Source organism: Pipistrellus kuhlii, unplaced genomic scaffold, assembly GCF_014108245.1.
Source record: "Pipistrellus kuhlii isolate mPipKuh1 unplaced genomic scaffold, mPipKuh1.p scaffold_m20_p_10, whole genome shotgun sequence".
NCBI lineage: Eukaryota > Metazoa > Chordata > Mammalia > Chiroptera > Vespertilionidae > Pipistrellus > Pipistrellus kuhlii.
The window spans coordinates 15,979,325-16,267,682 of record NW_023425405.1 but is presented as its reverse complement, the minus strand read 5'-3'; the positions used below and the strand labels follow the sequence as shown (position 1 = coordinate 16,267,682).

Genomic DNA, 288,358 nt, shown 5'->3' with positions numbered 1-288,358 from the left:
GAGCGGGTGCCGGCTCCTCTGCTCGCTGCGCAGCCCGCCTTTCCCCTCGCGAGCGCGGCCTCTGTGCTTGGGGTCCGGAGCCTGCAGGACTCGGCTGCAGTTTCCAAGATTTGTGTGACTTTGTGGAACTTGCTGGGCCTCGGTTCCCCGCCTGTGAAACGGGCTTCTGGTCTCTGCCTCGGGGCCGATCAGCGGCTCTGCGCGGACTGGCGGCCAGCCCAGCGGTGCTCGGGGCGGGAGTGACTGATGACCGCTGACTGTAGACAGAAGCGAGCCCCTGGCAGAGGGCTGCCCCCGGGCCGGTTAGCATGATGTCCGGCTATTGCTTTTCTGACGTGGTGACCAGCCTTCTAGTCGAGCAGGAAACGATCAGGCCTGCTTCGGAGAGGAACCTCCTCCTCTGGGCGACGGCCCCTCCAGGGCGGTCCCCACGGGTCTGGAGGGGGAGTGCGGCCCTCCCGGGGGAGCTGCTCCCAGGGGGAGAGAGCAGCTTCCCAGCAGAAGGAGCAGCTCCTCCTGGCTGCTCCAGGGAAGGCAGGCTCCTGAGCCTTCGGGTGGGTCGCGGGGTAGGAGGAGACTTGGGGCCGAGGTGGAATCCACTCCGGGAGGCAGGGGAGGCCAAGTTAGCTGGGGCTGGTGGGCCCTTCTGGACCTCACTTCCGAAGCGGGCACTGTTGCCCCTGAGCCCTAAATGGTCAGAAGCAGCTCTGGATTGAGGGAGGGGTGGCTGGCCAACGCAACCTTATTGTGAATCAAATGGCCTCGGTTTCTTGTAAGCACACCAAGAGAGAGGGAGTGAGAAGCCCAGAGAGATCACTGGGAGACACTTTAGGGGTAAGATAGATGGGGCACCCTGGGCACCGTGAGTTCCTGGGGTGGCCAGCAGGGCGGCTCCTCCTTTCGCCTTTCTCCCCGGAGGGTGTTCATCCCTCTTCACAGTCAGAGGCTCAGCAGGAGGCATTGCTGTTGGGCCCGCTGGTGTGGGGTCTGGGGCTGCCCCGCCACACCTCCCTGGCTGCCCTGTGAGCAGCCTGAGTCTGGGGCCCTGCTCCCCAGCCGGGCCACCTGTGAGCATATTAGAATTCACTGGGCTCTGTTCTTTGTAGGAATCAAAGCTTGACTCCCATTCAAGGACAAGCAGACCTACAGTTGCTGGTGTGAGGAGAAAGTGGGATTTGCTGTCCCGGGTCAGAAAAGCAAGCCAGGAAGCAAGGGCCCTGACCTTCATCAGCGCTGAGGGAGATGGCAGCCTCCCATTCTGGGGATAAAAAGAGGGTCCTTCCCTCCTGGATGACAGCCCAGGGGCCCGAGGACAGAATGCCCCCGATGAAGACCCCGAAGAGGAGGAAGGCAGTAGTGCCGGCGGCTGCAGCCAGGTGGGACACCCTTGAGCCAGGGCCATCCCAGCGCTGGCAGAACTGTGAGGCGGGCGGGCGGGCAGGCGCTTCAGTCCGTCTCTTCAGCTCTCAGGAGGCGCACAGGCTGCATGCAGGAGGCTGAATGAGCTGTGCTCACCCAGGCAGACGCCGCTGCCTCTTGGTGAACCTGCAACTCTCAAATAGTGACTCCCATTTCCCCCCAATCCACCCCAGCTTCTCGGGATTGTACACATCAGCCAAGCTGTCAAACACCAGGGGTCTAAAATGGCCCCCCGCCTTCATTTGCAACATTAAGTGTGGCCATCAAGTGGGCAAGCTGAGTGGGCCAGGCCATCAGTCCTCCTGTGGGCAGATCTCCTGGGACAGGAGCAGCGAGCCCCCGCGTCAGCCTGGACCAGAGGCTGTGGGTGAGCAGGTGGATGAGCTAGTCCTGAGGAGATGCCCCTGAACTCTCAGTACCGGTATGGGGTGCTCAGTGCTGCCCCCCCTGCTCTTCCTCTTACGAGGTTTCTTACCTGACCAGCCTCCCTCTCTGCCTGGCACAGCCTTTCCGTCCTGTGTCCACGCATTCAGTCAGGTGTCAGGTGGGTTTGGCCTGGGGGTCCATTTGACCTGCCCACAGGCATGCGTGTGTCCGTTTGGCTCTCGGGAGTAGCCATCAAGCCTTGTTTCTAAATCCCTGGGGGAGCTGGCAGAGTTGGGAAGCCCCCACTGTTGCCTCCAAGGACAACTCTCTCCCCCCACCCCCCCCACGCTAGTCACTGGTCCCAAGAATGAGGCAGCCGGTTGATGCCCTGAGGAAGCTGGTGCTCTCATCCTGGCGCAAGGCCCCGGATGGAGCTCTCCTTCCTCCCTGGAGACGGGAGAGCCGCCTGCCTGCCTGCCTGCCTGCCCCCTCTCAGCGGGTGCCTTTCTTTCAGACTCCCCGCTGTGAAGACTGTGTACTGCATGAGTGAAGCCGAGCTTGTCGACGTTGCCCTGGGGATCCTGATTGAGGTAAAGTCAACTGTTGCCTTTTTTTCTTTTTAAAAAAAATATATTTTATTGATTTTTCTTACAGAGAGGAAGGGAGAGATATAGAGAGCTAGAAACGTTGATGAGACGTCGATGAGAGAGAAACATTGACCAGCTGCCTCTTGCACACCCCCTACCAGGGATGTGCCCGCAACCAAGGTACATGCCCTTGACCGGAATTGAACCTGGGACCTTTCAGTCCGCAGACCGACGCTCTACCGCTGAGCCAAACCGACGCTCGACAACTGTGGCCTTTTTAAAAAACACGTTTTTATTTCAGAGAGAGGAGGGAAGAGGGGGGGAGAGAGAAACATTGATGAGAGACATTTCTCCGGCAGTCTCCTGTACGCCTCCTATTGAGGATCGAGCCGGCAACCCGGGCATGTCCCCCCCGAGGGGAATCAACCGGCAGCCTTTCAGCACATGGGATGATGCTCCTCCAGCTGAGCCACACCAGTTGGCTGCTGTTGCTCTTTTGACCACAAACGCTTTACAGGCTGAACCAGACTGGGCCCTTGGTCCGTGTCAGTAATTCTCGGACAGCCTTGGGGAGCCCTCTCACATGTCCACCCTTCTCCCGCTTGCCCCGTGTCTCATGAATCTCTCGGGCCACGCTGCCCGCCGTGAGCTGTGCACAGCCATGCGTTTGGGGCTGGCTGCCTGGGGAGGGGTGGCCGGGCAGGGAGAGCGGCCCTGTGTGGGTGACTGTGCTGGGTGAATGCAGCGGGGACAGGCGGTCTTGACCTGCTATTGTTCTCTGAAGGAGAACACTATGTCCCCTGGCTCTGCAGGCCTGGCAGGACAGCACTGAGGTCCCCCGTCTTCTTGAAGCAAGTAATAATCATACTGCCTTAGGGTTGGGTAGCTCTTATAACAGACCAGTATTTTTTGTTTTGTTAATCCTCTCTCGAGAATATCTCTCCCCCCCGCCCCCCCCACACACACATTGATTTTAGAGAGAGTGGAAGAAGAGGGGGAACAGAGAAACATCGATTGGTTGCCTCCTCCACATGCCCTGACCAGAGCCAGAATGGAGCCTGCCACCTCAGTGCATGCCCTTGACTGGACTCAAATCCGAGACCCTTCAGGCCGTGGGCTGATGGTCTGACCACTGAGCAACCGGCTAGGGCTGACGGGGTAATTTTATATGTCACTCTCTCATTTAATCCTTGCCATAAACCTGGGGCTATAGTTATTTCAAGATACTATTATTCCCATTTTACCAGTGAAGAAGTTGAGGTGCAGGGACTTCCCCTAAGTTGCATAGCCCGTAAGTGCCAGTGTTCCTTCCGCTGTCACCCTGCCTCCCCAACTTTTTCCGATGTATTTATTTTTCTTTCCTGCTTCGGTGTTCCTCAGGCCTCTGCCCCCTTCTCTCCAGTTGGTCTTGGGTTCTCCCAGAGCTCTGGGAGCGGAGGGCGGGCAGGGGTGGGGGCAGGAGGTGGAGCGGCCACTGATGCGAGAGCCGTGCCCGACCCGGTCCGCGCGCTGGCTTCACCGCTGCTTCTGGGCCTGGTCTCCGCCACGGGCCCGGCAGGGAAGTGAATTTACACGTGTTTCATCTGGTCTTTCTCCAGAGCCGGAAACGGGACAGGGCCTTGGAGCAGCGGCCCCCGGCAGGCACGGATGTGTCAGAGCCGCCCCCCACCTGCTCGGAGGGGCCGCCCTCTCCCGAGAGGAGTGAAGGTGAGGACAGCGGGGAAGCAGCCCTCCCCCCAGGCCCGGGGCCGCCCCAGGAGCCCGCAGGCTCGGAGCCTGCCTGCGGCACCAGCCCCGAGGAAGATGAGGACGCCTTCAAGTACGTCAGGGAGATATTCTTCAGCTGAGGGACATGTTCCCGGGATAACTCATAACGGAAACTCTGCCCGAGGACTGCGCCCAGCTCCACGCCCTTGGGCTCAGAGCCAGAAGCACATGACACTGGGCCTGGGGGAGTGAGGGATCCAGACGAGAGGAATTCTAGGACTTCTGTCTCCCCCAGCACAGGGGTCTGTCTGTGTGTTCAGTGACCATGCTCCGGGGGAAATGAGGTCGCAGTGTCAGACTGATTGGCACCGAGGAATCAGTTTAATACCTTTCAGACAGAAAAAAGGATGGCCGCCAAGTCCACCAGAATTTCCCCGGGTAGGCAGCCCCTCTCCCCGAGCGGAGGAAGCGGAATGTAAAGTGTCCCTCGCAGGCAGGCAGCCAGCCGCCACTCCCCCAGCCGCCCTCATCGCCCGAAGCCATTCCGCCCCCAGTGCTCTGCTCTGGGGCTCAGCGCTCCGGGGCACCTTCGGTCCAAGCCCTCCTCCCCACCAGACAGGCCTCCTCCCCTGAGCTGCCCCCTTCCTTCCACTTGGCGGCCTTGGCCTTGGCCCCTGGCCACTCGGAAGGCTCCCGAAGTGGACGTGAGGACAGGAGGTCAGGGCGGGGCCCGCCTCGCCTCTGCAGGCGGCGTGGCTTTTGGCAGGCAGGCGGCCGTTGTACAGTCTTTTCAGTATTCAGCGCGGAAAGTACAGTTCCCCATGCACCAGTGGTGCTCGTTTCCTTCAGGTCTAAGACTAGCTTGAGCAGTGAAGGGACGCAGCTTTTGTGGCACCATTCAGTCCTGTTCACCCTCCCTGTCCCCCGCCCCCCAGGTTTCGGCATGCTCTGCTCCCAGGTCCCTGTTAGGAACGGCGTGCCAACTCACTCCCTGCTGTCCGGCTTGGGGCCCGGCAGCCTTGCTCAGGGGAACTTCAGGGACTCCCTCTGACATTTCCCCTGGGCCTTTGGGAGGGGTGGGAAAGGGGGTAGCTTGCTAACCAGGGCCCCGGGGACACTGAGGTGCTCTCAGTGTTCCCCGTTTGTCAGCATGTTTGGCCAAACATCCTAGGAAACTGGCCCTGTGACAGGAAGCCTTCTCTGGCCACCCTCCCGAGAAGGAAGTGAGAGCAGTTTGCTCAGATCAGTTAAAAAGCAGGAGTTCCCGTGACAAGGAGAACTGCTAGTGGGTCCCAAAGGACAGACAAGCCGACACTGAGAAGCCCAGGGCCCAGACCCCCTCACCGCCCCAGCCTCTCCCATGCCGGGAGCCCCTGCCTCAGGGGGGCCCAGCCGCTCACGCCCCGAGGTCAGACTCCCCGCGGTGAAGACTGTGTAGCTACAAAGCAGGGAGGCTGCGGAAACACCAGCCCGGGAGTCCCCTGGCGCCTGTCCGAGGCCCCTTCCACCAGCCCCGGGAGCCTCCGGTCAGAGCTAGCAGCTGTCCAGCTTGCCCTTGGCATCTTCTGCCCTCTGGGGGAACATGACTGTGGCCATCAGCAGGAGGACGAGCAAGGCCTGAGCAGCAGCCAGAGCCAGGAATCCGGGCCCCAGCAGGGCGGGCGTGACCCACCTCCAGGCGTAGGCGAGGAAGAGGCCCAGGCCGCCGGCCAGCAGCGTGGAGGCCAGCGCCAGGAAGCACACGGCCAGGTGCCACTCGCCCTCGCTGCCCCGGCAGCGGGCCAGCAGCAGCGGCAGCGGCACGAAGAGGCTGAGGACCAGGGCCCCGTACACGCCGAGCCGGGCCAGGGCCAGGGCGGCCTGCGGCAGCCCCAGGGCCTCCAGCTCGGGGAACCGGTGGCACCGCAGGCAGCCCGCGCTCTCGTTCCACAGGCAGAAGTTGTGGAAGCCGATCCTCAGGTCGGGCAGGTGGATGAGGTCGCCCGCCTCCCAGAGGAGAGCGTAGAACAGCAGGAAGGTGACGGCGGCCGCGAGGCCCAGGATGCTCAGGAACAGCGGCCGGCCGCCCCGCCCGGGCCTGGGCAGGCTCATCTTCTCTGCAGCTGAGGGAACCTGCGGGAAGTCACATCAGTGAGGGTCCAGCTCCCTTCCTCCCAGTTTCTTCCCGTCGGGAATATTCCATAAAAACCTGCGGCAAACCCCCACCCTCTCCTGTGCTGCCGCCTCCAAGGAATGTGAGGCACCTTGTCCCCAGGACAGGCTCCCCCCGGCAGCCCGAGGGCCTCCAGCAGGCAGGCAGGCAGGCAGCCTGTGCACAAGCCCCTGAAGACACACGCCGTCACTGGGAAGGAAGAGGCGGACGCTGAGGGGCCCAGCGACGCCTCAGGACCACACGGGAGCTGTAAGGGGGACCATCCGCGGCCACAAGCCAGTGAACTCAGAACTGGGGCTGGGGCAGGTGCCGGCGATCTCAGCTCGGCCGTTCCTGGCTGACCACCCCCGGGAGCGTGTGCCGGGGCTAAGACTTCCTGCCGCCTGGCGATGAAACCACATCATTTTAGAAACACTGCAGTGTTCTCCCCACCCCGACAACACTAATATATGTTGATTACTTTTTTAAATCTTGAAAAGTATTTAAAAGAAAAACATATAAAAACAACCTGATAGATGAAATAGAGAAGGTAGACCGGAGATCCTGATGGCAGGACACACACAGGCTTTATTGGAGGGAAGAGTACCCCTGCCGGCTGCTTCCACTTCCACGGAGAGGGGCGGAAGAGAGCAAGCGCTGGGCGTGCAAGCACTTTTAAGGATAGGGTGCGGGGCTTAGGGCACTCAGCACACGCTGATTGGTGATTAGGGACCTAGTGATTTAGGAATCGGGGGCTTAGGGTGTTTGCCAGGTGCTGGTTGGTGTCTTCAGACAGAGCTCAGGAATGTGGTGGTTCAGACAAAGCCCAGGTAGGGCTTACATCTGTCCATCAACTGGAAGAAGGGAGGACCTGTCACAACCTTGCCCTAATGGGTTTGGCTCAGTGGATAGAGCATCAGCCTGCGGACTCAAGGGTCCCAGGTTCGATTCCGGTCAAGGGCATGTACCTTGGTTGCCAGCACATACCCATTAGGGAGTGTGCAGGAGGCAGCTGATGTTTCTGACTCTATCCCTCTCCCTTCCTCTCTGTAAAAAAATCAATATATATTTTTAAAATAAAAACCTTTTCCCCACCACATACGGTAGAACCACTGTTAATCTACCAATATTCAGTATTTGTAAATAATCATACTATTAAGCATAATGCTTTTCTTACTGGATATTAGGCACATTTTTCAAAGCTGTTTAATATTCTTCAAAAACATAGTAAATAAATCATATCATAGATTTACCCATTGCACTATTATTGGGCAAATAGTTTTCATTTTTTACCATAATAATCGATAGTCAAGGTAAGTGCTAATCATGTCACAGTGCAATTACTGCGTCAAGGGGAGAATCCTCTTCAGCAATGTTATTGCGTATTGCCAAACTGACCTACAGAAAACTTGCCTAACCCGCCTCACCATTTTTGAAAAATCCTTTCACTACGTTTTTAAATCAGAACTTTTCCCCAGTCGGCATCTAAAAGAGTCTGCACACTATATAATTTTTCCAACACGGGACAAAACCGCCCTTTACACAGTGAAGTGTCCAGAAACCAGTGCTGGAAGCCAGCCAGCCAGGATGACAAGGCCAAAACGCAGAGGGGCGTCCAGCAGTGGAGTGAGCAGTGGCCATTGGTGGCCCTGGGGAGAGGCCCGAGACAGCCCTGGAGATGAACTTCTGAAGGGACCCCAGGGAGCAGGAGGGTCCTGGCCACTCCCACGCCTGCTCTGCAAGAGCTGGAGAAGAGCAGTCCGACCGAGCAGGTTGTGGGACAGGCAGAGGGAGAGGCGGTGTCTAGGTCCCTACGGCTGCTGTCACAGAATACCACAGACTGGGCCGCTTATAAAGAACAGAGATTGATTCCTTACGGTTCTCGAGGCTGGATGTCCAAGCTCAAGGTGCCTGCAGACTCCGAGTCTGGTGCGGCCCACTTCCTGGTTCAGAGATGACACCTCTGTTCTCTCCGTGAAAACAGAGGAACTAGCTTTTTATAACAATCCTGAGGGCCCCACCCTGATGACCTAATCATCTAAGGCCCCACCTCCTAAATCATGTTGGAGATTAGGTTTCAACAAATATTGGGGGGGGGGGGGGGGGGGATACACACAAACATTCAGTCTGGCAGGGGTTCCATTCAAAAGACCTGAGTGCATGCGAACAATGAGGTTTATTCGTGGCTTCCAGGACTGAGACCCAGGGATAGTGCCTGGGGGTGAGGCAGGTGCCTGTTAGGACAGGAACCTACCCCTGAGCACACAGGGCGGGCTGACTCCACGCTGCTGCCGCCCCCTGACCACGGTCTGCTGCCCATGGCATCTCCTGCGAGCGGGGCGGGGGAGCTGGGCCCTGGGGGTGGGGGCCGGCTCCAGGAAGCCCGGGGAGCTGCCCCTGCAGCCACTATCCTCCCTCTCCGGAGGCCTGGGTGAGTGAAACGGAGAAGCTGAAGGCCCCTTTGAAGGGGTAGGGAGATTCCTGCAGCAATGATGCCTGCTACAGATTTATCAGGAATGAAAATGGTGTGTCTAGTCCACACGTGATCAGACTGAGATAACAGGACTTTCAACCAGTTTAGGGCCCACCCGGGAGAAATTCCCAGCAGGGACATAGTTTGCATATTTGACATGTCTGCATAGCCTCTGTCTGTGTGTTCAGTGAAGTTAGAGACTTGGGGGGAAAAACAGGTTTCTAGGTCTGGAACCCCTCACAACCATCACGGCGCTGCAGGAAATACGGTTGGGCTTGCCTCCCTTGTCCAGAGACCAACAGGCTGGGACTTGTCTTTGTATAAATGTTCCTTTAAAAAAAAATTTATATATATATATATATATATATATATATATATATATATATATATATTATTTACTTATTTATTTTTACTGATTTTTTACAGAGAGGAAGAGAGAGGGATAGAGAGTTTGAAACATTGATGAGAGAAAAACATCCACCAGCTGCCTCTTGCACGCCCCTATTTGGGGACATGCCCGTAACCAAGGTACATGCCCTTGACCAGAATCAAACCAGGGACCTATCAGTCCCTGGGCTGACACTCTATCCACTGAGCCAAACCAGTTTTGGCTATAAATGCTCCTTGTTCCTCCGACATCGAGCCCGTTGCATGTGGGTCCAAAGAAAAGTCTCTGTTAAACTTAAGTCTCCCTCGAAAACAAGGCTCCCTCGAAAAAGGACCCAGGGGTGAGAGGGCAGGGCGGGGCGAGGACAAACTCCTGACTCCACTGTGGGGCAGGGCGGAGTTATCCTCCATTTTGTAACTGAACCCTAGCCCTCACCCAACCAATCAGGGTTAGCCGAGGCAGTGACATCACCACCGACCGGAGTAAAACCCCTGGGCTGGGCGAAATTCGCTCTCTCTTCTGCCATGCTGCTGGCGTGAGTGGGACAGAGCCCATGCTAGCATGGAACAGGCTCTTTTGTTTATTGCATCGGACTCGGCTCCCTGGTGGTCCTTGGGGATCATGAAATCTGGGCGTAACAGGGGACTCCTCCAGCCCTTTGTTTCTGACTTCCTGTTTTCCTGCTCCCTTGGGGCTTCCAGTCTTGCTTTGCTTAATCCAGCATTTCTCTCAGGCTGTCCTCGTTCTGGTCTGCCCAACTCCTAAAGGCCTGGCCTGTTTGCTGGCAGGCCTGACGGGCCGTGTGACCCCGAGCAGCCGCACAGGATGGCCTGACCACACGTTCCCGGCGTGGCAGGTCATGCGGCCAACCACTTCCAGGACTACGGCTTCCTCAGCGAGCCCGCCTTCACCTCAGGTGACCTCTGTTCTCAGCATCTAGGATGGCATCCCTGTCCAAAGCCCAAGGAGCTCCCTTCCCAAGACCCCACCGAGCACAGGCCACAGCGCCCCTCGTCAGCACGCTCCTTGCACACCACCTGTGTGCTGTCATGTTAACGATTAGCTCCCCTGTGCCCGCAGCAGAACAGAAATGTGTGTTTCTCCCATTTTGTCTTTTGTCGAAACCCAGAGACTTTCCTGCTCTGTCCTCTCCCACCTGCCTTCTTAATCTACCTCCAATGGATTTCATGCACTTTTTTTTTTTTTTTTCCATCTCCTCCTTTGATTCTGATGTATAAAAGAAACGGCAAAACTTTCCCTGGAGCCATGGTTGGCAAACTGCGGGTTTGAGAGCCACATGCGGCTCTTTGGCCCCTTGAGTGTGGCTCTTCCACAAAATACCACGACCTGGGGAAGTCTGTTTTGAAGAAGTGGCATTAGAAGAAGTTTTAAGTTTAAAAGAGTTGGCTCTCCAAAGAAATGTCAATCGTCGTGCTGCTGATATTTGGCTCTGTTGACTAATGAGTTTGCCGACCACTGCTCAGGTGCATTTGAGAGCTTGTTTTCTGGCACATGTCGTCACTTTGGCTCAAATGATAAAAATTCTCCACAGATTTGAACACTTCTTCCGTGGACACCTTCCACCAGCAGCTGAGAGAATGCCGATTCTCCCACCATACCCAGTGCTGGGCATTCTCCAGTCTTCTCATCTTTGATAAAGACAGTGACAGCATCGTCACCATTTCTCTTTCATGAGTCAAGCTCTACATTTTCCAAGTGTCTACTGGCCACTCTTATTACAAGCTCTCAGTTCCCTTGTGTGTCTTTTTCTTATCATTTCGAGTTTTGGTTTTTGCTTCTCCATCTGTATGAGCCCCTTTATAAATAAAGGCTGTTAGCCCTTTGCTGTCATAATTGTCACCATAAAGCACAACCCTTTTGCTGCACCAGGGCCCCTGGACCAAGACACAAATTTAGACTCCAGTGTGTTCAGACTTGACCGTTGTTACTTGGGAGTGCCAGACTGGGGAGCAGAAGGCAAGGGTTCTCAGACTATTCCATTGAGGCAGGTTGTTTTTCATTTAAGCATTCCTAAAATGTGCATGCTGACGCGATGGTGACTCAAAGAGACACACACTTCACATCCTATTCTTGGCAGTTTCATATGAAAAGAGTGACATCATTCATGAGGCTGTAATCCGAGGGAGGATTACAATTCTGGCAGAAATGGCACTGAAAAACCCCTCTGGCCCTAACCGGTTTGGCTCAGTGGATAGAGCATCGGCCTGCGGACTCAAGGGTCCCAGGTTCGATTCTGGTCAAGGGCATGTACCTTGGTTGCGGGCATATCCCCAGGTAAGGAGTGTGGAAGAGGCAGCTGATCGGTGTTTCTCTCTCATCAGTGTTTCTGACTACCTCTCCCCCTTCCTTTCTGTAAAGAAATCAATAATATATATATATATATATATATATATATATATATTTTTTTTTTTTTTTTTTCTTTTTCTTTTTTTCTTTTAAACCTCTGTCCATCGTGCTGCATCACAGCCTCAGGCTGCCCAGGCCAGGGTGAAGGCACCGCGGGCAGAGAGCAGCGGCTTGCAGGGCCAGCCGGGGTGAGTAGGAACTGGCCCGGAGGTGCTCCTGGGCTGGAAGGAGCACTCGGCAGGGCTGGGGAGCAAGAGGGCTACAACCTTTGCTGATCTATTTAAGGTGTCCGAGTGCCGCTTGGTCTCTTGAGTCACAGAACCAAAATGAACTTTACAAACGACCCATTGTGTCTGCCTTTTCATAGCGGGTTTCTAGTGCCAGTGTCTGCCCCCCTCCCCCCAGCATAACTTAATGAAACGACGATCATGCCCTCATTTGTCATTTCTAACTTGTCACTGCTCTAAGGCTTTAATATGATCTTTTCATCTTATGCCGATATTCGAGGCCCCCTAGTAAACTCCCCTCTCCTCTACTCTGTCTTATACAAAAAGATCCCTCCTAAAATAATAATAATAATAATAATAATAAGAAGAAGAAGAAGAAGAAGAAGAAAGCTTCTTGTGTGGTTTTTTAAAACATTCATTCTTCCTGCCAGAATGGGTGATGATATTGAGCAATCAGACTTGCTTTAGAGCTTCCAGTTTCTCACATGTACCTGACTCCTCACCTGTACATGTTGGCCACAGACAGTGCCCGAGGCCAGCACACAGAGCATGCCTGCACAGCAGCCCAGAGGACCCATGCCCACCAGCAGTGCCAGGCGACTCCGTTCTCACAGTTCAGGGAAGCCTCGCAGGGTGCCCAGCAGACAGGAACGCGGGTCCCCACAGAACACGTCCCCTCCCAGCAGACAGGAACAGGGTCCCCACAGAACACGTCCCCTCCCGTCAGCGTTCCCCCTCCACGGGTGGGGATGGCACCCGAAACACGGGAGTTCCTCCCCCAGAACAGCATGCTCCACCTGGCAGGTGTGTGTGTGTGTCCCGGGCCTTTCCGCCAACGGTGACTCGGCTTACCAAGAGTGCCCTCTGCGCATGGGCAACATTGGCAGGAACGGGACCCCTCGTGCTGCTACTGCCATGCCACCTCTGACCTCGTCTCATCTTCTGGCTCTCCACCCCCCATTCCCGCCCCCAGCTTCTGCTATAATCCCTTCTTCCGTATTTTCCAAACAAGTGAGCCAAGCTCAGGGCTTTTGTGCTTGCCATTCCCTCTGCCTGCAGTGCTCTTCCATTCAGTATATTTCCCTCTCTCCCTTGCGTCTCTGCCCACATGTTCCATCTCAACGAGGCTGTCCCAGTTGGCTTTTTAACCTGCACCAGCCCCTCCGACGCCCCCACACTCCCCCGCCCCTTTCCTGCCCTTCCCAGCGCTGACTGCAACATGGAACGGTCTAAACGTCGTCCTTGCTGTCTCTCCCACCCCCAGTAGGATGGGAGCTCTATAAGGACAAGGAATTTTGCTTGTTTCTCAGTTTTATGTATCTATGGTTGGCTGGCTACCGATCGATCAATATATTATCCACCATCTGTCAAAATTCTATCTTTTGCCCTGGCCCGTGTGATTCCAGGTCTGGGCATTTACCTAGGTTTTGGGTTTGATACCCTGTAGGCTGAGTATGGGAGGCAACCAATCAATGCCTCTCACTCTTTCTTCCTCTCTCTAAACATCCTTGACTGAGGGTTAAAAAGGAAGGAAGGAAGGAAGGAAGGAAGGAAGGAAGGAAGGAAGGAAGGAAGGAAGGAAGGAAGGAAGGAAGGGAGGGAGGGAAGAAGGAAGCTGAGTCCCAGGAAGGCAGCTGTCACATAGGGACCTGGCGGTTAAGTCATGGACCTCGGAGCCAGACCATCTGGGTTCCCATCACTGTCCTGTCGCTCACTGTCCTGTGACCTTGGGCGTATCACTAGCATCCGCTCCTCCCTCCCCTCCCTCCATGCTTTGTGAGACTCAGGTGAGTCCATTTTGTCCCTAGAACAAAAGGCACCTGTGGCTGCTCTAACTCCACTGACGAAGCCGTGACTCCAGGAGGGAAAAGGGAATGAAGGGAAGAGTGAGGGTGAGGTGGAGGCTCGGAAATGTAGCATGAGCAGAGGGAAGCTCAGCTCAGCTCAGGAGGAAAGTGTTAACAGAAGCCAGCCGGGGAAAGGGGGCCTTCTGGGGAGAGGCAGCTGTCACTCCCTCCTCCTCCTCGGCCACTGGCCTCTCTCTGGCTGAACTTGTGTTCATGGTCTGGGTGTGGCTCCCACACAAGGAAAAGGGGAAAAGCAGACATTTTGTCTTATTTCCTTTGGGGAAGTATGAGCCTGCATTCTGTTTCAAAATGGGGCTTCAGCAGTTTCCCAAAGGCGTTTGGGGGGCAGCATCATGGGTCCCCCCGAGTTTGCATTGTGGGAGGCCAGGCCTGCCAGCACTCTCTAATCCGACCGACGTAATTCTCCCCGTAAATAAAAACAGCATTACCAGCAGAAATACAACCATGTGACTGCAATAACGGAAGCCTGGGTCCCACCACCTCCACATACAACAGGCTGCTGCAACAATTCCGTTAAAATTAACTTGCTGTGTTATTTATTAGCTCTTTGCCAGAGATGGTCCAGCTAGGAACAAAGGTCAAAAAAAGAAGTTAGAGAGAGGGAAAAAATCCTTAAAAAAGTGAGAAAATGCTGGTACCTTGGAAGCCCTCCTCACCTGTTTTTATTGGTGGGACTCCACAGTCAAGTTCACAGGAGGCCAAGGTTCACGGACCCAAAGCAGAGTGGGAGGCAAACAGCACTAGACGCCAGGGCCGTGACCTCGGTCCTGCGCCTGCCCCTCTGCTGCGGTCATGACGGAGGCTCCCAAGCCCCCTTCTCCCCATCACCCATCATCCCACCTGCTGGCTCCATTAGCCGTGCATTTTGGGTGATTCCCTGAGTCACAGGCCAGGGAACCAGTAACACGAGGGCAAACCAGGGGCCTGCTCTCTGGGCTTGTGCTTTCACTGGGGTGAAAAACACCAAACACATACAAAATACACACACACACACACACACACACATACCCATTTAATTTCAGACAGGAAAGGAGAGAGAGAGAAAGAGAGAAAGAGAGAAAGAGAGAGAAAGAGAGAGAAAGAGAGAGGGAGAGAGGGAGAGAGAGAAAGAGAGAAAGAGAGAGAAAGAGAGAGAAAGAGAGAGAAAGAGAGAGGGAGAGAGGGAGAGAGGGAGAGAGAGAGAGAGAGAGAGAGAGATCAATGATGAGAGAAAATCATTGATAGGCCGCCTCCTGCAAACTCCCCACTGGAAATCGAGCCTGATACCCGGGCATGTGTCCTGACTGGGAATCAAACTGTGACCTCCTGGTTCATAGGTCAGCGCTCAACTACTGAGCCAAGCCAGTTGGCCTCAAACACACATTAAAAAATAAATAAATAATTATGACTTCTGAAAATTTGGGAAGTCGTAAACAGGATGAAGTGGAGGAGACACACAGGAAAGGCAGGAGGAAGTGGCGAGTCTGGATCAGGGGTTCAGGGGAAAGGCCTGAGGGTGTGAAAGGCCTTGGTGGGCTGGGCGGAGGGGAGAGCCTCCTGGGAGGAGAGGGCAATTGTGATAAAGGTGCTGTTGGGGGGTGGGGGGTGGCGAACAGACTGCAGACCAGGGGCTGCAGCCCAACTGAGAAAAAGGGACGAGATGAAACTGGACAGGTGAGTGGGGCCCAGATCCCCAAGGGCCTTGCAGGCCAAGGTGGGAGGTTTGGATTGTGTCCTCAGACTAAGCTGCTGCCCGGGCAGATGGGAACAGGCCCTGGGGGTGGGGCTGAAACCGCAGGCAGATGAAAAGGGAAGACTGGCACTGGGGGGGGAAATGCAGGGGTTCTTTAGGACCCTGCTGCCGCCGGCCTTGCTGGGAGGACCAAGGCCTGTCTGTGTACTCGGTGCCTATCAGTCAAGGAAAAGCGGAGGCAAAGGCAATGAGTAACAGTCAGGTAGACCTTGACCTTAACTTTTGCAAAAATGTTTGAGAGGGGACAGGAAGGGAGGCTGCTTTTCATGAGCTGCACCTCCATCCCACACGAGAGTTTGTCGCTCTTCCTGTGGGCTTCAGATGCATGTGAAATGGCTTCTCAACAAGCACAGAGCAACTCAGCACAGGCGGAGGCTGAGGGGCCGCCCTGCAGCCCGCAGGCCGGCACCTGGGCGCTCAGGAAGGGACGTTTCCCTGGTCACCCGGCGGCTGCCCACGGGGGCTCTGCTTCCTTCTGCTCTGGCCGGGACCTCGCTGTTAGAGCCCCCTCCCGCGTGGACAAGGCGCCGGGCCCTGCGGGTCACCCCCCGAAGCCTCCCGCGGCCCAGGTGTGGGCTGATGGAGTTAATTCAGCTGTTGGGACGCACACCGCGGAGGCCGCCCCGGCCGCCTGTCACCGATCTCCATCTGGGTCAGCACTTGGGGGAAGCACCTGTCAGCCCTCCCCCTCCGCACCGGCTCGCTCACCTGACCCCGGGGGAACAGGTCCCCTGGCCACAGCGCCCTCACCGGACCACAGTCTGCCACCTCCCACAGCAGTCCTGCTGCTTCTAACCCCTCAGGAAGAGGCTCCCCTGCCTGTGGGTGCTGCGCTGGGGAACGCACGGAGGTGCTGGGAGGGTGGCCTGCTCCCTCCTTCCCCTCCCCCACACTTTCCCTGGGCATTTCTTTTTTTATTTTTATTTTTATTTTATTTTATTGATTTTTTTACAGAGAGGAAGGGAGAGAGATAGAGAGCCAGAAACATCGATGAGAGAGAAACATCGACCAGCTGCCTCTTGCACACCCCCCACCGGGGATGCGCCCGCAACCAAGGTACATGCCCTTGACCGGAATCGAACCCGGGACCCTTCAGTCCCCAAGCCGACGCTCTACCCATTGAGCCAAACCGGTTTTGGCATGGTCCTTTTATATAATACATGGATAGTTTGCTTTGACTAAAGGAATGAGCACACTGGTTACTAAGCTGCTTTAGTTCGACAGGCAGGACTGAGAGAGCAAGGCAGTGCGAGCCTGGGCCCACGCCCGGCCAGCTCGCAGGTGCTGATGGGAACATGCTGTCGGTGGATTTGAAGACGGAGCTTCCAAAATATTCGTTATGCTTATTAATTAACTTTAAGATTTATCACTTGGAGGCCTACGGCAGGCTAGCCGCAGAGGCAAGCAGGGCCTCGGGTTCCCAGGCAGATTGCTAGAATGCCTGGAGGGGAAGTTGGGCCCAATACCACGGAATGGCAGGGCCGGCCGGACAGACAGCTGCAGAGAGCGGACGGCCTCTGAAAAGTCAGGCACGCGAAGCCGCACAGGATGGAGACGGCGTTATAATTTAGTGAAAGGACGGGGTTTTTTTGTTTTTTATTACTGTGGAAGCCATTTGTTGACTGAAAACGAAACTATTTCACCTCCTCACGTCATTAACTCTGAGCACCCAAATAAACTGCACGTGGATCCAATAGTAAAATGTAGTAAACAGCCCAAACCGGTTTGGCTCAGTGGATAGAGCGTCGGCCTGTGGACTGAAAGGTCCCAGGTTCGATCCTAGTCAAGGATACGTACCTTGGTTGTGGGCACATCCCCAGTAGGGGGTGTGCAAGAGGCAGCTGATTAATGTTTCTCTCTCATCGATGTTTCTAGCTTTCTATCCCTCTCTCTTCATCTCTGTAAAAAATCAATAGAATATATATTTTTTAAAATGTAGTAAACAGAAAAATCTAGATATGTGTGTATATATTTGACTTATGAGTGAGAAAGAATACTCCGAGCTTAAAAGCAAATTGAAACCACAAAGAAAAATTGTACAGATTTAACTATTTAAAATATACAACAAAATGACATAAATTTAAAAAAAAAAATGTTAGTGAGCACACCCTGGCTGGTGCCTGGTGGTTAGAGCATTGGACCGTGCACTGAAGGGTCTCAGGTTGGATTTCTGGTCCAGAGCACAGGCCTGGGGTCTGGGTTTGATCGCCAGCCCCCTGTAGGGGCACCTTCAGGAGGCAACCAATCAATGTGTCTCTCACATCGATGCTTCTCTCCCTTCCTCTCTCCCTTCCTCCCTCTCTCTCTCTCTCTCTCTCTCTCTCTCTCTCTCTCTCTCTCTCTCTCTCTCTCTCCCCTCTCTGTCTCTCTCCCTCCCTCCCTCCCACTCTTTCTAAAAACCAGTGGGAAAATACCTTCGAGTGAGGATTAACAAACAAAACAAGTAAATGTACATGAAAACTATCTGCAACAAAAAATGAAATGGTTAATATACCGGCTATATAAAATGTTTATGCAGACAGAGAAAAGAAAAGATTAACCCTCATAAAAAAGTAGACCAGGAATATGAAGGGGTAGTTGAGATATTTGACAAAAGAAGGAATGCAAAAAATAGAGCACGGTAAACAACTGTTTCTCCTTCCGTCCTCTTCACCAAATGTGTGTGTGTGTGTGTGTGTGTGTGTGTGTAGGGGGGAGCCGGTGGGGGGCGGGGTTCCTCCACCAGGTAGTTCTCTGGCTGCCCTACAATGTAACTGAATGCTGACGCCATCTCCCTGGAGATAGCATCAGAGCCCCCAGTTAAAGGCTCCACCAGGACCACTCTCCACTTCAGATGCTAACCTCAGATCTAGATTGTCATCTGTGCTTCGGACTGACTGGTTACAATTGGGGGGTTACGAGGATACTGGTTTATTATAAAAAGATACAACTCAGAACCAGCCCTTGGAAGAGACACGTAGGGAAGGTTTGGGGGGGGGGGGGGGGGGGGAGGAGAAGGAGGTAGCACGCCACCCCACCCCCCCAGCACCTCTGCATCCCTGTGCTGCAGGGATTATGAAGGTTTCATTACACAATCTCCAGCCTCTCACCTCCCCAGGGTTCAGGGTGGGGCTGAAAGCTCTCAGTCTCTAATCACATGCTTGTTTTCCCTTGCAACCTGGGACTTTCCAGAAGTCACCCGTTAACAAACTCAGATGTGGTTTAAAAGGGCTTGCTTTGGCCGAAACCGGTTTGGCTCAGTGGTAGAGCGTCGGTCTGCGGACTGAAAGGTCCCAGGTTCAATTCGGGTCAAGGGCATGTACCTTGGTTTTGGGCACATCCCCGGTAGGGGGTGTGCAAGAGGCAAATGGTCGATGTTTCTAGCTCTCTATCTCTCTCCCTTCCTCTCTGTAAAAAATCAATAAAATACATTAAAAAAAAAAAAAAAGACACCTGGTCCCACTGCTTCTCATCTTTAAAAAATAAAATAAAATAAAATAAAATAAAATAAAATAAAAGGGCTTGCTTTGGATAAGTAAGACACTTTTATCTTAGGATCACGTAAGAAATCCCAAGAGCTTTTAGGAGCTCTGAGCTAGGAATGGGGACAAAGAGCAAATATGTATTAACTGGAAATCACTGTGTCGCATTAGCTAACATAAAAAAGTCCACAGGCAATGTAGTCAAAGATGTGCCAGGGAAAATAACCTATGTGCTTCGTCAAAACAGCCGATAAGAACACTTGATCCCACGACGCAGTGAAACCAGCATTCTCACAAACTTTCTGGAAGCAACACGCATTAAAAATGCTAGAAACAGTCACATCTTCTGGCCACATAATGCCACTGACCAGTCTATCTTAAGCAGCAATCAGAAATGCAATCCATGATTCCCCCTCCCCCAGGAATGTTCATCACAGTATTAGGAATTAAATGATGTTTCAAGATGATGAAACTCTAGGCAACCTTTAGAAAAACGAGGTGTCTCTAGATAGTGGCATTATAGGCAGTTGTTCTTTCTGCATTAAAAATATCCCCAGAATTATGTTATATCCATGAAAAAGGGAAGCAATAAGGCAAGCAGCTCAGCGTTAGAGGAGGGAGTAAGCGGGGAAGAGCGGTGAGAAGGGGGAGCGCCTGCAGAGTGAGCAGAGGCCGCCCTGTGCACCGCTCAGCGGCCTGGGGCTTCAGGGGCCAACGCTAAAAATGCCCCGTCATGAGGGAGGGAGGAAAGAAGGGGTCAAACTTCGGCATTTCCCTTTTTCAAAGAATTTTTTTCACCTCACAGGTGAAGAAGATAATGAATGTTATTAGAGAAAGAGCCCATATTTAAAACACACACACACACACACACACAAAAAACAAACCAAAAACCTTTGAAGAGGTGCAACCAACAGGTCTGAAATCCCATCATGAATCTCCATCGAGGCATGAGAAGCAATGAATGGCATCCAATCACACAGGCACCGAAACTCTCTTAGACCCTATGATGGCCTTTCCGAGCCAACACAGGTTGACCACCTTAATCCACAGGTTGTATTTTTAGGGTCTACGAACAGTCCACCTCACCAGCCACGGACGTCTGTGCAGACCTCGTGCAAGAAGCCCGTGTGCCCGCGGTTATCCCCAAGTTTCTACCCAGTTGACACGGGCGTTGCCCTCACCAGGGTCTAGGCCAGAGACCCATGAGGCGATCCTGGAGGGAGGAAGGGGAGCAGAGAGCTCGGGGCAATCAGCCCTGGGGGAGGAAGGCCGCAGACACTGACAGCCGATACTTTCGCTGTGCCCGCAGCCAGCATGTGAAAGGTCTCGGGGAAAACAAACAAACTCATCCTGCACGGAGAGGCAGGCTGCAGGGAGGGCGGGCACTCACCGAGAGGGGCTGCAGGGACACTCCTGGGCCCGAGGGACAGAAGCTCAGGTGCGGTTTGTTCCTTCTCCCTGGCTGGCTCGTGTCAGGCCCCCGCGCAGGAGGTGTCAGGCTCCACACCAGGCAGCGCCGAGCCTGGATCTGCCTGGATCTGCCTGCATCTGCACCAGTACCTCGCAGAGTAAACAGCTCTGAACTTCGGCCTATTGGTGCGGCTGAGGTCACCACCAGCTGATTTCACTTTCGGTTTTTCACTTGCCCGAAGTGGCCTCTGACTTCTCGGAAACAAGTCTTATAAACAGTGCTGTCCTGCTCTTTGCCCACTGGCTTCGGGACCAGAGAAGTGTCCTGACTGTATCACACACAACAATTCCAGGAAAGGCACGGGCCAACACACTCTCAAACCTCTGGGTGATTTAAACCGCAAGGTAAACAGAACCAGGAGTCGTCTGCAGAAGGGGCTTCCCAACCAGGTCCACGCTGCCCAGCCCACTGGGAGGCAGAGATGCCCTCGGGGCCCCTACTTGTCAGAAACCAGCTTTGTAGGATGCCCGGGCCTCTCTGGACACGCAGGATTCTCCCGCGGTTGTTTAGGGTCCTTGCTGAGCTGCTGGGGCTGCTCTTTCCAAATAAGAGAAGGAGATTGTTATGTTTGAAATCACGGGGACTCCTAGCCAGAGTTTTAAAAACTGCTTACTTGGCTCACATGACCACTTGGAAATTCCAAGTTGGGTTAAGCTTAGTTATTATCTAGTAATACTGCTGAGTCCTTCAGTGTTTCTCTTCCCCCCCCCCCCCCCCAAATGAGTTCCTTGATCTGCTCCGTTTCCCCCTCTTTGAAGTTCTTTAAAGCTCAGACCATAGAAAGAGGTGATGTGACGCAATGGAAAGCAAGAATAGAGAAGAGGCCCTGGCATCAGGGAGCTCTGTGAGAAATTAGCAAATTATTTCATCTCTCTGGGGTGAAGCACATCGGAAACGAAAGCAGGGCTGCTTCGCACCGCAGCTGTGGACCTGGGAGCTAACGTGTGAGCGCAGCACGGTCCTGGGCACGCAGTAACGGGAGCCGTTGTTATTAAAAGCAAAATTTCTAAATATCTGGTTTAGCCTTCACAGTGATGTCCTGAAGCCAGAGGCAGAATTAACATTTTGATACTAATACAGGCTATTTCTCTGCGTGAAGGGACACACTGTAGGAGAGAAATGAACATCTATTTAAAACATTTATTAAAAGTTATAATGCATCTTAGTTTAAGAGTCAAGTATTCTCCAAAGTTTATTAGGGAAAACAGCCACCGCACACTCTGAATTTTTTTTTTTGTCTCCGAGATAAGTGCTTTCGCCTGTTTTAACGGATTCCTTAGGTAGATACCTCCGTTCTCTAAATAACCTGCGTACATTGGTACTTCTTGATTTCCCCCCCTTTCAGGTGTAACCTATTGACCCTCTCCTGTAGAAGACAAAGATTTAGCTTTCTTCTCCCCGACTCCACGTTCCACAAGTAGAAGTCCTTTTCCCCTCCTGCTTCCAAATTGGTTATAATTTCGTGTAAACCAATACTCAGTGTCCACAACATTGTGACTATGTGAATACTATATGTGAAAAATGAGTTCTTTTTCCTTTCTGCATAACTTTTGGTCTGCCTTGGAGATAATTACCTTTTTTTGTTTGGTTGGTTTTTCAATGTACTTGACACTAACCCAAACCTCAAGTCTTCATCAAATCTTTTTGGAGAAATGTGTCTGCATCGTTTTCGATCTCTTCCTGAGAAAGGCTGCCCAGTGCCTCCCACCGGTTCCAGGCCGGGCCGGGCGCCACCTGACACTCAGCTGTGCCTGGACCCTCTCTTCACCGCCCTGGCTTCCTTTTGCCTCGTCCTGGGGGACCACCTATTTCCAGCATCAAAGGCTTTTCTTGACTTATTTTTTTTCTACCTTTAAACACCATTCATCAAAATTAGATGAGAGGAGATCCAAGATGGCTGCGCCCAGGTGAACACCTAGCCGCAGCCGCACACAACAATTTCAATAAAATACAACTAAAATATAAAACGGACATTGCCCAGAACTACAGGAAGGTTGACTGACTGGAAATTCTACAGCGAGAAGCAAGGAGAAAACCAGAAGGAGGCGCGGAGGAGCTGGAAAAGCCAAGGTACGGAGACGCGGAGACGCGGCGCGCAGAGAGGACAGAGCCGGAGAGGAGGGAGGCCGAGTGCCTGGCGGGCGTTCCCTAGCGGAAAGGAGATAAAACTCCGACTGTGCTGGGCCCCCGACTGCTCTGATCCCCAGTTTTAAGCCAGACCCCGGGGACTCAGGCTCAGCCATAGGGAGCCGGGCTGTAAGGCAGAACCCCGGGGAGCAGTGAAAGGAGGTCCCGGCGGCGGCGCGCACACTGCGCACAGAGAAAGGACGGTCGGCTGTGCCGCGGGATTGCCCTGATGGGAAGGAGACTGGGGCTCCAGACTGCTCTGAACGCCACCTCCAACTCCACTTCCAACTGAACTGAACCCCAGTTCCGGGCTCATTGGGGGAGAGCATAGACTGTTTGGCAGCAGGCGAAAATCGAGGGCACCTTTCTCTCAGAGGCGCCAGCAGCGAGCACTGAAGGACCCGCATAGGGCGGGGCTGACAGAAGCCAAGGCTGTAGGCTCCACCCTGAAACCCCGCCCCATCTGTAACTGCGAAATGCGACAACAAAATAGATCACAAACGAAAGAAATGGAGGACAAAAAGCGTCTGGATATAGAGTTCAAATCTACGCTTACAAGGTTTTTCAAGAATTTCCTAGAAAAGATGGATAAGGCCTATGAGGATATGAAAAGAGATCAACTAGAATTAATAAGGAGTCAACAAGAAATGATAAGGGATCAACAAGAAATAAAGAATACATTGTCTGAAATAAAAAATATTTTACAGAGTCCTAAAAACAGAAGGGAAGATCGCAAGAATCAAGTCAAAGATTTGGAACATAAAGAGCCAGAAGACACTCCTCCACAGAAGCTAGAAGGCAAGAGAATCCAGAAAATTGAAGATAATGTAAGAAACCTCTGGGACAACTTCAAGCGAACCAACATCAGAATTATGGGGGTCCCAGAAGATGAGAGAGAGCAAGATATCGAAAACATACTGAAAGAAATAGTGATAGAAAACTTCCCCCATCTGGTGAAAGAATTAGACTTACAAGTCCAGGAAGCACACAGAACTCCAAACAAAAGGAATCCAAAGAGGACCACACCGAGACACATCATTATTAAAATTCCAAGAGCAAAAGACAAAGAGAGAATATTAAAAGAAGCAAGAGCAAAGAAGGTAGTAACCTATAAAGGAGCACCTATACGATTGTCAGCTGACTTCTCAACAGAAACCATGCAGGCCAGAAGGGAATGGCAAGAAATATTCAAGGTGATGAATAGCGAGAACCTACAGCCAAAAATAATCTACCCAGCAAAGCTATCACTCAGAATCGAAGGCCAGATAAAGAGCTTCACTAATAAAAAAAAGCTAATGGAGTTCATCACTGCCAAACCAGAATTATATGAATTGCTGAAGGGGGTTCTTTCAGAAGAGAAGGTAAACAAAGATAAAAATTATGAACAACAAATACGTAACTATCAACAAGTGAATCTAAAAACCAAGGAAATTAAAAAAAAAATCTGATGAACAATATTAACTGTTGAATATAATAGAATCAGAGGTATGGAAGGGGAGTGAACTGACGATTCTTGGGGAAAAGGGGAGAGGGGGGCGTGGGAAGAGACTGAACATAAACTGTGCACCTATGGATGAGGACAATGGGGAGAGGGGAAAGGGCAGAGGGTGGGGTGGGAACCTGGTGGAGGAGAGCAATGGTGGGGGGGGGGGGGGAAGGAACATTTGTAATAATATGAACAATAAAAACTTATTAAAAAAAAAAAAAAAATTAGATGAGAGTATAGGATTTTAGGCCAAAGGTATTTTGCCTCATCACTTTGAAAGCCTTGTACCATTCCATCTAGCTCTCATGTTCTTGGCGAGAAGTTTAAAGCCATTTTGCTCCCTAGTTTCCAAAATAGCCTCTCCTGTTTTCCCCCTTGCAGCCTTTTTCTTAAAAAAATAAAAATGATTATTTCAGTGGGTTTTAGAGAAGGAGCAAAATTAAGTGTGTGCCCTTTGCCATTTTTAACTGGAAATGAAAACGTATACTTTTTAACTGCAGGGGGGCTATTGCTGCCTAACAAGTTCCCTCTGGCCACACGGCTGGCCTCTGGTTCAGCAGGCGGCTCTTAGCGGGCTGTTAGCTTCCTCCCGGTTGTGTAACCACAATCTCCACTGATTCTGACAGTGCCCTCAGCTATGACCATCTCCACACAAACAAGGCCTTGGCCCGGGAGCTCTCTTCTGGGGGCCTCCCTGGCATGTGCCTCTCCCCCTGGGGCAGATACCTGGGCCTCCTGGGGAGCTGCGGCAGAGCGAGCTGCTCCTCCTGCGACACTTCTGCTTTTGGGCTTTTGGAGGAGCCTGGTGCCCAACCGGCAGGGCAGCCTCCGGCCTTTCAGCTCCCTCCCCCTCCGGGGAACCCCCGCCCTGTGGCCACGCTCTACAAAGGCCAGGCTCCTGCACCCGTGGCTGCTGACTCTGGGAAGAGCCCTCGTCTTGGGGCTGGGCGGAGGGAGGCGGGGAGGCCCTGGCTTTGTGGCTGTACTTGCCTGGCATTTAGCCTCTGCACCGCCGAGGTGGGCACTGAGAAATGCTAGCAGTTGCCCCTCCAGGGGAGGCACAGCAGCCCTCGCCCGGGGAAGGATGGGGGCTTATAGTGCCTGTGTTCTTGGCCACAGGCTATAGACTCTCACTGGCCTTACTGATTCAGGAGATTTTCTTGAATGGATGTTTCTTCACATGTTGTATGTCCTTAGGACAATTTTTTTTTTTTTTTTTAATACCAGCTATATTCTCTCTGGGCAGTGTGAGGGAAGTGCCTCAAGCTGCCTTCCTGGAATTGACCTCTGACCCTTTATTATTTTTCACAGGGAAAAGTTAAAAAAAAAAATATATATATATATTTATTGTTTAAAGAATTACATATATTAGTACATATACCTCCTTTTTCCCCCCATTGACCTTCCCCCAGCCTCCCCTACCTCCTGTTGCACGCCCTCATCCCACCCCCAGTGCCTTGTGTTCATTGGTGTGCTTATATGCATGTGTACAAGTCCTTAAATATATTTTATGGATTTTTTTACAGAGAGGAAGGGAGAGGGAGAGAGAGTTAGAAACATCGATGGGAGAGAAACATCAGCTGTCCTTGACCTGAATCGAACCTGGGACCTTCAGTCCGCAGGCTGACGCTCTATCTACCAATGCCTGCAGCAGGGTGTCCGCCAGAGATTTTAGGGGCGCCTTCATCATTACAGCCTGTTTCATTCATGTGTACTACTTTTCAAGAATTTACTCCCTCCCTCTCTTCGGTTCTCACACTTCCTATCCCGCCTGCACCTGCTTGGGAAAGCAAGCTTGGGCTGCCCCCTAAAATGAGTGTTTTCCTTCAAACCACCATTATTTCCATCTCAAGTTCTGCTGTCCTTTCAGAGATGCCTTTGGCATTCGTCAGTGGGGTTTGGATTTTGACCCATGTTTGACAGGTGTCTTGTCCTTGAGGATGAGCCATTATGGCCTTTATGACAGGTGCCTTGAGGGCGTTATAGGCTGTGTAAACTCGTTAATCTTTCACCAACATAACAATATCCTTCAGCCTGGGCAGAAAAGCATGTGGCTGGTTCTTCCTCCTTAAAGCCACGTTGGCCTGCTAACATCCAGTGGCGGCTGCCACCACAGAGCGCCATCCCAGGACAAGCTGGACAGGTTCCTTTGTGGCAGTTGAGGGCCCTCCACGGCTTCAAGGGCACTGGCCTCTGGCTGTTAGGACCAGGGGACCACGCTGCCTGCTTGGAACCCCGTGGACTGCTGGGCTTTCAAAGCAAACAATGCCTGGCAGCCAGGCCAGCCATCGGTGGGCAGGGCAAGGGAGGCCTGGCTGAAAATAAGTCCCCTCTGTGCAGTTCCCTGAGTGCACGTCTATTTGTGCTTTGGGGCAACCTAAACAGCCGACTGCAGGCAGAGGAGACTAGTCCATAGCCCCACCTGCCCCTATACAACAGGGGAGACCAAGGAGTGCCAGTCCCTCCCACAGCGGTGAGTCAGGCTGCAGTCAGGACTCAGTGCCCCCTCCAGGGGACGCTCCTCCCTGGTCTGGAGTTTTCCTGGGAGCATTGAGGGCTGGCCCCACTCACAGAAGTTATAGGGAATCCCGCCCCGTCCGTGCTTGGTCAGCACAGACAAGCTGAGTCAGAGAAATGGGCCTCACCAAAGGTATTTATTACCCCACTGCCAGGGACTAGTGATAAGACAGCAAGAGGAACTGTCGCTGTCTTAGCATTTCATGTATTTCCAGTGGAGCGCTCTGAGGGCGTGGCTTCGAGACCAGGCTCCTGCCCCAGGGTGTGGCCCTGCCCTGCTCAGCGCAGCTACCTTCAGAACAGTGGTTACGTTCGTGAGGGACTGTATCATCCCACCGGTTGGATTGGCCATCTGTTGTTTCTTTGAGCAAAACACCTCACTCTCCTAGTCTGTCCCCGGGAGACTCAGGCCCAGGTCCTCAGCCATGAACAATCCTCTCCACACATTGCCCCCCTAGAGTAGAGGGGATGGTGTCCGCAGAGGCTGATCTGGGGACCACGGTTTGGGTCAATGGTCTGCCTATGAGTGTGGAGAACAGAGGCTCTTACCAGGCTGGCCAAACTTCAACAAAGCGACCATTGTTCCTTTGTTTACAGTTTATTTCAAAGAGAAATTGCCAATTAGAGTTTCTAACATGTTTTTGAAAGTAACGAATTCAGCCATAGTAAAGATCTTCGTTTGGGGTGGAAAAGTATTTGTTTTGGGTGGAAAAAATGACTTAATAAGCGGACTCCTTTTATGCGTAGAAACGGTGCTTACCCCTCTGCCTACTCCTCTGCCATAAAGATGAAACAATGGTTTTTGGTGGAGGCGGCAGATCATTCTTGTCTTAAAGCCTAATTATAGGAGAACAATTGAATGGTCTCAGGATAACAGCCGAAAAGTTAATGTCTTTCATTTTATCTTATTAGACGCCCTTCTGCCCTTGTCAGTAGCATGGATGCCAACTCCAGAGCCCAGGCCACTCCAGGCCTCACGGTGGCCACGTGAGGGGAGCCAAAGACATGCTGGGCCGCAGCTGCGGAGGACGGGGTGGGAGCAGATACACAGTCCTCCTTTCACAGTGGCCTCAGTTGATGCCTTTTTCTTTTTTCTTCTTCTTCTTCTTTTCTTCTTCTTCTTCTTCTCCTTCTTCTTCTCCTTCTCCTTCTTCTTCTTCTTTTCTTTCAAAGTTCCACTCATTTCATATTACATATTAAAATTTTAACATTCTGAACACAAAATGTTATAAAAGGGGAGTGGAGCCCTCATCTATTTCACAGAAGCCAGCCTGCCCTCTTTATAAGCATTTCCCGGGGAAAGTGGTCCAGCAAACTCATCCACTCAACTCCAGGAATATAGTTGTGACATGTTTACAGTAAAACTAGTTAAAATACCATTTTTACAAACAAGTTGTGCAAATGCTACTGACATGCCATCCAAATTTATTGTACTTTGAGATGGGTCTTACTCAGCAAGCTGTGGGCTCTGGCTGTCTTCCCACCTGCTTCCTTATTAACGGCTTACATAGTTAATAGCCATGCATTTTCAGGGCAGTTAACAACAGTGCCTGAAATGAGATAAAAACAGGAAAGGCACCACTCATTCCAGGAAAGGGACAGCTTCACTGCCTGGACCCCAACCCAGATGCAACCATCCGGGGCCAGACACCATCCTCTGCGGAGCATGAGCGTGATGGGTAAGTTATCACGAGACTTTCTTGGTCGCTTCAGGGGAACAACATTCACCAAGTAACACAAAGGCTGCACCCGCCACAAGAGCTCCTGCCACTCTGCTGCCACGTTCAAAATGACCGAGGGAAGCACCAGAGTCCTGTGAGGCATTTTATTTCCACCTAGGTATGACACCCCTAGAAGAAGAATCCCAAGATTTCCCCTCCTGTGTGTGTTCGTCTTGCTTCTTCGTGGTCCCTGATGCCCGCTGAGGTTGTCAGCACAATGAAACCAAGCAAGTTGTTCTGCCATTTTTCTAGATCTTTGAGTTGCCATCAAACCTGGGGCTGATGACTCCACACTTGTTCAACCTGCTTGTGGGGGTCACAACTATTTTCCCAGCTCTGGGATCATCAATAATTTCAAATTCGCCAATGTAACCATGCTTCATCATCACAGTCAGGAACCGGACGGTGACTTTGGAGCACGGCCTCATGAGAAGTTGGCGTTTGCCTCTTTTCGGCATTGTTGGTACTCTTCAGAGCATCAGCCGGGACATCCCTATGCACCATTGTGGCGGCACAGACCGATGGTGGAAACTCAATCGTTGCCTTTTTCTTCTGCTGGACATAGAACTCAAGGTTGCCAACACCAGGCTGTCTTGACTACTCTAGTTTCATAGTCCGTTTTTAAGTCCTTCCCTTTAACATTGCATTGGATATTCTCAATCTTTTGCCTTCCTACACAAATTTTAGGATCACATCAATCAATATTAACTTGCTAGGATTTTGATTGGTATTTCACTGCATCTCTAGATCTAATTGGGAAGTTCGGACCTCTTGACAATATTGAGCCTTCCTATGCATGAACATGGAATATCCCTGCATTTCTTGAGGTTTTTCCATTAGAGTTTTATGGTGTTCCTCATATAGATCTTGAGTAGATTAGATTAATATCTAAGTATTTCTTTTTTTGGTGCTAAGGTAAATGGTACTGTGTTTTTAATTTCAATATTCATTGCTTGGCGTCTAAGATAGTGATTGTCTTTTGTACATTAATTTTGTATCTTGCAACCTTGCCGTAATTGCTTATTATTTCCAGCAGGGATTTTCTACAGTTACAATCTTCTTCTTTGTGAATATAGTTTTACTTCATCATTCTCCAAGTTGTATACTTTTTATTTCCTTGTAATTCACATTTTTTAATATAGCTTTTTAATTTTTAAAAATATATTTTATTTTTTTATATATTTTTTTTTACAGAGAGGAAGGGGGAGGGATAAAGAGTTATAAATATCAAATGAGAGAGAAACATTGATCAGCTGCCTCCTGCACACCCGTCACTGGGGATGTCCCGCAACCAAGGTACATGCCCTTGACTGGAATCGAATCTGGGACCCTTCAGTCCACAGGCCGTTGCTCTATCCACTGAGCCAAACCAGTTAGGCAATAGTATTTTAACATTGTTCAAATCTTAGCATTTTACTACGCACTATCTCATTCTGCAATTATTTTAGTCATATATGTTTTTTTTTTTTTTTTTTCAGTATGATTATATCTATATTTATTCCACATGACAATTTCTTAATGTATTACTCTGATATATATTTTTGAACTGGAGCCATATACAAAGAAATAATGAGAAATCGTTTAAAAATATTATTCACAAGTCAAATTATGCTTAAAAATTAAAAGGTCTATGGAAAACAAAGTGTAGGCAAGAAATATTGGAAGAAATTCTTACACAAATAATAGCTGTCTTGTCTTATAACACAAAATAAAAACAAAACTTCCTACAATTATACTCACAGATCTAAATTAGTTGAACTAGTGACAAAGTCAAAGCTAGTCTTTCATTTGCACATTCATTTGATAAAAGAAATCACATTGAAAACAAAAAACACCAAAAAAACAAAACAAAAACAAAAAAAAAACCCTCCATGTGTTCCAGTGCAGAACTGGTGATTCCTCTCAGCACTTAAATGAAGACAACTGTTACACAGCTCTTTTTAAAAGAAAGCAGTAGATCCAGAAAACTGACAGAATGTTACTCATAAAATTCCATAAAAGCAGCCAAGAGTTGATGGCATTTTAGGACAGTAAAAGACTGTACTGTTTATACCCATTGATGGGCTTTGTGCCAACATTTTAAAACTATGCTTTTCATCAACTATAGACGAAACATTGAGGATATACAATATTACATCATACCCCAGGACAGAGTTATTACATCTGTATAAAGAAATCACTAAAGAGTTACTTGTTATTTTAAATGAAGTCCTGTCTAGGCATCAGACTTTAATCTAAATGATGACAGCCTAATTTCAACTCCCGAGATAAACAAAAATAGCTTACGTATCAAGATTAATTCTCTTTGGCCGCAACGGATACCATTTTCTCTGGGGGCAGTCTTTAGTTTGCTTTCTTTTCAGTACCACGTTAGTGGTTTTGCTGGTAGAAGTCTCTGTTGGTGTGGTTTCTATTTGTGTTATAAAGTTCTCAGGTTTAGCATCTGGCTCCTTATAACCACTGGAAAAGACTTCTTGGTGGATTCTCTGGAGTTGGATAACAGGCTGCATCTTTAACACTTGGGAAAATCCATCTCCTTGTTCAATTAATGCAGGCAAGGACTTCATGGCTTCACTGATCTCCTTTGCTACTGTTTCTCCTCTGCATCTCAAATTTTCCACACGAGAGGCAGGATCAGGGTCATATTTTAGGTCCACTGGGTGTACAACAGGGTGGTATTCTTTCAGAATTTCTTGTTTTGCTTTTATAATTTTTATGACACATTCAAGGATCTTTCTGGGATACTGCTTACGTTTCGTGGCTAAGTCTACTATGATTTCATCAAAGTGATCTTCAAGTTCTTTGATATCAGAATCCCTGAAACAATCATCTGAAGCTTCTTGCCATGCCTGCCCATTAATGCTGACATTCTCTTGCACAGCAGATTCAAACGTCCACTGCGCGTCTCGCAGCGCGGGCTCCCGAACCTCCGCCGGCAGCGCGTCCCCGAGCTGCCGCACGAAGCGGCCGCACAGCTCCATCAGCTCCAGCACGGCCTGCTTCGAGGTGCAGCGCACGCGGAAATCCTCCCGCGGAGTGGCGGCGGGGCCCGCGGCGCGGTCTTCTGTCCCGGCCACGCTCTCCACGGCCCGCGGAAGCGAGAGGCTCCCCAACTCGGGAGCCCCCGCCATTTTCCTGGTTTTCTGCAATTATTTTAGTCATATATGTTTTATATGTACAATTATACAGTAATCTTCCAGTAGAGAGAAATGTCTTTTTAAAATATGTGGTTTTTTTTTAATTGATTTCAGAGAGGGAGAGGGAGACAGAAACATCAATGATGAGAGAGAATCATGGATCGGCTGCATCCTTCATGCCCCTATTGGGGATCGAGCCCACAACCTGGACATGTACCCTGACCAGGAATCAAACTATGACCTCCTGGTTCGTAGTTCCACAACACTGAGCCACACCAGCGGGGAGGGAAAAGTGTCTTTTTAAAAAAATCACTAATTGTTTTTAGCACACTACAGATATAACAAAAATTCAGGAAATGTTGTTTGTTGACTGATTCATTCAAGGGCCTAATAGGGACATTGAAGTCAATAATAGCACAAGTCATTCCTTCCTGAGTGCTTATTTTTGGTGTTATATAAATAAATCATTTTGAAAGAAATCAGAAATAAATATTTTTTTTCCATCTTGACAAAAATTAAATACTACCCTGTTTCCCCGAAAATAAGACAGTGTCTTATATTAACTTTTTTCTCCCAAAGTTGCGCTAGGTCTTATTTTCAGAGGATGTCTTATCTTTCCATGCACTAGGTCTTATTTTCAGAGGATGTCTTATTTTCGGGGAAACACGGTAGTATAATACCTAAGACAATTTAAAATCTGCTATGTTTTCTCTAGATTTCCCTTTTGTTTGTTAATACTCACCTGAGGATATTTTTCCCCATTGATTTTTAGAGATTGGACAGAAAGAAGGAAGGAGTGGAGAAGAGGGGAGAGGAGGGGAAGGAAAGGGAGGGAAGAGGAGGGGAGGGGAGAGAGAGGAGAGAGGGAAACATTGATGTGAGAGCACATCTATTGGTTGCCTCTCCACACACCCCATACCTGCAACTCAGGTACCTGCCTTTGACTAGGAATCGAACCCATGACCCTTCAGTACATGGGACAATGCTCTAACCACTGCACCACACTGATCAGGGCTCCAGATCCCCTTTTATATTTCTGAAAGACGTCCTCACTACAGAAGATGGAGTATCTAGTTTAGTATGTGCATATGTATGCGTAGGGAGAGAAATGGTGATAAGAGGGATGGAGAGGGCTTTTCTCTTTTCTTTTTAATAGGTAAGCATATGTTATCTTTCACCCACAGACTTCAGAGCAGCAAAAAGCTAGATCATTTCTGCCGTTGGACCTTCAGATGGAAGGTGGGCTGTCCCTCATTCTTTGCTGGCTGCTCACTGTCAGGCTGAGTTGGTGGGGGGGCTATCCGCATGGAGGGTTGCTGGTTGGATTCTACAGCTTGAGAACTCCGGCCTTTGGTAACAGTCACGCCCTTCTCCAAGCCCAGGGGAGGGGTCTCCCATTTGCCCACAACAGGTTTCATGTCTTTAGTCTTTACGGCACTGATCGCAGAGCACGCTTTCCTTTTCTTGTGTCCTCTGAAAAGGGACAGGCTTTCACACGACTTCTGGGACACAGACTGGAGCCTCTCTGAGGAGCTGGCCAGGAGGTTCCTTTGGCCTATGAAAGGGAGGGTGTTGGATGGCGCCCAGGATGCGCTGTATCTCTTTAAGTGTACATAAGGAGCTGAGTTTAGCCTAGAAAAGAAAGGAAGTGCCTGAGTTTTTGCCCGGCATATATCCTAGGGACTTGTAATAGTATAAGTCTATTTTTCCTCCTTTGGTGAGTTCATCCTCCCTTAAGACTTTTACCACTATGTCCCTGTTATGCCTCCAATTCTGTATTTCTAAATGCCTAGAAGCTGTGTTTACTCAGAAACCTGCCCTGACCCCAGGCTTCCTGGTATATTAATGGGCACTCTGGGTCTCAGCTACTTATTATACACCTAGTGGAAGGAAATGTCCTCTAACTTTTCACAAATCTAATCTGTTTATTCTATTATAATGAGCTCAGTATACACACTCTAAGTTTCCTCTATGGTCAGTAAAGAGATCACTGTACATCCAAGAAAAGGTAGTTTTCCTTGAGAGAAGGAGATTTTATAAATTACAAGTTGCAGTTGCTTTAAATACCTCAGCTTTCTTTAGAATCCCATTTTTCATCACAAAAAAATCTCAATTATTTTTTTAGTTAAAACATTAATTTTGAGCCTGGCTGGCATGGCTCAGTGGTTGAGCATCGAACTATGAACCAGGAGGTCACTGTTTGATTTCTGGTCAGGGCACATGCCTGAGTTGTAGGCTTGACCCCCAGTGTGGGGCATGCAGGAAATAGCTAATCAATGATTCTCTCTCATTATTGATGTTTCTATCTCTCCCTCTCCCTTCCTCTCTGAAATAAAAAAAACAAGAAACCAAAAAACGTTTTGAGATGACTGCAGACTCATTGACAGAAGAAATAATACAGGGAGGTCCCATGTATCCTTCCCCCCGTTTCCTCCAGATGTAGTATCTTGCAAAAACAATAGTACAATATAATCAGGATATGCTAGTAGCCATTGACATTGTTGAGGTTCAGAACAGTTCCCTCCTGTTCCCTTTTGATGGACACACTCCACTTTTCTCCTTGACCAGCTCCTCAACTCCTGGCAGTCATTAACCTATTGTCTGAATTATATAACTTTATCTCAAGAATGTTATATAAGCAGAATCCTACCATGTGTAACCTTTGGGACTGGCTTTTTTCACCCCGCACCACCCTCTGAATAATTGATCCAGGTTGTTCTGTGTATCAGCCATTCACTCCTTATTCTTGCTGAGTCGAGTCCATGGACAGGCTGTACTACAGAGTGTTACTAATTCCTCCATTGGAGGACATGCAGATTGCTCCCAGTTTGTGGCTATTACAAATTAAGCTACTATAAACATCCGTGCCCAGGTTTTTGTGTGAATGTAAGTTTTCATTTCTCTGGGATTAATGCCTAGGAGAGCAATTTCGGGGTTATATGGTAGTTATAGTTATACTAGTGGCCTGTTGCACAAAATTCGTGCCCGAGGAGGGGTGTGTCCCTCAGCCCAGCCTGCACCATCTCCAATCTGGAACCCCTCAGGGGATGTCGGACTGCTGGTTTAGGCCCGATCCTGCAAACCAGCAGTCAGACATCCCTCTCACAATCCAGGACCACTGGCTCCTAACTGCTCGCCTGCTTGCCTGCCTGATTACCTCTAGTCTAACCGCTTCTGCCTGCCAGCCTGATTACCCCCTAACCACTCCCCTGCCTGCCTGATTGATGCCCAACCGCCCTCCTCCACTGGGACCTGCCTCCTCCACTGGGACCCGCCTCCTCCACTGGGACCCACCTCTGCCGCAGGAAGCAGCTGAGACGTTGGGATGGGTCTCCTCCACACCATGGGACCCCCAGGCCTCACTTTGCGGAGCAGCCACCAGGCCCCGCCTCGCTGTGCACGTTGCCATCTTGTGGCAGCCATCTTGTGATGATATTGCATGTGAGAACCAATTAGGCTTTTATTAGTATAGATATTGGGTTCTTAAATAAACTGTAAACCTGTTTTCCAGAGTGGCTGGGCCACTTTACATTCCCACAAGCAATGTATGAGTGACCCAATTTCTTTGCACCCTTCTCAGCATTCAGTGTTGTTGGTGACAGGATGTAAGCTGACAAGGTCCTTGCATCTGAAGGGGCTAGCAGGGCTGGCCCCCTACCCACACAGTATTTCCCTGACTTGTTTAGATGGCGATTATCAGTAAAATGAGAGCAACCTTTCATGGCTTGCCAAGAAGTCTGTAACTATTTTCTGAGTTTTACTGTACTAAGAATTTGTCCTTCAGTTCTCTCTCTCCTTTAGAGATTTAAGAGGAACGAAGGATACGTTCCTCTGGACAGACCTCCTAATTCGTGCCTTGTGTATAAAAAGCATTACGCAGTGAATAAACTTGCTAGAGTTCCTTGATGGCTTGTAGTCCTCCGGACCCCGCTTTCCTGTCTCTCTTTCTTTTCTCAATTCCCACCTCCCTACCTCAGCCCGGTTGAACCTGCCAGGCAGGCCCTGGCACAGTGTTACCCTATTTTTTAATTTTAGCCATTCTGATAGTGTGCAGCTCTCTCATTGCAGCTTTAATTTGCATTTCCCTAATAGTTCATGATGTGGAACTTGTTTTTGTGTGGTTATATGCCATCTGTATGCTCTGTTTGGTGAAATGTGTTCCTCCTACATTTTGCTCATTTTCTGAATGAAATATTTATACTGTTACATTTTGAGACTTCTTTAATTTAGATACAGTCTCTCTCTCTCTCTCTCCATATATATATATATTTATTTCAGAGAAGAAGGGAGAGGGAGAGAGAGAGAGATAAAAACATCAATGATGATAGAGAATCATTGACTGGCTGCCTCCTCCACACACCATATTTGGGATTGAGCCCACAACCTGGGCATGTGCCCTGATTGATCTCGAACTGAACTGTGACCTCCTGGAACATAGGTCACCACTCATGCTGGCCGGGCAACATACCAGTCTTTTTAGGCGATTTGCAAATATTTCCCCCCCAATTTTATAGGTTTTTATCCTTTTAACTGTGTCTTTTGAAGGGCAAACACTGTTATTTTGATGAAATCTAACATCTACTTTTCTTTATGGATTATGCTTTTTGCCCAAATTCTATAAAGAGTTCCTATTTTTTTCTAGAAGTTTTATAAATTTATGTTGTGCAGTTAAATCCATGATCCATTTTCAATTATTATTATTACTTTTGTATAAGAGATGAGTTTAGGTCAAATTTCTTTTTCTTTTTTTTTCTTTTTGCCTATGAATATCTAATTGTTCCAGCAACCTTGGTTGAAATTTCTATCTCCCCATTATTGAATTGCTTTTGCACTTTTGTTAAAATTCATCAAGCATTTGTATGGGTCTATTTCTGGGCTCTCTGTTTCGTTGCACTGATATATATGTCTGTTCCTCCTCCATACTACTCTCTTGATTGCAGTGGCTATATACCAGCACAGGGTGTTGACATCAGATAGATTGGTGCTTTCTACTTTATTATTCTTTTTCAAAATTGTTTCTTTTTTCTTTGGTTCTTATAAACAATACTGAGATGAACATCACTACAGAAATCCTGTTGCCTATATCTAGTTTTTATTTTGTCCTTAGGATCAATTTCTAAAAGTAGAATTTCTTATTAAAATGAATATAAATATTAAGGATTTTTCATTTATATTGTTGGACTGTCTTCAAGGAACTCTGTAAGTTTACATTCCAACAATTAGTGAATTAATTCTTTCCAGTGAGAGGCAAAAATAAATAGCATTTCATTATTGTTTTAATTTGCCTTCTTTAAATTTAAGTAGATTGAACAATTAAAAATGTTCATTGGTCATGTCTTTTTTTTCCTTAGTAAATTTCTGGTTCATAGAATTTGCTCATTTTCCTATTGAAATATTAATAATTTTGTCATTGGTTTGTAGGCTGTCTTTGAATATGAAGTATATTATAAGAAGAAATGTCAAAGCATTGTGATAAAAGCCTCTGGACTCAGAATGTCTAGTTGGATTGACTCCAATTCTGTTACCTTCTAGCTGTGTGACCTTGAACACATAAGTTAACTTCTTTGTACCTCAGTTTACTCATGTGTAGAAGGTAAGATGTATGTGTGAACACAGAACTGTGTCTAGCATATAGAAAACAGTTTTTCAAAATTTGTTGGTAATATTAGTATTATATTTCTTATTTTCAACTTGTCATTGTCTTACTTTTATTTATATAGGTTTCATTTTTTTTTTTTTTAATCTTTAAAAGAAGTCTGGTCTCATCACTTTTGTTTTCCTATGAGTATCAATAAGCTAAAGTAACTCAAGTTGTTCCCTAGGAGTTTTAGTTTATTTTTTATTTTTAAAATATATTTTTTTGATTTTTTACAGAGAAAAAGGGAGAGAGATTGAGAGTTAGAAACATCGATGAGAGAGAAACATCTATCAGCTGCCTCCCGCACATAATGGGGATGTGCTCGCAACCAAGGTACATGCCTTGACCGGAATCAAACCAGGGAACCTTCATCCATAGACAGACATTCTATCCACTGAGCCAAACCGGTTAGGGCTAGGATTGTTAGTTTAAAGCCATCTGAGAAATTTCAGGTCAATCTATGTTCATAATTTATTAATGAATACTTTATTCACAGATTCAAATTAATGAGTGTTTTCATGTGATAAACAATCAAGTAAGGCCAGATAACTTACTCCCTCACATAGCCAGTGTTTTCATATGGCTTTGGGTCTTTGTTCCTGTGTCCAATGTGGTGTAGCTGCCACCATTCTATTTACATGTTTGTTTATTCATTTTTTTATTAAACCTTTTTAATGTTGACATATTTGTGGGTGTCTCCTTTTCCCCCGCCTTGCCCACCCATGTTTCTTTCTTAAGACGATGAATTAATTAGTTTTGTTTCCTTAAAAAATAATGGATAAAATAGTTAATAATGACAAAATTGTATTGACTTACATTTGATTTTGGATTTGGAAGTTGTTGCGAGGACTGAAAATTCGTTTTATCTGATTGGTTCTCACGTTTGTAGTGCTTTCCATGATAGGGATCAAATATTGCAATATTTCTTCAGTTTGAGCTATTTTTTTATCCCTGTAGATGCTTTTTTCATCATCTGTCCAATTTATACCAGTCTTCTTGTTTGGGAAAGATGCAGATTGTCTCATTTTGCCTTTCAGGTTGTTATGCAGATCTGGGGACACAAAAATATGCATAGATGTAGAAATTGAATTGATTCAATAAGTATTTATTGAGCCATATGTACCAAGAATTCTATCTGAAGCTTATTCATAGAGGCCCAGTGCATGAAATTCATGCATTGGGGGGTGGGGGTGTCCCTCAGCCCAGCCTGCATCCTCTCCAATCTGGGATCCCTCTCACAATCCAGGACTGCTGGCTCCCAACTGCTCACTTGCCCTCCTTCCTGATTGTCCCTAACCGCTTCTGCCTGCCAGCTTGCTCACCCCTTAACCACTCCTCCGCCAGCCTGATTGATGTCTAACTGCTCTCCTGCCAGCCTGTTTGCATCCAACTTCCCTCCTCTGCCAGCCTGGTCACCCCTAACTGCCCTCCCCTGAAGGCCTGATCACCCCCAACTGCCCTCCTTTGCAGGCCTGGTCCCTCACAACTGCCCTCCTTTGCAGGCCTGGTCCCTCACAACTGCCCTCCCCTGCTGGTCATCTTGTGGCGGCTATCTTGTGTCCACATGGGGGCAGGATCTTTGACCACATGGGGGCAGCCATCATGTGTGTTGGAGTGATAGCTAATCTGCATATTACTCTTTTTATTAGATAGGCTAGAGGCCTGGTGCACGGGTGGGGGCCAGCTGGTTTGCCCTGAAGGATGTCCCAGATCAGGGTGGGGGTTCCCTTGGTGCGTGGGGTGGCCTGGGCGAGGGGCCTGTGATGGTTTTCAGGCCAGCCATACCCTCCTGCCTCCTCCTCCCCCCCGCCCCCGGTGACCCAAGCAGAGGCCCTGGTATCTGGGATTTACTTATTTTCTACACTTGAAATTTTGTAGCCTGGAGCAGAACGAAGCCTTCTGCTCGCTCCAAGGCTGCATCCATTTCTGTTAAGACTTATTTATCTTCAATAATTGAAACTTTGGAGCCTGGAGTGGAGACCTAGGCTGGCAGGGCAGGTGGAAAGCTTGGCTTCCTCCATCGCCAGGGGAAACCCTAGCTTCTGCTCTCTCCAGCTCCATGGCTGCAGCCATTTTTGTTTGGATTTATCTCCTATAATTGAAACTTTGTAGCCTTAAGCAGAGACCTGAGCCAGCCAGGGTGTGTGGAAAGCTTGGCTTCCTCCATCACTGGGGAAACCCAAGCCTCCCTCCTGCTCTCTCCATAGTCACAGCCATCTTGATTGGGTTAATTTGCATACTTACTCCTGATTGGCTGGTGGGCATATTGGAGTGGTGGTTAATTTGCATATTACTCTTTTATTACAGGGCCAGAAAACAAACAAACAAGTAAATATGTAATGTTAGATAATGATGAAATTTATGGGATAGAGTAAAGCTGGGGAAGAAAACATAAAATTCTTGGGGAAAAAGTTGATTTCTATTTTTAAAAAGGTGTTCAGAGACAGCCTCCCTGTGATGGTGATGTGTCAAAGGAGTAAGGGAGCGAGTCAAACAGCTTTCAGAGGAAAGAGTGTTCTTGACAAGGGGAATAGGAAGTGCAAAACCCTGAGCTGGGAGTACGGCAGTGTGTTCATACACACACACACACACACACACACACACACATACCAAGCAATGGCACAATGGCTAACGGAGAATGAATGTAGGGAAAGAGAAGAGAGCTCAGATAGGTACATGGATGTAACCTGGGCCCGGTTTACATAGGGCCTCAGAGGCCACTGTAAGAACTTTAATTTTTATTGAGTGTGAAATGGGGAGTAACTTCAAGGCTTTGAGCAGAGGAGTGTCATATGTTATATTTGTCTAAATAGGATCATGCTGGTGGCTGAGGTAAGAATATATTAAACAGGGACAAGGTTGGACAAGCAGGGAGGTTATTGAAATAGCAACCTTATCTCTTGGACAGTTAGTGAAATAATCTAGGAGAGAAGGCGATAGCTTGGACCAGGGTGGTGGCCATGGTCAGAGGGTGAGAAATGTGTGTGAGGGCATCCTAGTTATATGTGGGGCTTTTCTAATAAATTCAATATGGGGTGAGAGAAGAAGAATCGGGGTGGTTCTACAGTTTCTAATCTGAAAACATGGAAGAGCAGAGACATGAAGAAAATGATGGGAAGAGCAGGTTAGAAATCTCTTCTTTGTTAGATGATGTAAAGGAAATATTTATTTTCTTAATTGTAATAATAAAAGTATAATATTTTAAAAAAGTGTTTGTCAAACTGCTCTAAAAAATAAAGTCTAGTTAAAAATTACTTATTGTACTCCACACCCATTAAAATGGCTGTTATCCAAAAAAACAGAAAATAACCCAATATTGGCAAGGCTGTGGAAAAATTAGAATCCTTATGCACTGCTGGTAGGAATGTAAAATAGTACATTTCCGCTGTGGAAAACAGTACAGTAGTGCCTCAACAATTAAAAATAGAACTACTTTATGAGATAGCAATTCCCCTTCTGGGTAAATGCCCCCCAAAATTGGAAGCAGAGTCTCAAAAGGTTACTTGTACAGGCATGTTCACAGCAGCATTACTCACAGTAGCCCAAAAGTGGAAGCAACCCATGTGCCCACTGAATAAATGGATAAACAAAATGTGGTTTATGCACATAATGCAATACTATTCATCCTTAAAAAACAAAGGAAACTGACACCTGCATTAAGGTAGCAACAAAAAGACAAAGACTGGCTGGCTGGTGTGGCTCAGTGGTTGAGCACTGATCCATGAGCCAGATCACTGGTTTAATTCCCGGTTGGTAGGGCACATGTCAGGCTCAATCCTCACTGGGGGATAGGGGGAGTGTGTAGGAGGCTACCGAATGATGTTTCTCTATCATTGATGTTTCTCTCTCTCTATCCTTCTCCCTTCCTCTCTCTCTAAAATCAATAAGAAACATATTAAAAAAAGAAAAAGACTGTACTCCTCTTCCAAATCACTGGTGCCATTAATATGAGCTATCTAGACTAGCCAAGGTCACAGAGTTAAAAGCAGGATAGCTGGGGGAAGGAGAAATGGGGAGTTGCTGTTTAATGGGGATGGAATTTCAGTTTTGCAAGATGAAAAAAATTCTGGAGATTATGTGCACAACAATGTGAATGGGTGTAACATTGTTGAACTTTATACTTAAGAATAGTGAAGATGGGCCGAAACCAGTTTGGCTCAGTGGTAGAGTGTCGGTCTGTGGACTGAAAGGTTCGATTCTGGTCAAGGGCATGCACATTGGTTGCAGGCACATCCCTGGTAGGGGGTGTGAAAGAGGCAGCTGGTCGATGTTTCTCTCTCATCGACGTTGCTAGCTCTCTATCTCTCTCCCTTCCTCTCTGTAAAAAATCAATAAAATATATTAAAAAAAAAAAGAATAGTTAAAATGGTACATTTTATGTTATGTGTATTTTAACACAATTAAACATTTCAATATATAGGGAGAGGGGAAAAAAGAACCCCAAGTAGAGCATGAAGGAGGACTAGTAGACATTTTAAAGAATATGGTAGCAGTACTTACAATTATAATGGCTAAATTGTCGTGCAGACAGAATAAGAAAAGAAGAACATGCTTAGAATAAAAGCAAGAAATACATTAAGATTTGAAAAATGTTTACTTAGATATACACACTGAGCTATTTATGGGCAAATGATAAGATTTGTTGAATTTGCTTTAAATACTTTAGCATAAAAATAAGTGGTGGGAATATAGATGAAACAAGAATAGCAGGATGTTGATAACTATTGATGGTGGATGATGGACATCTGTAGTTCACTACACCAGTCTCTTTACTTTTATGTTTGAAATTTCCACAATAAAGCTTTTTTTAAAAAAAAGGTAAAAAGAAAGGAAACGAATGGCTTAAGTACTCCTTGAAGTAGCAGGACTTTGATAATGAATGAGGGAATGGATGACACAGCATCTGGCAATGCTGGCAACTGAAATGAACTCATCTCCAGTTTCTTGAAAAGCCATTCCTCAGCCATTCACTGAATGCTTATCCTGAATCTGACATTATACTTGATTTGGTAAATCGGAATGAAAAATATAGTCTGTGTCTTTAATATGCTAACAGGACTAGAGAGAAAAAAGTAAAGCATCATCTTTCTATAGAGATAAGGTAGGGTATATAATATAGGATTCCAGAAGAGGGACTTTGAATCATACTTAAGGAGGGATAAGGAAAGCTTCCTAATTAATCTGTTTTGATGAATGAGTATACATCATGTAATATTTACTTTTCTATGTCTGCTTCTTTCACTTAGCACAATGATTCTGAGAATCACCTGTGCTGTATCAGCAGTTCATTGCTTTTTTATTCTATACACTGATAGGCATCAATAACAAGGAGGTATTGTTACAACTAATGAAATCGAAGCAGTAATAATAAAATCCACAAGGATATTGGGAATGTCAATTAAATAGATCTCTTTTTCAAGGCTATATCAAACTGAAATAATTTTCTTCTGTATTCAACTTCTATAGAAATTAAATGAGACAAATATTTTTCAGAGACTGGAATAAAATGACTATTCATTATCCCTGTTTACAAAAGCAGTTCCCCTAAATTCTAATTTCATAGGCTTTATTAATGATGATACAGTAAAAGCTACACTTGTATTTATTAAAATCCTAAAAATAAAAATAAAAAGACCTTCTGTTGGTATCCTTGGCTTCTCTGTCCAACTGGAAGTTGGCTTGCTCACAGTACACTTCAAGGATGTCACTCTGAAGCTGTTTCTATTCAAACCAGAGCTCCTGGGATTAATTGCTTCCTGGATTGGTCTCTTACGGGTTTCTGAAAAGTGTCTTTGTTGGTATTTGCTAAACCTCTGAATCATACTTTGGGAGCTGAAAGAAATTGGGTACTCTGATTTCAATGTCAACAGTGAACCATCTAATCAAGAGGAATGTCATCCTTATTGTATTTGTATATTACAATGTACAGTATGTAAAGTATTCTTATAGATGTTATCCTACAGGGGTTCTCATCCTGGGGACAGGATGGTCAATGTTACCTTCCACCTTACCTGGGAGAGGGAATGTAAAAGAATGTCAGGAATTCCAGAGATTAAGCTACTTGTTTTTAAGATTACATGGCCAGTTTGAGGGAGGGACAGGTCTAGAATTCACATTTCACTTCAGTACTGTTTCTATTACTTTCTCTTCTCTTGATATATAATTAAATTTCTTTCCATAGATATGAAAAATAATATATTTTTTTAAATTTATGTCTTAGTTTAAATCCATCAATTCTAGATCAAAGTATAGATATGTCCAAGATGGTTTCTTAACTGATTTTTTATATTTTTGGGGTAGGAGACCCTACATATTTCAACAGAGCCCAGTTTGTCTTTTTAAAAAAAGAAACCAAGTTCTTAGACGAGAGGCCAAGAAAGGAAGAAAGGGTATACCAATGTTAGTCTGTTCTCAAATATTTACCCATTCAGACAGCTGTTCATATTCCTAAGAATCAGGAAACTTGCCAAGGGAGCTAATGCTATAATAATTACTAGTGTAGACACAACTACAAAGTTATCTCTGTTATCCCTAATTTCTCTTTCTGTCATTCCTTTCTCAGTTTTTAGGTAGTAGTATTATCCCTACATGATCAGTGCTCCAATTCATAGTACAGATAGTAAATGAATGATAGTTATTCATTCTAAAGTAATTACCTATGCCAAAAATATTTCTATTTAAAAAGATAAACTCAGCTAATGTAATGACAGATGCATAGAAATACCAGTAAATGTCTAAGTGTAGATTTTAAGGCATCCATTGAGGGTAGTTCGGGGATACTGAAATCTCAGAACCCTTCAAAAATGCATTATATGGGCATTCCATAAACTGGCCTACCGTAGTCATAGATACTATCTATACATATAAAAGGCTAATATGCTAATTATCTGTCCCATCAGTTGCTGTGACATGCGCTGACCACCAGGGGGCCGATGCTCACAGGAGCTGCTGTGACACGCACTGGCCATTTACAAAGATATAGCACTGTGGACCTGGCACCCACAAAGCAACACTTGGCTTCCCCAAAGTGAGACACAGGCCCCACCACCACCCAAGAACGACAGCCCACCAAATCACAGCTGATGCTGCCAAGACCCTATGGCACAAAATGTACCCACAGCTCAGCCCAGCCTAGACACGGTTGCTGTGAGCGTGGGTAATGACGCCATGTAGCAATGCCTGCTTCCTCTCCCTAGAGACTAGCCTCCTTGGAATTTCTTCAGCCCAGGAACATGTCTTGCTTTATAACCAGGTGCAAACATTTTACTTTAACCAAATGTCTGTGAAGTGTTTTCCCATGCCTCATCTCATTTGATCTTCACAGAAGTCCTGGAGTAGGTAGGTAGACTCGATGGAATCCTATTTTCTTTTCATTAGCCGGAAAATGGAGATTTAGAAAGTTTAGAAACTTGACCTGGCTGAAAAGCAGTAAAAATGGTGGACTTTGAAAATGACTTCAGGTTTTCTCACTGCGCAGAATATAGTCAAACACTGCTGCAGTTAAATATTTTAACCTTTGTTCTCCCTGTGTGACCTACAATAATAATCTGCTTCGTGTTGATATTTACTGCTCTGTTGCTAACAATTGCCTGAAAGAGAAGTGGGATGCTTCACTGGGCTGGAAAAAGTTTAGCTAAATCAGAAAGAAGGTCTAATTGAGCAAGTTTATTCTCTCTATATAAAATGCTAAGTTGACCCGTGCATATGTGATACATATAAAGCTCTCCATGGTGCCAATTGCACATGTGTGTTTTGATCTGTCATTGTCAATTGTGAATTTGGTTGACACTTCTATTATAGAGAAAGGGCGAATAACGACATTAAAATATTTTTTCAAATTAATTTCCTTTCAATGTGCACAAATTGTATACTGGGACTCTAGTATAGTTATAAGGAGGCATCTGATTAGCAATTATTATCAAAAAGTGACTTTTACCTATTGCTTTAATTCAAAATCAAAATCTTTGTAAAACAGAGGAAAAGGAAGAAGTAAGATACTGATTCTCCTACCTCAAATATTTTTTTAGAAGCCAGGAAGAGGTCTGTCCAGGCATTTTCCCTAAAAAAGAAAATATACCAAAAAATTTATAAACTCAGATAATCAGATTAACAAAACTTAATAGTTTACTTTCTTGCCAATTATCTGATTCATATATTTAATAGCTAACTTAATTGAGCTTATCTTCAATTAATCTACTATTGTCTCATTCAGAAATATGAAATATGTTAGTATATATTTCACTTGGAAGCCTCTTAATTAAAGTGTTTCAACAGAATAGCAAACAGTAGAAATACCTAATAACTGACAAAAATTGAGAACTAAATCTATTAATGTTAGGATGTAAGAAGGACATATACATGTGTAATAGGGTAACTAACTTTTTAGAAAGCCAACCCAGGACACAGCCATACCAGACCAAAAAAACAGTAAAAATGTAATAAATCATCATATACACATCTATTATGATTGTAACATAAAATATAAAATATGTGTTTAAACTATTACATTATTTGGTATTATTTGCTTTAATGCTTCTAAACTTTTAAACAAAACAATGGGGCTAGTTAACAGTGGTAATTATAGTGATTAATAAAAGAAATTAAACAAAGAATGTACATGAGAATAGTATAACAATATATTTACTTTTCTGTCTCCTTTGATACAGATGTTAGCTCTGTATAAATATTTAAATTTTATAAGCCATAATATTCTGTTATCTTAAGACCTAAATATAAGACCTTTTACTTTATTTTTGAAAAATATTTCTTTATTGATTTCAGAGAGAAAGTGAGAGGAAGGGAGACATAGAAACATCAATGATGAGAGAATCACTGATTGGCTGCCTCCTGCATGCCCCACACTGGGGATCGAACCTGAAGCCTGGGCATATGCTCTAACTGGTGACTTTTTGGTCCCTGGGTCAACACTCAACTGCTGAGCCATACCCGGAGGGTTGAGTCAGTCTTATTTACCTACAAATGTAATTTTTTTTTCTGAATAAATTTTAGTCATAATTGACACATAATATCAAACAACCCAGGTGCAATTAATCCATCCTTTACTATACTCCTTGTGGAGTCTTCAGAGGTCATCAGTTTTAGAGAAACAGCATAGTAGTCAATACCCCCTTATTCATGGGAGATAGGTTCCCAGACTCCCGGTGGCTGCCTGAAACTGCAGATAGTACCAAACCCTACATATACTGTTTGTTTGTTTATATTTTTAATCCTTACCTGAGGATATTTTCCCATTGATCTTTTAGAAATAGTGCAAGAGAGAGGGAAAGACAGAGAGAAACATCAATGTGAGAGAAACACATAGATTGGTTGCCTCTTGCATGCTCCTGGACCAGGGCCACAGGCCAGGGAGCAGCCTGCAACCAAGGTCCATGCCCTTGGCTGGAATTGAACTCGGGACCCTTAGGTCTGCAGGCTGATACTTTATCCACTGAGCCAAACCAGCTAGGGCTATAATGTTTTTCTCTATACATACATACCTATGATAAAGTTTAATTTATAAATTAGGCATAGTGAAAAATGAACAAATATTAATAAAAGAGAACAATTACAAGAATGTATTGTAATTAGATGTTAGCTAGAACAGAGCATCTTTATTTCCTGTTAGAGGCATTGTTTCTCTTGTTTAGTGCCAGCCTTAGACAGACTGAATTTCAACAAATATAATTTTGTACAAATTGTCACTTCAGGGTCTAAAAGGATTTCTCTGTTAGAAAGCAATTTCTAATCTGAAGATTACAGTTTATATTGCTTATATTCTTTTCTTGCAGGAATACAGAGGTAGGCACAAGAGTAGCTATACTTTATATATTGAGTAAACTTATCATATTGGTTGCCAGTTTCTCATTTATACTCTGCCACAACTAGACTAAAACTTGGAAGAAATCAGCCAGTATTCTTATATAAAATTTTAAATGCCAGCAATAATATACTAGAGGCCCGAAGCATGAATTTGTGTACCGGTGGGATCCCTCAGCCTGGCCTGAGGGGATGGGGCCAAAACTGGCTCTCTGACATTCCATCAAGGGTCCAGGATTGAGAGGGTGCAGGCCAGGCTGAGGGACCCCACCGGAGAACAGATCCATGCACCAGGCCTCTCATATGCAATAAGATCTTTGGCCCTAACTGGTTTGGCTCAATGGATAGAGTGTCGATCTGCACACTGAAGGGTCCCAGGTTTGAGTCTGGTCAAGGGCATGTACCCTGGTTGCAGGCACAGCCCCAATGGGCAGAGTACAGGAGGCAGATGATTGATGTTCTCTCTCATTGATGTTTCTAACTCTATCCTTTTCCCTTCCTCTGTATAAAAATCAATAAAATATATTTTTTTGAAAAAAAAAAAAGAATGTATTGTAATCAGTTATGTGAATGTGGTATCTTTCTCTCTCAAAATATCTAATTGTACTGTACTCACATTTTCACTTAAAGGAAACACTTTATGTCTTCTCTTTGGCATTCAAATAGCACCACTACTCTGGCACTTTGGGATGATTATTAAGTAAAATAAGGCGATTGAACACTAGCACTGCGATACCACAGAGCTGATCTGATGTGTGGGGAAAGTGTACAGGAAGAGGATGTGGACAAAGGGTAATTCACATCCCTGATGGAGCGGGATGGTGCCAGACTTCACCACACAACTCAGAACAGCGTGAGATTTAAAACTTATTAAGTGTTTATTTCTGGAATTTCCATTTAATATTTTAGGATTGTAGTTGACCTCGACTACTACATTACATTGTTTAGTTTTCAAATGTTAAACCAACTTTTCATTTCTGAGTAAGTACTACTTGTCCATTGTGCATAATTCTTTTTACATTTTGTTAGATTTAGTTTGCTAGTATTTTGTTTGTCTAACTCCTTTAATTATTAGTGACTCAGAACATAGTAAAGAAACATGCCATTTATTAGGCCCCTGTAAGTCCTAACAATCAACTTTTTGAGAAACTTCTATCTTCAAACAACTCCTACATAATCCATAGCACAGTAAGTTGCATTTATCTCATTATATTTTTATTGTCTGTTTACTTGTTTTCATTCTCTCTGCTTCTTGAGAACAGACTATATTTTATTCCCCATTGTACACCAGTATCTAGCACAATCTTTGCATAGTATGACATGAGACCTCTGAAGATAAACACACATCTTCCACTTGTGTGATTTTTAGAAGAACATGAACGAAGGTGAAAAGAGATTATGTAACAAAACTAAATATAAGAAAATGGCTTAGATATAGAAGAATAATGTCAGTAAGGTTAAAATATCAAATGAGCTAAGATATGAATATTGAAAACAAAAAATAAATTTTATTTATCTATTTTCAGAATGAAAATATACCAAAGAATGTTTTAGATTTGTCCTGCTGGAATTATTTTAAAATGTGAATGGGTAACAAAGAGCAGAATTCCTCAGCTTTTAAATTGTTTCTGTCTTTTCTATCAAGAAGTTTTCTTCTGACTAAATATTGGCAAGAGATGACCAAAGTCAAAGGGCTCTGATTGAGTTACCTCTTCCAGGCACATTGCATGCCAAGTAAGAAAAAAAATCCTATGTAATAAAAGGCTAATATGCAAATAGACCAAACAGCAGAACGACTGGTTACTATGACGTTCAATGCAAAAGCTGCCCCCTGGTGGTCAGTGCACTCCCGCAGGGGAAGCATCACTCAGCTGGGAGCCTCTCCCACCTCTGAGGCAACAGTAAGGATGTCTGACTGTGGGGAGCGGGCCTAAGCCATTAGTTGCATATCCTCTGAGGGTTCCTGGCCTGCAAGAGTCTGCAGGCCAGGTGAGGGACCCCTTATCCTTTTATGAATTTCACGAATTTCATGCACTGGGCCTCTAGTTTTCATACAAGATAACAAAATCATCAACAATTTTTTTTAAGAATTCAAGGAAGTGATTCTCCTCTCCCCTTTTAAACACCTAACTTGTTAGTTAAGACTCATTATAATTTAAGGATCAATTTTTTCCAAGAAAACATTAGGTGAGGTTTCCAGGCTGAATCAGGACCCCCCCTGAACAACCAGAGCAGTGTGTGTGCATATTACTATCACTCAGTCCATCTCCCTTTCACTGTGATGAACTGAGTATGAGTCTTATTAAACTTTGATATCTATTCCTTAAATGAAGAGAGAGCGAGTTATGTTTCAGGCAGAGAAGACAGCATGAGCGAAGGCAAGGAGGTGAGGAGACGCGTGTATTTTGAAACTATAGGAAGATCATCTTCGCTATGGTGTCAAGTGAAAGCAGAGAATTACAAGAGATAAAACTAGAGAGGTAGTCAGGGGTCAGTTCATTGGAATTCAATATGTCACATTTGAAAACTTGGTTTCTATGTTGCAGCTAATGGTCTGTCAAAAATTTTTCTTCATTTTGTTTAAGTAATGGAACATTATTGAAAGGAAACTGTACATGAAAGCTACTCAGGATGAATGAGGGTTGGATGGGTTGTGTCCCACCAACTCTCAATGTAACTCCCAAAGTGGTGAGTAGCAAAGTGTGGTCTGCAAGATGACTCACCAACCCCAGAATGATCTGAGGTTGACAACTCCGAATGAGAAGCTGCTGTTTGCGTAAGCTCCTCAGGTAACATCGTGTACTCTAAAATTTTAAAACTAGACATTCTACAAGACAACTGGCCCACGATCTTCAAACAGGCCAGTGCTGTGAATAATAAAGTTCAAGCAACTGTTCCAAATGAGAACAAAGGGATATGGCAATTAAATGCAAGTCATGATCTTGAATCAGGGAGAAGTTTTGCTCTAAAAGACATTGTTGGTGTATCTGGCAAAATTTGACTATAGGATGACAGAAAATTGTATCAAAGCTGAATTTCCTAATTTTTTTTCTTTTTTTATACCGAGACTTATTGCGCGACTGATCAAAATCCTTAAGATGAACTGGATGTGGCCACAGCTACCCTCTTGGGTTTGGGTGTTGTTCCTTCACGGAATCCATGCCTGAATCTGCAGTACACGATCTTCAGGTGCCTCAGCGGCCGGTCCCGGTGGTGTTTCGTCGTTTGGCCTTGGCACTCCAGTTGTACTTCCTCTTGCGCTTGGCGGGGCAGCCGCACTTGCCGCGGGTGGACTTCTGCAGGTGGTAGGCCTTGGAGCCGCAGCGGCGGCACAGCGTGTGCGTCCTGTTGCGGCGCTTGCCGAATGATGACGTCCCCTTCGTCATCTTGCTTCTGCCGCCGAGACCAAAGAGCTGAATTTCCTAATTTTAATGTAAGAGAACATTCCTAGAAAATATACGCTGGAGTTGTTCAGGGATAAAGGAGCATGATATCTAAAAAAATGCAGTGGGGAAAAATATATAGGTAGGGAAATAAATATAGGTCTTTGTACTAAATTATTTAAAAAGAAAAGTTTAAAATATTTAAAAGAGAAAGCTTAAAAAATATTTAAGTCTTAGGGCTGTGCCAACTTTAATCAGTGTTAGAAAACTGGGAATTACTGAAAGGATTTAGGTAGGTTTACATGAGCAGATTTGTTTTATTAAGAGGTGGCTTTTAAGGTCCCGTGAAAGGTGCAATTCAGATGACAATATTAGAAATCTGTAACACTCCTGGGAAATAGGTCATACGAGTGTGAAAAGAATGAGGGTAGCTGAGCCCAGCTAGTGTGTCTCAGTGTTACGCTGACCTATGAGCTGGACAGGGCACATGCCCAGGTTACAGGCTCAATCCCCAGTGTGCAGGAGGCAGCTGATCAATGATTTTCTCCAAATCATTGATGTTTCTATCTCTATTTTTCTTTCTTGTCCTTTCTGAAATCAATAAATATATATATTTTTAAAAAAGGATGAGGGAATGGAGATTGAGGAAAGGGATTATGGGATAAATTCAGGTAGATTCAGTGCCTAACTGGATATGAGGGATGGAGGAAGCAAAAGGAGATAAAGGATAATGGGGTTTAGTTCGGGTGATTATGGAGACAGTCCTGCTACCAAAGTTAGAGAGAACACTTGGGTATACAGGAGGAACAGCATTTAGAGTAGAATTAGGTGAATTTGAATTTGGATACGTGGGGCATCTATGTGAATATGTATAGCAGATGAATATAAGAGTTTGAAGCTTTGACAAGAGGTCAAATGTATGTATAGAGATGCATGTATACACATGTGTATGTATACACAAAAATATATATGTATACACATATGTATATGGTACAACAATGTGACATAATAAAAATCAAGATCATGAAAGGCTGAATCTAAGAAGACTTAGTTTAAGAGGAATACATTTAAGAACTAATACACTGGACCAATATATCAAATCAAAATCGAAGAAGAGGAGAATGGAGGAGACATAATTTAGCTGCCACATTATGAAAATAATACTTGATAGGTGTGAGTATAAAGTCTTTACTTTATATACTACTCTCACTTTACTCACCTGAACCTTGATTAGGTAACGGTCTTTTGAAATAATCAAATACACGATCATCTGATACAGTTGGCCTTGTATCTAGATGATAAAAAAGATCATTAGTAGCATGAAAAACAACTCATTGACTCTTACATTTCATATTTTTGTCTTTTTCACATGAAAATGTTAGCAGATAATATGCCAATAGTAGTTTAGTTCAGTTAAAATAACACAGTTGTCAAATCTTATGATTTTTTTCTGTTTGCATTTTTGCTACTTATAGCAGAACTCTAAAAAATATTCATACCATTTGGGGCAGCAATTCCTATCTATTATAAATAAATAATTGATAATATACACTGACAGTAAGTTATAAATAAGGTCAAAGTTAATGATATACTGCAGTTTTAAATGAAAACAGGTTACAAAGCAAGCAGAACTCAGCTTGTTAGTCTCCCCCTATTAAAAAGGAGCTTCTGGGAAAGAAATGGTGTAGTACACTTTCCGATAACTCTAAGCACCAAGTACAGCAGGAACCTCAAAGCTATGGCAGATAAACAGTGTTTGTTGAGTAAGTGAATTCATCACTTAAGAGAGGGTAGAAGCAGAACATTACCTTTCACATCAGCATTTGATTCTTTGTATCCTGGCATTAAATATCCTCTACCACAAACCTAATGGAACACAGAACCAGAACAAAAGCAATACTGTTACACAGATGAAAATGAGGCATATTTCCTATGTGAACTCTTATGAAAGAGTTCTTCTCAACATTTCTTGTTTTATCCTCATAGGTTTAGAATGGGTACAATAATCTCTTATCAGAACCTCCTAATACCTTTTCCAACACTACTTTTCTTCTAGAGCTATGAGTAGAAAAAAATAATATTATATATTTTTATTATTATATTTTGGCACTAAAGGGAGTTAAAAAAATTTTCACTGCATATGGAACCTATTTATGATAAGAGGCCGAACAATGTAGTTTATAATATCACTGAAATGAGAAGAATAAAGATATAGGAAGATAACACTATGTAATGGGTAAAAATATATAAACTTATATAAAAATATATAAGCAATTACAAAGCTATGCTTATATAGAAAAAATGAAAATTATTTTCTCGTAGCTTGCAAAGAAATCCAGTAAGGAAGAACATACATGACATTGCTTTTTATCTGGACTAAAAGAGACACAACACTGTAGAATTGTGACTGCAAATATTGAGTAGTCTACATATAGATCATATGTAACCATGAAAACATTTTTAATGTGATCAGACTTTTGTTTCTGTGCTATGCTGTTACAGAAGACTGGAAAAAAATCAAGCCATGCTTAGAGAGAGTTACATTTTATTAAGGCTGGAGAAAATGTGCCTTTCAAATTCTGGGCCCCCCACATGGAGGAAACCTTTTCTATTTATACTTTTCCTAGCTCTTTTGTCTCCCAAATTTGAAATGAGACTTCCAGGTCTTCTGGGAAAAAAGGCCTGCGTGCTGGAAAGGGGACATGAGGCCATATCTCAAGACCTGGCCTGGTGCCAGCACTGAATATTCTGTCTGGGGCATAGTCCACGGCCTCTCTGGAATGGGAGTAGTCTTATTTTTCTTATTATTTAAGCAAGCAAGCGTTTACAGAAGCCAACATAGCAGGGTTAAAATTTCAAACAGCAGTTTTATATAAGATGGATGCTTCATTCCCCATTGGTTTTATGTCCATGAGTCAAATCATTGGTATAGGCAGAGTACCTTGGACATGCTTCTGGATTGCTTTCTGGATGGACTGTAAACCCTGTAAGAACTTGAGTAAAGATTGGTTATGGATTTCAGCTTTTCTAGATTGGGTTTCCATGTAAGCTGGTGAGGTGGGTAGTTTGACTTATGTCCATGAGTCAAATCATTGACTCTTTTGGGTCATTGTTGGTGAGGGAGTTATATTGACCAATGAGGACTGTAAGCTTGATAGAATTAATTCTCTGCTGAATAAAGTCAGTGGGCTTGTTTATAAGATAAGGCCCAGAACGAGGGCCAGGACTAACCTTGAGGGTCCAGAGAGTCCTGGACTCTCTATTTTGTGTGGGCTGTCTTAAGCCAGGTGTGATGAAGCCATGTCGGAATTCCATCAACCTTGACTGCTGTGGGGGTGGGTCCTTTCCAGGTTGGAGTTATGATTTCTAGTTACTTCCTACTTCTAGCTACTTCCTACTTTTACCTCAGTAGGAAGTAGCTAGAAGAGCCCACTGGTGTCCATTTTCCCTAAAATAAATTCAGAGCCAGGATCCTTGAGGTAATATATTAGGCAACTACACAGATATGAGCAGAGCAAGGACGATTGGCCAACTAGCACTACCAGATGTAATTAAGTCTTTCCATCACCTATGTGAGACAAGGGGGCTCCCCAGAAGCAAGAGGGAATGAGGCTGCAGATGAAGCAGCCCACAAGGCTGCCCTAAAACCAGTGGGGCCTCTATAGATTCTAGTGACTCTTTCAAACCCTGAACTACCCACCTCACCAGTTTACATGGAAACCTAATCTAGAAAAGCTAAAATCCATAACCAGTCTTTACTCAAGTTCTTATAGGCTTTACAGTTCACCCAGAAAGCAATCCAGAAGCATGTCCAATGTACTCTGCCTATACCAACTTCTGATCCCGTCCATCCTTCCACCCTGGTGACTCTGTTTGGGTAAAGAAATTTGCTACACAAGGACTAACTTCTACCTGGAAAGGACCGCCCCCACAGCAGTCAAGGTTGATGGAATTCCGACATGGCTTCATCACACCTGGCTTAAGACAGCCCAGGCAAAATAGAGAACCCAGGACTCTCTGGACCCTCAAGATTAGTCCTGGCCCTAATTCCAGGCTTTATCTTATAAATAGACCCACTGACTTTATTCAGCAAAGAATTAATTCAATTAAGCTTATAGTCCTCATGGGTCAATATAACTCCCTCACCAACAATGACCCAAAAGAGACAATGATTTGACTCATGGACATAAAACCAATGGGGAATGAAGCATCCATCTTATATAAAACTGCTGTTTGAAATTTTAACCCTGATATTTTGATTTCTGTAAATGCTTGCTTGCTTAAATAATAAGGAAAATAAGACTACTCCCATTCCAGAGAGGCCGTGGACTATGCCCCAGACAGAGTATTCAGTGCTGGCACCAGGCCAGGTCTTGAGATATGGCCTCAGGTCCCCTTTCCAGCACGTAGGCCTTCTTTCCCAGAAGACCTGGAAGTCTCATTTCAAATTTGGGAGACAAAAGAGCTAGGAAAAGTATAAATAGAAAAGGTTTCCTCCATTGTGGGGGTGGGGGTGGGGGAGCCCAGAATTTGAAAGGCACATTTTTCTCTGGCCCTGCCCTTAATAAAATGTAACTCCCTTTCTCTAAGCATGGCTTGTTTTTTTTCCGGTCTTCTGTAACAATGCAGATATTATAAAAAAATTTCAGAGGGCCTGAAAAACAAAACATTTTTGCCAAGATGTAATGCTTATCAGCTTATGATAAAAAATGGAGTACAGCCTGCCTATGTGGCTTTATGGTTGAGCTAAGAACCAAGAGGTCCTGGTTCGATTCCCAGTCAGGACATATGCCTGGGTTGTGGGCTCTATCCCTAGTAGGGAGTATGTAGGTGGCATCTGATCAATGATTCTCATAATTTATGTTTCTATTTCTTTCTCCCTCTCTTTTCCTCTCCGAGAAGTCAATAAATATATATTTTTTAAAGTTGGGGGATGAAATAGAATTAAAAACTGAAATAAAAACTCTTTGTATATAAAATTGGCAGCAAAAAAATTTTTACATAATCAGTATGAAAATGGGAGAAAATGTAAAAACTGAAAGATTACTGAAGGGAGGAAAAAGGGAAATATTATATTGACCCAGGAGGACTATAAGCTTAATTGAATATTCTAACTTTTAAAGTGAAAAGTAGCAATATTATCTACACTAATAAAAGAGAAACATGCAAATTAACCATCACTCTGCTACACCCACAAGCCATTAATTCAACCAAGATGTCAGCCAGCCATGGAGCTGGAGCAAGCAGGCGGCTTGGGTTGCCCCTGGCGGTGGAGGAAGCCAAGCTTCCCGCCTGCCCTGGCCTCCGCTCAAGGCCACAAAGTTTCAATTATTGAAGATAAATAAATCCTAGATATTTGCTTCCAGCTGGCTCTGGCCTCTACTCAAAGAGGTGCTGAAAGAAAAAAAAAAAAAATGAGTGGTGGGGACCTTGGGTCACCAGGGGATGATCAGGCCAGGATGGGATGGCAGGGGCAGTTGAGGGTAAGCAGACCAGCAGGGGGGCCAATTGGTGGTGAGCAGGCTGTCAGTGGGGATCAGTTGGAGGTGATCAGGTCAGTGGGGAGGAAAGGTGGAGCTGAGCAGGCCAGCAGAGGGGGCAATTGGGGATGAGCAGCTGGAGCCAGCAGTCCCAAATTGTGAGAGTGATGTCTGACTGCTGGTTTAGGCCCAATCCCTGTAAACTGGCAGTAGAACCTTCTTCAAGGGGTCCCAGATTGGAGATGGTGCAGGCTGGGCTGAGGAACACAACCCCACCACCCTGTGCACAAATTTTGTGTACTGGGCCACTAGTATATATAATAAAAGCGTAATATGCAAATTGAATGAATGGCAGAACAGCAGAATGACCACCCAGATGACCACCACGCTATGACACCCAATGGTGCCAGGCCTGCTAAGGTAGGTGTGATGCAATTGGTTGGGGGGGGCCTAGCCATCACCCCACAATCACTCTGTAGAGGGAGGCCCAGGCCACTGACTGGTGGGCTGCGGTGGGTGGGTGGGACCTCACTCTGCAGGGGGGAGAGCCATCGCAGAGTCCCAAATGGTGGGCAGGGCCTACCTCTTTGGGGCAACCAATCGCGGGGCTCTAGGACTGCGAGAGGGCGCAGGCCCGGGTGAGAAACCCCTGCCCCACCCCCAGTGCATTCGTGCACTGGGCCTCTAGTATTACATAATCACCAGAATTTGGAGAAATAGGGTTAAAATTAGGCTGAAGAAAATCACTATAGGACTTGATGAACTCTTAAATTTCTGCATTTTGCCCTCTTCCTGAATTAAAATGATGCTGTGAACCATAATAAACTGTTGCACTCATCCCATAGAAAACCACCAGGCTAATATCCTTATGAATATGATCTACACATTTTAACCATAGAAATCTGTAATTGTTTGTGCTAAAAGTCTTCAAAATTCATTATTAAGTGTGTCCTAGTAGGAGATGAAGTTAACTAAAGAATTTTAAAAATAATTTACTACTATTATTTTGGGATGCATTGATGTCTTATAAGCAAACCATTAAAATTGCCCTAACCGATTTGGCTCAGTGGATAGAGCATTGGCCTGCAGACTGGGGGGTTCCAGGTTTGATTCCGGTCAAGGGCATGTACCTTGGTTGTGGGCACATCCCCAGTAGAGGGTGTGCAGGAGGCAGCTGATTGATGTACCTCTCTCATTGATGTTTCTAACTCTCTATCCTTTTCCCTTCCTTTCTGTAAAAGAAATCAATAAAATATATTTTAAAAAATAAATAAATCAAGAGCACAAATTTGAGCAGTCCTCAGATGTTCATTTCAGTAAGATGACTTTTTTCAGCCTTTTTGTCAAAGATTAATAGAAAATAAATTTCAGGATCAATGACTAAGAACTCCCATTCATTTATGGACACATTTAGAATATATGCAACATTCTGAAATGATCAAATGATGATATTGTTTTCCATTTTGAAAACCCAACATTAAATGTAGATTATAAGTTCATAAAAATTTTAAAAGCTCCAATAAAGGAAGGTGAAAAAGCCCCACAGATATTTATGAGGAAAACCACTATGTGGATATGTTTATGAGAACTAAGTAAATGTGTCTCACAATATCTACATACAGAAAAATAAATAAAATAAAAAACAAGCTCCCAAACACATCTAACTTGATTTGGGTTCTATAAACGACTTACTACATTAAGACCATTTAGAAAATTTGTTTCTCTGGTGACAGGCTGCATTTATTTTAGTGAAGCCCCTTAGCCACCTGCAGTGTTAAGCTCCTGATTTTGCTCCTCAGGGATGGGGACTTGGGTATGCCCACATTCACCCTGGGATGGTAGTGGTTTTGGCAGGGTGGTCTTGGTCTCTTTCCCTGACCACAGCCAGCAATTAAGTTCCACTCATTTTGGCGATTAGCTTTACAGTTTTCAACAATGCCCTGGGGCATATATCATTGTGCAGGCCAACCCAAATTTGGGTTCCTTTGAAGGCATAGCTCCTGAGGTCAGTGATTGAGATTTGTTCTGACCTCAGGTGGGCTCCTCCCAGCTGCCTCTTTCCCCAGTTTTCTCTGGCAAATCATCTGGCCTACTGCCTAGCCTATATTGCCAATGAACCCCCCAATCCCTTCCCAATGCCTTTTACCATACTTGTATTGATTTTGAGAATGCCCTGGAACTTGAATTTCTCCAGGTCCTGTTGCAAATTAAGTCACTTGTTTGGAAGAGAAATTAGGAGCTGTCTATTTCATCTGGTTCTCCCCCAAGTCAAAAGTTCTGACCCGAGTGTCTCTGGATCTGGGGGTGGGGACAATGACCTTCTCTCAGTGGTACCTCTCTTTAGGAGCTGGGCTGTAGGTGGAAAGAGGGCAGTAGTTTCTGGTCTTCTCTAAATTCACTTTTTCCATTGTGGAACCACCACATGACGAGCCAAAGGGCGATTAGGGCCAAAAATATTCTTTGTGACGTGGCACCCAAAGTAGAGCCTCTTTCATGAATGGGGTCTGGGCAGGAGGGACGGCCATTTCTGGGCTGCACTCACCTGGAATGTAGTTTCAGCACTGGAGTCAGGATAACCTTCCCAGGAAGACATCTCTCTGACTGGTATCTGTGGGGAGAGGAGGCCCTGTGTCTGGGCTGCACTTGTCTACAGTCCGAGTCTCAGACTCATTTAGGGGAAGGTGAAGGGAGTGAGGAGAGGGTGAGGGGAGCAGGGAATGTTGATTCAAACGCCATAGACTTTCACTGTTGGTTTTTAACCAACGTGTAGATTTTCATAAATATATGTGTGTTTTTTTTTTTTTTTTCATTTGCTATATGTTCTTAGGGCCATTTCTAGAGGCATTATTTTTATTGATGTTATTTTAGTTTTAGAAATCTATATTGAATCATTTCTGCCAATAGTAACATAGTATATCAGTGTGTGAATGTTCCTTGTGATGGGGAAAGGAATGTTGGGATGGCAGGCAGGGTGTTCATAATAAATAAAGACTTGTTATAAAATGCTCAGTGTGTTTAAAATGCCCCATTATTGAGCATGTTTTCCCTAATTGTGTGTGAGCTTGATTTTAATCTTTAGCTCAACCTCATAGCAGCCAGTGTAAATTCACTGTTTAAATCATCCCTTAATCTTCTGTGTGTGTGTGTGTGTGTGTGTGTGTGAGAGAGAGAGAGAGAGATAAAATACACCAAACATATAATTTACCATCTTAACCATTTTTAAGTGTAGTGTTCAATGTCCTTAAGTACTTAATACCACCGTGCAACCAATACCACCACCCATCTCCAGAATCCTTTCATCTTTCCAAAATGAAACAGTCCCCATGAAATACTCATGCCCCAGTCTTCCCTTAATCTTGACCCAAAGGCTCAATTTTTTCATTGATAAGTAGCTGAATCCATTAGAAAGAATATTCTTTTTTGGGGTATCTTCTTACAAATCATAAGAAAATTACAATAACAAATCATATAATTCAAATAACAGAGGTGCAAGCAGTGAAAAGTGAACGTGTTCCCATATGCTAGAGATAATCAATGGTAAGTTTGGTGTGTAGTCTTCCAAATGTAGAAAAGTATAAAAACTATGAAAGTATAAAATTTTTCACAGTTGGGAATAACGATGACCTCATCAGTGTAACTGAAAAGTACAACAGCACCCAGGGGCTGCACCCCGAGAACTAGGGAATGCCACACCCTTCAGCTTTCATTTACTTTCTCTCGGGGGCAACACCAGCCTCCTGCTTTTTTACTTCTTTATGGAAGAAATCTTTGAACCTCATTGTTTAAATGGTTGCTTTTGGTTTTGTTTTTAATATTTCTCACCCACTTTTGCTAGTGAATGGGTCTGCAGAGCTCTCATTGTGCCATCGTGGAAGCTAACTTCCCCGCACCATCTAGTTTATACGTTTATATTCCCATTTATTTTTCTTAATTTTAATTTATTTCTTGCTATCCTGCATGCATCTTTGTCAGATGACTCAAATACTTTTCTGAGTAAGGTAAGCATAAGTCAAATTTAAATATCACACCTTAATAAGACCCACTTCTCATCTGTCAAGGTTCATTTGTGCTTTTATAAACAGTGAATAAGATGAGAAAATTTTCCTGAGGAAAAATTAGGGTATGGGAAGTGTAAGAGAAAATAACTTGCCATTCTCTTGCAAACATCCCCCCCCACCCCCCGAAGCTGCTAACAACCAGATCAATGGATACTTTATTTACCTCTCGCTCTTGTCTGGCATTTTGATGTCTTGCTAGGGTAGAATTTCTTTCCTTCTTTGTTCTCAGATGTTTTTTCTTGGGTTTTATCTAGGTAAGAGAATCATATTTAAAATCAACATTCCCAAGTTTTGGGCTCAATCCCCAGTGGGGAGCGTGCAGGAGGCAGCTAGCTGATCAATGTTTCTCTCTCACCTCAATGTTTCTCTCTCCCTCCCTTCCTTTCTCTCTAAAATTAACAAAAACATTAAAGAATAAACATGAATTAAAAAAAACTCAACATTTAATCAACACACTAAGGATAGTATATATGAAGACATAAAATATCTTGAGGCTTCCATTTGTAAGAAGTACTTTTTCTATTCCTTTATCTAAGTATAACTAAAAACACTGGGTATTATATACAAAATAAATATAAGATGCTCTAAAAAATATAAAAAAGAAGGCAAACTGGTGAGTGTTCTGAGGAGCAGAGGAGCAACATGAGTAGTTTCCTGTGTAATTCCCATGACCTACCTCTCCCTTGCAGGTTGCACTCCCTTAATCATTAAGCCCTGAGGACACTGAGGTTCTGGCCAGCATCAAATAATCTTAGTTAAGAAATAATGGCTGAAAACTTCCTAAATTTGATGGAAGACATGAATGTAAACATCCAAGAAACTTAATGAATTTCAAGTAAGGGGAAATAAAAAATTCCACACCAATTCCCTATAAATTTTAGGATTATTTGTGCTAGGTCTGAGAAGAATGCCATTGGTATTTTAATAAGGATCAATAGATTAGTTTGAATCTATAGATTAGTTTGGGTAGTATGATCATTTTAATGATGTTAATCAGATAGTTAATCATAAGATTTAACTTATATATGGGATCTAAAACACAAACAAATGAACAAACTGAAAGGGTAAAAGAGAATAAAATGGGGCAGTGAAAACTTATTGTGCTTAGAGGAAAGCTTGCAGCCTTGAGCACAGCATAGCCCAGATAATCAGAAGACAGCTGGCATGGGAGGACCATGGTCAGACCAGACCCAACTTGCAGCCAGTAGAGAGTAATAAAAATCTGCCTCTCCCTTCATTCACCACTGACTCCTTTTTTGTCGGACTCAGCCCATCTGCACCCAGGCGCTTGAAATAAAAGCCTTTTGATATATTACAGCCTCATGCCATAGATGCATGACTCCAGCCTACTCCAAACCTTTCACAAACATACAAGAAAAAATAGATTCATAAAAACAGAGATCAAACTGATAATTGTCAGATGGAAGGGGGCTGGAGGGATAGGTAATAAGGTGATGGGGAATATAATCAACTAGAGGCCCAATGCACAAAATTCGTGCAAGGGGCTTGGTCCCCACCATCGCTGTGGCCGCATATGCCTTGGCCTCGGCCTCCACCCATTATGGCAGCTGGGGGCCCCTGCTGCCGCAGCTTAGTCCGAAACGTCATCTGGAAGGATGTCAGCCTAATTAGCATATTATGCTTTTATTAGTATAGATAAAACCCATACTATGATGGGTTTTCACTGTGACATTGTAAGGTATGTAAATGTCAAATCACTGTGTTGTACACTGGAAACTAATATAATATTGTATACCAACTATACTTAAATTTAAAGACTTTAAAAACATATCTGCAATAAAAAAGCCCACATCAAGACACATTATAATCAAACATTCAAAGTCAAAGATTAAAAGAGAATCTTGAAAGCAGCAAGAGAGGTTACATTCAAGGGATTCTCAATAAGATCATTAGCAAATTTCTCATCAGAAACTTTTATTGGCATACTGCCAGAAGACAGTATGCCAATATATTCACAGTGCTTAAAGGAAAAAAATATTGGGTAGAACAATCCTTCAAAAATGGGGGAGAAATGAAGACATTCCCAGAAACACAAAAGCTTAGGGCATTCATGACCTCTAGGTAGGCCTGCCTTGCAAGAAATTTTCAATGGAGTTCTGCAAGGTGAAATGAAAGGACACTGGTCAGCGTAACCTCGCAGAAAATTCATTTCTTTACTATGACTCTCTGCTTTCTTTCGAGTCAAACTGGTCTCACCCAGCACCCTGACTCACCTGCCTCCCTCTCCTTTGCAGGTGCACTCCCTTAAACATTAAGCCCTGAGGACAGTGAGGTTCTGGCCAGCCTCAAATAATCTTAGGAACAAAGCCTCAGGTCTGATGATCCTAAATGGGTCTGTTAATCCCAGAGACAGAGTTTCTATCAAACTAAAGATAACATCTAGACCATAACTGTGTTTCAGCTCAACGCCCATAAAATTGGTGAAACCAGACAAAGCAAGGGCCATGGATGACAACAGGGCCAGATGCATTGATCAACTACCTCTTTCCCTACACTGACCAATCAGTAGAGAGCACAACCCTAACTCCCTTAATCATGATTAGTAATTTCCCTCTCCTCTATAACCCATCCCTTGGAAGCCATCAGGGAGCCAGGTTTTTTGGCATTAGCTAACCTGTCTTCAGGCAAGGGCCACTTCCTGAAATAAACTTACTTTCTTTGCTGCAAGTTGAGGTTTGTGTCTTATTGGGCTTTTTGGGGAAATGGACCCCTTTAGTCAGTAACTTGAAGGTATATGGAGAATTAAAGATCTCAATATATTAAGTACAATAATAAAAGCTAGTGTTATTGCAACAATAGTTTGAAATGGCACCTTGTTTCTACATGGTAAATGACCAACATTTAAAGAAAAAACCCCATTATTATTATTGTAAAAAGCTAGTACTACTGTAACTTTGGTTTGTAAGTCAGAATCTTGTTGTTTTTTTTAAATATATTTTCATTGGTTTCAGAGAGGAAGGGAGAGGGAGAGAGATAGAAACATCAATGATGAGAGAGAGCCATTCATAGGTTGCTTCCTACATGCCCCCTACAGGGGATGGAGCCCACAACCCAGGCATGTGCCTTTCTGGGAATCAAAGCATGATCTCCTAACGGTTCATAGATTGATGCGCAATCATTCAACAACTGAGCCACACCTTGAATTTTGTTTTCTACACAATTTAAGAGACTAATACGATTAAAGAAAGTATTAGTGGCACACAGTGTATATGTGATTTTTGACATTGATAACCAAAGTGGTGGGATTGCAGCTGTAGAGCAGAATTTTTGTACACTATTGAAGGTAAGCCAGACTAAGTCACAATTAGAGTGTTATTCCTTTAGGATATTAAATGTAATCCCCACAATGAGCACAAAGCAAACACCTATAGAATAGACACAAAAGGAAATGAGAAATTTAAACATTTCACTACAAAAAAATCAGCTGAAGACAGTAATGTGATCTGAGTGACCAAAATATTGTAAGACACATGGAAAACAAACAGCAGAGTGTGAGAAGTAATCCCTTTGCATCAGTATTTTAATTATAAATGATTATAATTGAATATCTAGTCAAAAGACAGATATTCATAGAATGGATAAAAACACATGATGCAATTATATACTATCTATAAAAGACTCAAAAAATGCAAAATACAAACAAGTTGAAAGTGAAAGAATGGAAAGGATATTTCATGCAAATAGGAACCAAAGAGAGCAGGGATGATGATACTAATGATACTAATATGAGACAAAATGAACTTTAAAAATATTATGAGACAAAGAACACTAAATATTAATAAAAGGTTCAATACGGCAAGATATAACAATTATAAACATTTACAAATCTACTGCCAGACCATCTAATAGAGGAATTTGCAAATTAGCTGGGATGCTGGCACATCACTGCCATTCAATAGGGCCACGAGGCACGAGATTCCATCCTAGGCAGACTCCCCCACAGCCCCGCAGCCAAATCAATACAAACCCAGGATTTACTAAATTTTACTGGAGCTGCTCCCCACACTTCCACCCCTTGCCCCAGGACCGCGCTGCCCACAGGAGGGTGCCCTGGCAGCCTCCTGACAGGCGGGCAGCTGGGGAGAGCCAAGTGGGGCGGGCGGGATGGCTGGAGCCAAGTTCCCAGGGGTCTGAGGAGAGCGCCTGACAGGAGCCAGGACTGCAAAGCAGACAGAGGAAGCAGCCACGGGGAGCTCTTCCAATCCCTCTGAATGGACACCCTACCCCAGCCCGACACCCCTGGGGAGACAGGGAAGCTGACCGGCCAGGGGGTAGCTGCAACCGGCACCTCTGACTCCTGATCTCTTCCCCTGCCGCCCCTGCCAGGGTCACCCACAACAATAGCGCGCAGGCGATGACCCATCAACGCCCCCAAGGTATCAGGGAGGTAGGCGGAGAAGAGATTACAATCCCCATGGTATATGAGTATATATTCAGAAATGAAGCTCAGAGAGGAAAAGTGTCCAGCCCAAGGGTTCCCAAGGTGCAGCACACCCTTCCTTCCTTCCTTCCTTCCTTCCTTCCTTCCTTCCTTCCTTCCTTCCTTCCTTCCTTCCTTCCTTCCTTCCTTCCTCCCTCCCTCCCTCCCTCCCTCCCTCCCTCCCTCCCTCCCTCCCTTTCCTTCCTTCCTTCTTTTTGCAATATGGACAGGCAGAGAATTTTCTAAATCTTTATGTTCTGGTTCCTTTTTGCTTAGCAGTTCCTTGCTCAATTCATTTCTCTCTTCTTACATTTTACTATAAGCAGTCAGGAGGAACCAAGCAGCTCCTCCAACACTTCTCAGCTAAATATCCACTTTTATCAGTCACAAGTTCTACTTTCCACAAAACACCAGAACATAAATACAGTTTGGCCAAGTTCTCTGCCAGCTGATAGCAAGGACTGCTTTTTCTCCACTAACATGTCCCAGTAACAGGTTCCTCATTTCTGCCCGAGACCCCATCAGAACCACCCTTAACAGTCACATTTCTACCAACATTCTGCATATGATCCTTTATGTACTGTATTCCCTACAATTCCCCTCTTTTCTTTCTGAACTCTCACCAGATCATCTTTAAAATCCCTTCATGATAATAGCATTTTCTAACATGCGCTTCAAAACTCTTCCAGCCTCTACCCATCAGCCAGTTCCAAAGCCACCACCACCATCTGTAGGCATTTGTTACAGCAGCGCCGCACTCTCAGCCAAGAGAGTGCTGTCTTAGTCACCTCCTAATAGCATTACCTGGGATCAGTGTCTAAACATGCATACTTGGTAGGGAGCACACACATTTAGCACATAACACCACCAAAGGTCTCTTCCACTCTAATCTTCTCCATAAACACTAATCATTTCATATGTCATATATCTCATTTATTTAATTTTGTATATCCACCAACTAGAATATAAGCAATGAAAGGGAAAGATTTTTGTCTTATTTTATTTAATGTATTATCCCTAGAGCATACAGCTGGAGTCAACATGTGATAGTTAAATAAATGAATAAGCAAATATTGGACTAGCAGTCAGGTGATGTATACTATGCTACCAACTCCCATTAACAAGTGGTGGGCTTTTGATAATGAATTTAATCTCTCTGGATATTAACTGTTTTCATCTATAAAATAAGAGTGCTAAGAAACCATAAGGTTAGAGAATTCTATGATGTAAAGATATGGTACATAATCAGAGAATCACAATTTTGGCTACACAATAATCATACTACTGTAACCTTCCTCCCACCTCCCGATTGTTAGTCAAATAAGAAGAGTACCTATTTAGCATACACATACCATATGCAGAAATTTTCAATCATACCTGAGAAGTTAACTTGAGAATATAACTCTGAGATTCATTCGAATCTGAACTGTCAGAGCCTCGGCTACTACAAAAAATAATAAATTATTATTTTAATTTACAGAATGTTTTGGTGCCATTTTAAAATTGCAACAGTTACTTTTGCTTTATTACTTTACTGGAATGGTAGAAATAGTTCTAATTATGAGAAGAGTGTTTACAAAGGTGGTGTATATGTTTGGTAGTTCTAGGTATCTTAGGGTATTAGAAGAATAATGACTGAAATTGATTGGAACAAAACAAATATAAACAAATCCCTGAGTTCAAAATGATACTCTACTTCTGCAAATAAACTTATTAGTCACCACTGGAGGTTACAGGGGCACTAACTCAAAGTATAAAAATTTATAAATAAATGGGAAGAATCAAATATTTATTCTGCTTTTTCTTTAGGACTATACTAAAATTAGTACCTCTTTTCTTCCAAAAACATTCTCTTAGCACTAAATTTTGCACTTATTATTCACTAACTTGAGTATTTATGTGACATCTTTTAAAATGTGTCAGTTCTCTGTGGGTAATGACAGCATTAAAAACAATTTGAGCCAAAACCGGTTTGGCTCAGTAGATAGAGCGTCAGTCTGCGGACTGAAAGATAGAGCGGTCAATGGCATGCATGTGCATTGGTTACGGGCACATCCCCAGTGGGGGGTGTGCAAGAGGCAGCCAGTCGATGTTTCTAGCTCTCTATCCCTCTTCCTTCCTCTCTGTAAAAAATCAATAAAATATATTTTAAAAAAATTCGAATATGTCTTTTATGTATAATACATAGTAGGCGCTCATTTAATATTAGTTGACTAGATAAATAAATCAAGTTTGGCCAAAGTAATGTGCATGGGAAAAATTTTCCTCCACATTTAGTCAGTATTTTCAGTTGAGACTGACAATTATATCTTAGAAATATTACAAATAGCACAGTAAAACAGCACACCAGTAAAACAGCACACCAAATTACATTACTTCCACCATACTGACTTACCTAGACTCCAATGTAATTTCTTTCAAAGAAGTATCTGAATCATCAAGGACTTTTTCCAAGTTTATATGTTTCTGCATTTCTTCTAATTCTCTTAGACACTGATAATACTAGGGGAAAATAATAAGTGAGTTAATAATAAAATAACTTTATTTCCTAATTAAATTAATTGAATATTTATAGAATCCTGGAACAAAACCTACTGGGACATCAACTATCAAAATACTCTGAACATTGTTGTTAGGACATTAAAAGGAATAAGCTGCCACAGTCCCATAAGCAGGTTATGTTATCGGGTAGACTGGAGTGTTACCAAACGGACTTTGCTTACCTTGCTTCGGTCTGGATCACAATAGTCCAAGAGAGAATCACAAAAATGATACCCCATTGACTCCAAATCTTTTGTGTTGAAATGAGTGCCTCGTTTATTACCTAAAACATCAATAAGTTAATCTACCCTTGAGGATGACTTAACTTTTCCTTAGCAGGTAGGTCTAAGCTGTAAAACAAAGCATAAGCAAAACATCTGATATGATTTCATATCCTGTCCTTTGGATTTTCTTTTCTGGGGCATTTGCTTTCCTTCATTCCCCCTCCACCATGGACAAAAGGTGACTTAACATGGATCATCTATCTTGTAAGGCAGAATAAAATTCAATAAGAAAGTTATGGAATACTTGGTTACCAGTTATAAACAATCTAATAATAATTTAAAGAAAAACCTGGGTAATGATTTCAATGTTTTCATCATCAATAATATTTTATCAGTTTCAAGATGCTTCTAAAAATTATGTGTAGATGTCCAGCTTTCTTTTGAATTAATACATTTTCTAAAAATGTGATAATTATCTTAATATGGAGTATTGTAAGGACATGATAGATGTGACTAAAAGATTTCTTAAGTAGAATTACAGAACACTCTTATTTTTAGTTCAAGGAATCAAGTACTTCCATTAAAACATAAATTGACCAACAAACAAACCAACTAACTATTTGCCTTACAAATAGTCTATTTGCCTTACAAATAGTTAATCCACTAAAAACAGTTCTATCTTGATATTTTAAGTATGAAGATACTTTTTCTGAAATCATTAGTCACCTGTAAAAACAACCACCACCAAGCAATTAAGATTTCATTCATGAAACAACCAATTAGGTATTCTGTCTGCATGCTAAAATGTCCTATTCTTACAAAGGGAAATGATGAAATAGAGGTATATATATAGTGAGAGTTTGTTTATTCATCCCAATTAATAGAATTGATTAGATATGAGTAGGCATCTAAGTGGGAAGAAAATGCTCACTATTAAACTATCTACTCTATTAATCTTACATTAAAAATGTCTCCGTTTTAAAGCTCCAAAATGAATGAGAACACTTGGTCTTACCCAGAGTAGATCCACAAAAAGTGGCCTCCATGGTAAAGCTGTTCCTGATTCCCATTTTCCACATCACCACCCTTCCTGTTCCTTCTTTGCTCCTCTGAACATTAAACTTGCAAGCTGAGAATGAAAACTGGAAAGAAGCAAATGAACGAGATCCATCTTTTTTTATAACAATGTCTTTCTTAGAAAGTAGGATTGAAAATGGAAAATTAGTTGTGCAAAAGCAGTAATTCTCTCTAATACTTCAGGAGCTGCTTTTGTTTCCTGACCAATGGAAATAACTCATATGTAATTCAAATATAGAAATGATGTATTTACATTTCTAAGGACTGCAGACTTAAATTCTAGCAATAAATTTTACTTTCTAGCTATACATAACATATATATTCAAAACCAGTTGAATAATTCTTGATACTGATGGAATAAGATCTTATACAACTAAAAATTATAGAAGGGGCTTAAACATATTTAGGAATGAAGATTAATATTATAAATTTTCAGAATAGAGATGCTTTATTTTCATATGAAAGATCATTTGAAAGCTGCCTGAAAAACTTATATCTTATCTACAAAGTTTTTGTCATTTTATTTTTAAATTAACATATAATAAATGACTTTTTGTGTTCCATTCTATTAATTTTTAACACGTGTAGATTTGTGTAACTGATATCATGATCAGCATAGAAAATAACCCCATCACTTCTAAAACACTCCTTTATGCTATCCCTTTGCAGTCACAAGTATTTAATTTCTTTCTGAGTACAGTAAATGGTATTGTTTGTAATGTTAGTTTCTAATTGTGAGTATATAGAAATTAAATTGTTTTTTGTGGGTTGACTGTGTATCCTAAGGCATTACTAAATGTCACTTGTTTTTTATGGATTGCTTTGGATTTTCTATGAAGAAAACCATGTCATACTTATTATTTCTTTCTTCCCAATCTGTCTGCCTTTTATTTCTTTTTCATACCTTATTACACTTGTTAGAACCTCTAGGAAAAGGCAAATTGAAAGGGTAAGAGTGAATAATCCGGGGGAGATCCAAGATGGCTGCGCCCAGGTGAACACCTAGCCGCAGCCGCACACAACAATTTCAATAAAATACAACTAAAATAAAAAAATGGACATTGCCCAGAACTACAGGAAGGTTGACTGACTGGAAATTCTACAGCGAGAAGCAAGGAGAAAACCAGAAGGAGGCGCGGAGGAGCTGGAAAAGCCAAGGTACAGAGACGCGGCGCACGGAGAGGACGGAGCCAGAGAGGAGGGGGAGGCGGAGTGCCTGGCGGGTGTTCCCTAGTGGGAAGGAGATAAAACTCCGACTGTGCTGGGCCCCGACTGCTCTGAACCCCAGTTCTAGGCCAGACCCCGGGGACCCAGGCTCAGCCATAGGGAGCTGGGCTGTAAGGCGGAACCCCAGGGAGAGGCGAAAGGAGGTCCCGGAGGTGCGCACACTGCACACAGAGAAGGGACGGTCGGCTGTGCCGCGGGATTGCCCTGACGGGAAGGAGACTGGGGCTCCAGACTGCTCTGAATGCCACCTCCAACTCCACTTCCAACTGAACTGAACCCCAATACCGGGCTCATTGTGGGAGAGCATACTGTTTGGCAGCAGGCGAAAATCGAGGGCACCTTTCTCTCAGAGGCGCCAGCAGCGAGCACTGAAGGACCCGCACAGGGCGGGGCTGACGGAAGCCAAAGCTGCAGGCTCCACCCTGAAACCCCGTCCCATCTGTAACTGCGAAATGAGACAACAAAATAGATCACAAACGAAAGAAATGGAGGACAAAAAGCATCTGGATATAGAGTTCAAATCTACGCTTATAAGGTTTTTCAAGAATTTCCTAGAAAAGATGGATAAGACCTATGAGGACATGAAAAGAGATCAACTAGAATTAATAAGGAGTCAACAAGAAATGATAAGGGATCAACAAGAAATGATAAGGGATCAACAAGAAATAAAGAATACATTGTCTGAAATAAAAAATATTTTACAGAGTCCTAAAAACAGAAGGGAAGATCGCAAGAATCAAGTCAAAGATTTGGAACATAAAGAGCCAGAAGACACTCTACAGAAGCTAGAAGGCAAGAGAATCCAGAAAATTGAAGATAATGTAAGAAACCTCTGGGACAACTTCAAGAGAACCAACATCAGAATTATGGGGGTCCCAGAAGATGAGAGAGAGCAGATATCGAAAACATACTGAAAGAAATAGTGACAGAAAACTTCCCCCACCTGGTGAAAGAATTAGACTTACAAGTCCAGGAAGCGCACAGAACTCCAAACAAAAGGAATCCAAAGAGGACCACACCGAGACACATCATTATTAAAATTCCAAGAGCAAAAGACAAAGAGAGAATATTAAAAGAAGCAAGAGCAAAGAAGGTAGTAACCTATAAAGGAGCACCTATACGATTGTCAGCTGACTTCTCAACAGAAACCATGCAGGCCAGAAGGGAATGGCAAGAAATATTCAAGGTGATGAATAGCAAGAACCTACAGCCAAAAATAATCTACCCAGCAAAGCTATCACTCAGAATCGAAGGCCAGATAAAGAGCTTCACTAATAAAAAAAAGCTAAAGGAGTTCATCACCGCCAAATCAGAATTATATGAATTGCTGAAGGGGGTTCTTTCAGAAGAGAAAGTAAACAAAGATAAAAATTATGAACAACAAATACGTAACTATCAACAAGTGAATCTAAAAACCAAGGAAATTTAAAAAATCTGATGAACAATATTAACTGTTGAATATAATAGAATCAGAGGTATGGAAGGGGAGTGAACTGATGATTCTTGGGGAAAAGGGGAGAGGGGGGCGTGGGAAGAGACTGAACATAAACTGTGCACCTATGGATGAGGACAATGGGGAGAGGGGAAAGGGCAGAGGGTGGGGTGGGAACCTGGTGGAGGAGAAAAATGGTGGGGGGGGAAAAAAAGGAACATTTGTAATAATATGAACAATAAAAACTTATTAAAAACAAACAAAAAAAAAAACAAAACAAAAAAAACAGATCCAGAGACAGAGAAGCATCAATCAGATGCTCAAACCTCAGAGGGAAGGTAGGGGAGAAAAGGGGTAAGGGAAAGAGAACAACCAAAGGACTTGTATGCATGCATATAAGCATAACCAATGGAACAGACACCAGAGGGGTGAGGGCATGATTGGGGGTGGGGCAATGGGGGAGATAGGACATATATGTAATACCTAAGTCAATTAAAAAAAAAAAAAAGCATCTAAGATCAAAAAAAAAAAAAAAAAAAGTGAATAATCCTTACCTGTTCTTGACTTTAGGAGGAAAACAATCAGGTGCATTCTTTGTTGTTGTTTTTACCATTAAGTACAGTGGCAGAATAATGGGTATTTTCTTCTTCATATTTCAAATTACTGGCTGCTAAACATTCTACATAGTTGCTTTTTAAAAAAATATATTTTATTTATTTTTCACAGAGAGGAAGGGAGAGGGATAGAGAGTCAGAAACATCGATCAGCTGCCTCCTGCACGCCCCCAACTGGGGATGTGCCCGCAACCAAGGTACATGCCCTTGACCGGAATCGAACCTGGGACCCTTCAGTCCACAGGCTGACGCTCTATCCACTGAGCCAAACCGGTTTCGGCCATAGTTGCTTTCTATGGACAACTGTAAAACCAGGCAAAATAATAAAAAAATCAATTTACTGAATAAGATTTTCCATTTTGATGTCTCATGTGGACATTTGTTTAGTAAAAGAAAAGTTAAAATCTTAAAAAGTGCTTACTTTATCTGGACAGTTTTTGCTCATCATAAGTGGGAAGATTCGTTGCTGTAAGTATAATGCTTTACCCTTAGCACTTCCTCCACAGCCATACATGAAGATGTTCTCTTTCCTGCTATGGCCATGAAGGTCACAATATAAAATGACCTCTCGCTTCTCCATCAATCTACCGAGAAGAAAAGGGTAAGTTACTAAATTTTACTTCTGCATTTTTCTTTCATGGGTGTAACTATAGATTTATAGGTCTAACATCCAAATGAATAGAATTTCCTACATACTAGTTTTCAATTTCTCTTATCTATACTGCATATTATTAATATACAATTTTTAAATGTCTGAAATAAATTCCAATTAACAAATATAAAAAACAAAATGCCTTCCATTATAAAAGGACAAAATTTACCTTACTCTCAACGCTTTTTCCAACAGGATTTGGTATGTAATTCTGACTTTTTGTTGTACACAGAAAACAGTTCTCTACCATCTTTCTCCATTAACTCTCACATAGATATTTCTGACTGGAATATCTTCTTTCTTCATCTTTGTAAATGCAGATATTACCCCTCTTCCCCAAAACTGACCTCATGTCTCATTTCCTCTCTAACTAGTCAAGGCTATAGAGCTGTCCTTTTTCTGAACTCCTATAGCCCTTACTATTGATACCATTTGCTTGGCACTATGGAGGAAAGTTTTCATATTTTTGATATTGAATCTTGTTAAGGGCAGGGAATGCTTTAAGTCACATGTGTCAAACACAAGGCCCGCGGGCCAAATCCGTCCCGCCAGGCCTTGCAATGTGGCCCGCACCGCGCTGTCATCACTGCACTCCGCTGCGTTTCCATCACAATGACAGTTTATGACTGTTCAGTAAACCATTCGGCCCGTGATTTAGGCTGGATTTTAGATTTTGGCCCCTTCTCTGATTGAGTTCGACATCCCTAAGTCATCCAGAACAATGCTATGCACACAAATACCCAAAATATTTGTTAAAAGTAGAGTGTCTTATGATTTGGTGCCGAAGCCAATAAATTAATCCTTGATTAATGTGGTGAGTAAATATCATTTTGAGAAAAATGGTCTTAAAGTTTGAATTGACTTATTTTTCTGGTAAATTTACAATAAATAATTTAAGAAAATTATTAGTTATTATTAAGAGCATAATCCTTAGCTTGTATAATTTAGGCATTCAATAAGTATTAAAGTAATAAAAAAATAAGTCCCCCCCTCCCCCAACTGATTGATGTTGGTTTTCAAAAGGGAAAAAAGTGGTGCTTGTGAAGGTGATAGAATTATGGGCATTTTGGCCTTTTCTTTCTTTTTAAATAAAAATATTTTTTATTGTTTTCAGAGAGGAAGGGAGAGAGAGAAATATCAATGATGAGAGAGAATCACTGATCGGCTGTCTCCTGCACACCCCAACCTGGGGATCGAGCCTGCAACTGAGTATGTATCGTGACCGAGAATCTGAACTGTGACCTTCTGGTTCATAGGTCAACACTCAACCACTGAGCCACGTCAGCTGGGCTGCCTTTTTCCCCACAATTCTAAACTTTATATCGATATAACATTATTATATTACTTAAGTAATAAAAATTTTATATTATTTGCTATATCTGGAAGGTTAAATACCAAAAGGTTAGTAATGGTTTTTATAGTAATATGAAATGTTTTACATCAATCTCCCCCTTAGCTGCAGGGGATATATTCCAAGACCCATTGGATGCCTGAAACTTTGGATAGTACCATATATATATATTTTTTTCTTTTTTCCCCCCCCTACATATGCATACACTTTATGACATCTCTCTGGCAATGTGATAATGAGATGGCTACTAAATGCATTACAGGAGGGTAACATATACAACATGGATGCGCTGGACAAAGGGGTCATTTATGTCCCAGATGGTACAAGGTGAGATTTCATCATGCTATGCAGAATCGTATGTAATTTAAAACTATGAATTGTTTATTTCTGGAATTTTTCCGTTTAATACTTTCAGACTGCAGCTTACTATGGGAAACAACTATGGAAGTGAAATTGTGGCTGATAGACTACTTTTATAACAAAAATACTAAAACCTAAAGTCAAAACTTTTAAAGCATGGCTTGTATTAGAAACAATATCCTTTAAACTAGAGTGAAATTTGCCGAAACCGGTTTGGCTCAGTGGTAGAGCATCGACCTGCGGACTGAAAGGTCCCAAGTTCGATTCCGGTCAAGGGCATGTACCTGAGTTGCGGACACATCCCCAGTAGGTGGTGTGCAAGAGGCAGCTGGTGGATGTTTCTCTCTCATCGACGTTTCTAGCTATCTCTCTCCCTTCCTCTCTGTAAAAAATCAATAAAATATATTTTTTAACTAGAGTGAAATTTCATATTCAAGTCAGTTACATGTATTAACTTATTGCCCCTTTCTCATTTGGTGCCCAATAAATTCTAATAACAGATTGACATAAAGTCACTGAACAACATTTTAAGTTTTTAGAGAACTAACTAGATTGTAAAACAAGATTATCATATGAGCTCCTTAAATATGAAATAGGCTGTACATTTTTAAACCCACATTTTTCTCAATTTTAGTGGTCTTTCTGTTTCTTGTGAGTCAAAAGAAACCTTTACTTCTCAGTAATTAATTCCCAAAGAAATGTTATTACTTCTGAAGTAAAACAAGATTTGAGGGTCTCTCATCTTATATTCATTTACACCATTTTAGAAACACTTTTTCTTACAAATGTTTTAATACCTTATACTAAAATCTCTAATTTTCAATATTTTTAACAACTTTTTTCTTTTTTTATATTAGAGGAAACACTGAATACATTTAAAGCTTCCGATGTTCCAGATTTTATTCTGGGTACTTTAGTAACAATAATTTAATCCTCCCATCTATGAGGTAAGTACTATTGTTCCCATTTTATAGATGATAAAATTGAGGTTTAGATTTGTTTTTGAATCCTTACCCGAGGATATTTTTTCCATTGATTTCTTAGAGAGAGTGAAAGAGAAGGGAAAGACAGAGAGAAATATCGATGTGAAAGGAACACATCAATTGGTTGCCTCCTCAATGTGCCCTGACCAGGGCCCAAGCTGGGAAGAAGCCTGCAACTGAGACACATGCCGGAACCCAGAATCCTTCAGTCTGCAGGCTGACACTCTATCCACTGAACCAAACCAGACAGGGAGATACGTTTAACTCCAGCTCCATACACTTAACTAGTCTTTCAAAAAATTTTTTAAATATTATGGGGATTTTACTATTCTGAATTCTTAGGAAAATTTAAAGCTGTCCAATTTTTCGAGGAACAAATAAGAATAGTATTTATGAAAACTTTAAATAACTATGTAAACTTAATCAAAAGACTCATCATAGAGCAATATATGATCAACATAGTGCCAGAAGGTTTTATGAGATATAATTAATTTCTACATATAAGGTATTCAAGGATCCCAAAGTAAACATCGATGCTACCATCAGCTTTAGCAAGAAATCAAATATGAGCTATGCAAACCATTAGTTTCACAGAGCCATTATAATGTCCTAGAGTCGGGATCATTATTTAACGAAAGGTTAGTGAATCCAGTGGCATAATGCCAGAAAGGCACAGAAGCCGAGTTAGGAAGAATGCGGGGAAAATTAAGTAGGTATAGTCAAACTATCTTAAGAAAATGGAGAATTAATAGGAGTGGCATTGTGGGACCAAAATTCTTACTCCCAGGGTTACTAAATAAGCAGAGAGGCAATTTGAGGCTCATTTTACCTGTGGATCATGTTCCGGGTATACCACACCGAAGGGAACGATTCCTTCAGGAGAGAGGTGTAGTTACGGTTTAAGTCCCGTCCAGCTAAGGAACACCGGTAGTTTCCTACAATCACACCATCGGGATTCAGCATGGGTACCACCTTGAAGATGAAAGTGTCCCGAAGCAGCTGCGCGTCCCGTGAGCTGCCTAAGATAAAGTCCAGGAAGCCTTTCATGATCCACGAGCTGTTGGTTTCTCCTGGATGGACCCTTGCCGTCAAAATCACGGCTTTTCGTTTTCTCGAGTCAGCGTTCTTCAAGGGGGTAGTGATCGTTAAAATGTACACCATGTTTCTAGCGATTGTGTGGCACAAGACACGTATTTTACAAAACTTTGACCGTACTGGGTCATTGTTGATGCTAGAAAGGTATTCTTGCAGGTTGGTGTACGTGTACGGATAGCAGTGAGCAAAGTAGCAGGTATCGTTGCTGTGTGGAAACTGAAAGGTCCATGTGAGAGAGAAATAATGGCGCCCATCTTGCCCGGGGTTGTTCCTGTAATACTTGATTTGCTCTCCTATTCTCCTCCAGCCAATGTTATTAGTTTTGGCCTCTTTTTCAGAATAAAACAGTGGGCGCATACCCCGGTTGTAAAGACTAGCAGGCTTGGTAAAATTGATAATAGTGAATCTGTAGGCTATTTCTGCTTGGGTATTAGTGACTTGGAAATAGTACCACTGGGTGTGCTTATTTGTGAAGAGGTCAGGGCGCACAGTCAACTGGTATTCATATTCTGCCCTAATACATAAGAAAGAAAGGGGGAAAAGCACATAAAAATGTAAAAATGACATTTGGTTTTAAATAAATAAGGAAAATTATTTTTATATATTCACAAAAAGTTTTTTTTGGGGTCTGGTGGTTAGACAATGTTTATTTAAGCAAATATTCTAAATAGCAGGTAATTAATTGAAAAAGATAAAAGTTTTGAAATTTCCTTTTATTGGATATGAAACTGTTTCTATGCGTTATTAAAGCCTTTTTATTATTACTGAAGAGAGAACATAAAATGAGATTTGATAAAAATTGTATTTTCACTCCAATTGTTTCCTATAAAAAATGATTAAAGAGTTCTTAAAATGGAGTTAAAGTCCAATGTTTCTTTTTTACTTCAGATATATATTTGTTTTCTATTAAATTCCAATTCTAGGGATCTGATATAACTATTATTGAGAATATTTAAAAATAAATAGACATTAATATGACCAACAGATTATAAAATTGTAAATATGATACTTTGAGGATGATATCTGATCACTATTTGTATCTCCCATACTGAGTCATTCAGAATCCCATCTATTGTAATAAAGAGGGAATATGCTAATTATGGCCCTGCCCGCAAAGATGGTGGTGCCCACAGCCAATAAGCAGGGAATATGCTAATTGACTGCCCCATCCTCAAAGATGGCAGTGCCCACAGCCACAAGATGGTGGTGCCCAGTCCCCTCAGCCCCACTGGGTTGGCCAGTGCACAGTAAGGCTGGGCCTGGCACCAAGCAGGCCTGGCCACGCTGCACGCCTGCCTCTAGACTCCCCCAGTCTCCTCAGTTCTGCAGCTGCCTAATCTGGCCTGAGGCACAGGCAAGCCTTGGATGGCAGCTGCCCAGCCATCCACAGCCACTCGAGGCTCAGGTAACCAGGGCCAGCAGAGGCTTGTGCTGTTGGCAGTGGCAGCAGCAGAGGTATGAGGGAGCATCGCCTTACCCTGATCACCAGGTTTCCTCCTGCCCCTGAGGGCTCCCAAACTATGAGAAGGGGCAGGCCAGGCTGAGGTACCCCCACTCCAGTGCATGAATTTTCATGCACTGGGCCTCTAGTACTTATATAAAGGCTAAAATAACTTACTGTGTATTATTTATAATATATACATATATCAAACTTACTTGGTTAGTTGTGACTTTTTTCTTTACAAAGTAATTTCTGTTCCTCAGCACCATGCACTGTGTGTGTGTGTGTGTGTGTGAGAGAGAGAGAGAGAAAGAGAGAGAGAGAGAGAGAGAGAGAGAGAGAGAGAGAGAGAGAGAGAATTCATACTGGCATACTGAAAATACAGAAATCTGCTTACTTTAAGTCATAATTTTTAAAATTATTTGAACCTTTCATATACCCCCCCAAGATAATCTCTATCATCTATACTTCAAGGAGTTAAGTTCAGTGAGGGATACTAACATTATAATGTACAAAATACAGAAATTAATAAACAGTTGATGGTCTAGCTCCTCAAATAAACATAATTAAAACCTACACTTTGACTACCTTCTGTAGATTACCACTCTCAAACCTTGCTTCAAACATCAGAGTGCTGTCACAATCATCCACAGGCTGCTTCAGGGCTGTTCGGTTGCCCCCAACGCGAGAATACACAAAACACGGCTCTTTGTAAGCTGATGAGAGAAACAGGCCATAAAGATATCAAGCCATGTCTAAAGTATAGGCTATTCTGCAGCTATAGTATTAAGTGAAGTGTCACTAAGAATTTTAATTTGTAAAGAAATTTGATACCAATATATAGATTTATGCTGAAGCAAGAAAATTTAAGAGTACTTAGATAAGAAAAACAATGCCTAAAATAGACTCATATGCTACTCACATTAAAATACTCATTCTGCTTCTGGTTATATGAAATAATTGATTCTGAACTTGACCTTTTACTATGAATGACTACAAAACTGGACAAAAAATATGAGCTAATTTTTCCCCCCATATTTTTGAACAACACATAGACCAGAACTATATAGGATTCTTGAAAAAAAGATAAATACACCAAGTAAGCCCAAGCTTACTCTTGGCTTTCTTCCTGTGAGTACTTTCTAACCACACCTCAGGAAGGAGGCATTTATGAAGCGTGTAACAGTCTTGCTGGGCTGAGGAGGCAAGATTGTTGCTCGGGGCTGCTAGGATTTGTGAGGCAGGGCACAGAGAAAAGACAGTTACATAGAGGGAGGGTCTCAACAGTCTATATGGTTTTTCCCGAGTCCTCTGCTGAGGGCTTGGCTGTGTAAGCAGAGGATGAGAATAAGCAAGGTAGGAAAGAGTGCCATTAGGGGTGAGATAATAAAGGATATACAATTTCAGAATATACTGGAATTACAACATACCTAGAGTGAAAATATTTCACTAAGCTCCTCAGACATTTCATCGTGACACTAGAAAAGCTGCACTTTAGGTATAAGAACCACATCTAAGAGTCAAGGCCATGACCTAGTACTAAGGCAAAATGAAAATAAATCGGCCCTACAAAATAAATAAATAAATAACTTATCAAATAAATAAATAAATAAAACCAGCCTGGAAGATACAGAATCACCTACCAGCAATTTAGCTGCCTACCAGAACAAAATTCAATGTAAGTTTTAAAAATAATATAAAAATAATATAGACTCCTACAACATATCTTTCACAATGTCTTGCATATGATAAAAAAAATTACAAAGCATGCAGAGAAGCAGGGAAGTATGATCCATAATGAAACACACACACACACACACACACACACACACACACACACACCTTGAAGACAATTTAGATGGGATTTACAAAGGACTCAGAAAACATGTTTAAAGGTTTAAAGGAAAAGATAGAGATAATAAGAAGCTGATTAATATAAATGCAAACTATTAAGAAAAGCAAATGGAAATTCTAGAAATAAAAAGTGCAATAATTGAAATGAAATATTTATTGGATGGGCTTAAAAGACATACTAAGGATTGCAGAAGAAAGACTGTGAACTTAAAAATAAAAACTCAAGGACAGAGGAGGACAAAAATAAAATCAACAAAGATCCAGGGACATGTGACACACAGCTAGAAATCCAACATATATTTAATTGGAATTCCAAAGGGCAGAAAAGAAAGAATAATATAGACAAATATATGAAGAAATAATGGTTGAAAAATTCTCAAAGGGGGTGGGGGAAAGCACTCTATTAATCAATGGATCCAATAAGATCAGTGAACTCCATGCAGAATAAATATAATCAAATCTAGGCCAAACTTAGTTTGCTGAAAATAGCCAGAAACAAAAGGCACACCATAAATAGGGCACAATGATATAAATTATGGCTGACTTTTATTAGAGACAATAGACGTCACAAGACATTGGAACGTACATTTAAAGAAATACATCTTTGAAAGAAAAATTGTCCACCAGAATTTTATATAGCCAGTTGTTTGGGGACTTCCCTGTCCAACGGCCACAGGACCAACAATCATCTGTCAATTTATCCTTCCAGGTCAAGAAAATGCAATGGTTCTCCTCTGTTGATAGTCTTATGTTGCTTCACCATCCCTTGGTTGGTTCACTTAACTCTGTCCATTCTAAGTTATACTTTCACTGAACTAATACAAATTAATCCAATTCCCAACAAGACCCTGACTATTTCAATTTTTTATTAGATCTCATTTATTAATAAGTTATGTGTGGAAGTTCTACTACTAGCCATGCAAATATTCAAAAGTTTAGTCATAAAAATATTTGAAATCAAATAGAAAAATCAGAGGTGCTTCTCTCACTCCAGCTGTTAAAAAATATGTGAGTAAATTCTAGAATCACAGCTTGTACAGGAAACAATCCCTTCGAATTTATCTGTTTTGCCAGCCCTTTAAATAAAACACGTATGTTCCCTGGAAGGTATCTAACATCTACTGTAAGACATAGAACTCTGATGGTGACATTATGCAGGAGTCCCATACTTCCTCATGTTGGTTTATTAGGAGTAGCACAGTTTAGGATAAAGGCTGAAATGTCTATGTTTGATCATCAGCATATTCTATCATAAAGTGGATATAAGCTTTTGATTACTAGAGTTCTCAAAGTATTAATACAGATCACCCTTCTGAGCTATAATATATCATAGATTAATTTTATTGTGGGAGCGTTCCTCTTTTAAGATAGGAATTGCATCAAATTGGCATGAAATGGAAAAAAAGAAAACCCACACATCTGAAAAACTGCATGAAAATGACCTGTCAATTGAGAGGCAACAATAGTTGCAGAGCACCCCACTGGATTTACCTTTGAAAACTGATGTGAAGCTTAATTCCTTCTAAATATAATCCCATTCTAATGGCCAGTTTGATGTTTTATTTTAAAGTAACTTTAAAGAACTGAAATACACCTTAATATAATTAGCACTAAATCAACATTTGGATCAATAATAACCATATATATATATATATATGTGTGTGTGTGTGTGTGTGTGTGTGTGTATATATATATATATATATATATATATATATATATATATATATATGTTAATCCTCACCCGAGGATATTTTTCCATTGATTTTTAGAGACAGTGGAGGGAGAGAGACAGTGAGACAACAACATTGATGAGAGAGAGAGAGACATATTGATTGCTTGCCTCCTACACATAATCAAGCCTGCAATAAAAGAACGTGCCTTTGAGTGGAACCCTTCAGTATGCGGGCTGTTGCTCTATCCACTGAGCCATACTGGCGAGGGCTTAACCAAACATTTTTATGGGGACAGGGATTTCCTGGTAATCTGCAATTTCTACTATAATCAGCAAAACAAATATAACTAAGAGATTAGCCCAGGTACCAAATTACATTTGTATAGCAACATATTTCATTATGTACCCACCATCTTCAGCTAGATAAACTACTGTATCTTCCTTGGAGTTTGAATAAATGGGTTCGGTCTCTAGGCCTGTTGGGATGTACACTGGCTCAGAATAAGGAGGAGTTGAATCTATATATGTATATAAAAGAGAATACATTATTTGAATGTGACAAAGATAAAACAGGAAATTTTATTATACATTTTAAAGTTGTTTACTGATAGATCTAGGCTAAATTTTATAGTTTTGTGAGGGGCTGGATTTTACCAAGGATTCACTGGCAGTAATGAACATTGTCACATTATAACAAAACCCATAACATTTCACTGGCACCTTGTTCTAAATCATTATAGTCAATATTTCATTATTTAGTGTCACAGATTTTTATACAAAGTTTCTATTTCTCCTGTGCACTTGATATCTTTCTGACCCACCTCTGGGAATCTTGCTCCATCTTTTATTCTCCCTTCCCCTTCATCTTCAGCATCTTGCCTGATGATGGTTGTCTCCTAAGCTTATAAACATGTTCAAGTGTCTTCTGTCTTGCCGGAAGCCAATTCCAGCATGTCATAATTATAAGAATTTCATCAAAAGGTTTATGAAACTTGGGTGCTTAACAAGGGCTGAGTCACATATGTAATCACCTGTTGGAAAGACTGAAAGGCAATTCTACAAAACCTGAATAGGACGATTGTTTGCTGCTGGACAGCTCAGGGCATCTTAATCTACATGTTATTGCCTCATGTTGGCCAAACATCTGAACAGCTGTAGGCTATTCCCCAATCTGACAATGCTTCTGTACCCTTTGAAGCATATTATCTCTACCTTGCCTTAGAACAAATTGTGTTAATAAAAAGCAAGGGTCCTGAGATAAGGAAAAATTTTAGTTCCTTTAGCTGAAGCTCCTCTGACCCCCAATGCCTTTCAAAATTATCTTTCGTCTCTGGACTCTTATTTAATCTATGCACAGCCTTTTTCCAGATTGCTGAACCCTTTGTAATGCTGGAAAAAGAACCCTGATATTAATGGCGCCCAAATAGGGACTTCCTGAACCCTTGCAACACCAACATTACTGTCTCCCCAAAGAAAGGCACTCCTTAGACTCTCCTCAAACATCTTCTTTAGCTATACCAGCTTTGCTTTTCTTCATTATTTTTAGGACCAAGTGCATAGTTTATCTTTGACTACGATCTATTTGGAGAAAATAACTTCACAGCCCAACTACCCTATTTGTTCCCACCTTTTAGGACAAGAATTTGGTGACGACTCATTATTCTACTCTTATTTTTGGCTTATGTATGTCAGACTTGTGTGTGGCTTGGTTCAGGTAATAAATATATTCCTACAGAGGGAGTTAGCCTCCATGATCTCGAATATAGTCATTGAGACAATAATAATAATAAAAAAACAATTTGGTGGTAATAAAGAAGTATCACTGGACAAACATTTTGGGGATTATGTATACAGCTGCTTTAGCAACATACGTATATCTGACATAATTAATTGGGGTCAAGTTTAGCTACAGAGAAAGCATAGATTAAAACACTGATGTCAAGATATCCATGATCTCTCTCTCAGCTGCAGCAGTTTCCAGAAGTTAGCAGTATTCCAGCCATTAATTTCACAAGGCTGGCTCATCAAAACTAGGAGAGCAGGGAATCCTGTAACATCAGCATTGGGTCAATATATGGTGAGCATTTTTTTGGTTCTTAGGACTCAAAAGATTGTTTCCTTTAGTAACCAAAAACCAAGGCCAGATAATTCAGGCTCCAGAAGTTACAAAGCTTCAAAGTCAGCAGTTTTCTCCAGGAGAGGGTGCTGGATTTTAAATAATACTTTTTCTGTAGCTATTGAGAAGATATATTTTTTGTTTTTTATTCTATTGATATGCTATATTACATTAATTATTTCATTACATCAATTACGTTACTTGATTTTTGAATGCTAAACTAACCTTGAATTTCTGGATAAATTCTACTTGGTCATGTTGAATAATTCTTTTTATGTGTTGCTAGATTCAGTTGAATAATATTTTGTTGAGAAAATTTGCATCTATATCCATAATGCATATTGGTTTGTCGTTTTCTTGTGATATCTTGCTTTGGCTTTGTATACAGGGTAATACTGGTCTCCTAAAGTTTTCCCTCCTCTCCTATTTTTGGAAAAGTTTGTGAAGAACTGGTAGGAATTTTGGTAGACTGTTCCAAACATTAAGTGTTTGGTAGAATTCAGCATGAATCTACCTGAGTTTGGGCTTTTCTATTACTATTCTATTACTAATTCAATCTCTCTACTTACTATATATCTATTATGTTTTCTATTTCCTCGTGAATCAGTTTTAGAAGTCTTGTCTTTCCAGGCATTTGTCTGTTACAGCTAAATTATCTAACTCATTGACATAATTTATTAGTCTATATCTGGTTCTCATTTAATTTGATAATTATATACTCCTAGATTTCTGGCATAGGCTTCTTAGGACAGTTACATACATTCTCAAATTTTAGACTTTTCAAGCCTTTAAGTGTTCTCAATCATGGTGATTTTGTTCTGCATTTGAGTTATCTTCCAGAAAGCTTTTGCATACTTCTTGCCAAGGACATACAAAATGTAGGTGTTCCTCCAAAAGGCTTCTCAGCACATTGAAAGTACAGTAGTGCTAAGGAGCCACTTAATTTTGTCTTAAGAGGTTGATATCAAAGATGAATCTTTGCCATAGGGCAGACTGCGTGACTTTAATTACCAGGATAATTGCCAGCATCAAATATTAGTTCAAGTTTATTCACTGTTACATGAACAAAAGAATGTTTAGGAATAGAAGGGCCTGCTAAATTGCAGTTGTTGCATACACTTCTAGTTGCCCTCCCAATATTTGACTTCTTGTTTGCTTTTATGACAAAAAAATCTGTATGAGGGTGGCATGAAATTCATTAAAGACCCCAATTTTCCAAGCTTCCCTGTGGCTAAGAGTAATCACATAATATAAAGGAGATGTACAAAGATTACTGGTGAAATTTTTTTGGGAAAGCTGTTTTCATCATAAAAAAGAGCAGAATCAGTTGGCATGTATATGTTACCCTTTGTTTTTCTTCTTCCTCTTAAGATCTCTTATAAAAGTTTTCAATATTGATGAAGTCCAACTTATCAATTTTTCATTTTATTATGTTTTCGGTGTCAATTCTAAGAACTTGCTTAGCTTTTGATTGAAAATATTTTCTCTTAATTTAAAGTTTTATAATTTTACGCTACATTTAAGCCTGTGATCCAGTTTGAATTAATTTTTCTTATAAAGCATTAGACTTAAATTCAAGTTCATTTTTTCTTTTTCTTTTTTTGCCCTCTGGATGTTTATCATTTGATGAAAATGCTAACTTTTCTTCATTGAATTGCTTTTGCACCTTTGCAAAAAATCAGTTGGGACATATTTGTGTGTTTCGGTTTCTGGGTTCTCTTCTTCCACTGATCTATGCATATCTCTCCACCAATACGACAGGGCTTTGACAATACAATAGCTATATAAAAGGCCTTGAAATCACATAGGCTGATTCCTCCAATTTTATGTTTCTTTTCAAAATTGTTTTAGTTACTTTCAGTTCCTTTACTTTTCCATATAAATTTTAGAACAATCTTCTCTACATCTACAAAAAAATCTTGATAGAAATTGCCTAGAGCCTATCCATTTCAGGAGAACTGACACCTTTACTAAATTGAGTTTTCTAATCCATGAACATGGTACATTTCTTGATTTATTCAAATATTCTTTGATTTCTTTTATTAGCATTACATAGTTTTAAGCATATAAGTAATATTTAAAATGTTTAAGTGATTATAATGATAATGTTCTATATTGTATAGTAGGGGTTTGGACTACACAGATATATGCATTTCCTAAAATTCATTGACTGGTACACTTAGATTCACACATTTCACTGAATATAAAATTTACCTAAAAACATAATAATAAAACAAGATTAAATTCTAGCTAAAATACATGCTAAAACATTTATTTATTTATTTATTTTAAAATATATTTTATTGATTTTTTACAGAGAGGAAGAGAGAGGGATAGAGAGTTAGAAACATCAATGAGAGAGAATCAGCTGCCTCTTGCACACACCCTACTGGGGATGTGCCCGCAACCAAGGTACATGCCCTTGACCAAAATCGAACCTGGGACCTTTCGGTCTGCAGGCCGACACTCTACCCACTGAGCCAAACTGGTTTTGGCTACATGCTAAAACATTTAAAGCTGGACTATAAGGATGACTGCAACTTATTTTGAAATAAATAAAAATTAAGATGGTCTGATGGATAGAGAGAGGGGTAGATAGTTGGCTATATATGTGATCAAGAAATATGGCAAATAATCTATAATAATAAAAGCATTACATGTTAATTAGACTGGACGTCCTCCCGGACGAGTTTCCAGACAAAGCTGGGGCTGCAAGGGAAGCCCGAGTTCTGGGTGCCAGAGGAAGCTGGTGCCATTAGCTGGGGGAAGAAAGGCCTACTCTTGCATGAATTTTATGCATCGAGCCTCTAGTTAATAATAAGAATCTAGCTGGTGAGTGTGGGTGTTCCTGTACAATCCTTTCAAATTCTCTCTCTATTTAAACTTTTTCATAATAAAATATTAGGAAACAAAAAGTTAAAAAAACCCTCAATGAGTCAGATAAATAAAAAATTATAAATTAATGAATAAGAAAACAGTACAACAGAACTAATATAATTAAACATTGATTCTTTAAAAAAACTAACAAGATAATTACATCCATTAACATATTCAGGGGAGAGGAAAATAAGAATGTACAAATACTTAACAAAAACATGATAACAGAGGGGGAAAATCCCAAAATGTCAAAGGATAGTATAACAATTACAAGAGAATACTTTGACCAAATCTTTGTAAATGGATGAAAAGTTCTGCATAAAAGCATTATTTTTATAGGAAAATACAAATAATCAAAACTGTCCCTAAAAGAAATAGAACATTTAAACAGAACTAACAAAGAAGAGAAGTTTTACAAAAAAATATTCTATGTATATCTAAAATAACAATAATAAATATTGATATGTCCAGACTGTTTTAGGCGAATTCTATCAAACTTTCAAAAAAAGTTAATTACAGTGTTATTCAAACTGTTCTAGAATAGGAGAAATTCTTCTACAAGGAAGGAAGAATTTTGAATAATATTTATACTAAAATTTAAAAAAGTACAAAAGTTAGAAAAACATAAATCATCTTACTTATGAGTATTAAAGCAAAAATCCTATATATTAGCAAATAGACTTTAGCAACACACAAAATAATACACAACGACTAACAGCAGTTCATTCCATGGCCAGATGGCTCAGTTGGTTGGAACATTGTCCAATGCATCAAATGGTCAGGGCACATGGCACATGTCCATCGCTGTTTGGGACATTTTAGGGAGACAGCCAATCAATGTTTCTCTTTCTCTCTGTCTCTCTCTCCTACTCTCTTCTCCCCCTCTCCTCCATCCCTTTCCCTCTCCCTCTCTCCCTAAAATTAATGAAAACATCCTCCAGTGAGGGTTAAAATACATCTATTTTAATGTATCATATGAGAACCTTATGATACTCTCTCTGTAAATATTGAAAGGCATTTAATAAAATTTAATAATTATTTCTGGGTAAATTTTCTTAATAATAAAGAATAAATGGATACTTCCTTAATAAAGTCAAAAGCAAATTTAATTCAACCCATGAGCCAATATTTTGCTTAAAGAGAAAACACTAAAAACATTCCCATGAAAATAAAGAACAAGATGAATATAAAACTTTAAATGTTTTTTGAAAATACCAGTCAATGCATTCAGTCAAGAAAAAGAAGTATGATATACAAACTAGAAACGAGGAGATTTAATTTCATTTCTATTTGATGATATAATTGTATAAAAGCACATATGCAATAACTTAAAAACTAGAAATAAGAGTTGGGTGGTTTCAAAATTAATACACAAAACTTAACTTTCCTCTACAAAACAAGTTAGAAAATAATATGCAATAAAGATTTTATTTAAAGTAACAAAATAAAATACCTAACAATAAAACTTAGAAATAGTGCAAGAAAAAAATTTAAAATTATACTAAGGAAGATAAAGGAAAACTAGGGTAAATCATGAAACATACCTTGCTCTTGGTTAGGAAGATGCAATATTGTAAAGATGTCGCTCTTGCTTAATCTACAAATGTAATGTGATCACAATAAAGTTACCAGTATTAATTTTGGGACAACTAGGAAAGCTTATTTTAAGTTTCATATAGAAATACATACAATAAGGTGAAATATAATAAGCCAAGAAGTTAGAAAATTTTTTAAAAGAATAAAAAAAGAATGATGGGGAACTAAGTTTACCACCTAACAAAATGTATTGTTTTAAAAATTAAGCATTAAAGGTTTTGAGCCATCATATGAGTAGACAGGTTAGTGGAATAGAATATAATTCAAAATCAGGATTAGGAATTGAATATATAATAATTGTGGCATTGCCAATCAGTAGAGAAAAAAATATTTAATAATTTTGTTGGAATAACAGGATAGATAGATAACAGAACTGGATTGGGAGCTCACTTCTTGCATCAAAATGATTCCTGATGATAAAAAAATTTTAATCACAAAAAAATATAACTTGAAATGTGCTAACAGAAACATGAGATTTTCAAAATCCAGAAGACAGAAAAATGATAGACAAAATGATTACATAAAAATTAAAATTTTCTGCATGAGAAAAAGAAAAGGCAAATGACAAACTGAGAAAAAGTATGCAACATACATAACATTAAGTTTGCAACATACATAACAGAATGAAATACATAACCCTAACCCTAACCCTAACCCTAACCCTAATCATGAATATATAGAGAGCATTTAGAGATCAAGAAGAAAACAAAAAATTCAACCAACAACAAAATGGCAAAGAATTTTATCAGTTTACATAAAAGTCAATAAATATATCTGTTGGTCATTTGTGTCTTCTTTGAAAAGACATCCATTCAACTCCCATTTGACCCAGTAATCCCACTCCTAGGAATATATCCCAAGAAACTAGAAACACCAATCAGAAAGGATATATGCACCCCTATGTTCATAGCAGCACAATCTACAATAGCCAGAATTTGGAAACAGCCTAGGTGCCCGTCAGCAGATGATTGGATCCAAAAACTATGGTACATCTACACAATGGAATACTATGCTGCCATAAAGAAGAAGGAATTCTCATCACTTGCAGCAACCTGGATGGAATTGGAGAACATCATGCTGAGTGAAATAAGCCAATCAATGAAAGAGAAACACCACATGACCTCACTCATTTGTGGATAATAAAGAGCATTATAAACTGATGAACCAAAAGATAGATATAGAGACAGTAAAGCAACAAGCAGATTGTCAAATTTCAGCGGGGAGGGGAGGAGGATCTGGGGGAGATAATAGATCAACCGAAGGACTTGTATACATGCATATAAGTACAACCAATGGACATAAAACTATGGGGAGGGAGGGGATATGGGGGAGGGAGGGAGGGGGGCAAAAAAAAATCATTAAAATATGTAAAAAAAATAAATAAATTAATTTTTAAAAAAAAAAAAAGAAAAAAAAAAGAAAAGACATCCATTCAAGTCCTTAGTCCATTTTTTAAATCTGGTTATGAGTTTGCTATTCAGTTGTAGAAATTCCTTATATATTTTAGAGATTAACTCATCAGAAATATAGTTTGCAAATAATTTTCCTATCCACAGGTTGCCTTTTCACTATATTATTCCTTTGTTGTGCAGAAGCTTTTTGTTGTCCCACTTGTTTAGTTTTGCTTTTGTTACTTGTGCTTTTGGTGTCATATCCATGATATCATTGCCGAGAACAATTTTATGAAGCTTTCCCCCTATGTTTTCTTGTAGTTTTACAATTTCAGGTCTTATGTTCAAGTCTTCAATATACTTCTAGTTTGAGTTTCTTTGTATGGTGTAAGACCAGGGTCCAATTACATATTTTGCATGTGGATATTAAATTTTCTCAACATTTGTTGAAGAGACTATCCTTTCTCCATTGTGCATTCTTGACAGTCTTGTCAAAGATCAGTTGAACATATATATGTGGATATACTTTTGGACTTTCTAGGTCTGTATGTCTGTCTTTGTACCAGTACCATACTGTTTTGATCACTATGGTTTTGTAATATACTTTGAAATCAGAAAGTGTCATGACTTCAGCTTTGCTCTTCTTTCTCAAGATTGATTTGGCTATTTGGAAGCTTTTGTGGCTTTATATAAATTTTATAGTTGTTTTTCTATTCCTATGAAAAAGTGGCATTGAGATTTTGATAGGGATTGCACTGTCAACATCACTGATACTCAGGGAAATGTAAATCAACATCACAGTGAGATATCGCACACATGTTAGAATGGCTATTTATTAAACATTTTATTTTATTTTTTTAATCCTCATCTGAGGATATCTTTCCATTGATTTTTTAGAGTAGAAGAGGGAAAGACAGAAATATCACATGTGAGAGAAACACATCCATTGATTGTCTCCTGCACAACTGTGGTATGTGCCCTTGGTTGAAATAAAACCTGGAACCCTTTGGTCCACAGGTCAACTCTGAATCCACTGAACCAAACCAGCTAGGACTAGATGGCTATTTAAAAATACAACAATAAAATAAGTGTTGGTAAGGATGCGAACAAATTGGATTGAATTGAAATATAAGTATAAATGCACACCAGTTTTCAAAGACTCCATATAAAAAAAGAACATAAAATATTTAGGATATATTTGGGTTAAATAAAAAATAGTTTTGAAATCAATTCCACTTGTTTCTTTTTAATCTTTTTAAATGTAGCTACTAGAAAATTTAAAATTACATATAAGTGGTGGGCAAAGTAGGTTTACAGTACATTACTAATCACTAGAGGCCCAGTGCATGATATTTGAGCCACCTCAGCCCAGCCTGTGCCCTCTCGCAGCCCAAGATCCCTCAGCTTAGGCCTGCTCCCACCACTGCAGCTGTGCTCACCAGCTGTGAGCCCAGTTCCTGCATTAAGGGTCTGCCCCCTAGTGGTCAGTGTGCAACATAGTGTTGTTCTACCATATGGATTTGCATATTAGCCTTTTATTTAGGACTAGAGGACCAGTGCATGAATTCATACACAGGTGGGGTCCCTCAGCCTGGCCAGTGATTGAGGCCTATCGGGGAGCTGGCTGGCCAGGGGGAGGGGCTGTGGGTGGTGGCTGGCCAGCCCTGCCCCAATTGGGGTGGGGAGGCCCGATTGGGGGTAGGGCTGGCCGGGGATTGGGGGGAACCGATCAGGCCCAGATCAGGCCAGTTGGCAGCCGCAGTGCAGTCATAGTGACAGGTCGAGCTCCCAGACAGTGGAATTCCTGCCTGGGGGGGACAATTTGCATATTAGCCTTTTATTATATAGGATTGTATTATTTTCCATACAAACCTACTTTTTCCCACCCCTGTATGGCTCATATTATACTTCTGTTGGAATGATTATTCTAACACTGGGAGTCTTCTCATTAAAATTAAGGTTGGCAAGTAAATTTGCTAATGTTTAAATCCCCAAAACTGCAAAGAACCTACCAATATGCTGGACTTTTTCATCAATGACCTCACAGTGGTACGGCCACCGTGTTGGGCTCAGTTCACCAGAAGAAGAGACACCATACAAATCTCGTGGCTCACGAAGGCGTGGCACCCATCTCCCTAGCTGGTATTCCAATAGTATCTGTGTAGTCCGGGGGAAAAATGGGTCAGTGATGGAGTCAGCTGGAAAAAGATTCAAACACAATTATGAGTGTTAAGAAGCAAAACTCCAATTTCTATAATTCTTAAAATTGATTCTAGAAAGAGAGAGAAGGAAGGGAGGGAGGGAAGAAGAGGAAAGAAGACGGAGAGGGAGAGAAAATAACACTGATTTGTTGATCCACTTATTGTTGATTGATTCTTTGTAGCTTAAACATATGTATAAAAAAAAGAGCCACAAATGAATGATAAACAACCTTAAAATAATCCCAAACAATGAAAGCAATATAAACAAAGTTAACAAGGATTACTATGAAGAGCAATTCATAACACAAGGGAATATAAATAGACAAGCATTTGAAACAATTCTCAATTTCTTAGCAACCAAGGAAATGTTAGTTAAAACAGTGAATTTCCTCCTTTTTATCCAACAGACTTTTTAAAAATTTAAAAAGAAAAAGAAGGGCAGTAGGAAGTCCACAAAATAGTACTATAATTTTTTTCAGCAAACTATTTACTGTTGAGTGTCCTTGAACTTCTTAGTCACAAATTTTCTATGACTATGGGTATAGATATGTGTACAAATGCAAGGAAAAATTCTAGAAGGGTAAAAACCAAACTGAAAATAGTGGTTATGTCCAAAGTGAATATTTGCTTTAGGAAGGTAGTGAAAAAGACAGTAATAAAAATAATAAAGGCCTTATCTTCAATTTCAAAATATCTGTGATAGATATATAAATATTTGGGAAAAACATTTTAATGTGTATTTGAAAGCACAATTCTAAATGTATAAATTCTAAAAAATCAAGTATACATCAGGATGCCCATATGCACATGTAAATTTGCTAATGAATGACTTTAAGGAAACTCTCTATAGGCATACTTCATTTAAATAAAGATGCAGTCAGTTCCAAAACATTGTGTCCATTATAACTCCAGTTATACTGTGAATGCATTTAAAGAATTGATTATTTAAAGAAATCTCAAGGTAAATTCTTGTATTAAGTTCTTTATAAACTACTGACCATTTTCATTAAAATCAGGTTTACCTAAAACAAATCTTAAACGTTTTAACTCCAAAAGATTCTTATAAAAGTGAATACATTTATCTCTCCTTATCCAATAACAGAATAATAATTCCCTATATTATTCAAGCTTACTTTTGTTCTAGTTTCCTCATCTTACTATTTTCCTCCACTCATATCATATCATAAAGAGAAGGGAGAATATATGGATAAATTCAAACCTGTTAAAAGTGCACATTGGTGGAGTTCTTCAAATTTCATGAAGGAATCCTCATCCTAAAACAAGAGAGTTTAAAAACATTTCTCTTTTAAAATCCAACAGCTTAGGAAGCCAGAAATTTTTTTACAACTTGTTTGTACTTAGAATTAGGTGTATGTGTTTAATCTTTAGTGAAAAAAAGTAAAGGATTATTATAGGCTACTGGTCTCAAAGCACACACTTCAAATATCCTGAAACCTTAAAGTTTTCATCTTTCATTCTTCTTCTTCCACAGGATAAGGTCATATTAATAATTGTAGGGAAGAAATAAAGTTTAAAGCTTAGCAAAACAATCTAAATGAAGAAAAAGTAAAGAAAAGAAGCCCAGCCCTGGCCTGTGTGGCTTAGTTCACTGGGCACCATCCCATGCATCCAAAGGTTGTGGGTTCCATTCCAGGTCAGGGCACATCTGGGCTGTAGGCCCGATTCTCCTGTAGGGGGTGTGCAGGAGGGAGCCGGTCCATGTTCCACTCTCACATGGATGCTTCTCTTTCTCTCTCCCTCTCCCTTCCTCTAGCTCTAAAAATAAAAGTACTATTATTATTTAAATATATTTTATTGATTTTTTACAGAGAGGAAGGGAGAGGAAGAGAGAGTTAGAAACATCGATGAGAGAGAAACATCGATCAGCTGCCTCCTGCACAGCCCCTACTGGTGATGTGCCTGCAACCAGGGTACATGCCCTTGACGGGACTTGAACCTGGGACCCTTCGGTCTACAGGCCGATGCTTTATCCATTGAGCCAAACTGGTTAGGGCAGTATTTCTTAAAATAAATAAATAAATAAATAAATAAATAAATAAATAAATGCAGAAGGCCAGAGACTTAAAGGGATATACATCATTTTGGGGAGCTTATTTGGGGACCTTAACTTACAATATATACATGATAATTTATACTTTACTGAAGTGTGATGAAAACATATCACAAATATTACTAGAATCAGACAAAATGTTTTTAAATACTGCATTTTGTTTTCCCCCCCTTTTTCTTCCTCCATCTCCTTTCCTTTGTTACATCAGAGCCACAGTAAGCCTATTACAGAACTACAGAATAGGTTTAAAACACAGAAGGTTCCAATCTATGATACATATTATGATGAGTACAGTAGACTCAGTCCATATAAGAAAGAGGACAGGGAGTATGAAAACCCCTAATAATGACTTAATATACATATTTTAGTAAAATTCATTAGAATCTTATCCAATTTTTTTTCTCAGAAAAAGGCAACCAATATACTAGTAGGTTCTCTTTCTAGAAGAAGCATAATGTACACAGTGATATCTTGGCTTTCAATCAAATTATTGTACTTCCCAACTTCAATGACAAGTGAGTTAAACATCCAAGTGATTCTTATATTCAATTGATTTTATAATACTTGTACTGGGAATCGACATAACACAAGTTTTATAATATCTCAAAGTAAATAAGATAAGGTTGAAGAAAACATACTGATTCATCTTCATCACTGATGGATCTATCTGAATAGTCTTCTGAATCTTCTGACATCTCTTCAGTATTTGGCTTGGTATTTCTTCTTTTTATTGGTGGGCTGTAAATGTAATACAATTTCTAAGGACTTTACTGACAGTTTTTAAATGAAAATGTTTATTGCAATGAATGAGTATCCAAAATATATTCTATTGTATTTAATTGACAACAGGCTTCTTTTAAAAACTATTTTATTAGGACACAGTTAAATAAACCTTCAGTTTCAAAAGTCTGAAGAAATTTTTCATTTCTCTGAGAAAGAGACCAAATCACAATAAAAGACAAATCAAGTAAATAATTTAATTTAAAAAAGAATTTATAGGGTACACAAATCATTTACACCCTGTATTTACAATTAAATACCAAAGAGCAATAGCATGTTCAGAATAATCCGGAGACATTAAAAAGATCATGAATCTTTTTAATTATAGTTACTTACTCAGGCAGTGAAATGTAGCAATAGAGAAATTTTATTTTCTACTTAATTTTCAATTGACCAGCAGTTCAAATGCCTACAATAGACCTTTATATTTTGGTTAGTATTCCGTAGAGACTGTCTCTGTTCTAATATTCAATTATATTTGTCTTAACTGAAATCTCAATAAGCTATGTGAAGGTTGTACTGGCGATGACCATTATCCCATGCAGATATCCTCCCATTACTGAGAAATGAAATCCTTACCAAGATTCTTTCTTTTTTTTTTTTTTTTTTAGACCAAAAGAATTTACCAATTCCCAGTCTATTTGTTTAAGCTCCGCTCCACCAACAGTGTGTTTCGGAACAAGACTACATAGAAGAAAACTCCAAGCTCCACAGCAAATCACTACAAATGCCACAGAGAAGTCTGCTTATTCAGACCTGCAAAACCAAGAGATTTGAAGTTTCAGCCCGGGGATCACCACTGTTCCCAGTCTGGGAAACTGGATTGGCATAATCTGATTCTATTTTCTTACGTGAGCATAGGAGGCAACCCAACGTAAGACGGGGCAAGGGTCTTATTGTCTGGGTGGTTCCTACTAAATGCTACTCTTTTTATTATTACTATTACTATTATTTTAAATATATATTTTATTGATTTTTTACAGAGAGGAAGGGAGAGGAATAGAGTTAGAAACATGGATGAGAGAGAAACATCGATCAGCTGCCTCCTGCACACCTCCTACCGGGGATGTGCCAGCAACTAAAGTGCGTGCCCTTGACCGGAATCGAACCTGGGACCCTTCAGTCTGCAGGCCGACGCTCTATCCACTGAGCCAAACCGGTTAGGGCCTAAATGCTACTCTTGCTACATGTTAAAATGTAGGTACCACGTTTTGCACCTGCAGGTGTAACCTGATGAGCCTGACTGGAACCCAACCAGGTAAGTAGACCCCGTTGCAAAGGAGAAATGCACACGTGATTAACCAAATAGCGTCCATACACAGGAGCTCAGCCTGCCTGCAGGGGGCCAGGGCTTTGGAGGTGAGTTCCCTCCATCTGCTCCAAATAAAACTAGCGACATTTCTTAGATCACATGATCTCACACATCTAGAGGAAATAATGAACAACACAAACTGATGAACAAAAACAGACCCAGAGAAAGAGAAGCAGCGATCAGACTCTCAAACCTCAGAGGGAAAGTAGGGGACGGTGGGGGTTAGGGGCAGAGATCAACCAAAGGACTTATGTGCATGCATAGGGGCCTGGCCAGTGGCCATGGACAACAGGGGGGTGGGGGCATATGTAGGGAGGGGTTTGGGATGGGAATGAGGACAATTATGTGATACTATAATCAATAAAAAAAAAAACTAAGAACAACAACAACAAAAAAGCGACAACCACCTCTCAGCCTCTAACGGAACATCCCAAGCAGCCACCACGCCCCGCCTCGCCAGGTCTGCGGGCAGGCACGGCGACTTCCCCGGCGGGAAGGACGGTTAGGCCACAATTCCTGCGGTCCAAGGGGTCCTCCCACGCTCACATCTGGAACTGGCGGGGTGGGGAGGAGCTCATTTTCCCGCCGGCGGGTGGCTGTGTCCACGTGCGCTCGCTTACCGCAGGGGGCGCCGCGCCAGAGATCTCCTTTCCTTCGGAACCGCGCGTTACCGTCCCGCCTCGGTCGGCCCCTCCGTTCCGCCCCCGCGGGTCACAGCCCAATATAATCCCGGTCCAGTGTAGCGACTCTAGCCACGCCCCTCGCCAGCAGGCAAGGCCACTCGTTACCGGGGCAACGGGACCACCCTCGCGAGACTTCAGAAAGCCCTGTGGAATCACCTAGCAAGTACCTGTACGGGTGGGGGGTGGGAAGGAGCCTGGGCGAGATTTGGGCCGGAGGAAGGGAGACCCCCCCCGAAGGATGATGGGAACTAGGGGCAGAGTTGAGTCCCGTTTTGAGTGGAAAGGAGTGCGGGTGATGGGGTCGGGCTGGTAGGAAATTTAGGAGAGGAGAAGGCGGGACAGGGATTTGTTCCTGGGTTCTCCACCACTGAGAGGCTTGCTGGTCAAGACTCTGTAGGTCTTTATTTGTACCCCACACTGAGTTAGTTGTGTTCTGCGCAATTGTGTGACTATTGACCTGTATTTGATTCGGAAATGAAAATGTTCTCATTAAATACTTGATAGAGGACTCATAGACACACTAGGGTGAGCTCTCAAGGTTCTTATCAGCTCAGAGATTCTTTAAATATAAAAGTCGTTAGGTAACACATTGAACATGTTATCTGGCAGGGCACTATGCCAATCACATGTATTGCCTCATCTAATTAAATACGAACTTCCCATTACAGACTTAGACTTGATTCCTGTATATCCCATCTTGATTTTCACCTGATCTTTAGCTCTGGTGGATAATTGAATGTATTTGGAACAGTTTTCAAAATAGGCTAGGGAAAAAAAAAGTCTTTAGATGTTTGGTTCCTACATGTCATGAGATTTGTAATATTGTAGAAATGAGATAATGGATTATAGCAAGTTTGAAATTAGAATAAAGATCAAAGCACTTTGGCTTAAGCACGGAAATGGTCCCTATCTTTAGATTTTGTAAGTTTCTGAAAAAATAATAGGTTTTTTTCTTTTTAAGGTCAGCAATTTAGAAGTTTGCACCTCCCAGAAAAAGAAAGATTAGATAATGCTCTCTTGAAAAATACTTACCAGTTATAATTGTACCTTGTTTTATGCCATACATGATACTAAAAATGACATGCACAGATAATTTTTATATGGAATCTATTTTTTCTGTTAGATTTTAGAGTCGTGGTTGTGAGCCATAAGATGTCAGATGTACAAGGGTGAAGCTCCAAAAAAATTATCTAACCAAGTTACTCAAGAAATTAATAGCTGAGCTGGGACTTAAGTCTCATGATTTTTTAGTCCAAATATTTCCATGGTCATATTTCAAGTAATCCTGCAGAGAAAAAATATTTTAGTGCATAAAAGTACTTAGGAATTTAACAAACTTTAAAAAATCATAATTATTTTATTCAACAAATACTTATTGAATACCTACTACTTGTCAGGGACTATTCCTAGTGTCAAGTGATTGCATGAGGTTATATTCTATTGGAAGCAGACAGACAAACTGATTGAAAACAAACACCTAGGTGATGATAACTGCTATGGGGAGAGGGAAAAATTGAGCATGGGGAGTGAGCTGAGTGGGTGGTCACAGGAGCCTCTCCCACCTGCCTCCGTGACAGAGCTAAGGATGTCCCACTGCCGGCTATGGCCCGCTCCCAGGGAGCAGGCCTAAGCGGTCAGTCTGACATCCCTTGAGGGTTTCTGGACTGTGAGAGGGTGCAGGCCAAGCTGAGGGACCCTCTGAGTGCACATATGTTATGCACCGGGCTTCTAGTAGCAATTTAACCTTGAGCAACCCTTTTACCTTCCCTGTGCTTTCATTTGTTTACGTGTAAAGTGGGAATAACACAGTAGTATCTATCATGTAAGGATTGCATGAGTGAAAAACATATTTCCTGGGACTTGGTAAGGACCCAATTAATATTAGCTGTCAATACCATTGACTAGCTGACCTCCAATTGATGACAATGACACCACATCCCTCTAGTATGTGGGCATCTACTTACCTTGCTGCACTGATCCCTTTATAATTATGGTACCACCATTGATCAGGTTGAAAACAAGCTAAGGAACTAATCTCCAGCTCTATATGATTTAGCTCTTTTGCATAATTTTTATATTAGTACCTTCAGTAAGAGATTATTGAATAAAGGGTGTATGTGTGTTGTTTTTTAATCTTGGTAGAAATGATCAGTTGGGATTTCTAAATCCCAATTTAATGAAACTTTTTCGGGGAAAAAACTTCAAGATAACAAAAGCTCACATCACTAAAAGCATGCTTTGGCAAAACCCTGCTATGAAATCTGTATTACAGTGAGAGGCCAACATTCTTTATGGAGTTGAGATGCAGGGCCGAGTGGATACAGAAATTATAAATCTGGGAATAAAAATGTCATAAAACAAATTAACCCTCAGATCTCTAAGGACTGTACAAAAATTGATAGCAGTACATCTAGCAGTTTATAAATTGGGGTGCTTAGGAAAACATCATCTTATCACTTACCAAGCACCTCTGTGTGTGTGTGTACAGCACTGGGTATACATCTGAGGGCACAAAAGAACTAAGGCAACTACTTTTATTTTTTTTATCTGATTATCCCAGGGTGAAGTATTCTGTCCTTCCTCTAAACACTGACATATATTACATAATTCTTTGACAATTATGTACTAACCTTGTGATATTTTCTCTCTTAAATTCTTGAATTGTAACTCAGTATTTTGTAACTTTTTATGTCTGTTATTTATAATTGACCTCCCCACTAGAGTACTCTAACTGCTCCCCAAAATGAAGGCAGCCAGCAATCTTTATGAAGACTAGATTCCTTCAAGCTCATCCTTACATTCAGGAAGCAGCTCTTTGGAAACTCATAATCTGGAACTAGTTTAACAAACCCTTATCCTTGACAGGTGATGATTCTTTTGCCCTCTAGTCCCATTGGTTTGCCACAAGTCTAGCTTACCTTCTCAGCTGACTCTTGCAGATCAGCACACACTTGGAAACAGAAGAAATCCAGGCAAGAGAGAGAAAGCAATAGGTGGCACATAACTAGGATGCTATTTAAATGCAAAAATATCAGAAATTACATTAAATATAAAAGGGCTAAATACTCCAGTTAAAGCTCAAAGGTGATCAGACTGGATTAAAGCCGAAACTCAAACCATATAATTTTCAAGGACATCTATCTGAAACTAAAGGATATACAATGGGTGAAAGTAAGGGGGCGGAAAAGTTATATTGTGCAAGTGCTAACCAAAAGAAAGCCCCCCGTAGCAATATTAAGAATAGAAAAAATAAAGAGGCAAAAATCTTTGCTAGCCATAAATTCATTTCACAAGGATAAAATATTTTGTTCACTAGGAATGTATAATAATCCTAGATTTGTATATGTACCTAAAACATGACCTTAAAATATGGAAAACAATATTAACAAAATTATAAGGAGAAATAGGCAAATCCATAATCATAGTGGGATGTTTTTATATTTTTTTCTCAGTAAAAAAGAAACAACAACAACAAATCAGTAAGAATATAGAATGTTTGGACAACGTGAATAAAAAGCTTGACGGTATTCAAATTAAGACCTGATTAAGTCATCTTTCTTTTGTGGAAGAATACATATTCTTTTTTTCCTATCGATTCCTCCGTGCAAGTAAAAATATGAAAAAGCCTGCAATACACCTGTTTCTACATCACACAAGAGACTATATTGTACTCTGAATACGCACATTTAAAATTAATTATTATCCATCTCTAGTTCCATCATCTTGGTATTAGTATTACAGGTTGTATTCTTTACATTGCTTAATTTTGTGAATTACCTTGGATAACAACTATCTTATTGTCTAAACTTATTTCCGTCGCCCATGTTGTTAGGACATACAAGTAAAAAAGTGCTAAATATTTTTAAAATTACAGTAACTTCGTTAATTCTGTCACTCTATGGGCAGGATTTAGGGATTGCGTGGGAGCTCTCAAATCACTACTTAAAACCTGGATGGGAAAAACCTCAGATTTCAGAACAAGTAGTGCTATATAAATATGCAAAATTACTAGGTGGAAACACCTTTGGATTTAAATATAATTGCCATTGTCTTGCTAATAGTAATATTCTGCAAACAAAGGATATATATTTAATGGGTATTTCTGCTATAAAAGAAACTGCCTTTGGGGAAACAGTCCTGCCATCTTAGGAGAAAGAAACATGGTGTGTGACAATATTGGGATTGAGAAGGAGGATGAAGGAACATTTGATAATTTCTTTTAAAGAAGAATTTTTTTAAAAAAAATATATTTTTATTGATTTTGTACAGAGAGGAAGGGAGAGAGACAGAGAGCCAGAAACATCGATGAGAGAGAGTCATCGATCAGCTGCCTCTTGCACACCCCCTACTGGGGATATGCCCGCAACTAAGGTACATGCCCTTGACCGGAATTGAACCCGGGTCCCTTCAGTCCCCAAGCCGACGCTCTATCCATTGAGCCAAACCGGTCTCGGCTAAAGAAGAATTTTTAAAATCTATCTTTTCAACCTTTTCTATACATATTTGGTGAGCTGTTAAAAATACCCATAATAAGTTTTTACAAAACATGAAATGGCTTTTCTTCTTTAAAGGGCGAAACTAAGATTCAACCTGAAGAATACATTTTGCTCTGCTGTCATCTTTATTAGAACAGATATAACACCTATAACCAATATGGCACATGAAAAACAAGTGAGGCGATGGCATTTGGAGGAATTCCATTTATTGTGGATGCATTTTCACAATATATACTTATTGCAGCGGTCAGTCATCAGTGAAAAACATCAAGTGTTTATATAACATTTTTAGGAATGGCAGATTCACAGAACATGCTAGTCACCTTGCAGTTTTACCTCCTAAAGATAATGCAGAGAATTGTAATCAAACAAGTAAACATGGGATTTATTTTTTTCCAAAAGATTAAATCCAAAACGGAACAAAATTCTACCCTAAAACTTATTCCATCCAAATACCGGAATAAAAGTCAGGATCGATATCTTCTCAACTTTAGACTTTCTAGAAAAAAAATAATATATATATATATATATATATATATATATATATATATATACACACTAGTGATCAGGAGAAGCTCTTGTTCAAAAGTACAACAAAGTAATGTTGTATCGCTATGGGCCTTAGTTCAAACTTCGATCCATTTCACTCCAATGATGGAAGTCTGTGCTAAATCAGGCACTACCTGTGGGTTCTAGGCTATCTTATCATAGATTCATATCTATTCTGTCACGGGTGGATGACTTGTGCGATCTTGGTGGTTTTACTTCCTTTGGCCCAGGTGTGCTGAAAGCTAGAGAATTCAGCTACACTTTCCTGATCTTTGAGAAAAAGAGACTCTGCAAGGTAGTAGTCACTGCTCAGGTCAGCCTGCCCTGGCTAGCTCATCCAGGGAAATACTGTAGGTTAGAAAATAGTCATTTGTGAGGCTCCCTCATTGTGGTAGAAATCGAGAGTAGGACACTTTGGTTAAGTCAAATGAGGTATAAGTTTATAGAACTATCCTATATATCTCTATGCTAAAACATATTGCCAAGACAGAGGAGTACTCTTTTATCATCTATCGTGAAGAATAGATGAACACTTATAAGCTAAAATAAGATCTGATGTCTAGAGTACGTGTATAAAAAAGATGATTTGATAAAGATTCTTGGGAAAAATAGTAAAACTACTAAAAGTTACACATATTTTTTGCAAGTTCAATACCTTGTCAACTTATGACAAGTACCAATGACTAATAAAAGTAGAAACCTTTAATTTAAAAAATGGTTTAGTATAATAAAGATGGAAGGACTATCATGACTCTTAAATACTGGAATTGACTTACTTCTTTTCTGCTTCCAGACATTAGCCAAAGCTGGTCTTTGCATTTCCACACATGGAATTTCAATCTGGACGATCTTGTCACTAAAATTCTCGTCTTTACATTTTTAGACAAAGAAGAGACCTCTGATATCCTCTAGGCCAACCTATTGTGAATTTGATTGCTAACAAAATAAAGTTCTCAGCAAGCTTTGAGTTTGATCCAGATGGTAGATTTAGTAAAATTCACATTGGACTTCCAAGATTGCTTTTCATTATAAGCTACATACTATATATATTTTATAGAAAATGTCAATTCATCTCGACATTTTGAATCTTTTTTTTTTCTTACAGTTTATTTATTGGACATTGAAGATATATTGATACCTATTCTGCCATGTCTCTATTGGCAAATACGAGTATTAATATAATGTGATTTTTTAATTTTTGAAAAGCTGTGATATTGGCTAGTTACAAGGACATATTGCTAAATATAATAGTCTAGCACATAAAAGAAGCTTTCTACCATTAGTGTGTTTGTATACGTGTATGCACATACATACATGATCAGGTCATCTAAAATGTGGTTTACTATCACTACCGGAGAAATCCACAAAGCAACCCACCTAAAGAAATCAGTACCACTGTCTTCTAACATCATCATCCAATGTAGATAATCATCGGCATGAAAAAAGTAATACCTTAACAGTACGTTTTTAAAAAAAGACAATCATCATGGCAGAATCTCAAATCTGAAACGCGTTACTTTCAGAAAGTGTTACAATTGCCTACTAAGATCATTTCTTCCATGCTTTATTCTAAAGTGCAGAAACAACATGACTTTTGTATTTAAAACAAAAAAAAAAGCAACAAAAAAACCCAAACCCCACTTTGGTTTGTTTTTCTGGACACTGCACACATTCCTCAGGCAAATTTCCAGCTTGAACCTCCTTCTGCTCGACTTCCGACGACGTGGCTGGTGTCACCGTCCAGGCAGAGCTATGATGATCAGTAGAAAGTCTCTATTTCACAGCATGGGCTTCTTTAGAAACAGGCTCCTGTGCAAAGGCAGTACTTTTACCATGAACTTCTCTAGACTGTGATTATTAAATATAGTGATAATATACATGGGGATAATGAAAAATAAAACAAAAGGAGATTAACCCAATTTAGTAAATCAACATAAATATAAAACAGAGCACATTAGCCCTCTTCAGCTGTGCTGGTCCAGCATCGTGAGTGGCTACTCTGGCTTCTTTCTTGAACCGTCTCAAACCTGTTAAGAGAAGAGAGCTCTGAATCGGCAGGCACAGTGCTTCTGCCAGATGTTTATGTCAGAAGAAAACAAAATTATGATATGTCAGGAATAAATATTTGTGAAAGGGAGGATTATTGTTGGCATTCTATTCAAATATGCTCCTCTTAGTCTTTCTCCTGTTGACTTTTTTCACCCTCCCCTTCCCTTCCCTCCCCTTCTCTTCCCTCCCCCCTTTCCTTCCTTCCTTTTTTTCTTTCTTTCCTTCCTTCCTCTCTTCTTTGTATTACCTTTTCTATATCTTGATCTTTAGCCTTGCTCAGGGCATTCAGAGGCAGTTTTATTTTTAACACCCACTCTAAGGGCCAGGAATCTATAGTGTGCATTCCAGAACAGGCATACATGATGGAATGGCAGTCTCGACGCAACAAGGCAGGAGGGTAAAGTGGACTATGCTTACCTTTAGGTTTCTCCTGTTCTTTATTTCCTCCCTCCTGTACTTCAAGCCCTATTCTTGAGACTTATCTGACATTTGACTCATAGTCTTATATGTCTATCATTTCTTTCCCCCAGCTAGCTGCTAAAAAATCCTTGCTGAGGTGTTGATAAATATTAAAGTACAATCATTCCTCAGTATCTTAGGGGGATTGGTTCCAGGCCCCCATGGACACCAAAATCTGTGGACACTCAAGTACTTTATAGAAAATGGCATATTAGTTGCATATAAACCAAATACCTTAAATCATCTCTCGATTATTTATAATACCTAGTACAATGTAAATGCTATATAAATAGTTGTTATACTGTATTGTTTAGGAAATAGTGATAAGAAAAAGTCTGTGCATGTTCAACACAGAAGCAACCATCATAGGCCTAACTGCATAGTATACATTAGCAACAATGTAATGTTTTTGGTCCCAGGTTGGTTGAATCTGTGGTTGGTTGAATCCGTGATGCACAACCTGAGGACACAGATGATCCAATGTAGTACTGTGAATCTGCATTTTCAAATGTGTTGTATGTTTTCATTTCAAATGAATCACTGCATGACGTGTAGTGAGTCTGGCATTTTGGAACAAAGGAACTCCTTACTCTGTTACCTCATAACCTCAGCTGTGGTCCTAGTGATTGTAGAATTACTAGAGGCCTGGTGCACGAAATTCATGCACGGGAGGGGGAAGGTGCAGGGGGCGGGTGTCCCTTAGCCCGGCCTGCAATTTAGGACCCTTCGAATATTCCTCTTACGAGCCGGGACTGCTGGCTCCTAACTGCTCCTGCCTGTCAGCCTGATCGCCCCCTATTCGCTCCCCTGTTGGCCTGATTGATGCCTAACTGCTCCCCTGCTGGCCTTATTGCCCCCAAGTGCCCTCCCCTGCAGGCCTGATTGCCCCTAACTGTCCTCCCCTGCCAATCTTATCTTGCCCCCAACTACCCTCCCCTACTGGCCTGATGGCCCTCAACTGCCCTCCCCTGCCGGCCATTTCTGATGACATGAGAGCATTGTAAGAGCGTGTAAGGACCACCTAGGCTTTTATTAGTATAGATTACTGTAGGAAGAGTTTCTGGGCTAGATCAAGAAGGAGGGGGCAGTGCATGTGTGAGGACTCACCCTGTCACCCTCCCACCTTGTGCCACTATGCTGCACAATTCCGGGGAGTGCCACCATTCCTGCTGTGTTGTATGTGAGTGGTGTTCTCTGAGTCCTACCATTCCAGATCATATCTTCACTTCACGTCCCAGAACCCTGGCTCAGGGGAATGTTATCTAGAGGGGCCCCATTATACCCATGATGATGCACAGTGGACAGCTGACATTCTCTATTCCAAAAGGGGACTATATAAACATTTGGACTGACATTACCTTGGCAGGGCTTGTGACCTTATCCACGGATTGCTTTTCCCAGAGGTTCCGCTTGCCAGATACATCTCCTGGCCTCAAATCCTATTGAAGAGAAAGCAGAAAAAAATTAACACATGGCCATGTATATTTTCTGCCAGGTCTAAATAAATCACCACATCTGTGTTTGTTTGTTTGAATTGATTTCTTATTAATACATTTTATCCTAGTGATCAGAAATGGATGGCATTGAAAGGATCATTAGCCATTGTCTTTATAATAGATCTGGACCTGCGTTCTGATATGAGAATGGGAAGGAACTGTCCAGCATTTAGGTCCTGTTCTTCACTAAAGACTTATTGTTTATAGGTCAGTAAAATTGGAATACAAGCATATTTAAAATAATATAGCCTATTTTTAACTTTCTATGCTCTTAGAAGTGAATACAGTTTTAAATACAATTGATTCTTGAACAATGTGGGGGTTAGGGGCATAAACCCCTTCCCCCCACACCTCTGTGCAGTAGGAAATCTGCATCAACCTTCTAATGGCACTTTCCTCAGACTCAAGTCATTTTGTGTTTCCTGCAGAGTGAGTGGAACATTCAGAAGTACATCATCAGGGCCTAGCCTCATCAAAGTAAGCACTGACCACAAATTGTCCCCATAAGAGAAACTGACACTTAATAGCATATGTGAGAACATGTGGAAATCTTGGGGAGAAAACAGTTCTATAGCTTTGATTCTTGATTTGCTACCTCGAAATTAATTTGGTTTGGACAAGGATTCACATTTCTGGTTCCATTTACTTTCCTTCCAGCGTGTGCTTCTATTAGTACTTGGCAACAGGCAGTCTGTAGAAAATAAATGTGTTTTAACTGAAATAGTCATGTTTACTTTGGCACATCCTTTTCTCATTAGGAAGGCAAAGCGAACAGCAATTGCATTTATCCATGGACACCAGTCTAAGTGGGCATATTTGACAAGTATAATAGTATGGAGGGCGCAACACTGGAAGGGCACTAGTTAAATGTACCATGTAAAGCATTTCAGATTTTTAATTTTAATTAAAATTTTTTTTTTTGTTTTGCATTTCAGATTTGCCTTAATCCTACTGAGTTTCTGGAGTTCCATTGTGGCATGAATTCCTGATATCCTATTTGAGAGCTACACCTATTTAACTTGGAACCAGCAAGCAACAAATCAGATGGTTTTTGAAGGGTTCCACTGCATTTGCCAATGTAGGGAGAAGCTGCCAAATTGTCTGGAAGACTGTTTTAAAGTTTTGGAAACTATAATTAGGCACATGCTGATGGAAGCTCTGGAAAGTGGCTATTATTACTTTATTTATTTGATTCACAGAAGACAAATATTTTTCTTTCACATGAATGTTCTACAGAAGAAAAACGGACTGTGGTTCCCTTAAATCTTACCTATGAATCTTTTGAGATCAATGAAAGAGCCTATTTTAAGAAAATGTGAACATCCAAGTGGTAAGTTGGCATTTTAAATCAAAGGGGAAATAGAAACGCAATTACCTGACCAGACTACATTTTAGACAAAGACCCAGTCTGGAAGAAGAGGGAGAAATGAAGGCAGGAGAAGCAGGTTTCCAGTCAACCCGAGATCAAAGAAGGAAGAAGAGAATTCAGCTGAGAAAAACATGGTTGTTGTTGTGTTGTTTTTTTAAACAAAAAGAAAGACAAATTAGCATTTTAATTTAGCTGCATGTAACATGTAGTTTAGACACAAAGAACAGACAAACCAGCTAAAACAGGCATACTCAGAATTGAATTCTGGCTACAAAGTTACACTGAAATCCCATAAATTCTGCCCACAAATAGCAAATTGATGTCCCAGGAGGGATCAGATGTAGATCAATGTTTGCTTTCAAATAAGTTAATTTTCAGAAACCCCCAAATAATATTGGTTTGACAAACTATTTTGAGCACTTTACTTCCTAGCATATTTGGAAATTATTCTACAACTTGGTGAAGGGTGGTTGTTCTGTCCAGTGAGTTTTGGAACTAAACACTAATCTCAAAGGAAACACTAACTTCCTTCTTCTGGAGGTTTTACTGGGTGAGGACCATTTCGGTGAAAGAATCTCCCTCTGTTTTTCTTCAAACACAAAGTCAGGCTTTCCTCTCTCGCCATACACACCAAGGAATACAAGCAAGGGACAGAGAATAAATCACCTGGGTCCACACTCAGGTGGCACCTTTGGGGGCCACTGTTTGAGGTTGTCTTTAGGTAACCCTCTAACTGTAACACCCTGGGCTCAGAGCTCAGGTTCAGTTTGGCTGGGGACCCAAAGGTGCCAAACTCAGAGTCCTGCCATGAAGGGCCAGGCTGAAAGCTCAAAGGCTTGCAAAGGCTCATTGTAAATAAAGAAAGGTGGGAATCAACCAATTCTGGAGGACATGCTTCCACACTTCAAAAATGTATCCAAATGACAATTCTTAAAAGGAAAATTAAGTACAATGGTGTGGGACAAACTACACACATCTTAGCTGCAGGACACCCGTGTGAGACCCCTGATAAAACCCGGGCAAGAGCTTTGCTTGACCTGCCGTTATAAGCTGCATTCCTGGACTTAACCTTTGGCCAGCCAAGTTTCATGCATCTTTTAGGCCTGTCTGCAGCTCGGAAATGTCCTCTTTTTCTGCTGGATCCATAGTGTCTGTGAACTACCCTCCTGCCTTCCTGTGTCCAGGTCACATCCCTTCCCAGAGAGAATGCCTTGCTGCTCTTCAGATCTCGACAAGAGCTGGCTCTGTCACCCACGAACTGGGCACAAAGCCGAACGTTGCTTGTTAAGTCTACTCACACTAGCTTTTCCTTTACAACGGCCACCACGTACTGCTTTCTTTCAATCTGGCCTTCATGCAGGAAGTTACCTAGTCTGCAAACTCGAATAGGTCATAAGAAAAGAGATCACCACAACCTGTGTGAACTGCCACTCCCCTTTCCTTTTCTTCTGTCTTCTAGGGCAGTGTTTCCCAAAGTGTGGTACGAGTACCCCCGTGGGTACGGGAAGAGTTTGGTGGGGGTACGCGTTGCACCGGAGTTTGGTGGGGATATGCACTGCACCGTGCTTAGCTGCGCCTAATTCTACGTTCTCATGAGTACGAGGGGTACTCAGCGTTACAAAAATTATAGAAGGGGTACACATATGTCAAAAGTTTGGGAAACACTGCTGTAGGGGATGGCCTCACAAATCACTAACTGACTAGTAGGTAAAGCAGGCAATGCTTTTGTAATTTCCCTGTCATACCTTTCTGTCCATATTTAATCTCCAAAGTCACTAGAGGTTATCAATTCCAATTGAAGAAGAAGAAGAAATGGAAACATTGTCTACATTTCTTGGATGCAACCCCTTATAGTCACCTAATTAATAGGATTTTTTGCCTAAGGGCTCATATGAGGTGTAAAACTAATGTAAACCCAATTTACAATAGAAAAGCCTTTATATACTGAAAAATATATATTTTCCCCTCTCCTGGTAGATAGGCCTCATGTGAACCCTTATGCAAAAAATCCTGACTATTAATTAGGTGACTATAAGGGGTTGCATCCAAGAAGTATAGACGATATTTCCATTTTTTTCTTCTTAAATTGGAATTTATAACCTCTAGTGACTTTGGAGATTAAATATGGAGCCACTGGATGCAATTACACGCTCCGTGGCACAGAGGTCTAGGATTTGGAAAGCGTTATTCTATGTGTTTCCCCGAAAATAAGACATCCTCCGAAAATAAGACCTAGTGCATGGAAACATAAGACATCCCCTGAAAATAAGACCTAGCGCAACTTTGGGAAAAAAAAAATTAATATAAGACACTGTCTTATTTTCGGGGAAACAGGGTACCTTTGCAATGGGATAGTTAGGACAGTTGAGTCTCTGCTCTTTTGGGCCCCAAGAAATATATAAAAGCCAACTTAACAGAGAAAACTCACCAATGTACCGTAGGCGCTTAATAAGGCTCTTTATCATAATGATAAATGCTAGGCAATTATCATATACATCCAATGAAAAGGTTAAAAGAACATTTTTATAGTAAAATAGTCACACTTAATAAATACTGAGAAATATTTAGATTTCCAAAAATAACAAGCTTTTATAGTTTCCAGTTTTACTGTGTTTTTCAAAATGGTTTTTCTTTGGAGGTGTTGACAAAAAAAAAAAAAATTATGGCAATTACTTCAACAACGACCTAAAAAATGATGGTTTTTTTTTTTTTTTTTTTTGTATAAAGTTACATAAATTAGGCAAATTAGAAACCATGGGTTCAAAATAGCCAACATACACATCCTTTGGGGAATAAGTTTAGGGGTGCCCTTGACAGAGAAGTGGCCAAGATAATTTGACATTTTCATTTTCAAATTCCTAGCAGTAATTTATAGATTAGGAGCTGAACACACAGACCGGTAAAGAGTGTAAATTTGAACGGCTTCGGAGTTCTGGTTAACCACCGCCTCTGGGCCACTGTGGGGCAACTGCTTGGGGCTGTTCTCTCTAAACCAGAACCCCAGGGAACAGGAGCGCTGCCTTCCCCAGGCAAACAGACCCACAGCCTGCTTTCTCCTGCTGTTGGAAGCTGAGGGATCAGGGAAACACAGAAAACCTGGGGCTACTCACCGAAGGTTTGGGAGCAGGTGACCTGTTTCCGTCTGGGGTTTTGGTTAGCCATTCATTGATGCGGCTGGAAACCCCCACCTTCAGGCCAGCAGTCTCCTGCAAAGAGTCAACCATCCAATAGTAAAGAAAAAGACAAACTTTACCTGGAAAGAAATCTTCAAAGAAACCTCAAATAATGCCATCGCATGTTATTGCACAGAACCATCCCATAACGCCAATTAATGATTACTTGTTATAATCTATATTTTGAGTAAAATGAACCTGAAACTTGATATTTAAAGAACGTTATTTGGTTTGCTTGCCCCCGCACCTCACCCCACCCCATCCCACCCCAACCCAAGGTTGATGATTCATTTCAAGAACTCAATTTAGAGGAGAGTGGCCAGAGCGAGAGGCACACACTGTGTAGCATCTGTGAGCTTGCTTTTATGGTTGTTGCAAAAGAAAATAAGAATTACACCTTCTCCGCTGCTTTTATAACCAGCTAATGCGGTTTGCTAAAAACAAAAGGACAAGAAGCCCACTCTCCACAATGAAGACAGAGCTCTGGCGCTCACCTTGTTTGGCGTGCCCGATGCGGTGGGGGAGGAAAACACGTTCCCTTTCTCCCACATGCTCTTGATATTGCGAACACCCTCCGCGGGAACAGGCAGATCTGAGGCTGCTGGCTTCGTAGATTTTGCAGCTTTTGTCCCCTGAAGTGTGTGGATTATTTTTAGGATTGGTGCTAAGTTTTGTTTTTTAATTTTATTGTTTAAGGTATTATATTACAAGTAGTAGTACATATGTCTCCTCCCTTCCCACCTCCCCTCCCCCAGCCTCCCCTAACTAGCCCCCAACACTTGTTCTCATCCCCCCGCCCCCCCCCAGTGTCTTGCGTCTATTGGTTGTGCTTATAGGCATGCATACAAGTCTAAGTTTGTTCTTGTCAAGTACTCTCTTCCCTGACAGTATCATTTAAAAGAGTAATTGTCTAAATGCTTTCACCAAAAATGAGAGTCCTTTCTGTTGTAAAACTGCATCCTGATGACCTATGTACCAAGAAATCCACCCTGAGATCTAGATCAGAGGGTCTTTCAAAAATGAAATATGCTTTTTACCGGGATGACATTGATTGTTTAAGTGATATTCTACTTCATTGCTTCAACAGATACCTAAGTGCCTACTGTGTGCAGGGCACTGTCTAGGCTCTGGTGTTACAGTGGTACCCAAAACAAGACAGTCTGCTCTGTAAGCAGAAGTGGACTTGCTTAGTAATTGATGATATAAGTATTTATTTCACATTTCGGTGTGTTACGAAAGATAAATGTAGTGCCATAAAGCATGTCAAAGGAGCACACAATAGGGGAATAATACCCTGTTTCCCCGAAAATAAGACAGTGTCTTATATTAATTTTTTCTCCCTAAGTTGCGCTAGGTCTTATTTTCAGGAGATGTCTTATTTTCGGGGAAACACGGGTAATAATAGAATAGGGAGCAAAGAAGTCTACTCTGAGGAAGTGACATTCAAACCCAGATTGATAGAGGAGTTGGAAATGGCTAGATAAAAGAGGCACAAACACCATTCCATGCAGAGGGAACAGCATATGCAAAGGGCTAGAGACAGGGACATGATAAAGGATTGAAAGAGTGCGAGGCCACTGCATGGAGAATATATGGGGAGGAGGAAAGAATGGATGTAAGGAAGAAAAGTGTGCAATTGAGATACTTTTCTGCAGTAGTGATGGGCATGCCCAGAATGATGCTATCTCCCCCCTGGTCCTGCTTTGTACTCTGTGGCCTGGGTGGTCAAGGTGGTCAGCCATGGTGAGTGGCACCATCACTGGACCATGTAGAGGCTGAAGCTATAGTCTTGGCTTCATCAACCCTATTTACAGCTATAATAACTGTAACCACAGAAAGTAACTATCTGCAATTTTTCTTTGATTTTAGTGCACATTTAATCTTGTGAAAATCAACTCTTGAGTATTAGGACTTGGTTATTCATTTGATAAATCATTCTGATCTCATTTTTATTCCCTCATAACTTAGTTGATTGTGAATATTTTATACTTATGTTCACTCTGCAGTGCAAAGGAGAGGAGAAAAATAAAATCAAGTTTATCCAATTCCTTCATAGCAGATGCTTTGACATAAAAGGTGGCTAAAATCATTGACTTAGTCTGTAATCCTAGAAAAAACTATGATCACACACTGATTGATGGTACTCTACCTTCTTAGAGCTTTGGTACTTGGAAATATAAATTATTCTAAATGGGGTAGAACCCATGGGTCCATTTTGTGGGAAAAAGCTGGAATAGACAGAAGCATATAACTATGGTCCTTTAAGCATAAAACACTCAGTTTAAAATTCATGATGATTAAACTCTAGCTGGCAATCATCTTTATATTAACTTATACTATCACTATTATTGTTTGATCATAAAAGTTTTTATAGGCAAATGAGGATTAACTAAGGTTACATGGGACCTGTTTAACTATATATTAGAACATATTTTACAAGGAATTAATATTAGAAGATATACTTACTAACATATAAATAACATAGTTGAATATCAACAAACCTATTCCTTAAAAGAATAACATCTTCATTAAAGAATACTCAGGCTGAAGGAAGTAAACAATAATTTATTAAAAACCCTTCTATATCTACCTTTATTACTGTTCTTCTCTCTAACTAGTTCAAAGTATAATAAAGCATTATTAATGTTTTAGCCCTAATGTGGTTATTAGACTTGCTTATTGTATGATCATTTACACAATCAGAGCTGATTTCTGTTGGAGCACAACCCTGCGGACATCGCTCACCTCAATGGCACTGGTGTACTGCTCCAGTCTGCTGTCAATCTTGGAGACGACAGCCGTTTGATGAGTTGACTTGACACCACTGTTAAGTAAATAAACACACACATATGTAAAGATATGAGAGAAAAATCTTTCCGCACATATGATTGGCTGGTGATGCTCCAGTGAACAATCAACCATATTTACCTTTTCTGCACAGACTTATTCAAAAATTCTGCTCGCTCTTCTATCTAGGAACCAAAAAACAACAACAGTTAATATTTTCAGCTCATAAATGGTGTCCCTGACCCTGGTGAAGGAAAGCACCAAAGACTGTCAAGGAGTTCTAATTAGGGTTCTGTGCATAGCAGCTCTGCCGGAGAGGAACATGCATATCAGGTGTTTGATAGTGAGGATTGAGAGATGAAGGTAAGATTGGCAGAGGATGGAGAAAGTGTGTAGAGAAATATGAAGTTCTGGAGGCCAATTGAAGACTAGACAGAAATAAAGTAAAAATGCCTTTGAAATAATTTAAATCAATGGCAAAATAACTGCATTTCAAGACCATAGCAATAATTTATTTTTTTGCCTCCTGGCATAATTTAAATTTTTTTTCTACTTATTTCTTTATTAAGGTACAATTGACATGTAACATTATTTTAGCTTCAGGTGTACAACACAATGATTCAATATTTGAATATACTGCAAGATGATCATTACAATAAGTCTAGCTAATATCCATCACCTGACAACATTGTTTTTTTCTTTTTGTGATGAGAACTTTTAAGATCTACTTTCTTAGCAGCAATTTAAAAAATAATACATGCTGGTACCCTTTAGGACATGTTTTTATGAGTATAGATGTACCAGGGTCTTTGATTAAGAAAAATTTCCACAATGTTTTGATCATATATTTGGTAAGTAATAGGGTCAAATAAGGAAGATAACCAGGGGGTGGGAACTATTCACTCAGGGCTTAGCCTGGTTTCCTGATTTGATAGCTGTCAAGCCTATTGCTGAACTTAATTTGCCCTGAAAGTAGAAGATGGGGTGGGGGGGGAGTGAGACTGGGGCACAGCTCATCAGTGATGACTGAGACCTCCCACAAAGCCCCCATTGGCCCAAATGGGAAACAAAAAAATAAACCCAGAGAAACTGTGATAGATATACACTAGATGGGCAGCTCATTAGTCTTTAGTATGTGTGTGTGTGTGTGTGTGTGTGTGTGTGTATATATATATATATATATATATATACACACACTGTATATATATATATATATATATATATATATATATATATATATTTATTTTTATTTTTTTATTTTATTTTTTTGCTAAAACTAAAGCTACTAAATTAAACATTATATTTTACTGAAACGGCATCACTTAAATCCAAATGTTCTTTATAGTCAGCAAATATTGTTGACTCCTTATGATACCCAACACCAGGCTGGAAATAATCTCTGTCACACATCACCTGTCAGTATTAGCAAACAGTTATGACCAAGAAAGTGCTATAGGTCTTATTGAGGGGGAATCCAAGCGAAGCCACCAGGGAATGTTATTATTTAATAGGACTGCAACAGAAGTGAGACCCTCAGAGCCGACAGCATGAGGAGCCAGCATCTAATACACATTTCCCCACTTTATTTCTCTCCTTTGCATATGTTGAAAACAAAGGAAAGTTGTGAAATGGCTGAACAAAGGAGCAAAAAGATAAAGGGAGTCAAGGCTTTGGATAATCAAGAACTTAAAGGCTAAAATCAAGTTTCTAAGATATAGTAGCAGTATTATAAGGAGGATTTCTGGGGGGGAAATACCTTGAGAGATGAACCTTTGGGAGTGAAACATTTGAATGGTTTCTTGTCTTCTGCTAAGCCATCTTCTGGCATCTTCTGCCGTTTCTCAGCAGCTTCTGCCCTTCGCCTTTCAATCTCCTCCTTTAGCCTTCTCTTCTCTTCCTTCAGAGGGAAGGAACAAGTTACAAGGACATCAGCATCAGGTTCAAGGCCAGGGGAATGGGTGCTGTAGAAGAAAGGGCACAGGTCCCAGAGAGAAAAGACCCAGGTTCTCTAGAGTGAATGCACTGGGTCCTCAAGGATGGTCACTAGAGGTTAAGCCTTGTTCTGCTACTTCCCAACTGAGACCTTGACCACATTGCTTAACTGCTCTGTGCCTCAGTCTTTTCATCTGTAAAATGGGGATGATAACAATGGAACCCACTGAACAGGGCTTTAAGGAGCCCATGTAAAATGCTTAGACTAGTGCTCAGTATGGTGATCATCATCATTATCATCATCATCCTATCAAGTCATTTAGCATTGACTTTCATTTCTGAATTATGTGAAATTCATATAGATATCTTCTTAGTTCCTAGAAGAGTGTGAAGACAGTGAGACAGACAACTTACGTGCAAAGTTATATAAATCTATGGTACCGCATTTGTCAAACTGTACAAGAGATGATTTTATGGTTGTGCCCACCTCAACAGAGTAGGTTATTTTAGATGGTTTGACAAACCTGAAATGAGGCAGGCAGTTGCACCATAACAGTGAAATCACAGATATCCACAACTTGTCTCATTACCCCTCTGTGCCTTCATTCCTGGCCTAAAATGCTGTCCCCTACTTCTCTCTCAGGCAACAACTCCAGGTCTCTGATTTAGTCGCACATCCTCTGTGAATGATTTTGAGAGATGTATGTTGTGTTTTGTAAATTTTGAATTGTGAGATCTGTATCACTGGATATTCTCAAGAAGAGAATTTATGTCCACCTGTCAGAGGATGTTGCAGAAGGATCCAGTGTGCTATAAACGATGACTGTGTCTCCCCAAAATTCATAGGTTGAAATCCTAACCCCCAGTGTGACAACATTGACAGTGATTAGGTCTTGAGGGTGAAGCGCTCCTGAGTGGGATTAGTGCCTTAAAAAAAGACCCCAGGAGCTCCCTGGCTCCTTCCATCATGTAAGGACACAGGGAGAAAACGGCCGCCTATGACCCAGAAGCTCCCCCCTCACCAGGCACAGAGTCTGCAGGCCTTGTTCTTGGACTTCTCAGCCTCCAGAACTGTGAGAAAGAATTCCTGTTGCTTTCAAGCCTCGCAGTCTACGTTTTATTGGCAGGAGGTGAGATAAAACAATTTCCAATTCAATCCAACCCTAAGAATTCATTCTGCCTTCTTTGGTGATCTCTGCTAACTAATAACAGTAACAATGATTATAACTGCCACTACCTCAGTGCCAATGATGTACCAGACACTGTGAATACAATGGTCTATTTGATCATCACCACAACCCTGGAAATAGGTGTTTCACGGATAAGGAAGGGAAGTCCCAGAGTCTTCCAGTAACTTTTCCAAGGTCCCAGCTTGCAAGCGGCTGTCAGGATACAAGCCCAGGTATGTTTGGTTCTAAAACGCCCTTTTATCCCCATTACTTCCTAACCAGAGATCATTGGCGCGTAGACAGCTGGACTTGGAGGAGATTTTGGGGCCATTTATCCAAACGTTCCACACAGTTTAGGGAATATTTACATAGGATCCAAGTCAGCAAGAAATGAAGTCTTTCTGCATCTTTTGAATGATGGGAGATCAGTGTTCCCCAAGATTGGTGAGAAGACTTCCGGGCTAATTGGGAGAAGCTGGGTCCCAGTACTGATCCCACCACGGGTTAGTCAAGGAACTTCACACAAGTCATTCAAACCATTTCCACTGTAACTAGCTAATCATTAATATTAATAATAGGAAAGGAGCAGAGGGAAGCCGGGCATTATAAGCGTGGCTATCATCCTCCACAGTGAACCTCTGGTCTATTTCCTGCAGATCACTGGGGGACAAAAGAGAAGGAGGAAGCATGTGCAGTCAAGTCAGGGTCCTCAGGGAAGGTGCTTGTCTGGATTCTAACCTGGAGACAAAGAGAATTGGCTGAAGGGCTGGAGCCACTTTAAGTGTGAAATCTTAGAAGGTTAAAACCCTGAGACAAAGGGATTCTCTTTTTGTTTGTTTGTTTGTTTCTCTTGCTTTGCTCCTTCTTGCTTGCACTCACCCACGTTCCCTCCGTATTCATGTGACCCTAGAAGCCACATGCATGGCCCACAAACATGCGAACCCCACATGCAATGGACTGCAGCTGGGAACACAAGCTGAGCTAGCCTCATGCTGGTCTGGACTGTGCAAATAGGGGACAGAAACTCTGGACACCGGCTTCAGTCCTCGCTCTGCTGAGGATGAGACGGGACCTTTTCCTTGGCGGATGGAGGGAGATGGGCCTTGGAAACTCAGGGGTTTAATTCCACAGAAAGAAAACTTTCCACGATACCTCATCCTCCCAGGGGGACTCCGGGAAATTCTTATTCTAGCAGCACCCAAGAGCACCCCACTGATAACCAAACTATTGGATTTCCATTTCTTTGCTCATAAAATGAGAATAATAATGTAGCTCAGGATGAAAGAAAAGTATGCATCCTGTAAAAAGTAGCAGTGTAAGTTGTGGGTGGTTAAGCACTTTTTCAGTTTTCAAAATAGCCTTTTGGTAACTTTATTTGTTGCTTTCAGTCCTGTCTTAAAATATGGAACAAATTCATGGGCTCTAATTACTGGGTTCCTGCTACAAGCCTGGCACTGGGTTTGTATCCTGGGTACACAGCGATGAACAGAGCACAAAGTGTCCCCTGACTGTGAAAATTTAGACTCTTCCACTAAAAAAGCCCAAAACCTATTTTTAAAAACCATCTCTATAAAAATTCTTCAAATGTCCAAAACAACAACAACAACAACAAAAAACAAAAACCAGCCGAAACCGGTTTGGCTCAGTGGATAGAGCATCAGCCTGCGGACTGAAGGGTCCCGGGTTCGATTCCAGTCAAGGGCACATACTCTGGTTGCGGGCACATCCCCAGTGGGGGGTGTGAAGGAGGCAGCTGATGGATGTTTCTCTCTCATCGATGTTTCTAGCTCTCTCTCTCTCCATTCCTCTCTGTAAAAAAAATCAATAAAATATATTCAAACAAACAAACAAACAAACAAAACACACCAAAAAACTCATCATGTCACTCTTGATTCTCATGCTCTGCTCTCTACTGTTCTTTATGGAGGGGCCATATAAGGTAATGGATTAAGACAAGTGGGGCCTTGGGGAAATTACAAAACAAACAAAAAACTCTTCTCCGTGCCTCAATTTCCTCATCTGTAAAACAGGGACAAGACTACCTGTTCTTATGAGAACTGGATAAATGAAGATGTATAAAGGTTTTGGGAACCGTGCTTAGCACACAGTTAAGTTTATTTATCCTTAAAATGTGTTCATGGAGTCCATGCTCAAAAGAGCAGCAGCATTTCACCTGGGAAGACATTATCCTCTGGGCCAGAAGGGTCACCAGAGATAGGTGCTCAGGGGTTTGAGTAAGTAGGGGTGCCGATGGCTGGGCGGGCGGCGCCCTCCTTACCTCCTCTCTGACTTTCCGCTCTGCTTCCTCCTGCTTCTTCCTCTGCTCTTCCTCCTCCAGGACCTTCCTTCGCTCCTCCCTCTTCTTCTTCAGCTCCTCCAGCTCCTGGGCTGCCTCTTGTTGCTTCTGTTTGAGCTTCTCGAACTCTTCGCTCTCAGTCTCCCCACGACGGCGGCGCAGCTCCTCCAGGCGCTTGCCAGCTTCCACTTGGGGAGCCCCTTCCGCCTCCTTGGCCTCACTGGCCCTCCCTCCAGAGCGGCTGGTTGGGGGAGAGAAAGGGATGAGAAGAGTTTGACACATGTCCACCTGCAGCCTTTCCCAGAGGGAGGGGATGTGGTCTGCAGGCTCGGCCTCCCACACAGAAATCTCCACTGCCTGTCACTGGGCAATAGATCCTCACACCAACCCAACAGGCAGGCTGGGGCCCAGCTGGCATCTCCAGGTCTGAATCTGAGTCCCCGCTCTGCCACTTACCCTGGGTTTCCTCAACTATACCACAGGGGCAAATGGGATTGTAAAATGGTACGACCACTATGAAAAACAGTATGGAGGTTCCTCAGAACATTAAAAACAGAACTCCCATATGACCCCACAATTAAGGAAAACACTGATTCCAAACGATATCTACACCCCCACGTTCACTGCAGCATTAGTTACAACAGCCGAGATATGGAAACAACTGAAGTGTTCACTGATGGGTGGATAGGTAAAAAAAAAAAAAGGTACATATTTACAGTGGAATATTATTTAGCCATAAAAAATAAAAAATCTTATTTAAATATTAATTAACAAGTAGTGAGGGCATTCTTAACTAGATCTGAACATAGCCTGTGTCCAACATAGTTATCTGAGTAACAGATGAATTATACCGTCTAGCACCATTTATTCCATGTGGAGAATGGCACAGTGTTTCTATGGTAGCTATGGAGCAAGAGGAAGAATAAAACAGAAAATAGTTAAGATCACACAATTACTAATATTGATCTTATGTGCAGATCAGATGCTTTTAAAACACTGAGGTTCTGGATATACTATTCCCTTTAGAACAATGCTTTTCAAGCTGTAGGTCAGAAAATCAATTCAGTGGACAGTAACCAGCATTAAAAAAAAAAATGAACTAGGAAACATCAGAGTGCATTGCAGAGAGCAAAGCAAATGACCATTTCTTGACTTGCTGGTTTCAGTTACGCAGGTAGGCATCACTGGGTCATGATGTAAAAATTATTTTTTATTAAGAGTTGAGGTTAAAAATTTTATTCTAGCCCTGGCTGGTGTGGCTCAGTTGGTTGGGCAGCGTCCCATATATAGGAAAGGTCTATGGTTTGCTACCTTGTAAGGGCACATGCCGATTGCTGACTTAATCCCTAGTGGGGGATGTGCAGGAGGCAGCCAATCGATATTTCACTCTTACATTGATGTTTCTCCTTTTCTCTCACTCTCCCTTCTTCTCTCTCTAAAATTCAATTTAAAAAAATCTTATTCTAGGCACTTGAAGGTTAAAAGTGAATTCTTTTATTTTAAACTCAATCCAAGTTAGGCGGCCCCTTAAAACTTGATGTTCCTCTTTCAGGTCTTCTAAGTTTACAGACTTGTGACATGAGAGAGGAAATCTGTTCTCTCAGTTAACTTAAGGTCTTTCCAGCTTCAGAGACATTTACTCTCTCGTGTTCATCATGTTAGTACCGTAGTGTTCAGTTGGATGAGCAAAACACATGCCTCGCAGAAACTTCTCTAGATTCCACTAGATGTCGCTCAGTCTTCATTTTGGACATTCAGAATGCCACTATTGGGACTGGTTGAATACACCATAATCCTTCCATCCGGTGGAACAGGCTAACATCATTCGCTGTAGACTTATGTTCATTGGTACAGAAGGCTAGCTAAGGTGCATTGCTATGCATAATGCAAGAATCAATTTAAAATGTAGATTTATAATTAAACCCACACATATACATGCTGCCTATATATGAGTTTCTATTATGAATATATATACATAAAAATCTGTAAAAATATTACTATTGTTATCTTTGGGTGGTGGGTACTTATTTTTATACTTCTATTTTCTGAATGTTTTATAATAGATACAATTTTTCTGACAATCAGAAAAAAACTTTAATTCCTCCCCCTCCCAAAAAAAAGAAAGCAAAACAAACTCTTGTTCTGTAGTATCTATAAAACGTTGGTATAATCTAGCTCCATAAACTTGTTCCTTGAATTGAGATTTTTATGTCATCTCTTAGAGAACATGATCTAGTTATAAGAAAACAGAAATGAAAGGAGACAGTAATTAAATCAAACACAAGGAATTATGCTCAAAACAGGAACAAGAGTTTTGTCCATATAACCTCTGCTCAGATGTGCTGCCATGCCCTCAGCATTAGGGTGTCATGAAAAATACGAAAATTTCTTCTAGAATGCTCTCTCTGCTATCCTTGGCTTCTTTGGATTTTAAGTGAAGAATATCAGACCTTTCACCATTAAGAACACAGCTGTGTCCTGGCAGGTGTGGCTCAGTGGTAGAGCATCGGACTGCACACTGAAAGGATTGTGAGTTTGATTCCCAATCAAGGGCATGTACCCGGGTACTCCCCAGCCTGTTGGAGGCAACCACATAGATATTTTTCTCTCTCTCTTTCCCCCTCCCTCCCTTCCACTCTCTCTAAAACTCAATGGAAAAAATATCCTCGGGTGAGGATTAACAAAAAGAAATAAATACATTTTCAAAAAACACACAGCTTGTTTTCAGTGAGGCTGGTAGACACGATGCCAATCTAAATAGAGGCTCTTCCTCCCCAGCTCCTCACTTCATGGAGCAAAACCAGGCATTTCCGCTTCTATCATCACCGATTTCTACTGAAACTAAAACTAACACACGTTGGCAGCTAAACAAAAACTTTCTGTTTCTGTCATTTTTGTCTGCCCAAAGATGAAAATTGAAGAGTCACATGTAAGGGTCCTAAGTTAGAACGCAACCCGTTGGCATCCCTGCTGACTTTTCTCTCGGTGGAATTACCCAACTCCCTGCCACACAACGAAGATGTTAATTATTAATTTGAATTTGGCTAAAGCTGGTTGGCAAGCTTGCTAATTGTTAACCAAACTTTCTACTGACAGATTTTTTTTTACAGCATTATTTCTCTTAGCAACAACAACAACAACAAAAATGTATTCATACCCATAAAACAGATTTTAAACTACCCAACAGCAAAACACGAACACTGTTAGGATTGCCAACAGTGATTGCATTGAACACGTCTCATGAACTTGATGCTGTTCCAGGGCTTTTAAAACATTAACCTGCTGACACTTCAGCAAGCTTTTGGCTCGGCTTACCTGCCTGAATCCACTCGCTTTCTAGATTTTCCATTAAGTTCCTGACAAACTCTTAATTTTTTTATATCTATTTTCCTGTCAATTTAGGCTTTCTATTGGTGAAATGTGATGCGGTTTCTGCTCAAAGTTTTATTAGAAAAACTGTGTGGGGGCGATTATGTTGACCCATGTTAGTCTCTTAGAGGGGCTGGACACATCCGTCCCCAGTAGCTGTGCTTGCTTCTGTATGTGACAAAGGCTTCACTGTGAGGCCCATGTCTGACTTCTGTACAACTTGGGGACTGCTCGGGGACTTCCTTATTTGAAGTGTTCAGAAATACAGGGTCTACAGGCAAGGCTGCGTGGGAATCCACGTTATAGGGACCCAGACTCTTCCAGAACATGGGGCACAATAGGAATGGGGGCACAGAGGTAGGAATGGTGCCCAGAGAATTGTCCATGGAAGGCATCTGCAACTTGAGTCCTTCTACAAAATTGGCTTGGAACTCTTAAGTGCTCATTTACTTGTCCTAAAACCAATTGCCCAGATTTTCAACATAATGGGATGAGGAGGAGACGCTGAAGTTATACAAGAGGGGTTACCAAGGGGTACAAAATGGAATATTAGTTGGATGTCTTCTTCCTCCCTCTCAGAGGTTCCCATTACAAACTAACACCAAGTGCTTTCCAAGTCCTGTGGCAAAGAGAAATGATTAACTCAGTTTTACCCGGTGGTCGGCAAACTCATTAGTCAACAGAGCCAAATATCAACAGTACAACGATTGAAATTTCTTTTGAGAGCGAAAGTTTTTAAACTTAAACTTCTTCTAACGCCATTTCTTCAAAATAGACTCACCCAGGCCGTGGTATTTTGTGGAAGAGCCACACTCAAGGGGCCAAAGAGCTGCATGTGGCTCACAAGCTGCAGTTTGCTGACCATGGGTTTAACCAAATGTTTCCCAAATATTTGGCCACAGAATAATCCTAGTTTTATGCATTATTTATTGACAACCTTTAGAAAATACAATTTTGAAAGTAGTATTGAGAAGGTCTCATCAAGTTGCCTGGACCACATAGAGAATGAATCAAAGATATTAACTCCAGGCATACTGCTTTCTACTACACTGATCTTACATGAGCATATTAGGCCAGGGACAAAAGCTTGGATGCCAGGCCTAACCTACATTGCTAAATTATGGGAAAGGTGGATTACACTCTGCCTGAGCAATGACCGTGGTCTTCTGTTAGTGACTGATAGCCCGGCCTGCTGACTGAGTATCCCTGAGACAATGGCCAATGACCTCACAACAAAAGCATGTTGCCTGTTCAGCGCTCCCTGTCCCGAGGCACAGGAGAGGAGGCTGATTTGTTTTTCACATGTGAACACAGTCACTGTTAGTCGCTACGTCTCACCTGAAGGTATTCTCGGTGTGCTTAAGCTTGTGGGTCATGAATTCTCCATTCTGCGACTTCACTTCTGTAAATCCCTTCTTTCCATCCAAGAAGCTCTTCACGTCTTCTCTGGGCTCTTTGTCTTTTTTAATCTTCTCGTCTTTGATCTAACCAACAGTACACATCAGGAAGGAACATAACAATAAAAATCGTATTAGGTTTTGGTTGGTATCACCAAATAAGACCCCAAATTGTTAGGAAGCCAGAAACCTCAAAAGTAAAACAAACCACCGTAGAACAATGTGGCAGAGATGGGGTCAGAGGAAATTCTTGGAGCATGAGCTATGGTTCTCCAGCCTCTGAGCAAAGACCTTGACCACAGTTTTAGGAGGTCAAGATCATTCCTGATTTCACTGGGGACTTTATTTTAGAATTCACTGGAGGTGTTACCATTAAAAACTATTACATTCTTGAAACTCCATCCACATGAGTGGTTGCTTGCAGTTCCCAGTAGAAAGAATGACTATTGGGGTGGCCTTGATGGAAAATGTCAGGTTGCTTGGACAGGTTTCTTCTTGGATAAAGAACACAAGTGAGTTGAGAAGGAAAGAGAAAATCTGATAGGTTAACCAGATCTGCCAGGCCAGTTTTACTAATATCAGAGGAGGAGACCCTAGTATCCTAATAAAAAAATTAACTAGGGCCTTGGCTGGGTTGGCTCAGTGGACTGCGGACTGAAGGGTCCTGGTTCAATTCCGGTTAAGGGCACTTGACTGGGTTGCGGGCTTGTACCCAAATAGGGGATGTGCAGGAGGCAGTTGATCAATGATTCTCTCTCTTCCTCTCTAAAATCAATAAAAATATATTTTTAAAAAAGTAACTAGGATCTTCAGGACAGAGGACACAATAACCTGCCTTCAAGGGGATGACTCAGAGGTCTATGGGACCATGTTAGTAGTCAGTCATCCAAAACACTATGTTAGAATGTAATGGGAACAATTCCAGGGTTTACCTTGACTTCCAAAGTAGGCAATAATCTAGTCTCCAGAAGTGGTTTTGTGATTCTTGTGAGTCACAAAATGTCATACGTGAAGGACAGGTATTAACTGTAACATTTTATGGGTTTCACGTTACAAGTTCCTCATGGTAAATAAGAGATTATTTCAAAGTAGACTGAATTTACATAGATTTTTTTTGGGGAGGGGTAAAGGAGTACAAATTATTTACCTACATTATCTCACCCATCCTTAAAAGATGAGTGTAAAAACAGGGGAGGTTCCATGCTGCACTTTCCGAGACAAACAGAGAGAGCACTAATGTTTTAAAGGAGCCTACGGAGCAAGGGTGGGGAGAAGTGCTTAAGATTTGAGATGCTGCCTAGATGGTCTCCCCTTCCCTGAGATCTCACTTCTGTCCAGTTAGTCTTCAGATACTCTCTGAACACTTACTATTAAAGTGCATGTTTTACTAAGGAAAACACTCTTTAAAAATAATCTTTACTGATGAGCCTTCCATAGTCCTTCCCCTGATCTCCTTCTTTGGGTATTAGTTGGTTAAATTACTATGGATGGGCTATTCTGTAGCAATTTAATGGGCAACTATCATGTGGTCCCACTTGGTTAAAACTTTAACCTTGCTCCCAGGGGCATTCAGCTGGGAGATGAAGGGAGCTATTGTCTTGCCATTCTCTCTGAGAGCTTTGTCTGGAAGTCAGGAAACCTGAATGTTGGCTCCAGTGCTACTGACAAACTAGCCGTGTTCCTTTGATTAAGTAGCCTGACTTCTCAGAGATGTTGACTCCACACACATAAAAAGTGGAGGTTAGGCTAGATGATCCCTTCCTAATCCTTCATCCTTTCATTTCCCTCTTATCCTCTCATTTGTCCTGAGGGGTTACAGAGAAGAGAAGGAAGCTCCTGACTTGTTCTACCACTTGGTGTCTGTCCTTGCCCAATCCTAAATCAGACCTCATGGGCAGGCAGGAGCCGGCAGGGTCTCTTCTTGTGTTAGTTTACCATGGTTGGATACAGCTCCGGAAACCATGGACTGAATTACATATCTTGGCTAAGAAGTATCTGGGGATATAAATTTGGGGACAAAGGGGTCCCATTTTAGAAAACGCATGAAACAAATTCAGAGTCAAACCTCATTGTTTGTGAAATAGATGAAATACCCTTGAACTAACGTTTCCCATTTTGGGGTCAGAGACATTTCCATTCTTCCTAACTACATGATCTAATTTACTGACCAAAAATGTATGTAAAATAGATTTGTAAAACAATACATGTTTCCTTCAAGCTCTGCCTTTATTGGCAAAGGCTACGGTAGATGTGATGTGTATATTCTCTTTGGAAGACTTCCTTGGGAAAATTCCCAGTGAAAGCATGATAATTTGAGTTTGCAAATTATTTTATCTTTTTGGGAATTGAATAAGTAAAGCAATTCCACAACGCCTTTACATTTTACTTTAAGGAGCACAGCGGATCGATAGCAGATTTAACCCAAGCCCATGGGATTCTGAGTCATTTGGGAAAAGCATCAGATCTAGGTCATAATGTTTCAGGAAATCTGTGCTGATCGATTAATGGGTAGCCAAGTGTCCTGAAAATGTTAATGTGCTTCATGGACAGATAACATTAGCAAATGGAAGGCTGGCCAAATATGATCATTTGGCTAAAACTGGATATTTGGGACATCCAATGGGATAATATATGGGGTGTGTGGGGCGGGAATTCCAGCGAAATGAACACATGCCAGAGACCTTCAAAATGTCAAGTGCGCAGGCCATAAAGGACTGCTATGTCAGTCTTTGTAGTTTATTGTTTTGCATTATTTGACTCCAGAAGAGTGATAAGAACAGGTACAATTTACTGTTCTTTTCAGATTAGGTTTTAATGCATGTTGGTTAGACTCAGAAGCCTCGGTTCCTTCTTTGGGTCCCAGTATATAACTCAAGACTGTCTTCGCTACTGAAAGTCTGGACTACGGACAACACAGACCTCACTAGAAGCTCAGACTCTACCCAGAGCCCACCAGTCAGGTTCTGTGTTCCCTAAGGGCTCAAGTAATGCGCATGCACACCATCCTTGGGGAGATTTGGACTAGATGCATGAATGTCAGTTTTCACACAGTAGGAACAACTTCCCCAGAAGCTGTTTTTCTGTTAGAGGTGGGAGAAGGCTGTATGTGTGTGGGGGGAGTGGTCGGAGGTAAAGAGAAAGTGGGAGAGCTTTAGGGTGAAGAACTAAAAAAGAGACGTTTTATGGTTGGAGAGGAGAGCAAAAAGCTACATTAAATTTCAAGGTTGGTGATCATCTGCCATCCATTGCCACAAGCAATCCAATGTTTTCTACACTTAAAAAAAAAAAGAGTTCAACCACAGGGGAGAAAGATGCTCTGTAAGGTGTTGGAGCAACTTCTGGACATGCTTTCTCTAAGAAGGCTTACATGATGTTTGTGTTTATTGTGGTTGACAGATCCTGCATTGCTCCTTGAAAGAAAAGCCTTCTTAATTTTTTTTTTTTAACAAAAAGGAAATTAAAAAAAAGGCGAAGGGTCTTTAAAATGGCTAAATCCCATAAAACATGATATAAAGTCATTTATATACAGCAACCACACAGCTAGCTGGAGAGGGGAAAACCTAGTCATTCAACTAGTAACTTATGTAGGCAATGTTAAAATAGGAATGGCAGATTAACAAAAAAAATTTTTTAATCCTGTGCAGAGGCCTTATATATAAAAAAAAAGGGGGGGGGGGTTTGGGTCAGTAGAATGTGCTGTAGAGCACACTGGGAAAGAGGCAGCTCTGAAGTCATTGGACCCGGGACAGTGTTGCATGGGGGTCTTGTCTGGAAGAGGCAAAGGGAGGATCCGGATGGCTGTGCGAGCGCTTCCCAGCTCCCACAGGGCACACAGACCAGGATGCTCAGATCCCTGAACGTTCACCAGAGACTAATGAAATGAGTTAAATTTAGAGCACAGAGTCCAAACGTGCTTTTCCAGCTCCCCATCCCCAACATAAACTTAATCACTGAGCTATGGTTTCATGCCCTCTCCTTCCTGTAGAGATTTCCTCACCAAACACTAGCTCTAGAGAAGAACCCTGTGGGATATTTCTGCTGGAGTTTAGTTCCGAGGTAACTTTCATTTTTTTTTTTTTTTTTTTTGTAGCGTTCTTCTGTTACAAAATGAGAACACTGTTTTCCCACATGTTCAACCATTTCCTTAGCTGCCTCATTGGAGCCAAATTCAGTTTTCCAGTTATCAGCATTGACGCTTTCTCCTTCCTCTACATGGACAGAGTTCACACTAGGCGTTCAATCCCAAACCACCATGCATTTTTTTAGAAGCAAGGAGGAACAGGCATCTTAAACAAAATAAATATCACAGGAACTAAGGATTTTTACATGCATTTTAGGAAAAAACGCTTAAAAAACAATCACCCCCTATTAAATCTGGTTATCTTTTCCAATTATGGATTTCTCCCCCTCTGTTTCTTAACATATGCCGCAATGGGTAGAGAAATGTAGCAAGACCCCATTTGAGTTGGCGCCAATGGCTTCAGGTCAGCTCAGCCGGTGTGGCTCAGTGGTTGAGCGATGACCCAGGAGCTAAGAGGTTGCAAGTTCAATTCCCGGTCAGGGCACATGCCCAAGTTTCGGGCTTGATCCCTAGTGGGAGCCATGCAGAAGAGAGCTGATCAATGATGTTCCTCTCTCATTGGTGTTTCTATCTCTCTATCCCTCTCCTTTCCTTCCCCCCCCCCCCCCCCCTCTCTCTCTCTCTCTCTCTCTCTCTCTAACAAAAAACAAAAAAAAATCAATAAAAACATATTTAAAAAAAATAGCTACAAATCAGTTCACGAGCAAAGTGCTTAAACTCTTTCAATTTTGATAATTTAGTTTTACCATGCTCACAACTTTTAGAATTCCTTGAGGCTAGCATAAGCACGGTGGGCAAAACAAAATTGGGCTTTCTGATGTGGCAATTCGATGACATCAGATTATGACCTTCTCTTTGCGGCAGCCACTGGCCCGCTCACTGATTACTTACCTGCAGGCCAATACCCTGGCGCCAGCACCTGTGTGTGCCTCACAAATGCAATGCAGAACATTTTGCCCAAGTTTCCTTTCAAAAACCAAATAACATCTTCAGTGCATCAAATTTTCTACTGAGACGTAGGGGTGTTTCTCCTTTGAGAAGTTAAATCATTCATCAAAGCGAGTTGGAAATATTTCCCCTGATGGGAATGAAAGCAGGATGGCTCAAGGGGGGAAAATAGCACTTAGAAGAATAGAGAGCGGGGAAGATTGAGCAGAGAAGCGTTCTTCAAGCTTTTCACAGCAAGAATGATCATTTATGTCACTATGCAGTGCTTGCTGCCTACAATGCCCTCTGATATCATCTATTTCTTCTTTGAAAATGCCAATTGGCCGAAACTGGTTTGGCTCAGTGGATAGAGCGTCAGCCTGCAGACTGAAAGGTTCCAGGTTTGATTTCGGTCGGGCACATCCCCGGTAAAGGGTGTGCAGGAGGCAGCTGATCGATGTTTCTAACTCTCTATCTCTCTCCCTTCCTCTCTGTAAAAAATCAATTAAAAAAAAATATAGGCCCACCTTTGGGCTCATATATATATATATAAAAGGAATCAAGGGCCTTTAAAAAAAAAAAAAGAAAAAGAAAATGCAGATTGGCACATTTAACTGCTTTTGAAATGCTCTAAGCTGGTTTCGCCATTCGACGAATCGTTAAGTCAGGGCTTGGAAAACATCAGAGGCCATCTGACCTGCCATGCCACGGCACACTCTTTCTGCTGCTTTATCATTAATGAGGTGATTTCCCAATAACATTTACCTCTTCCTTTTTGAAGGCAGGCTTGTCTTCTTGGGACTTTTCTCTCTTAAGTTGCCCTTTAGTCCCCTTTTCTTCTTCCTTTTCATGTTCACGAATAGTAAGATCACGCATGTAAAAGCCGCCCTTTCTAGCTCTAACCCAGTGAGAAGGTGCTCTGGTCACACGGCATGTGGCACAGGCTGACTTCTCTCCGGCTGTGTCAGTGCTCACGTTGCCCCCAGTGGTTACAAACAGCAGCCTGGATCTGTTCCTCCCCCCTCCTTCCAATGTGCCTGCCCTTGTGCTCACGGATATCTAGCGGGCCATGGTGCTCCTTACAAACCTCGTGTGTGGTCTGGTGCATTTTGTTCCTAATCCTCTCAGCAGTGGCTGTGTTCACGAGTCCCTCGTCACAAGCAGAAGTGAGAGACCACCTCAGTGCAATGCATACTTAGTGACAGAGCACTCTCATGGAAGGCGGACATGCGAGCAGGTGGTGGGGAAGCACAGTGCTTTGAATGCAGACTTGCAGTCAGGAAAAAAAAAAAAAATCTCTTGCAGCTCACACACCCCTCCCCTCAATTTCCACCCTTCCTGGGGCTATGCCAGTTTATATATGTCATTCGAATGGCAAAAGAAGCAACACATATGCTTTTAATTACCAGCCAATGATAAATGGATGCCACCCCAGAGGACTGGCTTTCTGCAAGTTTACATGAAGCTCAGGTCTACATGATGCCAACCATGGTTTTGACATTTTTTTTTTTTTTAAAGATCCTCAAAACTGACTTCTTTCCCTCCTTTATTACCAGTTGATTTTGAGGGTTTTACCAGGTATATTTTGCCTTCTTAAGATGCTATTTCTGATCACGATTCCTTTTTTTTTTTGTCAGTTTCCCACCCCAACGATTATAATTTTTTTATTAAATGCCGCACCCACGGGTAGGGTGAGGCCTTAAGATGCCCTTGCCTCATGCAGACCTATGGGTAGAAGCAAAGGTGTGAAAAGGAATGCGTTTAGGTGCTGGTGCAGAACCACAGGTCAACATGGCACTGCCCCAGCTACCACCTTTGGGCTCACTCATTTTCCTGGTGTTTAAAACAAGCAAGCCCAGAGCAACACATTTCTCTCTGGTGGTCTCAGCAAGTGTGGCTGACTGACTGTTCGGCCAGCAATCAACGGCCTCATGCTTGCCGATGTCTACGGCCTAAAGAACCCGAACAGATTGCCAAATGATCAAGCACGTGGCCTCAGCCCCAAATCCGATGTGCATCACATTTCTCACACATCGCAGGCATCAACACGTACACACACGGTGCAAAAACGTGTACCGTACCTGTTTCTTTTGGGCAGCTGTCTGAGGTTTCTCTTCTTGGCCTTTCTTTTCCCTGACCCATTTCCCGTCTAGGTTCTCCTCTACCTGTCCCCCTTGGATCTTTCTCTCTCCTAGCTGCTCTGCACGGTTTTGCTCTTCCAGCTTAGCCTTCTGGGCTTCCTCTGCCTTTGCTCTCTGCCTCGCCTCCTCCTCCTCCGCTGCCCTTCTCGCCTCCTCCTCCGCCCTCTCCCTCTCCTCTGCCTCCCTCCGCGCTCTCTCCCGTGCAGCTGCCTTTTCCTCCTCCTCCCTTCTTGCTTTCTCCTCCTCTGCTAGCTTTCGGGCTTGCTCAGCTTCAACCCTCTCTCTTTCTTCTGCTTCCAGCCTGAGCCTCTCTGCCTGGGCCCTCTCCCTTTCCTCCTCCTCCTCCTCCGCCTTTTCGTTCAGGGCCGTCTCCTCGGCACCGTGCTCCCTCCCATCCTCTATGTCAGGCTCATCCGCATGGACCTGCCCGTTTTTCAAAGGCATTTCTTCTCGAGTTTCCACCGCATTCTCCTCCTCCACCGGCACCTCTACCTGATTCTCTCTGATGCTCCCTCGCTTCGGCTTCTCCTCTTCCTCCTTTCCTTGGTCTTCTTCCTTCTTTTTCTCCTCGGTGGCATCCCTCCAGTCGTTCTTCTGGTAGGAGGACTTGGTGACGACCTCTGTTTCCTCCACCTCATATCTTTCTCGGCGACTTTCACTCTTTCCTTCCTTCTCCTCCTCGGTGGCATCGTTCCCTGCTCTCCCATCGGCGGTGATGGTGGGGTCCAGCTCCCTCTGCCGCTCCAGCGCCTCCTGCAGGCGCTTCTGGCGCCGCTCCTCCCGCCGGGCCAGGCGCTCCAGCAGCGCGGCCTCCTCTTCGCTCTCCACCACCTGCGTGTTCGCGGTGGCGGCCTTGACCTCCTCGTCCGGCACACTGCACGGCAGAGACAACACCAGAGACAGAAAGCATGATGCTGGTTAATCGGTCCGCGGGTTCCCAGACCCACCCGCGGGCCCTGTGGCAGAGGCTGGCAGTGCCATGCCCATGTACCTCCACCTCGCTTCCCCCTCCCCTAAAAGACAGCATGTGCAAGGCTGTGCCCCTGGTCTTTCTCTGGCCACTGCCGTCCTCTCTATATGCCAGACGTGCTTTGGATGTTAAGGTTTCCTGGGAGCAGACGTCAAACAAACAATGATGACCATTGGTGTATCCACACCTCGGCTCCCCACACCGTTTGGGTTGGGGAATTCTGAGTGCCTGTGCTGCCTGGATCTTAGAGTTGCCCCCAGGGAGATCAACAGTGGCCACTTGCTTGGCAATGAAACCTTTATTGGGTTGCCTTTCCTCCCCTGTGTCACTTGCTCACACCACCGCTCCCAGTCTTTTCTGGGATCATTTTACAAATAAACGACGTGTGGTCAAATCTTTGCCTCAGGATCTGCATCTTGGGGAACTCAGACGAAGACAGGGACCAAACTGAAATAATGAGCTCTTCTAGCATCGTATAGTATTGTCACATGTCACCAAGTCATCTAGAATTCTTGAACTGGATTTGTGGGACACAAAGTACCCGGAGAGGGAGGGAGTGTATGTGACGGCGTGGACATGTTAGACTCACACCGATGACCCCCCGTGGTAGAGACATGTAACTGTCCACCACAATTCACGCTCTTCCTTCCACAGTCACTGGAAGAGGTTGTCGGTCAAACACTATATTTTCTACTCTCCCCTCTCCCTTGCACCTAGGTTGAGCATGTGACCAAAAATGTTCAGCTGAATGTGAGCAAAAGTGATGTGTCAAGATCAAGATAATTAGGAAGCAAGGATGCATTCTCTACCCTCTCTCTCTCTCTCTCTGCTGGCTAGATCAGAGGACTCCAAAGCCCCAGGAATTGATAGAGTCACAAGAGGAAAGAAAGTAGGTGACCAGTTTTACCTATTCGTCAGAAGCAACCACACTGGACTGGTATATGTTATTGAATTAAACGACTACTAAAATTTGTGGGCTCATTGATTTAGCAGCTGACATTACCCTAACTTATATATACACCATCTATGTTCTTTGTTAAGATTTTCATGAACCTGGGGTCTTTTGCCCTTCTTTCCACAGTAGACTAAGAACAGTTAAATATGATGTTTATTTAAAAAGAAAAGAAGATCTCTAAAAATCACATTGTACCATGTCCATCAACTCACTCCCTATTGCAGGATGCTGGACACTGCCTGAGCCAGGGGTGTTGGTCTCTCTGGCAGGAAACAACCAGCCATGTGATACCAGGAACTGTGGCCAGAGTTGGAAGAATATGTCTTGCAATGTTTAGAAACTCCATCAAATGTCATGGTTCATACTGAACTTGGCCCCTTTGAAGTTCAAGTTCACTTAATTTTGGAAAAACATGTTTCACATTTAACAACAAGAAACGGCAGAGTAAAGGCTAGATTTTAAACTTTCTTAGCCTTAGCTGTTGCTACAGGACACTGTCTCCATGAATTAGACATATAAGGATTACATGTACCTGGAAATACAAATAGTTTAGAATTTAAGGGGGAAAGTCTATATACATAGGTGTTTGGATATGCCTATGTATTTAAATAACATTTAAAATGTAGCCCGAATTGTAAAGTGCTAGCCAGATGAAAGTACTCTGGAGTTAAGAAACCAACAGATTCTGCTGAACCTTTCTTCGCCTGTTTATAAATCATGACGACAATCACCGGTAGTTAAGTACCAGGTAGGGTTGTTTATATTTTAGAGGTAAATCACATAGGCTTCACTGAAAAAAGAAAAGAATTTTGTGTTCAACCAATAGTATGAAATAACTGTTACTAGTAAAATGTGAGAAAGGAGAGAAACTCAAGTAGAAGCAAGATTTGTAAAGCAAGAAAAACGATAGACCATGAGTAACTCTTTCAGTCATTGTTGGTCATTCACTGATAACCAGATTCAGGCAAGAGCTATTTGTAAGCTCTTTCCTCCCCTTCCATCCTCAGCTCAAAAATAGAAAAGGCAGCCCTCCTCAATAAGACTCTGACACCATCTTCCTAATAATAACTAAAGCTAGGCACTTACTCTGTGCAAAACACTGTGCATTTCACATGTTCTAGTATCTCATTTTAATTCAGCAATGCCCCTAAGAGAAAGGGATAATGCTCATTTCTATTCTTTTAACTGAAGAAATACAGTTAGTGAAAAGCCAAGTTCAGGTTCAAAGCCAAGTAGTGAACCTCAGAGAATATCCCTACAACCCCTTTGCTATATTCTCTCCTATTTAAGATCTACTTCTCAAGAGACATGGTCTCTATTTCTCTACCTAATTGTTAACTTTTTCTTACTGAATTCATTCTACCTACCAGCATTTTAAGACTGCCTTCAGAAACCTCCTGTGTGCCCACTCAAATTTGGGCTAAAGAGTCCAGAACTCTTTCCATTCAGAATTTTCTAGATAAGACTGAATTAAAGAAACCAACAACAGTGCCCTTAAACACGCACACAAAAAACCAAACTAAAACGAAAGCCATGTACAATATCTTATATGGTGGTTTCATGATATTTAATCACTCCATAATTATACATTAATATTAACCTTTTTCCTCCCTTTTCCCATCCTCCCTTTTCCACACCTCATGGCAAATATATGGCATATACTAATCATTAGCAAAATGGACTGTGTGACCTTGTATGTGTGAACTTGTAAAGGTCCCTTTGGAAGAAGTTGAATCTCTTAAGTGCTCTCAACTCTCTTCATTTCTGCCAGGGCATGTATAGGAAAAATGTAGAAGTAAACTCCTAAGTTTGTTGGAATAATTATATTAAATTAAACAGGATTTTGCACTTTGCTGAATACTGTAGTGATCACAGAATATTGATTCAGGCTGTAGATAAGAAAAAAACAAAAAACTGAGACATTCATGCCTATTTTAAAAATTGAAGTATTATCTGCTATTGATAGGTGCAGAAAACTACCGAGTTAATAAATCTTTAGTTCAAAACAGATAGCAATAGCCTAAAGAGTGAATGTAAATATTACCCCTTATTTAAAGCTATAACTCACCATAGTTAGTAAATAAAAAATTACTAGATTATAAAATAAAATAATTCTACTTGGATATGTTTGGGCTGGGGGGAGAGAAAGGAGCAGTGGTGTCCTATAGTCGAAATCAGTTTACTGTTCAATCTGACTAGTTGCCTAAAATGGCTATGAAATAATTAAACAAATTAGACTGACAAGAGTTGAGTTGAGCTGAGAAGGGAATGCTTTGCCCAACACATTCCGTTCATCAGACAGGCTGAGAAGCAACGTAGACATTTTCCACTCTGAAGAGGACAGTACCTGTTCTGGGTGTGACCCTCCACCTGGTCGGTCACCTGCCCCAAGGATTCTTCCTCTTGCTTCTGCCGCAGCCTTTCCTGTCGGGCTCGCCGGCGCCGTTCCCGGGCGGCCTCTTCCTCATCGTCGTCATTCCTCTGGTAGGCGATTCTGCAACATCACAGAAACAACCCTCTGAGCATGCCAACTGCCAACCATCTTCACCATCTTCTTGGCAGGATCAGCTCCGAGTCCTTTTCTAAACTGGACTCCTACTGAACCACAGAGTTCTAAAAGGAAGGTTCTGTTCCTTCAGTTTAGAGACTCAGTGTCTAGTTTTCAAACTTTTATGTATCTGAAAAGCACTAACCCAATATCTATGGAAGATAATTTGCCATGATCAAATAAACAGCTTAAATTAAAAAATCTACACAAAAGCAGGTTGCCTTCAGAGACTACATTAGCAAATTCAGTTAGATTCCTTTACTAAGCTGAGGACCAGCTTGTAAACTTTAGAAACCAAAGCATCAAACTGAAAAAATCAAAACACTTATTAAAAAGATTCAAAGCATGTTGTACTCATTATTTGTAGAGACATTGTTACAAGGTCAGAAAAGAATCAAGTTAAGTAACCAAACCAGGACTTAGACATTAAAAAGCCCAAATCCCTAATTAAAATCGAGAACAGAATATCCTCTTTGTTTGGATTTTCTATTTTCCTTTTAGTTCCTTTTCACAGCAGAGAGGTGGCAACTGAAAGGAGGCTTCCAAGTCAGTGCAATTCCCTCTAAGGCTCCTCTTTTGTTCTAAAAACACATGCCAGGCACGTCATGGTTGCCCACACATGTGCATTGACGTAGACAGATAAGGGCTAGGGCAGGAGAAGAGGCACAGAGGGCTACACATTCATCTATTTTATTTAGCTTTCATACTTTCAGCTGAAGCAAATGCCTATTTAGGAAAATTATACCATCAATATCATCACGTTAGATAGGTTTTCCTTATTCCCCAATAAAGAACCGGAGCTAGGAACTACAGAATCTCAGACTCAGGAGGAAATGACCTGAATGGTTAACTTGGCTACAGTTGAGAGATTAATGTGTATGGAGACACACAGTGCAAAGAAGGATGGACGTGCTGGCCCAGGGACACGCTGGCCTGATGGGTCCATGGGTTGGGATGGAGATGCGCTGTGCAGAAGGCTGCTTTTTACATTAGTTAAGGTGCTTTTATTGCAGTACTAGAGGCCTGGTGCATGAAGTTTGTGTAAGGGCCTTGGCCCCCACCTGCCGAGGCTTTGGCCATTCGGTCTAATTAGCATGTTACACTTTTATTATTATAGATTACTTACATATCTACCTATAGGTATCCCTGATATGCAAGTTTCATGCTTGCAATTCTTATATAAAAACAAAACTAAAGTACAAATGAAAGAAAACAAAAATATAAACTGTATGTGGAACCACACAATTTATACCAACAACATGAACCTAATAACTGAGACTGGTTTGCTGTGGTTAGGTTTACATACCCGGCATGTTTAGGCATAGATCCAAAGCGATTTGACTTCAGTAATACAAACGCTATGATTTTTTTTTCTTCTCACCCAGATAGCTTATAAAACACAAAATAAACAAAACCTAAGGTTGGTTGGTTGGTTCTTTACTGCTTCAGAAAAATCTGGCTTCATACTTACTAAAATCTGCTAGTGTGTAATACTCAAATTCCAATATAAATAAAATGTCAGCGGCTGGTTTATTTCTGCAAATGTGGTGACAAGAGCAGAGTGATATAGTTAAAAGATAACTAGGTTAGTACTCAGAAAACCTGGTTTCTAGAACTGGCTTCTCACTAGCTGGTCGTCCTTGATTTTCTGGAGTTAAATTGCCTTGTCTGAAAGCGTGTGTGAGTCTAATGAAACCGAGGGTGTTGTGGTAAGGCATTCTCAATACTCAGCAGAGTATTTTATTGCTCTCAGGAAAGTGCAGTTGAGGAGCTGCTTTATGAGAAAAGATGAGTTCAATTTTAGACTCGTTGAACTTGAGGTGACAACATGACACGATGTGAATGTTCCCTTCTAAATTCAATCACATTGTAGTTTGCAGTGACATTCCCAGTGGTTTGGCTTCAGCTTCTTGGCCTAATGTTCCTTTGGCTTATTTCTCAGTAGACAGCTTTAACCACAACAGGGTCCTTAATGACTGCTTCCCAAGCCAATCAAACACAAAGCCTTAATATGTTCCTCTACATCTCTGGATCAGCCGAGGTCTTGGCTATTACGGGGGACTTCCTTTTCCAAGATAAGCAAGAGGCATAAAAGTTCCATATGGGACGTCCTAAGCTACAAACAGAACTATCTCCTTTTCCTGAATGCAATTTCATTTTTAGCCCTTCATTTCCTTCTATGCTTGAACAATGTGAGATGTTACTGTCTTCCTCCCACCTACCCATGTGCTTCGCAGCTGGCTGTTGTTGGCTTTTAGTTCTGACACAAACTTGATTTGCCACCGAGGACAAACCCCACTCGGCCTCTCTTCATCTTAGATTTCTCATTGGAGGAGTGGCCTGAACAACTAGATTATACCCAGTCTCCTGTAACTCTTCTCACGTGGTAGAGCCTGAAATTTACAGTCCATCACTCTCCATCAGTAGGATATAGTTTCCAGAACTAGATTTTTAAGGATCTTTTATTACTACTGATGAATATGCAAATGAAAATTGTTTCAAAGAACAAAAGAGAGGCAAAAGGACTTCATGGTATTTTGAATCATAACATGCCCAGTTGCCGGCTCAATAACATATCAGCTGACTCTGTAAGTAAAGTTGTGTCCATACCAAATGACTTGACATGTGTGGACATTCTTCAGATGTGAGACTCCCTGCATTAGTCCTTGGTGTGCAAAGCCAGGTAGTTTCTTGCTTTTAAGTCTGACCCACAGCAACCTGCCTTTCACATAACTACACGGGTTTATATATATTTTCCTTCAAAATTAAAAAGAACTTAATTGTTCATTTCTTCTGATTTTAAAAATAACATACACTTATTTTCTTAAATCAGACAATACAAAATATATAAAAGAGAAAGTGAAAATTAGCTCCTTAATCACACAACTCAGACATAAAAAATGATTAATACTTCAGTCTGTAGGCTGATGCTCTATCCACTGAGCCAAATGGGTCAGGGCAAAATGATGAATACTTGATTCATTCTACCAGACATTTTCCCATGTATTACAGATGATTTTTTTTAAAAAACAAAATGGAAAAAACAAAACAAAATTTTTTTAATTTACTGAGGTAAATATAGTTTTAAATTTACCTTATTTATGATTATTTTTAACATACAAGTAAAATATAATTTTCACAGTATTCTATGTACAGATGTACACAGTAATTATAGAGATGTATTATAATCTATTTAACCTATTTTCTCCTGATAGTTAAGATTTTTCCAAATTTATGTTCTTGCAAAAAAATGCTGCAAAGGACATCATTATAGCTATACTTTTAGCACTTGTTCCATTACCCACCCAGGAAAAATTCTCTTAGAATTTCTGTGTTTAAAAGTATGCTCACTTTAAAGACTTGTGATACACACTGACAACGTGCCCTCCAGAAAGGTATGCAACATCAGCAACGTACGTGCGTGCTAATCTCACCATAAGCAGAATTTATCCAAAAAGACATCCAAATGCTAGCTCAACATCTAGTTTATGCTCCCGTTAAAGATGAAATGTGAACATTTCTAACCTCCCACACATCAGATGAAAATGTATTTGAAAGGCTGCTGACGAGTAAACCTCATGCCTTACCACCCACTGGATGGTAATAAAAGCACAACAATCCATTCGTTCCTCCTGAGAAACGTCAGCAGATGTGGTGTTAGCCAGGGTATGGTGCTCTCCGCTACAAAGAGCTGATGTTCCCAGATGATTCAGAGGCAGTGTGGGCCCGGACTTCCTCTGAATCATCTGGGAAAGACGAAACCATGTTTATTAGAGTTTTAATTGAATGCATTTTATTTGAAAAAGGTAACCTCAACTGATATGTAAAATACCTCTCTATTAAAAAAAGTTTGATTGACAAGAATCCATGACTTCCCTGGCCCACGCTGGGTGTCAGCAGGGTTAGGATGGAGTGCCGGGCTCTGTGTTTTGGTAGCTGCCTTTGCTTATCTGTGGAGGCACAAACACTTGGAGAAAGGTACGATCGAGCTTACTGCCGGAGGCCAATGCTGCCTCTTATAAACCATTGCAATTGTACATTCGGTATTTCTCTTACTGCAGAGCAAAAAAGCTCATCAAATACTAGTATTCAGGGGAAAGAAAAGAAATGGTGTGTGTGTGTGTACGCACGCATGAATAAGAAACAATCTCAAAGTCCCTAATAATCACATGATTATTAATAATCACATTTGACTGTCAGTGATATGAACAAAGTAGAGAGAACTGGCTTTTCTTCCATTCCCAGAAGCACTGCTAGAAGGCTCTGGTGTTAAATTATAAGAAAACACAGACCTATGCGTTGGGAAAACTCTCTTGGAATGCTGTGGCTTTCACACCAAAGACGTACTCTACCACCAGCGTGCTACAGCCTGTGTATTCAAGTAACAAAACAATCATGTTACACGCTGTGTCTTTTAGATAGAAAGTTCAAATAAATAAAAGTACTGCAGGTATGGGGAGGGAGAGAAAGGTATTGTAGATATGGCAAAGAAGGGAATTTCTGAGGAATTGGTGTCTTTATGCCTGGATGGGCCAGGATCTAAATATATATCGATGAGAGGAAGAGGCAGTAACAGGAGCTTCCACAGGTAAGACATTGGAGCAGGCATTCCTTGTCATCTTGCCTGTGTTATCCTCACCCCATCACAGATTTCTTAAGACTGTGCAACACCGGCAGCATGTCATTTACAATAAAGGTGGTTTTCCCTCATGTGCTCCAGGATTTGAAGAATGTTGTTCTTATTTCATTTTGTCTTCTTTCCATTTTGCTGTTCTCTGATTTGAGACGATAGTACATGATCCTTGAACTTTTCAAGTAAAAATGCTGGGAACAGTATTTTATTAACAAAACAAGATCTCTTATCAGAAAATCATGTTTAAAAATAGAATAAGAAAAAGTAATAGCCATTTTTAAATGTTCTTATTGATTTTTATAGAGAGAGAAAGGGGGAGGATTAGAGTGACAGAAACATCAAGCCCACAACCCAGGCATGCGTCCTGACCAGGAATTGAACCAGTGACCTCTTAACTCATGGGTTGGCACTCAACCACTGAGCTACACTGGCTGGGCAGTAATAGCCATTTTCATGAGGAGGATTGATTTTATTACATGTTTAAGAGCATTAAAGATCCAGAGAAAATGGGGAAAAATGGTTTTCTGAGTGCAAATTTATCTATTTTATGTTGACATTCACTGTACTACTCTGAGTAATTACTTGGATAGCCAAATAGTTCATCAAGTTTGAATTTGTAATCTTGCTATTCTATTTTTTTTACATATATATATGACATAATTATTTTACAATTAAAAAATTTAATAACATGTTTGATGATTTTTCAAAATCAGTCCACCAAGACATCACTTCTTTCTGTCACTTTCTGTAGAGGATCCCACAGTTAATGTTACCGTTCTCCTATTAATAGGCATTTGGGTTTTCCCCAACCTTTCTCTACCATATACATTGCCAAAACACCTTCTTATGCACACATGTGTTTCTGTAGGGTAGATATTGATGTGGAATAATCTATGTTCACTTAAATGTAAAAGATCCTGTCAGACTGCCCCACAATAATTGTTTCAACTTACACCCCTATGCTCTGTCACTTCAAATAACCTGGTTGGATTAACGTACAGTGATACAGTTCTCTGCTAACTGACAGAGTCAGAGAAAAATTTAATCATTTACATCTGAAGGATGAAGATCCTTTTAAAATATCACACAAAAAAAAATTAAGGTATCATGACAATTGATTACACCTTTGTTATTTATTAATAAAAATGTTTTGTAAAGTGCCTATAATATCCACCATGCATAAAAAGGAATCTGTATCTTATAAACCATTGCATGTATACTTAGACATATTTGAAGAACAGTCCTTCACTCTTAAAATGGTGGTTTGTCAGACTACAGAAAATACTTGGTATGGATATGACTTTGGGAATCTCTTTCAATGACTTCACTACCAGAGATTCACTGTGGCTAGAAAGGTTTCCAGAGCCACTGGACAGACTTTGAAACGCCACCTTCAAATCCTTCCATGTTCTTTGACATCCCTCAGGCTTGGTAAGCACACATACCTATGCAGACACACGTGCAGACTCACAGGTTACCTGAGGAAAATCTGGGAGAAAAGAAAAAGCTCAGTCCCTAAAAGGAGGCCAATCTATGAAGGACTTAAGGAAGTCCCATTCAGATAAAGGTTCCCAAGTCTCTTTGTTTCCTTTCATTGTTTTTGCAAGGACCTATTTTTTAAAAAAGAGAATGTTGCAACTAAAATTCCAACATTAATAGTTAGCTGCACCCTAAGATCAGCTCCCATCTCTCTGCCTCCCACTGTACCTCCACTTTCATGTAAGGAGTCGCTTGGAGAAGGCGGCATTTGTTGAAGGAGGGATCATAGGAGGTAAGGGAGCCACTCAATCCCTACAAGATCCTGTCCCGGCTTTCTGCAGCAGGACACTCCCCACGCAGGCCTCACCCAGCAGGAAGGCTGCCCGGGGTTCACATACACTCAGGACAACTTCTTAGTCAATTACTTTCCTTTGATTTCCATCATTCTTGCTTCTGCCAATATCATTGTCTTAACCTGGACAGTAAGATGGGATCCAACTTAAAGAGTTAACATATCACGTGGGTTGAAAATGTGCTGGTCCACTGTTAGGAGGCAAAGTGACTCATGTACTTGCATTATTCCTTTTCATTTACCAAACCCCCCACAGTAATCTTCTTTCAAAATATGAAATGTAAGCAGATTTTCCAAACATATCCAGTCAGTTCTGTGAATTGCTCACACGCTCTCAGCAAAATCTCAGGCCATGCTGTGATCAGGAGGGAAAATCTTGAGCTACTGAAATGAGTCATATTCGCCCCATAGATTTACTGTACGTTTGAAAATTAAAAGAAGTTTATAGAAACATTCTTAAAGTTCTTAACTATAATTTTGTTTATGTGTGGTGTCTGAAAAATGTTGTGGTCTCATTTAATGCACATAAGGCTCAAATCTGAATGTTTTCCCCTTGGATTCCTTGAAGAAAATAAAAAGGCATTAAAAATTATAATGGAGAAAAAAAAATCCAGAAAATAAAAATATTTTTCAGATCAGAATATGTTTAGAAATGGATTGGCAGCCAATCAGCAATTGATCTGTTAGTAATTAATATAAAATAGAATGAAAGAAAAACCCTTCTGATTTTACACACACACACACACACACACACACACACACACAGACACACAGACACACACTAGTGGCCTGGTGCATGAAATTTATATACAAGGCGGGTGGGGGGGGGGGGGTCCCTCAGCCCAGCCTGCACCCTCTCCAATCAGGGACCTCTCACAATCTGGGACTGCTGGCTCCTAACCGCTCACCTGCCTGCCTGCCTGATGGTCCCTACCGCCTTTGCCTGACTGATCGCCCCTAAATGCTCTCCCCTGCTGGCCTGATCTTGCCCCCAATGGCCCTCCCCTGCCGATCTGATCTCACCCCCAACTGCCCTCCCCTGATGGCCTAATTGTCCCTAACTGCCTTTGCCTTGGCCACCACCACCATGGCTTTGTCTGGAAGGAAGTTGGATGTCCAGAAGATGGCTGGTGGGCCCGGTTTAATTAGCACATTACCCTTTTATTAATATAGATAGATTACATGGGATAGGATTGCTTACATGGGGGAGAGAGGAGAGCCTTTTTCATCAAGAGGAGATGCTCTTGGCAGACAAAAATACATAATCCCTATATCTGAACTGATAGCCAGCCATATGCACTATACTGCCAAACCAGTCATTAAAAAATTGAACTGCTTTCTTACACCAAACAGTTGTTGCCCTTAAAACCCCTCCTCAGCCCCCTACCTTAGGTTCTGCCTTCAGAGTTCACCCAGATTAGGTTCTAATTGGTCGGTTTCTATGCCAATCAGTGTCTTCGGGCCTATCTCCAGGCCTAATCAGAGACGTGGGGCTCATCAACAGCCACCCCAGGCTGCTGGTGAGCAGAGCAGGCTAAAAACTGCTGATCTCTCAGAGACCAATAGGTGCAGTTACTGGCGAGACCTGAAGAGCGACCCTGCTCCTCCCCCCCCCCCCCCTCTATCTTTCTCTCTCTCTCTTTCTGAGTGAGGCTGTGGATCAGACCCTGCTTTTCTCTCTCTCCAGGCCTCGCCAGCATCTGCACCTCTCCTTCTCTCTGAGAGATCAGCAGTTTAGCCCACTAGCCAGCAGCCTGGGGTTACTGTTGATCAGCCCTGCCTCTCTCTCTCCCCGAAAGGTCAGCAGTTCAGCCTGCTCGCCAGTCCCTGTCCACCAGAGCCTGCTGCATGTGCAGCCTGGTGTTTGGTCAAGCCTTCGGTTGTTCTGGACGTTATGGATTCTGGGTTTTTATATATTAGGATATTTAATGGGGGAAGAAAGGTCAAAATATGCTGGATTTCACTGTAGAATGTGTTGCTGTATGTGTTCCTGTATCAAAGGTGTGCCTTTTACCTGGTGAAGACATGTAAAGGGATACATTATTATGAAGAAATTTACCCCAGAAGAGAGGCATGCCTCACTTCATCTATTTCCCCTTCTGCCATCCCGTTTCCCCATACATACACACATCTGAGAATTACTAAAGTTGCAAACCAACCACACATTTCTGGTTCTCAATAGTAAGAGATTGTGTGATTGCACATGTTGGTGTTCTCTTATAGGCTGTCACCACAAGTTTTCACCACCGGCCTACCATATGCTTTATACAATGGTGTCATCCCATAATCATATGAGTTTCTGTAACCACAGACCATGGTGGGTAAACATGTGCTCAGAGCAGAGGAGACAGAAACATCGGACAGTGGAAGAAAAGCCTCTCGCCTCTGCACACTATGGCAGCAGGCTGGTTCTTAGAGTCTTTATGATTGCGGCGCCCTGTTGAACTAATAGATCAGGTCTGATTGATCATTGGAGGTGAGAAGAGTTCTGTGAGTTCTGATTCCGACTCAAGGCAGAGTGGCTTACTAAGGTTTACTGGAACACAGTTCTCACAATGACCCTGCTCTAGGGCAGGCAGAGCCCTAACTCATTTCCAAATCGTGCAGGTGGTCACAGGAAACTTTTATTTATTTACTAAAGGCTCGGTGTACGAATTTGTGCACCAGTGGGGTCCCTTGGCATGGCCTGTGGGATCGGGCTGAAACTGGCTCTCTGATATCTAGTGAGGGGTCCCAGATTGCAAGAGGGCGCAGGCCAGGCCAAGGGATCCTACCTGGGGCACGATCGTGGCTGGGGAGGAAGGCGGGAGGTTGGTCAGCCAGGGATGGATCATGGAAGGGCTCCAGGGTGTGTCTGGCCCCTCTTGCTTAGCCCGGATTGGCCAGACCACAGCAGCAAGCTAACCTACCGGTCAGAGCATCTGCCCCCTGAGGGTCAGTGCATGTCATATCAACTGGTCAACTGTCTGTCCCCTGGTGGTCAGTGCATGTCATAGCCAGCAGTTGAGTGGCATTAGCATATCATTAGCATATTACACTTTGAATGGTTGAATGGATTACTGACACTTAGCTATTAGGCTTTTATTATATAGGGTTTATTTATTTATTTATTTAAAAATATTTTTTATTGATTTCTGAGAGGAAGGGAGAGAGATAGATAGAAACATCAATGATGAGAGAGAATCATTGATTAGCTGCCTCCCACATGCCCCCTATGGGGGCAGATTGAGCCCACAATCCAGGCAAATGTCCTTGGCAGGAATCGAACTGAGGACCTTTTAGTCTGCAGGCCAACGCTCCTCCCGCTGAGCCAAACTGGCTAGGGCCACAGGAGACTTTTTAAACAATGGGTTCTAATTGTTTGGGGTCAATATTTTACATTAAAAAGCTGTTTAGCATGAAATATATTGTACCTATAAATGAAGGTATAGTACAGGAGCATTTTAAATAACTAGAGGCCTGGTGCACAAATTCGTGCATGGGTGGGGTCTGGCCAGCCTGCCCCAATCAGGATGATTGGATCGGGTTGGCTGTGGGGAGGGGCTGCAAGCATTTGGCCAGCCGGCTCTGCCACCTGGTCGAACTCCCAGTCAAGGGGACAATTTGCATATGAGCTGTTTATTATTATTTTAAATAATAATACCTATCTGTCTACTACCCAACTTAAATAGTGTCAGCACCTTGGAGATTCTTATGTGACCCTTTCAATCCCATCCCTATTTCTTTTTATGCCACTAAATAACCTCTAGCCTGAATTTGGTATTATCTTAATTATTCTCTTGATTTTCTTTGTAGTTTTACCCCCAAGGTATGCATCCTTACATGATTCAATTTTTAGATTTGCCTTCTCAGAACTTTACATAATCATACTGTATGCATTATATTTCTGAGATTCTCCATGTTTAAATAAATAGCTGTAGTTCATAATAATAGATGAGGCACAGGATTTCCAAGCATTTAAAAAAAAAATAATCCTCTAGTTTCATTTCTATTTTTAAATTGAATTTATTGGGGTGACATTGGTTAAAAAATATATAAGTTTCAGGTGTTTAATTCTATAATACATCATTTGCATACTGTATTGTGTATTTACCACCCCAAGTCAAGTCTCCTTCCATTTCCATTTATCCTCCCTGTACCCTTTACTATCTCCCACATTTCTTGAGATTTTAGTTTGGATAAGATAAATGCCTAACTTTTTACTTAACTGGTCCCATGTGTTTTTTTTTTTGTTGTTTTTTTTGTTTTTTTTAAATCCATAGATAGTTTGTGATATTCGGTAGAAATAAAACGAATAGACTCTGGATTTACATCCTTAATTGAATTACTACATTCTCCCAATTTATTTTTAAAAAGAATAATGCATCTGCCAAACCTATTGAATACAGATTTTGGAGGATTAAGTCCATGACTGATTCCTGAGATAAACTAAAATCTATTCATTTTCCCACAGATAGGACTGGATTTGTATCACTCCCGCTATTTCACCCCATAAAAGCAGTAAGTGTGGCCAGATAGAAACAGTTTACTTTTAATTTATAAATGTTTAGAAAGGGGAGGTATGGAAAGAGAAGGTTAATGTTGGAGAAGACATATCTTCCCTTTCACTTGATTATTCACGTTAAACTTTGGTTGAAATGAATGGAAAGAAGTGAGAGAAATGTTTAAGTGGCCAGTAAGATAATTAAAATAAAGCAATCAAACTCTCTTCTCTTTCAACCCTTATTTAAGATTCAACTGGTAAAAAAAATGTGGCTAATAGAGATAAACTCAATTACTACCCGAGTTTTCATAAACATTACTTTTCTTCATCTCCAACCTAGGATTTTTTTTTTTTTTGTCTAATAAGAATTAAATAAATATTATCATCAGTAAACTTGGACTTTAAAATATGCTTTGAATCAAAAGGAAAATCTGAATAGGGGTTATTTTCTGACTGTTGTAGCTACTAAAGGACAATGTTGCTTTAATGCAGGTTGTAGATGTGGACAATAAACCTTGGGTTTTTTGTTTGTTTGTTTGTTTGTTTTAAAGTGAAACATGATAAAATAATTCAGAACCAGGTGTCAATAACTTGGCAATACTATACTTCCTCCCCTCCCCCCCCCCCCTTTCTCTCTCTCTCTCTCTCTTTCTCTCTCTCTCTCTCTCTCTCTCTCTCTCTCTCTCTCTCTCTCTCTCTCTCTCTCTCTCTCTCTCTCTCTTTCCCTCTCTCTCTGTCTGTCTTTCATATAGGTCTGGACCTGGATATACAACTAGCTTAGCAACAGTCCCAGAGTAGGGTGCAGGGTAACCCCACATTCCTACTGGCCCATTTAGATGCAACTGCCTCTGACCACAGATGTATAAACTGACAGTCTTTTCATAGTCCAAGACAGTCTCCTAGAAGCAGAAATTTCCATTTCTCTCTTCAAATCTAAATATGTGAATTCATTTTAGATGAGCCTTACACCTAGTGTGATCTGGAAATTCAAGTCTTGTCACCAGATTGGAAGTATTTGCACAATGCAGCACAATGGTCCATATTTTCAGGTTGGTGGAGCTTCAAATTAGGGGGCCCCCGTTGCACTGGTAAACATTTAGAGAAGGAAAGGAAGGGATCGGAAAAATGAAAACAAGATGTCCACAAGTGGAGATCACGAACCTGCGACTAATTAAAGGATCCCTGTGAAGGGAGAGTGGTATTGCAGACAAGCCGATGGGAAAGTACACGGCGTGTGGAGACCACTAACTCAAGTCGCATGTCCCGTGTCAGCCGAGAGGATTCTCCGCAGCCTCTGTAGACAAGCAGTGCCTAATGCAAGGAAATTTATGTGTAATGGATTTTCATAACAGGCTTTTTATGGTCCTCCCGCCCCCCGCCAAAGTGCCCTCTGGAGCTTTCCTGCTTCCACTCTCATTTTTCTTAATTGGAAAAAGATTTACTGTTCATTTCCTCTTCCTCGGTACTCTTTTTGGCTCCATTTCTTGCTTTTCGGGTGGCATAACTTCCCATCTTTCCCTCCTTTCTATTTTATTTTATATATTATTTTACTTTATCTTATTTTATTTTATTTTCGGTTTCATGGGCAAAGTCTAGCAGCCTGTGGTGGTTTTTTAGTTTATTTGTTGTTGGTGACAGTATTACAGATGGCCCCTATTCCCTGTCTCTACCCCCCCCCCCCCCGCTGCCACACACACACACACACACACACACACACACACTTCCCTCCTCTACCCAACTTCACCCCACCGCAGGCCTGCACCTCTTTAGAAACACAAAGCTCAGATATACTGATAGGATGACACTGGAGTTTTGTTTCCAGCACCTCTGGTAAGAGAAGTGACGGCCTTTCTAACAGGAAAGCACATTTTGGGGTGATGACTACCTCCCTGGCTTGAAAGGTATTGCGGCAAACTCCCCTAACATCCAGCTGGCTCCCAGCTTCCCCCACGAGCTAGAACTGCATGCAGAGTTTGTTTATAAGCAGTAGCAAATAGAAAGACAAACCTTGAGTGGAGACAGGAAATGAAAACTGAAGGGCCAAATCCGGGACATTTGGCTCTTTGGAAACAGCATTTATTCTTGCAGGGGGCCTGGGAACTGACCACTGCGATTGGGTCCAACCTCCCCACTGTTGGGAAAGGAAGTCAAGGAGCCTCCCAAATCCAGAGAAACTTCCCTAAGGCGGGGCCACTCCCTGCGAGGGGAACAAGCAGACACCCAGGGGTGGTGATGTGATAGAAAGCCAGCCTGCTCAAACCAAACCAAATAGAAACCTTGCACACTAAAGACTACCCTTGAATTAATAGAAGACCCCCATAAACATGGGGATATTTTAGCAGATAGAGTAAAGTGAAATAGCTGAGCACTGACATTTGTGTGTGTTCACTGAGTGAGAATCATCAACAGGTTAAGAGCCAGATAGCCAGGGCTCTGAGAGGGAGGACCTGGCTGTCTGCACCTGCAGATTTCTATCCCAACATGAGACTACTAACCAACGAGGCTCATGTGTCTCCTGACTACCCTGTTTCCCCGAAAATAAGAGTGTCTTATATTAATTTTTCCTCCAAAAGTTGCGCTAGGTCTTATTTTCAGGGGATGTCTTATCTTTCCATGCACTAGGTCTTATTTTCGGAGGATGTCTTATTTTCGGGGAAACACGGTAGATATCAGTGCAATCACTGGTTCCTTAGAATTGTTACCTGGACAGGAGACACGGCTTCAGTAGGGGAGATAACCTACTTTATTCTGGAAATGTCATATCTTCTCATTACAGATTACAAAGCTACAGCACTGCACATTGGCTTAAGGGGCTTCTAATCTTAGGCATCTTCCTCTCTCCAACCAACCCACCGAAGCTTCTAATCCCTGAGAGGAGGTCAGTTCAATTCAAGTGGGACATCGGAGTGGAGAACTCTGGGCAGCACTGGGGGCTGCATCAGCGGCTTAGGTTCTGAGGACGAGGTGGTGGGCAATGAAGGTGGGGGGTCTCTTAACTTGTGATCACGGGGTGCCGGTGGGCAATGCTGCTCCAACATGCAAACTGACCCCCAGGTGGCCGGAATTAGCACATCCATTCAACTGCTATTTGAGGAGCATTTACAACACTCACCCACGGAGGGTGAAAATCAAGATGAATTAGACTCCTGAAAGGCATTTATAATCTGGCAGGGAAGCTAAGGCATGTGGTAAATACCATAGGAGACTCATTGGTAACGTGATTTAAAGTTCAGAGGAGGAAGAAGACAATTTTAGCTACGGGATCGGAGAAGACTTCATGGAGAAAGTTGTCCTTGAGCTGGATCTTTCAGGATTCTGGGCTAGAAGAGGGGGTGAAGCAACGGGGGGAGGAGAGAAGAGGACTTTTCCGCACTCAGAGAGCTCAAATAGCAGGGCTGCAGAGTCAGGAAACATGGACGTGGAAAAGCAAACAGCTCAGTCTGGCCGGGGTGTGGAGTGCATGAAGGGCATGAGGAAAGCGGCCGTTGTGCTTGGCACACGCAGGCAGCCCGCCTCTACTAAACGGAGAGTAAACCAACCCTTTCCCTCAGCGGAAGGAGAGAGGCTCCTTCTTCCGAGGAGGTGGCCCTAGCAAGTACCCAGGCAGGATTTTCTAGTTTCGGTCTCTCCTCCAGGTGTTTCATTTCACCCCGCAGCTTTCCCCATGAAATAAAGGGCTGGCTACCCAATATCAAGGGCTCCATAAATCCTAGCTGTGAGAGGAGACTTCAGTTTGGCAAATCTTGCCGTCACTGCAGAGGGTCCTTCAAGAGTAGGGACTACGACTTCTCATTTTTCAGAATGGCATGTATAGCCTTTCCTATTCTTACCATCTTCTCTACTTTCATGTACTCACTGTGCCCACAAGAATTAAACCAGATTTTCACTTAGTTTGCTAATAAATCAGTTCCCAGGTGAAATCTGCACTGTGGTGATACGAGAACTACAGAATAATTAAACGAGAAGGGATTTGGGGGGTTATTTTCAATCCAAGCTCCACCTGTCATCCATGGTAACCTGGGGCTAAGGGGTGAAGTGACTCACACAGTCGGGACCAGACCCAGGTCTTTAGGTCCTGTACCTGTTTGCTTTCTAAACTATGCCTCTGCATGAGCTTTCTTAGGGTGCTCTGTGGATTTAACAAAGAGCTTCAGTCATCTAGGTCAGGGATCTGGCTCAAGGGCCAAATCCAGCCCACATCCTGTTTTTGTAAATAAACTTTTATTGGAACACAGCCATGCCCAGATGTCTATGGCTGCTTTCACACTCCAATGCCACATTCCAGTAATTATGACCGCAGGTAAAAAAAAAGTTTGCTGGTCCCTGATCTAAGCCAATGTCTCAAGTTTTTTATATCGTACTACTATCAGTTAAAAAAATTAGGCATGCTCTTCTATCCTTTCCATTTTTACCTAGAGGAATCGTCTGTATCCACAAGGCCAGCTCAAATGCTACATTCTTCAGTGACGACAACGTCTTACCAGATATGATGAAGGTCAACTGGGAGATACACTTTTCCTGTGTTCCACATATTTGTCTTATATCACCTTAATCTTGTTATGTGTATTATCATTTTGTCTCCCACATTATGTTTGTTGAAAGCAAGATGGTTTATGCCTTTTTTTTTTTAAGCTCTCCTTCCCAATGTGCCTTGCATCAATAAGGCATTTAATAAATATTTTTAGACACTTACCAATGGCAAGTAGGGGGTCTGATTAACAATGATGAAGGCAAATTCTGTTCCCTGAATATAAAGAAAACTGCTTAAGTTCATATGGATTTATCTGAATCAGACATGGAAAGGACAAACAGACCAACACAAAGCCTTTACAAGTGTTCGTGGCAAATACAGGACAACAATGCTTTCTAAAATCGCAGATTTGATGAAATGTGACTCAGTTTCATAAATAGGGAAAGGCTAACAATTCTGTACTGGACTCATGAGTATTTACTGGGGGGAAAAAAAAACATGGTTAAAGTTATTAGAGCTTTATGAGTGGTAGGAGGCCACCCCCAAAGCATGTTTCAAAGGCATGTGTGTGCATATGAACCAGGAAAGCCAGCTCTGCCCATTGCCACAGTGTGTGGGCCATTGGGCTTGCTCTCTGATCATGAGTTCCAGAAGCTGAAGTCTGATCGCTCACCAAGGGAAGAAATAGTTTCTCAGGTTAAGCTTCAGTACTAGGAAGTGACGGGAAGAGCCACAGTAAACCAACCTAAGAGTGACAGTGGCAGCTTCAAGGCTACACTTGAAAACAGAAGAGTGTTAGCCAAAAATATTGGAGGTAGATCCCAAACACTTCGCATTTCTCCTGCTTCTTTCCTGCCAGAAGTTGGAAGGAACTACTAGTCCAAGCGTTCTTGCCAGCACGTGGAGAATTGTACTCATTGGTCCAAAACGCACTTACTATAAATTTGTTTCTCATCCTTACGCTACTTTCTTTAAAGATGGCATTATGTTGCAACTATATACTGAAAGTTCCCTTGGGTTCAGAGCTAGAGAATGTATGTTTTCCTTATTAAAAAGAACCAAATGTTATAGATAAGGAAGATATCTGACCTTCCTTATCTTTAAAAAAATATGATTTTATTGAGTTGACAGAGAGAAAGGGAGAGGAAGAGAGAGATAGAAAGATTAATGATGAGAGAGTCATCAACTGGCTGCCTCCTGTATGCTGCCTACTGGAAATCGAACTGTGACTTTCTGATTCATAGGTTGATGCTCAACCACTGAGCCACATTGGCTGGATGATATCTGACTTTTGAAACTAGTCAGTAGGCAAGATTAATGTCAAACTGAGTCAACTGGTGTTTTCCAGTCTGATTGTGGACTCTCACCTACTTCAGAGCTTATATGTGTGTGTGCTGCTGACCTCTGTCTCTGCTTTTGTCACATGATTGGCCTTGGTGTGGCTCATGAACAGAGCAGAAGTTCGATATTTTCCTGTTATATGCTTTCCCCCGCCTCTATAACTCCTTCTGTGTCACCTTCCCTTATAAATTTCTTATATCCCTCCATATTCTCTCTCTCTCTCTCTCTCTCTCTCTGGACTATTAAGTCTAGAGTTGGTTTTAGCCTTTTGTGTTTACAGTGGAAAGTAAAAATAATTCAGAACAAGTAGGTCAACTAAGCAAATGTGACTTACTAGTCTTAGCAGTATTTTCATGTGCTCTAGTCAAAATGGATTCTGTAATACTTTGGATAGATCATTAAGAGAGGCAAACTAGCTAATTCCATGGTTGTCATGGGCTATCTTATCATTTTTACATTTCAGTGAGGCTTACAAATTAGCTTAATTACTTTGTAGCTAATCTCAATATAGGGGTGTATCTATCTGGGCCAGTGAAGTGATATTATTTTATTTTACCTCTAGATATGGTAACCACTTACTCAGATGATCAAAATACCCCAAATAACAGTTCTGACACTGGTGACCACACCTTCCTTATTGAAATTCTCTGTCCACCATTTGCTTTGTAGTTTCCTCTGTGCCTTCTTCCTCAGCTCTATTCTTTTCTAACTCAACATACTCACTCTGGGTAATCCCATCTATGGTATAACTTGTTCGTTTTAAGGTGATGATTTTCTAATTTCTATTCCTAGCTCTGGCTTTCTGAATTTCTAAATGACTTTTCTTCCTTGGTAATGAACTTTCCTGTGAGGAAGTTGAGAGTAATGACTTATTCTGGACATTTAATTAATCCATAACTTCCAAAATTCAAAAATTCTCCCTATTCTGTTACTGCACTCTCAAATTATTTCATTTGTAAGATGGATGGTTAAAAAAACCTTTTTTTAAAATTCCTCCATGATGACGGTTCCAGTCAAGGTGGTGGAATAAGAGAATGCCGCACTGACTTCCTCCCATGAACACAAGAAAATTACAACTAAATTATAAGAGCGATCATCCTGAATAACCGCCTGAGGACCAGCCGAACAGAAGTCCTATAACTGAGGAGATAAGGAAGAAGCCACATGAAGACACAAAACAGGCTGGTCACCACATCCTCATGTGACCTTGGAGAGCCCCGAGGGCTACCTCAGCTGCAGCGGTTCCCCTTGAAGAGTGAGGGGTCGCAGCTCCATGCGTGGCTCTTCAGCATGGATGGAACACCAGTGCTGAGAAGAAGAGCCACTTAACATCTGGCTGTGAAAACCAGCAGGGATTTTTGTCCATCTGGATGAGACAAAAGATTGCTGGAAACACAAATATATATATTTGCCTATCTGACAAAAAAAAAAGTATAATTTTTATTCATTCATGGCTATTGTGGTGTTGGCTGATGACATTTTTTTTAAAATTTGACAACCTAAGGGAAAAGAGATCAGTGCCCCTGACTACATAGTCAAGTACGGCATGTTTTAAAAGTCCTTGCAGCACACAGGTTGAAAGTCGCTGTCTTAAAGAGTCAGCACACAAACGCACACTCACAGGCACTTACCTCGGGCTCCGGCAAAGGGATAAAGGCTGGAGGGGTGCCAGGGATACACTGGGAAAAACCGAGTTGTGTGGCTTAGAGGTAAGAGCCGGAGGAATAGCCGCCATTGCCCCTGTCCTGAGTCTTCCTCCCCTGCCTCGGATGGATGCCATCTTTCCAGTGCTGAGCTCTCCCAACACAGAGCAAGCAACTCTGAACTCCTCTAGCTCCACCCTGACGACAACCTGAGGCCCTGCCCTATCAAACACGAACATGGCCTGAGGTTCCTTCAGCAGCAACCAGTTTAGGCCTGCCTTGCAGGCTTTTTAAAAAAACTCCTGAGGAATTCCTTCCAGACCAAGGGATGCCAGAGACCAACAGGAAAAAACTGAGTTGTGTGGCTTCAGGGCAAGGGCCGGAGGGATGTCTACCATTGTGCCTGTGTTGAGCTCGCCTCCCACACTGGCCAAATGTGATCCTGATTAGGCTACTGAACACCCTGAAGACTGCCTGAGACCATGCCCCATACAAATGACACAAGACCTACCGCTCTTTTGGCAGCCACCAGCCTGGGCTCGCATTGCAGTCTTTCTTAAAAAAAAACTCTCGAGGAATTCTGTCCAGGTCAGGGGATGACAGAGACATACAGGGAGAAACTGAGTTGTGTGGCTTCAGCGCGAGGGTTGGAGGGACACATGCCATTGTGCCTATGTTGAACCCTCCCCCCACATGGCCAAGCCTGAATCTGCATTAACCTGGTGAACTCCACTAGCTCCACCCTGACCATTCCCAGAGGCGCTTTTCAGGCGGTGGCAGCTGGCCTTGCTGCACGCTGAGACTTTTTTGCTGAGTGTCTCTGCCTACACTGGCACCAAATCTGAAATCAGTATTAACCAAGTGAACAATATTCATCCCACGCTGGTAACTCCCTGAGACCCTGTCTCACCCAATTCATATACCACCTGGGGCTCTTTCATTGAATGGGCTTTTTAGGCAGCTGGCTGGGGTTGATAGGTTATGTGGTGCCTTGGTCCTTTTGCTGACTGACCCTACACCCTTTGTTCTCAGCATGGCCCTTTCCAAGTGCATCCAGATCCTGCATGGGCACCTACCAACTGTAGATTACTTTGCATCTACTAACAGGTAGCACTGAGCTGCTCACAGGCAATGTCTGGTATCGACCTGCAAGGGGGGTCCCTCTCAAAGGCACCAGAATCAATACACCTGCTGGCAGGCTTCAGACCACAACAGCATGCCACCTAATTAATTCCATAGCGGCGCTCCTAAAGAGAGGTCTTGGCAGACTCCAGAATCTAATGGGACAAATCCCACTGCATGTCAGGCCCTGCACAGCAGCTCATATGCTGTGGTGGTGGCTAATCCTCACAGCCAGCCTAAGGGTTAATCACATTAACTGATGTAGCAACAGTAATCAAGGCTCAACTACAACAAAAAGGCACATACAACCCACACAAAAGACACCTCTGAAGCATCCAACTAAGGTGATCATGGAGACTCTGCCATTAGGTCTCACAGGACATCTATTATGTAAGACCGCACGGCTAAGACTGGGAGCCATAGCAGATATGCATCTAGTTTGTTTCTAGGACATAGAAGCAGACACAGAGAGCAACCAAAATGAAGAAACAAAGAAATATGTCCAAATGAAAAACAGAAGACATATCCAGAAAACAAACAGAATGAAATGGAAGTAAGAAATCTATCAGAAACTGAATTATAAACCACAGGTTATAAGGATGCTGTAGAAATGCTGGGGGAAGAATAGAGAAACTCACTGATGCCTTCAACAAAGAGATGTTAAAACACACACAAAAAAGCACACAGAAATCATAAAAAAAGGAACTGAAACCATAGAACTCATAGAAGAAAATATAGGCAGGAAACTTTCATTCTTCTCAGTAATATGTTTTCTGATACATCTCCTTAGGCAAGGCAACAAAAGAAAAAATAAACAAATGGGACTATATCGAGCTAAAAATTTTGTACAGCAAAGGAAACCATTAACAAAATGAAAAGACCAAATGGAACAACATTATTTGTAATGATACCTCTGATAAGGGGTTAATATCCAAAATTTGTAAAGAACTCATACAATTCAACACCCAACAAACAAACAATCCAATTAAAAAATGGGCCCAGGATCTGAATAGACGCTTCTCCAAAGAGGACATTCCCATTGTCAATAGATATATGAAAAGATGCTAATGTCACTAATCATCAGAGAAGTGCAAATTACAATCACAATGAGATATCACCTCACAGTTGTCAGAATACCTATCTTCAATAAAATCAATAAACAACAAATGTTGGCGTGGATGTGGAGAAAAGGGAACCCTGGTGCACTGTTGGTGGGATTGAAAATTGCTGCAGCCCCTATGGAAAACAGTATGAAATTTCCTCAAAAAATTAAAAATTGGCCCTGGCTGGTGTGGCTCAGAAGGGTACTATTGGCCTGCACACCGAACAGTCCTTGGGTGAAGTTAAAAAAAAAGAAAGTAAAAAAATGAACTACCATACAATCCAGCAATTTCACTTTTGGGTATACATCCAAAGAAATTCAAAACACAAATTTGAAAATATATATACACCCTTATTTTCATTGCAGCATTATTTACAATAGTCAAGATATAAAAGTAACCCAAGTGCCCATCAATAGGTGAGTGGATAAATAGAGAATATTACTCAGCCATAAAAAGAATTAAATCTTACTATTTGCAACTACAAGGGGAGATCTAGAGGGTATTACATTAAGCCAGTGGTCGGCAAACCACGGCTCTCCAGTCACATGAGGCTCTTTGGCTCCTTGAGTGCGGCTCTTCCACAAAACACCATGGCCTGGGCGAGTCTATTTTGAAGTGGCATTATAAGTTTAAATTAAAATCATTTGTCTCTCAAAAGAAATTTCAATCGTTGTACTGTTGATATTTGGCTCTGTTGACTAATGAGTTTGCCAACCACTGTATTAAGCGAAATAAGTCAGACAGGGGAAGAGAAATACCATATGATTTCATTTATATGTTGAATCTAAAGAACAAAACAGTCAGACAAAACCGAAACAGACGCATAGATACAGAGAACATATTGAGGGCCGCCAGATGGGAGGGAGTTGGGGGTGCTGAGTGAACAAGGTGAAGGGATTAAGAAGTACAGATTGGTAGTTACAAAATAGTCCCGGGGATGTAGACACAGATTAGGGAATAAAGTTGATTGGTACTGTAATAATTGTGTATGATGCTAGGTCGATCACTTTGTAAATTATGGAACTATCTAACCACTATGCTGTACACCTGAAACTAATAGAAAACAATATTGAATGTTAACTGTAATTGAAAAATAAAATTAAAAAAAACAAACAGTGACTAGCACAAAATAAACCAGTTGGCCACAGACATGACCAACCATGACATGTTCTGTAAACATTTTACCTATAGAACAAAGTCTGGTTAAGAAGACTGTAATGTAACCAAGACAACCCACCAATGAATAACTTGTCTGAGGTAACAAGGTCACTTTATTGTTCTACATACATTCTAGACAAAGAAGAATACACAAAGTGAGCATTTGTTACTATGCCTTTCCCATAGCATGGTTCTCATGTTATAATTCTCTGGTTAGCTATGTATATTAAAACACACCCATGCTGAGGCCTGGAATACTACCATGGCATTCTTAAATGAATACCTTTTAAGGGTATCCTGACTCCCTTCACTCCATTTCTCTATTCATAAAAGATTTATGATAACTTGTACCTGCGTCTTTTTCTTTGACCAAACCTGTCTCTCTTCCTCTACCTCTATTGTCTCAATAGGGAGGACCCTGTATAAATGAAGGAGATGGTAATTTTGCCAGTTTTATTTACTGTTAATGAATTAGCTTTCTAGTTTGAAAGAAAATTCTCGGTCATATCATCCGATCCTTGCAACAGATAGCAATTTCACATGTTAGGATGCGAACGTGGCTTAATATTAAAAGAAAAGCCAAAATATTGGGGGAACACTTTGTAAAGTATATGACTGTCTATTCAGTACATCTGAAACCAATACAAAAATAATATTGAAAGTTAACTGTAATTTAAAAAAAATGTAAAAGAAAAGTAAAATAAAGAAGTATTTATTAACTAAATACTGAGGGACAAATAACTTGCATAAACACAGAAAATATTAAAAAATATAACTTCATTATTTCTGAATTTGAAATGGGTACACTGTTTTCCAATTATCTGGCTGAGAATTTTACCCCTTCCCTGCATGGGAAATAAAGTTTAAACAATTCCAATGTATATGTATCTAGAAGTTGATTTTGGTTGAAAGCCGATTCTCTACTGCTAGGTTTTGAACAACTGGATTGAACCTGTGAGCCTGAGAAGAAACCCGTCTAACTCGTTTCACACATACAGTGTGTGTTCTTTAAAGGCTTCACAAACTCAGGGAGAAAAGGAGCCTGGAAGCTGAGGGATATATTATAATAGAAGATGCATTTAGAGCAGAGGCCGTCAACCTTGGCTGCACAGTAGAATCACCTGGGGGAGCTTTTAAACATCCCTCTGCCCGGGCTGTGTCCCAGACCAATTAAATCAGACCCACTGGGGGTATGACCCAGGCATTAAGACTCCCCACATGATTCCAGACTGCAGCCAGGATGAGACACACTGATTCATAATGAGCGAACCGTCCCAGCCAGAGGCAGTTATAGCAAAGGCAGTGTAGAGTCATTCAGAACACAGAGTGCAGAGAGCAGTCAGAGGCAAGTAAAAGTAGATGAGGACACTCTCCCTGATGGTCCTAAATGCTGAACTCTTTTTGCTTCTTTCATTTACTTTTTAATTGGGGTATATCAATATTTACCAGCAGAAAGTAATATTGTTGCACAGATCAAAAATTTAAACTTATTAAACTTTGGTTCAATACACTGTGTGGTATTTCCCTTGTTCTCTCCATGACCAAATTTGACTGAGTCTGACACCACCTTCATTCGCTGGTGCTTGGGAAGGTCAACCTATAACCTTAACCTCCTTTTGTGATGAAAACATCCTACAGCCCCCAATTACTATCTTTCCCCCATCCTGGGTAATTTGTGTTAGGATGCTATTCTCAAAGCTCAGCTAAGGACCTGTGAGAAAACAACTGTTCAAGTCTGTTTCATGGAATTTGAACTGTTAAAAAAAAAAAAGAAAAAGAAAAAAGAAAAAATGAGGTCAGGACCCAGCCAAACCAACAGGGTACCTGCCAAACCACACCTTATCCTCCTCAATCAGCAAAAATATCATCCGCCGCCTGACTCCTCTTACCTCACCAATAGGAGCTCATTCATTCCCTTATTAGGACACTGGCAGCGGGGCAAGGGACTGCTCTGTCTGAGGCCAGGAGTGGCTTCCACAACATGTGCAGCTCATCAAAGACGAGGAGAGGGTAACAGCCACCGAGGGAGGAGACTGGAAAAATTACATCCTCGCTGCATGGAGAACAATCCATCTCGGTATGCCATAATTATGGTTTTGGATTAAAAAAAAATTTTTTTTGAAGGCCAAACCAAAAAAACTCAATCCTAATTTTTTTAATGCATTTTTTTTTAAAGAGGTTTTGCCTTAGAAATGTAGTCAAGGAATTTCAAGTTAAATGCTTCTGGGGAGTTGACTACATACTCAATGAGTACCTGGTCTTACCCATCTAGAAGGGCTGGGCTTGGATGGTCTCTCCAGTTCTAGAGTACACACCTGCACCTACAAGTGTCATTTGCTTTTTATTTTTTTATTTTTTTTAAAACCCTGTAAAAAAATGAAAGCCCTGTCCCCTTCTGTATTTCTGCTTCTCTTATGTCTAAGGGATCCTCTCTCCATGTTCTGACCCTTGTTTTAGCTTACCACCTCTTTTCTTCTCACAGTGTAGCACCATTCACACCAGGCTTTTTTTTTTCTATGTTATTGGAGTAGCTTCCAAATCAAAATAAGAAGTCTCCCTGTTATGATTTGTGTCAGCAGGGCTGTCCTGTTAATCCCATCCTGTGTAGTGGCTAAGCTGTTTCCAGAGCCAACTCATGAGCTCACATCCATTCAAGCAATAACAGATGACAATTCTAACTCTCTAGAATTTACAAAACACGTCCATCGTGGGCATGCTCTGATGTGATTGCTAGACTACCAGTGAGATAGACACTGTTATCCCTACTTCACAGCTGAAGAAGTAGGCTTGGCAGAGCTCGGTGATTTGCAGTCAGCCAGGACAAGAGTAGAATTTGGGGCCTTTCTGACTGGTGCTCTCACCCACCTCAAGGATGTCATAAACATATGGTTCTGCTCAGACAAGGAGCTCTGAAACTACCAGAGAGAATTTATGTCTTCAAGTTCCCCAGGTTCCTCTGAATGAAGGTGCTCAGGTCTTTGTGAGAGACCCCAGAACTCACATCACTCTTCTGGGGTTGGGCTGCTTACTGTTAAAATTGACTCCTTGTCCAAGTTGTAGTAAAATTTCTAAGCTAAAAAGTTGAACACAACAGCCGCTGTCTATTTAAAAATAAACAGTAACCTTGGTGATTAAAAAATAAAAGATGAACGTATTAGACCAGTCAACCTTGACTTTGAATAAGTGAAGCAAATGAATAAATTGTTTAAAAGGATGAGGATGCTTATTTAATGGTGATTAATTCCCATTTGTGCAGTACTTCTTACCTGCCAGGCAATCAATGGGATTTCATTGAATCCTTACAATAGCATTGAATAGATAGGATTACTTTTCCCCCTTGACCCCACAAACAGTATTTTTTATTTGTCACCATTAAATGTCTGAATTTGAAACAGATGCTTGAACTGAGGACTCATATCTATCAACTCGTTCAACTTTAGCCCCCGTCTCATCCCCAGTAACTTTTCCAGAACTGCTATCTTCACCATGAAGCTCCCTGAGTTTTCCTAGTTCCAACGTGGGTTTCTTCAGCCTTCTGTCTTTTCTAACAAAGACATCATAGAGCTGCCAATATATTGGCTAGCCTTTTCTGTGTCTTTTCCAACGCTATCTGGATTTCAAGTAATTTGTCTCCAACTCTCGGGTCACGATTTCCATCATCTTCTTCCAGATTTGGCGGACCTGTTGATGCTGAGCATAAGGGGTCATCTGAATCTGATGGTTGTGGTTTTTTTAGTAAAACCAACATGGAATAGATGATGCAAGTAACCATTGGTAATCTTGACATTAACATAAGCGTCAATCATGTTCAGCCATTTTTTGACCATGGAGCACATTTTGTCTCCACTGGAAAGATCCATGCCATGGAAATTACTCAGGGACTTTTTGCTCTGAACATCCTCAGTATTTAGCTTGAATTTTCCAAGTGCAGCTTAATCATTCTGCAGATCAGCTAGGCTCACTTCAAAAACATGACCCTTGATACCATCAGATGGAATTTTGGTTCTGTGAATTCCCCTGACTAGTGCTTTCCTAGTGTTTCTTATGTTGAACCCAGCCAGTGCTTTCACCTCATGCCAATCTTCCTTAGAAAATGGATCAACCGCTTTCTTCTTGGCTCCCTTTGTAGACAAGATTATTCTTATTTTAAGTCTAGATGAGCAAACCTGGCACAACTCACTTGCCCAGGATGACACATGTAGGATTTTAGCTACCATGTGGCTGACCCAAAAGTCTAGGCCAGCGATCAGCGAACTCATTAGTCAACAGAGTCAAATATCAACAGCACAACGATTGAAATTTCTTTCGAGAGCTGAAAACCGACTTCTGTGCATGGGCCACGAAGTTTCAATCACACTGCATTGTACCTGCGTGCCCACACATGGTATTTTGTGGAAGAGCCACACTCAAGGGGCCAAAAAGCCGCATGTGGCTCGAGAGCTGCAGTTTGCCGACCACTGGTCTAGGCTGTTTGTACTGCTATAATATAGCATATTTATTTTTTCTTAGGTCTCAGTTTTGTTTTGTTTTTTACTTTGACAGGACAAGATTTAGCAGTTAAGATATGGAGAAATTGAAAGTTATTCGAAGAGTTTAGTTTCTTTTAGTTGACATAAGAAAGTCATGCAATATTATTAATAATGAAATGAGAGGAGTTGCTAGTTGTATGGAAGTCCAGCCTCCCCGTGGGGGAAGAGGTATACTCACTGCCTCTTCACAGGGCCCGTAAGGCAGTATTCTGTCCTCTGGACTGGTGATGTAAGATAATGCGTCATGAAAGTTCAAAGACCCTCTCCAGACCCTCCTCTCACCCTCTCTTGGCCTGCTCTGCCAGGAGGAGAAGCTTGCTCATCAAGCAGGATCTGATGTCACATTATAATTGCTGCCAGATCCTCCCACTCAAAGACCAGAGGTGAGAGCTGTGAAAGCACAGGCGGGGAATCACATCCGTTAAGTGTTAAGCTGCAGAAAGTGAGGGAGCTACCAGAAGCAGCAGAGGCTTGGAGCCAGGAGCCAGTCAACACGCACACCCCCAAGCAGGGCGGAGGTGGGCCAATCAATCAACCTCTCCAGCCTCCTTTTCCTCATCTGTAAAATGGAGGTGGTGATCTGGTAGTGCTGTTGAAGGGTTAAATGAACTAATATTTGCAGCGAACTTAGAACAGCATTTGGCACACAGTAAGCAAGGCCAGTGTTAACCGTTTCTATTGTTATACTTATTGCGATGATCCTCCTTCTCTCCCTCCTCCTCATTATATGGGAAATAAGTCTTCCAAGGTATGCTTTCCAAACATGAAGGGGAGAATTGGGCATTAAAAATATTTCTGACTCAGGATTATAAATTCCTTTTCATTGAAAATATTAACACCAGAGAATACTGAGTAATGGAGAATAAATGTAGGGGAAATTCTTATCTTTTGTTGATAGTTCCTTGTTCTTCCTTTCTCTCTCTCTTTCCTCCCTCCCTTCCTCCCTTCCTAATGCTCACCCAATTGATTTTTAGAGAGAGAGGGAGAGAGAGAGAGAGAGGGAGAGAGAGAGAGAGAAGGAGAGAGAGAAAGAGAGAAACACTGATTGGTTGCCTCCTGTACATGCCTCTAACCCAGGATCAAACTAGCAAACTAGCAACCTAGGTACGTGCCCTGACTGGGAATGGAATCTGCACACTTTTGGTGCATGGGATGACACTCCAACCAGCTGAGCCATCCAACCAGGGGTATCTGTCTTTATTTTTGAGCGGTGTGTGTGTGTGTGTGTGTGTGTGTGTGTGTGTGGTGGTGGTGGTGGGGGGTGTGGTAGCTAAAATATCCAAAAATGCCTTTTATCTCTCACTTTCTCATGTCACCTCTCATTAAATGTAAAGGGAAGTTTATCATCAGACAGCCTCATCTTCCCATGCCAGAAAATGCAAGTCCCCTGGTGAAAGAGGATAATCCCCTTTTCTGTTCTTCTTTGGGGCGGGCTTAGCACCCATACTCAGTGGAGAATTGGTGGACCAGAGCTCTAGGCGTGGAGGTTGGTCTGATTCTCACTGGAGCGGCTTTAGACACATTGCCTGGCAGCAAAGCATCCACATGTCCCCACCATCCACTCCCTTTCATCCAGCAGGCATTCTAATTGCACTAGAAAATTATCCTACTTATTGCCTACGAATTCAACTACAAAATGTGATGTTAAGGTACTTGGAATCTTTCCGTACTAGCTATGGGTTGAATTGTGTCCTCTAAAAGTGATTTGCTGACACTCTAACTCCAGTACCTCAGAATGTGGTCTTACTTGGAAATAAGGCTTTTATGGAGGTAATTAAGTTATGAAGTGGTTGTAAGAATAGGCCCTCTTCCAATGTGACTTGTGTCCTTATAGAAAGGGGGAACTTTGGACCCAGAACCAGACATACATGGAAGGGCTGAGGCTGAGGATTGGAGTGATAAATCTACACTCAAAACCACTAATGTTAGCAAACCACTAGGGGCTAGGAGCGAGGCATGGAAGTGGCACAGAAGGCTCCTCTCCTTACAGGACTCAGAGGGACCATGGCCCCGGCGACACCTTTGACTTCAGACTTGTAGCATCTAGAATTGTGAGACAGTACGTTTCCGTGGTTGTAAGCCTCCTAGTTTGCGGTCCTTTGTTATGGCAGCCCTAGGAAATGAACCCGCCTCTCCACAGCCCTTCATGCTTCTGTGATGACCCGAAAGCTACCTCGGATCCATCCCCCAGGCACCCAGTTTATGCCAGCAGTTACAATTGTTAATCCACATCCCCCCAAACACTCCTTTGCGTGCTAAACACTTTACCTATGTTTTCCTCTTTTTGTAGAGAAGTAAACTAAGAAACCCAGTGAGAATTAGTAATCTGCTCAAGGGTGTGTGATTAATAAGATGGTGCAAATAAAATCAGAATCCGAGATTATCTGGAGTTCGAATTCTGAATTTTTACTCTCTTCACCTATGAAAATTCCTTCAAGAGTGGTGGTATCCAAATCTCTGGCAAACAAACCCTTACTTCTTAGCACACCCTCCTTCACAATGGATCTGGTTTAGGACAACCATGAAAAGTAGTAATTCTATGTTTTTGCCCCCAAAGTCCATTTTCAGCAAGTTTCATTCAACTTCAGACTTAGCCAAAGTTTAGCAGTGGGTTATCCTTTCTAAGCAGTGAGTAAATGCAACAACTAACTTGAGATGACGAGCTCCTCTGATTTTTCTAAAGTAGAAGGGTGTTTTCATGAACACACGCCAATCACAAACCGAACTGAGCTGCCTTCCGCCCCCGCATCAGTCGTTTCCTTGTCTCCTCCGGGGTCCTCAGGAAGGGGAGTGAAGAAGAAAAAGGTAGAACATGGAACAACACTGACTAGGCAACCATACGTCCATGTAGCTCGTTCCTTCAATTTCCACCTGCAGGACAGTATACTGGTGTCTTATAGATGAAGAAAGCAAAGGACCTGCTGGAGGCTCCACACTGGGTACAGCGGGAGGGTGAAACGCAGGTGCGGGAGGCGAGGGATCTGGCTCTGGCTTCTCATCTGGGAGGAAGCGCCTGTTTCCTGCTCTGAAAGGTGGGTCTGGCCTGGGAGTCCTGAGCCCCCTTTTCCAACCAGCAGGGCGACTGCACTCCAGGAAGGCTGCCTGCGAGATGGCAGAGGGGAGTGTGGCTCCTCACTAAGCCATCCCTTCTGCTCCCAAGCTTCCATGTACCTGAGCCCTGGGCCTGACTCACTCATTCAAAAGTTGCAGGAAGACAGTCTTTTTCAATTAAATCCTTAGGCATATCATAACAATTTGTTAAATAGCTGTGAAAATTATCTACACAAAAGCTAGAACTGTCATAAAATCACATTAAAATGAGGTGTTAAAAAACCTGCTTAAATATTGCACATTTTATGTATTTTTCTCTGGAAACTATTCAGGGTAGTTAGGAGCTGCGGCCTTTGGTGGGGGTATTGCTGATCTGTGCAAAGAAGGCTTTCACTCTTTAAAGAGAAAAGAGGCAAATTCATTTCCTTCTCTTTGGGGTGAATATAGTCTTTCTTTTATTATATCAATATTTTATATGAAAGATCAGAAAGATGTGGAAAGGTAAAGAAAAGACACAGAGAGCAGGCAGAGTTAGCCTCTAAGAGACAAATGGCCAGTGTGGGTTAGGCCCTAAAAGCAGTTCAATGGCATAAAAAATATCAGACAAAAATACCAGGTCCACCCTGGCCGGTGTGGCCCAGTTGGTTGAGCATCATCCTGTGCCCCATAGTTCGATTCCCCATCAGGGCACATGCCCTGGTTACGGGCTTGATCCTTGGTCAGGGTGCGTGCGGGAGGCAGTTGAGCCATGTTTAAATTAAATAAATAAAGGAAAATACCAGGCCCTATATAGGAAATTCAGGAATATTCTAACCAATGTCTGTGTGACATGAAGTTTACAATAAAGTTCTAAAGAAAAAGTAAAATATGAATGAGAAAAGTACCATATTTTCTCTAGCAATTTATACGTCTTAGTAAAAGTATCTCCTTTACTGGTTACTTTTGTCAGGTTTTTTTTTTTTTTTTTTTTTTTTAATAAAAAGGGCGAGAGCAGATACCAGGCAAAGCATATTCCTTCCCACCTGGCTCATGAGTGAAAAACTCACCAGCCACCCAGCTGCTTCCTTGAGTTTATAACCAGGAAAAGTATTTAAGGGCAGAGGAGAGAGGGTGACCTGGCTGAGCTTCTTAAATACACACCTAGTTACGACATCATGAACAAATGCCACCCTGAGATTTTTATTTATGAAGTTGCATAATGTTATAGCCTGTGCAAGAATCTTTTCCCAACTTGACAAAAACAAGTGGTCTCTCAAGTTGTTCCTCTGATCTTAAACTTTATTTGGGAGAAGTAAGGCTCTTTAATAATGACGTGCATCTGTCTTATACTTAATGTCTTCCCATCTCCTTGAATGCACGTCATTTTAATGGACGGCCTTGACAGGATGAGCCTGTCCGTTTGTGGCCGTGCTACAGAAGACGAAGTGACTTCCCAGAGATCTCAGAGCTGATCATTAGAGGGGCGAGGCCAGAATCCAGACCCTCTGGTTCCCACACGCAAAGCCTCACCCCTGCGCGGGCTGCCCCGGAGCAGGCAGCATCACTGGCCAGCGGAGCTTCCTAAGCATGTCCCATGGGCCAGGACACCAAGATTACGCAGTATGCTCAGTGGTTTTCCAACATCAGTCTGCAGCTCCTAAAATCTCTTTTGTAGGTTGTGACCACCATTTTTAAATGATATAAAAAAAACATATAGAGAAAATATCAGACAGCAGGAAACTAAATAAAAAGATATCTGTATTCCCACATTATTATAGCATGATTCACAATAGCCAAGGTATGGAAACAATTTACATATCCATCAACAGATGAATGAAATAAAAAAATGTATACACACACACACACACACACACACACACAGTATACACACATACATATATACGGGATTTACAGAATGTGAAACACAGTTTACTCTTGTATTATTATTTATTAATTATTGTATTATTTCCATATGAACAACTGTAAACCTACTTTTGCGCTACCCTGTACATACATATTTATAATACATATAACGGGATATTATTCAGCCTGATAAAAGGATAAAATCCTGACATTTGCAGTATGGATAAATCTAAAGGACATTATGCTAAGTGATAAAAGCTGGCTAGAGTAAAACAACAACTGTATGGTATCACTTTTATGTAGAACGAAAAATAAAAATGTCAAACTAGAATGGTGTTTGCCAGGGGTTGGAGTTTTGGGGAAAGAGAGAGAAGCTGGTCAAAGGATACAAACTTTCAGTTATAAGATGAATAAAGTTTGAGGATTTATTGGTAATGTACAGCATGGTGATGATAGCTGACAATACTTTATTATATAAGGGGATGTGCTAAGAGACTAAAACTTAAGTGTGCTCACTAAAAAAGAAAAAAAAAGAAAAAAAAAAGAGAAAACAAGGTAAAAATGGAAGATGATGAGTGTGTTAATCTGATGGTGGAAATCCTTTCACAAGGTACAGATATATTAAACCATCACATTGTACCATTTACCGATAAAGCTAAAACGAAATCTGTAGTACAACATAAAAAATATCAGGGGGCATTATGCATAGAAAGAGTGAGCACTGTTTTGTGAAATATTTGTTTCAAATACATATGTATGTGTATATATATGCTAGTGTATAGTGCTGAGTCACAAAATAAACGTAAGTTTATTACATTTAAGGTTATTTTAAGTCTAAGTTAAAAGAAACGTGCATTTCCTCCAGAGGACCAGAGGAAGGGAAAACAGGAAAAGACTGATGTAGCTAATGCTTGGTCAGAGGCTGTGCTGGGTCTGAGAGAGCCACGGCCAGAGGGAGTAAGAAACTTTGGGTGGTGGGTGCAGGGAGAGGTCAGAAGAAAGATGCCTGTGGTGGGTGGGAGGTGAAAAGATTAGACAATCTCAGAGCTGGAGCCTGTGTTTTATCTTTTTGTGTTCTTAGTGCCTTGTCCAGCAGCACCAACGGGCACAGGAAAAGCCTTCATGAATATCTGTTGAGTAAATGCATAGAAAGGAGTGAGGTTTAGATTTTTTTTTCAGGCTTCTCTTACGAATTCAGTTAGGCTTGGAAATGAATCCAGGCAGTCCTGCATTTATGAAAGGTTTGTTTCAAGAACCTTAATTTGCAAATTAGTTTTTGGAACTTCAAACATCGTTACACATGGCAGCTGGGATCTCAGGCCAGCCCACAACCACTTTTTTAGACCCAGGTTCTGTCTCAAGCTGGTATGAGGACTGAAGCTACGCTTTTAATGGGAAAAACACATTCTCCCGGGTCCAGACAGGGAGGCCAGGAGCAAATAAGCCTCCAGATGGCAGAGGAGCAACTCTCCACCCCCCAGTCCCCTTGCCATGGTCAAACCTCCAGCTGCAGAGCCATTTATGAAGGGCCGGGAGAGATGTGAGAAGCAGCAGGAAGTAAGGGCTCATTTCAAGGACAGGCCTAGGTCAAAGGTAAGGAGAGGGAAAGAGAAAGGAGCAGTGCCAATAGCATCTACAAGGAGGGAAAAGACGGGGGGCCACCGTTCACCTAGCCAGTGTGATTGTGGCCTGGTGGCCAGGAAGACACATGGAGACAGCTGAGGCACCTCCATAAGGCGTTGGGGTTGCCTTCACACAAGCAATTCAATGATATTGTTTATAGAGTGTCCACAGGAAAGCACCATTATCTGTTTCTCTCACAGTCTTTCTTATTTTTTCAGCAAGTAATAATTTCACTCTTCACCAGGCAAGAGACCCAGAAAAGCCGATCATTTAAAACTAACCACTGAACCTCAAAGTGAGCAAAATGGCCTGTTTTGTAAGTAAACCAAGAGTCACAAAACTCACCTGCCCTTCACTTTGTAGGAGAGAAGGCCCCTCCTTGCTCCTCCATCTAGACCACATGTGTCAAACACAAGGCCCGCGGGCCAAATCCGTCCCGCCAGGCCTTGCAATGTGGCCCACACCGCGCTGTCATCACTGCACTCCGCTGCGTTTCCATCACAATGACAGTTTATGACTGTTCAGTAAACCATTCGGCCCGCGATTTAGGCTGGATTTTAGATTTTGGCCCCTTCTCTGATTGAGCTTGACACCCCTAATCTAGACTATTGGCTTATACTTTGAACATAATTCTAACAAATGGGGTTTACTGATTCCTTGGCTGCACAGAACAGGGGTCCAAGAGGTGGGCACTTGACCAGCAATTAGAAGAAATAAAAGACACAATGACAAGAGGGAGGATAACCCTTAATAACTGCATCCACTTAGGGATGTGAGTCTTGTTATCCAAAAAGGTATCACTGTTTCATAGCGTGATTAAAAAAACTATATTCATAACGACAATCCTCACCAATTGGAGAGTGTTTCAAATGTGTTGTAATATCCAATTTAAAGAAGGGAAAGAGGCAGTTTCTATTAAATGTTGCTTTTTTTTTTTTTTTTTTTTTTTTTATCAGTACAGAAGTCTTTTTTATTTCCCCCACTTACCATGCCATGGATTCATAGGGAACGGGTTCCAGCAGCTCAGGCTCCTCCCCATTGGTTCTCACACAGTGCGCTTCTCTGGGTGGAGCAGGCTAACGCTTCAGTTGAACCCAGGTACCTTTCTCTCTGGCTTCCTTCTTTCTCTGATCACTTTCCTTAACATGTTTTAGGAAGCTATCTGGGCTCTTAGAGTGCTTAATATGCTCAATACATACATTCATTCTCTTGGGAAGAAGCTTGCCCTTAACTTGCTTCTTCACAATAATGCCCACTGCATGCTGGGTGACACTGTAGATCCTCCAGTTTTGCCATGGTAACATTGTAGGGCATTCCTTTTCGAACAGGGCCCATTCCCTTGATGCCCACAATATCGCCTTTCTTGTAGACTCACATGCATGTGGCCAAAGGAACAACTCCATGTTTTCTAAAAGGCCTCGAGAACGTATAGCGGGTGCCTCTCCTCGTTTCCTTTGTGTTAGTCATTTTGGCGAATTACTGGAAGATGGCCGAAAGGAAGCAAATGTTGCTTTTTTTGTTATAAAGTTAAGCAGCTGGAAATTTGCCATCCATATTCCCCAATAAGGTTGGATAATCTAGGCATTCCTATACATTTTACAAATCTGAACATTTTTATGTACATTTCTTCCATCATTTCTGCTGAATCTTATATAATTACGTGGCCTTGTGCATGAAATTCGTGCACTGGGGCGGGGGGGGGGTGTGTGTGTGTCCCCTGGCCTGGCCTGTACCCTCTCACAGTGCAGAAGCCCTGCAATAGATTGCCCCAAAGAGGTAGGTCCTGCCTATCCATCTGGGGCTCCTAGATGGATTGCCCCAAAGAGGTAGGCTAGAGCCGGTGGCCCTGCCTCCATAGTGGGCATGGGGCCGTGGGAACCCTGGCAGAAGCCACGTGGAGCAGCCACCGGGATCTACCTCCCAGTGTGAGGCAGCAGGGACTCTCTACCACAACCTCCACATGAGGCAGTGGAGACACCAGGACCTGCCTCTTCCACTCCATTCGGAGCATCTGCATGGCCCCAGCTCCTCTGTGCGAGCAGCCATCTTGTGACGGCGTGAGGGCATCAGAGCATCAGGGTGTGACGATCACCTAGGCTGTGGTTGGCAAACTGTGGCTCTCGAGCCACATGAGGCTCTTTGGCCCCTTGAGCATGGGTGAGTCTATTTTGAAGAAGTGGCATTAGAGGAAGTTTAAGTTTAAAAAATTTGGCTCTCAAAAAAAATTTCAATCGTTGTACTGTTGATATTTGGCTCTGTTGACTGATGGGTTTGCCGACCACTGACCTAGGCAATTATTAATAGAGATGCCAATCACTTAGTCCCGTGCAATGTTTTTATCTTAGTTTCCCCAGAAAACAGTGGGATTAACTAACTCCCTATGTTTCTCTGATTCCATGGTTTTAAAATTTACACGCCATTCCTCATTTGTTTTAAAGTGTTGTACAAAAACAAAACTTTTTCATTCTCAGGATACATGAGAGCATACTTGTTTATGAGTTTAATTGTTAATGGACTATAAAGCATGAATATTAATAAGAAACCCAAAATATTGACTCAATAAGTCTTATTAGGGCTTTGAGAAAATGAGAAAGGTAGTGGTGAAAATATTAGACTACAAGTGACAGGATCTCTCAATAATCTTATTAGAAACTAACTAAGTAGCATCTTTGAATTCTAAAGAACTGAGGAGCCATTCACACCTGCTCCCAAAGATAGCATGGCTCTGTGTAGGTTTTGACATGCAGGAATTTTAATGCGCCTCATTACACACACACACACACACACACACACACACACACACACACACCACTGCCAATCCTTCAGTTGTAGGTAATGACACTGATAATTATCTGATGCAAATGAAAAGGGAATTATAATTCATTCTGTTGAGCACCTGCTTTGGCATTTACCCTACTACTGCTTTCAAAGCAAAAGATACAGAGGCTTTGTGTGTTCAAATGACGCAAATGAAAAGTGTGAACTTAGATGAGCTGTTTTGTTTACCTAATAACAGGAAACTTAAAGAAGGTATTTTGAGCATTAGTACCATGCTGGAAACTGAAGGTCCAAAGATTTGAAAAGGTTCCTGCCCACAAATAAATTACCATCTATTATGGAGAGAACAGGCATGCTCACCACTAACTTCAGTGCAAGGCTAATAATAGGAAGATGGACAAGGTTTATTAGCATGGAGAGAAAAGAGGAACTGAAGAAGGCTTAGGAAGGTAGCATTTGATCAGGGCCTTGAAGGACAGAAAGGAAGTCAGAAGCAGAAGAGGTAGATAGAGCTTTTCATCCCCCCAGACACACACACACACTCCCCCCAGACACACACACACACTCCCCATCTCTTCACTCCCATCGACTCTACCCACTCCACCAAAACTTCCTTAGAATCCAACTTCTGCATTGAACAGTTCAGAATCTAATCTTGTTTGATGTCTCTATTTCCAATGAAGAAACCGAGGCATGTGGGGTGCTCCTCACGTAAGGAATAGAGGGAGCCAAGGAATAGAGTTGGCTTGTACATGATGCCTTTGGGAAACAATGAGTGGCCAGAGGATGGGGCGTTCAGAATGGGAAGAAACATTAAAGGCAGATTGTGGAGAACTTTAAATACCATATTAAGAAGAGTGGGCTGTATCCTCAAAGGTAGAAGGAGAAGGCGGGGGCAGCAGGGACAGGTCTGAAAAGGGAGAGAGACAGGCTGGGACCAGGTGAGAGGCAACTGCAATTGTCCAGATGGGAGGCAATGACTGTTGAAATTCAGAAAATGACATGACAGAGTGAGCCCAGAAGAGTGAGAGAGACACGGAGAAAGTACGGTGACATAACCACGGAACCACAGGCATGATGGGGTGGGGGGGAAATTGGAACCGGGGGGCGGGGGGGGGGGGGGAGAGAGAGAGAGAGAGAGAGAGAGAGAGAGAGAGAGAGAGAGAGAGATCTTTTCCTAGAATTCCAGGTTCTTGTTTACCAAGTGTGTAGCACCAGGAAAGCCTTTCATGTACCATGTGCCTCAGTTTCCTCACTGGACATGGAGGCATTAAACAAGATCTTGAACTGTTCCATGAAGAACTATTGTAGGTTTCCCAGCACGTTTTGATGCAGTGGGTAGCGTGGGTGGATAGAGAAGGGGTCCCCAGGGAGTGTGTGGGGGTGAAATGGGTGTGATTGGAGAGTGTAGTGGGAATGAGGCGCTCTAGATCCCAAAATCACCTACCTAACAGAACATCTCCTTTTTGGAACTGAATTTCTCGTAACATTAACTTTCTAACAGAATCCCCCAAACAAACAAAAAAGCCCAACTAGTTCGATAGCCACTGAATGACACAGATAATCTCTCAGATCCCTTTGAGCTGACCACAGAAACTGGTTATCCGAGAGATCTGCTAACACAGTCGATGCGGGCCTCGTTTTTAAGACCCTGTCCGTGTGTTCCTCTGTTTATTTGATTAACTGCTGCACAAATGCTGGAAACAACTGGAACAGCAATTGTCATGCTGAATCTGTGCCAAAATTCTCAGAAACGGGGAAGATTTACTGAAAGGCCACTTGGTGTTCTTACTCTCATGCTTGGTACCTTTTTCCAAGACAGTATGTTTTCCAAACCTCACAAGCGCCAGTGTGAAGAGGTGCCTTGCCTACGAGTACAAAAACACGGCTTCCCTGCTGACTGCTGTCAGGCTCCGGGGAAGCTGAGTTACTGCTCTGGGTTCCGTTTCCTTGCCCATAGAATGAGACAGCCTTGCAGCAAACAGTCCTAGAGGCCCCTTCCAGCTCCAACATTCCAGGATTTCATGATCCTAAACCTCGGAGCCTCTTATCTGAGCAATTCCCAGATCAATAGCATGTGCTCTCAATCTCTCTTGGTCACAGTCAGATGGCCAGTATATTAAGGGCTTTGGGCTGTTGACTTTAAGGATTGGGCAATGTGTGCTCTAGCCAAATCAGAGTCCTGCAAATGGATCATTCTGAGCAGAGGGCTCAGGTCTAAATTAACAGCAGATCTTCAGACACACAATGCTTTGTGGGCCAGTCTCTGGCGTAGAGAAACCCTGTGCCTAGGTAAAAGCCCCTGTGAAGGTCTACAAACCCCCATAAAAATGGAAACCTATCGGAACAGCTGCAAAGTTTAGACCAGAAAGTCTCATACAGGTTCTGAAACTTACGTACACCCTGCCTCCCTTTGCCTGTTGATTTCTCTACCCCTCCCCACAATTAAACACAAATTTTTCTTTTACAACAATTCCTTAAAAAAAAAAAGATTTTAAAAAAGAGAAAGTTAAACCAAAGAGGCGGATGAACACTCACTGGGAGAGCGTGGCCAGGCTGCGTCTTCCCTTCGAACCGGATCCCCTGAGCATGTCTGCAGCTGGAAGGGGCGGAGGTGCTGGAGGTGCGGAGACCCTCTGGCGGTCAGGGTGGGGGCCGGGCCCCATGAGGTGCCATGTTATCTGGGGCTGAAGTGCCGTGTGCAGGATGCTCCCGTGTTTTCCCTTTGTGTTAACACTTTTTGGTCTGTCCCTGTGACGAAAGTCTGGGCTTGTCCTCTGCCAAATCTACTCCTCCCCACCCTTCCCTCAGCATAGGATCATCAGAGAGCTGATTGTTATTTTTTACTGTAATCTCTCTAATAGAAGCCCATCCCGTTTAGGGAACCAACTGCTCGGGGGATTTCCAAAATGTTATGACGGGGTAGTAGGGGCCAGGATCCCCAGCAGCTTTCACGAGGAAGACTTTCTATGATTAATTACAATGAATTATCCCAAGGCAGAGAGAACTGCTTATAGGAAAAGACGCTGATCCATGTGGAAAATAGGGACCATGGAATCACTTGCCTACACATCCAGTGCTGAAGAGATCAACGGAAGTCAGCCCACCGAAAAGTTCATGGGGTGCCGTTCTCAGGCCCTCAGTCTGAGCTCTGTTCTCAATTAGCATGGGTGTAGGTGGCTTCCAAAGCAAACAGTTCCCACTGAGAGATCAAATCTGAAAAACTCCTCTTATCCCTTTTTTTTCCAGGGAAAGACGCATGAGCCGAAACCAGTTTGGCTCAGTGGATAGAGCGTCAGTCTGCGGACTGAAAGGTCATGGGTTCGATTCCGGTCAGGGGCATGTATATTGGTTGAGAGCACATCCCCAGTGTGGGGTGTGCAGGAGGCAGCTGGTCGATGGTTCTCTCTCATTGACGTTTCTAGCTCTCTATCCCTCTCTCTTCCTCTCTGTGGAAAATCAATAAAATATATTTTAAAAAAAAGATACATGATATAAAAATGCAAAGCAAAGGCGAAGGGAAGAAGAGAGGCTGCCCATCTGTGATAAGCTGGGTTATATAGGCCGTGGGGGTGCTCATGTCCCTCCATGAAATGAGGGAGGCAGCCTGCCTGGCATATGTTGCAACAGCAGCCCAGTCTGCACCCAGGGCGCTCTGCTAGTAATCTCATCAGCCACGCTGGGCAAGGGAGCCTGGTCAGCAACAGCGTGGAAAGCAACCACATTTGAGCCCCCAAGAAAGGGGTGGTGTTGGCTCTACCTGGAGATGACACTCATCTGGGCCTGAGTTATGGATACATTTCTTTATCTCTAACACGCAATGAACAGACTGGTGCTGGGGCACCGAGCTGCTGACGGGACTGGCTTTCTGTCAAAGGAGAGCAACTCAGCTCTTCACAATGGAAGGCTGAGATGGTCCTTTTGGGGAATAGCTGGAGAAGCAACCAGCTTCACACATCAAGGGCCCCTTCACGGAATGAAAAACATCTTCGAGGGCTCCAGCTTTGTGTCACAAACGAGGATCCAGAAGCACAGAACATTAAACCATGTGCTTCACGTTATGGGGAACTTCAGTAGCTCCTCCTCGCTCAACGTAAAGAAGTTTTATTTAATTAGGTAAAATGCTCTCTTCACTTCAACGACCTAGAACATTTTGGTTGTTTTCCTACTTAAATACTAGGCTGTCATCACAGTCATAGTTTATAGAGTAAACACGACTTAATGAACCTCAGAGTTAACTATTTCAAGATATCACGATGCACATCCACATTTACATATCTTTTTGATTATGTATAGTGTCATTCAACATATACTGACTACGTAACGTAAAGGAGACACTCACACTCACTGACTTGGCGTGAGTTTACCCGCTCCAGAGCTGAGCTAGAAACACGTGTTAAGACATCTTGCGACTCTCCTTTCTACCAAATTTTGCCCATTTCATTTTTTCCCTTCAAAAACCTGAGGGGCTTGCTGTGGCAGGCAGAATAATGTTCTCCCAAAGACATTCATGTCCTCACTCCCAGAGTGTGTGCATATGTTACTTTACATGGCCAGAGACTTTAGACGTGATGAAGTCAAAGGCTTCGAGGTGGAGAATTTATCCTGGATTAATCCAGATGTGCTCAATCTAATCACATGAATTTTCAAAATCAGAGAACCCTCAGGCGTGGTCTGAGGCAGATAGGACTACCCGGATAGAAGAATGGCCAGAGAGATACACCCCTCACTGGCGCTGAAGGCGGAGGAAGGGCCAGGAGTCCAGGAGTATGGCAGGATCTAGAAGCTGCAAAGGCAAGGGAATGGTTCTCCCTTAGAGCCTCCAGAGAGGAATGCAGGCCCGCCCACACCTTGATTACAGCCAGCAGACTGTGCTGGACTGGTAACCTTTACAGCAGGGGATAACAAGCTGGTGCTGTTTCTTTTAAAATATATTTTATTGATTTTTCACAGAGAGGAAGGGAGAAGGATAGAGAGCTAGAAACATCGATGAGAGAGAAACATCGACCAGCTGCCTCTTGCACACCCCCCACTGGGGATGTGCCCGCAACCAATGTACATGCCCTTGACCGGAATCGAACCTGGGACCTTTCAGTCCGCAGACCAACGCTCTATCCACTGTGCCAAACCAGTTTCGGCAACAAGTTGGTGCTGTTTGCAGTCACCCAGCCAAGGTTGAAGTGACTTGTTCCAGCAGCGATAGAAAACGAATACATTCGCTTATGGGGCTCATTTGAACACGGGAACACACTTTATCTCCCGATCCCTCAGCCCCTTCCAATCCTGGGGTGACAAATGTAGTTTGGGCACATTCAAAATAAGCCCATAAGATCGTGTGAAAAATTCTGTGATTCTTTCAGGGCAGTCAGATTTTCCACCTCCCAACCTCCACTACCACTATCACACACATACACACTTCTTAACTCGCCACAGAGGAGGGCAAGAATTTAGTAACTTCAGCTACTGTGCAGGCATTCAGGTACTAAAAGTATGCTGATGGCCAGCTGGATAAAGCACCCACCAAGTGACTGTCCAGGCCGTAAGGACAGGGGGAGGGAAGTCCCAGGCCCCCTTAGTTGGTCCTTTGTCATTAAGGGAATGAATACATCTGGGAAGTAGCTATCTGCCTTCAGGTTGAGATAACAAAACTCATGGGTGTCCAAACTCATGCTATCTGTCAGGGAACTGATATAACAAGAGCAGAGAGAAAGGCCCTAGCCGGTTTGGCTCAGTAGATAGAGCATCAGCCTATGGACTGAAGGGTCCTGGGTTTGATTCCAGTCAAGGGCACATGCCCGGGTTGTGGGCTCAATCCCCAGTGTGGGACAAGCAGGAGGCAGCTACACTGGAGAGGCAGGGGATAAGAGCAGGCTGGAGTGGGCCACGGCTTCTAAGGAGCCCCTGAGGTCCGCTGGCTGGGGCGGAGAGGCAAGGCGAGAGAAGTTAAGAAGGACATATCAGAAGGTAATTTGTGAACAGTGTTCAGATCCTGCAGAGACCGACAGGCGTATGTGCTTTCATTGTGTAGCACAGTCAGGTGGGTGCTCAGAGTCCCGCTTCCAGAACTGTCTCTGAGAACTGAATCAATGATCATGTACTAGCACCATGAACAACTGGGCCCATAATCCTTCAGCAAGAGGGTAGGTGTCACACATATGCCATTTCAGGACTGACTAAAGGGGAAACGGGCGTCTGGGCCACTCTCAAATGACTCACAGCCCGCTTCCTTTCTGGATATTTTGTCTAATTTCTCATCAAAGAGATTCTGAACCAGGAATGTTTGAGGGAGGTCAGTGAAACAGAAAGAAATAGCTCCCACCACGGGGTGGTCCTTCATTAATAAAATATGATGAAAAAATAACTTTCCTTCATGGAGGTAGGAGTCTGGGCCACATGATCTGTTCCAGACTTTATCGTCTGCAGTGGTGGAGGACAGCTTCCACCTTGGAGCAATTCCCTAGGGAGCAGAGAGGTATGTGGGAAGTGCCCTCATGCGCTTAACACACACACACACACACACACACACACACACACACACGCTTACCTCCTACAGAAACGCAACTTACACCCAAAGAAAATCTACTCAACAGTTCAAGTAATTTAAACACATTTTGTTAAAAGGCTGTTAAGGAAAAATTTTCTTATAAAGAAATTCATAGACTTTATATTCTTAGCATGAGGCAAAAGACCTTGCCCAGACAACTGCTCCCCATGGGCTGAATAGAGATGGAGGCGAGGGGCTAACTATAATACATAATGGAGGCAAAACCTCTTTCTTCCTTTCCTTGGCCCTTAATCATCTTCCATGGCTGAAGACGTCTCCCTCTCTCCCCCCGTCTCTGCCTCAGGCACTGGACATAATAATTGAAACTGTATTGTGGTGTCCTGTGATATTGCTTTTCCAATGGGTCCTCCTAACAAGTCTTCTCATGAAATCCTCCTCCCTTCACCCATCTCTCTGTGCAAGAGGACAGATGTATCTCTTTCTTCTTTCCTTCCTCTCTTCCCCCATCTTCTCTGCTATTGTCTTCGTGGTTTCAATGTGTGTTCCTTTAGGAATACGTGGTGGGCTGGGAGGGGTGGAGGAATGAATGTGTGGAGAGTCGTTGCTTATCCCTCATCTTAATGTCCCTGTGCCACCCCCTGTCCTTGGCCAGAGTCCTTAAGACGTCTGTGGACACATTCTCTGAATCATTCTTTGCCTGGTCTTTGTCTAGGCCCGTAACATGTCTCCAGTTGCTCTGCTGTCCTATCTCCCCTACAATGGTGTCCGTGATTTTGCCCCAGCATGCTCCCCCAGCAAGTCCTCTAGATAAGTGCTGTGGAGGATCCAAAGATAAGATCAGACCTAAACGGACATATAGTATTCACAAATTTTAATACAAGACAGAAAATGGCCATACTCTGAAAGCAGGAGAGCTAAAGGGCTTCACTTCAAAGTGACATCCTGTTACCAACGTGCCAGTGTTTAACCACCTTTATGCTAATGTATTCTGCTACCGAACTAGACTTCCCATTGCCGAAATAGAAATCTACTTATCTCTGTTATGGCCACAGGTATGAAGTCATCCTTTAGTCTCATCGTTTCTAGGCTTGATGCCAATGCCGATTCTCCGTTCTTTTAATACCAGCCTGAAATATAACAACTCTCCCAGCGAGAAACCAAAACTGGACACAATGAAGGCTGACCAAGGTTGCCTGTGCCTGGACGAAGTCCCGGTGCGGCCCGCCATGTTCCTGTTCACACAGCCTACCATCGTTTCGTACTGACAAGAGCATCGTCACAGAGATCATTCATTCACTTTTGTGCTGAATCCAGTTTTTTTTTCCTACTTAATTAGTCTATTTCCAGTATTTATCTTAAAGCAACTTTTGTTGTTATTATTTGCCTTTAAGAATAGAGAACGTCCTACTGTTTAGAGGCCTATTTTCCCCACTCTCCCACGATACTCTGTATTGCCTTTGTAGTGTCTAAGCTCTTGGTAACATAAATAGAAAACTGAGGGGCACATACTCTGATTCCAAAAAGGGAGGACACACCTTTTAAAGAGCCCCTCCCTGAATTTCAATCCGTGGGAAGTCCAATGATCTATTTGAGGCGACATAGAGTTCAAGTTTCCAGACTGCACCTACACTGTGCTTATATATTTTTGAGGAAGGGGATCCTATCTTACTCATCTGAGTGACCCTCTCTTACCCCTGTTAGCACAGGGCCTGGTACAGAGCAGGCCTTCTGTACTGGATGTGCTCCATCAAGGAATTAACGCACATGGCTTCATGCAAATAATGGCCTTGGCCAAGTTAATTCATTCTCTTCCGGACTGAGGTTAAGAGATGTGAATGGTGGCCTCACCTCACGTTTAGCGGTGGCCACCATTGGAACTGCAGGTCTGAGTGGTGGGTGGGCCTCGGGAGACCACTTGCAGGGGGGTCTGGGGAGTTATTTGCCTTGGCATTGGTCCCTCAGCCTGGCCCCATTGCCATATGTCTGTGAAACGTAGGCTCCAGAGAAGCGGAGGCTGTTTTCTGAGCCCAGGCCAAGCCTCCATGTGCAGGTGACCAAGAGGCACAGAGCAGAGGAGAGAGTCACTAAGTGCTGCTTCACCACAGAGCAAGCATCACATGGTTTCGGGATTGTGCAGGACGAAAGGAATGCATGGCCGCTGTGGAATCTTGAGAGATTGTATCTGTCTCAGGGGCATGAGACAGAGTGACTCAGAGGCCCAGGTCAGGTGGGCCCCAGGGCAGTGGCACTGGAGGGTCCTGCGCAGATGACTTCATGACAGAGGGGGGCGGGGCCTCTCTGAGGCAGGGCCCAGCAGCAGGAAGCTATGGAGATGACACAGGATGGTGGTGTGTGCCATTCATGAGCTTGTGTGAGACAGACTCCCAGAAGCAATCAGAGGAGATTTGTCCAAAAGCATTTTTATTGGGGTTGGGGTGGTAGTATTCCAGGAGCAGGTAGCGCTCAGAGTTATATTATTTATGGGATTACATGGGGTTCCACTGATAGCCAGGGGCAGATTCTAATGGAAGATACATGGGTGACAGCTATTAGATTTCTGTACCTTTTTAAAATGAGATTTTAGCAGAAACCAGTTTGGCTCAGTGGATAGAGCATAGGCCTGCGACTGAAAGGTCCCAGGTTCGATTCCAGTCAAGGGCATGTACTTTGGTTGTGGGCACATCCCCGGTGCTGGGTGTGCAGGAGGCAGCTGATCGATGGTTCTCTCTCATCCATGTTTCTAACTCTCTATCCCTCTCCCTTCCTCTCTGTAAAAAAAAAAAAAAAAAAAAAAAAAAAATTAAAAATGTATTAATGAGGGGATGGTTTAAAAAAAATAAAATGAGATTTTATTTTGAAATCTTTTAAACAAACTCAAAGGAATAAGGAAACTATAACAAACATCTGGGCGCTTACCATCCAGGGTAAGAAAACACCGTTCACTGTCACTGAGCCTGTGTGCTCTTCTAGATCAGTATTTCCTGCTGCCCCCCTGGGAGAAGCTGTTCTTCTGAATCTGCTTTCCGCCCAACCCACTTTCTCTGAATGCTTCTTCCCCTCCACTGCCCCTTCCATCTCTGCTCCCACCCCAGGGGGGCCGCCATCAATGCCACCAGAGTGTGGAGTTGGCTCTAGGATGAGACGGGATGGGAGTGTGGGAGTGGGGTGTCCTTTCGCCCTGTTTTGATGCTTTTGTATTTTTCATGGTGAAATGCAGATTCCCTGATCGATGATTCTACCGTTCAGGCAAAAAAAAAAAAAAAGGAAAAAAAAAGAGGCATTTTTTCCCCTTTCCTAGGCCAAACTTTGAGTCCCAGCATTCCTTTGCTCATTCTTCTCCTTTGCCATACCCTGACCTTTGGTTATAACCCCACTGGCCATCGAACACACATCTTCAATCAATGCAATACACCCTAACATCCACCTAAAGGGAACGTTTGTTCAGGGAAAAGTTTACTGGCATTTGCCACCGTTTGAAGCTTTCTGCCCTTCCTCTTGCGACAAAGATAGTCCTTCTCTTTTTGCCAAGCTCCTTTGCTTCTCTGAACTATAGTTAATTTTAAAAGAACCAGTATCTGGCCCCACCTCCATGAAGTCTTACTAGGCTTGATGGTATTTCTTTGTAATATATCATCTTAGAAGGACAGAGGAGAAGGTTTGAGCCGCTCTTGTTTGCCTGCATGTGATAAATAGTTATGTCCTCATTTATGAATCGGCCCCTCCAACTAACTTGTAGTGAGCGCACTCATTTCTGTATAAACTCTTATAACAATTATTTAGGTCTACTGTCTAAGCTCTTTAAAATCTGGGTGTTTGTTTTTTTTGTTGTTGTTTTTTAACAACTGAACTATTTTTTTTTTTTTTCTGGAGAGAAAAGTTTCTCTCTTGTAGGAGTATGCCTCCATCTCCCCTGCCCTCTAGCTGGAAGCACATCTTCAATACAATGAAACAGAAATAGATTCTGAGTCCCAGTTAAGACAGTACAGAAGTAGACACTGCACTCACCTCCTCCCATGGCACATTGAAAATGACGAAGTTATAAAAACATCAACCTGGATAACCATCTGATCAGAAGTCCCAAAACCAAGGATATAAAGATAAAGTCACATCGAGACTGGTAGGGAGGCCCGGCCCGGGTGGCTCCGGGGCTGAGCGGTGACCAAGAGGTCACCATGTCAATTCCAGGTCAGAGCCCATGCCCGCATTGTGGGCTCGATCCCCAGTAGGGGTGTGCAGGAGGCAGACGATCGATGCTTCTCCCTCATCAATGTTTCTATCTCTCTCTCCCTTTCCCTTCCCCTCTGTCTAGAATCAATAAAAACAGAAGGCAGCTGGAACCCCAGGTGTCCTCTGAAAACACCAGCACACACACTGTCGCTCCCAGGCACTCACCTTAGGCTCCGGCGGAGGCGAAGGGGCAGTGGGTCCAGGGGCGCCTGGGACACACGGGGAGAAACTGAGCTGTGTGACTTCGGGGTGAGGGCTGCCATCATCGCTGTATTGAGCCGCTCTCCTGGGTGGCCAGATCTGAGTCTGCATTAACTCTGTGAATCCCACTAGCTCCACCCTGAGGACTACCTGAGACCCAGCCTACCCAACTTGCACATGGCCCCAGGTTCTTTTGGCAATAACAGGCCTGGGCCCGCATTGCAGTCTTTCTTAAAAAACACTCAAGGAATTCTGACAAGTGCAGGGGGTGTCAGACACATGCAGGGAGAAAGAAACTCAGTTGTGTGGCTTCAGGGTGAGGGCTGGAGGGACAGCTGCCACTGTCCCTATGTTGAGTTCTCCTCCCGTGTGACCAAATATAAATCTGCACCAGCCTGATAAACTCCACTAGCTCCACCCTGAAGACTCCTTGAGACAGCACTCCACCACAAAGCGTGGCAGGCCCCAGGCAAGTGGCAGCTGCATCAATGTTCCCTGCAACATTTTTTTCTTTTTAGTTTTTTAAAATTTATTATTTCATTATTTGTTTTTAAAAATATATATTTTATTGATTTTTTTACAAAGAGGAAGAGAGAAGGCTAGAGAATTAGAAACATCAATGAGAGAGAATCATCGATCAGCTGCCTCTTGCACACCCCCTACTGGGGATGTGCCCGCAACCAAGGTAAATGCCCTTGACCGGAATCGAACCCGGGACCCTTGAGTCCGCAGGTCAACGCTCTATCCACTGAGCCAAACCGGTTTCGGCTCATTATTTTTTTAAATTTATCTTTATTGTTGAAAGTATTATAGGTGTCTCATTTCTTTTCCCCCATTGAAAGGAAGGGAGAGGGATAAACCTTGATGTGAGAGAAACATCCATCACTTGCCTCCTGCACGCACCTCAACTAGGGATGGAATCCACAAACTGGGTATGTGCCCGGACTGGGAATCAAACCTGCCATCCTTTGGTGTACGGGACAATACTCCAACCAACTGAGTCACACTGGCCAGGGCTATCTTGAAACTTCTGATGAGTGGCTTCGGGCCAAGAACTGGTATCAAATACAGATATTAACTTGGTGAACACCACTCACCCAACCTGGTGACTTGATGAGACCCTGACTCACCCAACTCACATTCTGCCCAAGGCTCTGTTCAGCAGATGAGGCTTATGGAGCACTGGCAGTGGCAGATCTCAAGGTGCCTTTGGCTTTTTCTGACCTATCCCAGGTGCAGTACCCCAGCAGTTGGCCTCGGTTAACTATGTGGCAAAAGCCACAAAACAGCATCAGATTGGCATAAAAATATTTATACATCAATGGAACAGAATAGAGAGCCCAGAAATAAACCTGCACCAATACAGTCAATTTATGACAAAGGAGGCAAGAACATACTATGGGGTAAAGACAGTCTATGCAATAAATGCTCTTTTAAGAAAATTGGACAGATATATGCAAAAAAATGAAACTAGATCACCTTCTTATACCATATATAAGAATAAACTCAAAATGGATATAAGACCCAAAGTCATAAAACTTCTAGAAAAAAGATAGGCAGTAAACTTTTGGACATTTCTCTGATATATTGTCTAGCACAGGGCTGGGGGACATTCAGCCCCGAGACATATAAAGCCTGCAAAATCATTTGGTCTGGCCCTGTCAAGGCATTAGGGTGAGTTAATTAAATGTTTGACCTAATATTAGCAGGCTAATTTTAAAAAATATATATTTTTATTGATTTCAGAGAGAAAGGGAGAGGGAGAGAGAAAAACATCAATGATGAGAGAGAATTAATAATAGGCTGCTTCCTGCACGCCTCCTCCTAGGGATTGAGCCCACAACCCGGGCATGAACCCTGCCAGAATTGAATCCAGAACCCGTCAGTCCACATGCCGGCCATCCACCGAGTTAAACCAGCTAGGGCTAATTTTTAGGTTGATATTTTTGTATGGCCCATGAATGATGTTACAAATATCCAAATGGCCCATTCTAGGGTGAGGCAAACAAAAGAAAAAGAAACAAATGGGACTACATCAAACAAAAAATTTTGCACAGCAAAGGAAACCATTAACAACAACAAAAAAAGCCAATCTACTCAATGATGCACCTGGTAAGGGGTTAATATCCAAAGTTTATAAAGAATTCATAGGACTCAACACCCAAAAATCAAACAATCCAATTAAAAAATAAGCAGAGGACCTTAAAAGACACTTCTTCAAAAAGACCTACACATGGCCAACAGACATATAAAAAGATCCCAAATTTCAGTAATTGTCAGAGAAATATAAATTAAAACAATGATAAATCACCTCACACTTGTCAGAATGGCTATCATCAATAAATCAACAAACAGCAAGTAGAGACGAGGATGTGAAGAAAAGAGAGCACTTGTATAGTCTGGAATTATAAGTTGGCGGAGTCACTAGGGAAAACAGTGTGGAGGTTCTTCAAAAAATTTAAGAAAATTATGACTCAGCAGTCCCACTTTTGGAGAAATCCAAAACACTAATTTGAAAAGATATATGCTCCCCTCTGTTTATTGCAGCATCATTTACAATAGTGAAGATTTGGAAGTAACCCAGGTGCCCATCAATAGATGAGTGGAGCCGAAACCGGTTTGGCTCAATGGATAGAGTGTCGGCTTGGGGACTGAAGGGTCCTGGGTTCAATTCCGGTCAAGGGCATGTACCTTGGTTGCAGGCATATCCCCAGTAAGGGATGTGCAAGAGGCAGCTGATTAATGACTCTCTCTCATCGGTGTTTCTAACTCTCTATCTCTCTCCCTTCCTCTCTGTAAAAAATCAATAAAATATATTTTTAAAAAAATAGATGAGTGGATAAGAGAGATGTACATTAGTCATAAAAAAGAATGAAATCTTACCATTTGTAATGACATAGGCGGAACTAGAGAATAATATACTAAGTGAAATAAGTCAGACAAAGATAAAACCTTATGATTTCACTTATCTGGGGAATCTACAGAACAAAATAAATGAACAAACAAAACTGAAACAGCCTTATAGATGCAGAGAACACACTGAGGCCTGCCAGATAAGGCTGGGTGAAATGGTGAAGGGACTGAGAACTATAAATTGTTTACAAAACAGTCATGGGGATGTAAAGCTCAGCATAGAGAATATAGTCAATAATATTGTAATAACTATGTATGGTGTCAGGTGGGTACGAGAATTATTGGGGGATGACTTCATAAATTTTATAATTTTGTAATCACTATGCTTAACACCTGAAATGAACATAAAATAATACCAAATGTCAACTATAATTAATTTTTTTTCTATATTTTTATTGATTTCAGAGAGGAAGCGAGAAGGATAGAAACATCAATGATGAAAGAGAATAATTGATTGGCTGCCTCTTGCACACACCCTCCCCCCTCTAGGGAGGGGGTGTTTGAGCTTGCAACCGGAGCATGTGCCCTGACTGGGAATCGAACCATGACCTTCTGGGTCATAGGTTGAGGCTCAACCACTGAGGCATGCCAGCTGGTTGAAAAAAAATTTTTTTAAGAAATCAATTCTCTCCAGCACCCCCCAAAATAAAACAATCAAATAATGCTTCACAATATAATAGTACTGCTCTGACATCGGTTTCTTGAATGAATGGTTGCTGATGTATGTCCATATAACTCTGGTTCTGTCTCAGTGAAAATAATAATTCTAGGAAAGAAATATATACACGGATATAATTTCTATCCATAGGAAACTGAATCTGGGCCTTTGTGACATACTTTAGAATATAGATTTAATCATAGATACAATTAAACTGTGAAGGAAAATAAGAAAATAATCATGGGGACTTTAAGAATATATCTTCAGTGCAGAGGAAAGGTCAGATCTTCAAAGAGAGTGTATTCATTATAAGTTACAGAAACCTCAACCTGTACCACTCTTGTTAAAAGTATCTAAATATTTCTATTCCATAACCTTATTTTCTGCTGTTTTCTTTATGCATCTGGATAACAAATTTACACATGACTTTTATAGCCAGACTCAAATCCTGATTTTCCCCCCCCTGTTATACCATATAATGTCTAAATAAATATTGATTTCTTTTCTGGGAAGGTCAGATCTGGATGAAAGCATATATTTATTTTATTGCAAGAGAAACAGTCCATTTTGTGCTTTGTCTACTTTGAGTAGACAGTGTTTATTATTTATCTTATATATATGACACTTCGTTAGGTGCTGTCCTATTTTGTAATTAATAGATCCCATGGATCAGTATGTGATTGTGATTTCTATATATGGGTTCAAAAGGAGAAATGGATTCACAGTCTTATGTATCCATTGTTCGTGTATATATAACTTTTCCCACTAAAGTAAACTATAATCTTTTTGCATGCAGGGATGTTTCCTAATAGCTATTTGGCGTCCCATACAGCCTAGAATAGTGTTCCTTTGGCATGTAGCAGATGCTCAATAAATACTTGTCATTGGTTGTCTAGGTTCAAAAGGGACAACAATGGGTAGGGATGCCCAAGAAGGCCAGCTGGCTGGTGCTCCCAGAGGCTCCATGGAGCGGCCTTTTTTGGAATATTTATCATGGTACAGGATGCAGAAGCTCTGCTGCACCAGCAACTGGGATTTCACAGACGCATAAGAGACTGATGTATACATCAGAATGACAAATAATGTCAATAAACGCCAGCTAATTAAGACAGATCACTCTTCAGTGCTCGGAGAACTTTCATTTCCCAATCAGGCACTACCATTGCCCTAGCCAGAATGGCAGAAAGACTCACAGTCATCAGAGTGTGGAGTCAGAGAAAAGGGAGGTGAAATCTCACCTAAGCTAAGGAGGTGAGGAAACATCTCCCTTAGTGGGAGCATACTTACCATGCCACAAAACAGAATAAGCCCTAATCTGGATATTCCTGGATGCGCGGTGCCAACCCTGGATTTAAGAGTTGGCATTAATACAGACCTCATCTACTGGCCCATTCATTCTTCAGATTTATGAATGACATAGATAATTTAGACTGAATGTTTGAGTCCCCCCAAATTCATAGGTTGAAATCCTAACCCCCCCAATGTGTTAATAATAGGAGGTGGGGCCTTTGGGATGCAATTAGGTCATGAGGGTGAACTCCTCAAGAATGGGATTAATGTCTCTATAATCAGAGACATATGAAATCTTGCTTTTTCCCTCCCCACCATGTGAGGTTACAAGAAGACAGCCAACTGCAAAGGAGGAAGTCGGCCCTCATCAGACACTGGGACCTGCCAGGACCTCGATCCTCAATTTCCCAGCCTCTGCAACTGTAGGAAATAAATGTTTCTTTTTTAAGCCACCCCGTCTATGGTATTCTGTTTAGCGGCTCAAACTAAGACAACAGATTTCAGTTATACCCACTTGCTAACATCTGGGAGACCTACCACGATAAGACACGAATGTGTTGAATTTATTTGTAAATTTTTTTGGTAGAATTCTTGGATGCTTTTACGGTGGCAGCTTAAGAAGAGAATAGAAATAGACTAGGAGAAAGCTCTTCCGCTTTAGGATGCTGTTTTAGTTTGAAGTTACTGAGCAATGAAACAAAGCTATTATTAGAATCAAGGAAGGAAAAGCAAATGCTCATTAATTTGTAGAATAGAACATTTAATTAGAAAAATCAGTTTCGTTTTTTCTTATTTAAAAGCCAAAAACCATCTGGAAAGCTTTTTAATTTTAAAACCTCATGAAGAGACAAAGAAAGCAAAATAGATGATATTTATACAAAAAGTAGCAGACGGTCCCTTCTAATTTGAAAGCCAGGAACCTGAAATATGCATTCAGCTTTTTAAAACATGTTGCAAAGTAGCGAGGGCTGATGTAATTCGAGATTCTCCGAGGTATTTTAGAATTCTGAGTCTTCCTAGGATAACTTCAAATCATCTTTCCTTCTGACTCTTTCCCAGTGGGTGAAAGAATTAAAAATGAAAAGCTTGAATTCCAAGGCTATTTTACAGCGTTTCTAGGTGTTTCAGTTCACCACATTTATTTTAAATTCAAATTTTAGGGTAATAAATTAACCAAAGGGTATACTTTTACAATTAAGAAACTCAATGCCGAATATTGACTATCATACATAGTCAATGTTAGCTGAAGTAATCTGAATTTTAATTTAGAGACTTGACTAACAGTTACTTAGAAATACTCATTTTTCTTCTAAACAGTACCTTTTGAGATTAATAAACTCTATAAAAGAAAAAAAAAATTGTTCCATTTTACCGGGGAAAAAATTCAAACTCCCATATCTTGGTTAAAAAATTCTGGGTTCTTCCCTGGCCAGATGGCTCAGTGGGTTGGAGCATAGTGCCACACACCAAAAGGTCGCAGGTTCAATTCCAGGCCAGAGCACATACCTAGTCAGAGAGTAGATGGGAGGCAACCAGTTGATGTTTCTCTCTCTCTCTCTCCCTTCTTATCTCCCTAAAATCAATAAAAACATATACTCAGGTGAGAATTAAAAAAAAAAATCGTGGGTCCTAATACTTTTCTTCACTCCCCTTTTTTTTTTTTTTAATTGATTTATTACTATTCAATATATCCCAATACTAGAAAACAATCCACTAGTTAGAATTTAAACTTGAGACCCAACTTATATGTTAAGCATTCTCTATTTCAGAAAAAATAAAAAATAAAAATACTGGTCTGAGGTTGACCATCCTGGGATTAACTGAAGAAGTTTACTCCTCCAGACCGCAAGCTTGGTCTTTCATTAGAGAATTTTTCTATTATATAGTTTGTTCACGTTGGACTTCTGAAAGCTTGGTATAAACCCTGTAATTTGGTGATTATCTGGTCTTACAATGCCCATGTTAATTACAAATAACATAGGGACCTGAGTATTCGAGCAAGTCAGCCAACTAAAGGAAACTGACTCACCATATAAACATCATTTGCCTCATGATGCAACTAAATAAGCATAATGGTCAAAATTATCTGATGTAGAAGTCCAATGATGTATAATAATAAAAGCATAATATGCAAATCGACTGAATGACTGACTGTCCGGACATTCTTCCAGATGACCTTCCTGATGAAGCCGGGCTGCGAAGGCCTACTCTTGCACAAATATTGTGCATCGGGCCTCTAGTCCTTAACAGCCAGAGAAATACATGAGATGAGTTTCTTCATATCTCTAGAGAAAGAGATATGAAGTCAAAATCCCAGTGACTCAGCAGGGGAAGGATGGAATTCCAAGGAAGGGGTGGGTAGTGTCAGTGCGTGGGGAATTCCACAAAGGTCGATAACATTGCTGACTGCCCGTAACCAGCTTAGCAAACAGAACAAAGCTCTGGTACACAGGTAGGGCTTGAAGTATCTGTTCATTCCTTCACTTAACATTGCATACTGGCCTTTGGGGAAATAAAAGTGAATTAAAATGTAGGGTTTTTTTTGTTTGTTTGTTTGTTTTAAAATCTAGATCTGCCTTCCATTTGATAGGGAAAACAGACCTGTGAACAAACAAATATATAAAATAAGTGATAATAATTAACATCGATCAAAGGTAATATGGGAAATCCAAGGTGAGAAATCAATTGCTTTGAGTGGGGGCCTCTGGGAGGCATTTTCTAGAGGCTGACTATTGAGTTGGACTTTTGGGGTGAGAAAAAAAGCCATCATTTAAAATCTTTTGAATTTTCTCCTCCATTTGTGACTACAGGGAAAGAAAAGATAAAATGGCTTTGCTTCTTCTAATCTGCAGTTGGCATCCCACATCCTCTCTAGGGGGGATAGCCTCCAGGGAGAGTGACAGGTAACATTTTATAGCATTTTTTCTGCCTGACTTTTGAAAGCCTGGAGTGCCTGAGCATAAGACAGAGTGAGGGGTGTGAAAACACAGGATAGGACTGGAATGAAATTTGCAACTCCATATAGAGTTAAATAGGACTGAATCTGACTTAAATGGATCAGACAGGAACCCCTGCATGATTCCCGTGCACCATCCTTTACCCTTTTGATGGCATTTGTCCACATCTCACTTAATTTTCTCAGCTGCCCTGCGAAGCATTAGTTCTGTTTTACAATGAGGAAGTCCAGATCTGCTAAACTTTTACCCAAAGTCAGAGTACAAGACAAGGTTTCCAGGTGTAACCCTGCTACTACTGTGCCTTCCTGGATGTGTTCCTTTACAAGGTTGGGGCCCATGATGGATTTCCAAACACTTTTCAGAGAAGTGGGAGAGAGAGAGCCTTCATTTCTGACCACATAACCCAACAGGATACCAGCGTTTGTCTCCTAGCAGTAATTCCGCAATTCAGCCAGAGTTTCCACGGCAAAGGAACTCCTTTCTGAGGTTATGCCTCCCAGTTCAGCTCTACCAGAGCTCTGACAAGTGCCTTAATGAGATAGAGTTCATGTTCATGAAAGAATTAGGAATGTCCATCCTGCCTCAGCCTTGAGTTTTACAAACACTTCATCCCGTTCGGTTTACAAACTATGATAAACTATGGAACTTCTGTATTAATGATGCTTTTGAGGATGCTGACTCAGAAGACATACATTTGGGATGTTTGGCTTTCACAATTACGTGGGAAGAATGAAAGACTCTTCTAAGGGGAGTAGCAGGAAGGAAGAGCATCGGATAGCAACACTCTCTGGATCACAGTTTTTGTCCGAGGCCCCTTCACAGTAGTTTCTCATCTTCTTCATAAAGGGAAGAGAAGTGGTGAGGGAGTAATGGACCTTCCCTAGTGGGTCCCCACTAAAAAATAAAAATAGAAAAATCAAGAACTACTCAACAGGACTGATGAGAGAAACAGAAGGGCCACTCAAGGAAGGCGTGGGCAGAGGTGCACATCCACTGCAGTTGCAAGGGTGCCTGGGGAAGGATGCGGGGGAATGATAGTTGCTGAGGTTGCTTGTCTCCGAACCCAAGATAGCCCATCCTGCGCGTCTGTTTGTTCGCTTCTTGTTTAGTAATTTCCCATATTAGTCCCTGGAGTTGCCCAGAAAGACCTGCCAAGCCATGCAAGGATTTCTGTGGGAATTGAAAATGGGCGGACTGCCCTAACCGATTTGGCTCAGTGGATAGAAACAACCTGCAGACTCAAGGGTCCCGGCCGGGTTCGATTCCGGTCAAGGGCATGTATCTTGGTTGCGGGCACCTACCCAGTGTGCAGGAGGCAGCTGATCGATGTTTCTAGCTCTCTATCCCTCTCCCTTCCTCTCTGTAAAAAAATCAATAAAATATTTAGAAAGAAAGAAAGGAAGGAAGGAAGGAAGGAAGGAAGGAAGGAAGGAAGGAAGGAAGGAAGGAAGGAAGAAAGAAAGAAAATAGGTGGCTGCTATTATTCTAAGTAAGCACAGGAAAGCAACCAGCTCCAGAAAGAAAGGACTCTTTCATTACCTAGTGGCTGGTGCCGGCTCTGGGAGTCATCTAGCTTTCCTATGGAGAGCCCTGAAGTACGCAGAGTTCCCACTGGGCAGTAGGAGCCGGAGAGCCTTAGGGAGATAAGCACACCCACAGAGCCATCACTGGCATCTCTCAGCTGGATTCCTGAGCGGCCCTGGAAGATGGAAGCCGGTGCGGGGAAGATGTGACCCAGGATAGTGCCTGTCACCCACAGTGGAAAATGTGAACATCGAAAGAATTTCCTATTCTAAACAATGTGCGGTTTAAAATACACTCTCCGGAGGCGCTCCTGAACGTACAGGCTGCTGGCTGCTATTTATAGTGGCTGATGTGTACTCTACCGAGATTCTTATTCCAACAAAGGAACTGTATGTGATGCAGGGAGCTATTAAAATGGAAAATAAACCCTCATATTTTTAACGTAGTCAATTGGTACTAATCTCAACTACCACGTCACTGTTCACTGATCTCAACTAGCTGGAAGGAAGGCCCGGGCTCATTATGAAATATGTTCAAAGAAATTCAGTTTTGAAAATATGTTCAGTCTACCTGGAGACTTCTGGCAGGCTAGCAAAACATTAAAAACTTGTTTAAAAACTGCATACATAAAACTGATTTATAATGAGCAAATCAGGCTTTTCAATATAATGGGTATGTTCCCAACGTTTTAAACAGTGTTTCAAAAACGAAGTGTTTTTTAAACTCAAGTGTTTAAAAACCACGCAGTGGAATACAGCTTACATATTTAACATGCTAATCAAATTCTTTACTTACAAATAGTGCAAAGTTATACTTTTCTATGATCCTAGAATAAATGATAAAAATAAAAAATGGAGGAATCTGAATTACTGAAACTAGTTTTCCAGCTGTTGATGAGTACTGCTATTGACAGCAAACTAGTGAAAAGAAGTGATTTTAGTCCCAAAGTATGCTTATGCTTCCTCTTTAACCTCATTTCAGATGAGGGAGAATCTATTCACATAGCCACTAAACCATCACAACAAGCTCATGTGTTATGCCCAGTGGTACTTTTTCTTTTTTAGTAAATTATTAATTTCAGAGAGAAAGGAAGAGGGAGAGAGAAACAGAAACATCAATGATGAGAGATCAATCATTAATTGGCTGCCTCCTGCGTGCCTCCTCCTGGGGATCAAGCCTGCAACCCAGGCATGTGCCCTTGATCGGAATCGCACCCAGGACCCTTCAGTCTGCAGGCTGACGTTTTATGCACTGAGCCAAACCAGCTAGGGCATCCGTGATACTTTCTTGTAACGCTGAAGTTTAGGGACCTTTGGAATACTAAAGATCAAGAACTTCCCTAGAAGACTTCAAGGCAGTTGAGGGAGATTTCCCTTGAGTAAGAATTTGAAATAGTCTAATCATTCCTGCCTGCCATTCCCACCTGGCCCCATGGTGGCTCCAATGCAAACCTCTTCCAGCTGGCTTATCAGTGAGAACCCCAACAGCAGGGCAGATACAGTCAGCAGACATATTTGATAGTCTTCGTTCCAATTTTATTTGATTTTGATGAGAATTCTTTGCTCGTAAGACTTCTTCTAATACTTCTCCAAATTCCTCAGCTTGAGACGGCAGAAGGACCCCGCTGGCCCTGTGTTTAGACAGGCAGGCTTCTTGTCCTCTCTGAAGCAGCAACGAAAGTCTCTCAATAGTATATATAAACGCGTACTAATAATACAGAGAAAGTTGTGTGCCTGGTTCCCCCTGCAGGGAGGTCCACTGGTGTTGGAAATGCTCTAGTTCTTAAGCTAAGTGGTAAGTTTACAGCGTATGCATTTGAATGATTTATAACTTCCCAATACATTACATATCATCTGTATTGGCTTTTTCATTATTAGAAGGAATAAAATCAGTAATGTAGACTAAAATACCTAAAAGTCGTCTTGCGAAAACTAGGCACATCTTTCTTTATTAGTACTTAAATATAAATTGTTGAGCCCTAGCCGGTTTGCCTCGGTGGATAGAGCATCAGCCTGCGGACTGAAGGGTCCCAGGTTCGATTCTGGTCAAGGGTATGTACCTTGGAGGCAGGCACATCCCCAGGAGGCAGCTGATCGATGTTTCTCTCTCATCGATGTTTTTAACTCTATCAGTTTCCCTTCCTCTCTGTAAAAAAATCAATAAAATCTATTTTAAAAATATATAAATTGTTGAGAAGCTTTTGGTTACTGTTTTTGTGGTACTGAAACCATAATTATGTAATATGACAAAATATATAATTCCACAAGGCAAATAAACTATTTGAAATAAATGATTAATTGAATGATAAATATATAGATTATTGAGAAAAAGGCCTTGATATGTTAGATACCAAACTGTCTTGCATTTTTATCTTGATTTTAAGCCAGGAGTGGAAATGAGGAAAGAGTCTTAAAAATAAGGAATAGATTTTCTTTTCAGCACAGAGACTTCATATCCATAATTCTCCCATCACTTTCAAGGTAGCTGCCAAGACAGGTTTGGAACAAAGTAGAGATCAGACACCAGATTGTCTGAAGATATGGGGACTGGGCACGTGCTCAGTGATTCAGAAACCCCAGAGGGTAGCTGCTGAGGAGCCGAGTTTCTTAGGAGATGACGCTGGAGAGAGCTTTCCTGATAGCACCTTCCTTACCATGTCCTCTAGCCAGCTGAAAATAGCGACAACAAGTAACATTAATGAGCACTAATCATACATTCCTATATCTACAATAATAAAAGCATAATATGCAAATCGACCAAATGGCCGAACAGCAGAACAACCATCTGGACCACCTTCCAGATGAAACCCGGGCTGCGAGGGTGGCCGAGGCAGCCAGGGCTGAGAAGGACTACTCTTGCACAAATTTCATGCATCAGGCCTCTAGTATTATATATTACCTAATCATCCACCCAGCCACTCATCCATCCATTTATTTCTATGTATTATCTATATTTATAATTTACATAAAACTGTATGAGGAAGGACAGTTATAACGGCCATTTCCTTTCAAATAGGCTTAGAAAGGCTAAGTAGAGTTACCCTTGGTGACCCAGCTGGGATTCAAACCCAGGTCTGAATGATCCTGCTTTCTGGAAGGAAACGTGCCTGCGTCCCTTCCCATCTGCCCTATCCTCCCAAAGACAGTAGCGGTGAAGGTAAAACATCAAATCCTCTTAGGCTTCAAATCAGTTTTTCTTTCTTTCATATTTAGAAGGAAATACCCTTTGAATTGCTAAAATGAAGCTGGTAAGGATGAAGAAATCCTACATAATAACTAAGTATCATAATTAAGCTTCGTTTAAAGAATTCATGCCAACACCACATAGATCAAATAAAAGACTTCCAAAATTGAAGGCAAATCGGGTTCTATTTGCAAAATGATCACAGTTTTTCCCCCTTCTTGACTCAGATGGCAAAGTCTAATGCCCAGTTTCCTACCAGTTAACTGTTTTCATCCTGCCTATCCACTTACCTTTCTTTGCTTTTCATTTTATTCACCATGAAGTAACCTGATCTAACCTCCTGTTATTTAGAAATATTATCCAAAAACTTTTTTTTAATCTATATTTTATTGATTTTTGTACAGAGAGGAAGGGAGAGAGAGAGAGAGAGTTAGAAACATCGATGAGAGAGAGCCATCGATCAGCTGCCTCTTGCACACCCCCTACTGGGGATATGCCCGCAACCAAGGCACATGCCCTTGACCGGAATCGAACCCGGGACCCTTCAGTCCCCAAGCCGACGCTCTATCCATTGAGCCAAATCGATCTTGGCCAAAAACTTTTTAAAAAGTATATTTTATTAAATTTTTACAGAGAAGAAGAGAGAGGGATAGAGAGTTAGAAACATCGATGAGAGAGAATCATCGATCCGCTGCCTCTTGCACACCCCCTACTGGGGATGTGCCCACAACCAAGGTACATGCCCTTTCAGTCCGCAGGCAGATGCTCTATCCACTGAGCCAAACCAGTTTCGGCTTCATAAACTTCTTAAATAAATAAAAAATTCTACAGGCAATACACTGTAGTATGCACTATTTTTTCTAAAAGCATGCTCTATTTTCCTAATCAATAGCCATGGCATATTAAAAAAATTTTTTTACAGACAGATCCATTCATCCAGGGTCTGCTCTGTGCAGGCGGGCTCTGCCTCAGCCTACCTGCCTCTGCTTATCTTGAACAAGTCACCATCCCTAGACTTAAGTTTCTTCATACATAAAATGAAACTTTGAGAATTCATTAGATCAAAGATTCTTGGCCCAGAGTTCTGTGGATGGAGGTCCATGACATTTCTGAAAATAAGGACCAGGTTTTGTGGGTGCATGTGTGCCTGTTTCTTGGAGGAGAGTCTATGGCTTTCATCAGAGACTCATAGTAATGTGTGGTCCCAAAATGAAAAAGCAGCACTCCACTGCAGATGATTATCTATAAGGTCATTGACAGCCTTAAGCCTTTATGAGTGATGATGTGACTAAGTCCCTGTCCTAATGGTGAATCCAGTCTTACTGAGAGAAATCCAGAGGGAAGCCAATAACAGTTAATGCCAACAGCCTTCTTCTGCTTGAGGGGGAAACCTGATCTTCTCTGTTTCTGTTTTTCTGTGAAATGGGAATATCATGGGAGATTTTTTTGAGGGTAGACAAAACAATGACTGTGTCTACACATGCAAGCAATTTAGCTGAATGAGCATAAAGAACAGTTCAATTAAGCCCAATAGCTTCATTTAGTCTGTGGCCACAAAATTGCCTTAAATTATTTTTTTCCCATCTTAGGGAGTTACTTGGAACCTTTAACCAAGAAAACCAAGGAAAATTTCTGTTGATCAATTTATTATAACGGAAAATGTTTTTAGATTTGGGATAGGCAAACCAGATTGCACTCCCTAGCGATATGAAGGTAGATATCTTAATTAATCTTTCAGACCCGTAGATTCCTCAACTGTAAAACAGGATTAAAAATAGCCATGTCTGCTGTGGACTGAATGTTTGTGTCCCCCCAAGTTCATATGTTAAAAACATACCCCCAATGTGATGGTACCAGGAGGTATGACCTTTTGGGAGGTGATCAGGGGGAATAAGTGTCCTTATAAAAGAGACTCCAAAGAGCGCCCTGTGTCTCAGCCAAGAGAGGACACCGTGAAAAGGTAGCTGCCTATGCACCAGGTAGTGGAATCTCACCAGACACTGAGTCTGTCAGCACCTTGGACTTCCCAGCCTCCAGAAGCATGAGGAATACGTTTCTGTTATTTATAAGTCACTGAGTCTATGGCATTCTGTCAGAGGAGCCTGAGGAGACTAACATAAAAGGCATGGGGTTGTTTTGACAATTAAATGATATAAAGTGCGTCACCTCTCCCAGCACTTGGTTGATGCTAAACAAACAACAGTTCCTTTACTTTCCAACTCTAGATGAAAAAAATCTGTTCGATACTTTTTTCCACTTAAAAACGAACTATTTTTGCTGAATTGCACTCTCCAGGTGAAATTCTGATTAATGTTTATATGCTATATTTAAAGTAAATGATATATCATTGATGAATTAGGCATCAACCACATGGTTACAATATGTGATTGTAAAATCCTCATATGCCATTTATATTGGTGTGGTCCACTCAGATGTGACCAAAAGATTTAACTCTTTCCCAACCTTAATAGAAACATCTTAGTATGTATCAAGATCGATGTAGGAAAGAAGCTTTGTAGTGAGGATGCAGCAAATCATAACGACTGAATTGACTTATGAATAAAAATCCAAAATCTGTAAAATATTATTTTGTACCAAATATGGTTTCATAACAACATGAAACATTTGTTGAGCATGTACTACCTGTCAGCCATTGGGTTAATTTCTCTGTGTGGATTAACTACCTTAACTTTTACAATGCCTTTGTGAGGCAGAATAATTATTTGCATTGTTTTACATAAAGAAATAGAAGCAAGAGATGTATAAGTAATTTGACACAAGGTCACCCAACTAGTAGGTTGGAAAATTCAGGATTCAAATCCAGGTCTGTTAGACTTCATCATGTACACACAACACATCATCCCGCCTTTCTTTAGGTGATGGAAGATTGATAATTATAAGTGTCACATATATAGACTGTAAAAAAAATCACTGCTGCTTCAAACTGTGTGTTAATTCATAAAGCCAAATTTTTTTCCAACTAAAAAATGAAGTTATGGGCCAGCATGTGAGGTACTTAATCCAGATTTTCAATTTTTATTACGGTAAATGGTCACCTTGGATAGGTCCTAGACTCCTGGTGCTCCACTGATCACCATAAAGTGGGTTCTTTTAGGATCAGAGGAATTGTTAGGTGAAAATTGGTCTGAAGGGAAGTTTTGAACACATTTAGCTACTTGAATACTTTAGACCATTTTAAAGGAATATTTTATTAACTTCCTAATGGAAAATAATTTTCTGATTACAGAATAACATTACACGTGAAAAGATTTTGATTTACAGTTTCAAGGTCACAGCTTCAAGCATTGTGACCAAAATGTTTTTGTGTGTGCATGCATGCTGCCTAATCATTGCTTGGCCATGCTATTAAATCATGTAAAAATTTTTGGTGATAGCATTCTGGGAAAGGACAACTTAGACCCAATGGATTTTTTAAAATTGTTGTTTTTCTAGTGTAGTATAAATGTTTAGTTTTGAATGTCTAACCATCAGTATTTCAGAGGCCCATAAAAATGTATGAACGATTACAACAGCGAGAGTGTTTTCATTCCCTTGATTTATGTCTGTGAGCCTCTGAATCAGATAACCCAATTCTACAATAGGGCTCTTTCTTCTGATCAGAAAGAGGAACTCACATTGGGTGTGGAGAGCATGAGCTGGGAATGTAATAAGTTCACATCTTGAAAAGTGAGAGAGTTGCTTGTTGTGAAAGCAAACCCAGCAGTGGGAGCAGTAGCATGTGTGACTCAAGATCTCTTTGTGGATAAAACAGCACTGCAGGCTCCCAGCAGATATGCCAGGGCTCACACATCTCTTTGGCCAAACGTAAAAAAAGGGCTTAACTTGAAATGGTGTGAACTCTTCGAGCTGAGACATTGCAGTCCTTCCTCAGACTGATTACCAATTATAGCCACTCAAAACTTCCCTCAATAGCAAATTCCTGCTCTTCATCTTCTTAAACTCTTATATCTCTGATACGTATAGAAAGAAAAGCTTCTTTTTTTTTTTTGAGATAAAGCAAGACTTATTTTTTATTTATGTTTTTATTTGCTTCATGTTTTTTTAATCCTTACAGGAGGATATTTTTTTCCATTGATCTTTAGAGAGTGAAAGGGAACTAGGAAGGGGGAAGAGAGAGAGAGAAACATCAATGTGAAAAAGACACATCTACTGGTTGCCTCCTGTGTGTGCTCTGACCAGGGCCAGAGATCAAAGCTGCAACAGAAGTATGTGCCCTTGACCAGGAATCTAACCTATGACCCCTTGGTCAGAGGGCCGATGCTCTAACCACTGGGAAAAACTGGCCAGGGTGAAAACCTTCGTGTTTTGTTTTGCTTTATGGCAAATAGAAAAACATATCTTTAATTCTTTGTGTTGCAGGGAATCAAAATAGGTTATAATAATAATTAATAGTGATATTTAGTAAATCCTATATCAAAAAATCCTACCCAATAATATGCAAATTGACCAAATGGCAGAGCGACCAATTGCTATGGTGCGCACTGATCATGAGGGGGCAGACGCTCAATGCAGGAGCTGCCCCCAGCCCACAGGCCCCTCCAGCAGTGGTGACAGAGGGCGGGGGCCAGTGAGTGGGCTGCACCAGGCCAGCCAAGGTAGTTGTCATTGGGGCCCCCACAATCGCTCTGCCAGTCGCCCCGCAGATAGGCCCTGATCGCTGGCCAGGCCTAGGATCTCTATCCGTATATGAATTTCATGCACTGGGCCTCTAGTAAATAAATAATAAATAACAGTAATTCAATAATAATTGTATAATATATAATAATTACCTAATAAATACTAGGTGATTAGCATTGTTACTACTACTTTCACATATTATCTCTTTTTATTCTTACAGAACTCCTATGAGATGGGTACTATTATTTTTTCCCCATTTTATAGATGAGGAAAATGGCAGACCTGGTATTTGAGAGCATAGCTCCTAATGCTATAGTCCATGCTTTTTTTTTTTTTTTTTAAATATATATTTTATTGATTTTACACAGAGAGGAAGGGAGAAGGATAGAGAGCTAGAAATGTCGAAGAGAGAGAAACATCGACCAGTTGCCTCCTGCACACCCCCTACCAGGGATGTGCCCGCAATCAATGTACATGCCCTTGACTGGAATCGAACCTGGGACCTTTCAGTCTGCAGACCGATGCTCTATCCACTGAGCCAAACCGGTTTCGGCACCCACGCTTTTAATAGTAAGCTTTTTACTACTTCCCACCATTGTGATTCTCTGTGTTCCTTCAATTATATAGAACATATATGTTCTATTCAGATATATCTACCGTATTATTGGTGCTGTAATCAGTTCATCTTTGTAGATAAACATAAAAGGCCTAGCATGCTTTTGTACTTGTTGACTAGGAAGAGAGGTGAATTTGAGCCCTTTGACATTGTTCCTCCTTCCCCTATCAAAAGTGTTTCTTGAGGATACAAAAGCTTGTGCCTATGTAATCCAGAGCAGACAGAATAGGTGCATGGATGGGAGGACATAGGAAAACAAGCCAATCAAGTGTTGAAGATGCACATGGACCAGAGCAACATACATTAAGATGCACTGAAAAATACAGAGACAAAGGTGGAGAGGAATTTAGATAAAGCACAGTAACAAAAAGGGAATCAGAATATACCTATTAATTTTTTCTTCCCATGAGATAGGTGAAGAATAATAAATGGCAAAACTAGTTAGCTCTTTGTATCTTCAAATACGTAATTGATTAAAAAATATAGTTCAATTTGAGATGAATACAAAGTGTCTTTTTGCCATTTTTTCCCCCCAATATCTTTTGGTAAAGATTTCTCTAAAGCAGTGATTTCCAACTGGTGTGCCACAAGAATTTTTAAAAAATGTAATACCTGACTATTTAGGCAGGGATACTAAACTCTTTTCCCTTAGATTGTTTATAATAATAATAATAATAAAAAAAGACAACATCTAAACAATACCCTTTTTTGTCAGATCAGCAAAAAATATATATTTACTGGTGTGCCACAGAACTTTAGCAGTTAGTTAATGTGTGCCATGAGATTAAAAAGGTTGAAAATCACTGCTACAAAGTTCTGATCCACCTAGAATATGAGCTTGGTGACTGCTAGGACATTGCCTGGACTGTCCACTCATCCCTATGGGTCAGCACAATCTCTTGTACTTTGTAGGTATTCGATTTATATATTTTTGGTGACAGAATGAAGTACCTTCTACCAATCTAAAATCCCCACCTGAAGGATTCAGTGGGAGAGCCAAATGAAGGACAGGACAAGACGAAGAGCAGAAAGATGCACAGGCTAAGGCTCAGGACAAAGAAGGGAAAATGGTTTTATTAACAAGGTATGCAGTCTAGGTTATGGAAAACTGGGTGATTTGAAAAGGACTGGGCTGGAACCCTCAGAATGAGGTGTGTGTACACCAGTTTCAGGGCAGCCGTGATGCGGTGAGTCATTGCCAAGCACATGAAAGCCAGCATGGCATGAAGATCTGTTTCTGAGGAATAACATGTATGAGAGTCTGGCTTATTTTAACTTGTGGTTGTAACATCTGGTGAGAGTACAAGTTTTAAATTATTTATCATTGCAGAATAGAACTGCACCTGCTAGTCAAACTCAATAACAACTAATTAAAACAACAGGGCATTTTTATTTGGAAAGCCTTTGTGGGCAACAGCCTCTCTTCCTCCACACAGTCTACGGGGGTACAGCACATACATAGGCTTTTATTGATTTTAGAGGAAGGGGGAGGGGAAGAGAGAAACATCCATCGACCACCTCCTGCACATCCCCTACAGAGGATCAAACTTACAACTCAAGTATGTGCCCCAACTGGGAATGGGAAATGCAACCTCTCAGTACACTTAACCAACTGAGCCACACTGGCCAGGGCCATATTATATCTGAAGATATAAAAATGTACTTTCTTGATCACCACTTGGTTCTATAAAGGTTGAAAAGCATTATGCACACACTTCCCAATTCTGGCATTCTGTTGCTGTCCTAAGTGCTCAAAATAGAACTTGGAGCTGAGGAGATGCCCAATAAAAGTTTGTTGAATGAGTGTGTGAATAAATGAATCTGCAGCTCTGAGCCGGGGTGGGGGTGGGGGGGGCACTCTACTTTTGCTAATTTACTCCACCACCAGATTGGGGTTGAGTTCTTTCTTTATTTCCATAAATCCAAAGGAAAGTTAAATCTCCTTAAGCATAATCTGTAGGGTCATAGAATCACATTTTCCAAAAATAAAATAAAAAATTGCCCTATTGGCCGGGACCGGTTTGGCTCAGTGGATAGAGCGTCGGCCTGCAGACTGAAAGGTCCTGGGTTTGATTCTGGTCAAGGGCATGTACCTTGGTTGCGGGCACATCCCCAGTACGGGGTGTGCAAGAGGCAGCTGATCAATGATTCTCTCTCATTGATGTTTCTAACTCTCTATCCCTCTCTCTTCCTCTCTGTGAAAAATCAATAAAATAAAATTAAAAAAAAAATGCCTTATTGTTTTTAACTTGAGTAGTATATGATCATTGTAAAGGAAACTTAGATAATACCAAAAGTAAAAGGAAAGTGAAAATTACCACCAACCCCCCCAAAGAAAACACCAACCCCTACTACAGATGAGAAAGCCAAGGTCGAAAGTTAAAGGAAAAGGGACTCACCCAAGGTCTTACATGCCCTTTATCTTCAAATCAAAAACCACGATTTCAGGCAGCCCTTGACTTCTGGTTCTGGCCATCTGTTTCCTGTCCACACCCTAAACTTTCCTCTCAAAGTTGGCTGGACCACAGAGCCTGACCTTCACTATTCCCATAAATGATCAGATTTTACAAAATCCTAAAAGGTAAACATGGACTTACCTACCAGAACCTACTATATCAGAATGAGAAGGTTCACCTTGAAACACGAAATGATAAACTTAGTACCAATATAAGAACTTACTTAAGTACTTCTCTAAAAAAAGAAAGAGAAAAAAATCAGACGAAATAGAATACCCCAAAAGAATTAATACAGACAGTTAAACAAGGTTAGGATACATTTGTGTAAATTTATTTTAGGTTATTAAGATCATCTATCTAACTAAGATTCCCCAAGTATATTCATTTTAAGATTGATATTAAAGAAAGACAGGAAAACATATCCTTCCACAGAAAGCAAAACAAAACAAAAAAAACTGGAAGGGATGAACTATGCAGCTGTGTGGAAAGTTCTTAGGCAAAATCCTAGTTCTAAAGAGCCCTGGCGTATTCACTCTAATCACAGTATGGCTCCAACCACAGCAAGTTAGTGCTAACATTCCTCTCACATGGATTCCCTGTCTCCTTATTCACATAGGAAGTAAAGAAACGGATGACACTGATCTAGCCTGATGCCCAATTTCCTGCCCTCATTCCTGAGGCCCTCTCACCCTCATCCTGGCCCGGCCTGATTTCTGACCCTGTTGTGCTTTGGTTTCCTAGCTTACCACAAGGGACATAAAGGCAGAAAGCATATCTATTTATACCTCACCATTATTTTCCCTGGCCCCAATCAAGACACTGAGACTTGGTTGGTGCTTAATAAATATTTGTTGGGTAAAGATATTTCATGGACTTGCAGGAGGACCAGAGGCCAGATACCACATCGTTGGAGAGAATAAGAGGTGTGCTCACTAGGCCTGGGTGCTGCCCACATGGCCTCAGTGTCCTTTCAGAGCTGGTGCCCCCACACTCTCCCTACTTCCTTGACTTTGTTGGGTCTTCTTGGATGGCGTCCATTATGTCTTTATGGCCTCTGGCTCTCTCTACACTTGTTTTCTCATCAGCATCACTGCCACCCACCTTCAGCTTTTGTACTACTGCTGCCATACTAAGTGTGCCCAAACTGACTTCTCTAATAGTAATCTCTCTCCTTTTCTGAACAAACATTGAAAGTTTCTATCTACAAAGGCCTGTAGGAAAGCCTCATTGTGTGCAGTTTCTAGCTGAAAGTAAACACTCGCCCAGGATACCCACCCAAGAATGGAACCCATCCCAGTTTCCCAGTTGGAACAATGCAGAGACCTTTCCAGCTCCTCGGACTTATATTCCTTGGAATTGTCTTTGAGTTTCTCCCTCTCCTAATTGGTTAGCTAATTCTCCTGCTATATTCAATCTTTGTTTTCATATCCACTGTCCTGATTCAGACTCTCATTACTCTATGTTCAATACTAGCTCTTCAGTGCTGGTATCACCATGTTCTAGTTCATTGCAGATAACGTTTTCTAACATTTTCATCACACACTGCTCCCGTGCTAAGTCTCTGTCTATTGCACTTTGTGTGAAATAGAAACATCCAATAGGTACAAGTCCCACTTACTCTTCCCCAAGTACTCAACGGATTTCGTGCACCAGGATTCGTAGTTCCACTTCTGGGCTTTTGCTGGTGTGATTCCCTCACCTACATGGCTCCCTTTCCACTCTGTCTCTGTCATGGCCTTCTCCATGGCTTACCACTTCCCAAGAGCATTGCTGGCTAGTTTCATCACAGGATGAGGACTGCATTTCCTTCTCCTGGAGTTCATGTTTAGTTCTGGCTATATTGATAGTTTGTTTCTTACGTATTTAGTTAATGCTACTGGTTAAAAAAATTAATAACTACCATTTAGAGAAGCCTCCTATGTGTCAGGGACTGAGCTAGGTCATTTATGAAGTTCAATAATCTTCACAAGCACACAAACTATGTAGACATTATGCCTATTTTACAAATAAGGCAACTGTGACTGAGAGAGAAGTCCCTTGCTCATTCACGCTCACACAGCTCATAAGTGGCAGAGCTGGGATTTGAACCCACAAGAGCCCAGGTACCATGCATGTGTGTGCATTCACATTTCATGAATGGCAGCCTACTCTGACCAAGCTAATCAAAGGCAGTAATTCACCTCCTTCTTTTGCATTCTCCAGACAAATAAGTAGAGCCCGTGGACCCCAAAACTTTTTGTTGTAGATGTAAGTTCCAGTTCCCTCCTGCAGAATCGCTAAAGGACCCCCTTACTAGCACCTTGTCATTTGTGCCCCGGAATTACTGTGAGGCAACACTGATTTGATTTTAAGATCATTGTTTAACGTTTTCCTTCCTGCCAATGCCAACACCGCTTTCTCTAAAGACTTTTAATGCCACTGTCCTCGGCTCTGAGGTCAAAAATTTGAAATATGCATTTATATTCTGTGCTTCACATGTCATTGTTTCATTCCCTCAACCTGCCCTTAGAGTCATCACAACAGAGGCCCTACACAAGGCAGCAGCTTCCAACTAAACTCAGAATCTGTACAGTAACACACCCACTGGCTACGAACCTGTCATACACAGATTCCTGCATCTGCATGCTTTTCTAATAAGAATAAAAATGTGCCACAAGATCCATCTGGTATTTGCTGCCTTTACTTTTTTTAAAAACAGAGACTCCCATTTCCTAAATGGTTTCAATATTCAATATTTGTCATTTTCATGTCACTTTAATAGTATCACTGCTTCTGAAACTTTTCTCCACACGCTGCCTTTGTCGTTTAAAAACTCCACTCTGAAAGACCCTAAGTGAATGCGACTATTTGGTTCTTCTGCAGTCTCTCTTTTTCTTGATGGTTGTTTGTTAAGGCAGAAGTTGGAGGCCTCACAGGAAAACTTTCCGTAACGACTGCTGCCAGCGGGTTAGTGTGCCACGCTTGGCCCTCCAGCGTGATGCTCTGTGAGGCCTGACCCCAACACTGTCATCAACACAACACAAAAATATCTTTCAGCCTAGACCCTTACCTTTCTGCTTCCAGGCGCATCTCTTCCCGCTTTTGCCTCCTCAGTTCCCTGCGACGTTCAAAGTCATCCATGGCGTGGGTTCAGGGTTCGGGAGACCAGATGGTGTCTGGATCTAGAGGGGAGGAGGTGGAATCAGTATCATCGAGGAGTCCGAGTTATTATTTACCATGAATTGCTTTAGCCACCCCCACCGTTTTTTCATTCCCTCCTTTTTTTCTTTACTCTTAGAAAAACACCTTAGAAGACTGATCCGGTAGCCACGGATCAATTTCTAACTCCTGAGCTGAGTCCTTTCCGTGTGAAGTTCAGTCTCATTCATGAAACTATTTGAGGCAAATAAGTAAGATTCCAGTTTAAAAAAAAAAAAGAAAGAAAGAAAGACAGACCTCAGGAATCAGAGAGGTTTTGAAGACCAGAAATATTGATGAGCTTGGGAGAGGTTTTGTTCTTTGTGACTTGCGGAGCCACACACGGACAAAAGTTACAAAAAGAGGGAACAAAGAGCAGAAGAAAGCAAAGAGGGGAAAACAGAAAAGTGGCAAGAAAGGGAACATGTAGGAACTACGAGAGAAAAAAGAAAAGACAACACCAATTAACACGACTACCCAGGCATCATCTGCATAGCCTAAAAGAATATTAGCATCAGAATGATGATACAGAGCACAGCAATAATACCATGAGTAAACATAAGGCAGCAGCGTTTGTTTTTTTCTTTTCAAAAAGCGGTTTCCTTAGGATCAAGCTGTTCCCAGAGCTTAAAAGGCCCGGCTCCTGGTAAAAGGCGCGGCTGGATCCTCTCCTACCTCCTCCGTGACGGTTTTAATCCCAGAAAGATCCTCCCTTTCCAGCTCTTCAGCTGAGGAGCCCGCTGCCTCCCCTGCGCGTCTGTGCCATGGAGTCAAGTATTCCAGAATTCCCCCGCAGCCCCGAGCCCAGAATGACTACCAGAAAAGGGGAAGCCGGCTCTTTTTGTCCTTGCTTTGTTTACAGAGCTGTCAGTGGTTAGTTAAACTCGGCCTGGAATCTGGCGTTTAAGGCCTGCTTGAAGATTGTTTCCTGTGTGGAGCGGGAGGCCTCCACTTCCTCTGGAATCCTAGACTCTCCGCTGCACTCGGATCACAAAAAAATACTTTCCAGCCTTTCTGTGCACATGAGACGAGCCATTTGCTCTGCGCAGGCCAACAGGGAGCCTTGCAGAGCCGGGAGCCATCCCCGAGTGCAGCTTGGTTGGAGGGAGCAAAAAGCAAAACTTAAGATTTAAGAAGCCAAGTCAGAGAGCCCTTCTTAAATAAATGGTCAGGTTTTCTTTTCAAGCATTCCTCTCCCCGCCTCCACCCCCACCCCCCTTCACAAACCCCACACAAACAAAAATAAAACCTCAGCCAACAAAAACAAAACGATCCAATGTTTGGAAGTTTCCCCTTTCTCTCCCCACCACCCCCAGGGTATTACTTATACTGCTTATAAATCTTTTAGAAATTTGAATTCTGGTGTTTATGTGGGGTTTTTACATGGGAAGGTGTTTTTCTAATCTTACTCCTACCAAGAGTTCTCTCTAAAATGTTGCTTGTTATGAAGAAAAGAATCCATTTTCCTATTTATTAAAAAATATATATATATTTCATTAACCAAAGAGAAATTTCTCTACTTTTTCCAGCCTGGTCTCATCATAGGAATCAGAATGGGGGAAGGAAAAAAAGTGAGCTTCGGGTCCTGGGATGGGCTCCTGTTCCGAGCGCAGTGCAGGGAGAGTCAACTCCGCTCTTTCCTCCCTTCAATAAAGCCTTTTGTTGTCTATAAGCCACTTCTCAACAACTATGGCAACAGCAAACAGAAATGGGGAAGGAGGCCTGTCTGGAGGCAAACAATTTAACTTTCCTTAATTTATCCAAGTATTATAGCTTGAAGAGCATCCTCTGAGCCTCCACTCCTCCCTTACCCGAGCTAAGCAGCCGGCCAGCCTTGGGGAGCCACAGGGGTTCCGCTTCTCTGGCTTCTCTGCCGGTGCCCCGGGGGAGGTGCTAAGGGGCAGTGAGACAAGGAGTCCAGCAGGGGAAGATGCAGGCGGTGGCCCACCTTCAAGTGCCCTAAGGGAAGGGAGAGTAACCAACTTCATGTGGGCACTTTGGCTGGGCAGCTCCCTGGCTTCCTTCTCGCACACATTCTTTTTCTCCTCCCCATCCTTTCCTCCTACCCCTCACCTTTCATTACTTATCTGTTTTTCTTTTCCAACTAGAGAAAAATTCTATTCCTATCTAGTTATTTACTCATTTAAATACTGCTGATTATATATATATATATATATATATATATGACACTTAGGGAGAGAGGAAAGAGAGATAGAGAGACAGAGAGAGAGTCTACCTAGACAAGTGCCTGTGTTATTCTTTGTGGACATGTGATGAGTCTATCTGAGGGAGAGGAGAAAGCACATCTGTGTACCGTGTGACGTGACTCTCCATTGGTGTGTGTGTGTGTGTGTGTGTGTGTGTGTGTGTGTGTGTGTTTATGTGTGAAAATGGCTCTTGGTCTCATGCCAGCATGGAATTGAAGATCTTTCTTAATCCTCACACCCTATATCTCAGAACTTCTGAACATCGCTGGCATGTTCTTACATGAGGGGAGCCATGTCTGGGTAGAACTGTGAGTGACTTCCCTGCCCCTCCCTCTTCTGAGAGCAGGAGCTTCCATGTCCCCAGCTAGTAATCTCTCATTTCCTCCCCCAGCCCCAGTCAATGCCAAATTCCTTCCAGCAACATTGATTAGGAAACAGGTCCTCAACCAATGAAGTGATGAAACGTCAAGGCAGAGAGATTCTGTAAACTGTGGAGCTCCTGGGGGTCACGAATGGACAGAGCCGGCCTGAAAGAGACAGGCGGGCTAAAGGAGGGACATGCCAATGAACGGGGCAGATGGATTCTTGAAAAGTCTTATGAAAAGCTAGATTTTTGTGCTGGGGGGTGGGGTTGGGAGAATTGTAGTCATGCTACTGAAAGAACTCTGATGTGACTTCCTTTTGTAAAGGGGGAAAAGCACTTTACAAAGGCAAATGAGCCATTACCTATTGATATATCTGTCTTTTCAATATGGGTTCTCAAATATGGGATCGCCTTAAAACAGGGTATGCCAGCCTTGGCCGGTTTGGCTCAGTGGATAGAGCATTGGCATGTGGACTGAAAGGTCCTGGGTTCAATTCCAGTCAAGGGCATGTGTGGGAGGCAACAAAATGGCATGTCTCTCTCACATCGATGTTTTTCTCTCCCTGTCTCACTCCCTTCCACTCTCTCTAAAAAGCAATGGGAAAATATCCTCAGGTGAGGATTAACAGCAGCAACTACAAAAACAACCAGGGCACACCCATACTGCTGTAATTAAGTAATAAGTCAGTGTTACAGTTTTCAAATCATTTAAACACACTGTCCTTCCTTTTGATAATGACACCATAAGTACTCAGTTATTAGGGGGAGAATCATGTGATGAAAACTAAGTCTTATTTACCCTCAAATTATCATAAACTGAATGGTGAGTGGGTGGGGGAAAAAGTCTTTGGGGGCAGCACCAATATTGGTTTTGAAATACATCAAGAATAAAACCTGTAGTGTCCGGGACTTTGAATAAGTTAGTTGAGTTCTAAAATAACTAACGTTTATTGAGTATGTACTATGTGCTGGGCTTTTTAAAAAGAAAATAACTTTTATTTAAATCAATGTATTTTATTTCTTAGAGTAGATTTAGGCTTTAAAAAATATGAACATAAAGTACCAAGTTCCCATATATTCCCTCTCCTTCACCTCTGCCCACAATTTCTTCCATATTTGCATTGAATTGTGTACTCCCAGTTAGGGTTGAATTCCTAAATCCCAGTATCTCCAAATGTGACCTTATTTGGATATAGAGTCTTTGCCCATGTAGTCAAGTTAAGAGCAGGTATGGGCTCTAATCCCATATGACTGGGATCGCCCCTCCATTTATTTATCCATCCCTTCCTCTCCCACCCCAACCCGTGGCAACCATTAATCTTGTCACTGTTTCTATATCTTTGCCTTTTCCAGAATGGCATACAGCTGAAATCATACAGCATGTAGCCTTTTCAGACTCTTTTTTTCCACTTAGGAATATGCGTTTAAGTTTCCTCCATGGTGTATGTGTGTGTGTAGCTTAATAGCTTGCTGAGCCATTTTAAAATATGTCATCTTATTTTATCTACATAATACCGATAAACCTGTGAGGTAGCTATTATAATCCCTATTTTACATTATGTGCTCTTAACCATAATAATATTCTTACTAAGCCACTGTTTCCTTTTGGGAATTGTTTTTCCTTTCAAAGAATAAGTAAGAGCACTACAGGGAAGTCCTGAGAATATTATTGTCAGTGATCTCTGGTTTAATTCATTCGATCACGTAGACTCGGGTATGAAGTGATCTTTAAAGTTACCCATGCCTCTTTAATTTCAAACCCGTATGGAACTCATAAAATTATCATGTCTCAGAGGCATTAATTAAATTCAACCTTGCAAACATGTATTAAGCACTTATAATTTTATTGTTACTTCTTTTATTTCTTTATTGATTAAGGTATTACATATGGCCCTTATCCCACCATTGCCACCCCCCCTCATTGTTACTTTTTTTTTTTTTTTTTTTTTTTTTTTTTTTTTTTGGTAAGATTCATAAATTAGGATAGCCATTCGTGGATAGCCATTCCTTGCATACTTTTTTTTTTGAGATGTTAGAGATTTTTTTCTCTTGGATTGCACCTTCCTCAATACATGCCTTTCTCCTCTGACCCACTATATCCTCATTCACATTACTATTTCTGTTATTGCAAGGAGTCTAGTCTTTCAACACTCCTAATCATTAGTAGTTAAGCAGATCCTTTCTGACTATTCATCGTACTGGGTCTACTATAAGTTGCAAGGTCCAACTACCTCAATGAAACCTCATGAAAATATTTATACCTTCAATATTCAATGACTATTACTGAACATTTATTATGTACTAAATTCTGAAGCTCTAGGCACTGGGAACTCAACAGTGAACAAGACTGAAAAGGTCCTTGCCTTTCTGGAACTTATATTTCAGACTTTCTTGCTTTTGTTCCTTTCTATTGTCTGAAGTTTTACATGTCCCCTTTTCCCCCAATTGACCACCCTTCCCCTCCCCCCCTCCCAGCCATTCCCACCCTGGGAAAGCCCCCACTGTCCTAGTGTCTGTATCTGTTGGTTTTGCTAATATGCATGCATACAAGTCCTTTGGTTGTTCTCTTACCTCCTTCCCCTAACATTTGTCTCTGGATCTATTCTTGTTCATCAAATTATATTGATCATTATATCCCACATAAGAGTGAGACCATGTGATATTTATCTTTCTCCGACTGGCTTATTTCGCTTAGCATAATGCTCTCCAGTTTCATGCATGCTGTTGCATATGGTAAAAGTTCCTTCTTTACAGCAACACAGTATTCCATTGTGTGGATGTACCACAGTTTTTTAATCCACTCATCTGCTGATGGGCACTTAGGCTGTTTCCAAATCTTAGCTATTGTAAAATGTGCTGCTATGAACATAGGGGTGCATATATCCTTTCCTGATTTCTTGGGATGTAGTCCTAGAAGTGGGATCACTGGGCCAAATGGGAATTCCATTTTTAACTTTTTGAGGAAATGCCATACTGTCTTTCACAATGACTGCAGCAGTATGCATTTCTACCAGCAGTGCAAGAGGGTTCCTTTTTTTCCACATCCTCACCAGCACTTGTCGTTTGTTGATTTGTTGATGATAGCCATTCTGACAGGTATGAGACGGTATTTTGTTGTTTTGATTTGTATCTCTCAGATGGTTAGTGACTTTGAGCATGTTTTCATATGTCTCTGGTCTTTCTGTATGTCCTCTTTTGAAAAATGTCTATTTAGATCCTTTGCTCATTTTTTGATTGGATCATTTATTTTCCTTTGGTTAAGTTGTATGAGTTCTTTATAAATTTTGGGGATTAAACCCTTATTGCAAATATTGCCATGCAGTAGGCTTTTTTGTTTGGTTGATGGTTTCTTTTACTGTGCAGAAGCTTTTTATTTTGATGTAGTCCCATTTGTTTATTTTCTCCTAAGTCTCCATTGCCCTAGGAGCTGTGTCTGTAAAGATATTGCTACGACATATGTCTGCTATTTTGCTGCTTATGAAGTCTTGTAAAATTTTTATGGTTTCTCATCTTACATTTAAGTCCTTTAACCATTTTGAGTTTGTTTTCGTGTATGGTATAAGTTGGTGATCTAGTTTCAATTTTTTGCATGTATCTGACCAAATTTCCCAGCACCATTTATTGAAGAGAATGTCTTGGCTCCATTGTATGCTCTTGCCTCTTTGTCAAATATTAATTGAGCATAATGGGTCAATTTCTGGGTTCTCTGTTCTATTCCATTGGTCTATATGTCTGTTCTTGTGCCAGTACCAGGCCATTTTGAGAACCGTGGATTGGTAATATAGCTTGATATCTGGTATTGTGATGGCTCCAACTTTGTTCTTCTTTCTTAGGATTGCTGTGGCTATTCAAGGTTTTTTGTTTTATTTTTATTCCAGATGAATTTTTGGAGAGTTTGTTCTAGATCTTTGAAATATGCCATTGGTATTTTAATGGGGATTGCATTGAATTTGTAAATTTGGGTAGTATGGACATGTTGAATTTGTAAATTTGGGTAGTATGGACATTTTAATGATGCTGATTCTACAAATCCATGAACATCGTATGTTCTTCCAATTGTTTATGTCTTCTTCTATCTCTTTTTTCAATGTCCTGTAGTTTTCCAAGTACAGGTCTTTTATCTCCTTAGTTAAGTTTATTCCTAGGTATCTTAATTTTTTGGTGCAATGATAAATGAGATAGTTCTTTCCTTTCTCTTTCTGTGAGTTCATTATTGGTGTATGAAAAGGCCATAGATTTCTGGGTGTTAATTTTATATCCTGCTAAATTGCCAAATTCATTTATTAGGTCTAATAGTTTTTTATGGAGTCTTTGGGTTTTCTATGTATAATATCATGTCATCTTGAATAAGGACAGTTTTACTTCTTCTTTTTTCAATTTGGATGCCTTTTATTTCTTCTTCTTGTCTGATCATTATGGCTAGCTCTTCCAGTACTATAGTGAACAGGAGTGGTGAAAGTGGGCATCCCTATCTTGTTCCTGTTCTTAGGGAAATGAATTTAGTTTTTGCCCATTAAGTATGATGTTGGCTGTAGGTTTGTCATATAAAGCTTTTATTTTGTTAAGGTACAATCCTTCTATTCCTACTTTGCTGAGAGTTTTGGATCAAGAAAGGGTGTTGGATTTTGTCAAATGCTTTTTCTGCATGGGTTGATGTGATTATGTGATTTTTGTCTCTCTGTTTGTTTATGTGATGTCTCACATTTATTGATTTGCGGATATTGTACCATCCTTGCATCCCTGGAATAAATCCCACTTGGTCATGTTGTATGATCTTTCTAATGTACTGCTGAATTTGATTTGCTAGAATTTTGTTGAGGATTTTAGCATCTATGTTCATCAAGGACATTGGCCTGTAGTTCTCTTTTTTGTTGTTGTTGTCTTTATCTGGTTTTGGGATTAGGGTAATGCAGGCTTCATAGAAAGAGCTTGAAAGTGTGCCTTCCTCTTGAATTTTTTGGAATAGTCTAAGGAGGATAAGTTCTTTGAATGCTTGGTAGAACTACCCTGGAAAGCTGTCTGGACCAGGGCTTTGGTTTGTTTGAAGATTTTGTTTATCACTGCTTCAATTTTTTCGGTAGTTATTGGCCTATTCAAGTTTTCTGATTCTTCATGATTGAGTTTTAGGAGCTTGTATTTTTCTAAGAATATGTCCGTTTCATCTAGGTTGTCTATTTTGTTGGAATAGAGTTTTCCATGGTATTTTTTCATAATCATTTGTGTTTCTGTGGGATCGGTTGTTATTTCACCTCTTTCATTTCTGATTTTATTTATTTGGGTCCTCTCTTTGTTTCTTGGTGAGCCTGGTAGAGGTTCATCAATCTTGTTTATCCTTTCAAAGAACCAACTCTTGGATTTGTTTATCTTTTGTATTGTTTTTTTGGTCTCTATGTCATTTATCTCTGCTCTGATCTTTATTATTTCCTTCCTTCTGCTTATGCTGGGCCTCTCTCTCTCTCTCTCTCTCTCTCTCTCTCTCTCTCTCTCTCTCTCTCTCTCTCTCCCTTTAAGTTGTAGGTTTAGATAATTTATTACCATTTTTTCTTGTTTTTTGAGGTAGGCCTGCAGAGCTATGAACTTCCCACTCAAGACTGCTTTCACTGTGTCCAATAGATTTTGGATTGTTGTGTTTTCATTGTCATTTGTTGCCATGATGCTTTTCATTTCTTCTTTAATCTCTTTGGTAACCCAATCATTGTTTAATATCATGCTGTTTAGTTTCCATGTGTTTGATTTTTTTGGATTGTTTTTATTGTAGTTGATTTCTAGTTTTATGCCACTGTGATCTGAGAAGATGCTTGATATGATTTCTATCTTCTTGAATTTGAAGAGACTTTGCCTGTGTCCCAATATGTAGTATATCTTTGAAAATTACCCATGTGCACTTGAGAAGAATGTATATTCTGTGGCTTTGGGGTGAAATGTTCTGAAGATGTCAATTAATTCCATCTGGTCTAGTGAGTCATTTAGGATTGATGTTTCTTTGCTGATATTTTTGTTTAGAGGATTTGTCCAGTGGTGTTAGTAGACTATTTAAGTCCTCTAGTATGACTGTATTGCTATCAATCTCTCCCTTGATATCCTCCAAAGGAATTTTTTATGTATTTGGGTGCTCCTGTATGGGTGTATATATATTTACCATATCTTACATATAACAAGAGTTATATCTTCTTGTTGAATTGCTTCCTTTTATATTATGAAGTGGGTTTCCTTATCTCTTGTTATGGCCTTCACTTTGAGGTCTAATTTGTCAGATAAAAATATTGCTGCTCCAGATTTTTTTGTTTTGTTTTTTCATTTTCATTTGCCTGAAAAACCTTTTTCCATTCCTTTGTCATCCGTCTGTGTGAGTCCTTTGTTCTGAGGTAGGTTTCCTGTAGACAGATATATGGGTCATGTTTTCTTATCCATTCAGCTACCATATGTCTTTTGAATGGGACATTTAATCCACTTACATTTAAAGTTATTATTGATAGGTACTTGTTTTTTGCCATTTATATTCTTTATGCCTGTGTTCCTTCTTCCCTTCCTATTTCTTCTTTTTACAACAGACTCTTTAGCATTTTTTGCATTACTGGTTTGGTGGTAATAAACTCCCTTAGTCCTTTTTTGTCTGTGAAGCTCCTGATTTCACCTTCAATTTTGATTGATAGCCTTATTGGGTATAGTATTCCTGGATTCAGACTCTTGCTTTGCATGACTTTGTATATTTCATTCCCTTCCCTTCTGGCCTGATGTGTTTCTGTTGAGAAATCAGTCCATAGTTTTTTTGCTTCTTTAAGCTTCTACCAGGCTTATCAGACACATCTCCCACCTTGGGTCACACCCATCACCTGCTTTTTGTGTTTTGTTCATGAGATTCAGGGGCTTGGGAAGGAAAACCAGGGACCATATTTTGTCTCTCCTAAAGGTTTGAGATAGTTTTATTTGGGTCATCATTGCAACCCAGTGATGTTTCTCTTCATACTACAAGCACTGCATAATTTCTGGGTGTAACATACTCCATCAGATTCTGCAGCCTCTGCTTTTCAAATTATCTTCACTCACCCCAAATACTTCCATTGAGCTCCTCGACAAATCCCTGGCAATCAATGACCTAGACTTAGAGTTAGGAGGCCTACTGACCCTCTTTAAGCTTTTCTCCTCTGGAAAATGAGATGGTTGGACCAGATGATGCCCAAGGTTTCATTTAACCCCATGTAATAGTATCGGTCTATACCTACTATCTAATCTAGCAAAGATGCCTGCATCAAACAGGGCATGTCCATGTTTCTTCCTTTCCAGGCCTAAATGCTTTGATATCTAAGTGCATTCTTTTCTAATTTCTGTTTAGAAAGCATTAACTAAGCATTATCTAAGCTTTCTGATTTAGAAAGCATTAACTAAGCAGATCACTTCATGGCATTGTAAAAATATTTTATTGCCTCTCAAGTGTGTCATACAATGTTTCACCTCTGTAATTTCATTATTAATACTATTCCAGCAAGGGAATGGGCTCCCTATTGTCTTCCTTGTTCATATTCAGCCATGAATTTTTAGCTTGGATTCCTTCATGATGCCTTTTCTGAGGACTTGAGCTTAGAAGTGATAGCTCCCTTCTTGAACACCTATGATTCATTTTGGTAATTAATAAATTAATAAGATACCACCTTGCCATAGATCCTCAATTGCTCTAGCTGTTATTTAAATAATTTATTGATATTTTACTTCCTACTTACATGCTTTATTCTTAAGTTTACTTACATGCTTTGTTCTTAAGTCCATTTATGAAAGTCTTTAAAAAATCTTTTCCCTATTGAAACATGATAGGCACTCAGGAATTATAGCTGATTTGAACCATTAGACTTTTATTATAGATTTTATCATTCTGAGTATAAAAAATGTAACTCAAGCTGATTTATCTCTGTATTTTATTGATTGATCAGTGTTTACAAAAAAAAATTAAAGACCTTGGTAAGAGATTAAATATGACTCTCAAAGTTGAATAAACCCACATTTGCAGTAGTTACACAGTAAATCTGGCAGAGTTTTCTTTCTGACTATAGAAAATGAACTTTTGTCCTTTTAAAAAAATTCAGTTTATCAACCTGCTTTGCTCTTTTCTGAACCAAATGGTTCATTTGGGACTCAAAAACCAAATAAATACACGGATTCTAACATATAGTTTGGACTTAACTTGAGCTCAACCTTCACCATCTTGTTCCAAAAATCTGTGCTACTTAAAAAAAAATACATAAAATCATCAAGGCACATCTGTGAAGTCCAGCAACATAGAAATAAGAATGAATGAGATCAATCTGAGGAACTTTGCCTTCTTCAGTTGTTTCTTTTCTCTAATCGGTAGAATCTAGAACACAAAGCCCTACTAAAAACTAAAAAGCGATGTCCTATTTTTTTCTTTCTTTCCTTACTCAGCCTTTTATCATTACATTTCCTCTATATTTTCCATTTTAAAACACCAGAACTGACAGACTTACGTTACTAAAACTTATGTATCTGTGCTTTTATAGTCCTTTTTAGTGGACACTTCAGGCATTTTGATTTTTTAATATATTTTTTTATTGATTTCAAAAAGAGGAATGAAGAGGGAGAGAGATAGAAACATTAAGGATGAGAAATAATACCCCCTGCTGGGCATCAAGCCTGCAACCCAGGCATGTGCCCTGACCAGGAATCAAACTGTGACTTCCTAATTTATGGGTTGATGCTCAACCACTGAGCAACAATGGCCAGGCAATACTTCAGGCATTTTAGATTTGTAAAATGATGGTGTTTATATATACTGACTTCAATACTTGGGAAGACAACACATTTAGAAATTGTAGTTGCATCTTAAAATTTTATCACCAATATAGCCACCTTATTCAGAGCACTTTATATTGTTCAAAACACCATGGCTATCATTGTAAGAAAAATAGATTTATCTCCATTTAAAGAAAGGCAACTAAAACATACAGAACTTTGGCATCAGCTCCTTAACTACAGCCCATCGGTGGGAAACCAGGATTGCTATTTGGAGTGATCGCTAAATCAAATGAAAGGTTTTCCTAGAAGAGGGAGGAGAAATGACAATTTGGAACACAGTTCCTTCGGTGCCCTTTTAAAAATACTTTTCCCTGGCAAAGTCAAGGAGAATTAAAGTGAAAGACATGGAGGGTTAATACCAAATCAGAATGGACATGTGGCCAAGGCTGCTCTCTTAGCCCCTAGAGAAGAGAAAAGGTATAGATGTAAATCTTTAGGCAAAAATGGAGGTTTCCCACCAACCTGTGTCTGTGTGAGAAAACACACACACACATAGCTTTGCTATAAATAAATAAAGGTATAAATGTGCTTTCTAAATGTATGCCTGATAACAGAGGCTGGTTCTGATGTGGTGAGGCTGGCTGTCCTGGCCCCAACAGAATTCTCTGACAATGGGTAGAGCTGCTGAGAAAGTATGAACTTGTTACTGGAAATAGGTAGAGGTGAAAAGACCATCTGGTTAGGACACAGTGAAAGATATTTTGAATATTCAATTGATGTGCTGTCCAATCAGTTCTAGTCACGTGAAGCAATTAAAATGAAAATTAATTAAAATAAAATGAAATTAGAAATTTAGTTCCTCAGCTTCGTTAGTCCATTGCAAGCGCTCTATGGTCATGTGTGTGTAGTGGCTTCCATAGAAGACAGGACAGAAAACATTTATGTCATTACAAAGAGTTCTATTGGATAGTTCTATAAGCCCTGATTGTACCGTGTGAAGTAATGTTATGTAGTTCAGAGGCATATGTAAGACATGGTGTCTGTTTTCAAAGATCTTATAATCTCCTTGAAAAGATGGAATAAAATGTGTGGTGTGGCACAGGCCAGCATCTCTCAGCATGGATGTGATCATCTAATGCCATCATTAGTAATCTATCTCTTTTCCTGTTGAGGGTCTTAGAGATCGGGCAATCTAGTTGTGACTGGTCACTAGCTACTAAGATAGCATGGCAAATGCAAAAGAAATTCAGACACTTTCTGAAGAGAGATCTTTCTTCAAGTTGCATAATAAGGCCTACGAGTGGTTTATTTGGAACAAAAAAACAGTGATCAGAGGTCTTTATCAATCATAAAGATGGTACAGAAATTGTCATATTTTACATAAGAGCAGTTTTGCTTGTTCATGACCCTTGGGCCTTTCTGATCTACTTAGCCATAAAAATACCGGCAACCGATGAGTCTGCTTTTTGTGATTGGTTTTTAAACTAATACTTCCAATTAGTGATTAAAAATAAGATCCAGAGCCTTAGTTAGCTGTCTTGTTAATACAAGATTATATCAAGGTGAGGGAGTTTAGATGGCTGAATGCAAATCCATTTACACTGTAGGAAACAATTTAAAGGTATATCCAGAAGGTACTTTGTCAAAGGCAACATTTTTGAACATGAAGAATATGTTATTATTGACCAGTGACTAATAACTCCCCAGTGAAATTTTTTCAACATCTATTCATCATGATCATCAAATGCATTTATTGTGCTCTGGTGTCATGAAGCAAGCTAGAGACAATCTTCTAGGACTTTATAATCTAAGATGAAAAGCTTTGAAACAAAACCGAGGGGCATTATCCCTTATGGCCCTTAGACATAATAGATACATAATTTAAACACATACATTTATACAGCAGTCAAATCATAAGCTGAAAAGCAGCTAGAATGCTCCCTTTTTGTTTTCACATGAATCATTTAGCTGGTAGTTTCAGCAGTTTGTTAGTTTGGGGATTCCTGGACAATTCTTCATGTAAGGAATGGCTCACAGTATAGGCTTAAGACTATCTGACATGAGTTCGCCCTGATACCCACATTTATACTTCAATTGCAATACTTAGTCTGTGGCTTATATTTTAATTACTAAGAACATAGCTGTCTTTCCCAGAAGATTGTAATCCTTCAAAGACCTGACTGTTCTATCTTATAGTCAGCATGGGCCCACATTTATTGAACTGAAATGGACTCCAGGGCGGTCCTTATTCAATGGACTTGACTGGCAAACAGACAAACTCTGCTAACACATTACCAAAATGCCACGTCTCCTTTTGAGCTCTTAGTAACCTTGGGGATGGTGGTGATTTGCTATAGAGTTCCATTATTTATTTATTCATTTTATTGTCTAAAGTTTTACATATGTCTCACTTTTCCCCAATTGACTCCTCTCCCCCCAAACCCCGCTCCCTGCCTGCCAGCCATTCCCACCCCAGGCAAGTTCCCACAGCCCCAGTGTCTGTGACCATTGGTTATGCTAATATGCATGCATACAAGTCCTTTGGTTGCTCTCTAATGGAGCTCCATTTTATATAGTGATTTGGAATTGCTGTTTCCCTCTAGTGGAAAAGGACCTTGACCTAGAAAGACATTCTGGTTTCAGGAAGAGGAGTATTAGGCATTACTGACTGGGGGAATATGTTTGTTCTGGGACGTTCAAAGAGAAAGAAGGACAAAACAGACAGATGATGAATAAGAAACTGAAAGAATCAGGGTTGATCTGAAACACTCCAAATTTCCAAGGCCTTTGGAGATTCCTTGCCACTCTTCCATCATAATTAGAAAATACTGACATTCAGAGCTGATTTAAATGCTTCCATCAGTCTCAAAAGAAGTGTTGCCTGATTTGGCTCTCTAACCATGCTCAGTAATTAGAAACATAAGGCCCCATACTGGATGTTTGCTTGGGAACCTACCCTTCCCCGACTGTGTCACTACCCATTGGCTACAGGACTTTTATCTTCTCTCACCATCTCTCTTAGGAGCCCAAGCCCAGGTCACAGGAAGAGTATGAGGCCATGGGCATTCCTGGGAAAACTGGAGACCTTCGGCGCCACTTCAGACTTGAAAATACAAGAAAGAAACTCATTTTGCCTGCCCACTTCTTGCTGAAGCTCTATAAATCTGCATTATATTTGGAAGGCAGATAGTTCAAGTATGGTAAGATACATATTCAAATCAAGAGACAAAAGAGGGATCTTTGTGACAACTGGCTTGAAATGACATCCTTGTTTGTTTCTGAGAACAAGAAAGCTGTTCTGACGGCTGAGGCTAGAGTTCCTCACACTTTTACTGGAAAACCATGACCTTGAAAAATCTAGGATTAGAATACATTCTAAGAAGCAGCAGCAGCAGCAGCAGAAGCAGCAGCATTTTACTTCTGACAAAATCCACAAAGAAAACAGAAAAATACTGTAATCAAGGACTTCAGCTGTCACCTAGCCTGTCAAATTAAAACATGTGGCAACCACCTGTTAAGCATCTTGAGAAAAATGTCACCTTCTTGTTTTTCTACCTGACCTAAAATCTCTTTGGAGCATATTTGCATTTCCCAATTTTTCACACTTAAACAATGCTGTCCACACTAGGTATAAAGATGACTAAGCAATTCTGCATTAAGTAACCAAAGTGAGTCCTGCCAATTTTAGAATAATTAAGTTTCTGCAGTCTAATATAAACAGTTCCAAGAACTAAATGTGGCCTACCAAAAGTATATATTACAAGTAGTCAACGCTGTGGCCAGCTGGCAGGCAGATCAACCTATTAAAGTAGAATTGTTCAGAATTCAGAGTATTATTTTTCTTTTCTCTCATTATTTTTTCTGCATCCAACTTTGTTTCTTTGGGAATGTTTTCAAGTATACAAAGCAAGAAACTATTGTGGGATAGCACCACTTGTAAACGAAGGAGCATTTCTCTAGAGAGCCTTTGGAACTCACAACAAATCATTCCCATTTCAACCCCGTCTACACAGGCAGCCAGAGCAAAAACGAAGCAAGTGAATCCAGTTTGTTTCCACTCAAGATGAAATGTTTGTATTTTGTGTGACCTCCAAAAAGGTCTACATGGACCACTAGACAAATGAATGCACACATTAAGCCATTTGGCCCTACCCATTCCCCCCCTCCCCGCCTAGGCACTTCAAACATCTGACCAGAGATCCTTGTACTGCCTTTACCGGCTGGTTTGGTGGGCCGGAATTTAGCTAATGTGGCTAAAGCCATAGGTTTAATTCCACTAGGACCTAGTTAACTATTTGAGAGAAAATAAATCCTAAATTGCCACATGTTATGACATGGATCCGGACCAGCTAGAATGGCAGATGTGGCCTGACAACTTGGAAAACATAGAGCTGGTTAGACCAACCCATCCCACCGTGACCTTCAGTAGAGTGTATGGTCCAATGAATGTGAATATGTCATCACACAGAAGACCCCTGTATATTCAAGAGCATTATAAGCCCTATTGTCCTCCTTGGTGTGTTTAAACTCATGTACAGTTAGGAGTGGTTAAGGCTCTACAACCATGAAAATTTAGTAGTTTCATAATGAACACTTCCATAAAAACATTCAACAAGGGTTTTGAAATGCCACTCACGTAGTAGCCCACATTGTTTGGTGGGGCACATAAGTTGTGGCTATGACTACCCTTCCCCAATCATGCTGGTAGTCTGACGGTAGAGATGGGCAACAAATAGCAGACACATTGGGATAAGGGTTACATAAGGAAAAACATAAACTTTGATGAAAGAGAATGACAGGAATGACCTAATAGTTTTTTGGGGGGCTAGAATAAGATATACGTAGCAATAGCTTTCAGGAATGATATTCACACATATACAGATGTGCATTCATACAGGGAGCAGGAAGACCAGAGTCTGTACTCATTAAGCAGATACATATCGACTCTGTTATGTGCCAGACGCTCACTCTTCTAGGTGCTGATAAATCAAACTCCTCTCCACCTTTCTCTCCTAAAGAAGTGGGTGAGGAGTGAAGTAGTTAGTCAGGTTTGCAGGATGGCGAACTATTCTCACCCTTCCTTCCCACCTCAGGTCCCATGTGAGTAATACAAAAGCAATGATTTATCAGTCGCTGCCGGCTGGAATTTATACTGACGCAGAGAATTCACGTTAGGCCTGATCTTCACATAGCTCAAATAGGAGGCAGAGTGGAGCATCTTTCTAGAAGTCAACCAGCTCAGGGACCTTCTGACAGTACAAGCGTGTTTCTCAACCATCATCAAACAGAAATTTGCTGATTTAAGCGAAGCTGGTCCACATATTTTTTCAAACTTTGGTTCATGATTCCAAGAAACAAATAGTCCACAATAAATCCCCCCCAGTGGCAGAACATCTCACAACCAACCCTTCTACTTTGAATGCTGCAAACAGACCTTTTATTTGTTGACACACAGCCTCTGGACATTCATGAAAACAAGATGTTCCCTTGCTGCTTTTTAAGTTAAACAGATTTAAGTTAGGGTCTCAGCTGAATTTCAAAAACAGATGTTAAACAGTGAAAGGGCTGAACTGACCCCAGCAATGAGAGGCTATTTCACTTGAACTTGAATATTCTTCCTTAGTAGGAGAAGTGATCAAAGAAGCTTTAAAGTGGAATCAGGAGCAATCCCAGGCTTACTACTGTCTCCATTTAGTGACTGTCTTGTGGGTCTGGGAAGCTATTGGGCATCTGGGACTCTTGGTTTGGTTTTAGAGAAGAAAGATGATCTTTCTTCCACATGCCACCATCCTGTTTCTCAGTAGACCTCAGAGGTCCTCCATGAACTAGCTCCACCACTGTATCCATCACCTGGGTTCTTTTCCTCCCCTCCCTCCCATGCAAACACAAGCCAGGACAATTCCTTGGTCCTGCAATAATCTAGCCCTCATGTCTGCCTCTGGACCTTTGTTCCTGCTTCCTCTCTTTGGTAACTCAACATGCCCTCCATTCCTGCAAATGCCATCCATTTTTCTAGAGGCTAACTCAATCCTACTTTTTTTCTAGCCCATCCTCTCTTTCAACTGCAACATTGCTATCACTGTTCTTTTTAGCAATAAATACTATATGGCTTTGTTATTCAAATATTCAGAACATCTCCTTCTCCAGAGCAAATCTGAAGCTGCTCAGTGTCAGGGCCTACATCTCCTTTGCTACCTCCTCACAGTGCTGCGTTATTTGCTGCGCCTCTATAGATATGGGAAAATACTGACCGAGTTGGACTTATTGAAAGACTTCTGGCCTGAGAATCCAAGGTCCAAATAATGCCACAGCTGTGCCATCAGTCCTGTGCCATCAGACCAGCAAGTACCATTCGATAATGTGCCCTCCTTGTGGTCAGCTGGGGCCAAGTGACTAGTCCTGGCCAATGAACTGTGAACAGAAGTGTCATATCACTTCTGGGACAGACCATTGAATTGTTGGTTTGAGACCCTTCAGAGATTTCTTTTCTCCCTCCTGCAGCAAGCAGCCAGATCTCCAGATAGCAGCTGAGGTCCCCAAGTAAAGATGACAACGATATGGACTCGAGGCCCTAGCCTATCCAGGATTACAGAGAAAGCATGAGTGACAAACCTTTTTCTTGTTTTAAATTACTAAGCTTTTGAGTTGCTCCTGACGGCAGCATGACCTTGCTTGTCATGACCGATATAGCCTCAGTCAATGCTGTCCATGATGAAAATGATCTTCCGACATTAGGTAGCACACATCTCTGTTTCAAACAGATTCTTACTCAAGTTATCCATTTTTTATTTCACTTTTGTGACTTTCAGTGTAGACACGGGGATGGGTAGGCCAATTGGAACACTGCAGCAGGGCAGCAGGGAGTGACAATGGCTCACGTAGCACCTCCTATTTGTCACCATCTCCCTGCTCCCAATATAGAGGCCATGACTGTAGGCATCTTCACACGTGTGTTCATTCCTTTCTACCAGGAATGACAAATTCAAATACTTTCAAGGACCAAAGCGGTCAATATTTGGGGGCCTATGGGGAAATGAAGAATCTATGCATCCCTAAGAGCATTCAACTACAAATTTAAAAAAAATCTATGCTGGGCAAAGGAAGCACATTTGCAGATCAATGTGGGCCTTAGGCTGCAGGTCTGTGACCTCTGATCTAGGGAGTCCTTTATTAATGGCACTGTGCAGAGATGCAAGGGTAAACTCACGGTGAACACATATCGGGTTACAGTCCAGGTGTAGAAGTTTACTTATTCATGCAAAGGTAATATAGCACTTACCATTTGCTAAGCCCACTTCTAACAACTTTATGAATACTGTTTTAAATCTTTACAACAATCTTATTGTTTCCATTTGACAGATAAAAAGGCTGAGGCCCAGAGAAGGCGAGTCTTTGCTCGAGACCACAGATATAGTAAATGGTAGAGCCAGGATTTGCATCCAGGCAGCCTGACCCCGGAATCTGTGCTTCTAATCAGAGTACTATGCTCCATCTCACAAGACCTGCAAATGCATCATACAGGGCAGACGGTGGCTGGAAGCGCAAGGATGAAATGATGGTGGTCGCCTGGAAGGATTCCTGCTCCTCTACTAAAGCCCCTTCCTAAGAGCCATTTTCTGCCCAGAGGGTGTGGCCTTCTCCATGTTAGGGTGAATTCATACTTGCTGTTTATAAATGAAGTAAAAATTTGGGTCTGTTTATGTCCACTTATGCTTTGGCAAACTGAGTTATAATTTCATTTAAGTGGGTTTTGCTTTAGAAAGCAAGTCGAATTCATTCTAAAACCTTAAAAAACCAATTTACAACACTTCACAGTGTTGGCCAATTTTTTTATTTTTTTTACTTATTTAAATCAGACATTATGTTGAATCATCTAAGTTTATCTGTTTGTATCCATATCAGGGCAGACCCAGGTTTTGTGGGACCTGAAGGTTACTTGGAAGGCCTTCTTTAAGAAAGAGAACACACTATGGATTTTAAAAGGTTAGGCAGCAGTAGTCTGTCCAAGGGACAGGCCTTACAGCTCAAGCTCCATTGGATTCATGGCAAATCCACTTTGAGTCTCTCACCTTTGATTCTTATGCGCTTTCCATAAAATTATCACAGCACCCTTATTTTGACTTTTAATTTTCAATTACTTCAAAACTCCAGTTATCCATTTTTTAAAAAAATGTTTCATGAAAACCAGAATTTAGGAAACCTAACATCAGGGGCAATTGTGCATCCTTCTTCAAAGCGATTTTCAGAAAAGTAGAATTACAGAGACAGCCAGGGCATTGCAGTGTTTTGCCTACAAACCACATAATTAAGTGTGATAGGTAGATGAGGGGGCAGAGAAATTTAAAATATTATGACTCTTCGCCAAGAGGAGGCCAGTGAAAAACAAATAAAAGTATCAAAAATCACAATTTACGTCAATGAATGCATTATTGGATTCACCAAATTTTCCACTGCATTGAACAAAACAAGAGTCCATTTGATAGGAGAGGCTGAAGGAACACTAGAATTGCTAATGCAGCCCAGACCTAATATAACACCTGGGTTGGAGAAGGTCCAATTCAATACAGGGTGAATAAATTAATGAGTGGCTGAATATATGTTTGAAGAACAAGAAAAAAGACAGATGGTGCTAATAGTGGTTCCAAGTCTCCTAGACAACCCTAACTTACAAATGCGTCTTTTATTTCTAAACCATTAGCAAGCAATCTGGGGGAGACAGTTAGATGTGTCCCCAGGGTCTCTCATTGTAACCAATGTCTTTATATTTATAAAGTTTGTATGTCTGTGATGGAATCAGATTCACAATCATGGACATAATATACATACAAGTGGAATTCTTTGAAAAACTGGGAGAAAATGCCTTTAGAAGCACTCCTTCCTTCCGCCTCCCACCCCTATCCCCACCCCTGCATCTCTGGATATGATCAACACACTTTTCCCCAAACTCAGGATGCTCCATTCCATGGTATATCATTTTGGGTCATTAAATAACAGGATTCAATATTAATGTTGGCCTTTTCCATCCCTCTTGAACAAAGTGTGCTCAGCCAAAAATATTAAACTAGTCAACCACTCTCTTCGCCTGTCAGAGAAACAGCCAGCATCCTGAAATCACAGTTCATTTGTACCACATGGGCGTGAATATTCAGACTCCATTTGTCTCCAGCTCTTAAAGGCTGGTGTTAGAGTGAATGATAGACGTTTTGTTTTGAATTAGCAAGAAGGAGGAGAGAAAAAAAAAGCCCTAAGTAATAAGTTTGGCCTAAAATATCTATTTCAGGGAATGCAGCTCTGCCATCTCCTCTAGTAAATGTTAACTTAAAAAATCTAGGTTTAATTTGACACTAAGTTGGACCTGGGCTAGAGAGAATTGTGAGGAGGAAAATGTCTCAGATTTTCCCCCTCCCCGGATTGAGTGTTTGCTCTCCTGCATCTCACAGGGGGTCTGCTGCATGCAAGTGCAAGGGGTTCACAGCTTTGTTTTGTTGAACATCCCAAAGCAGAGATTGGAAGTAGAAGGGTCTGTGTCTTTTACCTTTTACAAACTCTTCGCAGTGGGAACCTTGGATAAGACTTGGATAGTCCCTTGGGATAAGACTCTTAAGGAAGTAGTGGATTCAAGGCTTTCTCACCTATGAGCCTTGTTCTACAACCACAACCAGAAACCCATAGAAAAGACTCCTAGTGTGAGAAAGACCCCTTTACATTGTATTCTAACAAGAGCTGGCACACTTGAACTACACAGAAGACCCAACACTTTGTCAAGGGTCCAGGGAGGCTTGTTCAGCAAAACTCAAGGAAAAGGGAAGAAAAAAACCCTCTTTCCACTCCATCTGGAGTTTCAAGGGATCCAAAAATATGGGCCCATCGTGATTATAAAAATCTCCCATTTATGCTGTTCTAAAACAAGGGCAAAGCCTGCACACAACTCAAAACACTTCTTTCCAATGTTCATAGGAAAATTATCTTTCTCTCCAAGTCCTTTCGCTGCCTGAAATTAATGAAACACAGTCAGGAGGCACCTATGCTGGCCGCTGGCCACCATTCATTTGGATCGCCTCACCTAGGCTAACCACAGATTGCAGAACTGTTTTCTCTTGACTTAAAAATGTCTCCTTTCTCCTTAAAGGTAAATAACAATTTTCATAAAAAATCACTGACTCAGGTTTCATTGACATTTTGGGTAGCTATGAGAAAACTGGCATCTTTTTCCTGGCTACTCAAAGAACACCGAGAGGAAAATAGAGAAGAAGGTACCTGAACAAGCTGATATCTCCAAGTTCATTATTTAAAAAATGGGTGGGGGTATGCCAAGGAGGAGGAGGAAGCTTCCAGATTTCTGATAGCCTCTTTTGCTAGTAATCAGATAATCCAAAGGAAGATCAACAGTTCCTGCTATCAAAAGAGAACTAAGGGAGAGAGAAAAAGAAAAAGAAAAAGAAAAGAAAAGCAAGGAGGGAACTTAAAGGAAAATAAATAACACTTTAGAAAATAAAAGAGAAGCAAATATTTTTTCCCTTTTTACTTGCATCATAGGAAGGAGAAAAAATTAGGGAAATTCAGTGCTGAGGTAAACATGATCTCAATAGATGGTGGAGCCCAGAGAGAAGTTTATTATGGCTTTCATGACCCATGGCCCATCTATACTCACTAGCCCCCATTCTGGCCATGCTGTGAACCCTAAAATATTTCCAATGCTTCCTCTAAAACATGTGTACTGCGGGGAGACTAGTAGGGACCAATGAACTAAGGAGGGAGTTCAGGGAGCAAAAGAGGTACATTCCCCCCAACTTGCCTCTTCACTGTCTGGACAAGACAGTATTCCATGGCACCTGACTCTAAAAAGGACTGACTCTTCCGTCTTTGGACATTAATGGGCTAGTCCTGGGCCTCTCCCACTGTCCAGTCTGATCAGTTCTCATTGGCTGATGAAGAAAATGATCCCAAAGGAAGGTATCGATGTGTGAGACTCCTGGACAGGAAGCTAGGGAGCCAAACATATGCTCATGAGTAGAGTTAGCTAGAAGGAAGCTAAGTTGGGTAGGGTAAGCCCCCAGGATGGTTTGAGGCATATCCCGCAGAAGTGAGAAAAGGAGAAGGAATAAAACAGGACCAAGACATTAGAGGAGAAAGAAATAGGTAGACATGCACATTAGCTAATATACATGTTCTTACAAACCCTCATTAGAAGTAGCATAAAGATTTCCTTCTCCTGCCCTAGCTGGTTTGGCTCAGTGGATAGCACATCGGCCTGCAGACTGAAGGATCCTGAGTTCGATTCCAGTCAATGGCACATGCCTGGATTTCAGACTCAATTCCCAGTAGGGGACATGCAGGAGGCAGCCAATCAATGACTTTTTCTCATCACTGATGTTTCTATCTCTCTCCTCCTCTCCTTTCCTCTCTGAAATCAATAAAAATAAAATAAAATAAAAAATAAGATTTCTTTCTTCTGTCATTTATCAGGGAAACTTCCTATGTACAATTTTTGGTGGCATTTTTTAAACCACAGCTTTTCTCCCTCCATATATTCTCTGAAGATGGCCTCACCCACTGTCATGATTTTAATTCCCATGTATATGTTATGACTATGAACATCTCTGTCTCTAGTTCTCACCTGAACTTCAGATTTGCATCTCTCTTATTTTCTATACATATGTCCTTGGGTGTCCCTTCAAGCTCAATGAGTCTCGGTGAAAACTCACTGTCCTTCCCTCTTGGTTCTTAGCAGTGTCCTCATGGAAAATGACCTTATCTGGGCAAGTTAATGCTATTTTCTGTCTCTTGCCTACCTCTCTGAGGAGAGCAGTAACTCTCCTGCCATCAGTTAATAAATTTTCTTTCAGTCCTCTCCAGCTTTGACCTTGACTATTTCTACCTGTTGTGGGAACAGAAGGGTGGCAAGGGAAGAGAAAGCACCACTAATAATCATTTAGAGATAGTCTTAAATCATGTAAGTTGGGGTTCAAAGGCTTTATCTAATCCATTAATTTATTCATTCATTCAGTTAGCCAGTCATTTAATAAATATTATTAAATGTCTATTGTATACCAACTTTCTTCTGGTGCTCTGAGAAATGCAAAAGGCACACTCTTCAATTTTAAAAATTATGAAATGTCAATGGGAAATGACAGCTTTACATACAAAGGACTATAACAAACTGCAGAAAAGACAAATGCTCTGAGAGTGATAGAAATGCTAAGGGAGTTCAGATGAGGAGAATTAGAGAGAGTTCGTGTGCAATAAGCTAAATACCAGGATACTCGTGAAAGAAAATGATAATGGGGTGTTATAGACAGAACTGTGTTCCTCCCAGATCCACATGTTGAAGTCTTAATCCCCAGCAGCTGAGAATGGGACTGTATGTGGAGATTAGGTCTTTAAAGAAGTAATTTTGTTAAAATTAGGTAATTAGGGTGAGCCCTAACCCGATACGATTGGTGTCCTTTAAGAAGAGGAAATTTGGAGAGAGAGACATCTGACATAAACATGCAGTAGGACGGCCATGTGAAGGCACAGGGAGAAGATGGCTGCCTGTAAGTCAAGGACAGAGCTCTCACAAGAAAACAAACATACTGACATTTAAAAAAAAAATCCTCACTCGAGGATATATTTATATTGATTTTGACAGAGATAGGAAGGGAGAAAGAGAAACACTGATATGAGAAACATGAATTAGTTTCCTCCCATACACATGCTAACTGTGTATCGAACCACAAACTAGGTATGTGCCCTGACTGGGAATGAAACCCACATCCTTTCGGTGTATGGGATAACTCCCCAACCAACTGAGTCACCACCTAGCCAGGGCTGCTGACATCTTGATTTTGGACTTCTAGCCTCCAGAACTCTGAGAAAATAAATCTTTATTTTTTCAGCCACCCAGTCTGTGGTATTTTGCTATGGTAGCCATAGCAAACTAATGCAGGGTGTAACTGATATAATCCTGAAACAATAATTGCCTAACCATGAGAAATTCCTTTAAAAACCTTTTCATCCTACCGATGCCCACTTTGGTAAAATTGTAAACAAGTGAAGTATCCTTTAGTTTCTCCATCCCTTATCTTTTAAAATCGCCTCTTCCTGCTGCCCAAGTAGACTTTCTGCTGATAGAAGTTTGCCCCCCAGCTAAGAAGAATTTGTCGAAAGTGAGGGGTACTTAATGCTTCTGACATCATCAGTGTTTGTGCAAAGGGAGCTACCCCCCTGAAGACTGACTCATCTTCTCTTCATTACCTCAAGTCATCGGCATTCTTTGCAGGAAGTAAGGACTTTATTATTGAAAGGGGACTGTTTTGCTTAAGATTATATATATATATATATATATATATATATATATATATATATTTTCTGAACTTGATAGATTGCCTGGTAAATAAATGATGAGGGGCACTGCAGAAAGCTTGGTTTCTTGCAATGCATCATTAGGTGCAAGAATCAGGCAGAGAGGCTATGTAATTGCAAAAAGCAGAGTACCAACCTTGCCCCCAGTCACAAAACTCTACTCACGGTTAAGCAATCAGATATCCACGTCTGAGCCTTCTTATTGATCACCAATTCTCGTGGACTTCAATTGGGTGAACTTGGAATGTTTTAATGATACCTGGTATAAAAGAAAAATGGAAACACAATTAAGCGGAATAAACTTTTGTTAATATAAACTATATATTATAAAATATCACTTTCCCTCATGTACTAATGTTAGTTAGAACTTAAAGGGGAAATGAGGCATAGATGTGAATATATATTGTGCATTTTAAAGAAAATAAATACAATTATTACAGAATCAATCCCTAAAATATTCTAAATCATAGGGCAGAGAAGGTGTTATAGTTAATACAAAACAGAGAGTACTATACATGCCAAAAAAGTCCGAGGTAAATGCCTTAGAACAAGGTCAAGGTCACCCCCTCTCTAAGCTCAACCTTCAAGCCTTCTAAGCTTCAGACATCAAAGACCCTTTGCTTTGCCCAAGGTCCTCTGCTGTTGTTGGTTAGGGTCTGAACCAGTTGGTAGAAAAGAAGGCACCGAAGGATTACAAATAATAATAGAAATATGCTAGTAGATAATCTAGAGTTAACTCTCTTGCAACTGGAAACACAGCAATAAATATTTAACATCAGACCAAAGAATTAATAACTGTGACAATAAGTGACCATCACACTCCTAAACTCCTGATACTACAAGGGATGCAAATTAGATGGGTGTGGAAATGGCAGCTTTGGCCTTTTAATTCTTGCTTTTCAGTCAGTAGAATAATGTGAGTCTCAACTGGACCTTAAGAACTTACCTTGCTTTCCCCCACCCACCTTTGTCATTTTGCACTGGAAGAAAATAAAAATTCACAGAGGTCAAGGGATTGGCTTGAAATAGTACTGCTAGAAATTGGTCCTGGAGTCCTAGACTCTCATTTCAGGTTTCACAGGTAAACAAACAACAAATCAAACAAAAACCTGCCTAGTGTGTTACCTATGGTTTGTATGTGTCTGTGGAAGGCTGGTTTGCAAACTAGGAATCGGGGCTCCTAAGGTAGTCAGCAAACCAGGTGCTACCCTTTTCTTACTGAGGAGTCACTCGGGCTCCCTTTAGCTCCCTTCCCTGCATACCTTCCATCTCTTCTTACTCATCCCAAATGCATGCACCAATTATTGTTGTTGAAACAGTTAATGTACCTTGCTTAGCATTCAGGGATGTGGGCCCTGACTTAACAGAGCCAGAAATCTAGTTAGAGTGATAAAATGTATAATTATACTTCTAAGTTACAAAGCCAGAAAGTGGTAAGAGCTCCAAACCCCATTTAAATTCCTTTTCTCTTACCGCAGGCCAAATTCTAGAGGCCTTTTCTACAAATCTGAGAAGGGGACAAGAAAACCCATGCACCATCCCCAACTGGAAAGCTTGCCTAACCCTGGTTCTGAGCACACACCCCCTCCCCCCCCCCGCCAGCGCCCAGTAGGGCATTACAAAATGAATAATGAGTGAATGAATAAACAGAAACCATGAACAGGTTTCAGGGAAGATTGTGAATTCCCTGAAACTGGAGGCCAAATTTTGTGTGCTTAAGCTTTCATTAGCTTTTGCTGATTTCCCAAAGCAGTCTTGGCTCCTTCCCTCCCCCCTTCCCCAACTAAGAACCTCTTGCTCAGGGATCTGAAGAGTAGCAGAGGATGGAATTTAGATGAGACAAATTACAAAGTGTGTTCCTATGAGTAACTTTATAAACAAATATGGCTTTAGCGCCCTCTCTGTGCCAAGGAAAGGGCATACATCAAGGAGCAATTAGCCATTGTACTTGGTCTCGTGGCAACTTATGCTGTGCTATTGCCCTAAAGGGGGATTCTCAGACTGGCTGCATATCAGCATCTTCGGGGGACATTTCTTTAAAAAAACATACACACACCAAAATATATGGAATATGCACCTTAAAAAATTTCCTACATTGGAATGCCGGTGCGGATGGTACTACCCACCCCATGAGGCCTCCCACCCTTGACCCTCAGACTGCAGTGAAGGCTAGGAGATCAGAAGAAAGCAAGGAGCTACCTGTCTGGATTGTAAAGGAACACACAGAAAGACTCTGAAATTTGCAAAGAAAAAATTCACAGTACCTTTGGTGGGGAACTCAAGAAACTCAAGAAGTTAACTGTTTTTTTTGTTTGTTTGTTTGTTTTTGGTTTTGGCAATACAGTTAATAGGTGTGGTAGTTAATGCACTAAAAAGCCATTGTTCCAGCAACCTTTGTGCCCCAGGAGGACCGCAAACAACCAAGATGGTATCTAATTCAGTGTGCTCCAGGGAGAGAACGTCCAGTCAACAGCACAGGACACAGATAAGAGTCCCCAGTCAGCAGATGAGGGGATGCTAGGAAAAGCGCCAGACTGCAGCTTTTATCTGATTAACCCTTTTCCCTGAATTCCAACCCCTTACCTACTTTTCTTCTGAATCCCAAACCCTTAACCTACACGTTTCTTCTCCCTATAGAAAAGGTTGGCTTTGAAGTGAGATTTAAGATAGTCTTTAGGGTATATAATCCTCAGCCTTCTCAGATCTCCAGCCATCTGAATAAAGCAGCCATAAAGATCACTACTTGGAACATATCCCAAGAAACTAGAAACACCAACCAGAAAGGATATATGCCCCCCTATGTTCATAGTGGCACAATTTACCATAGTTAAGATTTGGAAACAGCCTAAGTGCCCATCAGCAGATGAGTGGATTAAAAAAACTGTGGTACATCTACACAATGGAATACTATGCTGTGGTAAAAAAGAAGGAATTCTTACCATTTTCAACAACATGGATGGAACTGCAGAGCATTATGCTAAGTGAAATAAGCCAGTCAGAGAAAGATAAATATCACATGATCTCACTCATTTGTGGAATATAATAAACAACATAAACTGATGAACAAAAGCAGATCCAGAGACAAGAGGAGCATCAATCAGACTGTCAAACCTCAGAAGGAAGGCAGGGGAGGGTGGGAGTAAAGGGGAGAGATCAACCAAAGGACTTAAATGCATGCATATAATCCTAACCAATGGGCACAGACACCAGGGGGTGAGGGCAAGAATGGAGGGGGGGTGGACAGATAAGGATACATATGTAACATCTTAATCAATAAAGGAAATAAAAAAGATTCAATCCTTGTCTCTACTTATTGGTCTGGTAGTGACAGGTAGCACAATTGCCAACCTTTCCGGTGTCACCTTCCACAAACACTGGGAGAGGGTCAGTATTTATTTGCCCAATTTCCCTCTCCGTGCTTTCTATTTCCTCAATATTTTTATTTTAAAATGTGGGCATGAATACAGGAAAATAGAGGAAGGAAATGGCATCAGTAGAAAAAACTTTTTTTTTTTTTTTTTTTTTTTTTTTTTTGTCTATAGAGCCTGTGTATATGTTCAGGAACTATCTTGTTAGTGAGACAAAGCTTGAAAGGCTTTTAAGAGAAACCTTTAAAGTGAATGGCAGCGACTAAGAAGGGAGTTTGACTTCAGATACACTTTCCTTTCTATTTTCAGATTTAGGATCAAAGGGCCAGGAAGTTGATAAAACTCTCACCCCTTGCTTTAAGATCTTTCTCTACCACCAGTTAGCTTGCAACTTCAAATATTAATAGATGCCTGAGTGAACCATTACTCACTGATCCCTTAACCCACAGCGTTTAATTCACCGGCCAACACACAGATGGTGGCTGACCTGGCTCAGAGGTAGTTGCAGGCAAAGCTGGACACAGTAAGGAAAGAAAGACCTCAATGAAGGAAGAGAGGAATAGAAAGGGAGGGGGGTGGGGAGGGGGAGGGGGAGGAGGAGGGGGAGGGGGAGGAGGAGGGGGAGGGGGAGGAGGAGGGGGAGGGGGAGGAGGAGGGGGAGGGAGAGGGAGAGGGAGGTTAAATTAGGCAAATGAGTGGGTCTTCCTTCCCAGCCAGCGGCAAACAGCCAGGAGCTAGCCACTGCTCCTTTGCTTGAGACAGCAGTATGTGGGGAAATGTGGGCTTTGTATGAGCATTCACTCACCATGGGAGAATAGAGGTGTAATAAAGGAAAGGAGGACTCCCTCCTTCCAGTTAGATTCCTAGTCCTCCAAGAGCTGTGATCTTCTGAAAACCCTTAGGATGACTCCAGCTAAAGCCACTCAGTAGCTCAAGAAACAGAAAGTAGCACCTTCTTGGATGACATAATTGGAAAAACGTTGCCACTACATACGTAGCTGTAAGAAGTGTTCAAAATTCTACTTTAAAATTCTAATCCTTGAATTAGGGATCCTTTGTAAAAACGAATAACTTTGAACAGCCAACAGAAAAACCCGATTTTAATTCATCTAAAATGTACCTTATGTGACTGAATTAGAACTCTTTGATTTTAACTTTAATATTTACTGGTATATACCTTCATGTCTCTTTTTTGATAATATGCTCTAGTTTAATTATGGACATAGTAATAACTACTGTCATTAAGGTCCTGTTCTAAGCACTTGGCAGACATCTATCTCATTTGACCACTAAAACAACTCATGAGATGCACACCTTTATCTTGGGATAAGCACTGAGGGGTTCCTTGTATTGAAGTCATTTGCTTAATTCACCCAGCAAGTAAGTAGTGAGGTCACTATTGAAACCCAACCTGATGGTTGTATTGGAAGGATACATGCCCACATTCACTTATTCTAAGCCAGACTGGGACACATTGGGATGAGCAAGGACTGTGCTTCACAAAGCGTACATTCTCGTGGGAGACAGACGACGCATATTTCCAACAGAGAGTAAATACGCCCCTGTGCTGTGTTAGAGAGATGATAGAGGGCCACTGGAGGTTGGATGGTGAGGGGTGGTCTCTAATGAGGAGGAGACATCTAGGCTGAAAATAATATCTATAAGGAGTAACCCATGGGAAGATCCGGGGAAAGAGTGTCCCAGGAGCAGCCCTTGGGAATCCTGGTGTGAGGTAGAGGCTTTTAAAATGACTCTGTGCTCTGTGATCACGAAATTCTTCCAAGTTCTTTGGTCCACATGGGATTCAGGCTTATTTGTCCTTTAGTAGAACACACGCTGCTAAAATGTGTGCTAAACAAAGGGGCTTACAAAAAAAAAACCAAAATGATTCTCCAGGTGCTGCTTTGGCTGGGAAGCACGAGGGTGATGGTGATGCTGGTAACCTGCCCTTTCCTAGAGGAGAGGCTGGGGCTGCCCGTGGCCACCTGTGCGACCAGTGCCCAGGGAGAGGTCCTGAGCCCCCGTTCAGCTGTCAAACTTGAAAACAAGTTTGCTTTCTGTGGGGTTTTGTGAGCTCTTTTCTGTCTTAGGCATTGGAGGGTAAGGCAGACCATTTCTTAATAATAGAGAGAGAAAGAAAAGCCACGGGATATATCATTGGAATGGGAAAGGAATGGTAAGTAGCTATTTCAGTCTTAGTTGGCAGGAAGTCACATAATTTGTGTGGATAGAAATTAAAATAAAATATTTAAAAATAGATCTATGGGTTTTAGAATGAGCCAGTAACAATAAAACATTAATAATTGTCTCATGAGAATTGTCTCTGTTTTACATTTACAGTTGAATATGGGAGCAAGGAGTATTTTTGAAGGGAAGATATATGTGGTCTTAGGGAATTTGGGTCACTTAAATAAATACTAACGAATGAATTGACCTTGACAAAGTCAGTTAACGACTCTTGGCCCCTCAATTCTTTCATCTGTAACATGAAGCATTTGGAATAGATTTTTCAAGATCCCGCCAACTCAGATGGTTTGTGTATAATTCTATGATCTTTTAAGGAAAAAAGTATTGTGTATGTCTTGTTACAGTTGTGAATAAAGTCAGTTCAATCAAGTTCACCGTTCACAACATCTGACAGGGTGCTCAGAGAAGGGCATTGCTTTCCCACCCCTTCTCCATCATTTCTAAGAGATGAATGCAAGCTCCAAGAGAAGTGATAACATATTACATAGTAATATTTATAAGTTATTGAATGCCTACTATGTGCAGGGTACTTGATCTGTTATCTCATTAATCTTCAAAAGAAAACTGTAAAGCCAGTTGTTGTTTTTATCATCTCCATTTTTAAAAAATATATATATATTTTATTGATTTTCCACAGAGAGAAAGGGAGAGGGATAGAGAGCTAGAAACATCGATGAGAGAGAAACATCGACCAACTGCCTCCTGCACACCCCCTACTGGGGACGTGCCCGCAACCAATGTACATGTCCTTGACCGGAATCAAACGTGGGACCTTTCAGTCTGCAGACCGGCGCTCTATCCACTGAGCCAAATGGGTTTCGGCTATCATCTCCATTTGAAAGAAAGGAAACAGATTCAGATTCCCTGTCATATAAGTAAAAAGTAGCAGAGTTTGGAATTGGAATCCATTGTTTGACTACAAAGCTCTTTCTATGATGGAGCACTTGGAGTAATAACAGTTGCCAACAATTACATTTCTTTTACCCTTTGAGATCTATACCAATGAAAAAATTTGGAAGAGGGTCTTAATGAGTCTGTTTAATGTAGATAGACTGACTTAGGTATTTGCCTACAATGTCATAGCTTGTGGCAGTCGAATGCTCTCAAGGAGAGCAACTAGAAAGTCTGGATAAAATTTCAAAAACCCAAACTCTAAAGGCATCAGAGAGCCACTGCAGACTTCAAGGGACGACTTCGGGAGAGAAAAAAAATGCCTGGAAAAGTGACCTCACATTCAGTGATTTCTCCCTCAAGGCATTTGCTGAATTCTTACAATACAAAGGACAAGTGGATGAGAGAAAATAGGAAGAGAAGCATCAAGTTCATGAAACACACAGCAGAGTTTTCAACATCTCTGAAGTTCAAGAAGGAAGAACTATTTTGAAGTTAGAAGAGCTGTTTATATCTAACTGTGGTTGTAGTTATACAACTGTATGTGTTTGTCAAAATTTGTAGAAATGCACACTAAGAAGAGTAAGTTTTATTCTATGTAAATCATACTTTGGTTTAAAAAAATGGAAACAAAAAAAGAGAAAAAGAAGAATACATTTTGGATATAATCTCAGATAGGACCTTTGGAGAGTTCATCCACAGAAAAGGAGCAAATGAAAGATTCATAGCTTCATACAAAAAAAATTGATGTATTGTAGGGCAATTTAGAAGTGCTTGGTAACAATGAATATGTGTATTATGTCCATAATCCAGTTCCTCTTTAGGAATACATTACAAAAATAATCCTGCAAAGGACACATACCCTACCAGTGCACGAATTTCATGCACTGGGCTTCTAATATGAATAGAAAAAGATACAGCCCCAATCTGGAAAAGTGACAAGTAAAGGGAATTTATGAGCTCAAAATACATAAAATCATAAAAATTCAATATCCCCAGTCATATATTATACCAGCAGGAAAATAAAATAACAAAGAAAAAAAAAAAGAAAGAAAGACAAACAATGAGAGAAAGCAATAAGGTAACACAAATCAATGTACTCTGCAGGGGAAAATTATAGTTGGGAAGGCTGGGATCAATTTGGCCAGTTATTTCTAGATTAAAAGTCAACACTGGATTATTTATCAATGACTTAGTGAACTTTCCATATATATATTTTGGCTTACTATATCTTAAAAGGGAAATATTGAATGTTTTTGCAAGTGGCCCATACTAAAACAATTCAAATACAGGACTACTTATCATCTTAAGATGTTGGGAAACTTCACAATGCATTTATCTCCTTGCTTGTTAGCCACACTTTCTCCTCCTCACTTTCCACCACACACTTTCCAAAACGTGTCTTCAGTGGCTTGTATGCTATAAGCCCTTGTATGGGCTTCCTCTTTATATTATAAATTGTATATTTCCATTTAAGTCTTTGCCTGTATATCCTGAGTACTATTGTTCATAGTCTGCTTATATTTTAGGGTAAAATTTTATGCTGTGGGAAAATTTTTTTATATTCATGGAATGCATTTTTCATGTTACTATATATGCATATGGATATATACGCCGATGAATAAATTGGAGAGATCTACATAGCATAACTTTAGGCATCCTACATAATAAGAGCATAATATGCAAATTGACCAAAAGGCGGAATGACCTGTTGCTATGATGCACACTAATCACCAGAGGGCAAATGCTCAATGCAAGAGGTATCCCCTGGTGGTCAGTGTGCTCTCACAGAGGGAACACCACTCAGCCAGAAGCTGGGCTGATGGCTGGCGAGCACAGTGGTGGTGGTGGGAGCCTCTCTCACCTCCAAGGGAGCGCTAAGGAGCAGAGAGCCTGGCTCACAGCTGGTCAGTGCAGTGGCAGTGGCAGGAGCCTCTCCTGCCTCCGCTGCAGGCAGGCAGTAAGGAACGAGGGGTCTGGGATGTCTGCCTGCCGGCTTAGGCCCAATCCCGGGTGCAGGGAGGGGGAGAAGACTGGGCCCCCAAGGAGTCCTAAAGTGCAAGAGGCTGGGCTGAGGAACCACCAACCCCAGTCCATGAATCTCATGCACCAGGCCTCTAGTATAAAATAAGTTTAATAATGATTGGTTTAACTCAATTGCATTCCTTTTATTTCTGTACACAATCAATTTATTTACAATCTCATGGAAGAAATTGGGACCCAGGAATTCTGCATATTCACAAAAAGCAATGCCCTAATTCAGTACTTTCTGGTTGAGAATACAGGCCAACAAAGCAATTGAATTATTTTTTTTTTTCAATTCAATCAACCTAGTGGAAAATTTAAGCATACGTTATTGATTTAGCAAACTTATTTTCATAATCTTGTTATCCGATATGTAGTTGTTTGTTTAAAGTGTTCGCAAAATTTTTTCTAGTGTTAGTTTCGGCTACCGATGAAAATTTAACCACCCAAGGGCAGAGCTGTATATTATATTTCTCTTATGGCCGGTTGCTTAATATGAGCAAAAACACAAAGCAAAATAACACCCGAAGTGGAATGGTCCTGTTCCTCTTCTGCCCACTTCTCCTCCCCCAGCCAGTGCTGTGAGCCAAGGCCTAATCCAGAGCCTCAAGCTTGGTCACCGTGAAGCACAAAACTCTGACACAGGGAATTTGGTCAGAATCTAGAATCACTTTGCCCTGCGCATGTAACAAAAAGCAAAACCATCAGTGTGTGTGCTGCTCTGAAGACATTCACTGGTTGGTATCATTCCTCGGCTTTGGAAAGAAAGTCCGCCTCCGCATTCTCTGTTTACACTTCCAGCGGGAAGAAGAGCCAGGGAGGGCTGCAATCCCAGGGACGGATACAGAGGCCTTTGCTCTAGAAAACTGGTGTATCCTCACACTCACTGTTTATCATCACCCAGTTATCAGTCTGTTATTGTCTTGGAAACTGTGGACATCAGCAAACACAGCGAAGTAATAATGCACAGGGGACCATTTTGTGTACAGGGCCCTGGGAAGGGCCAGTGGAATTCCTCTGATCGGTCTCCTTTTGACTTTTTCCCATAGATGCTGGTCCCGCAATAAAATGTCTGGAATGCTTGGTAGGGACAAAGTGGGTTTGGTCACAGGGCAATTATGCTTCTGTCGTCAGTGAGATCAGCCGTTTTGTGGACTGGTTTCCAAGGGACTCGCGGTATCACGAATGGGTTAAGACTACAAACACAGAGGGTTTTTACAGTAAACGGAGCTTTCACATCCCTTTCCTCAAGCGGTTTTCATGGCAACCCTGGAGGTCAGGAGGACAAATATGATCGGCAGCATTTTACAAATGGGACCTGGAGAGGCCTAGAGAGGTTAAATGGTTCACCCAAGGCCTCTCAGCTAGTGGTGGGTAGCTCTGGGTCCCCAAACCTGTTCTCTCTGCAGAACACCATTCTGTTTCGATTTGGTTACTTAACAACCAAGTTTGTTTAGCAGGAGCTGGTTATTTTTATTTTAAGACAAATCAATTCCTACCTTTGTTTTTGATCAAAATCAGATCAATCCACCGCTTGATCCCCAACTGCTATCAAGAGCTAAAAATTTTCAAAATAGCAATCTTGAGATTTGATTTGTTGTGGCCCTTGGAATTTGGACCATCTTTGCTGTAATCACAGAGGGGAGAGTCTAACAAATAATAAATCCTTCAAGCACTTCAACATCAAAATACATCTGTCAGGAAATGGTGGCACACCACTGTGGCTTTCCACAGGGTCAGTCACAGCATTATTACTAGGGATACGTGTCATCAGAAATTAGAGGTCCCATGGTTTATTTTAATTTTTTCAATATTAGGAAGGATTCGAGATTATTCTTATAAAATTGTCTCTCACTCAAATGCAATCTAGGACTATGTCTTGAGTAAAAGAAAAAGGCCCACTTATGTGTATTCCTGTGAGCGGTTCTTTCCTATGAATATCATTCTCACATATGTCACATTAAAAAAAAAATTAGATTTGCTTTCTACTATTCTAATCTCTTGAGACACAATGTCATTTCCACTTGGGATTCTGTTTCCGGTTACTGAATAGAAGTTGCTAAGGATACAACAAGCTGTCTACCCTCACATAGCTAACTCCCTAGGGGGAAATAAATATTAAGCTATTTATGTCTTATTTACTTCTTTTTTTATTTTAATTTTTATTGTGGTAAGAACACTTAACCTGTGATGTTTTATTCACTTCTTTATCCCCAGTGCCTCACACAGTTCTGAGCACATTCGTTTCTCAGTAATTATGTGCTAAGTGAAGAAATAAATGAGTTCCCCAGGTGTTCAAACTTTTTTACTTCTAAATCTTGACTCATTGTCCAGTGTCTTTCTCCCCAGGACCAGGCTGGAAGTGGACACAACGTGGATAATCAGAATCACACTGAAGCATGCTACTGAGATTTTAACTAGCAATTATAATAGAAGTGGTTTTCATGGCAACCCTGGAGGTCAGGAGGACAAATATGATCGGCAGCATTTTACAAATGGGACCTGGAGAGGCCTAGAGAGGTTAAATGGTTCACCCAAGGCCTCTCAGCTAGTGGTGACATGGTCAATATCTTGTCTTCAATCTGCTGTAGCCACAAACTTATACCCAGACTGCTACCTTTAAAAAAAAAATTAAGTGTTATTAACCAAATGGAGAATAGAGTGAAGATACAGATGGGTCAATGAAACCATGGCCACATTAATTCAATAGTTCAAATTGGATACCCCACAATAAATAAGAATAGCATTTTTTTAAATATAGCAATGCCTCTATTCATATGCCAACAAAAATACCAGCAGAAGCCTCAACATTTATAGCTGAGTTGATTGGATTAAATGAAAAGGATAAATTAGTTTAATAAAACCTTTTGGGCAATTGTCTCCAAATAATTATGGAAAGCTCTCTGTCCTTTTTGGCTTTATGAAGGTACAATTATAGGCTGAGCAGAGCTTATGGACATAACCATAAAACTGATTTTGCAGGCTCATAAGGAAAAATTATAAAATAACCTTTCCAGAGATGACAACAATTTTATATGTTTGAAACACTGAAATGTGATTGTGACATATTACTGGGAAAGAATGAAAAACAAATGACTGTGAATAACTTGAACCATCTAAGCTTATATACAAATGCCATCCCAGAACCTTGACCAGACTACAAATACATGATGTGAAATATACTGGAAGAGTGAGAGAGGAAAACATTACATTTAGCCAGAATTAAATGGTAGCCAGGCTACACAGATAGTAAGATTGTTTGAGGAGTGTTCTCTCTCTCTCTCTCTCTCTCTCTCTCTCTCTCTCTCTCTCTCTCTCTCTCTTTCTCCCCCTCTTTCTCTTTCTCTTTCTCTTTCTCTCTCGCATGTCTAGGAGGCCAATCCAGGAGTGTGGGTACTTGACCATGAGATCCCTGAGTGAGCACCCACATTTTATATGACTTTATATCCCCAGAGCACCTCATGACAATTATTGATTGGCTGAGTGAAATACTGATGGTTTTCGTGACTACTTTTGTTTCTTTTTATTTTCTTGCAAAAGGTCCCAAATCATCACATGAGTGAAGTCAAGCCTATCTCTGAATGCTATCTGATATATACAATTATGCATTTACTTATAAAAATACATAAATATATGTAAAAACATTTTTAGTCAAAGTTGAAATAGTATTTGCACTGATTTTTGTGTTACAGCATAATACACATGCTAAAGACTTCAAGCATCCTATCTATTTATTGCCAATGTATAGTAAGTTAAAAATTGTTGTGTTAGATATACAGATCCTTAATATATTTACCTTCATGTTATTTGTTTCTTTAGCTCTGTTATTTATCTTCATGTACCACTATATGACATTTGTATAATGACATGTATAATGACATTTATGTTTGGGTGCCTATTTAATGTTTGTGTCTTTCCTACAGACTGAAAGTTTCATAATGGCATGTCTGGTTTTGGGTTGTTTTTTCCACTGATTCCTTAAAGCAGGGGTGGGGAACCTTTTTCTGCTAAGGGCCATTTGAATATTTGTAACATCATTCATGGGCCATTAAAAATTAGTCTGCTAGCATTATTTACAATAGCTAAGATCTGAAAACAACCCAAGTTCTCATCAGTATATGATGCTGATTAAAAAGCTATGGTACATTTACACAATGGAACACTATATATACTAATAAAAGCCTATGTGGTCGTCACGCCCTCATGCTGTGATGCCCTCACGCCATAACAATCCATCACCAGGAGGTTCTGTGTGCCCTTGGCTCCAGCCTACCTTTTGGGGCAATCCATCGTGGAACCCTGGATGGGTAGGCAGGGACTACCCCTGTGAGAGGGCACCCCCCCCCAAGTGCATGAATTTCATGCACCGGGCCTCTAGTATAGCTATAAAAAAGAAGGATCTCTTACTCTTTAAGACAGCATGGAGGGAACTGGAAGTATTATGCTAAGCGAAATAAGCCAGTCGGAGAAAGACAAGTATCACATGATCTTGGGAAAGAGGGTGGACATTTGTAATACTTTAAACAATGAAGTTTTAAAAAAATTAGCCTGCAATATTTGGTCAAACATTTAGTTAACTCACCCCTAATGTCTTGGCAGGGCCAGACAAAATGACATCACAGGCCTTATATGGCCCAAGGGCCAGATATTCCCCATCCCTGCCTTAGAGCTTTGCAGTTACCTAAAATAGAGCAGTCATTCAACAATACGTATTATAATAAATAAATTAAGTGGCCAACAAACAGCCAAAATATTTCAAAAACTCTAAGGATAAGACAGTCAGGGAAGCTTTACAAGTTTGTCATCTATTTGCAGAGAGGATACTTATTAAGAGTTTGGCATTTGCTGAGTGATAGATAAACTACATAAATGAATGGGTATATGGATGTCTGTAGCTGTCAGGGCAAAATATGGTTAAGTTCTAAATGAAGGACAGACAAGTACACCAAAGCAGCCAGCTATATAACCTCAATGTTATTTTCTCTGCCGCTACAGCTTTTCTCCACAAGATGTGCTTTGAAAGAGAAAGTATGGAAAGCACACAAATATGCTTTGTGTTGTAGGAACTGAATCGTGCACTATCTCATTTGACTCCCCACAGAACCCTGTGAGGTAGATAGTCCATCATCTCCATTTGACAAAGAAATTAAGTCCAGTGTCTACAATTACCCAGAGTGTAGTGGACTCAGAACGCAAATGCTGGCCTCCTAACCCTAGAGACCAAGTAATAAGAGCAAGAGAGGAAAACCATGGCAGAGCTGATGTGTTTTTGTTTGGACTTCCTCCCCTGCGATAAGGATTTTAATAAACGGAGACAGCCCTCCAATAAGAAACAAATACCCACGTCTTTCCAAGGCGTCCAGCTTAAAAATCTGATTTTAGTCTTTACGGCTAGTCCTAATACTTTGGGGATCAGTGAGATTTTGTTTTTCCTCTCAGCCATATCTCAAAATATACTGCGAGCCACATTTGTCTCCATTCCTTTTAAAACAGGGAGAAAAGGCCCACGAGAAAACTGCCTCGGGACCGAGGACCTACTCATCCACCAGCCTGGAGATTGGCTTACATCCCTATCACCTAATATGGCTAAGAAAATGTTTGGCTGGAACAGAGCGAGGATTGCCAAACTTAACAACTTTTTTGTAAGAAAAGTGCCACTGAGTCCATTGTTTAAACATAACCTCAGTTCAGACCCAGTGCTTATCCGTTCCCATCAGCGAAACCGTTGACTGCACTTCCGCGCAGTAACGAAAACCAGACACCTGCCCCCCTCTGCCCACTCACAGGCAAGATGAATAAATAGAAGTTGCCCAAAAAGGCTCCTGGGGATAGTCTATTGAACATGTTGCCCTTCTTGGGTTATGAAAGCTCAGTGACCGAGGATACCCAATTCAAATGCCGAGGTCCTCAGAGTTGATGTGAAATTAAAGAACTTCCAACCTTAGCAGGGCTGAAAGGAAAGTCGCCTCCTCCATCTCCCATCTCAGGCCCATCATGGATTTCCCATCATCTTCCTCAAATAGACCTAGGATTGACATTCTGATTTCTTCTGACTCCCAGGACTCTGATATATTTGAAATGCCACTATGATCTTAAATATCACCCTTTCTCTCATCACAAATACAACTGACAGGAATCAAATCTGAGGGTTCTACCTGGGCTGTTTGGGTCACCAGGGCTTTCTGGCTTCCATTCCCACTATTATTCCCATCATTTATACACATTCCTGCACCTGGACCATTACAGTTGTCAGCTGGTAAGTGGCACTGCAATTTCTTTAGTTGTTTGGAGGCATGGCAAAGATTTTAAAGTCAGACAGATCTGGCTTTTAATTCTGGATCTGCCACTCATTTGTTGAGTTTTGAAAATTGTTTAGTTTCTCTGTTTGAGTGTAAACTGTACCTTGCACCATGATTATGAGAATTAAATGAGGAAACATGCAGGAGAATGGTACCAGACATGAAGACAATGCTCAGTTAACAGCACCAAACCATGTTCTGTCTCTCTCTTCTTCCTAACCCTGACACATTCTGCACAACACTACTGCTCGGTTTTTTCTTTCAACCATGTACGTAGAAATTGAAAGGGAAAAATATACCCGTTGACTCCTGAGTTGAGATGGTCAGTGAGGATGGGAGTGCTGTCTAAGATTCCATCTGGCCCGAGTTAAAGAAAAATTAGTGTAAAAAATGTGTTGCTTCTTAGAGTTACTAAGGGCATAAGCTCAGAGTAAGAGGACGGTTTTGTTTTGTAAACAGTTCAACCTTCCTTTGTGGTTGTAAAAGGTGAACCCTACCCCTAAAATGCCTGGGAGAAAATTAAGCCAAAGAACTAAGGACAGCTTTCCCCCTCAGCCATACAGACTTAGCCCTGTCCCCCTGTAGGCTCCACTGACCACCTTGGCTAATATTTAATTTTTTATTGTGATCCAGTCAAACTACTCATCAAAGTCTGTTAAGCACAGCAGCTTTGTGAGGACGAGGGAAAAGGAACTTTTCCATGCTCGGGTGGAACCCAGAGAGATTGGAAGAGATGGGCAACTATAAAAAGGTGACAGGGATTTGGAGCAAGAAGTGACAAAAAAGCACAAGCATTCCCACCATTTTGTCTCTTGCTCGAGGATTCCCAGAAATATTTACCCTGTTTCCTGAAAATAAGACAGTGTCTTATATTAATTTTTGCTCCCAAAGATGCGCTAGATCTTATTTTCAGGGGATGTCTTATTTTTCCATGAAGAAGAATATGGTACACATTTATTGTTAAATGAAAATAAAGAAAATTTATTATCTGTATACGGTACAGTAGTACGCTAGTTGTCAACATAAACCAGACAAACTGTGAATCCTACAGTATCAAGAATTTACTCATTTATTCAATGACAATCATGTCATCATCTTCTGGAACATCATCATAACAATCCAATTCCTGAATTTCTTGTGACTCCATTTCTTTCAGAATCAGTGGACCAAATCTCTCATGTTTAGCCTAGGGATCCTTATTTCCGGGGGATGCCTTATATTTCACTCAGAAGGACACCTGTAAGTAGGTCTTATTTTCGGAGGATGTCTTATTTTCGGTGAAACACGGTAGATGGTGGCCCCAATCATTTTATTTGGATATAAAAGGAAAGAGTAACCCAGGAAGAACTTGGCTATCTCCAGGTTACATATTTAAGAACAATTATCCAACAATACAAAAACAACATTACAAGTAAAATGCCAATTGTCGGACAACAGTTATGCGCTAAACAGTTCTGGCTGGTACTTTCTTTGATTTTAAGTTCTGGTGACCCTCCTGAACTAGCCATGTGACTGTGGGCAAGTCACAGACTCTGCAGGCCACAGTCTCTTCAACCACAAAAAGATGAAGAATGGACCAGAAAAACTCTGTCATTTACTGATTCGATGGGTTGCAGTACTTGGGAGAGGTTTCAGAAAGAAAATTGGCTCTTAGAGAAACATTAATATTCTGATCATTAGGAAGGAAGAGTGGGGCTATTTCATTCTTGCTCAGGAAAAGAACAAAGTCATTTGAGCAGAAAGGCATAGCGTGCACTCATGGGTGACATTCAATAGCCTGCCTGGGAGGACCTCAGGAAGTGGATTATATTAATTATATACTTGGATGTCAATTTTGCACTTAATCTTTGAAGTCAACAATAGGGACTAAAATTTTTTCATATAAATGGTAGTTTGGGAAGATTCAAAATGTATAAAATGAGATAGAGCAAGAAGGGTATGTAAACAAGTTTGGAGATTCTTAAAGCCTGAATTAAGATGATGATAATAAAACCTTGGAGAAAAACATAGTCAATGAAGAATCTAGAAATGTGCATTTATTTCTCCCCAACTTATCCCAGTCTCCTCTGATTAGTCTGTGGAGGGATCCCCTCCCAGATGCAACACTGAACTCTGACCCTAGTTCTAAGGATTGTGCTATTAATGATTAATAAATCATTTGGAAGATTAATCTACAGGAAGGAGCAAGATCATTTTTTATTATAACTATAGAATGACCTTGGGATATTTTGTAATTAGAGGTCTTTACATTAATTGCATAATTGAATATAATTTTGTAAATTATACAATCAATTCCAAATGACTTCACTGAAGGAGAAATCTCTATGTTACTTTAAAATAACATACATATTATAAGTCTTCTGCAAATTTCAAAGTTAGGCTATGAAATTATCCTTACACAGGGAGAAATATACTCATTTCTCTCCCTCTTTAATAATTAGATGTCTTAGAGCAATTTAAAGTCCTTGAACTACCCTACTTACTCATTAAAACAAATGCTTTGAAAGAGGAAATCCAAAATTAACTTTTTGGTAGCATAAAAAAGTTAGCAAAGCAAATCTGTTTCAACTGGGTATATAACATCCTCTTAATATTCTTAATATATCTAAGCATTAGAATGAGACATAGCTGGAATTGAAGTTCAAGTCTTCCTGAATGTATGAGCCCATTCATTTTCTATTAAACTTGGCTGTCATCTTACAGATGTTAATTTGTCCTTTTCCCATCCTGCATTTCCTGCTTTATCTTAATTTTAACGCTTTGAAATGACATTTTCAGGTCAAATACTAGAATAACTTCTTTACAATATAGGTAGTAAACACCGGAATACATTAAGCATATAGACTCAAGAGTTTAGAGACATTATTGGATAATAAATGCAAAAGGGTCTCTGAAGGAAAAAAAAAAAGATGATTTTAAGATAACACTAAGTTCTGGAGCTTTTGAAAATCTCAGGGAATAACAGAAATTCCAACAATAGTCATTTCTTGCCATCATCAGAGACACTGGACTCTAGAACTTAGAGTTGACCAAGTGGGATATATCTTACATTATAATATTTATAATAGTTGAATGGATTAAGTATCAAAAATTCTCTTCTTTTTTGTTTTGTTTTGTTGGGGAGTTCCCATCACAATGGAAAATGGAAAAGCAGAGACTCCATGTGTGCAACTGAGAGAGAACTGGAAAGAAATTTACATTTATTGTGCACCAAATGCCACATTACTTAATGTTTCCAACAAACCCATGAGGTGAGTGTTCTTTTTCTCCATTATAGATGAAAGAGAGAGAGAGAGAGAGAGAGAGAGAGAGAGAGAGAGAGAGAGAGAGAGAGAGAGAGAGAAATACTTGAGTAGTTACGAAATTTGTAAACATTATCTAGAGGTGAAAGAGTTGGAATCAGTACCCAGATCTTAATCTATCCTCTTTCTACCATTCCAAAGGGTAATTGTCATGAGAGAGATAGCTAGCTAGCTAGCTAGCTAGAGAATCCAGAGATCCAGTTATTTCATTTGCTATTGTTTGAACAGAAGCCATTAATACTTTAAACCAACCTGGTCAACTGAACAAAAGCTGGTTGTTTGAATTTTTAAAATAGATTTGATTGAAAACCAGTTGTTTCAGTGGCCATATGTAGAACTGGACTTAATAAATGACCACCTTTGAGTCCCTCAGCTAGAAGAGTACAAAAGAACCCGGAGGCAAGTCAATGGCAAATTGCCACCCCAAACAAATTGCAGAATGTAAGCTCTGAAACTTGAATTACCCTTCAAGGATTAAGGTTTAAGACTGTGAAAAATTAAAAATGCTGCTTAGCCTAGGAAATGGCATATGAATCAAAAATATCATTACTAAGCTTAACTGCACTCCTAATCTTCCACTTTCATGACATCTAAACTGGTTTGTTATTCTTAATGGACCAAATTCCCTTCTGGTAAGGTTCTGGAAATTCTATTTTTGTGGTAATTTAAAAAATTATATGGCATGTTCTTTATATTTGGTTTATGTAGGAGTTAAGACCACTTCAAACATACTTTTCTTTCTTAGTCTGATGGCTATTTAATATTGTGTCATTCACTGGTTGAAATAAAAGCAGGTTATCTGCAAAAATACATGAACACCCAAAAAGGATTGAATTGTATCTTTGAGAAATGATTTTTTTTCAAAGTCAGACATCAAAGTCTGCATATTGCAGAAAGTTTATTTTGAGAAGCTTTAGTCAAAACAGTTTGGAAACTATGACATGAGTCATTTTTTTTTTTTTCTCTTAAGAAATGTAACTTTGTCTATTCCCACTGCATTTTTGGTTTGGTAGGAGACATCTTTATTCCACAGGATTTTAAAAGCATGTTTAAGATTCCATAGGTTTAGTATTACATCACTAATGGTTTCTAATGAGATCCAGGCAATAGCAAGAAGGGGGGAAAGAATAGCACAAAAGCTGAATTCTACAACACCAAGTACCATGTAAAATGTGAAAAAGTCTCCATGCCTTTTCTATGGCTGAAGCCATCTGGTTAAAAAGGGGGGAATTCACATTCTATCAACCAGATGTGGATGATATGATACCTGAGGTTTGGCTATTTGAAATCAGTCATCTAAGAGGCTGAATTCTTTAGTTTTCATGCAGTTATTTGCTGCCCTATGATTATGGTCAAGATGAATCAGTGAAACATGAAAATAACTAGATATTGTGTTTATTCTATAGAGTGCTTAAGGCCTCTCAGCTACTTGCCTGATTATGTTCCAATAAACACCTTTTAGATAAAAATTACACAAATTTTACTTTTTAAAAAAATATATATTTTATTGATTTTTTACAGAGAGGAAGGGAGAGATACAGAGAGTCAGAAACATCAATGAGAGAGAAACATCTATCAGCTGCCTCCTGCACACCCCTTACTGGGGATGTACCCGCAACCAAGATTCATGCCCTTGACCGGAATCAAATCTGGGACCTTTCAGTCCGAAGGACGATGCTCTATCCACTGAGCCAAACCGGCTTCAGCACAAATTTTACTTTTGAGGTAATGAAGAATGCTAAAAATAAATCTTCCACAAGCCCTCAGAAACTCTGGCATTTCAAGGAAGGTAGATGAGGGGACAGTTGGGTAGGCAGGATGATCCATGGAGATTATACTATTCCAGAGGAGATCAGTTTAGTAGGTGAATGAGAATGGGTAAATGGGATGAGTAGTGACTTTCTAGAATTTTTGCTTAAGGGCTCTGAAGTTAAACTTTTCAATCTAGGAATGGGTGTGATAATAATCACTAACACCATCTTAGAACTTTACAGTATCAATACTTCTTTCACCTTTATGATCACATCTGATCCTTACCAAAGGCCTATTACATAGGTTAAGTTTTTTATAGACCCATCCATCAATTTCATCTCAAGTCAACTCAACAATTATTGACTTAAGTACAGACCTTTCATATGTAAAGTACTATACTAGTCACAATGCAGAGAAAGGGAAACAAAGGTAAATTAAGGCATGGTTTTGACTTTCAAAGAATTTACAATCTATCTAGTCTGGGAGATAGACACAACTAACAAAAGAGAAACTAGGTACTATAAAGGCAATAAAATGAAGTAGGACAAATTTTAGGATTTGGGGAGAAAGTTTGAAAAGGAGATGGTAAAAGGAGATGTTTTAGAAATTTGAAATACTTTGGAAGTATCAATGTTATAAATTATTTATAGTGTCAGCATTCATTCAACAATAATTATCAAACACCTACAACATCGAGGAAGATGCTAGGTAAGTTAATATTTTTCTTCAAACATTTTGTAACATCAAATTTTGTCGTTTCTTATTAATTATGACATGTGACTGAAGAATAAAACCTTGGTCAGTCTACTACATACATGCCTTGTTTATTCCCTGTTGAGTAATAAGTTTGACTGGAACTGCTCAAATTTATGTCTTGTTCAGACACATGATTCTAGAAATTCTAACAAGTCTCCCTTCATCCCACTTACCCATTATCATTCACCAAATAAATTGTCAGTAGAAAGCAAGGGAATATAAAATTTTCCTATATATCTGGCAAACTTTATTTTGAGCCCAGACATTGGCATAGTAAAAGACAGCTATTGGCACCTTACCAAACAGGCAATTCTAAAAGTGAACATTTCTGATTTCCCTTCAATGTATAACTTCAACTTAGCAAGCAGTTCTGTGCCCAAAATAATATAGAGTTGCCCAAGGACTGGCACTGCCGTGAGCAAGAATTTGGTGAAAAGCCACAAAGTTGTCAGTTGTTTCATGAATATAGTCTCAACAGTTTTATTAATAGTTTCAGACTTTCCCCTATAAGTGTCTGGCCAACAGGAGAATTCAGTGTGTCACAGTGTACCCATTTTTATAAGAATTGCTAAATCTTTGATGGAAACAAGGAAATGATACATAGATAGTTGATTCATAGGTAGATAGGAAAAGAATAGATAGATAGATAGATAGATAGATAGATAGATAGTAGATAGACAGACAGACAGACAGGCTGGAGTTATAATTACTGTTATCTGAACTATAGATGTCATCTTTAGACATTATTTGAATTTACTATTTTACTATAAAACATAAGAAGATTTTTTTCTTACAGTTGCTCACTCCCCCATTTTAAGTGATATCATTATTTTTACACTATTAAAGCATATAACATTTACATTATATAATAATATTAGCAGTTGCATAGCTCTCATTTTGTATTTAAACAAATTAAGTAGAATAATTGAAAACAATTGCATTCTAGTGACTAAAGGCAAATAAATAGTTTGCATCACTTTTCTTTTCCCCTCACCTCTCTTTAATGGTCATTGTGATTTTGTTTTACCATTTAAAATTTTATAAGAATGAATCCCACTGTCCACATGTTCAAATAATAAAAATGCTAATATATATTTTAAAGTCAAAACTTCCACAGTTCTTCACCATCTCTGCTTCTTCCCACTCCAACTCCCAGAAGAAACTATTTGGTCAATATTGCAGAGTTTTGTTCTGTTTTTAAATGGGGAAGCTATGGACATTTAGTGTCCACAGAGACTCTTGGTTATATTAATTAAAATTAAGGTGCAAGGTAGATCATCAGATCATCTAAACATTTTTAGTGGATAATATGGTAAAAAAGCCATCTTCCAGGAGCAGCAAAAATGATTTCTTTCCCCTTGTACTATAACCTTTCTGCCAATAATTTGTATATCTCAAAGTGGTATCCAGATAAAACTGTAACTATGAGAGACATTGTCCGAGTCCTATTAAGTTTGCAGTCTAGTAGGGATATGAATATTAAATACCACAATTCAGGGTGAAAACCTTGCTCTAGAGAAAGTATCAGGCATTGTTGGAGCACAGAGAAAGGGAGATAGCTGAACTTGAGTTTTTTAAGCTTTCCCAAGCAAGTGATATCTGCGCGGAGACTTCAGGTAGCTGAGTGAGAGGGTATAGAATGGAGTAGAGAATCCTTCATTTCCCAGAGAGTGTTACTCATGTCTCAAGTGTGTTCTCTACTCGAGGCCTTGATTTTTTTTTTCTCCTGGGCCTCATCTGGGGTCACTATGCCATGTGGTCAGATACTTGTTCTCTGTCCCTCTTGCTTTGTGCAAAATCAGAAGAGCCTGAAGAGAAGACAGGAGGAGAAGACATTCATCTGGATTTGGGATCTGAATTAGCATCTTTTCTTTCCAAAGAGAGGCCCTCCATAGAGCAGCCAGTTTGGACTTTGCTCACTGACCAAACACGTTTGAAATCTCTACCACATACCCTGGCAACTAGTCTCCTGTTTTTACCTCCTAACGTTTTCCATTACAAATAAACAAAATTGTTGGCATGTGGACTCCTGCCACGGGTTGACTGCTTGGTTTCAATCTTGGAGGGCGTCACAGATGCCAAATTCACATCGTGTCCAGCTGCCTCTCGGAGCATGGCTGCCATCTGACCTGCTTCTGTGGTGACCCACAGAAGCTCTGGCACAGTGGTGGCTTGCTGAGTTACATTTTCCAGAGTGGAGTGACATTTGCAAGATTTACTAAGCACAGAAAAACGACCCATTACATTCAGCCTAAAAATAATTTTTCTTCTGAAAAAGGAAAATCTAATTACCTTGTTCTCCACTATGAAAAATTGGGTTTATCTGGGGAAGGAGACATGGAACCTTCCTTTGAAGTAGACCATACATTCCAAAACACCTCTGGCAGAGGCTGGGGTCTGCTTCTGATTAGATAATTGACATAAACCTCCCTCCAATAAACATTGAACCCCTCAAAAAGAGAAGCACATGAATAAAATGCAACTATGTTTTAAGGAGAAGGCCCTCTGCAATAATTAGTTATCAGAAAGCAGTTTACTTTTCCTTTTGGCAACCAGTGATAAGACCTAAGAAGCAAAAAGGGTCAGATGAAATTCTAGTTGAAACTTCAAATCCGTCTTCAATCTGGTCTAGAATCTAGACTCTAGATGGTATTGGGTTGACTGTTAACCTTAAGGGAGTACTTCCGCATTTGTGTTCTATCCTTGCTTGGAAAAACTAAATTCATTATGAATAAGATAGGAATCTTGAAAATTGAAATATTGTGCTCCCCTCAGAATATTTTGCTCTTTGTACTCAGAATAGTATAGTATATAGCAGTAAACAAAATAAAACAACTCAACTCTGTGAATGCATGTGTTGACTCCTTTTACAAGGAACATGATCTTTGCATATACAACTCAAAAACAGTTAAAAGGAAAAGGGAGAAGAGGGTAAACTCTTGTGGCTTCATTACAGATGAAATGATAGCTAAATGGTTGAAAGTTACTGTGAGGAACACTATTGTTTGAAATTTCCAATCTTGCTGCCACTTACCTGTGACTTTTCAGGCAAATCCTATATGGGCAAATAAAAAATGGTATTTCTATCTTGAAAGACTTCTTAAATAGTGAATTAGTAAGAGAATTCCTGCTCCCCTTAAATTCCTAAATACTTTTTGCCAACTGATTTCTGCCTTCCCATGTGGTTTGACCATGTAGCTTTTGTGTACTTTGTGAAATGGAACAATGACTGCACTCTGTCCTTAACAGGTTGGACTTTATGAAGACAATCTTTTAGGAAAAATGTAATTTTTAAAAAGAGCGTTGTTGAGCCCTGGCCAGTGTTGCTTAGTTGGCTGAGCATCATCCCATGCTTTGAGAGTGAGTGGTTAGACTCCAGGTCAGGGCACATGCCTGGGAATCAGGCTTGATTCCTAGTAGGAACTGTGCAGGAGGCAGTTGGTCAATGTTTCTCTCTCATCGATGTTTTTATCTCTCTCCCTCTCACTTCCTCTCTCTTAAAAAAATCAATAAAAACATTAAAAAAAAAAAAAAAAAAGAGCTCAGTCGAAGATGAGTTTGTCTCTTCAAAGTGTGGAAAATTTCCCAATTACCAAAACCCAGGTACTTCCTTGTAAAAGGGACAGGAAGGTTGCGGTTGTTCGGAATTAATCTTGTTTGAAAAAGTCCTTCCTATCTGAAGATCGGCGGGTTGTACCAATGTCAGTTTCTTGGGTTTTAATAACGCACTATAGTTACTTAAGATATTAGCACTGGGGAAAACTGGGTGAAGGGTTCTTGGGACTGCTCTGTACTATTTTTGTAACTTCCTGCTAGTCTATAATTATTTCAAAATAGAAAGTTAAAAAATGAAAAATATTAAAATTAATATCAGCGGTCAAAAAGAGCAAGTAAAGGATAAAGTCCTTTTTAACCAGCTCCAGCCAGCACATGTCCGCCTGTTGGGACAGTAACTATCCATATAGAGTCCTTCTTTAACATAGTCTTACGAAAACCCCGCCCCCAGCAAACTTGCCCACCTGTACTACTCTGGAGGTGTGTTCCTGGCTAGTTTGACCCTCCACAAAAATGCTATAGATAAAAACAATAAGATAGCTGAAACCTGTTTGGCTCAGTGGATAGAGCATCGGTCTGCGGACTGAAAGGTCCCAGGTTCGATTCCGGTCAAGGGCATGTACATTGGTTGCGGGCACATCCCCGGTAGGGGGTGTGCAAGAGGCAGCTGGTCGATGTTTCTCTCTCATCGACGTTTCTAGCTTTCTATCCCTCACTCCTCCTCTCTGTAAAATATAAATAAAATATATTAAAAAAACAAAACAAAACAATAAGATAAAGCGAAAACGGAAGCAATCACAAGTTCCTAGCAACTGTAAACAGTACTTCATGGCTCTGGTGTTAACACTAACATTCTCTACAACAGATAATCCAGCTCAATGAATCCTGCTTCTATTCCTATAACAGCCACTTTTCCAAAACAAAAGGTAAATGACTATTTATAAAGCCAAAAGGAAAACAGATTCCATCAGAAAAGTTCAAAGAAACTTAAGTTCATTGCTCTACCTTCTGACGTGGCCATGGAGCTGTCAATCCAATATAACCAACATTGGAAGCACTGGAATTGTCTTCTGTTTTTTGGCTGGAGGTATTGATCATATGCCAGCATCGCTCACTTCAAAGTGTCCTTACTCTCTAAATTTTACCCATTCATTTGGAGACTCTATAAATCCTCCAAAATGCCAGTTCAGTCAAAGCAGCAACATAAACACAAATCTTCCAAACTAATTGATGTTGTACATACAAAACAGCCAACTGCTAGCTTAAATTGACTGAACAGGAAGAGACCGTTCAGGAATGGTTTTGTTTCTGAGAATGTACACATGATCTAAGAATGGCAACATAAGATCTTTCAAATATTTTGGAATAGCTCTTAATATAACTAGTCAAGTCCCCACCTTCCCCAGTATGTGAAAATTAATAAGTGGAAAATGCAGGAATTCCAGCCATTTCTGTCAATAAATGCTTGTTAATTGATAAACTGTGAGAGTCCTGGGCTGAAGGCCATGGCCAGGGTCCTTGTGCTCCTTGCCTTACTTAGCTCAGAGCTAGGGGCACATCTGCTCATTTGAATATTACACATATGACCATATACTGAGATCAACTCTATTTGGATATAAAATTTGGTTTTATTTTAAAACACTATAGTCCATATTTGTGCACACAGCCATTACATCTTTTCAGAAAAATATAATATTAGGGCAAAAGGATGATTGCCATTGGGAGGAAGTTATCTAACTGAACTAGATTAGCAAATCCTTAGCTACACTGAGAGAAAATAGAACCAGCACCGAGCAAACTAATATTCCAGATCTGATCAAGAAGACATTAGACAAATTCACAAATGAATGAACCTGGATAGTAATTAAAGAAAAGATTCTTAAGGAATTAATAATTTTCAGAAGGAAATATATATATATATATATATATATATATATATATATATATATATATATATATGCCAACTAGAGGATACACTTAAAAAATACTTTGTCTTCTTTGAGAATTAATTTAAAAAATGTTTTATTTGATAACAAGTTCCTTTGAGACTATCCTACATTATAAATCATGGTAAGTATTCTATCTCTACTTTCATTCTTTCTATGCATTTGATTCAAATACTAAATTTCTTAGTTTAACTTCTTCACTAGATTTGCTCAGTCTCCTTAAAACCCTAGGACCAGCCAGCTTCTGGAAGCTACAGTAAAATTCTGGACTTGGATCTCATAAGCCTAGACATTCTCTCAACGTGAGAAACCATAAGAAATGATGAGTGTCAGCCCTCTAAACTACTGGTAAGAAATGAACATGGATGTCTCAGCAGGAGCAGGGGAGGATATCGCAGCAGCTCATTGGAGGGACACTGCTGAGCACGAAGACCCAGGAGAGGCTGAGGGACCATCAGCCTGGAAAGCAGCCTGAGCTTTGTAAAGTGGGAAAGAAGGCAGGTGGGGTGGAAGTGTTTGAGAGCAGATTCAGCCAAGGCCTAGAGGAGTCCTCAAAACAAGATTGTCCCATTAGAGGAAAGCCACATCTCCCAGGAACGAGCCTGCTTAATATCCCTGCCGAGCTCCATGGGAAGTGTGGCTTCCTTGAAAGTGGCGCTTCAGTAGGAACATGGATTTTAATTGCAGCTGCTGAGGCATCTGTCAGCTACACTCCCAAAATGGCCTTATGAGAGGCCATTTTCATAACCACTACTATTGATTCACCTTACCTTGCATTACTCCTGAATATTCATTCACCTTCCATGGTCATCAGGTCAGTCAATTCTCCATATAGTCTCACAATAATGTCTGTGTTGTTGTATTGTAATATAAATGCCTTCATTTAACATATTTTATTTTATTTTTGAAACCAATGGTAAGAATTCAACATTGATGTCTTAATCCTACTAAACAAGTAACAAGTATTTAATAAGTACTTGTTAAGTACTTTAACAAGTAAATCTTAATCCTACTTAAGCTTTAAGGCCCAGTTGAAACCCATCTCCTCCATGACGTCTTACTGGATCATAATAGTTCTCATTTAACCTCTCATTTCTGTTTAGGGTCTAAAGTCTACCTTCTATCATTAATTACTATTTGACACCACTATTTATGATTTTATGATCATTAGCTTTGCCCACATTCTAATAATCTCAAAACCCTTGACTCTGCTCCTCGTTTTAATCTTCTCAGGGCTCATTATAGTGTGACAACATATATGGTTAATTGAAAATAAATATCATTCTTAGAAAGCAGATGATTCTAAATGTACAATTGAAACCATTAAAGTAGATCTCATTTAGTATAAGACACATCAAATTCCTTAAACCACCCATCATAGTCCCTCCAAGAGTTCTCAAGTTGAATCCTCCTGAAGCTAATTAGAATTACCATTCCCGTACAAAACAAGATAGTACCACTGAACTGAGTACACTGAAGAACAGCAGTCATGGACAGGGCTTGTTTCAGATAGGAAGCAGGAGATAGTTTTTTGGGCCACCTGAAGTCAGCCCACCTAGTTCATCAGGAGCTCGTCCTGATGAACAAAACATTCAAAGAAGAGTACATCAGTGAAAGGGTAATCTTGTGCTCAGTCAAGATGCTCTCTCAGAGTTCGGTAAGCAGTGAAGTGAGCCAGGCTGAGGGGAGTTGGGGCTTGGTCATTGGACTCATCTATTGGGGTTATACATAGTCATAGATGATAATGAAGTCGTCAGAAAGACAGAGACTGCAAGTAGGAGTCAAGAGTCTAGTGAGTTCAAAATTCAGGAGGGAGAAGTCTTTTGAGGAGAGATCTAGGAAGGGAGCAGAAACTTTCTCACTTTGATATTTTGCTTTCCCCCCCTCCCCACATTGCTAAGTCATTACAGATTTACCATTCATTCAGATCTTGTTCATCGTTCACTCATTAATTCATTCACTTATATTCCTGAACATATTGCAGTAGAATCCCAGGGCTAGGGATATAGACATGAGGCAGATAAAGTTCAAGTTGTAAGGAAGACTGTCAAGTAAACAAGTTTTTAAACCATAGTGAGATAAGTGCTGAAAAGAAGGAATGATTATTATGCAGGAGTGAAGGTGGTCTCTACAGCCCTGTGTGCTCCAGTAAACAACCACTCCCCAAACCCCCCCTGAGCTCTCAGCAGGAGTGAAAAAGCACACACCCAAAATTCTCCATGTTCCTGAAAGGAAATCCCTCCTTCTTCATTACAGTCTCATTCTCAGGATTACAGCCTGCATGTGAGACTGTCAGGACTGATGGTATCATGCCCTACATTCTGCAGATTCCCAAGACTTCCAGATCTTCCTGCATCACCCATATTCCCATGCTCAACTGGCTCTCTGCATCTCCTGCTTTGATCTCACATCATACACCTTCCTGACTTTTCTAGAACTCAGGATCAGTCTCAGACAAGACCCTATATCTTAAACTCTTCTTTGAATGTTTTGTCCAACTTCATGTTTCTTTGATCCTCTGACATCCATACCCTTGGACCATAGAGCCTGGAGGTGAGAGATGTCCTCCTTACTCCTTTTTGCCATTTTTCATCCCTTATTTTTTTCTCTAAAATACTACCCACTTGTCCTTCAATATACCTCAGCTATCCACCTCCTTTTGCAGATAACATCAGATGATTCATCACTTTAAACATTACTGGGTATAGCAGCCAGCAGCTGAACCCAACTGCAGGAAAACTCACAGCAAACTGACTGGTTTTACTTAAAATCCATTACCATTAATGTCACGTGGGTCCTTAGTGATATCTGGCAATTCTATGTTTCCCAAGTTCAAACATCCTCCCTTCCAAAACCTCCCAAACAACCTCTTTTTCTATGTCCAGCTGATCAACTTCATTTAAAAAACAGAGGCTAACAGATGAAAACTTCACAAGCTCCCACAACCATTTAGAGCTGAATCCAGATAATTTAAACTTCTTTCCTGCTGCAATAAAGCCTTCTTTGTCCAAGCTCCTACCCAAGGCCAACCTTTCCACTTAAAATCTGGCTTCCATCCTCTGACACCTTACCCAAAGGTTATTGTTCTAGCAATTGTCCCATCTGCATCATCAGTGTATCTCTCTCCACTGGATTATTCCCATCATCATACAAGCACACCTAAATATATCTCATCTTACCTTAAGAAAAGAACTAAAGGCACATGACTTACCAGCAACTATTCCAGCCCTCTCCTTCTCTTTCAGCAAAAATTCTGGGAAGAGCCGAAACCGGTTTGGCTCAGTAGATAGGCCTGCGGACTGAAAGGTCCCGGGTTTGATCCCAGTCAAGGGCATGTACCTTGGTTGTGGGCACACCCCCAGTAGGGGGTGTGCAAGAGGCAGCTGATCGATGATTCTCTCTTATTGATGTTTCTAACTCTCTATCCCTCTCTCTTCCTCTCTGTAAAAAATCAATAAAATATATTTTTTTAAAAATTCTGGGAAGAGTTGTCTCTACTGATCTAGTTCCCCTTATTTCCTGCCCCCCCCCCCGCAAGATCATTAATATTTCTATATTGCTAAATCCAATAATCAATGATCAGTTATTTTCTTATATAACCTATTAGCATCTGACATAGTCTATCAATTCTTCCTTTTGGAAGCCCTTCCTTCATTAGGCTCCTAGCATATCATACCCTTCTCCTTCTCCTTCTATTATTAGCTGTTTTTCTTGGTCTCCTTTTCTGGTTCCTGGTCCTCACTCAGATCTTTAAAGGTTGGAGGACTCCAGAAATTGTCCTGGACTGTGTTTCTCTATCTAACAAACTGCCCTGATCTCATCTTGTCTCTTGGCATTAAATATCATGCAAATGCTGATCACTCTCAAATATATATCTTCACCCAGGACCTCTCCCTGAACCCCAGATTTGTACATCCAACTGCCTATTTAACAGTTCAAATTGGGTGCATAATTGTCATATCTAATCTGAAATGTATCAAACCAAACTACTGATTTCCACCCCCACATCTTCTCCTTCTCTATTTTCCCGAACTTGGTAAATGAAAACTCCATTTTCCAGTTTCTTAAACAAAAAAAATCTTGAGCTCATTTTTTACTCCTCTTCCAACTGGTGTGCTGATAAACGTGCAACAGCAGGCTCTCAGCTCTGAAGGATGGGTCATAGGGGAAGACCCAACTTCTTTGTGTAAATATTCCCACCATTATCCATCTCTAGCTACTCATGTCACACCGGTGAATACTGAGTTGGAAAGAAATGCACAGTGGCACACCATTATATAATATTTCCACAACACAGAAACAAAGGATATAAATAATTTCAAGGGCACAAATAATTGTACATGTAGTAAATAATTAGGGAGTGATACATTTTTAATATGTATTGCCTTTTGTTTTAATATAATATTTAACTAGAAGTTTTACATAATTTAATTTGTGATATGGCTTGTGTTTAACAACTGGCTCACCAAATTCCTAAAGATTTAACTATCAATTCCCACAAGCCCCAATGAGCTGGCTCCAGGACATCACTGCCTCTTTCTCTTTCACTCTAATTTGTTAGCAAATCCTGATGACCCATGTTCAAAATGCATATCTAGACTATGACAGTTTTTCACTGCTTCCACCAATGCCACCCTAGCCTGAGCCATCATTATCTTTCAGTTACGCCAGCTTCCCCTCCGCTCCCCTCACGTTGATATTTTGTTCTCAACAACAGAAGCCAGGTGTAAACTCTAAGTCACAACTTTTCAATTGCTTCCTAATTCATCAATATATACATAAAAGGCTAATATGCGAAGTGTCCACTCAGGAATTTTGACTGGGAGACCAGGAGTTCAATCACTCTCTATCACATGCGCTAACCACCAGGGGTTGGCATGGAATGAAGGAAGGCCCCAGCCAGCAGCTGGCAGCCAGGGAAGGAAAGCCCTGCCAGTAGCCAGAAGGCCCCAATCAGCCCTGATCACTGGCCAGCCCTAGGAATCCTAACTGTACACGAATTTCATGCACCGGGCCTCTAGTATAGAATAAAATCCAACGTTCAGCAAGTGGCCTACAAGCTACTACCTGAAAGAATGAAAAAAGGAGGGAGGGGAAAGAAGAGAAATGGTAGGAACGGGAGAAGGAAAAAAAGAAAGTAAGGGAAAGACAAGAAATGATGGGGGTATGGACATGTGCTCTTATGAGAACACAGAGGCAAGTAACTCGGACAGGAGGGGAAATTTTCTGGAGGATGGGCACTTAAGTCATCCTTAGGAACAGCATATACACAATTAAATAAACTCCAAGTTTGCATTCTGCTTCTTCTGTCATTCTGTGTAGATCGAGCTTTGAGAGAAGTAGTTAAAAGAACCGGGGACTGCAGTCTTCTCTTTTCTTTATAGAAAGTAAAACAACATTCCACCATACCAAGCTAAAACGATAATCAAAAGAAGCAGCAGAATAATGCTGCATGCAGTATGCTAGGAACACTGTTCTATGACATTCTCAGTTACAGTCTCGTCTCAGAAAAATGGCTAATGGCAAATATTAATAAGTGCTTAAAAGTTTTCCCCAAAGCTCCAAACCCTAGGGGAAGATAGAGTGTTCCCAGGCCAGACTAAAACCTTTTAACCTTAAGTCCCTTAAACATAAATATGTTGCCAAGATGCCGAGTGGATATTTAAATCATCCACTTCCTGTTTCAGTGCTATCTCTCTGTGTTGGAGAGGGACCAAAAATATTTCATTCCTCTTGGCACTGCTTTCTTCATTTAAAAAGAATTTATACTTCAGGGGCTTTGACTCTGGGGGAAAAAATAAGCACATATTTTGGATGTCAGATTTTGAATGTTTTGACCCTTTCAAACAAAAACGCACTACTCTGTAGCCAGTGGGGCGAGAGACCAGATCAGGAAGAGAACATGTCCAAATGGGCTTCTGGAGTGACAGGCAAAGAGGGAACATTGGCCCACTGCAGTTTTAATGTTTAGGACACATTAAAAATAGCCCATTTAAGAAGCCCATTTTTAATAAACCGCTCATAAATGATTTTGTTTAAATGTAATTTAAGTATTTCCATTGTGTCTGAGCTATCAGTCGATTAAACTTCAAGTGTGATAAAAATGCATCCATGGCTAGTTTGATGAGGTTTCATAAAATGAATATAAGATTCTTAATGATGTCTCTTGGATGGAGAGACTTCTTTGAAAGTTCTCAACTGGGGTGAGGGTTGGTGAGGAGTGAGCAGGGACAATTTCAGAGCATCCTGAGTAACTTTTTTGAACAACCCACACTATCCGCCTGTGAGTTTAGAAAACTCTGATTTGTACTTGGCAACCCCTCTCCCTAGGAAAAATTTCCAGGCAGGTAGTGTAATATTAGAAAAATGAATACAGTATCAATGAACATTCCTATCTTCAATTAGTTGAATCCAGTTCAGTATTTGTTGTCCCTCTACCTTGTGTTTGAGGTTGTGCTTGGTAGTGAAGACGGGATCTACAGAGGTTAATGAAGCTTAGATTCCTGCCCGATGGTGAAGTAGGGGGAGCAATAATAGTAAACCCTGAAGGTCAGAGATAATACACAGACACCCAGCTGTGGGAACTCAGGAGGAGAAGCATTCATTCTGATTGAAACAATGAGGAGGTGGTGGTGAGTTGAATCTGGAATTATGGATTGGCTTTCAATCAGTAGAGAATGAATGGGAAAGCACCTAAGACCAAAGAAACAGTCCTCTTAGCTGGACCCCTCATGTTGACAGACAGGTTCTTGAGGAAATATGTATGCAACGTTGGTAAGTCATTCCTACATGGGCCAGGAGCTGCCCAGGAAGCTTGCCCACACCCACCCACCAGCTGCAGTCAGCTAAAAGAGAATGGGGAGGCCCTCACAGGCTGAGAACGCCAAGACTGAGAACAGAATGGTAGACTTCACAGGTAGTAAACTGTGGGTTTCGTTACCCTTGTTTCAAAAATTGGCACACGCTTGGGTGCAGGAAAGGAGAAAGCCTTCTTTCACCACAAGGGGGAGCACTCAGGAAGAAGTCAATGGTTTGATCCTCTCACCAGCCTGTTGAATGATTGCAAACTAGCTTCTGAACCCCATGAAGCACCTCAGAAGGCACACTGTTTCCTGGGGTGCTGGGCAAGAGTATATCAACTATTGAAAATAAACAACATGCATCAATCCTATTGATAGTGAGTTCATAGCATATATTCTTGTAAATAAATCATGCTATTATGATAACCAACCCGGGAAAGAAAGAATAGATCCCTCTGCAGGCATAATCTGGCAGTTTGAAGGTGTGGTGTGTCAGAAACTGAGAGTATTTAGAAAATACCGATTAAAACAGCTGAGAGCACAGATGGACCATTGGCCATCTCCAGCCATTTGATTTACTTCATATGGACAGGATTTAAGTTTATGTGCTGAAAATGCAGGATTAGGCCAATTGGGCCGATTGGACAGCAATTGACAACTAGTCATAATATGTTTATTCTTAGTAAGCATTTATGATTCTTAAGTTTATGCTACTTCTCAGAATAATATTCATCAATTTTAAAACCTTTTACAAAAATGCAATATCTGCTAAGTATTTGGGTGACCTTACTATATCTGTAAGCCATCCAAGATTCCTTTTAAAACTTTATAGTCTTAGGTTTTATAAATATTGTCAAAAGATGGGGGGAAAGGCCTTAAACTCGAGGGTGTTCCTGTGGAATTTGGCTCCCATGTTCCATTTCTGTCGGTATAACTTAATTTTTTTTTAAGCAATGAAGATATGTTCTCATCACCTCTGCAATACAAAGCAAAACGTTGGCTCCCAGCCCTTTGCAATTGTGACTAAGCTGTCAAGGCATTAATATTTGAGTGGCTCCAAAGCTGAGTTGAGGGAATTTTAATCTTATTTTCTTTGTTTTCCAACGTGACTACTCTAAACCTCTCTTTTCATGTTGGAAAATAAAAAACGACAGACATGACTAAAACTGACAGTCAAAACAGAGACAACTGTACCCTGCTGAATGTACATTTTGTTCTAGATGAAGTGGTTCACCTGGAAAAGACATGAGCTAAAAGTAACATATATCAGCTGAGGGGAGGGCGGGGTGGAAATTATGGCTAGGAGAGGAAAGAACTAACTTTTATTGAACCTCTATGGGCTCTGTGCTAAGTTATTTATATTATTTCACATAGTTCTTTTAACACCCATCCCTACCTCTTTACAGGGAGGAAATGGAAGCTCACAAGGGTTCAGTATTTTCCGTAAGCCTCACAGACAGTAGAGACTCCATGCCTGTTGTCCTGCACCCAGTTCTCCCTCGTCTATCAATTCTAACCTTCCAGCTTCAGCTGCTTAGAACACTGAGTTGAAAAGAATTCTGAAGCTACTTAATTAGCAATGCCAGTCAAAGGCCAGGAGCAAGATTGGTAGCAGATATAGTATTTGTGTCCCCAATATTATACATGTCCTTTCACTGGTGACTTTAGCTTGAAAGTGGGAAGCTTGGAGGAATATAAAGTCCTCAGAGTTTAGCCTTCATATTATTTCTTTAGTAAAAATATAGATTTTTCTATGGATTAGTCTTTCCACCTAGTTGTACTATTTTCTTCTTATTATCTTATTTTCATCTAAAATCTGTAACTACTTTTTTTTTTTTTAATCCCTTGGGAATGAGACCCTCATCAAAGACTTAGCTCAGTGTTATATCATTGGAAATGAATTTTTAAGTGCTCCAGTGTGGACAATGTATGCAGGTGTGTGTAAATTAACTCTAATTTGGCACCTAGATACTATGGTTAGTTACTATATGATGGACTCTAGTTAGAGGTACGCACGCCAGAAAGCATATGATTGATGTTTTAAAAACCACTATCTAAATTCATACCTGAAGGTCTGCTAAAAAGCAGTAAAGTATGGCCGGGACCGGTTTGGCTCAATGGATAGAGCGTCGGCTTGGGGACTGAAGGGTCCCGGGTTCGATTCCGGTCAAGGGCATGTACCTTGGCTGTGGGCATATCCCCAGTAGGGGGTGTGCAAGAGGCAGCTGATCGATGACTCTCTCTCATCGATGTTTCTGGCTCCCTATCTCTCTCCCTTCCTGTCTGTACAAAATCAATAAAATACATATTTTTTTAAAAAAGCAGTAAAGTATGTAGGAATAGTTTTTCACTTGGCAAAAGGATGAGTGTTCAATATATGTGATTGGTTGGCTAGAAATGCTTGTACAGGCATCTCCATCCTTGTGTGTATAAGGATTAAGAACCTGGCAAGCCCTGATCTGGAAGAGTGCCCTAAATCAAGGGTTGTATTCCGGACTATGCCCATTTTAATGACCTATTTGCACCTGGACTTCCCACAGTAACCTTTTGCATAAGGTGCTTGTAGCAGCAATAAAAAGGACAGAGAGAACTTTCCCAAGTGTACAGAACATTTTTAAATTGTCTTCCTGCTGCTGGGTAATGCATGACTGCATGTGCAGAGCCTAATTCCTGAGACTTGTTCCCATTGAACCCCCCACTCACGTAGCATTGAACTCATTTGGAAGGAAGCAAGACCTACATCTAATAATTGGAAACTATCGACATTCATCTTAAAGAGGCAGGCAATTAGCTTAGGTCATTTTCCAACAACCAATTACTGTGGGAAGTCCAGGAAAGACCTTGTCTTCTTTCTCTTCTTCCTCCAGGTTATTCACTGGAATGAAGAAGGGGAAGTTTTTCAAGAGCCACAGCCCTATAACTGTGAGCCACTAGACTCTGTTCCCAGGAACAGTGGGATGGAGGTGGGAGAAGAGCTTTGAATCAGACATGAGATGAAATTTCAATTTTAAAATTAAGAGACTCCTGTATCCAGTAATAAAAGGAAGTTTGACATAGAATAGTTAAGGGTACTAATAGGGAAATATGTAAAATTTATCTTTATATCCCCAAGGAAATTTAATAACCAGCCATCTATATATACAATCTCTCTATATAAAAGGCTAATGTGCAAAGTGTTCCCCTCTGGAGTTTGACCTGGAGACAAGGAGTTCGATCACTCACTACGACATGCACTGACCAGCAGGGGGTGGGGTGGAAGGAAGGGAGGCCCTGGCTGACAGCCAGAAGAAAGCCCTGATCCGCCCTGATCACCTGCCAGGCCTCAGGCCCAGCACTCTTAGGAGCCAATCTTGGTTTGCAGTGTGGCTCCCCCAACATGCATCCAGATCCAGCACAAGCAGCTACAAGCCACAGATCATTTTGTAATTCTTTTTTTTTTAATTATTTATTTTTTACAGAGAGGAAAGGAGAAGGAGAGTTAGAAACACTGATGAATGAAAAACATCGATCAGCTGCCTCCTGCACACCCCTTACTGGGGATGTGCCTGCAACCAACGTACATGCCCTTGACAAGAATTGAACCTGGAACCCTTCAGTCCACAGGCAGACGCTCTATCCACTGAGCCAAACTGGTTAGGGCCATTTTCTAACTCTTAACACATAGCCCTGAGCTAGTCATAGGCAGCCTGTGACATTGACCTGCATCAGAGTCCCTCCAGAACCAACACACCTGATGGCCAGCTTCAGACCACAACAGAGCACCATCTGAATAGCTCTAAATGTGGCTCACCCAAAGGGAGGTTTTGGCAGGGGCCAGACCCTGTGAGGCAAACCCTGATCTGTGAAGTCAGTCCTCACAAAGCAGCTACTAAGCTATGGTCATGTCCAATCCTCACAGCTAGTCATCCCACCCACTGGCATGCCAACAGCAATCAAGGCTCAACTGCAACAGGAGGACACACACAACACACACAACAAATACTCTTGGACACTCCCAGCTCAAGTGATCATGGAAACTGAGCCAATGGGTAGCACAGGATTTCTAATATAAAAGGACATCCTAAAACCATTTCCCCTTAAAACAGAAACAAGACAGGATGTCCGCTTTCACCACTCTTGTTCAACATAATACTGGAAGTCCTAGCCATAGCAATCAGATAAGAAGAAAATATAAAAGGCACCCAAATCGGAAACAAAAAAGTAAAACTGTCATTACTCGAAGATGACATGATATTGTACATTAAAAAACCCTAAAGATTCCACCAAAAACTTACTATTGTAGATTTAATAAGTGAAGTAGCAATGTAGCAGGATACAAAATAAACACCAATAAGTTGATGGCATTAAAATATATATATATATATATATATATTAATATATTTTATTGATTTCTTACAGAGAGGAAGGGAGAGAGATAGAGAGCTAGAAACGTCGATGAGAGAGAAACATCGACCAGCTGCCTCTTGCACACCACCTACCGGGGATGTGCCTGCTTATTTTTTACAGAGAGGAAGGGAGAGGGATAGAAAGTTAGAAACATCAATGAAAGAGAAACATTGATCAGCTGCCTCCTGCACAGCCCCCACTGGGGATGTGCCTGCAACCAAGTTACATGCCCTTGGCTGGAATCAAACCTGGGACCCTTCAGTCTGCAATCTATCCACTGAGCCAAACCAGTTTCAGCTTGATGGCATTTTTTATACACCAATAATGAACTCTCAGAAGAGAAACTAAAAAAAAATCCCATTTACCATAGCAACAAAAATATTAAGATACCTAAGATAAACATAACAAAGGAGATAAAAGTCCTGTAGTCAGAAAACTACAGAACATTGAAAAAAGAAATAGAGGAAGACATAAACAAGTGGAAGAATATACTGTGTTCATGGATCAAAAGAATTAACATCAATAAAACATCCATACTACCCAAAGCAATCTATTGATTCAACACAATTCTTATTAAAATACCAATGGCATATTTCACAGATCTAGAATAAATACTCTAAAATTTTATATGGATCCAAAAATGATCCCAAATAGCCACAGCAATTTTGAGAAAGAAAAACAAAGTAGAAGGAATCATCATACTGGATATCAAATTGTATTACAAAGCCATTTTTTATCAAACCTGCCTCATATTGGCACAAGAACAGACAAATAGACCAATAGAACAGAACAGAAAACCCAGAAATCGACCCAAGCCGTTACACTTAATTAATATTTGACAAAAGAGACAAGAGCATACAATGGAGTAAAGACAGTCTCTTCAATAAATGGTGTTGGGAAAACTGGACAAGTACAATACATATAAAAAAATGAAACTAGACCATCATCTTACACCATACACAAGAATAAACTCAAAATGGATAAAAGATTTAAATATAAATATGAAACCATAAAAGTCTTAGAAGAGCCAGAGGCAGCAAAGTCTCAGACATGTCTCATAGCAATATGTTTATGGATACATCTCCTAGGACAGTGGTCGGCAAACTTATTAGTCAACAGAACGGAAAACCGAGGCTCGAGGGCTGTAGTTTGCCAACCACTGTCCTAGAACAAAGGAAACTAAGGAGAAAATAAACAAATGGGACTACATCAAAATAAAAAGCTTCTGTACTGCTAAAGAAACCACCATCAAAATGAAAAGGGAATCCACTGTATGGTAGAACATATTTGCCAATGATATCAAATAAGGAGTTAATTTCCAAAATATATAAAGAATTCATACAACTTAACAAAAGGAAGGCAATCCAATTTATAAAATGGGCAAAGGGCCTAAGTAGACACTTCTCTAGAGAGGATATACAGATGGCCAAAAGCTATATGAAAAAATGATCAAGGTCACCAATCATCAGAGAGATGCAAATTAAAATGACAACAAGGTGTCTCGTTACATCTGCCAGAATGGCTACCATCAACAAATCAACAAACAAGTGCTGGCAAGGAAGTGGAGAAAAGGGAACCCTAGTACACTGCTAGTGGGAATGCAGACTGGTGCAGCCACTATAGAAAACAGTATAGTTCCCTCAAAAAATTAAAAATGCAATTGCCATTTGACCTAGTGATTCCACTTCTAGGAATATATCCTAATCAGAAAAAATGTAAGTGCTATCTACAATAGCTAAAATCTGGAAACAGCTCAAGTGCCCATCAGTAGGTGAGTGGATAAAAAAGCTGTGGTAGTCCTAGTTGGTTTGACTCAGTGGATAGATTATTGGCCTGTGGACTGAGGGGTCCTGGGTTCAGTTCTGGTCAAGGGCACATGTCAGGGTTGTGGGCTCTATTCCCAGTGGGGGGAATGCAGGAGGCAGCCAATCAATGATTCTCTCTCATCATTGATATTTCTATCTCTCTCCCCCTCTCCCTTCCCCTCTGAAATAAAAATATATTTTTAAAAAAGCTATGGTACATTTACACAATGGAATACGATGGAGCAGCAAAAAAGGAGGATCTCTTACCCTTGGAGGGACCTGGAGAGTATTATGCTAAGCAAAATAAGCCAGTCAGAGAAAGATAAGTATCACATGATCTCACTTATATGTAGAATCTAATGAACAAAATAAACTAATGAACAAAATAGAAACAGAACATAGAAGGATAGAAACAGACTGACGATTTCAGTGCGAAGGGGGAATGTTGTGGGGGGGGGGGAGGGCACTTAAAAAGCTTAATAAAAGAACTTATTAGTACATGCATACATGCATAACCCACAGTAGTTTGATGAAGGCATGGAGGAGGAGGGAGTGAAGCTGAGGAAGTCAAAAAGAGGACATCTGTAATATTTTCAACAATAAAGATAATTTTTTTAAAAAGTACAAATTGGTAATTCCAAAATAGCCATGTGGATATAGATTACAGCATAGGGAATATAGTCAATAATATTGTTAATAACTATGTATGGCGCCGGGTTGTAACTAGAATTATCAAAGGGACCACTTCATAAATTATATAATTGTCTAACCACTATGCTCTTCACCTGAAACAAAAATATAATAACATTGAATGTCAACTGTAATTGAACAATAAAACCATGAAAAATTTTTTTTAAATAAGATGAAACCATTTGTGTTACTTACTGATGCAAAGTTAATCAACATTTTAACTCTTTTTGTAAATGCTCTGCAATTTACCAAGTTAATCTTTTTTTTTAGTTTATTGATTTTTAGAGAAAGAGAGAAACATCGATTTGTTGTTCCACTTATTCATGTATTCATTGGTTGATTCATTGGTATGTGCCCTGACCAGGGATCAAACCTACAACTTTGAAGTATTGGTCAACACACTAAGCAACTGAGCTACTCACCCTGGGCCCAAATTAATCTTTTTTACAGGCCTGACTTTAGACCTGGCTATCTGTGCCATTTTAAATGAGATATTTGCCTCTTTAGTTCAACCAATTCTACTCTTTTTCATCTTTCCTCTTGTATTTTTTGTTGTTTTGTGTTGTTGTTTTTACCAGTCTTCTAATCATTCTCATCCTTTTGGCCCTCTCCTATCTGATGCTGAGAGACTTCATAAATATTTATGAATTGTCCCTTGTCTTTCTTGATGAAGGAAAACACATAAACACCACTTCCATCTATTCACCAGCTATTTCCTCTGCGTGCAAACTGGAACTGCTTTGCCTGGTCACTCTGATGGTATTGGCTACCAGGTCTTTTATAAAAATACGAAGTAGTGCATTTTTTCACGTTGTGCCCCAAGTGAAGCAAGTTTCTTCTATATACTGGAGGCCAATCCAAATGACACATGTTTTCTTTATCAACCTCTGTGAAAGCCTAGTGGTAATTTATATTGATTACATAATGAGAAACTCCATCCCCAGTACAACATGTTCTTTCAGCTGCAGAGCCACACCTGTAGAAATGTTAACTCACATCTGGCCCCATAAATCTGTTCTTTCTGATCCTCTGGAGAGATACTTTATGTAAACTATATAGCTACATGTGGAACGGGAAGACCAAAGCCGATGGCTAACCCTAGTAACCATTTGTACCCCAAGTCCTGAGCTATTTACTCTCTTCCTTGACTTTGATGTCTTCCTATTTGACAGTCAATGCAATCATTCCTTTTATGAAAGGTATCTCTCACCTGCTTTGCATATACTTAGAAAATCAATGCAAAGTGCTGATATTGTTGCTATTAGGAAATTTTAAGGACTACCTCTGAGTCAAAAATATTAGTTTCACTCATTGGTATTTTTTTTTTTTTGATACGAAGATACCAAGGATGACAGCCACATTTCGTCATCATTATATATTTTCATCTTTATTGATTCCATGGCATGTGTTATAGTGTGTCTCTACACAAAAAGTAAACTTTGAAAACTGTTATAAATCAAATAACTAGTTACCTTGAAGACAACTCATTTGTACTTACAATTTAAACTAAAATTAAATTTTCTCCCCTTTAAAGTGATTGTCAGTAAAAACCACAACAACATTAAGAAAGTAACCTGGATACAAAGACAGCAGTAAGCCCTACGCGGGACAGTTTTAAAGCCACAAATCCAAAGGAGGTTAGCGTGAGGAGAGATCACATCTACTCCAACCCCTTCATCAGAAGAATCGAGGCTCCAGAAGACCGGATCACCTGCCTGACACCATCAAGTTGCTCAAAAGCAGTCATTAAATTAAACAGATTTTTTTTTTCAGTCGTCTGCTGCTCACCCATATTTCAAAGAACACTGGGAGATTGGTATCTGAGAGCATTTTGTTGAGATGATTTCCATAAAGCAAGCCCTCCATCACTGATCTGTTAGTAATAGATATTTCTCATTAATGGTGGTGTTTGAAAACAAATCCTATTGGTTTCAAGATTTGGGAAAACAGGGGCCAGGCCTTCTTTTCACCTTCATTAAGGCCAAAGCTGTTGCAAGTCATGGTGGTGCGGTGCAACTTCAGGGCAGAGTTCTTGCAGCGCCTTGGCCAGATGAACGCTGAATGCAGTTGCCTTCACCTGCAGACTGGGAGTGAGTGCGAGGTGCAGCTGGTCTTACCCTCTGTGTGGAATGACCAGACTCAGACAGCAGCTCAGGGCTCCAGCACCTGCCACCACGTGGAGCAGGCTGAGGAGTCTGCTAGCGACCTCATGGGGAACAAAGCAGACACCAGAGAAAAGAGTTCAAGAAAAGAGTCTGCTGATGCAATTTTCACTCAAGGTTGTTGTCATTTTACTGACAATCACTTTATCCATTAATTTATCCATAAGGTACACATTTTTACCATATAACACATGATTCTGTTTTAAGGGGCTTCAATAGAAAGGACTTTAGGCAAACCCTAAGGTGACCCAAATAAGGAGCTTTGTCAAGAATAATGTATCGATATTGTTCCATTAGTTGCCACAGATGTGCACAGTAATGTTAACAATGAAGGAAATCGGGTGTGGGCATAGAGAACTCTGTAATATTCCTGCAACTCTCCTATAAATCTGAAACCTATTCTAAAATAAAAGTATTTTTAAAAATAACACAAATAATCCGTCTGATTGCTTGTTCAACTGGCTGTGAGCAAACATGCTTGTCTTCTACTCTTCCTCTAAAGTTCCTAGAGCATTTTAGAATTTTATTATATTCAGCTACAGATATCAAAGTCAACGACATTACAAAGCATACAATTTACCTATGTGGTCTCACATATTAGAGATTTAAATGCCAGTGAAAGACAAGTTGAGTGAATCTGAGGGAAATATGATCTAAGTAAGATCTGCAGACGTTTGCTGTGAGCTTCCATTTTAGATAAAACTTTAAAAAGCTTTCCTGACTACGTTACAGGAAAGGTTAACAGTGGCTGTTAATCTGCCTTAGGCATCCTTTTCCAGCACTTTGAAGTTTCAGATTGTCTCCAAACAAGATCATTGTCAATATTGCTTTTAAAGGTGAGGATGGAGAAGAACTATAACTGTCCCAGAAGCAAAAAAATAAAAAATAAATAAAATAAAAAGAAGGGAAAAGAAAGTCTGAAACAGGGGATCCTCGTACATGGGATCATTTTTGAAAATCTCAAATTCTAAACGTTGAAACTAGAATTTCCTTTACAAATACATGAATTATAGGTTCCCCCAAAAACCAACCAGCAGAAGCCTTCATAGTTCAAAAAAAAGGAAGGAAAATAGTGTCGTAAAGACATAATATCATCAAAAGTGTCTTGATATTCCAGATCTCATCAGTCCTTCCGTGGGTGTTCTAGGGAAGAGACAGGGGACCATTTGTGGACATGAGGGAGGAACTGGGACACTTTTCTGTTAGAAATCCTGAACTCTGAGGACCTTGCAAAATAGAAAAGCCAAGATATCAAGAACTTTAAACTTTATTGCAAACACGCTCAGGAAAAAGAATTAGCAAGCTAGAAAGTATTCCCAATAGAAAGAGTAATTGTTTTATTTTCTCAACATATCTAAGAGCAGAAATAGGGAAAGGCACAAACGTTGTAAGAGATTCTCCGACAGTCCTAACCGATTTGGCTCAGTGGATAGAGCGTTGGCCTGCGGACTGAAGGGTCCCAGGTTCAATTCCAGTCAAGGGCATGTACCTTAGTTGTGGTGTGGGCACATCCCCAGTAGGGGATGTGCGGGAGGCAGCTGATCAATGTTTCTCTCTCATCAATGTTTCTAACTCTCTATCCCTCTCCCTTCTTCTCTGTAAAAAAAAAAATCAATAAAAGATATATTTTTAAAAAGATTCTCCTACACGCCTCATTTCCTATTTACTCAAACACAGGTGGGTCAGCAGTTTCCAGCTGACCAACTTAGTCACTCTACCCAGTTTGGGGCCAAGAGAGCATTCCTTGGTAGATATTCCCTATCCACAATTGCCAAAACTATATTCCTTCCCTGCAGAGTGTGGTTGAAGTATTTTGACTTTTCCCTTTTTTTTTTTTTTTTTTCATCAGCAATCTTAAAAAAAAAAAAAAAAAAAAAGATATATCTAAGCAAGAGAGACATAAAGCCATCATGGTCAAAGCATAAAAGCCCCACAGCAACAGAAGATTTCCAACTACATAAATCTCAAGAGAGAAGAAACCAAAAATAGAAAGAGGAGGAAAAATGGGAGGGAGAGGGGGAGGAGGGATAGAAGGGGTAGAAGGAGGGAGGGAGGGAGAGACAGAACTTCAACAGAACCCTACTTCCTTTCATAAAGTATCTTCTTTTACTGTTTTTCTTCCATTCATTAATTGCTAGGGTACTTGCAAAAAAAGGAGAGAAAACAAATTATTACAGTAAGTAAACAACTAAATAAAAAGGATGAGAACAGCTTTTCCCAGCTGACACAGAGCTCCCCGGTCAAGTATTTCAGACATCTAGGAACTGGTTTGGGTGAACTGCAGGAGGAACATGCTCGTGCTGCTGAGAGAAGGAGATGCAGCCTCCCTCACGGGACCCCGAAGGGTAATGGAAGGGATTTTTTCAGAATGAACCCAAAGTTGCAGAGGATCGAATCATAAAAGAACTACATTTGAAAGGGACTAAAATCAATGTTTATTCTTTCTCTTGGCCTCAAAGTTTATTTCTACTTATGCTAAACCTACAGCAGCCATGGCTAGGCCTTTGGTGTATATTACTGAAAAGAACAATAACCCAGATTGCTGAAATCATAGTGAAGGCAGTGCTCAGTTAGCTTAACGATCATCTTCTTTTTCAAGCATTAGGTTTTCAACATGCACACATGTCACACACATGGCCTGGAAGATCCCAGACACATGCCTGGAACATGTCTGTGTGGTAGCTTTGGGCATGGGTGCTTACAGGCGCAGGGATTGTTCTAGTCTCCGGAAGAGGTGCTGAAGTGGTGGGTCACCCAATAAGGGCTCATCTGAGACCCAAAGCATGTTATAACATTTGATGGTGGTAGTGTGCGTGGGTATGCGTGTGTGTGTGTGCGCGCATGTGTGTGCAGCTGTCTCAGAAGCGCAGGGAATCTGTCCTGTGTGTAGTATGGCAGACAGCTGTGGCCTCCTGGAGATGCAGGAAGGGAAGAGGAAGAGGAATTCAAGTGGTGAGACAAGAACCAGAATAAAGTAGGAGAGACGTGAGGAGGGGGTAAGGGAAAATAGAAATGCACATTGACAAAAATATATAAAGGTTTGTGGGGTGGGATAACAAAAAAAAAATCAGGACCTAAAAGTTTGTTGTTGTTGTTGTTGTTGTTGTTGTTGTTGTTAAGGTACAGGAACAGAGGGAGGGCTGCTAGGTGAAGTGAGATGTGTGGAGGCAGAAACCACATCTGTCCCAGGTTGCCCGAAACAGCCCCCTTTAGAACTGTTATCCTAGGGAAATTCTCACTAGCTCCCCCTTTCCCTCTCATGGGCCCTAATATGGCTAATAATGATAGTCTCACTCTCTCCATAGACAACCTCTGGCCTAGGACAGCAAGAAGGAGCCCTATCATGACTAAGGCTGGGAAACAGACACCAAGAAGAGCTTTCAGGAAGGGGAAAAAGGGAGACGGTGGTGGAAGAAAAGAGGGGGAAAGGAGACAAGGTATAATGCCTGGGCTGTGTGTTACCAACCATGCCAAACACGGATAACGATAGAAGGGTCATTGACAGGAAAAGTGTATAACATATAAGGATGGATAGAGAAGAGCTAGAAGGAAACAAAGACAAGAGGCCAATGATTCACAGCACACATATGTGTAGGCTTCTAGCATTTTCCCCTGCTCTTGGAGATCAGTGGTCAGGATCACCATGTACAAAAATGACTGGAAATCGCCAACCTTCCACCCTGGGCAGGCACAGGCAGCCTCTGCTGTTGCCTCCTGGGCCAGCCGGCTGCTCCACAGTTGCTCACCTCCTCCTAGTGCTGGGCCTCTCAGACTTGCAGGCAGCCTGGGCTGAGCGCATAAACCCCCCCCCCCAGCCCCCACCTCACCCTAGTCCCCCCCCCCCCCCCCCCCCCCCCGCCATCTCTGCTGGCCACATACCAGACTGTCTGCCCCCGTGGATTCTCAGGCTTCCGTGGTTTCTCAGGCTTCCACAGATAGGCCACAGTACATGAAGCTGCCCTGCAAGTGTGTCATTTCAGAGACCTCTTTTGACTTTTTGCTGGACCAGGATTTTGTGTTGCGAAAAGCAGAGCCTTAATGTCAAGGGCAAGTGCAAAAGGCAAAGGGATTTTTTTTTTTAATTTTTTAATATATTTTTATTGATTTCAGAGAGGAATGGAAATGGAGAGATAGAAACATCAATGATGAAAGAGAATCATCGATCGGCTGCTTTCTACATGTTCCCCACTGGGTATTGAGCCCACAACCCAGGCACATGCCCTGACCGGGATTTGAACCATAACCTCCAGGTTCATAGGTTGATGCTCAACCATTGAACTATGCCAGCCAGGCCATTTAAAAAATTTTAAAATAATTTTTATTTTTCTATTACGGTTGGCATACAATACTGTATTAGTTTTAGGTGTATGATTCAATGATTAGACATTATATAATTTACTAAATGTAGGCCATATTTTAATATTGCCAATTTATAGCAGCCAGGCACATGGTAGGTACTTTGTAAATATATATTGAGTGAAAGAATAATTAACTTTTTGGGTCATTGACAAACGCAGCTATTTCTTTGGTTTATGAAGATAAAAATTCCGCCAAATAAAACTCCCAAGTGGGCTATGGATTTGCTATTCTCTCTGCAGCTTACCTGGATATATTTTCTATTCAATCACTCTCTTTTATGTCAGTTTATTTAAATTTAATTATTTTTATATGGTATTTTCTTTTAAAAATCATTTGTTTGCTCATTACCTGTTTTTCCACTGGATCAGAAGCTTCATGATGGCCCATGTCTTTCTCACATGCCATTGTATCCCTAGGTTATGGCTACTTGAGCTCCCCTCCCTCCATCACTGGTACAACAGGGTGGCTGCCAAGGCTAAGACAGGGTGTGGCAGGGAGCCCTCTTACAGATGGGCAATACTTCCAGAATTACAAAAGCTCTCATCAGCCAAAACCGGTTTGGCTCAGTGGTAGAGCGTCGGTCTGCGGACTGAAAGGTCCCAGGTTCGATTCCGGTCAAGGGCATGTACATTGGTTGCTGGCACATCCCTGGCAGGGGGTGTGCAAGAGGCAGCTGGTCGATGTTTCTCTCTCATCGATGTTCCTAGCTCTCTATCCCTCTCTCCTCCTCTCTGTAAAAAATCAATAAAATATATTAAAAAAAAATAATAAAAACACACACAAAAGCTCTCATCAGAGATTCTCAAGGGCTCACAGAGGTTCAGGTCCTGATGGCTTCTGGGCTCCAGGGCGAAGTGTCAGCTGTTCTGACTTTATCTTCTGCTGTGAATTGCTTTGGAAAACAGCATGCATGTGTGTGTGTTTGTGTTCATGTTTGTGTGTGCATGTGTGTGTGTTTGTGTATGTGCTTGTGTTTGTGTACATGCGTGCATGCGAGGCAAAGGGATTTTTAGCTAAGCGTTCCCCAGACCTAGAGGGAAGAGGGAATGCCACCAGCAATAGGGTCTTTGGCACTTAGGGCTTCAGAAAAATATGCCATGTGGGTTTCGACTATCATTTGGAATTGTGGCATCGCAGGCGTTGAATTGTGTATCCCTCAAAATTCTTATGCTGAAGTCCTAACCCCTGTATCTCGGGAAAATGAACACGCCAGATGCAGTCTGGGCTAAGATGGGAGGGTAAGAGAAGTGGACCAGAATTTTTATAGACTTGTTCCATTCCCTGGGAAGACTAAGCAATTCTTCGTAGAGTTACCCAGAAGATCAGGCACCTCTATGGAAAGATTGTACTGGCTGATTCTGAGGAAATAATTTCAACTGGCCAAAACCGGTTTGGCTCCGTGGATAGAGCGTCAGTCTGTGGACTGAGGGGTCCTGGATTCAATTCTGGTCAGGGGCATGTGCATTGGTTGTGGGCACATCCTGCTGGGGGGTGTGCAGGAGGCAGCTGGTCGATGTTTCTCTCTCATCAATGTTTCTAGCTCTCTATCCCTCTCCCTTTCTCTCTGTAAAAAATCAACAAAATATATTTTAAAAAATAATAATTTCAACAGCTCATGCCTCAGTTTCTCCCTCCTCCATGAAGTTGGGTACACTGCCATGTTCTGAAGTCCCCATTGTACCTGATTATTAAGGCAAAGGTAAAACTTAAATATGAAGCTTGATTGAGAAATACTGTGTTTGAGACTGGCTGGCCAGGTAAGGGGACTCTCATTGCCCAGAGAAGTCTAGTCCTGGACTTCCCACCCACTCCTCACAGAATCAGCTCTGACCTGGTCTTCTAAATAGCTAAGTTTGACACAATCAAACACTAAAACAGCTTAATGTAGCTGGACAAAGAGTCTAATCCTTCAGTACCTAATTCCAGAACATCTCTCCCTGAGTTGGGGAAAAGTTGTAAAACCTGCTTGTTAAGGGATCTCTGCTACCAGGGAAAAACCCACAAAAGTATTTTTACAGCTTTCTTTCTCTTCTTCTTAAAAAACAAAACAAAAAAAACTTCTATAGGCCTAGATTCCTGTCCTGTCTAACTGCCTTGAGTAAGCCCTGGAGTCAATAGTGGGAGAAATGGTGTTTAGCCCGCTTCCTTATATGGCAGCGAATGACAGTGTGCTTGTCCATTTGAGCTGCAGCGTGGCTCTCTGACAAGTTATAATGATTGGTTACGGAAAGCTCCTGCTCTGGTTTCCATCGTCCTCGGGAAAGACACAGAACAGACAGCTGTAGGGACATGGAAAGGGTTGAGGTCAGAGAGCTCGGTGGAATCCAGCTCTGCCATTTGCCAGTGTGTGACTTGGGCAAGTTATTTACTTTACTGCCCTGAGGTAGTTATTTCCCACTCAGCAGTGCCTGTCACACAACTGTATGCCCTCAAGGCAGCTGAATGAGCTAGCTAATCTTCACCACCTACAAGGGTTCAGGATAACTATCCCATTTCTACTTCCCCTTCCTCCCAAGGTCAGTGCTTTTTCTCCAGATAAAGTCTCAATCTTCTCCTCTCTTCCTCTCTCATTCCAGCTCTAAAACACTAAAAACTGACCTAACAATCCAGCCGCAGGTGTAATAAAACCCCTTTGCCATACTAGACAAAGGTTATTTAGATTGGTTAAGGCAGCACAGATCCAGGGATAAGGGTAGGGGAGAAAACTCTGTGGCTGAAGGGAGGAGGGAGGTTGCCTGGTTCTGCAGAGTAGACTGTTTAGTTAGAAAATGCTTATGCTGACCGGAAATGGGGTTTCCTAAAGCTGGTATCTATGGTCCAAGTTGGCACCTTTAATCCCATCTGTGTTATGAGCATAACTTGGGAGAGTGTGTGGCCAAGGGCAGAGAGACTAAAGGGAGCCTCGAGTCTACAGAGAGCCTCCATAGGAAGTCAAGTATGACAGCTACTTATGTGCACAGTTTAGTGTTATTACTTCTGATCCTTATAATATCCACAAAAGGAAAGAAACAGGCTAGAAAATGGTAAATTTTTCAAATCAAGTCTTCCGGACTCCAGTCTGTTCTCATGTGGGTCACATCTCCAGAGCCATACACGAAACAGGAGTTTCCATCAACTGGAGTTGTCAGCAATAGTCAGCACAGCGTGGCGGGTGAGCACAGGGACGATGGAGCCAGGTTTGAATCTCGCTCTGCCCCTGAGAAGCAGTGTGGCCTTAGATGTGTTATTTAACCTAATTGCAATTCAGTTTCTTTGTCTGTAAACTGGGTTGTTATGAAGAATATCTATTTGATTTTTATCTAATAAATATGTATATGCTTCTTAGCCTGGGCCAGGTACGGTTCCAAGCACTCAGTAATGATATAATTAGAGAGGAATCAATGAGTTCAAACATGAACATCTGCTTCAGCTTTCTTATCAAGAAGAAATCAAGAACACTTATTCCTCTACTCATTTCACTCACATAATAAGCACCTACTAAGCATGGGGCAAGGCATTTTTTTAGACTCAAGTCACAGCCCAGAAAACCTTCCACAAGGTTCCTAATTTCATGATTCTTATGTTCTAGAAGCTTAAGAAATAATAGACGAGTAAATAGATATTTAATCATAAACATTCAGTATGAATGCAATTAAGCAATAGAGGTATTCTGATTAGCTCTCCTGTGTAGGAGCTGATTTTTACCAACTTGAAGCCGTAGTGGTCTGCTAGTAAATATTTGACAATTAGCTCTGGGGTGTGTGGGTGGAGTGGAGTCTGATTTGTGGCATTTGCAAATTTCCGTAGTATAAATAGTTGATCTCAAGCTCCCAAGGTACCATCAATGAACAAAGAATTGGGAAGAGAAGTTCATTTGCACAGCATCCTATAGAATTTCCATCACACAGACAACGTAAACGTAACTAATCTCCAGAGAGCATAGGTAATAGTAAAACATAGTAAAATAATTAGGAAGGGATGAGTTTGGGGGATTTATTACCTTGGGTTTTTAAGTATATATATTCTCTGATTTGAGAAAGTAAGGGAGAGGGAAAGAGAGATATAAACATCAATGATGCGAGAGGATCATTGATTGGCTGCTTCCTGCACGCCCTCTACTGGGGAGTGTGCCTGGGACCCTTCAGTCCGGTGGAGGCTGACATTCTATCCACTGAGCCAATCTGGCTAGGGCTTACCTTGGTTTTTAATATTTGATTTGATTTTATATATATATATTTTTTAAATGACGGTTCAACAACTATTATAGTTCTTAAAAACTTGAAAATTTAACACCTGGCTTTTGGGAGCTGGTCTGAGCTGGCTCCACATACCACTATTTAGGATGTGTGGACAGGGCAGTCAGAGGGGAAGGAGACGGAGTCAGTATGGTGTCATTATGCAGACGTGGATCCTAATCTCACTCCTTTTTAGCTGCTCTTCTCCAGCAAACCTGCTTTCATGTCCACAGTGGAAGCACAGCTTTGTAAACCAAACAGCACCGGTACAAATATAGTAGCGGTCTGACATGTTCATTGTCCCAGGTCGCTCATGCAGAGAGGCTTGTAGCTGCACAATCCTGAGGGACTATGATTTATGTACTCGGCGCTCTGAATATGGTAGGTTCTGCTGTGCAACAGGATGTCACTCCTGACCGCTGAATAAAGGAAGACCCCAGAGATGGACTTGCTGTCCGCCCCTTTCCACTTGTCTCTCTGGGGCTGCCAAGGAGGCAGCTAAACCAAAGGAGATGTGGGGAGAAGGTGGGAGGAATCTCTCCCAGGACTTGCACACTCCTCACCACAAAGTGGAAAACAGAGGGGGGCGGGGGAAGAATCTTCTGTTTTTCTTGGTAAGTTACATCTCTAAAGTAACATCCTAAGGACAGAACTACTTAAAGAGAAAATTTGTCCTCATTCACCCTCCCCCCCCCCCCAAGCCTAAATTTCACTTAGTAATGGTGCCTGGAACAGGAAGTGGAAATACCATGAGAAATTTTATTCTTGCCACATTTCCAGCGCTTTCCAAAAGCAGACACTGGAAATCTCATCAGAGAGCTTGACCTCACAGGGCTGATAGCTCCGTGCCCAAAACCAAAGGAGGATGGGAAGCCGGGGGATGTTCGCATACGTGATCTGGCCCTTCTGGGGAGACATCACAGAACTGATGATTTGGATGACACAGCTGTGGCTTTTAGAAAGCAACGATTCAAAACTAAACAACGAGGCTTCTGAGGAATAAGTTACTCCATATATCTATGACAAATTAACCCTTTGCACTCCGAACCATTCTGGACATTGGCTACCAGCTACTCGACGCTACTTTGCGGCGGACACGTGCGTTGAATTCACTCAATTCCCCGTAATCACTAATAAACTGCAATGTCCCCCCTGAGAGGGGACATCCGAGTGATATGCTAGAATTCCGATGTCCCCTGAGAGGGGACAGCGGAGTGCAAAGGGTTAAGAAGTTCCGAGGTAAAATGAGCCTCTATGCAGGGGAGCGGATCAGAATGCCTCCGTTGTTTAATTGCATCCATAATATATGCTTATGATTGCGTATTTATTTGCTTACTCACCTGTGGTTTCTGAGTCAGGGTGTTTTGTCAGCTTCGCCGGGGAGTTTTTACACCTACGGATGCTGGACCCCCAGTCCTACTGAACCAGTCTTCAGGGAGTGGGTCTCAGGGATGCCTGTTTTCAAAAAGCCCTACACTTAATTCTGATCAAGACACTGGTTAAAATCTACCGGATGGTAGGCAAATGGGGGCTGCATCGTATAACCGCAACCCATGAGATGCTAAAATGGAACCCTCTCTGGCTAGCAGAAGAAATAAACTGGTTGGTGCACTGAAAAGGTTAACTGCCTGGGACTCAGGAATCCTGTGGCCACAACTGGGTGACCTTGGTCAAGTCCCTTGCTTTGTTCTTTCATGGCACCAGGGGTCCTCAAACTTTTTAAAGTGGGGGCCAGATCACGGTCCCTCAGAGAGCTGGAGGGCCGGATTATATGAACTACTAATTCCTACTGTAACACCTCGGCTGCGCTCACTGCCCAAAAAACCTGGCGGGCCGGATCAGACTCCTCTGCGGGCCGCATGTGGCCCGCGGGCCATAATTTGAAGACGCCTGTTTCATGCAGTAGATATTTATTGGGCTGCCAGGCAGTGGGTGTATATGAATGGGGGAAAAAGATGCTATGTCCTTTAGAATCTTACTGATATTTTATCAAAGAAACCTACAAATGCATGTATAATTTTATTTGCTGCAGCTAGAAAGATGAAAAATAAATCACTGGTTCATTTAAAAAAAAAAAGAATTTCTCGGTAAGATCCCAAATGTCTTGCACAACCTTCCCACACACAATGTAATTATTTGTTTTAGGCCTACTGGTTGAGAAAACGCAATACCAAAAGCTACTATGAACTCAATAACTATGTAAAAAAAACAAACGAACATTTCATTATCATAATGCATCTATAACCTTAGAAAAACAGTAGCACCAAATTATGTAAGATATGCTACTTACTTAGTTTGTCAAAAAAAATTTGCTGCATTTACCTTTCTCTTGCAATGACTTTGTGGTCTCTCAGAGAGCCCAGGGCAGAGGTTAGATACCTATCTAGGGACCACATCAACAACAAAAAGCCTGCCACTTGAGTAGCAATGGCCCTTTTCCTCCACAAGACATCACTATCACAGATAGCACTTCCCAACCCTGGTAAGCTCAGAATCCTTCTCAACACAGTGTTCTAGATGGCCACTGCCAGTTGTCTGGAGGTGGCAAACAGATGAAAAATTATTTGTACTCTCTGGACTAAATAATTCCTCAAGTCCTCTCATCTTTAAAAAAAAAAAAAAAAATATATATATATATATATATATATATATATATATATATATATTTGATTTTTTTACAGAGAGGAAGAGAGGGATAGAGTGTTAGAAACATCAGTGAGAGAGACACTTCGATCAGCTGCCTCCTGCACACTCCCCACTGGGGATGTGCCCACAACCAAGGTACATGCCCTTGACCGGAATCGAACCTGGGACCCTTCAGTCTGCAGGCCAACGCTCTATCCAAACTGGTTTGGGCTCCATCCTTTTTTTGTTTCTAAAACGCATCTATGAATCTATGTGGATCCAGTCCTACTGTTTTGAGAAACACAAATGCCTTCTCTCCTTTTTACATAAAAGTTCTCCCAATTTTTGAAGACATCCATGTGTCCACTACATTTTCTTTGCTTTGGGATAAACTGCTCCAGATCCCTTATCTGTTCCCCAGATTCTGTTCTCCTGACCCGCTCTGGCCTTGGACATTCAGCCCTGGCTTCACATTTGTCAGTGCATCTCCATAGAATGAGCTCAGAACAGGGTGCGCTCTTTTTTTCATTCTTCTCAACAGACAATGAGACAGGTGTTCAGGGAATGAAGGATGACATTGGGAACATTGCCGAGAACTGGAATTTCCACTCATAAAGAGTACACTACCTTTGATGCAGTAATCTTACTAAGTATTGTGATTTACGTTGAAATGTAGTAGGTTTTATTTATTAACATTATGAAAACATTATTTATTGAATTTTAAAGATTGCTTTAGTTTGGGGGGAGCATTATCACATCTTTGACTCATATGAAGCTTCTTGCCAACAAAATCACCCGAGTGTTTTTCTTTAGGATCTCTCTAACATGATTATCCATAATTCTTATCTTTTCAATTATCAGTAGGGTAAGCTTCCAGGCTAACCTCCCTCAAGGCTGGCTTTATCAGGCCGTGCCAAAGTGGTCATTAAGTACTGTACTCTATGACCCTGACAGTGGGTGATTGCCTCGCTAGGAATTCAGTCACAAAAATAAAATAAAAAAATAAAAAAATCCAAACACTATTCATTGACAGCTGTTGCACATTTTAGCTAATTTGCCTTCCATGCCTAACTCTCTCTTCTAACTAGATTTGCCCAATAGGCTTTCCTCTCCCTCAGGAGTGACTGCTGCTGCCAGACCCACTGGTAATTTATCCATAGGCATGCCAGTAAACTCTGATGTCCCCTAAAAATTTTGCCAAAGACAATAGTTATTAGCCAAACCAATCGGATCTCTTCTTTCAGAATTTGACCAGGGAGCACAGAAGGAATTTTCCAGTCTGTAGAGCAGCAGAGAGAATCAGCCACATGTGCTGCAGCTGAGAGACATTAACGAGCGCTCATAGACATCTGCTGTGATCCTCAACCCACCTTGATTCCAACTCCACTCTCTTCGGACCCTGCTCCTAGCTTGGCTTCTGTTCATGGATTTCCTTGTGATTTCACTCCTTTATTAGTCCATATGCATCTTGTACTCCTGTCCCTTCACTTGAGCTACTGAAGCTATTCAACACAAGGGTCTATTTATTTGGATCACTGTGCCACCTGCTCTCACACATGTCACACTACCTGTCCATAGGCTGCTTGCTCAGCAAACTCTTGGTTTCTAAGCCTCTGCCTGGCATCTGATTTTTGCTGTTTCTCTTTCACTCAGCCTGGTCCATCGTTGTATATTATATCCATCTGGCTTAGACCCTTCCCTGACTCCGATGGAACTAATGTCCTTAATGCTCCTGGACCTGGGACCCCTTGCGCACTCGGCCCTATGCCTGCCCATCTTTAGCACAGGGATGAAATCTGCCTAGTTGCACAGTTTGGGAATGTTACATGTGGGTGTAAAAGGAACTAATTACATATTCCGACTTAATCTGTCTCTCTCCAAGTGAGATGATTTCCTTAAAGTCAAGTGTTTTCATCCGCATTTTCACAGAACAAGGCCAAAAGCCTCAGGAAATGTAAAAAGAAGTTTATCATACAATATTGAAAAAAACAATTATTCTCCTTCAACTATCCCTTCATTGCTGCTTAGCAATCCTGCTATTAAGCTCTCGGTATTCTCTCAGCAACACTCACCAGCAGCCATTCCTGATCTCTCCGGCCCCTAAATCTCCCCAGAAAATTCCTTCTTTAGAGGATCTCCTTTTCTTTGAAATGGAGGCCATTTGAGGTCATCTCCTTCTATACATTCCTTCCTTCCTTCCTTCCTTCCTTCCTTCCTTCCTTCCTTCCTTCCTTCCTTCCTTCCTTCCTTCCTTCCTTCCCTTTTTTCCTTCCAGTGAAACAAGAAAGAACACCTCCATTCATGTTCTGATCCATCCACCCTTGTCTCCAATGGAATTAAAGACTTTCTACCACTCCCATCTGAACCTTCCCCAGCTAAAGGGTGTCTCCCTGGTCAGTTACAAAGAGTGGGTTCACAAAGGACCTTCGGGATTTAGGGATTTTACAGATTCCCAAAGATATCCAAAACAACAACAACAACAACTGGAAAGAACACCTGGCAGGGCCAACCTCATTACCTCTCCTTCATGGCCATGCCCTCCTCTTACAACACATACCCTCCTTCTGCCAATTGTGAGTTTAGGGGTGAGAAGCAGAATGGCTTCTTTCCACAAAAAAATTGCTCTAACACCAACTCTGGCTGGTCTAACTTTTCTCCTTCTGTCTTAAACAGTGAAGAGGTTTTCCCCTATCTCAAACCCATCTGGGCTTGCCCCTGTGCTATTCTCTGTGCCTCCTCCTAGAGCTGGGCCATTGCAATGGTCAGTGTTGGCTCAGGAAAGCCCCCTTGTGCCCTGAGGATGGAGGAGCTAGGGAAGGTGGTAGCGGTGGAGGGCTGGGGGTTGGGAAGTTAAGGATGCCCCCAGTAGTCAGTTACAGGAGAGCCAGCTGGGGGTTCTAAAGACTGAAGCAAACAGAGGTGAGAGGCCAGATCCAGGGAGCAGTCTGGTCTCAATAGCAACAGGAACCAAAGCCAGGTGCTCCTGATTATCTCACCCTCCCTGCAAGGTCCGGGCTTGACATGCTGGGATTAGTTCCATGCTTTTGGCTGGAGGCAGAGAAGCTGCCTCATTTACTAAGGCCTTTCCGTTGTCAGCACCTTGTCATCGGTCTTCAACTCAACCGAATCTTCAGGTTTCCTGATTCCTGGCTGTGGCCTTGCACCACGGATGACCCATCTTGTTCTACCTCCTGATACTTGTGTCTTTTTGTCTTTGATGATCAAAGCCAAAATTAAGACAACGTTGGGGTGGACGGGCATTCCCTAGTTCTACAAAGAGCTAGGACCCATAAAGTACCACGCAAGGATCCTCAGCTATGAGGAAGGAGCAGATCATTAGGGACACTAGGTGAGAAGTGGGGATGAGACCAGCCACGACGAGCCTAATGTCCAGAAGACTCCAATTGCAGACAGTGTAGAGAAAACAGCCTGTACAGAAGATGGGGTCTCATCTCCTTTGGACACCTTAACCACCATGGGAAGTAGGAGAAGCATAAAAATGCCCATAGGGCAGATGAAGTGGAAGAATGGATGGTTTCCTCCTCAAAGGTCAGGCTATGTAAGGAGAAGAACCAGCGTGGAGACAAAGCTCTCACAGCAGTGCTCGTGAGTGCAGCCTGCACTACAAGCATCTCTTTAAATGACCCAATTACTCAGAACCTATGGGCTTCTCTCCAATACCAAACTTGGATTAGCCTGACAAATGAGGGACTTTCAGTAAGGAGCTAATGATTCTATTTTCAGGCTCTGAGAGAATTTACCCAGAAAATTCTGTTTTAAAGTCTGAAAATTCTTTGGCAGCATCTTCCTAACCTCCTCCTTAGTCCTACCATGTTATTTGCATACCACTTTGTCAGCGTTTTCCCCTGTCCCCCCACCCTGGCCTCACCCCACCACATTTCTGAGACATGTGAACGATTGCAGGCAGATGGGGACCAAGCTAATCCCTTTTCCATGCCCATCGATAAGTCAGTTTTTTGTCTTGCTGAAGAATGACCGAGTGGTGAATATGCTACTGTAAAAACAACAAATGGAGACAACTACATGTGTTTTTAAGAAAAGACTTACCGAGATGCCTTTTACTTAACAGAACAGAGAATACCCAGGCTGGATTCTGGTACTTTCCATGGCTGGACAAAGGGCCAACCTATTGCCCCAAAGTAGAAGATCCCCAGGCCAGTCATAGGAGCCAACTAGAATTATTAATTGCCTCACTGTGGGAAAATGCTTAATGTATCTCATTTAAACCCTTTAAGTTGCATTTCAAACCTGGTTCTCCTCTTTAATGAAAGAATTATATCTGTTTGAAGCAATCTTTTGGTCTGAATTATTTAAGTTGCACGTTTCTATTGGCTTTGAACAATGGAAAAAAACCAGTGTGTTACCAATGGTTTAACCCATTGTATATTCCTGGTGTGTGCGCCAATGTATTTCTCTTTATTAAATGGTTTTAATAAAATGAAAATCCTTGCACTCTGGTTCCACTGGGTTCCTTTTACCTCCCTGTATGGGGAGATGCATTCTAGCTATTATTCAACAGGAGGAGAGTAGTGCAAAGAGCTGCCTAAAGTTCAACAGAAAGTAAAATATCAAATCCCTTTGCTCCATCACTATGCACAGTAGAACACTGAAAGCGTTATTATTTTTTAAATAATGTTTTTTGGGAGGTGGGGAGCACCTGGGGAGAGGAGAGAGTGGTGGAAGGAAATTCTGAACTGTCAGGGACTGGGAGATGTTGGTCTCAAAATGGAATCTATGACCCTCAGATACCAAGATTATAGATTCCCTTCCACGCTGCATTCCCTACATGGTTTAAAGAACAGTTGAAAAAGAAATTGCTCTCCATACTGTGATTGACACGAAAAACACTGTGGAAATGGTTTGGAACTTGATCTCTTCCAGGGAAGGATGATAATCAAACTAGAGCTCTCGCCTGCAGCCTTTCTCTCACACTTACTCAGAACCGTTCCAGGAAGAGAAACTCACAGGGAATTCTGTTATCATATATCACTTCTGGGAGGAGAGAGAGGCATGCTCAAGAAAATTATCCCCCCAACTTCCAAATACAGAGAGAAGATTCCATGATTCTCAACACCAAAACCACCTCACTCCAAATGGAATAAAATCAAATTGGGCCAGTCGTTTGGAGGAGGGAAGCTTGAATACCCAAGGTTTACTTTAAACATGATCAGAGTCACCTTTTTTTTTTTTTTTTTTTTTTTTTTTTTTTTTTTTTTGCCACTGGTCTCCACTTACATTCCAGTGCTGGGGGTCTGGTTTTGCCAATCCCAGTAGGAAGACTTCACTACTTTGGTTTATAAATCCATCTGCATAGCCTTGGTAACAGCAGAATACCAAGCACGTTTTCTCCTCCCGTGTTTCCGACCATGCACTGCCACAGCACTGAAGTCCCCTCCACCCCTCACAGTCAGCTCTTTCTAGTCAGGTTACTACCACCCAGCTGCCCCGTACCACTGTGGGAGATGCCCAAATATGTCTGACTCTCCTGAAATGAGACTGGGTCCTCCCTTTCTAGAACCCACTTGCCTCCGACAGCTTTGCAAATAATCCGGGTCCCACGCGGGCACACTTCCCGACAGAAAAAGGAGGTTTCTCAAGAAATAGTTTTGGTGGGATGTGGAAAGCAAGTTCTTCAAAACACACGCGCCAGCGCCTGCCTGCTCGCATTATTGGGTTTTATAGGAAACAGATCGTGGTAGGCACCTCCTGTTTTAGCAGATACCAGATCAGTTACATTAACACACACACACACACACACACACACACACACACACACACACAAAGCATCACTGTTTGGCTTCTCGTCCACCTAAAAAGTTTTGTTAAAAGCAGACCCTCCTTAAGCCTCTGCTCCCAGGAGGGACCGCTGGTGTGGGCAGAGAGCACAGAGCACAGCACGTCCATGTCACTCACTCACTGGGCAACCAGGTACCACCCCCATCGCACCCCCAAACAAAAGCCTCTTCCCCTCAAAGTCCCGGTGGTCCCTGCACAGACACTTCTCTAGATTCCTCCCCCACCCCCACCCCCCCACCCCCACTCCCTAGTCCCAACTCCAAGAACAGAACTTGAAATCGCATCCTGCCCGCCTCCCGGGAATGTCTGCAGAGCAGCGAGGCAGGGGCTGACTCTGAGTCTGCAGGGCTGGTTCATTGGCTTTTGCAGCCTCGGTCCGCCCAGCTCCCTTGGCGGGGAATGCTGGATGCAACCAGGAGGTTCCATCCCCGGGAAGAGAGGAAAAGCAAGTCCTCTGCGCCTTCCTTACCTCCTAGGCTGGACCTTCTTCCCGGGGACCGGGTGGGAGAGGAAGAAGGACTGCTTTCCGCCGAGCACAGGCAGGCAGCAGGCAGCAGGCAGCGCGCAGGGCTCTCTATTCAATAAAACGCAGCCCGCCCTCCCGGCCCCGCCCCGTGGTCCGGGCTCCGGGAACGCACACCCCCGCCCCGTGTTTACAGCCAGCGGCCGGCGGTATGCATTGTCCTGTAGGTTTTTCTAATAGGCAGCCAGTGACGACACCTCGGCCGAGGTGGATGCAGCCTGCCCCGTCGGAGATGCCTGTCATTCCCCAGGCATGCTCAGGAAATCACTCATCAGAAAAACCAAGACCTAAAAAAGCTCAGAAACGGCGCGCGGGCTGCCAAAACCAGCCCGCTCCATGCCCTTTTTTGGTGATCCTTCAGCGGGGCCTCTGGAAGTGAATCCATTGTCAGGAACAATCATAAGAAATGTTAATCTTGGAGCAGGAGGCTGTCTTGGGGAACACCAATGGGACTTTAAGAAAAGAAAGCACAGTCTATGAAACCAAAAGTTCACAGTCCATACGTTTAT

At 41.6% G+C, this 288,358-nt stretch overlaps 5 protein-coding genes and 4 pseudogenes across 23 annotated transcripts in view; 1 reads left to right on the top strand and 8 right to left on the bottom strand.

The window, feature by feature from the left end:
- The window catches only part of CYREN (cell cycle regulator of NHEJ), a 4,687-nt gene extending 214 nt beyond the window's left edge, over positions 1-4,473 (top strand). Inside the window, exons 2-4 of the mRNA XM_036427693.2 lie at positions 1,107-1,376; positions 2,300-2,375; positions 3,971-4,473. Coding sequence (XP_036283586.1) covers positions 1,243-1,376; positions 2,300-2,375; positions 3,971-4,219 — 459 coding nt within the window. The 5' untranslated portion in view covers positions 1,107-1,242 and the 3' untranslated portion in view covers positions 4,220-4,473. The remainder of the gene's footprint in view (positions 1-1,106; positions 1,377-2,299; positions 2,376-3,970) is intronic.
- Positions 4,474-5,525: 1,052 nt separating this feature from the next.
- TMEM140 (transmembrane protein 140) lies at positions 5,526-6,191 on the bottom strand. Its single transcript, XM_036427684.2, has one exon. It carries the CDS (start codon positions 6,168-6,170, stop codon positions 5,613-5,615), a length of 558 nt encoding a protein of 185 aa, XP_036283577.1. The 5' UTR covers positions 6,171-6,191; the 3' UTR covers positions 5,526-5,612.
- A 21,844-nt stretch (positions 6,192-28,035) lies between these two features.
- Positions 28,036-29,210, bottom strand: LOC118713291 (annotated as a pseudogene).
- Positions 29,211-29,991: 781 nt separating this feature from the next.
- Positions 29,992-31,340, bottom strand: LOC118713260 (kinetochore-associated protein NSL1 homolog). Its single transcript, XM_036427671.2, has one exon. It carries the CDS (start codon positions 31,177-31,179, stop codon positions 30,331-30,333), a length of 849 nt encoding a protein of 282 aa, XP_036283564.1. The 5' UTR covers positions 31,180-31,340; the 3' UTR covers positions 29,992-30,330.
- A 742-nt stretch (positions 31,341-32,082) lies between these two features.
- On the bottom strand, positions 32,083-93,557 carry AGBL3 (AGBL carboxypeptidase 3). Of its 12 annotated transcripts, none has more exons than XM_045576965.1 (19): positions 93,415-93,557; positions 91,925-91,979; positions 90,517-90,702; positions 80,935-81,042; positions 77,576-77,714; positions 75,292-76,071; positions 71,538-71,700; positions 67,782-67,908; positions 66,725-66,825; positions 66,397-66,503; positions 65,379-65,445; positions 59,724-59,810; positions 58,045-58,110; positions 51,831-51,888; positions 51,242-51,313; positions 44,834-44,882; positions 42,459-42,655; positions 37,640-37,874; positions 32,083-32,817 (listed from the first exon to the last, which is right to left on the bottom strand). In XM_045576965.1, the coding sequence occupies exons 1-19, from the start codon at positions 93,469-93,471 to the stop codon at positions 32,394-32,396; spliced, it is 3,078 nt and encodes a 1,025-aa protein (XP_045432921.1). In that variant the 5' UTR covers positions 93,472-93,557; the 3' UTR covers positions 32,083-32,393. The 12 variants fall into 12 exon arrangements, with proteins under 12 accessions (XP_045432921.1, XP_045432923.1, XP_036283474.1 ...); XM_045576967.1 differs by having other exon boundaries at positions 42,597-42,655; positions 93,415-93,556; XM_036427581.2 differs by lacking the exon at positions 58,045-58,110.
- Positions 48,105-50,055, bottom strand: LOC123651810 (annotated as a pseudogene).
- Positions 93,558-101,671: 8,114 nt separating the features above from the next.
- On the bottom strand, positions 101,672-287,994 carry CALD1 (caldesmon 1). 8 transcript variants are annotated; one of them, XM_045576937.1, is made up of 17 exons: positions 287,796-287,994; positions 280,225-280,339; positions 228,493-228,586; positions 203,540-203,651; positions 171,861-172,073; positions 133,514-133,660; positions 129,182-130,115; positions 127,866-127,943; positions 122,034-122,179; positions 117,309-117,567; positions 113,686-113,826; positions 112,071-112,114; positions 111,888-111,966; positions 109,637-109,774; positions 109,080-109,175; positions 104,463-104,543; positions 101,672-102,405 (listed from the first exon to the last, which is right to left on the bottom strand). In XM_045576937.1, the coding sequence occupies exons 4-17, from the start codon at positions 203,608-203,610 to the stop codon at positions 102,370-102,372; spliced, it is 2,463 nt and encodes an 820-aa protein (XP_045432893.1). In that variant the 5' UTR covers positions 203,611-203,651; positions 228,493-228,586; positions 280,225-280,339; positions 287,796-287,994; the 3' UTR covers positions 101,672-102,369. The 8 variants fall into 8 exon arrangements, with proteins under 8 accessions (XP_045432893.1, XP_045432886.1, XP_045432901.1 ...); XM_045576930.1 differs by lacking the exon at positions 280,225-280,339; XM_045576945.1 differs by lacking the exon at positions 280,225-280,339 and having other exon boundaries at positions 101,672-102,623; positions 287,796-287,991.
- LOC118713112 lies at positions 157,673-159,733 on the bottom strand (annotated as a pseudogene).
- LOC118714509 lies at positions 165,424-168,218 on the bottom strand (annotated as a pseudogene).
- Positions 287,995-288,358: the final 364 nt, after the last annotated feature.

Bases quoted from the DNA above. Each gene is read 5' to 3' on its own strand.
- TMEM140 (XM_036427684.2), bottom strand. From the start codon at position 6,170: ATGAGCCTGCCCAGGCCCGGGCGGGGCGGCCGGCCGCTGTTCCTGAGC.
- LOC118713260 (XM_036427671.2), bottom strand. From the start codon at position 31,179: ATGGCGGGGGCTCCCGAGTTGGGGAGCCTCTCGCTTCCGCGGGCCGTG.
- AGBL3 (XM_045576965.1), bottom strand. From the start codon at position 93,471: ATGTCAGAAGATTCAGAAGACTATTCAGATAGATCCATCAGTGATGAA. The intron at 65,446-66,396 runs GTAAGTCAGTAT...TATTTTTTGTAG, and splicing joins GAAATTACATTGGAGTCTAG to TAGCCGAGGCTCTGACAGTT. The intron at 58,111-59,723 runs GTAAATAAAGTA...CTCTCCCCACAG, and splicing joins ATGCCAGACAAGAGCGAGAG to ATACCAGTCAGAGAGATGTC.
- CALD1 (XM_045576937.1), bottom strand. From the start codon at position 203,610: ATGGATGACTTTGAACGTCGCAGGGAACTGAGGAGGCAAAAGCGGGAA. The intron at 127,944-129,181 runs GTACGGTACACG...GAACATGAAAAG, and splicing joins CAGCTGCCCAAAAGAAACAG to GAAGAAGAAAAGGGGACTAA. The intron at 117,568-122,033 runs GTGAGACGTAGC...TCCCCCAACCAG, and splicing joins CACACCGAGAATACCTTCAG to CCGCTCTGGAGGGAGGGCCA.